General features: G+C 39.1%; 2 protein-coding genes and 1 long non-coding RNA gene across 8 annotated transcripts; 2 read left to right on the top strand and 1 right to left on the bottom strand.

Moving 5' to 3' along the window:
• Positions 1 to 38,298: 38,298 nt before the first annotated feature.
• LOC310908058 lies at positions 38,299 to 97,224 on the top strand. Of its 3 annotated transcripts, XR_014589771.1 has the most exons (8): positions 38,299 to 38,374; positions 38,732 to 38,802; positions 78,922 to 79,021; positions 81,407 to 81,469; positions 84,309 to 84,510; positions 85,124 to 85,250; positions 96,209 to 96,404; positions 96,557 to 97,224. It is a non-coding gene; the product is annotated as an uncharacterized lncRNA (long non-coding RNA). The 3 variants fall into 3 exon arrangements; XR_014589772.1 differs by lacking the exon at positions 78,922 to 79,021; XR_014589773.1 differs by lacking the exons at positions 38,299 to 38,374; positions 38,732 to 38,802 and adding an exon at positions 63,478 to 63,554.
• Positions 97,225 to 112,136: 14,912 nt separating this feature from the next.
• EEA1 (early endosome antigen 1) lies at positions 112,137 to 178,575 on the top strand. 4 transcript variants are annotated; one of them, XM_083860039.1, is made up of 29 exons: positions 112,137 to 112,230; positions 120,039 to 120,128; positions 133,182 to 133,309; positions 137,080 to 137,134; positions 137,262 to 137,327; positions 138,167 to 138,206; positions 139,018 to 139,125; positions 139,212 to 139,333; positions 140,783 to 140,938; positions 143,291 to 143,407; positions 145,366 to 145,704; positions 149,123 to 149,272; positions 150,253 to 150,372; positions 150,601 to 150,804; positions 151,458 to 151,658; positions 151,916 to 152,029; positions 153,273 to 153,428; positions 155,193 to 155,332; positions 155,876 to 156,206; positions 157,671 to 157,772; positions 158,856 to 159,050; positions 160,272 to 160,454; positions 165,448 to 165,633; positions 166,077 to 166,208; positions 167,944 to 168,129; positions 168,438 to 168,676; positions 170,147 to 170,267; positions 170,599 to 170,697; positions 171,758 to 178,575. In XM_083860039.1, the coding sequence occupies exons 1-29, from the start codon at positions 112,207 to 112,209 to the stop codon at positions 171,878 to 171,880; spliced, it is 4,227 nt and encodes a 1,408-aa protein (XP_083716165.1). In that variant the 5' UTR covers positions 112,137 to 112,206; the 3' UTR covers positions 171,881 to 178,575. The 4 variants fall into 4 exon arrangements, with proteins under 4 accessions (XP_083716165.1, XP_083716166.1, XP_083716168.1 ...); XM_083860040.1 differs by lacking the exon at positions 137,262 to 137,327; XM_083860041.1 differs by lacking the exons at positions 112,137 to 112,230; positions 120,039 to 120,128 and adding an exon at positions 121,859 to 121,928.
• Positions 178,576 to 180,304: 1,729 nt separating this feature from the next.
• On the bottom strand, positions 180,305 to 209,960 carry PLEKHG7 (pleckstrin homology and RhoGEF domain containing G7; the record flags this gene model as incomplete). The annotated part of the gene is made up of 16 exons (XM_083860472.1): positions 180,305 to 180,412; positions 181,902 to 181,999; positions 185,958 to 186,117; positions 187,432 to 187,511; positions 187,981 to 188,074; positions 188,821 to 188,936; positions 190,338 to 190,512; positions 192,237 to 192,350; positions 193,622 to 193,717; positions 195,953 to 196,048; positions 197,979 to 198,128; positions 199,138 to 199,233; positions 201,253 to 201,293; positions 202,569 to 202,696; positions 207,971 to 207,993; positions 209,256 to 209,960. The coding sequence occupies 16 exons, from the start codon at positions 209,958 to 209,960 to the stop codon at positions 180,305 to 180,307; spliced, it is 2,280 nt and encodes a 759-aa protein (XP_083716598.1).
• Between the last annotated feature and the right edge of the window lie 78,398 nt (positions 209,961 to 288,358).

Raw genomic sequence — 288,358 nt, forward strand, 5'->3', positions numbered from 1 at the left:
TGTTAAAATGACGCCAAGCTTACCTACTCTCTGGAAGTTTCGTATGTGCTGGCCTAACTAGAATTAGATCCTCTCAGGGCTGAGATCATTTTGCTTCTCAGGTTGTCTTACAGAGGCTGCTGAAGATTTCCTAAGAAAAGCAGTCTGCTGCCTCAAACAATGTGCATGAGTGGAAATACAACTGTAATAAACAGACTTAAATTTCTTAATGCCTGGAAGGAAGATCTTAATGAAATGGCTGCTGCAAGCATGACCTAGCCCTATGATTGTGATGAGGATGCAGAAAGCAGCCTCTCATCTGTTAGTCCCACTAGAAAGGACTGTAAGCACAATGCAAGTAAGCACTTGAGTCTTCTATTGTATTAATGTCTCCAACTTAGTTTGATGAGATTAAGAAAGAATATGTTATGTGCAGTTATGCACAGAGAGTGAGGAAATTGTTTACGATACTCAGAGAGGAAGGCATTATAATTTTTGAGGAATAATGTGTGTTATTCTATTGTTCTGTGTTCATAAAGGATAAATAAACACTGGAGCAGGGAAAGGCTCTGAGGTTGATCACAGGAATGGACAGCATTTTATGAGCCCATAAAAGCTAAATAAGCCTGCATCTCTACAAACCAGTGAGAGAAGAAAATATAGTTAGACTGTAAAACAATGTGGGGATAAGAACATGTGGGTGTGAACTAGGCTAAAATAATTTACAGTAAGGTTTTTATAGTCATCCAACCTTCAATTATGGGGTGTGAGAGTGGAAGCCTTCTCTTAGGACTGGTGAGTTTAAGAAAACATTTTGACACTGAGATGATAACAACCTGGAGATTAAATTGATTCTTTTCAGTCCTGTTTCCATGTGGATTTTACAAGAAAATATGGTAGCAAAAATGTTAGCAATATCTCTTTTTTAGAATTCACAGAATTGTTGAGGTTGGAAGGAAACATATAGGGATCATCTAGTTCAATCCCTGCTCAAGCAGGGTCAGCTAGGGCAGGTTGCTTAGGGCTGCATCCAGCTGTTTTTGAATATGTCAAAGGATTCAGTCTTCAGACCATCTCTTGGCAATCTGGTCCATGGTTTGATCAGTCACACTCCCTCACACAGAGTACAAAAAAAAAAATGGGTTTGTGTCCACATGGAATTTTATGTGTTTTAATGTGTGGCCATTGCCTCTTACCCTGATACTGGGCACTACCAGAGTCTGGTTCCCTCTTTTTTGTTTACTCCTCTTCAGTATTTATTCACATGGACAGAATCCACCTGAGCCTCTTCTTCTCTGGGCTGAGTGCCCAAGGTCCTCCTCTGCAGAGCTCCTTTCCAGTCAGTCTGCCCCTAGCCTGTACTGGAGCCTGGGATTATTAAAGGCCAGGTGCAGGAATTTGCACTTCCCTTTGTTGAATCTCATGAGGATTTTCTCATTTCTCTTGCCTTTCAAGGGTTCCCTGGGAAGCAGTGTGCCCATGTGGTGTATTAGCTGCTCTATCTAGTTTTGTGTTATTTGTGAACTTGCTGAGGATGCACTCTTATCCCTTCACACAAGTGATTAATGAGAGTATTAGAAGGTACTGGCCCCAGTACTGATCTCTGGGTCACATCACCAGTGTCTTGCCTCCAGCCAGACTTCATGCCACCCTCTCAGCTTGGCCATTCTTGTTTTCAATGCACCTCACTGTCCACTGATATAGCCCATACATTGTCAGCTTGTCTGTGAGGATATTAAACAGAGACGGTGGCAAGGGCCTTTAAAGTTGCAAGAAGTTTGCAAGGAGTTTCAAGAAGTTGTCAGAAAATGGCTGTTTATAGCACTGAGGCTGAGCACTGAGAAAAAGTAGAATAACACATGGAAATTACTGAGGGTAGGAGAGATGTGGCAACCAGAATAAAACTCTGTTAAGGATGTAAGTAAAGGTGCTTATGTTTTTCAGAGCAAGGAATGATTCTACAAATTGTCTACTATACTTTGTACAACAGCTTGTATACCAACAGCTGCTGCCTTTTAAGTTGTTGATATAGAAAGGTACAGAGTAGAATTAATGAATAAACTTATGTTTTACAGTTACAAGAAATTACTTTTAGTGCTTACCACTGTTACTGGTTGGTATTAGGCTGTTTCCAACAGCTGAGTGTAGCAAAAAATAAAAATTAGCGCCCTTTTCCTAGATATTTTTTGTCTGCTGTCATTGCTGCCACCACAAAAGTGTGCTCCATGTGCCCAGTGGATGAAGCTGACTTTAGGAAGCAGGATTCCTGGATATTTAAATTACAGGAAGAGGAACCACATGATAAGAGGGAATGATCATAGAGAGGTCAAAGGTACTGGACTGGTAATGCAGAGTTATATTTGATTCTGCAGGCAGTTCTAAAGGAACCTTGGGTTCTGAGTGTCCTGTCCTCCTCTACATTAACTGTGCTCTACCAATGACAGTAAAATCAGATTTCCAAGTTTAAGTGTTTAAGTATATATTTATATGCCTGTGTGAAAAAGCAGTAGTGACACCAAGTAAAGTCACACCTTAATTGAAGAGAATGTAAGTATACTACAATAAGAATATTTAGTCCTTTACTGTGAGAATTTATGTGGATCACAGTTAGTAGGTGATCCAAACTTTTTAAGTTTTACCAAGAAGTGTTTTATTCAAAAAGCAAAATAGACCTTGGCTTTTTAGAGAGCTGAGTGCTGCCAGTTTCAAATGCCAATGCTACATGGTGTGAACAGGTGTTAACAACACTGTTCATCTTTCCATAGCAAAACGGAAGAAACACAGCTGTATTCAGAATGTAATTTTAAAAAGGCTTTCTATATTATTTCAATAATATTTCAAGCTTATATTTTGAGAAGATCAGCTTCTCAAATATCTTTGTAGTTTTTTATTTGACATATGCAATTTCAGTGAACTTTACATAGATACTCTTTTTAACACTAGAAAAAAGTTATAGTGGTTCTCAGACATACAAACTATGCTTTAGTAAGAACAGGTCCTTCCAGCTGAAATACTTCATGGTGGAAGAAAAGGCAGTCTCAGACACTCCCTCTAAGAAGAATAAAAATTCTCACAAATCCAGTTCAGGCTGTTGAGATGCTCAAATAATGTCACCCTAAGTTTGATGTCTTGAGGCCTAAACAGGCCTTTAGTTGACAGCAGTTCAGATACGTACTATGGCTTCTGTTCCCTGAAAAACTTAAAATAAGAGGGTAAGTCTGTGGAGACTACGGAAGCTTAAAGTCTACACTCAGAGAATAGCACACAAAACATTAAGCCAGCATTAACCCTTAGGCTGGTTCAGTCACCAGAGGCCCAAGTGAGAAGTAGTAACACGCCAACACTATCGCAGAAATGCCTCTAATTAAGAATAAAAACATTAAAAGAGATAATTACCCAAAAGATAAGCTTAGTTGTGATTATCAAAGTTCACAGAACAAGAGCTGTCTACTCAAGACAATACTCATGGCACTTAGGGATTCTAAATATACTATTCAACAAAGAAACATCCACCAAGATTTTCCCAAGCCATGACAGTGCTCTGACCCTCTGGCCAGAAAATGTGATGAAGGAATATTACATTAGTTGCTGAAGGAATAACATTTAATCTCACCTTAACCTGCACATACTTGATTTGGACTCTAGTATTTCACAGGAAGTGGAGCTTTAAAGTAACATTAACCCCAAGAATTCTCCAAAATATACTCCTCCCATCCAGTCTATATTTCGTATTTGGATGTTATTAGGGCCATAATGGAAAACTGCTTTCTGTAGCCAAAATAAAACTTGTAGGTTATTACACCACCTATTTTAAAGCAATAAGCTCAATAAAGATATGTTCTATAAATAAAAATAGCTGAATTAATGTGTTAGTCTTTAGCTAGATCTGGCTGATGCATGATCTTAGTGTTTATTCTAAAATCTGAGCACCTGTCCTAGAAATAGTGGCTAGAGTGGTGATTTTCAGAACTAACCTGTTGGGGGGGAGGGCATAGGTAAAGCTGTAAAGAGCATGTATTACAAAATGATCTGTCTCTAACAGTTACCTGAATATGTCTTTCAGAGTACTGGGATTTAAAAAGGCTGTAGACCAGATTCTTTCTGGCGTAGGTGGATGTCAGAAATACTTCCTCACAACACTGTTGAAGTGGGAAGAATAAGTAGGTGGGATGAATATCCATCTCTATTGATCTAAACAACACAAAACTTGAATAGTGACATTTTTTCAACCAGAACTACACCAAAGTTCAAAGATTTGAAGAGACGGAGCTTGTCTACATTGTAATTACTTTGGTAGTATTTTTATCTGCTCTGCATGACTATGTGGTAACTGCATTTTAAAGGAAAATTATTTCAGTGAAGATGCACGTGTTACTGTGTGTGCTTCTCTAACAGATCCTTAATAGATGGATGTCTCATCCATGTCAGGATGAGCCAATCCTATAACTATGGAAGTCAAAACCAAAATTCCCTCTAACTTGTAAAATCAGGTGGTTAAAGAGGGTTTGTGAAAGGCTTTAGATCATAAGCATGATTCAATTTACATTTTAAGTATAATATTTGCATAAATATATTTACTAATTGCTTTGGACCTTTGCAAGTGTTTGCCTAATAGTCTGTACAGATATTGGATCTGTTCAGGAATATTCATAGGAATATAAAACTTCAAAATCCTAGTTCATTACAGCTTGAAACTTGGAGAGAAACTAAAAGTCTGTTCTCTTCTGCTGAATCCATTAAAATAACTAAGACCTGCAGAAGGCAATTAGTGTTTGGTCCAGTTCCTTATGAAGTTTGAATTCTCCCTTTGAAATAGAGAATAGATTTTCCCAGAGTTATGACTACAGAGGGTATATTGTTACCTTTAGAAATTTAATGTATGTAAATGGTCTCTCTGGGCAGATTGGTGATGGGCATCTCATCTTTCCTCACCAAACACTGAATGTCTTGAAGGCAATCATGAGGTTCAATCTAGCTGTTGACAAGCTTTCTGCCCTAAGAAATCCATCAAATTCTTAGCCTCAGTCTATGCATCGTAGAAATATCTTCTGTTAAATTTTCTCCTAAAAAGAGAAGAATTGCTTTTGCCACATTATGAATATGGATTCTTGAGACATCTTGCTGCCTTAGAGGTGTCAGACTGTGGTTTTTCTAAGTCAGGAGTTGTTTTCACATATCTTTTTTCCCCCTTAATGGTCTTGATCAGTTTGATTTAGTTACTGTTGGGATCTAAATCAGAGCAAATTTGGGAAGGTGAGAACCTTCCTGGGTTTAGAATCCTGACCAGAGAAATTTTAGTGAAGTTCACTGCAGTTCGACTAATTAACTATAACTCATTTGGATGGAATAATTTTTCTATTGAATATGTCTCCTTGGTATCAATTTAATAGGATACCAGTAATTCTTATTAACCAGCATTAATGCTAATTGTAAATGCTTTATAGTGTTCATGACAGAGACCATCTGATAATTTTGCTCATGGGATTTGCAAGGTCAGCTTTTCTATGACATTGTTATAATATCTCTGGTGGATGTAAGAGATTTTTTTAAACATTTTTGTATAGGCATTCTGGTATAGGCATAAGGAATTGTGTAGCTTCTTATTTTTTCCTGTGTACAAATTCCATTGCTTCCTTAGGCATTGGCTGTTCTGCTATTTCATCAGATCCCTGTATTTTAGTCTATATATACCATCACAGTATTTGAATGTTGTTATGAGGGTTTTGGGTAATCTGTTTTTCATCAGTCTTTCATCTGTCCTGTGTCTCTCTCATGCTCTGCTGAGAGAGTGGAGATGATTTACCTTTGACTGAAAGTTTGCTTTGTAAGTTTGTTTCTCTCTCTCTATGAAAATGTTAAAAAAGATGTGGCCAAAATTATTACATATTGTTCTTCAAGGTACTATAATTTCTGCAGGATGGATTCCAAAGGTAACTGTAACTTCCTTTTGCTAACTCAATCATTTGACAGCATTTATGTCTTCTCTCCCAGACCTGCTCATTAATAAAGTCCCTCTAAAAACTCAACTAAAAATTTTAAAGTACTTTCAATTGTTTATCATTTCTCTTGAAGATAAAAGAAGCTCAAGATATTTCTGATAGGTTAAATGTTGAACATTAAATGTTTTGGGAAAATGGCAAATCAGATGCCTTGTCTGAATCTTTTTTATGGTTCATCACCAGATTATACTTTTTTTTTTCTTTTTCTTTGGAGAGACTTTCAAATGCTCATAGGAAATTGAATCAGGTTAAGTATGTCCCCACAAAGTTTCTTATTCATTGGATTAGTAAACATGAATAAACCCCTATTTTTCAGAGAATTTTCAAATACCCTTCATCATCACCTTGTTTTCTGTCAAGGTAGTTTTGTTGGAACTGGAAAAGTCAAATCCTAATGTGAACCATAAACAATGACTTACCATTTTTGTTAGAACGAAACATCTGTCCTTTTGATTTGTACTAGTGCACAACATGCAAAGGTACTTTCAGATCTTGTCTGCTGTGTCTGGGTGTACAAGGTGAAGTAGTGAGCCAGTACTAGATGCAGCAGTGTATGAAACCTCACAGAGTTCTTAAGTGATTCCACATATATGGTGTATCTACTTAGGCAGTTCCAGATATTTGCAGCCTTGTATTTGCAAGGTTCAGTACAGTTGATGGTGTAAATTGACGTGTTGACTAGTATTTACTAGTGACTAAAAACAGTTATGAAGATAACTAATGTCACCTTGTTGGTTGCGAAATGTTAATCCATCCATTTAATACTGGAATCTGACAGAGAGTCCGAGAGACAGTGGCAATCCATGGCCTTTTCTGCATGAGGAGATCTAGCTGGCAAACTGTCTGTTGGCATAGTGCAGCTAGCAAGTTCTTTTGGCAGAATGCATTTACATTTGGTTGTTTCTGTTGGCAACATATTTCTTCATGGCTTCAGATTGTATTGGCAAAATATACATAGCATGCAAGAGGATCTTGGTAACTGTGTCTGTAATGCTGTGCAATATTCATCCTGAAGCCAAATGTGTTAACTATTCATTCTGCACTCATTAGGGCATTGTTATTCCTGAATCTGGGGGCACATGAGAGCAGCTGATTCTCTTGCATGAAAAACTTTGGTTAGTGCTAAAATTTTAAAGGTCATTCAAGAGCAGCCTCCCTGTTTTGTGGATATGCTGTGTGCCTGGCTAATTCAGTTGTCTGTGCAGTTAAGGTAGTTCTTTGCCCTTAAGACAGCTGTATCGTTGCTTGCTGCAAAGGGGATGAGGTTTGTGGGCAGTCTCAGTGTCTGCGTGTAGACCCAACTATATTAACATGTCATTATTTGGCAGGCAACTAGGTGAGAGTGCTTTTGAGTATTGAAAACTGACCGAGAACCCTTCAAGAATTGATGGAAGTGTGCATTAAAGCCATAGAAACTGCTTCCTCAAGGCTGTATTTAGACTTCTCCCTGCTTTCTCATTTGTTTCATAGAATTATATAATTAATTATGTTGGAAGGGACCTCTGAAAGGTCAGCTAGTGCAACTGCTTGCACAGAGCAGGTTCAAAAGGATCAGGTTGCTCACGTCCTTACCCAATTAGGTCTTCTCTAACTCCTCTCTTATAAAGACTGGACAAACACAATTCTTCCATCTACGTACATCAGGTGCTTTATCTCCCAGTCAGCTTGGTAGCCTTTGCCTGAATTCACTCCACATCAATGTCTTTCTGGTGATGAGGAGCCGCAAAGTGAGCATGGTACTCAAAAGCCTACTATAAAACAGTGAAGCTGTGCTGATAATTGCAATGGTTTTGTCTGTTGTAGGATGGACAAGATTTTGTTCTACAACGACATCTAATAAGAGATCTGGTTTTGTATAAGTGACATGGTTCTCATGGTGAACGCCACTTGTATTCTATGTAATTTCTGCAACTATTATGTCATTTGTGGTCCTATTCAGGTGGATAGATAAGGTATTTATAGTAATTGTTGGAGTCAGAGATATACTGGTTCCATCTGCTCTGGGCACCAGTTGTTTGAGGGAGCATAAAAGAGCATTGTGATGGCATGCCCTGTCCAGACAGTGACTGTTTTATTTGTATTGTGTGAGCAGATTTTTTAAAATCAATTGATTTTGGGGAATTTTTATCAAATAAAAAATAAAGCTGGATTTTCAGATATTAGACTGTTATCAAGCTTAGCTTATGGTATGAACAATGCTCACCTTGGCATCAGTAGCTGCTCCTGAGTAGGAGGATTAACAGCACATCTTCTCCTTCATCAATGTTCAATACTGCTATAAAAAAGGAATGAGGAAGATGATGTAGGTCTTCAACCAAAGGTTATTTTTCATGCTGTGTTGTAGATTCTGGGTTGCTAGTATTACGATTTTCTGATCAAGAATGCAGCTTAATATATATATATATTTTAACTTATCTTCTTGCAGTTTTCAGTCTTTCAGATTTTGTCCTAAGTCTTTGCAATGTGAGGGAGTTTATGTTCCCAATGAAGAAAAAAAGTTTATCTGATCTATTTTTTTCCTGTTTATCATTTAGAGTACATATAAATACATGGTAAGGTATATCCCTCAGATCCATACAGGATCTGATGGATTAGAAATCCTGGAAGAGCTTTGAATGTCTGTGATTCCATTGCATATCTAGAGATCATGAAGACACCGTTGTTGCCTGGTAGTCTGGAAATGGTAGAAATTGTAACAGCTGTAACAAAAGGCCTCTGGGAGGAGTTTTGGTATGCCACAGACTTAGTGAGTGGGATTCATTTTACTAAACACACAATTCCTTGTCTGGACTTCATTTATTGCGTGTAGAGGGAAATAGGCATTTATAGGGCTTGTTGTTTTCATTTTGCAGCACAATTTTTCTCATCCCAATGCCACTGCCTAAAATAAAACAGATAAATGACTTGTTAAATACCTGTTTTCTTTATTGATTTTAAAGGGAGCCTGAGATGACTCTTTCAGCTCTAAAAATCTGTGCCATAGCTGACTAAAGTTGGTTGTAATAACAACAGGCCAAAAAAACCCTTGGGGGAATGGTTTTAACTTCCCCAGTTTTTTTTCCCTTGTTGTTCTCAGGGGAATTGGAAACAGAGCAAGAATGCACACAGACTTCTGCTGGCTGTTATTTTTCCAGGTTAGGAGTTCTTTGTTGTTTAATTATTGTTCCAGAATAAAGTGTCAAACTCATCCATGCCTAAAGTTTTCAGTGTTTCAACCTGTCTTCCTGCATTAAGTTTTTTGAGCTTGTTAAGAAAGTAGTCTTCACACTGTTAGATACACAGTGGATATTTTTGGTGAAGAGGCAACTGGCTGATCATCTCTGTTTCCAGGATTTGGAGGGCTGATTCTAGAGGACTTTGGACAGGCCTGAGAAGTGGGTCCATGTGAACCTTACAGAGTTCCACAAGGGCAAGATCTTACACCTGTGTCATGATAATCTTAAGCACAATTATAGACTGGGTGGAGCATAGATTGAGATGAGTTTTGAGATTTTGAGGTAAATTAATTGTTTTGGAATGTTGTTCTTAACAGTATAATTACCTTCTGTCCTGCTTCTATACCTTTCTACTACCAGTGAGGGCTTCAAATGATAAAATAACTTAAAAGCACCCTGTATTTATTTTGAACTTATATGGCTTGGTCATCTCATGTTAAGTAACTTCAGCAGTTCAGAGTGGGAATTAAACACATCTGCTTAATTTGTGACTGAGCCTTATTGCAGCTGATTTTTAGGGTCTTTGAATCCAGTTCCAAGCAAAAGTCAGTGGGATTTAGGACTGTGGTAATAGGAGCAAGTTTGAAAACTTAATGGCCAAATAAGATGGTTTCTTCCCAGACAGCTTACTGAGTTACTGTGGCAGTACAGAGGAGTCTACAGCAGATTGCACAACAGACCATGAAGAACTTGGCTGTGTGTATTTGAGTATGAGCTCCTAGATTTGAGTTCCCTGGTATGGAAAGTTAGCATCTAGACTTAAACATTAGAACTGTGTTTTCAAACGTTAATTACCAAGTTTTCTCTATATAGGACTTGTCCAAGAGCTTGTCCTACCTTTGAGAACCAAGTAACCAGCACAAGTAGCCAACCTACTGTTAATTCCATGAATTTCTGATATTTTTCTGTCCTCTTTTACCTGCTTTCCCTTCCAAGTTGTTTGTGAGCTTGCTATTGTTTCAATCTGTCCTTTAAAATTGATCTCAGTTTTACTTTTTAATGGTTTGTTTTTCAAGTACGAGGTGTTACTATTCCAGTTGTAGAGTTGGTCATCACTTTTTGAGTCAGCTAAAAGACTTGCCAAAAGAACAAGAAGCAAAGGAGCCTCAGAAATTATATTTTTAATTGATTGTGTATTTAAAGTTTTGTCATTTTTGTTTTCCAGTTCCCAGCTTGAGCTAAAAAACTGACCACTATATACTGATGTTAAGTGTATCAGAAGGTTGTTTGGAAAAGAGAAATTCAGAGGATTGTATAACAACATCAGTGTAAGAGACCTCCTGTGTATATTTGAACCTATTGGTCAGTGGCTGCTTAATGCCATCCCTTCCTGATGCTGAAGGTCTGATGTCATGTTCCAAGTGACTTATTTAGTCAGCAGTGCAGGTATGTTAGGAGAGTTGTAATTGGCAGTAGATGGAAAATATTAGTAAATCGATCTTTTAGAGAAGTAACTCTTCTATATAGCTTTCATAACCCTTGAAGTGAGTTGAAAAGACAATAAATATCCATCATTAGCACTACTGCAACCCTTGCTTTTGCTAACTTTTAAGTTGCTGTTATTTTTGGTTTTCAGACTCAAGAAATGGGAGGGTGAATTTGGGAAAGTGAAGTTGACAGGAAGCTGACACTGTGCTGATAAAGGAAAGTAAGGTGTGTTGGACTATCTTAAACCACAGATGTATCTTCTGAAATATGTAGAGACTAAATTTGGAAATTATCTGTTTCTGTAGCCATACACTGTAGTTCATGCCAGGCAATTTTTATCTGTAGATGGATACCATTTTCATCAGGAAATTAAGGCAGCCACCTGTCTTCAACGTGTCCCTGTTTTCTCATGACATTACCCTTCTTTAACTCTGGCAACCACAAGAAAATACCATGTCTTACTACAGAGATATTTATATAGAAATCACATTATGACTCCATCTTATGTAGAAATACTTAAATTAGCATTAAATTAATTAACATCAGTCAAATACCCTTATCAGTATAGATTCAGCAGCAAAGAATTCAGCACAGATTAACTTTCTGAGTTTGCTTTTCAGGCAGGCTTTGCAGTCTGTGCCAAGTTCTGTAGCTTCACTGCTGAACTGCCTGCAGGCCACCTATGTGAGTATACCTTGATACAATATTGTCATGCCTTGCTGGAAATGTAAGCATGCCCTGTTAGTCTGGATAGCACCAAGCAGAATGGGCTTCTCTTGTGGTCACAGTCTTTTCCTATAACCTTGAGATACTGTGGTGGTCACGGTGTCTCGGGACCCTTGTCCCGCTTTGCCTGGCCAGCCCTGACCCCAGCCACAGTGAGAGGTGCAGTCCGGTATCCAGGGACACCATCCCATCCTGTGGGTCTTTGCTGCCACAAGAGCATGAGTGGTGACAAGGAAAGAAGGAAGGACTCTGATGGGTGAACAGCACCTGGGGTTTATTGAGGTCCACAAGGAACCACCTCACCCCCAGAGTCTGCCCATCAGAGCACAGATCATCTCTGTGCAGCACCTTAAATGCAGGGGAGGAACAAGGGGAAGGGCACAGTGTGGGACCAACCAGGGGAATGGCAGGAGTGACTCTGTACATAAAGGACAGACAGTAGAACAAATCGAGAAGGCAAAGGAGGGAATAACAGGGACCTGCTCAATCTTGACAGTCTCCCTGGAACTTTCCAGACACAGGGGGAGGCCCAAAGTGACTGGCAGGACCCGGGGGTAACATAACAGGCGACTGACAGATAACAGCAACCGGGGTAAACCATGAACGGTTAAAAATGGGAGTACAAGGAACAAACCATTATAACTTATACAAACAGCACGAAAGCGTGAAACAAATTCATACATGGAACTAATAAAACTAAAAACACACCACTACAAGTTACCTAATATAGCTGGCATATTTTGTGATTTTTTTTGTCTCCAAAATTTTATGGAGGGATGTCAAAGTTCCAATGGCATAAAACTGGATGAAGATTGAAATAAGTTTTGAATGTATTAGCAAAGTCATATTGCTAATATTAGTGATATGAAACAATCTGTTGGAAAAAAATTACTGGTTAGAACCAACAGGTTGGAATAAACTTTTGATGTTATGTGTATGGAACTGGTGGCTGCTGCAAAATAAGTAAGCTCTTGTCTTGGTTTGAGTAGACAGGTATCTGCCAAGGAAGATTGGAGTCTCTTTTGGAATGTAAGCCTTTCTCTCTCCTTTTTCAAATTATCATAAATTTTCAATTAAAAGGCTTTCAGGTAAAGATTTTGGGAATAGGTATAGCAGTTCTTTACTAGGGATATTAAAAATACAAATGTTGTAGTACAAAGGAATAAGCAAACAAACAAACAAGGAATCCTAGAAAACCCTGACAGAGTCAGAAATACAACCTGTTGGTCAGGGCACTGGAAACAGTCCAAAGTCAGCCCTCCTGGAGTGGCAGATGTGGTCCTGTTGGAAGCAGAGATGATCCTGTGGAGCCAAGAGTCCAGAGATGGGTCTAGTCTTCCTTTGGGAGTCCCATGGGAACACTGGATGCCTTGTGACACTTGTGTCTCTTTTTTATTTAGGTGGAAATGGTTTGGCTTCTTCTTCCTGGGTAGAGCATTTCACAATAGAATGATGAAATGTGTCATGCCATTGGTGAGCTTTAATGGTCCATTAACAGAAGATGTTCTCATGGAGGTAGTGGAAGAGTGAACAGAGATAAGAAACACTACTCCATCCGGTTTTAACAGCTGGCTTGGGAAGCAGTGGAAGACTGAGCAGAGATAAGAAACAATACACCATCCAGTTTTCTAACAGCTGGCTTGTTATCAGAGAAGGCAGTTACTCCCCCCTCCCCTTCTGGAGTTACAACAGATAAAGAAAAAACTTCTTTAGTTTTGGCAGAGGTTTGGCCATCTCTTGGTTTTGGTTAAGTACTCTTTAAGTATTCAACACTTAGTCTCCTTGGTAACTTATGGGGAAAAAAATTCCTTAAAGCAAAAAAGAAGGAAACTTAACCCCCAACAGCTATTAACTCTAAGTCTGTGGCACTCTCTGAATTTCTTGCCATAAGCAATGTACTTTCTAAAGACATCTGGATTTGTTGCCTTGGAATAGTAAAAATACTTGTGTTCAGGAAAGAAGCACTAAATGGACAGTATTGAAAATCTAACAACTGAAAGTTTAATAGCTTCAGAAGGCACATGATTAATAATCCAACTAGCTGCCTAGGAAGCCCTTATGAATTTAGAAAGTCTCTTGGTGGCTTCTATACTTAACCCTGTTTTCTGAACTGAGTGCTGTGAGATAACTGAATAGTTTTTTAGAATACCCTCAAGTGCTGTAGAGACTTTCATGCTGAACACATAGATACAATAAACTAGAAATATCCAGGTGTCATGGTAAAGCATAAGATGCAAAAGCTATCATGTACCATGAGTTTATGAGCTGAAACCCTTATAAAGTTTCTGTTGCAAAGGAAAGTAGTTGCAGCTGAACAGTTTTAAAATTTTTTAAAATATGGTTATAATGCACTCATTTTCATGGTCTTATTTGGATCCATGAATTACTTGAATCCAAGAGTTAATGAGATTAATCACAGCAACATTTGCTTTAAGAATATTTTTTAAAAGAAAGGCTGAATTACCCTCAAGAGATCTCATTCCTTTTAGAAGTGTATTTTATGATAGGAGGAATCAGCCCATTTATATCACAGAACTTCTTACCCTATTACTGAGTGCCTCTGCAGCTGATGAGAATGGACACTCGACTTCCACCTGTTTAGGCAGATTCATAAAAACAGAGGGATCCTACCCATGGTAGTTAAAGTTGTATTTTTTTACAGTAAGAAATTCTAAGTAGTGGCCACTGTTGACATTTCAGGATCCTCTTGGAAAAAGAAAGAAACTTTATTTCTTAGGGCATGATTTTACAATGTATTCAAATATAGGAATGTATCTACAGGAAATAAATAGTGGGAAATGTAATCCTTTACAGTAGGCATAATGTGGGCAGTAGAGATGGGGAGGAGTCCAGTTTTCCATTCCCTTTGAGTTTCATCCAATCTAAAGGCTGCTCTGTATTCTGTCAGTTAAAACATTTCCTGAGGGACCTGAGGGAATGGGCCAGATTATTGAATATTCATATTTAGACTTCTACCCACTTCTGGTCCCAATCTAATGGTATATTCCCATATAGCCTCACCACTGAAGGGCGTCCATATGAATGGGAGAAAGGATGACCACCATATCTTCTATTTGTTTTGCTGAATAACACAAAAGTGGACTTATGAAGTTGAGTTTTGGTCTCTCTGAATTCATAGCAAAACTACCATGGATTTTAGTAGTATTAAGATTTTACCACTGGTATATTTATTGGTCCCTCTGAACTTTCTTTTCTCTGCACTTCTGCCCTGCTGTGTTGTCAGGTTTTTTTGAGAACAAGAGGAAGGGGTAACTCTTTTGTTTAAGCCAATAAATCTGAATAGGGTTTTGCTGAGTTAAAGCACTGCTTGAGGTTGCTGCCTCAACTAATTACTGTAATATGTATTAAAACAGTCTAAGAAAGCACCAGCCTACAGTTATTTGCTGTACCATGTTTCGCACATGTAACAGGAGTCTAGAGGCAACAGTTGTTCTGACAGGTGATTTGACAACAAAACATTAAAACTGTCATTCTGGCCTTACCAGACCATAAGACTAATGGAGCAGATACTGCTTGCTTTGCCATAATTCACTAAACTGTCAACACTATTGGAAACTCTGCTGATATCTGTGGGACTGTTGTCAACTTCAATCATACTTCTGTCAGAGTATTTTATTTGCCACAGTAGCTGACTGGTGGTGTCTTTGCTGGAGAAGTTAAAAGAGCTGTAAATGGTACTCCCCTGCCATTAGCAGCACCCAGTGTGGTGCTCACTCCTCATCGCACGCTGGGACACTATCATGTGGCTATATGGAGCATATCAAGAAATGAAGCATGTGTTTCCAGTGCTGGTTATGATTCTGAACTAACATGACTCATTGAGACTTTGGGGTTGGAGTGTGTGGGCAAAGGTGAAGGGAAAAAAGGAAAATAAACCCCAGTTGTTATATTGTTTAGGCATTTCATAGTGTTTCCATTATGAGCAGGAAAAGGTAAAGAATAAAATACACAACAATGAAGCCAAATATTTGGAAGCTGTGCTCTGCAGGCAGAGTTCTGTTGACTTAATCAGATGAAATTCCCGCAGAAAGCCTTCTCCTTTGCCAACAAAGTAAGTCTAATAGCCTTTCAGGCTAAAACAAACTTTTAAGGATTTGTAACAACAACACTATGGTTCTACAGAGACAACAACGTGTCCATAAATTGAAACTAGTCATCTGACAGTCTCCATTTGTCTGACCTACTTTCTACTTGCACTCTTTAAACAACCAGAAGAAGAAAATTTTGGGAAGACAGAAGGGGCAGTTAGAGGGACAGACAAGAGAGGCAGAATGTTATGTAGCTTACACATGCTTTGTATCTCTTAATTTATAACCAGAAGAAAATGAGAGAAGGGGAATGATCAAAGAGTATTAGTGTCTGGTGAAACAGAAGCCCAGAAGAATGGTTTCTTCCTCTTGGTTATCACCAGTGACTGATGTGAGAGTGGCTGTCTCAAGACTCACCATATGGATCTCACTGCTTTTATCTTCCTCAAATGGATGAAAAAAATAGTCTTTGTTCTGGGAAAAATTTTCTTTCTCAGGTGTTCATGTTCCCCTTTCCAAATGTTGCTATCCCCAAAACCAGGAAGGCAGAATACGTGTCAGTATGTCAGTCATCGCACTTGACAGTCTTGTTCAAGGCTGGTTTTGTTTATGTACCAGATGGTGAGGTGAAACAGCTGAAGGATACTCTTCCACACTGCTGTATGCTCCTAAACATTGCCTTCTTGGCCTCACTGATTATGTAGCTGAAGCTAGAACCTGTGTGGTGTGAACTGGTGGTCAGTCAAATCCTACAGCTAGCAGCCATAACAAAATCTTCCTAGGTGTTGGTTTGGAATATTTGGGATATAAAATGTGCTGATCAGTAGATTCTTGAAATCGCTGTTCTTTCTAACAAAGGTGAGATATCTGTTTTACTCGGAAGCATAAAGCTAAAAGAAAGCACTAGAGTCTTTCTGTTGAATTCAAAACTCAAACTACTGTTTTCTTAATAATTGCACCTTTTTTTCTGTGCTTTGCATTACTTACGGCAAATATCCATAGCTAGTTGTTAACTGTCTGCAAAACCTATTAAAAGTCTTAGTGAGGCTAGGAAATTTACTGTTAATACTAAAACAGCCCAGTTTGCAGCACTGCCAACACAAATGCACATCCTGATCTGCCCTGGCTTTTGACATCCAGGGAAATGATTAACTTGTAAACTTGTATGGTTTTCCTCATGAATGAATTCTGCAAGAGATACATGTGTAAGTACAGCTTCAATGCGTAGACAAGGCAAATACGCAGTCGTTCAAAAGCACCATTATGTTCTCCAAAATATTGATAGGTCAAGTAAATAAAGTTATGAAAAATGTTGATTCCAACAGATCTATGTGTGAAGGGAACCCTAGAAGTCAGTGAGAGCTGTGTGGTTGGAGCTGGTGCAATACTTAGCACTCAGTTATGAAATAACTGGGCAATAAGATCCAGCGACCATGTGAACACAGTAATTATAACACTTGGCAGTGCTTATGTGATGACTGACCTCTTGCCAGTGCAAAACACAAGAGCTGTGCCATTCAGCTAAGGAGGAGCAGTTCTAGAGCAGGAAACAGCAATAGCTCGTGTTCTCCCTGGATTTCCAAAGAAGAAAGGGTATTTACACACTGTGAGGACCAGAGTGCCATTCAGCTTCCCTATCTCCCTGAGGGCTGCTTTGCACTGCCCTATCTCCACCATCCTTTCCTCTTCCTTCCTCCCCACCCAATGGACATGTAACTTTGCTGGTGAACATGAGGGCACTCCAGTTCTCAGCAGTTCTTTCTATAAAGCTATAAAGCCTGGCTTACTGTAAGTCAAATTTTAATGGACAATATTTTTCTTTAAAACATTCCCTTGCTTTGCTATTTGCACTGCTATTGCATCTTAACTATGTGAGGAGTGATAATCACAGCTTTGCTGACTTTTGCAGCTTTGCCAGGGAAGTAGGTGATAATATGGCAGCTTTCACAAGCAATTTGCATGAAATCTTTAAAAATGTGAGCTTGAGTCTAGGCTTTAGAAAGCCTAAAGAGCGAAGAAAGGGCAGTAGGACATGGCAGAGATGAAGATTTCTACCTTCTAGAACATGTAAAAGCTGAGATAATCTGAGACCATTAGCATATAACATTTTATAGGTCTTTTCTATAATTAGTTATTGCTTTTATTCTAACCTCCAGCTGACTGAATATTGTAACCAGGATTGATGGGATACTTACCAGTGTCAAAGAGACCAAGTACTCAGAGTTTGTTAGAAACAGCCTGAAAAAAAAAAAAAAAGATGGAAAGAAGGAAGTCCTCTCCCATGCTAAAAGCATAAGGTCAGTCACAGACAACCTGTAGTGATAATAGAAAGGTTGTATAAGCAGGAGTGGAAGTGGTGGAAGCCAGGCTATGAAATTCCAGGGCATTGGTCTTTCCTTTAACTGCTAATATGGGAGAAATACCTAGCAAAATCCCAACAGGAGAGTTTATAGCCTCTTTTCACTTACTCTTTTTCTCCTTTCTTATGTAGGATCAGATGAAGAAGATCTGATCTCTGATTCTGCCCTGCTTTTCCCTTGGTGAGAGGAAAGTAGTCAAAACTACCTAACTAAAGGAACAGTATTTTGTTATCTGTTTTAATCTGGGCTTGTGGATTACTCTAACTCAAGCCACAAAAGACAGCAAAGGTATAGTGCCTGATATAAAATGGCCAACAGTGACTCCTGTACATGTCATACCTATGTGATTATTTCTGTGTTTGTTGATTCATACAATGCTACTCCACAGCACAGAGACTTCATGCAGTACCCCAGTTGTGTTCACCAAACTCACAGCAGTTTGCCAGCTAAACCTACTGAAGTCTCATACTAGTAAACCGGATTTGGCTGCTAACATGTTGTTTGCACTGTTCCTTACCAAAGGTACTGAAGGTCATCATTTTGTGCAAACCTTAGTGTTAGCAAACGTCAATATAATACTAAGAGCTGCTTTAGTGAATTTAGTTTGGCTTCCAGAAATACCTTTTTATAAGGTCTACCTAGTGTGCTCTATGTCACTATCAGGATATTCAGGATGAGCATTTTCATAAGGGCCTTAAAGAAAACTGTCTTCAATAGACTCTTTTTTCTAAAGTGTATCTTTGGGTTCACAGGGAACCCAGCTGTTATACTGGTGTCCAGAAACTGCTGCCAAGGTTTTGTTTGTCTCATCTAAGAAAAAAGGGGCATTAGGTCAAATGCTTGTGTTACAGGACTATAGAAAAAATATTATGAAGGCTTTATGAAGGAGGTTTAATCCCTAGTTTCTTTAAAAAAAATGAAATGGAAGATAGTTCAAAACTTTTCTATAAACTTTGTAAGAAAACATTATAAACATATAATAACATATATTTTTAAGAATAAATTACTTCTTCCTCTCCATTATCCTATGTCCTACAGTGGTAGGATAACATCTAGGCATGTGATAAGGTTTAACTTCATAATCTTGTACTTTATGATTATCTTGATTCAGAAACTCTTTTTCAGCCATAGTGAGCACTTGCTGACTGTGATACAACCTAATGACATAGGCTATCTCTTCAAATTTGACTCCTGTAGCAGCAGATGCAGTCCTGTGCATCTTGATGGTGAGCGAGTGGCTGAATCTGCATCAGTTGAAATTATTTGCTGTATAAATTCTTTTACACTTAATCATCCTTTCACCATATAAATTCTATACTGGCTTTTATGTCAGTAGATTAAGCCATATTATGATTTAGCCACGTACCCTTTTAGTAGATTCTAAAGCAGGCTTAGAGCACAGATATTTCAGCACTTTCCAACCTGCAGTGTTGTGATTAAACTGTCTGCCTGCAATGTTGGTGACTGTTGAAGAAGTAACAAAGGAAGCCTGTCAGTAAATAAACTTTATTGCAGAAATCTTATCACAAATGTCAACACATAAAAGAAAATGTAACATAAAAATGCACGTGTTAATTCACAGATCCCAGTGACACTCATGGAAGTTCCACATGTGCAGGAGAAAAATAGTCTGATTGGGCAGAGGATTAATGTGATATATAACAGACCTGCTGCAGTTTTCCTTCTTTGATTCTGAGTTGGTCATTTAGTCACTAAACCTTCACTGGCTGCTGTCAGTGTGAATTATGCCACTGACTGACCCAGAGTGGGAAGTCTCCCATGTTTGTGCCTATGGTATGCCCAAGTGAACTGGACTACTGATTGATCACTCACCTGTTTCTATGAAGCCATGTCGTTACCTTTTGATAAGTGTGCGTGGGTCTCCTAGCCGGTCTAAAACACCTATCATTGCTTTTGCAATGTATGTGTTAAGTCTATTAAGAAGTGCTTAGCAGCTATCCTGCAAAAAAGGCAGATGGGATAAGTTTTGATGTCCAGCTAAATGCAGCCTGGCCACCCTGCCTATATGATCTGTACATGTGCACACTTGGACCCACATTAAGGGAAATGTAGGTCTGAGTCTCCTTTCCTCAGTCTTCTCTATATCCACCTCATGTATAGACTGAATTTGAAAGTTAAACCAAAGCACAATTTTGAGGTCAACTTATTGTCTGTACTTCATTTCCCCAGCTCCAAAATTGGATGAAATAGAACATTGCAGCTATTTCACTCCTAGTAATAGTATGTAACTACAAATTAAAATGAAAGGCTGAAGTGCTTGAGTACTGCTGTGACTGGGATCATGAAAGCATCATACACAATTGTATTGTAGGTTTGCTTCTTGTTCCTATAGCAACATCCAGGCAAGGATCTCAAGGCTCTTTACAAGTATTCATGAATTAAGCCTGTGAGGTCAGGGATGGTGATTATTCTTGTTTACAAATAAGGAAATGCAGAGGTTAAACTGCTTGATCAAGGTCACACAACAAATCTGTATCCAAGCCAAGAATAAAAACTGACTCTGGTCTGTGCTTCAGTCACCAGCTGATATTTTCTGTTTGAAGGGCTGTGCAGAGCTGAGGGGAAAGCTGTGTACAAAATCTACAGATTTGTTAATTCAAAATGTACATTCCAGCTCAGATTGCCTCACTTAAGTGACCTTACATTTTTATCTCTTTGTCTATCTAAAACTTGTGCTTGTGAAAACATCATTATATCCAGTCAAAGCAGGACTAATATGATTTTCAGAAGAGTTTTGCAAATCTCTGACAAAGCAAAACTGAAGCCTATGCTAAAAAGTTTTAACAATCTCTCCATGTATGATTGCTAATTCTTCGGTGGCAATTGGATGAAAAGTCCAGAACATACCTGGTTAATTTCAGTGGCTACATAGACCAAAAAAACCCAAATATATTTTTACTGAGAACAACTGTGAATTTTCTCTGGAGTTACCACAGAGATATTGTACTATATGATAAAAAAGTAGGGTTTGTTGATAGGCAACAACAAATAAAGGTGCACTTTCCTGAGTTTCTTTTTAAATCACAGGAAGGGAAAAACTGTAAACTCTGAAAGTTTGTTTTTGTATCCAGCCTCTGCTCCTGCTTCTGCACATAGTGCTTGCCAGTGCCAGAATACTGTGAACTGGGATAGTAGAGAGCAGCAGCCACAGTTTTTAAACTCCATCATCCCACTGGATGCTGTTTGTAGGATCAAAGAGCGGAAAATAGCAACTCTACTGTTAGGAATGTCCTTTTCTAGTCTGGGCTAAAAAGTATAAAATACTTTCTTGCTTCTTGATCTCTTAGCCATAGAGATGTCTGATCCAAGTCATGCATTTTCTAGATACCATTCCTTACAGTTATTAGGTGGATGTTGGGCTCCTTTTTAGCTATATCTTTTTGGTCATGCTCTTTTTTTTTTTGTTTGGGTGGCTGTGACTGAGAATTTTACACTGCTTAGAGGAAGGGTTTGCTACTGTTTTGTCAGGATCATTTGGCTACTATGGCTGTGTTGGAATTCTGCTGAAGAAAAAGTTAGCTGGGTGAATCTCAGTAATTTAGTGAGGAAGAGTCTTGTGAGAGTGAAGGATCATGTTTAGCACTATTTGCAAGTCTAACTAAAATGTTCACAGAAGCACTAAGCAGAAAGGAGGCTTATTGGACTGGCTTTATTGCTTAAAAGGAGCTAAAGCAGGGGTGGGTTAAGGACAGGAAAGGAGAGGATCAGCACTTCCCTCTGAAAGACAAAGCAGACCTGGAAGCAAAATAGCCATATCAATATCTCTATTTATATCTATATCTAAGTATATATAGATATATCTATGTAGATAGATATAGATATATAGATATGGATATTTATCTCTCAGTTGGAATGAATATCTGATAATATTCTTAGCTTCTCAGAAATCCCACAAACATGAGCATTAAAATCTGTGAAACCCTGAAAGGATAAAGTGTAAGTGTCACATAGGGTCTGCTATCAATCCGCATTTTGATCACTTTGTTGAGTGACAGCTGCACCTCAGCTGTTGCTGTGCCCTCTGAGCTGGGCAGTCAGAGATCAGGATGACTCAGTCTCAGTGTAGGGTGCCACTTCTTTTTTATTTTTTTAGTTTACTTTTCAAATGTTTTACTAACGTTTTTCTGAAACTTCTGCAGCAATCAGCCTTGCTTGAGAATTTGTAGGTCACCAAATGACTCATATTGCCAGTCCTACCTTGCTTTAGAAAGGATCAATTTGTAAAGTGTGTTGGAGTACACAGCCTGACTTTTTCAAGTGACTTTGACTGACTGTAGTTCCAAGTATGCTTATTTTTTGCATGTCAGAGAAGTTGAAATGGGAAAAATGTAGCAATAGAACTTAGATTAAACTGTGACTGTCTGCTTGACAATCTCGGATGCAGGACATTTGTTCTTCCTTTCAAAAATATATCCACATTAATCTCACAGAGATCTTTACACTTGTGGCAATAAATGTTTAAGTGGGAATACTTTCAAGAAATGAAATTACAGGCTTTACAGTAAGAAGATCTACTAATCTTTTAGTGCATTAAGGTTTTTAAGAGAAGATGGCTTCTGTATATTTAGTTTTGCTCTGCTTTCACAGGTTGGAGATGAATCAAACTGCTGTAATTGTATCTGTAGGGAACTTCACCTTTTATTTCATTTTCTTGCTCTCCTGCTGCTTTTGAAAGAAGAAAATTCTACTTGCCACTGTCAGCATGTTGCAGCTTGATGGGAGATGGGTAGTTTAGAAGTCCTGAGTAGAGATTTGATTCTGCTAAATACACGGGGTCCATGATCCATGGTCCAGGGCTTTATCTCCTGGGAATGCAAATTCCTAGTGTCTTCCAGACTAACCTGGAATTTTCCCAACACTGAGCAAGGTGCATCAGTGAGGTAAAGAAACCTTTTGCTGCATTTGGAAACAGATTAATGAATGTCACAGACAGCACTCTAATAGTTAACTACATGTCAGTGTGAAGTTATGAACCTCTTTGTCTAGCCATCACACAAAGCTGATAAAATATAATAGAGAGAAAGATTTTGCAGAATGTATAACTGAGGTCCTGATGGCTGGTATTTGAGGCATTTTCCTAAATGTCAGTTGAGTTGCCACTCAAACTCAGCTGCACTTTGTCTTAAGCATCCTCTTCTGAACTCTTGTAGTAACAGAAGATCCTACTCAGGTGAATGTACCCCTGTTATTCTGCAGCTTTGATGATCAACCAAAGTACACTATCAAACTTACCTTGCTACTATAAAATGCAGCCTATCACTATATATAATTATCTGATAGCTGGAAGTGCTTTTCTGAAATGCATTCCTGGAGCTAAGTAGCTTTCAAACAAGTATAGGAGCCAGCTTAATGGTAATTTATCTCTTGCTGATCAGATTTACCTTATTCTGAAAAGATTCATGAGATGAACTCTGAATTTTCTTAGCAGCTTCAGTGCAAATCCTTTATATCTGTAGTGAGTAGTTATGAGGCTTTATTAGGGATAATGAGGCGTGCAAGCTTATGTCTGGTTTCTGTGGAGGCTAACCCTGGTAAGAAGATGGACACAAGAACAAAGGTGTTTGTGGAATATACCACAGCTGCCCACCAAACATGATATTATTTTTCCTGTTGTGGTAGAGCAGGGTGGACTAGAAGAACCTTTATAAAAGCTGAATGTGCCAGATTCTCATCTTTCATGTCTGGTAACACCTCCATACATGGTCTGATTAAAACAAACTTAATAAACATGTCTGAAGCAAAATACTGCTCAGACATCATGTGGCCTTTAGAGAGATACTGATGGAAGAAATTCTACACTCAGGCTGTCACTCAGTTGTTGACGCAACTGTTAGGGGCTTTGTGAACTGGATCAGGCAACCAGATAAGGTTAAAAATAATGCAAACGAAAAGGGATCAGAAGGTACCAGCTTACGTCTGGAAGGGGAAATGTTTTGGACTTCTTCCCTGAGCTGATCTGTGCTTTGCACTGGCTCTCTCCTGCTCCTGGACAACAGTTTCAATATTTGTCAAAGTTTTCCTGAGCAGATGTAGCTCACTAGGTAGAGCAGCAGAAAACTATCAGCAAAAAACTATCCAACCTTGTTTTTCACTGTGCCATTTTAGCACACTAAATTATCTCTAAGGAGGGTCTGGTGAGTACCAGAACTAGTAGGAGATAAACAGCAGAAGCATGACCTCCTGCTCATAGTTTCAGGGACGTATTAGTTTAGCTCAATGTACCTCTGGAAACCCTATGCAAATAATTGTGTCATTGCATGTGGGGTAGGGAAGAGCACCAATGCTAAGCAAAACAAATGACTGACAGAGAGGGCAGAGAAGAATTACACAGCCAAAATCCCCTGATTCATGAAACTGAGGTGTCAGCATGAGACAGAAGGACAGCCTTTGTCCTTTGATGTAAAAATCAGGAGATTTAGAGGTTTGAAGAAGTCTTAGTACTGAGAACCTGAAGTGCTGTATTTATAACTAGCCATAGGACTTTGAAAGAAATGTAGAGTTGAGTGTGAAATAACAAATGGAGATTGTTAAGTAAATGGAGGATTTTCCCCTTTAAAAACAAAGATAATTAGTGGAAAGATTAAATTTAGATTTGCTTATGATTCTCTATCTTATCATTGCCTAGAAAATAATTAATTTCTTATTTCAGTTCCAAAGTCCAGTTAATAACACAGACTGGTGGACAGATAGTCCTTGATGGATTTCCACTACACACATTCTGCATTGTCATTCTAGTTTTGATGATCTCTCTTTGCCCCCTAGGGGCATCATCAATGGACCAGTTGTACTAAATTCATAGTAATTCAGCAAACTTAATTTCTTTCCCCTTACAAGCAAACTAACCATGGTACACTGAACTGAATTAGGAATGTGTTGATGTAACTAGGATATTTTCACTCCTGGAGACTCAGCTGATTGTCAGCAGTTTAAATTAATAACTAAAATGCAGTGCCTAGCATTTGTCTGCTCAATACTGCTCAAAGTGAACATGTAGCTTTAAACTGGCTTTTAAGTACCGAGGGTAAATAAGCTCACTACCACTTGTGACATTACCACAGCTTGTTTATGAACAGTATTTGTACTGGTGATTTCGCAAGGGAAGTAAAGACTGGACATGTCTACAGGAGACATTAAACTTGTTCTGTGGATGGAGGATGTCATTCCTCAGTTAGCTATTTTTTACCATAATATTGATTCCAATTTATTTATGATGCACATTAAAGATAAGTAGTGAAATGTGACCTTAGAGTCCATTGATGCACAGAAATGAGGGCATGATTTGATGAGACAGGGATGTTGATGGAAGCACAGTTTTATGGGAGTGCTTCACCTTCCTGGTGGTGCTAAAACCCCTGCCAGGGTGAAAGTGTTACTCCTGATGCAGATCAGCTCTATGAACTGCTGCTCAGTGTAACCCCACAAATACTTTCATTGGCATGACAGAAAGAGGGGCAGAGGGGAACAAGGTCTTTTGTCATTAGCCTACAGCCAGACCACTAGAAACATGTTTATCCACCTTCAGCTCTCATCTAAATGGTGAACCAGTTATTCCTGTACTTGTGCTCCTGTTCACTCTTTTCTTTCAGCTGTACTGTGGTAATCCATGTGAGGCTGACCATAAATTGATCAGTGAAATTATTCAGGCTGAAAACCCATTCCATATTTGAAGTCCTGACTCTTCAGCTGATATGGTATTAAAAAAAAAAGGTAATTGTACAGCACAAATAAGAAGAAAAAACAGTTTGCCAATGATAAGGACTCTGGAAAACTTTACTACTGGTTTACTTGTGGATAAAAATGTGAATAGAACTATTCTTTAAGTGTAAGGTACATATTAAAATTAACTTAGTTTATTAAAAGAGTACAGTTTTGTAGTAAGGGAAATCTTACATTTTACATCTTTGTCTGTGAGGCAGGTTTCAATCACTCACTGATATTCATAGAGAGATTTGTACCAGTCTGCCCATGTGGGTTTGGAACTGGCGCTCTAATCATACAGATTGCTCAAATTCTTTTCTCTTTGCTTACTTAAAAACATGGATCATTTTTCTCCTAATTGCCCTTTTATGACACTGAAAAAATTTCTGTTTTATGATTATCCTGTTGATCAAGTTCTCCTTTATTTTTAATTGATAGGGCTCTGATACGGTGCACAGTGTTCATTAATCTGATATAGGAATAAGCAGCTGTGGTTGTGTGATTTATATAGTTACCTAACATCTACATCCAAGGCAAACTCAGGGTGACACATCCTTGGAAAGGTTCCTAGTGAAAACTGTCCTGGAGAGAGCATATCCAGCAAGCAAAATTACCCAGGGCAAGATTTGTCAGTTACTGCAATCTGAGAAGAGGCAGCTTGGAAAAACAAACTGGACATTGCTGTAGGAAGGAAATCATGCCAGTGCGTTCTGTGAGAGACTGGGCACATGATGAAGGTGAGAACATCCTCAGAGATGTCCTCTTCAGTGATACTTGGATGGGTCACTGAGGTCAGAAGAATTAAAATAGTCATGGTTATACTCAGTGTCTATGACATGTCTTGCAGCAATAGAACATTCAAATCCTTTGCAGTGCTCTCATTTTAAAAATTATGTCCTTTCAATCATTAACAATGGGTTACAGATCACAGAGTCCATATCTCCTTCCAGGTTCAAGGTATCTTCTTTATGTCAGTTTTATTTTCCTATCTAGTCTAATTTTAAAACTTCTGGTTAACATGACAGCTGCTACCAACAACATGCCAATTACTGAACTTCCTGTAGTGTGAAAGGAACAAAGCATGCTATTTTTTGAGAGGATTTAAAACCTCCATGTGGTAAGTACAGATGTGTGTAGCCTCCATCTTTTATGTTTAATAATAACTCCAATCTTTTACTTTCATATTATGAAACAAATACAAACCTATAGTGCAGCTGAAGAAATAGCCTAGAGGAATACTTTCTCACAAGGCAGTAAAAGTTCCTCCTCAAATTGAAAGCTATGGTATTTTTCTAAAACTCAGCCTTGTTTATTAGGCACTGAAGAGGCTTTTATCCTAACTGATAATATATTGGCTTAACTGTAGCAAGGAACAGGAGCAAGTCTTAGTAATACTGACACCACTATCCCATAGCTTGAGCACAGGGGCTGCATTTTTGTAAGAGATATCAGCATGAATATGAATGATCATACACAGTGTGTTGTATGTGCACATTGTATGCAACACATTGTGTTCAAAGCAATCCAAACTCCTCAACAACAAAGCTGGAGGATATTCCCATGAACTTCTTTCTCACAAAGAACAAAAATAATTTCAAGTTTATGGGTTCTCCTGCACTATCCCTTGCTATAATTTAATTGATTGCTATGCTTGTATTATATTTTTATTTTACTAAAGCTCCTGGTTAGAAAAACTTTGCCGATGATTTCGCTGCACAATCTCTTAACTCAATATCAGGTTTTAAAAAAGCTTTATGTATTACATTTCCTAATAGTATGTTCATTCTTTACAAGCACTTATTTTGGGATAAATGTGAAGAAATAATGCAAACATGCTTTTTTTCCCCCTATTATGTCAGATATTGTTATATTTGATTTAACAGTTTTGTGACTGTTCTCTTTTTTCTGGATGCAAAAATAGACTGTGGCAATCCTGTGTATGGGCTGTTAACTTGTAGGCTATGGTCATTTTTGTGAATAGTGGAACTGCCCAAAAATGCTGTTTTAGGAGGCATGAAGGTAATAATTTTTGCTCAAAGATTTTCCCATTTAAAAAGGAAAATAATGGAAATTTAGCGTATTTAATTCTGTAACTTAGAAAGTTTAAAAACTGGGTTTTTGAAAAGAAATTATGATTTGGAATTTTTTGTCTTTTTATAATTTTAACAGAAAGTGTATTATTATGGATGTGAAACAAAATACCATTTTTTAGCATGAGTAAAATGTGGGTGAATGGAAGGAATTGAAAGGAATGTCTGCATGTTGGCCAAGTCTATGAACACAAAGTGTACAAATATGAAACTGCTCATGGGTGCCTGAAATTTTAAATTCATTTTAATGTGATATTGTATCCTGAGGTTTTCTAGGCCTTTAAACAGTTTGTGTATACACACACACACACATATATATATATGTATGTGTTATATACATACACCAAGCCATATATTGCACTCACAGCTATTTTGGGCAGCAAAACAGTTGCAGAAGCAGCCAGAAATTGGTCTTCTTTTGTTTGAACAGGAATTAAAAAATTAGCTTTTGATTTAAACAATATATTTCTTATGGTAGAGGTATATGTGTTCTTTGTGTTCCTTAGAATAGAACTTTGGGGAATTTATACCCTATAGGACTTCTTGAACAGGACAGTGACAAAACTGAGGATGGTTATTAATTGATACAAGCAGTGTCAGTTATTCTGGGAGATCTACTGAATTTCTTCAGTATTCCCCTAGTTTCATCTCTATGGCTCCCATGGTAGATGTGTAGCTGGATTGACCTTTCTGGTTGCATTGCCTTCACCTCCTTCATGGGACTGTGATTTTTTTATGATATGAACATCAATTCATTGTGAAACAGTACCTTTTCTAATTGAATTCACAAAATTGTGTCTATTGAGATTAATCCATTTGATAGAGGTCTTCTGTGCAATCGATATGGACAAGAATGAACAGGACTCTGTGGAGTTTATTCTTATACCCCTCTATATGTCACTGAGAGAATTGCAGCCTGGGTAGATTTTGACTTTCTTGAAGTCACCCAGAACTGAACCTTCTTCCCACTAGCATTTGCTACACCTTTGCATGACATAGAGTCAGAAACATTTTGATGGCATAAGAATAGGCCATAGAAATGTGTTTATATGGAACAGAATGAGCTCTGAAAAAAGTGGAAAAATGTTTTTGCTTGTAGCATTTAAAACTCTGGTTTATAAGCATTTGTATTTGATTAACTTCACCCTCAATAATAGCTCTGACTAAGCTTGCAATCCATAATTTTGAGACCACAAAGAACTAAAAAATACAGAATGTCAGGGTTGACATTTTTCTGGAAATGGGTAAAGGAAAGGATAAACAAATAAAACCAGCCCCCACATTTTGTGAAGGAATGTTCCATGCACTGGACTACAGTCACGGGGCTCACTTGAAATGGTAAGGAAGAGTAAGCAGTATAAAATACTGAATGTTGTATAATCTTTGTGCATGAATAAAAGAATGAAGAGGATGTCTCTTGGCAGAAAAGCAAATGTCACATTAGGAGGAAAAAGTTAATGCAGATCATCCATCAAACATTAATGTGTGATACAGTCTAATCCGATCTGAGGACTGCTAGAGCTCTGCAAACTCAAATGTATTCTCTCAAGGCTCATTGCATGCACAGTTAATTCCACAAACAGTATCTTCTTCCAAAATGTGATTAAATATGGCTAACTTAAGGAATGGCTGTAAATTGCTCCCAGAGGAGTTCTTATTTATCAGCCAGATAGCCAAGTATTACTGCCAGGTAGTATGAAGAATATGTCTGCATCTCTGCTTTCACCTTTAAAAAGAAGAATTGATACTTCTGGTGAAGCTTTTGGAGAATTACCAACACACTGCTGAATGACATTTAGGTGTTGCTGTTATTAAAATTGCCTATATGCCAAGTTAGCTATATAAAGTGTTAAGAGTCTATGCTGGACTGCAAAAAAATTACCAGATGAATTCTCAAAAAGATTTACATAAAGCTTTACGCTTAAATCCTAGTTCCAAAACTGAGTTGAAAGGGGGATTTAGCTCATCAAGTGTTGGTTGATATCTCGAAATTAGCTCCCTCTGAATTCAAGGAAGAGAAGTGGTAAGTAACATTTTAGAGTACGCACAATGAACTAGATGTGCATTTCATCCTGGAGGTGACATCAAAACCAGGTCAATAGTGTCTTTGCTGACCAGCTCAGGACTTCTCTTCACGGATCTAATCCAGCATGATGAATTCTACACATGGCCATCTAGGGATTTATTCAGGAAATTTTAGCTACAGCAGTCAATATCTTATTTCTTTTGGCAGCTCCCAAGGCCTAAATTTGTTCAGAAGGAATTTTTATGCAAAGGAATTAGGGAATGTATAACTAATTTGGCCTGTAGCCTAAGTTCCAAGTCTTCTTGAAGGTCCAAAAGAGTAGGGTCCTAAGTCACTCTGGCACTTTCAGTATGTTTATTTTCAGTGCTTTTGGAAAGGACACTGCTTTACATAACAGAATAGTAATTCAGTTTTGTGAAATACAAGTCTTCATCACATTCACAGTACCCGTTGCTGAGCTTTTGTGACATGATTCTGAACCATCTTTTCACATCTGCTGATGAACCACTTAGGAAAAAAAAATGCACAAGTAGAAAAGACAGTTCAGTTCTATATGCAGGATTCACATCCTAACAAAAACATCAGATGAAAAAGGTCAGTGAACTAAAAGTCTGGTTTTGGCAGTGGAGGTAGGAGGTCCAGGAGAGTTTCTGCAAATAGAAAATATAAAACAAATCATAAATGCAAATCAAAAGAACATCGTGTTCATGTTTATCTTGCAGATGAAACTAGAAATTCACAAATATTTATGCACAATTGAAAAGGGGTTTAAGACAACCTGTTGACTGCCTATGATCTGAACAGCTGCTTGTAAGAGAATTTTCCACATAGGTCACTGCAGAAAAAGTCAGGTGTTGACAGCCTGATAAATGAGTTTGGCTGGCGTGGTGCCCATCCAGTTGTACAACAAACACTTTCATGTACAGTAAGAGTCACACATGTTCAGATTTCCTCTAATAGAGTGGCATTTCTTCTAAAGTTATTCATGGAAACCAGAAGATCACTTGAGTTCCTAAAGAGCAAGTCACTCATCTCCTAAATGCTCTATCATTAAAAAGAGCAGTGAAAGTTCAAATTGAACTTAGGAAACACTCTTTATGTGGAAGGTTGTACCTGTTAATATCGAGAAAGGATAATGCTGCTGTGCGCACGAAGCTACAAGATATGCAAAGGACCCATTGCAATGTAGAATTGCACCCTGTTTCCTAGCACACATTGTTTCAATTAGTTTCTATTGACTGGGATCTAAAATCCCAGGAGTCTTATCCATCTGGTTTGTGTATGGAACTTAGTGTGATTGCAGTACAAATAAAAAAAATCTTCAGACCACAGTTTATATGAAGGAAAAGGAAGAAATTTCTTTATTTTTTACTTGCCAAAGGACAAATACTTGACTGTTTCTGCTAAACCTTTCCCTAACATTTCCATCTAAAAGAGAAGCAGGCTCCAATATGGTAGACATTTGATCTGTTGGCCAGTCGTGGTCTATTAGGGTATGGAACTGCAAATATGTCCTTTTTTAAGTCCTGCTACTAGGAGGCTCAGTGGCTCTATGCAAGTCATCTAACTTCCACGAACCTACATGCATACTCATGCATACATGGCAAATGCCTGCAGCTGGCTGGTTTAACCTCAGGCTGGAAGTGAATTTAGGGAAACTGTTTTGTGCTTGTCTGCCAGTGACTTACAGGGAAAAAAAAGGAATTGAGTTCCTTAACTACTCCATTCCTATGTTGCTGTATTTGTAAAGTTGCTGTTGTATTTAGCATTTACCTGCAAACTATTATGAGGCATCTGCAAGTTAATCGGCTTCTGTACAGAGTGCTCTCTTGCTATGAGCTGAACAGCTAAAACATGACTGTTGTCACCAGCCGGGCAAATACAAAAGCAATATGAGAGATTTTTCCTCTCCTGTTTCTTGACTGCATAGAATAGGAGTTTTCATTATCCTAATTTTTAAAAGTAATGTATTTTTCATATATATATATATATATATATATATATATATATATATTTGCTTAATCTGTGTCAAGCAAACCTTTGGGACCTCTCTGGCAGGGTTATTAATCTTAAAGAAGGAAAATGAGTTTTACCCCAACTTTTTATTTTAGGGGTAGGACAGCACATGACAGTTTAACTCCACAGTGGAGGGCACCTGAGAGTATGTAATTACCTTCCTTCCCTTGCTGGAGGAGCCTCCAGTGATATGTGAGGGGTGGAAGGTTTTTGTAGATGCTTCATTTTGTTTTGCCTCGGGCCCTTCTAAGCGTTTTTCTAGTCCCAGGAAAAGAGCCTGTTTGCTGTTTTACCCCAATAGAAGGTGAAGTGCTCTGATATCTGCCTAATCTTTGTAGCCATGTAAGGCAAAGAAGACTGAGATCTATCTTCATTTTACAGATGTGAAAATGGACAAGGATTTGGAAAAGGCCTCAAGGTGTATCTGTGCTGGTTATGGAACTAAGTTACTCCTGTCAGGTGTATTCTCCTGGGTATATATTTACAGCACTCCTGTCTGACAGTACACACTAAAAGGTAAAATTTTTTCTAACATCAATATTTTTAGTAAGAAGTTGACAGGAAAGGAATCCATTCTCACCATGTTAGAAGAGATGCCATATTTTAGTTACATAGCTCTGGCAAACCTGGTATTTTTTTGCTTCTTAGATAACTTTTTTCTTAAGTTTTTCCAGGGAATTTCTAATGCTTGCTCTGAAGAGAGATTAATATTTTTCTACTTTGTTTGACTACTAGAAACTCCATATTGTGCTGCAATCTCACAGGCAGCTGGAATGTTTGCTACTGTGCTAGCTAGTTAATTAGGGTGTTGTGGTAAGGGTTCAGGACGGAGCATGTATTTCTGTAGAGGTATTCCTAAGCTATGGGTAGAGTCATTAACTGCTTAATTTTAGTCCCAACTGCAGGGAAATGAGTTAGAAGAGCTGTTAACATTTAGCATTGTAACAATGCCTTATTTCACTGCCTGACTTATAAATAGCCAACATCTTAAAATTTAGCAGAAACCCATCTTTCCTGCAGAAACAAATGGAAAACACTCACAGTACAGACTTCCAAAATGATGACATTAGAAAATGTGTCATGACACTGGAGAAGAGCCTCCAAACACTGATTTGTAATTACAAATGCTTTCTTTGCCAATATGCTGTATCTCACTGTCTCAGAACCAAAGCCCTGGGCTTGGCAAAGATTGTGCTGATTGAAATCTAGAGTGAATCAAACGCAAAGAAGTCATTCTTGAGTCATCCATGGCCCACCAGATCTTTTACTGGCTTGACAAACTGTTCAAATTAAACTCTGCTCTCTGTATAGACAAAACTGGAGGTTTCAGCCAAGGTTTCCAAGTCTCACATGCAGTGAGCTGAAACAAAATGTAAACTTTGAGTCAACAAATAATGTTATGGGTTTTGAGCAAAGGAGGCATGTTGCCACAATTGCCTTATTATTGTGTGTCACTAAACTTCACCAGTGCCTACAAAAAGTTGCTCAAGCATGAATTAAAAGTGGCTCAGCTGGGCAACCTGTGCTTTCAGTGTCATTTGAGCATAAGCACACACAGGCTCCTCGCCTGCCTCCCTGCTTGATGCAGACATGCACAGCTTTTATCCCCCATGACACAGTTTTAAATAATTTCCAGTACTAATCTTCCTTGGTGACTCTGCAGTGGGAGGGTTTGATCTATGCTGTTGGACTGAATGACCATGTCAGCAAGGTGCTGGGTGCAGTCACTCACTAGTGGATGTTTCTGCAGAGAGGGCACAGCCCTCAACTGTGCAGGTAAAGCTGAGTGGGCTAACAGACAACAGTCTGGTCACAAAGCAGACATAAAGAGCTAAAATGCAGTCAATACAGTAGCACTTTTTAAAATCAATCTTCCTTTTTATCAAAGGAAGCAAAAGCTGATGTAATGAAAAGCTATATACTACATATATAGCTACATGCATAAGCTTTATAAGACATTTCAGAAAGGAGGAAACAGGTTAGATGCTGCTGCCTGCCAAAGTTCTGCACTAATTTTGTAAAGTAACTTATTTTGTAGGTATGGATTACTTTGCAAACGAAACAATTGCAATGAATGCTTTGGTGTATAATACAAATAGGACTGTGGTATGGACTTGATATAAGACTGAAGAAGTAAGCTACAGACCATAAATACAATATGTCCTGTAGGAGAGGTCAGCCATTTTATGCATACTGAATAACACTAACCAATCCTAAAACATGAGGAAATATCCAATTCAGATGATTTACCCCATCAGATGTCGTCATCTCTTAGGTCAGGTCCTTTTGATAATATTACAAGAACAAATCTATTTTTACCCAGCTCTGTTCAAATATCATTCACTAGCTCTGCAAGTGCTTTGGTCCAAAGCCTGAATGAACAGGTGTAAGAACATTATCTGACCAAATCTGAACTCATGTATTTTATATATTGTACATGCTCACACTTTTATTTATAAAATGAGTTCACTGTCCCTGGAATTTTACTTGCAATGTTTCTGTCTTGTCTGTGGAAATCTGAAATAAAAGAAAGCAGCACCATTAAATTCTAAGCTTTCATGAAGACAAGCAAGTAAAAGTGTATAATTTCACCAAGTGAAAGACGAGAGGTTCTTTCCTCTTAGCTGATGTAGTGAGCTAAACACAAAGTCTATTTTAGTCTTCTAATATTCAGGAGTAAACTAACCAGTCACAACTGTTTGGTTTTGTCTATGTTGCTTTTTCTTTTAATTTAAAGTTTTTGCCTACCAAAACTACTGAGAAATATAAGGCCACTTTTAAATTGTATGTAATGTATATTTTTTTCAAGAAAGAACACAGGATACAAGCAGAATGTTCATGTTTTTAAGGATGCTGTGTGGGGGTGTATGTGTCTGTTTAGTTTTCAGCAAAGATTTTGGAAGGAAGTACTTAAAACCTTGTAATTACACATTCTATGAAGATCTTTGCATTTCATCTATGGACTTCATTTAATGAAAACCTGTGAATTTCATGTCTGTTGATACACCTTTCTTTTCTTGCATAGCTCAGGGTGCCTAAAGCTACTAACAATTATTCTAAGGTTCATTGGTAAAATAAAAAGAAATGTCATATAGACAAAATGCAAACCCAAGACACATTTTGGTAATGTCAGATCACATAACTTTTAGACATGCTGGAGTCAAATGATTGAATGTGTACTTTTTAATAAGGATTTGATAGCAGAGCATCAGTATGACATTGACAAGCAAGCTCTGTTCCTTTTTTGGAGGTGCCTCATAGCTACCATGTGCATAAGCATGGAACTTTAGCAGGCATTTTTAGCAAAGTCTGTTAAAGTTGGAGCTGGCCACCCTTCCTATTTAACCAGGGTCAGTATTTTTTACTGAAACAAAGTTAAAGCTAATGGAGGTAATTTATTCAAGCCAATAATCTAAATGAAATCACGAAACCTGTATATAAATACAATTCCAGGAGAGGCAGATAGCACTGTGTGTTGTTAAGTCTCCACAGCAAGTCCTAGTATGGCATTGTGTACCAGTTGCTCATAACTTTGAGAAGCTTTAACAGTTTTGGCTGCACTTTTCCATTGCTGATGGAAAACTTGAGGTGGAAAACTGACAAATAGCAGCCAAATGATTGAGTCATTTCTGAAAGGAAAGCTAAGGGAAGAATATGTTGCTTTATTCCTTAAAAATATTTTTGAAAGTTGTTTTTATTGTGTTGTAGTGTGGCCTAGGGATGGGGGAAAATGAGAGAAGGAATGGGAGGCAGCTCGAAGACAGAGGGGAGAGAGTCATGGAGATGGTGCAAGAACAGGGAGAGAATAAAGAGGGAAGCTGAGTCTGGAGAGAAAAATGACTGAGATGATTATAAGCTGGGACTTCAGCAGGCAAAAAGGAGGAAGGTGGCCACGGGGATGTAGAAGAGAGTTCACATGTTGAAGTCAAGGATGGAAGCTGCTTGGGAGAAACCCAGAGAGGAAGGGAGATTGCACAGGGTCATTGAAGAGAAAGCAGGAATGAAGTAACTTGTACACATATGAGCAAGAAATTGGGAGGATATTCCACCTGGGAGTTATTGGGACAGCAGTGACTTTGGAGGGAAGGTAAAGGAAGAGAGCAGAGGGTGGCTTAGCAGTGGGACTGGTATAAGAGGCTTGCTGGAGAAAGAGGAGCTGCTGTTACAGAAAGCCTTATGCATGCATAGGACAGATAGGAAGTGCTGGGCATTGTCAACAAAATCCAAAAAGAGTGGGTGGGAGTTTTACCTGTCAGAACACATTCTTCTTTCTGCTATTCCTGAATTACCTTTCCTATCAGCCACTAGTGCTGGTAACTCTCACCTGAAAAAGCAAATGTCTTGCGACCTCTTCTGGTGGTTTACTGGCAGGAAGGCAGCTTATCTGGCTCAGAGGCCTGTGCTTTGGGTCCAGGAGCCTTGGCTCATGGATGGTGGATACTTGTGACAGGCACACAGGAGTTGTAGTGATATAGTTCTGTTCTGTTCAGGCTTTGATTTTAGAAGAGTTTAGGAAATTATACACAAAGACTGTAAAATCAAATGCCTAAAAGTTATTTGGAAAAAGACTGCTCTGAAATCAGAGAGGATGATTTCCTAATGCACTTTCTTTTCTTGTGTCTCCATACTGAATTTATTCCATAATACTTCCATGACATGATGGGGCTTTTGTATCCTCTGTTTGTTATCTGCACTAATTTATGACTGATGTGCCCAGAAGCTGATATTTCAGAGTACTCAATGTTTAGTACTGCTGATACTCAAAGTAAAGCATCCTCATAAATCAACTACAAGCTGACTCTTTAGCTCTGCTTCAAATTACAACCCACAATCTCAAGCCACATATGGGAAGACAAGAAACATGCAGTTGCTAAAAAACAGTAAAAAATGTGATTTAATTGGCCTGGCTGGCACTGCAGATGAAGTCCATGGCAACAAGCCACATTAATTTGCATTCATTGTGGCACCTTCTGTTTTCTTCAAGTTTGCCTTTTATCACTTGCCAATTTTTGCAACAAATGATACTGGGGGTAAAAAGAGTGTCCAGAAAGCATAGCCTTCATCACTACATTGTCTGGATTTTGTCCCAGAGGAAAGTCATGTAGTAAACTGAGTAAGGCAAGGGCCCCAAAAACCTGTTATGTAATAATGTATTTTAAGAACTTAACTCAGTGTACAGATAATCCTAAACTCAATATCATGTCATAAATTCAGGTGCTTTTGGAGATTGGCAGACACTTAGAAAAACAGGCTTAAAGTTATGGCTTCAGAGCTTTGTGAACACCAGGCTATGTCCTATTATGTGTCCTTTGCTGCTACTGCTACAGGATTGGAATAAAAATAATTAAATGAGTCTGCTGTTATTTTGCAAGTGCATTTTTAAATGTAAATATACTCAGAGAAATGTCTTTACCTGAGACCAGAGTTTTCTATATTTCTTATGTTATTCTTATGTTAAATCTGTTCAATTGACCTAGCCTAATGACTACTGCCTCTGCTTCCTATTCAGCAAATTAAACCTGCACCATACAAAATCAAACAACAGACCATTCCAAGTTGGGTTTTATGAATGGACAAGTGCTGGTACAGCAGGCATGTTTATGTATTTGCTCCCACATTTCTCTGGGAGTCTGAATTGTCCACATGCTATTGTTATGTGTGACTCTTTTGACCTGATATAGCTGGGTTGGTGCATAAATAGGGATGGCAGTTCTTCTCAGCACCTGAAGAAAGCCTACTTTTCCTTAGCACATTCCCAAGTCTCACTCAGTGGGCAACATACTACTGCCTGTGGCAAGGTAGCTGTTGTTGGGTTTGTAACTTAATGCAGTGGGAGGATTTTCCATCTCTCCCAGCCTGTTCTTGTGGAGGTTGGGTACAGCCTGGCCGCTGTCAGGAGCTGTGGGTCCTGTGGTCAGAGTTGTGGCAGTTGGCCTGTTAGTGTAGACATAAGACTAGAAATAAATTTTCTCCCCTACAGCTGATTCATGTCTGCCATTCCACTGAATACTAGATTTTATGAATGTCAATCAAGCTATGAAATAACCCCTGAACACTCTGGAAGCAGGCAAGTGGAGTAATCAGGTATGCATGCCTGAGTCACTGCATGCATGGAGTCATTTCAGTACCTATAATTGTACTTTAGGAGGGGAGCACCTGAGGGAAAGTCAGTAAGAAATTACAGTTATGTAGATGAATGTCAGGCTTTCATTTTAAATATGCAACACATTCAAAGCAAAGAGGTGCTGAATTGTTATATTAGAATGTCCAACACTCTCTGCTCGGTAGATGGGTATGGAAATTTTTTTTCAGTAGTTAATTGGTAAAAGGTTGGTATTTTTAAAGGAGGGGGAAGGGATTCAAATATAAAAGGGAATTATTTTAAAGGGACAGATGAGAAATGGAGAACTGAACCACAGGACTGAGAGATCCCAGGAGAGGAGTAGGAGTCAGTGTGGAGTATAGAAAGCTCAACAGGGAGAACAAGGGGAGAATGGATTTACGGACACTCTGTCTTTTTTTCCTGAGTGGTTTTTCTGGTTAGTGTTTCTGAGCTACCTTCCTCAGACTCTCCGGCAATGGTTGACAAACCTCTTGGCATTTGTAACCCTCATGTTGAAAATTACTGGTTTGCAACAAGAGGATAAGTGTTTAATGTTAACAGCAGCGCATTGCTTTTGTGTGGAGAAACCTAATCCAGATATCAAAACAATATTTGATCCTAAAGGAAGGACACTGGCATTCACTTTTATCTCACCTGCTTGCAGGTACTGCATTTCAGAACAGCGTTTGGATACAGCATGCGTGAAGCATATAGATTAAAGCATATTCCCAAGGCATAGTTTTCATCATGGCAATGTGAAGACTGATACCCAGAAGTGCTTCAATAAAGCAATACAAAATGTAGAATTATCTCTGTAGTCTGTCAGTGAAGTCTCTGCACTGGGAGAAATTTGATCTTTTGCCAAGAAGGTGCTTACGCTATAATTGTTTCCCAAACATTGAACTTTTGGGTGGGAATTCACCCTATTGATGTATTTTTATGCCAGACATTGCTTTACATTTGTAAAAGACAAACACCTGTATCCTTAACAAGTCTGGTTGCTTCTTCATTGCTCTTCCAGCCACTGCTGTGATCCCTCTGTTCCATGGCTTAAGAAAGACCATGAACAATGATTACACTTCAGAAACACAGGTAAGCAAATAAACAAGTACTCAGTGGAGGACAATGATACTTATTTCTTTAGCTATTATTTTTTTCTTCAGTGGCAATTTTATTCTATTCTAATTTTATAAACAGCTTGTAGTAATGATCAGAGACTTAGGATGTCCCATGAGCATTCTGCCTGTGTGAAGAATGTTCACTATCAGTCAAATGGTCAAAAATAAAAGGAAACCTTGTACTGATCCTCATGGATGGTACGTGGTGTGTTTGTAGGAGCAGCAGTGTATTTGCCATAACCAGAGCTGCTCTGAGGGAGCTGTGCCCATGCTTTCAGCCTGGGCAATCACATGGCTTCTGATAACTGTGTCATAAAGAAAGGTGTGTCCCTGCCCCTGTTGGAAAGTGGCCATGTATATATGTCACATTGTCAAAATCCACCTGCCCTGTCACCTAACTGCCACATGAGCAGGTACATGTGGAATGAGTCAGGCTGAGGGCTGTGTGTGTGTGTCCTGTTGTGAGGCCACGCAGTTTGCTCTGTCCTGTGGCCACTGCACAGTGTGTCCCATGGCTGGAGGTGGCACAGCTGTCCTGGAGGATGTGCCTCCACAGTCCCGCCGTGCACTTTTCTTGTGCTGTGGTTTTCCTTTAGGCTACAGACGAGCTGAAGGCACACAGTGGAAAGCCTGTGACACCTTTAGAAGAAATGGTTTGTTCAGATTGCCCAAGTGATCACCTGATTTGTGGCTTACTACCTCTCTGTGCTTCAGGGACACTGTGTGAGATGGTGTTAAGACTGAGCTGTGGCCTGGATGAACTGCTTGGCATGCTGTATTCAGCTCATGAGCTCACCACCCCTGCACTAAAAACACTCTGACTCACTAGCTAGAATTTCATCCATTAGTGTAATTAAAAAGTAAAAAGAAATAAAGCAAGGTAATGAGACTTCTTTAATAATCTCCATGGATATCTCTAAACCAGAAATATAGAAATAATTTAACTTTAGAATAAGTGGACTTTATTTAATTGAAGTTTCAGAAGTGACTGTGTTTTGAAAACTTAACAAGCTGGGTTTAACTAAACTCCAAATTCCAAAACAAAGGTCATGACTTGTTATCAAGCACATAGTCTCAACATTTTTACTCATGTTAGGAGTGCAAACAGATGTTTTGAAGGAGTAACACATTCAATCTGTTTTGTAAACAAGAAACTGAAAATGCCTGTCTGTTTTTGCCTTGTGTCTTCTGAGGAAGGAAGGCAGGCAGGCCAGCAAAGGGATATGTTCAGATTTTCCTGAAAGGTGGACCAACCATGAGCAGGAAAACCAAACTATATCTATTATTTCCTAGTCCCCCTGTCTCCTTCTTTTACCCTGTATTCTGCTGGGATACATAAGAAGCCTGCTTTTTATTGATTAAATCCCAAATGTGACTTTGTTCTTATGCAAAAAGGCTACAAGTGTATCAAAACCTGAAAACCATACACTTTATACTGATGTGTAGGTGCTGGACTCTCCTGATTTGATCTAAATCATGTTGGAAAATAATTTATTAGAAACTGGGAAAGACATACTTATTTAGTACACTTCAGCATGAAACCCCATCAGCTGACAGATTCACCTGGGAAACTGAGTAACACCCAGAGTCAGGCATTGGCTGGGAACTAGCACAGAGCCTGATTGATTGGAGGTTCTGACAAAGCTTCAGGCTGGTGGTGTCTCAAACTGTGGGTCCATTCAGAGGCTGAGAGGTGGCTGAGCTCTGGGACTCTGCCTCCTGTAACAGTAACTATAATAGGGATAAAGTGCTTGAAATCATGCAACTGCCTGCTTAAATGTAATTAGCCCTAGGAATGATTGGATGGGTTTACATGAAATAAAAATATCAAGAAATTTTGCATACAAAGTTCTTTTTTTTAATTTTATTGTAAAGCATACCTCTCTGGACTTCAAATTCTGCTTGGGTGGAAAGGCCAAAAGGCTGAGTGTTTTTTTAGGCTGTCCATTATTAGTTACTGGAATGGAAAGCCTTAGGGTGGGGAGCTGGCATGCTGACTTTCAGTCTCCTACTCCTGGCTACATGACTCTGCCTCTTCCCTTATGTGACTTAGCTGCCTGTATGCTGATTCAGCTCACTGAAGCAGCAGAGAAAATTACGCTTTTCTATTACATTCTTTAGATTAGTTTTTTGCCTCTTCAATAAGACAAATTAGTTCATTGAAAAGCAGAGCAAGACAAGAAAAAAGACCAGATGACTGAAAATTGTATGAGACAGTTTGGATGCCCCTCTTCTGATTGCTGAAAAACATTAGGTATACTCAGCTTGCCTTGTTTCAGGAATTGCCCTGTATGTATGACCTGTATGTTGATGTGGAGAAGATGTTTTTCATTGATTCTTCTGAAAACAGCCACATGCCTAACTACACATACGACTGTTCCTTTAGACCTCTCTTTCTGTGAGGACTGTCCAGATTAGCACAAATCCTTAGAGTACTGTATGGATGCAAAAGGGGATATGAGTTAAACAGGATTATTTTGACAAACGCGAACACAGAGCAGGTACATCTTCCTAACTCTACAGCATGATGGCTATCAGTGGTAACATTGACATTAAGTGGCAGAGAAACCTGATAATTTGTCTGAACTTCCACAGAAGATGGGATAATAAGTGATTTATTTGTATTTCTGCTCATTTAAAGTAGCATGCAAGTATGGCAAAGAGCTAACAAACTTTATTGATAATAACCTCTTCTCTAGCACAGGTAGTTCTTCAACTTTTTCTGTAGAAGTGGGATACCCTACAGCCAATGACTACAATGAAGGCTGAGGTGACAGCCTTAAGCTGTGGAGTCATTTAGAGAAAAGCAGTGGAACTGGCTGTAGTGCTGACAACTTAATTTCCACCCAATGGAAAATATCACTGACTTCCCCTCGTGTCTTTGAGCCAGGAAGAAATACCCAGAACAATGAGATTAGAAACAAATGGATCTACTGTTATGTTAGGAGTTGGAAAAACTTCATTTTTTCAGCATTTTAGGAAGAGGAATCAAAACATTTTTCAAGTTCTTTGCACGTTCAGTGTTGCATTGCTATGTACAGTTGATGCACATAAGCCTTTCCCAAATACTGTAGACGTTAACAACATCTCTCCAGCAACTGAAAGAGGATACAACTTTATCAAGAATGTCAAGCATTTGTAGAAGCAGATAGTTTGAAAACACACTAGCTTCACCTCGCCAGGTGGCTAAGTTTGCTTGATTGTGTTGACAGGAGAGTAAAGCAACAACAATGCACTACATAATTTGTTCCAGTTACCACATGGGACTGGTTGGTACTTGCTGAGCAGACTAGGCTGTTCCTGCACCTTTCCTCTCACTGGCTTTTATCTTCATTCATCCTATCTTCCCTTCTTTACAAATAGTAGAAATGGCCCCCTTATACACTCCTTTCCACCTCTCACTCTGCTCTGAAATACTATGACCTTGCAATGACTACAAAGCATTGTAGCTCAAGCATTACTGTCTGTCAATAAAATCAGAAAACTGGAGAAGCAGGAGCATAGCAGCAGGATGGGACATACAGATGAGTCTTAGGAAAGCTGTTCCCCAGGAAGTGGAACAAGAACTGTAACTCTGGGAGCTTGAAGGGAAAGAGGACCACAGCAATCTGACATAGGAGACACTGTTAATTGTGATGGAATTGCTGAAACAGTGGAAACAGCATCTATGCTTAGTGTCATGGAGAAAAAGGTGTCAGGGAACAGGTAAGCAGGTGAGGCAGGTGTGGCCACTCTCCTGTCTGCACCTCACCTCTTTTGGCCTGACTGTTACGTACGCAGGAGTGTGCACAACTTCCTTTACTGGAGTTGTCCAGGACAGCAGTGGAAGGACTGTGCCTTTATGCACAATGCCCCAACTCACGTTCAGAATAGGCACTTCCATTGCTATTGAGGGCCCAAATCTTTTTTGCCATTCTTGTTCATCCTCTGTCTTTGCATAGTTCTTGAATGCAAATAACAGTGTAGGACACTGCTGCTGAGGCTGTGGGCTCAGGGAGAGGTTAAGGGAGGGGAGATGAACTGAAACAGCAGTTATTACCACATCAAAATAATCGGAAGAAGAACAGATCGGCAAGTCAGTTAAGCTGATGGTGGAAGGATCCACACACCATGGAGGAAAAGGAGATGAAAGACAGAAAATTTGAGTGCTCATGCAAGGCAGTGGCTGTCAAAGTGAGTCCTGATATCCAAATCTTTTTCTGAGTCATTGTTGTCCTGGCTGACTGTCAGCAGGGAATGAGGTATTAATGTTGTAACTTCTTTTCAACTTCTGGTAATCTCATATCTTCTCTGTATTAGTAGGGTTTGTGTGCATGATGTAGAAGAGTGCTTAACAGCCAAGATCTTCCTTCATCTGCACTAGATTTTAAAAGGCGATGATCTTTTAATGATTTCCCAGTCTTCCTCAGCATATTGCTCACTGAACTGGGTCTTCTGCAGTAGTTATTGGATTTGGCTTGATTCCTGTTTCTAGCCTTTTTTTTTTCTTCCATTATTATTATTATTAGATTGCTTTTCAAAACAGTTCCAGAAGGTTCCTGCAGGCTTGTCCTTGCACTGTCTGGGCACTCTGAATGCAGTGAGCTGAGGCTCACTGATACTGGTGAGAATCAAACCCATTTATTTCTCTTGGGAGAAACACAAAGCCAAGTAATATATGTGTGAGGGGAAAGTGATAATGAGAGGAAGGACAAGAGTTTAAGTGGTGTGTGCTGACTTTGAATTGTAGGAAACATCTTGCATGGGTGGCATATGCATTTGGTGAAGTCTGTGCTTCCAAATGCTGTACCTACTTACGCATATCAACTCAGTGTAATCTTTTGTGGGGTTAATAGCAGTAAATGTTCAACTTAGATTTTCCAGATTGTCTGGAGGTTTAATTCTTTAAATCTCTTTGGGTAGAGGTGAAGCAAGTGCATAGCTTGGGCTGCGTGCTGTGACCAGGAACAGGATCTTGCTGGAATACACTAGCATGGGTGGCCTTCAGGAAGGAAGGCAGATGTTTATTGATATGAGGGGAGTGCAAGGGGGAATAGAGGGAAGTTTAAAAATTAACAGAAAAAGCCCTCAGCTTTATCACTCCAAATAAGACCTTTCAGCTGTGACTGTCAGTAAGAAAATCAAGAGCAGACCTGCTGCAAACCATGTCAAAAGCATACAAAGGGGAGTGATACTGGAGCGTCCTAAAGTCTGAGCAAAACAAGTTTGCCTGGCCAAAACTGCAGTACACTTGTACCACTAATATGCATAAAGTGAATGTAGCACAGCATTTTGCAACCTACCAGTGATGGTGGGTGCTTGGAGACACCTCTCAGGTGGACATGGGGTTGACCCTGGCAGCACTGCGTCCCTGGCAGTGAGGTGCCAGTTGGATACAGAACATCAGATCTTTGTTAAGTGCTGGCAGAAGCTAAAGGTGTGGAGAAGGAGGCTGACAAGGGCAAATCAGCACTAGGGAAGTTTTGCTCACTGGAGAGTACCATTAATATGTGAGAAACCAGAATACAGGCCCTGGGCAAGTTGGGCAGGACAGGCTTTATAGGGCCCAACAAGCTCACTTGCTGACATGGACTCCTTCAGAACTCTCCCTCCTCACAACCTTTTGCTGTTGCATCTGGTATCTTCATTTCACCCAGCACTGCCAGGTTTCTCCTGCTCCATGACTCAGTGCAGGTTGCCAATTGGAGCATTATCTGCTTGTGGGCTGTATTTGCTATGTTGGGGTTGCAGGGGAAAAAGTCCATGGATATGCATCTCCGAGTTAGGACTTCTGTGTGTTTCTTATTTTCCATGCATCCCATCCTATTTGCCAGTGTCCCATGCCACAGGCCACCTTTTCCCCCCACTGCTGTCAACGTCCTGCATTCCCTCTCCTACAGCCAGGGGCTCTGGGAGCTCCTCCAGCCCCTTTGGCTTCTCCAGCAGTGATGCTGTGCATCTCTCCTAGTGTCACCTCCCTAAGTACTCTCCTTTCTTTTCTCCCAACCTGCAGTGTAAGTTGTCTCTTCAAGGATGGGCAAGACTTGCAAAACAGATAGCCAGACAGGGTGAGGGAAATAGGGGATATTAATGACTTCCTTGAAGAACCCTGGAAGTTCATGGTAACATGGGAGGGTTGAAAAAAACAAATTTATGTCAGTGGATGTAGCCTCTGTTTTCTTGTTTCCTGTTGAAGCTTTCAGCCAGTAAGGATGAAGTCTTCCTCTAAAATCTGAGGATAGATCAGAAGTGATGTTGCAGCTTCACATACAAGACAGGAAGCAATTTACTGTTGAGCAAAGTACTAGGTCCTGCTTTCCTTGCCTAAGATGTTTTGAATTTTTTTTTATGTAGCTGACACATGCTCTTTACTTGCACTCAGCTCTTAAAATTGGCTACTTTCCATTTCACATAGAGCTATTATTAGCAGAAGCTTGGGAGCAGATCAAATTTGATACACCATGAAAAATTGTGCAAATCCTTATTTTTCTGTGTAGGAAAGCTGAGGCACAGAGAGGCTCAATGCTAAAGGTTAAGTAGTGAATTGTGTACCAGAACTAAAATTAAACATGAATTTCTCATTTCAGGTTTCCTGCTTGCCTTCTAGTTCATAGTTGTTTTCCAGTGCTGGTAAATCCAGTGAGGTGGTTTTGGCTGTTTAAATCTAAGGTGTATGTGTTTTCTGTCATTGCCTCATCCTGTCATATTTACCAAAACTGAGTTACTTGGACTACTCACAACCTGCAAACATTGATATAAGATTGTTGTGGTTGCAAATCTCATGGAAATTATGTCCTTGTGCACACAATTTTGCAGGATGCTTTTTAGTCATTTGCAGGCTGCAACTTTTTATTTCAATATATAATAAGCATCTCGAATAAAAAGGTCTTCTACAGCTAAGTGTATTACAAGGAATCTGTGTTCTTAGCAGAAAAGAGACACTATCCAAAACAATTATACTGGAATCTAGGACAAATAAGACTTAGAGAATAATACTTAAAATAATGTATCACGTAAATTAAACATACTGGAAATGCATGTACAGTTTCTAACCCTAGATAGAAAATGTATTTCAGTCAGCTGAAATGTTGACAAATATAATCATTGTGATGAAATTTCTTGTGGGCTATTTGTCCTTAATTTCAAATAGTTTAATCCAAATTTTCATTTTTGGAATGGAACTTTCATATAGTGTCTGTGATACTGTTTGCAATCAAGTCCTGCAATTGTAATGTCAATCTCAATAATATCTCTCAATCTCAGATAACATTATCTGGGAGTTTGTAAGTCTGTATGTAAGTGTCCTGTACTTGATTTTGCTGAAGCTTCAGGACAGTGTTTAGGCACGTATTTAAACACTCTAAAATACTGAATAGACATCACTGTCAATATGGTGTTATAAACAGTTTTTTGGAATGTATGTTGGTTTCTTTATGAGGCATTTTGTGCTATGCATACACCCTGTATTTCTAGTAAGAGATAGCATCTAAGAAAAGCTTCCTTAATGCAATGAGAATATTATTGGGTAGGTATTAAAGAACCTCTCTTCTAGTTCACAGAAATTAGATGTAAGAAATAAAAGTTAGTTATTTCTCACAAAAGAGGTTTGTAAAATAAAATTTTCTAGTACATTAGGACAGAATTCAGGTGGTTAGTAATATAATGTATTTAGCAGAAACCCCTTGTGGATTTATTTCTTCTGAAAATCCACAGTTTTCTCATTACCATAACTGCATAATTCCCATGTACAATTCTCAGTGCTGCACCATGAACACTTAATCAGTTTTCAATTCTCCAGGTATACAATGGTAGTGTGTGGTGTCTGAGCAATGAGATCACTATAATGTCCTTCAGAAAGTCAGCTTGGGTGTCAACTCATGCTATAATTTAGATTCTACAAAAGAATCATTTTACAGAATGGAAAATTCAGATGTCCAAGTCTCATTGACTTCCAGAAAAAGGTTGTGAATGTGACTTTCTTTTGTGCTTCTTTACAAACCTGAGTGGGGTGTGGAGTTTATGTACTTTTGCTTTCTTTCCCCCTTGCTCATATGATCTCTTTCTGGCATTAATCAGAACAATTGTTCTCACGTGGGCTGGTCCTGAAGGGTGGTGAGTTGTTAATGGTGTGGTGCATGTCATCTGCTCTAAACCATATACAGTATTCTGGGGTAACTGGGGATAAGTCCTCTGAAGTTGCTTTCCTGTTATCCTCTCTGTTTTATGAAATGGGCAGCTTCCTGAGCCTGTCCAAATAAACAGAATTGAAAAAGAAAAAATCTTGTTTTGATGTCTGGGTGTTGGAGATGTATGTACTAGTGCTTGTTTTTCTTTCCCTGGGCATGATGAAACGGTACATTGTAGCTGCCTTATTTTTCTTGGCTATGCTCCGTAGTTTCTCTTATGTGGATGCAAAATAATAAAAAAGAATTTGAGCCACATCATATGTGGAAGCTTTTAGTTTAAAATGTGTCCCAGTGCACAGATTGCACCACACAGTTGAAAAAGAATTACAACTAGTTTAGTTGTTTTGATATAAGGTTTACAGGAATCAGTCTTACACTGAGTTTTCCTTGAGGTCTTACATACCTTTTTGTCTTCCTTTCAGGCCTTGTTTTCACTCCAGTTGCTTTTGTTGAACCAATATTCAGTTCAACATAGAAAGGATTTGATCAACACACTTGACAAAGAGCTGCTGAAGGAACAGGCCTCCTGGGTCAGCTTCAGTGTTGGATCTCAGATGTATGATTTGGATCAGTGTTGGAGAACCTGTACTTGTGTGGTTATGTCAGGCTTTCTTATCTTTTTAAGTGTCATTCTTTGTATTTCTTAAGTGTCTCTGACAACTTAAGCCAATGCTCCTGGCTTCCCATTTGTGTCCATTCAGGGCTTCTTCCATTGTGCTGTCAGATCTGTTTGGGCACTTGCACACTTAGCAAGAATCAGAACGGATCTACCTGAAAATAACCATTTATGTTGCTGGGTTGCTTTACAGAGAGATCAGCTCTCTAATGAAGTTCATCGCTTGATTGCTCAAACATTCTGGTTGGCAGAACAAAGAGGAATCCAAATGGAGAAGTTGTTCCCCCCATGTGAAATAGTGCTGTTGCCAGACAGGAAACCCGTGTTACTGCTTGTATTATATATTCTGCATCTGATGGAGCAAAGACATATCTTGCTGTCCTTTACCCAGAGCATTGTTGCTCAATGTTGGCTAAAGGGAAAAGAATCCTGGTTTCTATTTTTAAGAATTACATTTCGCTTGCTCCCCTGAAGAACCTTGGGGACTTTTTCACAATCCCTTAAATGAAAGATGAAGTGATATCCAAGAAATTCAAACTTCCTGCATTTGCTTTTAGCAGAATTCAGCTACAGGTGATGATGAAGCAGCTGAGGTGCTGCAGGATAATACTGATGAATCTGCTTTGATGCAGTTTCTGAATTTTATGGCAAGTGATATCATGCTAAATGGCCATATTCTCCATTATTCCTTTGTTTTTCTTGTCCTGCTATTTTTTTTTCCCACATTAGGCAGAACTGAAGGCCTAATAGGCTTTTGACACTGAAGGACATTTAAAGCTGTAGGTTTGCTTTCTCTCTGTTCCATAATCATTATTGGAACTGAAGAAGTGGGTAGATAAAGAGAATCATCCAACATCAGAATTATATTTAATCATTCTGGTCTGTGGATAAGAGTTTAAAGATGTGATTAGAGTTTGAAATTACAGAAAGGGAAAAGAATAGAAGATGCATTTTAGTCGCTTATAATAAATGGAATAAGATTGTCTCAAATTTGATTTCATTTATTGCTCATCAGATAAGGTAGGAGTATTTGACTTGATTTAAATAACATTTTTCCTTTTTTTTGGAAATGAACATTTCTGAAATGTATATATTCAGCTGCACAAATTTTATGTACAGATCTCTCTTCCCATGTCAGCCTGATCTCTGTTGAAAATGTAGACTTAAGATATGACAAGTAAAACTATCATCCTTGAAGTACAGTTTCTTCCAGGCATGAGATATGAGTCATGGTTGGACTCTGTAATCTCAGACGTCTTTTTCAACTTTAATGATTATATGGTACCAGAGGAGCATTATTTTTTATATATTGTACTTGACATACAAAACCTCCTGGATTTATTTTACTTGAACATTTTTAGACACTTCTATGTTTGACTGACTAAGAAAAAATATCTATGCAGGTGACTCAGCTGTATATCTATTTATAGTCCATTAATTGTGGCATTCATATGTAATTTTTAAACAGCTGTTCTTTAGTGACTTCACAAGGACATGCACTTAACACTAGATACCTTTGCAGTTGCGTATACTACATCTGTTCATACTGTCATTGCACAAATGTGGGTCTCATATTCTTGGAAGGGTTTGGCATTTTCACTGTGAGGATCCCATGCTCTGAATTTCTCAATGTAATGCACTGGCTTCTCAGACAAACTGGAAAGGGAGAAAAGTGTTTCATGCACAAGCTGTCAGATGTAATTTTGTTCGTATTAACCATGAAATGACACCTTATTTTTGTGATTTATTTTTTTAAGGAATGAGTGGACTTCAGTTTTTTGTTCCCTTTTAATACCAGAACTACTATGAGTCTATTCACAAGCCTGAGTAAACATGCAGTTTTAAGAAAAATAGTGGCTGCCTAAGGTTATTCACGCTGTTGAGAATGAATTTGAGGCAGTTCTGACTTTCTTTATATCATGGCACTGGATTTTTTAATGTTCAATTTATGGTTCCCTATACTCCCAGCTTTTGTTTTTCAGAATTTTTGTCCACTATGTATTTGTGCAATTAGTTCTTCTTGAGTGTAGTACTTTGAACTTACCATTTCTGAATTGCATCTTATGTTTTTTCAAGGCCATTTTGAAGTCTGTTTATTGCCACTGTGGTGCTTGCAACACTGCTCAGCTTGTTTTCATTTGCAAGGTGTTCTTGCTACATTAGCAGCCAAGAGAGTAATGGAAACAGAGTAAGATGCATGCACTTGTCTAACAGGAACTCTATGTAAGTACTCTTAATGTATGAAATTACTTAGAGGAACCTAGAGAAAATTACTCTTTGAATAATTTTCCGACTTGGTCAGCATACAATATCTGTCCCTTGACAATAGTCACATGCTTGATTGTGAACATATTGTGTGAGACAGAGTCAAAAAGTCTTATTAAAGCAATAACTCTGTCATCCTCCAAGGTATCTCCTGCAGCCACAAGCAATTTTACCTTCTAACCATCTTAAGAAAGAAAGATTTCCTGTGTGCTTGTTTATCAGTTCAGCAGGCTATCTATTGAAAATAGAAGTGTTGTCAGAAGTAGGGTTTGCTAGAATGAACAGAATATAAGGATTTCTTCAAAGAAAGACATATTTTTGTTTTATGAAAAAAAAAAAAAAAAAAAAAAGGGAACCAGTCAAATAATTGGGGAAATAAAATTCTTCTGTACAACTTAACATGCCTTCAAGGCTGGTGGTGCCTTAAAATCCAGATTTCTCCTGCAACTACATACTTTGAATTTCGAGGTTTCTAAGAAGAGGATACTGGTTGTTTCCTAAGAAACTGAAAGGAAGTTAGAGCTTTAATTAGTGCCTGGATTACAGGATGTAACAAGTAAAGACTCAGTAACCATAAATTCCCTGCTTCAGAGGCATCTTGGAAGATCTTTGAATATAGTTCATAAAAACTGCCAGAATTTTATTTTTCCTGCTTTGCGGGTTGTTTTTTAATTTCAGTTTGTAGAAGTAGTATATATTCAGTATGTCTGATATCATGTAACTATGTAAGGACTAACTAACTTCAATACAAAACCTACTAATTAATATACTAATTAAAACCTACTAAATATAACCTGCAATACAGATTAAGCCATGTATTGTCAGTGTCAACATATTTTCCCCAGTTTAAAAGAGACATATCTGTTATTTCTCTCCTTGTATGTTGATCTCTCTTCTATGTATGTTGATCTCTCTTCTATGTATGTTGATCTCTCTTCTAGCTTAGTTGCAGCAGTAAATGACATTGTGAAAAACTGTCTGTTGTAAACAAAATCTCTTCATGATAACAAGCTGTTTGAGTTCCTACCTCAGCACAAATACTATGACTCATTTCCATTTATTTATTTATTTATTTATTATAAACACCTCTATAGGGTCATGCTGATAGACTCACAGTTAACTCTTTGTGACTTTACTTTTCATGAGTTAAAAGACATTTTGAACATTTGTTGTACATTGAGAGCATTAGATCCTTGTGTCTCTTTCCCTTCCACTGAAAATTCTTTGCCAGAAGACCTTGATTTGATACTGCAGCAGTGCAGGATCATGGGTTTGCTCTTACAAAACCCAGCAAGATCTGTTTCACAGAATAGTTTTGATTTCTGCAAAGCTTGTTTGACAGTAAAATTAGAGGTCGCTTAAGGTTGTTGCTGTATTGGTGCAGCACAGTGATAGATCATTTGCAACATTTCCTTGGAGTAAGACTAAGTTTTAGAACTACAGTTAACTTGAATAGAATAAAACTATCAAAAGTCTTCAAAGCATAACCTGTGATGAAAGATGATGAGAGAAGGTTTACTTAGCTTGGAGAAGAAAAGACTGAGGAGAAATGTAATAGTCATCCAGCATGTGAAAAGTCACTTCAAAGAAGGAGAGGCATGAGCCTTTGCTTGTGTCATTCTTCCTGGCTTTTGAATGCAGTCTAGCTGGGTCACCATAGACTTACATTATTTCTAGTGGTACTATGAAGTTATTTGAAGCGTGTCTGTCCCTGAGCTAGTGGAACAATTGGAGAGCGCATTGATGTAGGAAAGTACTGCAGCTGTACCCATAAGGTGTATGTTCAGGTGCAAGTTCCCTGATTGTCCAGCTTGTACTAGAACTCATTTGATGGCTTTCTGTTGGAGAGATTGCAGAACTGCTGAAATTTTGCACAGCTGATCAGTAGTAATCTTCTTTATTCCTAAAATAAAGAACGAGGCAGCAGAGGGGGACTGATAACCCTTGCAAGTGCAGGGTGAGGAGAATCTTCCTGTTGGGAGCTACCCTCTGATACTTTCTTTTCCTCAGGTTCCAGGAGGGAAGAGTCATATATCTCTACTTTAGCCTGCTGGCCCTCATTCAGTGATCTAGCAGTTTTTATTGTGGTTAAAAATTCTGAGACAGTAGGTAAATTACAGAACACTGTAGAACTTACACTCTGGATCTCTGTTTACTGCTATTTCTCCTTATGAGCCCTGAGGAGTCCCAGAGTTAGAAGCCACATAGCTACAATAGTATGTTCAAAGTTAGCAAGGCTGGATTTTTTTTTTTGTTTGATTTTTGGCTTTTTTTTTTTTTTTTTTTTTTTTTACTATTTTAAACCATATATATTTAAAAGAATATTCTAAATGTTCTGAGAGAACTTGAGCATTTTTTGTTTTTCAACTCAGCATTCATTTCCAAAGTATCTGCACTCTGAAATCTGCAATCACCAATCACCATCATGTTGCCCGTGTATTTAACCCAGTAGGGCATCTGACTGATTAGTCCTTTGGTAGATGTTCAGCATTATGCCAGCATTTCAGATCTGCAGGGTTTAGGACAGGGGAAGCCTTCTCTTATTAGATATATTTACAGAATGAAGCAGTCAGCCTTTCTTAAAATCCCAAATAATTGTCATGCAGTGGAAAAGTTGCAATTCTGTATATATATTGTAGGCTATTTTTGGTGTTCACACATCTGCAGTAGATTCAGGTCTGGCTTCCCAGCAAGCTTAATACCACACAGCAGCTCAAATTAATGGTCCTGCCTGCAATGGATTGATGAGTTTTCAAGTGGGTGATCCAGTTGTTCTGAGTTAGCCCCTGGCTGGATGAGTGCTACAGGTGACAAGAAGGCAGGAGCAGGCATGGAAGGAGGAGCCAAAGCCACCTTTGGAGGGCACAGTGCACAGCTCGTCACGGTGGCTGAGTGTGAAACTTCAGGTTCAGGACCAGGCTTAGGTCAGACAGCAGGATCTTTGCCAGTACCACACGTTTTGACCAGTTTCTGCCTTGCACTGGCTGTGCTGTTTGTCCCATTTACCCAACACCTGTGAATTGTTTCTTTCATAAGATCATAGGAACTTGCCTCCCTCATATTTTTCAAGTTCCCATTACCTAGCCTGGATGAGTGAATGTCTTTACTGTCTTTCTTCTCTTTGCTTTTGGATTGACTTCTCTGTCAGCCTTGAAGAATTATGTTTTTTTTCCAGTAACACATTCTCTTTCCCCTTTCTAGTTCTCATGTACTATAACATGCCATATTGATCGAAGATGTCTCAAATTGTCTTCTCTGTCAGCATATTAGGAAACTTTTTTCTTGCTTTTGCATTTAGCAGTTCTTGTAGAGAAAGATTAGAGCATTAAGTAAAAGGCAAGAGTAGTGGATCATTTTCTCTAGTTTCGTGCAAACTGTGTCCACTCATGGATGTTTTAAAAACTGTCTTGAGCTGGATTTTCTGATTGTCTCTGCTGACAGGAATCATCTTAATTACAAGTGACTCTGGGGACTAAGGTTCCACAGGTATCTATTGTTAGACTGGGCAATTGCATTAAGAAATCACCCAAAGTGGAAGTAACTGGAGGGAACCTGAGAGGCGATTTATTTATTTGTTGCTACTTCAATAATTTTCTTATTGTGTATACAGTTACAACAAACAAGTTGCACTGCCTATGCAAGCTGAAGAGGACAGCTTTAGGGCCCATTGCACTGTAACTCCATTAACACATCCATGAGCTAAGCCAGTCTTGGACAGAGTGAGTCCTGTGTCCCTGTTCTCAGGCACCATCTCACACTCTGGAGTGTGTACACATGGAGTGAAATAGGTGGAAGATGCATCCCTTGAGAAGTGACTTGAGCAAAACAAAGGCAAAATCTATTTTTCATCTGCATAAGTTCCTCAGTCCTGTTAATTGTAAAGCTGCAAAATACATCTGTGTCTGCCAAAAGGAAATGGAGATGTGGGATGGGTGAGAGTGGACCCATGAGATGAGGGACTACCTCTCTCAAAGACAGAGCCAACTGATCCTAAAACAATCCTTTGTTAACTGATGAATTAAGGCAAGTGATGGCAGGTCTGTTTAAGATGTTCCTAAGCAACCTCTGAACACCAGCCCCATCTTTCAGGCAAGTTACTGTAGTTCCTTTCAGCTGCTGCTTGTGCAGCTGTGAACTGATCCAGATGAAAAAAACCAGGGTTTAGATGGGGATTGAAGAGTTCAGTCAGTTTGAAGCCTGTTTGTCCTGGGAGTTCCTAAATGTCTGCTCTCATGAAGAAGGGAACAGGACCAGACTGGTGGTGGTGGGAAGAGGGTGGGAGTTGTTTAGGCTGGCATTGGCACTAGAGAAAGGAATCAGCAAACTGAAGGAAACATGCAGTTGTTCACATGAGGAGGGCAGTTATTATTGTTATAAACACTCTGTTTGGTTTTGTTTTTTAAACAATTGGCTTAAAATTCTGTCTCTTGAAATGAAAGGATTTCCTTTTTCCAGTGTGAAAGCCAAGCATTCATTCATATGTTCTGTTTCATAAATCACATTTTCAGTGACTGGGTTTGTCTTTACTATTTTTAATTTTCTTCTGTAGCTGCTGTGTTTCTCTTGACTCTACTTAGTCATATATGAGTCTTATTTTTTTTTTTCTACTTTGTTTAATTCACTGGAGTGTATGATCTGTTCTGTTTCATCCTTGCACTAGAATGATTGGATTCTCTTAGAGGGTGAAAAAAAAACAAACCCAGAAAAAAAGCTATGATTTGGGAAGTGAGGTTTATGCTATAATGTTTGGCTCTTTACATGTGTGAAATTCTCATTGCTAGTAATGGACACACCTTAATGTACATACTTCCATATATAATGGAAGAAATAGACTGGAATCAGATAAAAGAATAGTGTCCTAATTACTGTTCTCAGTAAGTGTTTCTCTATAGCAGATAATGCAACTGGGTTTTTTTGGGGAGGTTTTTTTATTGTTTTTGTCAGGATGGCTGTAATGACTTGCCATATGACCATTCGCCTTGCAGTGGTAGAAGAGGAATTAGGGTTGAGACTTCCTGGTCCCCACACCTTGATTTACACCTCTCCGTCTTTAAGCATATTTCTAGTCTCTCTCTTGGAGTTATCTTGCTTACCTATTGAGGCAGCTGGTTAAAATGACAGAATGTGAATGCTGGGAGTAATGGGGAATGTTTACTGTCCAATGGGATACAAGTGCCCTTAATCAATGTACTTACACTTGTTAAACAGAAAGTGATTTTACTTTGAACATCCTCTGTGGGGGATTGGCTTTCACATACTGCATAATTCTGGTAAGCTGAGCAGTTTCCTGTAACAGTGAAGAAGCCCAGATCAGCTTCCATTCCTCTGACACCATTCAATGTGGATCCATCATGTAACACACTCTTGCCTATCATGAGACCTATCCATGCAAAATAGATGTCTGATGTAACCATATACTGCTTTGAGCTACACAGAACTGGTGTCACACTCTGAAGTCATCATTATTTTCAGAAGGCTTTACTTGTTTAGCCTTTGCTTGCCTAACCTTTCAAAAATAGGCTTATATTAATAATGTTATAGTAGGCATTTTATGTTGAAATAAATTCCTACTATACTGGCATTTTTGTTCATCAAATAGATGTCCACCATGAGGAGGAATAGAACACAGTGCACACTAACTTTAGAGAAGAGATTCTTAGTTTTAAATTATTCACCAAAATTCTCTTTGTTTCTGCCAGTATCAAATAGCCTTTAAGTAGTAAATGAATCCTGAGTGGATCTAAAGTAAAACCTGTCAAGTGATCAGTAATTGAATTCAAAATCTTCATCAAGAGGAGGATTCCAGCAAAAATGAAGGAAGTCTTCCTTCATTTGTCAGTCTTTATAACTGAGACTGAAGCAGAGTTATAAATTAGATTTTTCCTCTGGTGGGAGCTATTCATGGTGGGTTTGTTTGTGGTGGCATGGCGTTATCCCTGGTATTGGTGTTTTTTTCATGCTCAGTTACTCAGACTTCTTGTGCCGCTGATTTTAATTTCATAAGGAGGTACAATGGCATAAGAAGTTGTCTCTGCTGGCACAATGAGAAACGTTTTATGAATGGCTTATGACAAAGATACACTTTTATAGCAACTAGAGAGGCTATGAAATTAACAACTGATCACATCACTTTTCAATTAGTCTCCACTATGACAGGAATATTACTGCTTGGCTTTGCTGATGAGGGAAGACTCAGCTTCCAGGAGAGATTCTACCATCAGATCCTATCTTCATTACCTGCTAATTCTGTATTTAACCTGGGTTTTCCACTTCCACATGGGATGTAGTGTTGAATCTAAAGCAGCTATCAGAGCCACGCATGAAAGCGCTGTCATGAGCTGCTTTGGTGGCTTTTTATCAGCTGTTAGTGCCAGATGTCATCACTGAAGGCAGGTACTCACACAGAACAGTAACGAGTCTTTTAGCATCTGCCCACAATGAGTGCCTCTGGGCACTGGTTTCAATACACTGCTTACCTGTGCTGGCTCACTCTTTGCATCATTGGCCTGAAAGGGGACACATAGAACCTTGGTGTCTAGTATCCCAACCTGCCTACAGTCTCCTAATTTTAATTCATCTCTACATTTTAAGCAGCAGAGGGCCCTCGGAATTCCAAAAATATTCATAGAAATTGCTTGACTGCAGGAGCACATCAGATGCCTTGTGTCAGTCTGAACAGAAGAGAGCAAAACCTGCTTTTTAGTAATGAAGGAGGAGCACCAAGCATCAAGCTGCTGCTGTTTTACCAGACGATTGGGGATTCTGAAGATCAGTGTAGGAGATAAAGAGGCTGAGCAGATAGTGGCTGGAAATAGAATGGTAAAAAAATCCAGTGATGAAATGGAATTCTCTGGTCTCCCCTGGGTGCATGGGGCAAAGGTAAAGGTCCCCATGTTGAACATGACATCTTCAGTGACCAGTCCACTTAGGCAGCCATCAAAGGAACACAGAGAAGGACAGCGGGAGGTAGGTGGCCTTCCCCTGCCTTGGAAAAAACTTAGCTTTGATATACAAGATGTATGTCACACAAAGACTATGAGCAGCACAGATTAGGGTTTAATCTCTCAGGGCAAAAAAATGGAAACAGTTGTGTTTATTCCTGTTTCAAAGGACAGTTTGAAACATAAAGTGTTTGCCAGATTCTGCACCTGGGATGGGGCATCCATGGATGTATGGGCAGACTGGGGAATGAGAGGCTGGAGAGCAGTGCCAGGGAAAGGGAGCTGGGGATCCTTAGTATGGCAAGTTGAACATGAGCCAGCAGTGCCCTGGCAGCCAGGAGGCACCAGACAACCTGGGGTGTCCTAGGGGCGTCAGGTAAGGGAGGGGATTGTCCCCTCTACTCTGCACTTGGGCAGCCTCACCTCAAGTGCTTTTTGGGTGCCACAGTATAAAAAAGATGTTAAACTATTGGAAAGTGTTCAGAGGAGAGCTACAATGATGGTGAAGGGCCTTAAGGGGAAATTGTGTGAGGAGCAGTTGAGGTCACTTGGTCTGTTCAGCCTGGAGGAGACTGGGGGGAGACCTCATCACAATCTGCAACTTCCTCACAAGAGGAAGTGGAGGGGCAGACACTGATCTCTTCACTTTCATGACCAGTGACAGGACTTGAGGAAACAGCATAAAGCTGAATCAGGGGAGGTTTAGTTTGGATATTAGAAAAAGGTTCTTCACGCGGAGGGTGGCTGGAAGAGGACACTGGAAAAGGCTCCTCAGGTAAGTGGTCACAGCACCAACCTGAGTCCACAAAGTGTTTGGACAACATTCTCAGGCACCTGGTGTGACTCTTGGGGATATCCTGTACAAGGCTGGGAGCTGGACTTCAGTGATCCTTGTAAGTCCCTTCCAGCTCAGGTTATTTTATGATTGTATGATCTTGAAAGTTTGCCCTTGGTGTTCTGTTTGGAAACTGCATTATTGCTCATTTGCCAGTGATCCTTCCATTTTTTTCTTCCTTCATCCTGATTACATTGCTCAGACTGTTTTGTTCAGTTATGAGCTGGGAAGGAAGGCAAGTAGAATTTTAGCATTGAGTAGATTTTCCATGTAACCACAGTTAAAGCTCTCAGTTGGTAGAGTGGCTCTGCTGGGATTATATATGCTACTTCACTCAACTAACTTCTGGGTTCCCTTTTGCTTCATGCTTCAAAATAGCTTGCAAATGGAAAAAAAAATTAGGAAATCTAGGACTTCACAGCAGGTCAATTAGTTGGTCTTTTCAAAATAGGAAGCATTTATATACAGATGTAAAACACTGTGTCCACTTCTTGATCAAATCTAAATTGCCAGGCGCCTGCATGCTTCCCTATGTGTTTAAATCACTTGCCTATTTGCACAGCCTGTAGGTCCTCACATATCAGGGTATTGCCTAGGTGACTTAATTTCTTTCTGGAGAGGAACAAGACAGAATTTTTCACTTGCTTAGACATCTGGACAATGATTCTATTGTAAGAATAGCATCTCTTGTGACCCTCAATAGTTTGCTGTCTGTGTCCTGTCACTTGGCTCCTTCAGTTCAAGGTTCAAGAGAAAGATTTCAGTGGTACAAATGGAACCTCACACATTTTAAATTGCTTTTTTTTTTTTCCCTTTGATTTTAATATGTAAGAGTCAGATATCATAGTACAGTACAGCAGATCTAAAGGTCACCATCACATGCAAAAGCCAGTTTCCTTTCTTCCTCTCTCCCCTCTTTCTACTCTTCCTCCTGTCATCAACTGCACAATTCTCCCCTTGTCTTCCTTGGCTGTCCTCTTGCCCTTGGTAGGGCAGTTCATCTCACTGGACACACAAACCCCCTCATTCAACACAAGCAAGTAAATATTCTTCTGAGGATTTAGTGAGCCAGAGCAGCTCAAGCTGCCAAGCCACTCAAGAGATGGAACAGGAGTGCACAGAAAGGAATGGTGGAGGAGGCAGCCCACTCCTTGTAGCAGCAAGATCTGGCTTTTAGATCTGGCCAGCTGCAAAGTGAAACCTTACCTGAATGAAAACTTGCAGAAGTCTGAGAAGGGCACAGCATGGCCACTGCTGCTATGTCTTCTACTAATTGACCACCCCACCTCCTTTACTCCAACAACTGTTTTGAATAATCAGAAGTTAATTTTAACTCTAAATTACTTCTCTAAGGATAAGTTCCCCTAAGAATAATTCTCAGCAGACAGAAGATTAATGGCAGAATGAGTAAACAACAGGAGCTGGTGGACCTAAAAAAGAGCAAAGATGGGACTAATGTGTCTTCTAGTCCCTAGGAGTGGATCCTTCTCTCTATTATATTTACACATACTTTGACCAAGTTAGGCAGCTACTTTTTTAACGTCAAGGGTTTTCAGTGCACATGGAAAAAAGGAGACTGTTTATTTTTGTATCATGCATGTAAGTATTGTATCTATATACAAGGCAGCAACCCCAGTGCCCCGTGCCACAGCCCAAGCTTATGACTTTGTCCTACTTTTCAGCCTTTCTGAGTATATTAGAAAAAAATTATTCCTTACCATCTTTGCTCTGGCAGCTGCATGGCTTGCTGAAGCTATGTACAGCATGGGCAGGTGTGAAACATGACAGATGTGTTAACATTTGAGAGTGTGGCCATACTGTGGAAGGGTGGGCTGCCACGTGTGGATAACTCTGGTTAATTACCTCTGGCATTGATAAAAAAGCTAAGACAAGGGGTTTTGTTTTGCACTGCACAGCACAGTACGTGTGCTGTCCTGGTACATTATTTCTCTGCCTGGAAATTGGTGCTGCGAGAATAAATCATTTGTGAAGCTACTATACTGTAGACTTACTGACTCTTCATGGTGAGCTACCAAAGGGATGAGTACAGTCAAAGTCAACCTTCCATACAGAGGTATCTCTTCCTCTCTGGAAGTGGGAGAAGAAATGCACAATTGGAAGGTGTTTGTATTGAAATGTGTCCCTGCCACGCTGCTGATGTCCTTGGTGTTTCTGTGAGCAGACAGATTTCAACACATTCATGTATCAAAACAAAAAGTGCTTGTTTAAGTTGAAATCAGCTGCATTTTATGATCTTGTACAGCACTACTCTGCTTCCAGCCTGATGTCCTTGGAGGATATTGCTGTAGGCATATTTTAACTGCAGGCATCTCTCCTCCACTAGATTCTCAGCAGACAGGGATTAGGATGCAGTACTTGGCTGAAGCTGTCCTGCTGACAGATCGCAGTGACCTTGCTGTGACTTCTGCTCTGATCTCACTGGCACTATTGGAATTTGACAACTAGAACATGAGATACTGGCTCCATTATGCCACTAATTAGTATCCAGAGCATTGTGTTCCTGACTCCTTCACCATCTGATGTAGGTGGCAGATAGTTCTGATTTATCTTTGCCATGTGATTTAGAAGGCTTAAGTCTCTATCATCAGCTAGTTGATGCCCTTATCCTTTCATGTGGCTGTCTTTATCATATGCAGGTGTAGAGCTTGACACAGGCTTGTATTGTAAGCATGTTTGGTCTCCTTATTGCTGGGTCTTCTTCTAGAATCAAAGGGGTAAAATACAATAAATAGTTTTCCATCTCATGCATCTCTAGAGTTATATCTTAAAATATTTTCTCTATTTTTCAAATGTACAACAACATATTAGTTTATTTCTCCAAGATAATTCAATTTTGGACTGCATAGCTTGATTTTATTTTTATCTAGCAGTGGAAGGTAAGACACAGAAAAAAATCATATTCCTATCCAAAATACTTCCGAGTTTGCTTTGAATGACACTTTTTTTGTCTTTAAATTATTTATTTTGTCAAAAAATCACAGCACTGGATGAAAATATGAACAAACTGAAACAGAAAGCAGCTCCACGTGGCATGATGTCTATAACACCTTTATTCCTCATGGAAAAAAAAAAAAAGACAGTAGTTTTCCAAAGTCCGGTTTTGTCAGTCCTACTAGTTGGAATTTCATGCTGTTAACTTAATCATTAAGGAAGTTTATGACCGTGAAGAATATGACTTGCAAATGCATTGGTATCAAGGGGGGACAAATCTGGCCCAGAGGGAGCACAGGGATTTGTTGTTAGCAAAAAACTACTTGACACAATTAACAGAAAAATAAGTTGTGGATTTAAGTACTGCAGCTCTGCCGGATGAAAGTAAAAGTTATTTATTTCTGTCACTCGTAAGGTACTAACGGTTTAATTTGCTAGGAACTTGAGCATTGTCAAAGTGGCTTTTACCTTGCAGGATCCTGGCTCCCCAGGTGGAATTCACAACCTGCTGTTAGACCCTGTAGCTCCATGGCAACCTGTGGAAAAGCAGGTGTCTCAGTCTGCAGCTACATAAAATATCATATATTAAGTGCCAAATTACACAGCAGGTCTGAACCCCACTTATTTTTCTTGGTTTATCTTTGGCTGTGGGGGTATGCCTAGGCTAAATGAGAATCTATCCTCTTTTTAGATGACCAGTGTTGCCCAAAGGTTAGAGCATGGACAGATTGTGGATGACTGGGGACAACTCCCTGCTGGGGAGTCTCTTCCTCATCCTCAATTCAAGAACTGTTTTACATTAGGCTGCCCACATGACACAGTCCTCCACCTGAAGGGTCTGAATTCTTGTGTGGACACAAGAATTTCCAAATCTCAGAAGCACGGTAAGGACAAGTGATAGGAGAGCTTTCAGGAGAGCAGAGAAATGCTCAGCATAGGTATGAATGCAACTCACATCCCTGAACTGGTTTATTGTAACTGTGCCAGGTTTGTCCATTCTCTGAACAGGTAGTAGGTGGCAAAATATAGAAGAGAACTTCTGATCATATTGACAAGGTGAATTAAAGATTTGTAAACTATACTGGTGAGGCTACTCCAGAATGTAGGTCCAAAAAGAATGTTAAAGAGTTTAATGCACAAGACATATAAAAGGACAAGCTCTCACTTTTACACTTGCATCTCACTGATTATTTTTAAATTGCCTACAAAACCTGACAAGCAGATCTGAGCAAGCAGATAGCTTTTATTGGGAAACACTGAAGATTGATTTCTTGGATTTTATAGGCTCTCTTTTTGAGTACAGATGCATAAAATTGAAGTTTGATTTATCTCTTAAATAAAGATGTGGTAGATATCTGCTGGCAAAAATCTTGTCTTTTCCTTGACCTTAGTAACATGACCTACACTGGGGATAGAAACTCCCACATCAGAGGTTATCATCTGTTGAGTACAGCAGTTACAATGTTTCAGCGGTTCACAATGCTTTTTATAGTAGTCATACAGCTGAATTGAAAGCTTTAGGCAACTATATTGATGATGATAATGATGATAAACTACTGCCCAGTAGTTTGGTGACTTAAGGAAGAGTTTTACATGCACTTTACCTATTTGTTTTTCTTGGATTTTCTAGATGAGATTGAAGAGCATGTCAATCACTTTGCTGCTTTCCTAAAACAACTAGTTGCTTTATGAGTTTTTGTTATTGTTGCTCCTTGAAACAAACTTAGGGATTTTTATGGTCCACTTTTCTTTGTGTCCAAACTCCTCCTGAGGTATCTGTTGATTTCTCATAGCATTTTACTTGGCATTTCCCATGTCATTGTAAGCATTGGTAACATAGAAGAGAGAGAAGTTTTGGGTTTTTTTGTTTGTTTTACAAAGGAAGAGTCTAAGTCAAGAGACAGTTGCTGAAATAATTATAAATTGAAGGATTCTTTCCCAGACAGTCCTGCAAAATAGTGTGCAGTTTGACCTATCAGCACAAGGTGGCCTGATTTATTTTCTTAGGTGTTGGTTAGATTTCTTTTCAAGAGCTTAGACTTCCTAGAGACTGGGACCTTAGGCTGTGGTTCCACAGTCTGAGGCATTTTGTGGCAGTGACAGATAACAGGGTTTTCTGATTCCTTCTCCTTGCCTCCATGTACTCTTTCCTTCCCCCGCACTGCAAGGACCTAGCCCCTCAGGCAGCCAATGCAGAAGTCATGAGCCAGATCAAGGAACTAATCCATTGTGAAAATTAACCTTTGCTTTTGTTTTTAACTCCAACTGGCTCTTTTTTTGGAGTTTACAGTAGGGTTTCAGGAGTGCTGGTACAGGTGTGCTGTTTCACAATAAAGTTGTGAAGGACCTGCTTGGCCTTCAATGGGAGATGAAGATGGAACTCTAGCATGGGATATTTTTGCTGAAAATTGGTTACTGTGGAACTATAGTTTCAAGTTTCCCATCTTCCCTAGCAAGAGCAGAGCCCATTTCTTGCTTCCTTGCTGCCTCCTTGGGTTTACATAAAAGGCACCCTGCACTATTACTCTTGAACCATCTTTTTTTCAATAAGACCACCCTAAGAGCATTCTAGGTTCACACTGTGAGCAGATTAGAGTTTTTTATTCCACTATTGACCACTAAGGTATTGAAAACATGCTGGTTATTCCCTAGTTCCTATCTTCAGGTGTTGCTGAAACAGTAATTTTTATTGAATTGCTTAAGCATAGCATGGCCAAAGGTTGAGAAGTTGTAAAACCACAAATGGCTAAAAATTCTCCAACCTAGAGACATGTTTGAGAAGTGATAAACCTATCATCAATAGCTTTGCAGGTGGAATGACAGACTCTGTTAATCATTGTAAATATTCTGCTCTGAAGAGTTCAGATACTGTCACCAAGGAGTGTTCCAGTCCACCTCTCATTAGGATGAGGAAACTGCCCTACTTCAGAGGACTGGTGCCAAACTTTCAAGGTAAAACCAGTTAGCCTGCATTGCAGGGGTGTGGGCCTTTTCCTACACTCTTATGAGGAGAGCAAACCAAAGGTGATTCTGGCTTAAACAGGAGTTTCTACAGACCCAATCATAATCCCACAATCCAGGGGAGAATCTTTCACTTCTGTGTGGATTGTGAATTCCCCCCAACCTTGGTACCATGACTGTTCCTGCCCAATATAGCCCTTCCTGGATCACACAGGGGTAACAAACCTGAGCCAGATGATAGGTGGACGCATGATCCCATTTCTGTTGAATGCATTCTGGTGTGGATATTGGCTTTGTGTGTTTAGTCACACTTTAGAGGGGCCATGCAAAGATGGGCAGTACTTGATCTGGAATAAAATCTGCCAGGTCAAAATTAATACAACAAAATTTGGATTTTGCAATAATTGCCTTTGAACCAGCAGAGTGAATTTATACTGGATGAGTGCCTAATGTCCCATGGCTGTGATACTTCTGGGTCTATTTTCTGTTGCCTTAGAGGAGAGTTCACCATATTGTTGAATGTTTGTAGACCAGAAAAAATGTGACTGGGTGCATTTAGAGCAAGGAATACTGAGGACGTTTCCCTGATAGGTGTAGAGGTGTTGTCTTTGCATTTCTTGGTTTCAAGTGTTTGAGTCTTTGCAGCAGCTTCTCACGCTGCTTCATGTAAACAATATTGTATTCTTAGAATTTATCTGTATGTTTTGCATTCTTGTTCTCTGAGAGAGAACTTGACTGATGGTTATATTGACCAATAGAGTCAGGAGGTTGTAACGTCTTTGGGCCAATCTTGGCCCTCTGTACAAAATGTATATAAGCTATTGGAGTCAGATAATAAAAGAGCCTTCCATGTTTGACCCTGCTGCTGCCTGCTGTCCTCTGTGAAGGTCCGCTCCCATGTTGCAACGTGTTGCCCCTCTAAAAGCGTGAAATAACAGAGAGGATCTGGTTTTAGAGCTGCTAATCAGGGAGCTTCATGAAAACTACGCTGTCAGTGAAGATATGGAGTGAGGGATGTCTGGATTCAAAAAGGCAGCCTTCTTATTAATGAATGAAAGCAGAATGTGGGTCTGTCTCATACTACGGACATGTCCCAGAGTAACTCCTCTAAGGGATATAAAGGATACTGCTTTACCCTACTTCATTGGTTTTATCAGGTCAGGGGTGATGTAGCCAGTGACTGTTACTTGAGTGTACAAACACAGGCAAAACCACGTCATTGTCTGAGAAACTTAAATTATCCATGTCTAGATGGGTGTGATCTATACTTCAAAGGTTCAAAGTGGAAGCACTACTAACAAATACAGTTAAATTACTATCCTTGGAGCCTGGTTCTCACTCAGCACTGCCTGGTATCAACAGCTATCTGCTGCCTACCATTCCCTGATCCCTAAAAATAGACAGAGATAGAGGCAATATAAACTGAAAGCATAAAAACAGGATTGATTTTTTTTTTCTTTCCAGGGGAAAAAGAACGTGTAGCTTAAAAGGCAGATGTAGTCATGGAGAGTTTGACTTGTTACACTTAGAGGAAAACATTATCAAACATTTACTCAGAGCCTAGAGATTCCCAGATATGTTTATTTAGGGAGGAAGATAAATTAAAACAAATAAAGCTAGGAATAACTGTTTTAAGTAGGCTAGGTATATCTCAAAATGATTCAACTTTCCTGAAAAGTGTTGCAATCTCCACTTCAAGCTGTCCTACCCCTCCCTCCTTGCAGGTGAATGCTCTTGGGAGCAAGGATTTGAGAAGCTCCTTTTCTGAATAAAGAACAGCTTGGCTGAGAAAATATTATTTCTAATGCTGTATTTGTAACCATGATAAGATCTCCACGGCAACAGAAGTTGCTGAATAGAGTTGGTCATGACATTTTGACAGAAGTGTTCCACTAGAAAATGCTATTTTAATGCAAAAGTGTTGGGGAGAAGGATTTGATTTTGACAATATTTTGGTCTGAAAAAAATGGAAAAAAAATCTGAAAAATGTCACAGAGGGAAGAGGCTTTTCTCTTTTTTTAGCCCACTGTCTTTCCTCCTGGGATCTTTCATGTCAGGAAACAAGACTAATATCTTTCCCTTTTCTATTTTGGGATTAGTGGTTGAATTCCCTGTTTGTCTTCTCTTTGCAACTCTTTATTTTAATGCTATTATTAAAGGCTCTAATTAAAACAGGAGATAAGAGAAGCTGCAAATCTTCAAATATCTAAAGTATCTACTTTAGGATGCAGAAATTTTGAGATAAAGCAAAATAATACACTGGAAGAGTGTACTAGAATTACTTGCCCATTTTGGTTTTAATAGTTAATTTTATACCACATAGCTTAAAATCTCAGATTAGAATGTTTTCTTTACTTATCTTCACCCCTTCTCTGTACCCTGAATTCTGATGTAATAATGGCCAGAGATGTGTCACTGTAAATCACATCCTCTCATTAACATTATTAGTTTAACTAGAGGAAAGGTCTTGGGACCTGCAAGTGCCAGCCTAGGAATTTGTGTCTTTTCCCAGTGATGGCTCCTCACGAAACCAGTGCAGAAAATGGTATCGATAATAAATGTCTCTGCAGAGGCAGCTGTTCCTCTTCATGACTCCTTATTTGCTCATTCAGTGTTAAGAATACAAATAAAGTGAAACATTCTTTGCAGTTAGAAGAGACATAGAAATAGGCACCATCTTCAGTAAGAATGTTATTTCTAAGAGCTTCACATGGTAGTTTTTGAAATGTGTTTGATGATCAAGATCATTAGTCAAATGTGCTGATTAGTTCTGTCACTTTAGTGCCTGCTGTCCCTAGCAGCCATTTCAGTAGCACCTCTGCTCAGACTGCCCTATTGCTGAGGTTACTGGAGGCTACCCTTGGGCCTCCCCTGCTCCCCCCACACTTGCTGCATCTTCCTGAGCATTGTTTTTTTCAGGGCTTCACAGTTGAACATGGGACATTACCCTGCAGGGCCAGGAGGTGCCTTCAGTCCTGGTCTAGTGCCAGGTGAGTTTGCCCTTGTCTCACAAGTCCAGTGACCTGGTTTTCAGGCTTGTGTTGGCTCAGTCAGCCACAGCAGGTGTCCCCAGCTGGAACCTTCTAGCAGTGCTGTAGCTATGTTGAAGTGGTACACACAGCAAAATCCAGTCTGCCATCTTTTTATCTGCGAGAGGATGGGAAGCAGATATTTTGGCAGTTGTCAGACACCCATACACCTCCTCCTGCACAGAGTCAGAAACTGCTGCTGCTGCTGCTACTGCTGAGAATGCACACCTTCCTTTCCAGGAGCCAGCCATCACCACTAAGCTGTGCATATTTACCTGGTGTGGACTCATCATACAGGAATATGCCACCTCACTGGAGGTGATTTCACCATGTAAAATGTGCTGGGAATGGTAATAGGATTGGTCAAATAAGGTATCTAGGGAAAGTGCTAAGTTTCTAACTTGGAAAAGCCAAGGTGACCAAAAGGACAGAAATGAACAGAGAGAGAAATAGCGAGTTAGTAGCAGAGCTGGGCTGAGGATCCTGCATCCTAATTATCAGGCCTTTTTCCTATCGCCAGTCCTATTGTAGACTCATCCTTTAGGTTCAGCAGGCTTACATCTGCTTTGGATACATTTTTTCAGGAAAACATTTTCTCTACTTATTTCAAACTACATCACAGGGTTTGCACTCATTGTGGCCTCTCAGCATCTTGACTCTGGTGTTAAAACTGGCAAAGAGGTGGATGAAATTCTCTTTGTCAAAGCTGACGGATGGAAAAAGGTGGAGCGCCAACACTGAATGCCAACTCTGATAGGAGGCTGACGCAAGAGAGGCTGAGGAATCATATAGGATTTCTGCCCTGGTTATATCACAGGGAATACTTTTTGTAGATGCTCAAACTGACGTACATTGGGTTTTGGCACGTGTTTGTCAGTGCCCTTGTTTTATAGCCTTGCTGAAGGCTCATTGACAGATGGCACTCAAGAGAGTGCTTTTTATAGGTGTCAGTGTCCAACACAGATACAGTTTCTGAAAGGAAAAGGTGCTTGGGGTTGTAGGGATCTGATGCACTGCCAAAGCATTTTGTAAAAGGTGTTTTAATGATAGTCTTCAAAAAGGGGAGTTATGTGGGAGATGAATGAGGAACACCAGCTCTCACAGATTTAGTCAGCACTGACTCTCGTAAGTGAACAGTAGTTATAAAACAGAAAAACAAGAAAACAGGAATTTAATTGGGCATATGCCCTGTGTCCAGGAGAGGCAGGACTTAAGCAGTGCTTGTCTAACCTGGTGTTCTGGAGAATGATTTCTTATCACAGCTTGACTGATTTCCTAGCTGGAGACTGAGTGTGTTATAAGTGAACTCAAGTGTAGGCTGTCTATTACTCCTTAGCACCATTCTGCTTTGTGGGACAGGGACCTCAGGGCTGACAGTCACTCCAGTTCAGACTGTGTCCTAACCAATGGGGTGCTTTCCAACGACACCCTATGGTAGGCATAGCTGGGTACAGGTAACAGGCTCCATCAACAGCTCCAGACTGGAGGAGTAATAACCCAGATCCAGGATTCATCCAGGGTATCTGTCTGGCAACAAAAGGAGATGAGGCCAGAGACAGGGTTGGAGGCCAGACTGTAGTGTGGATCTGAAGCCCAGGCAAGAGGCAGGGCTAGAGCCTGGCACTCCTGTGGCACCTCTACCTTAGGGACTGATGACTCTGAACTGAGTTGAAATAGACTGTAGGCAGGGTGGTGGGAGAAGACCCAGGTAAGTTTCATCAACACCAGTGGGGAATCTTGATGCACCTAGGACCTTGACAAATAAAAAGTGTGATTTAGCTACAGGATGCCTCACATGCAGTGGCTGTCCAGGTTTACCAGAAGAAGCAAATAAGGAGTGTTTTCAGCTGCAGGAAATTCAAGGAGTACTTTGTCTCTACTTAAGACTTTGCAGTTAGGTAGATAAAAGTGAAAAATGCATTCCTTATTCTCCCATCTTTAAATGCTTTCTTCAGGAGAAGTATCTGGATCTCAGTGTTGCTGCTCTTTCTTGCTGTGGGGCTGAAGGATTTGCAGACTCTGACTTCTTCCCACACTTTTGGGAGTCAAGACATGTAAGTTCAGCCATCTCCAGTTCTGAGTCTTCTGGCTGGCTTGTGTTCTCAGTAGCAGAGATTCAGGTTTCCAGTTGAGGTATCTGGGGACAAGACAGCAGACAGGCTGAAAAACAAGCATAGTCAAGGGATTTATTAAACACAGGCACTTCACTCTTTACATGTACTAGGGAGCTGTACATATCTCTGAAAGAACACAGGTCTGTGAAGTACCTTTTGTGGAACTCTGTGACAGAGACAAATATAGAATCCATTTATTCTTGGAAGTGTTCAGCTGTGGAATGATCCTTTCTGTTCTGGAAGATATAAATCTACTTTACCACATGCTTTACAACTTCTGTAGAAAAAGAAGCAAGCCTGAAGAGCCAATAGTGATCTCTGGAAGGCATCTCTGTGTAAGATCTGGTATGCATCAAATGATGTACAGGGTCTTTGCAAACCAGTGGGATGTATTCCTGCAGTATACATACTGAAAGTTCCTGAAAAACTATATTGTAAAACAAATACATTGTAGTTCAGGGGAAATGAAGATAGGGTGATGCAAACAACTGTATGGTTTCCTTGTTCTTTTCTGCAGTCTCGGATATTTTTTTCTGTGACAGGTTTGTTCTGTGCCACTTCACAGGGCTTTAAAGAGGAATAGAAAATGTTTCACAGTACAAGGCCTCATTTATGAGATTTTTAAATACAAAGCAGATACACCAAGATGGCAATTATAAGAATACCCTGTGTGAGCCATCTGAAGCCTTTACTTTAACTGGACATGCACCCATCCTTCCTGTGTACCCTCCCCAGGGTGTAGGGAGGTTTTTTTTGCCTGTGTCATGTTTGCTACAGCAGAATTGTGAGATGCCTCCTCTGAAGGGGACCACATCTTAGAGGCATTTGATTCCTCTGCCTTAGGTAGACAGCTTTTCCTCTCCACTCTGACCTTTTTTACTCCTCCAAAACTCAATCCTTAATATTCCTGTGCCAGACTACCCTCCTCCACGTCTCCTCTCCTCCCATGTATGCAAGAAAAAGTTTTCTTATACCAGGCTATTCCCTGCTAGGCTTCAAACTTCTGTCTCTAAATGTGGGGATAGAAAAGCTCCCAAAGAAAAAGCTTACCTTCATTCTTTAACATGAGCAAAATGTGGGCAAAGTTGACTTTTCTTTGGATGCATTTTTACACATTGTTGCTCCATTATGACTGATACCGCCTCAAAGCAGATGTCCAGATGGAAAATTTAAGCTATGGGGATGGAGATCTGGCAAAGTATTCAGAACTAAAAAAAACACCATTGAATGGGAATTGTCAGACAATGCTAAATTATAGGTGTGGCAAGCAGCTGTAACAACCAACATGGCAATTTCTGCTGTCTCTCTCTGTTGCAATTTAATGCTCTTACACTCTGTTGCGTATTTTAGAGCAAATGCACACTGACATTTCACAACCAGGTAATGCTTATAAACATCTGGAACAGAGATTATCTTAAAATGGGAAGTAAACACTTTTCCATGTGGCTGTGATGCTGTTCCTGACCTCTCTAATGAATGGAATTTAGGAAAAGCAATCATTAGAGGGAGGAGAGGAAGGAAACCCAGGGGAGAAGGTGGAGCAGGACAGAGTGCCAAAATGTCAGAGCCAGCAGAATCAGTAAGAAGTGCACAGACAAGTAGGACCAAAGATTTACAGTAAGCAAGAAGCAGAGTCAGTGTGTAAATAAAAATCTGTATCAGGATAAGTAATAACTATGATTTGAGATTAATAAAACCTACCATCAAACATGCTTGGTAGTTCTGTCCTGTTCAGAGAAGCTGCTATCTATCCCTGAAATTATGATAAGGAAATCAGCTGTTATTTTTGAATGATAATAAGTATTTTCCCTAAATAGAGGGCAGGTGGAGGAAGTCTGTCCAGGAAGAATTGGACTGTCTATCTGCGAGGTATTACACTGAAATCTACAACTCTAATATAAAAAGAAGAAAACTAATTCACATTTTTGTATCTTTGGATCTATTAGTTCATGAATCCTGCCCAGTATGTTTACTCAGCTCATCCCATCTGCCTCTATTTTCTGTGTATGAAATCCATGAGAAGATTCTGCAGGTTTTTTGGTGAGAAGAGGCTTCAGAACTCAAAGATGCTCATAAACCTTAACTATGCAAGTTTTAGGATGTGGCAACAGGTAGTAATTTAATATAACTTCATTGGTTTTAGTATAGTCCTGTAATTGGAACAATATTAGCAGACAATTAGCATGAACAATAAAGACAGATATAGTTTCGTGTCAATTGTCATGCACTTTAACGTCACAGAATATTCTGAGTTGGAAGGGTTGCACAGGGATCCTCAAGTCCAGCTCTTAAGTGAATGGCCCATACAGAGATTGAACCCACAGCCATGGCATTATTAGCACCATGCTCTAACCAACTGACCAAATCCCAACCCACTTCCAGATGTAGTGTAAATAGATTGCATTGCATCTGGATGGAGTAGATAGCATGACAAAAATTTGTGTGGATGTGCTTTGTGACAGTCATTCCTAAAAGAGTTTCACAGTTCATCACAGTAGTAAGGTAAAGCAACAGTGTGATTAGGAGTGGTTTGGGGAGAGGAGAGCAGAGGAGAGAGGAAAGGGAAGGGGAGGGGAAGGGAAAAGGGAAAGAGTGATATATTGTAATGACAGTTACATTCCTTTCAGAAGCTACACCGAATTTTGTAATTAGTGTTTTTCTTGGCAGAAAATCACCAAGTTTCTCTTGAATATAAACCCTGTCAAAGTTATTTTAAAAATGTTCGTATTCAGAGCAGAACAAGAAAAGTTAGGAAGGACTATGTGGGAAGGGAATCCACCCAGGTTAAGGGTCACTGAGGGTCTTTGGGAATATTTAGCTGCCTCAAAAATGATGGAGTTATGCTTATAACCAGATAAAACACACAATTTAGAGCAGAAATTCCTATCTCTTTCTTAATTAAAAAAGGAAAAATTTAATCATATTGAAGAGCTATGCATTATAACACTGTTTTTGAAATATGTCAAACAGCAATGTCTTGCAAATCTGAAAAGGTTCTGAACAATGGAGATCTTGGAAAGAAACAATACATAACTGGCTTGGCTGTAGTGTTACAAGAGCCTTTTGCTGTTTGTGGTGTAATTCTTGCTCTGACATTAAACCATGTTTAAACCCTGCTTGCACATAGTGTTGATTTTCAGTTCCAGGAAAATAATTTAAATCAACTTCTGTGATTCTGGAAATAAAAATTCTGATATTTAGATTGGCTGAGCAAATGAAAATATTTTAAAAATGGTTTCAATAAATTTCTGTAAGATAACAGTTGCCTTTCAATTGATAAAGCTGGGTAATTAGTCAGTCATGACTGAAATCAGAGCTATAGAGCTGAAAACTGTTGTTTAATTAACCTTCTTCCACATCTGGAACTTTCATAAGACAGTAAATAGTTCTGATTCTTTCTGAAATATAATGGTTGAATACCTGTAAAATCCATTATGTAATAATAGAAGTGCTGCTAGCATAACATTAGCAAATTTGAGGAGCTGGCTTTGCAGCCCTTTTTGGATTTTCTTGGGAACTTGTCATCTCAGGCATCTCAGGCATCTCCAGCTGTAAATGTTTTGTAAGCTTTTCCTCCCACAGTTAGTTCTAGTGGCTTCACTGAAATAATTTAATTGCCATTTTGAAGCGAAGGGCCTTCTATTCCTAAAATATTTGATTTTTGCAGAGCTTTGGACAGATTGTCCAGTATGTTTAGGGAGTTCTGATCTTTTTTTTTTCCTACTTCAGACATATGTAAAGAACTTATTTCTTCCTTTACAGCTTAAGATGCATCAAGATATTTCTCTGAAAGTGAAGCACACACGCTCCTTTTCTGTGGAGTGTGCTCCCGATTTGACAAAGAAAAACAGTGCTTGGTGGCACACTTACCACTTCATCTTTCATGTCTTGAAAGAAGGATAGTATCTTTGGTTGTCATCTAACCAATTTTAAGAATTAGATAGAATGTAATTGACTAAATGCTTATGAAAACTTCATTTATGATCATGCAGTTCTAATAATATTTTGCTGTGATAAGTCTCGGTGATTTCCAAAATCAATGTGTCTGCATGATTCCTCCTGGTGCAGTCTTGTTGCTGGTCCAGACACTAAAGCTGTTGTCCCAGAACCACCATCATGCCATTGTTTCTAATAGTTGCTCAGCCTGATGTTGCAACTGTTGAAGTTGTGATTTCTGCTGTCTCATTTTACGTAACTGGATTTGTGTGTCTCTTTTGATTTTTTTGGTAATTAGCAACTTAGAAATTATTTAATTGCTAATAAAGATGTCAGAATCATAGAATACTTTGTGTTGGAAGGGATAGATCATCTAGTTCCAACCCCACTGCCGTGGGCAGGGATACCTTCCATTAGACTGGGTTGCTCAGAGCCCTGTCCAACCTGGCCTAGAACACTTCCAGGGATGAGCATCCACAACTCCTCTGTGCAGCATGTTCCAGTGCCTCACCACCCTTACTGTAAAGGATTTCTTCTTACTATCCAGTCCAAACATATCCTCTTTCAGTTTAAAGCCATTCCCTCTTGTCCTATCACTATGTGCCCTCAAAAAAAGGTCACGTGGACAGAAATTTAGTTGTCTTTTTGTCTGTAACTTTGTAGAGTGATTAGTCCTTTAAAGATGTGCAAAATCATGGCTAAGCACCACTATTAAGGATTAATTTATTATTTGTTTCCTTGTATGGTTTCTTACAAGGTCTAAATGGGAGCACCTGCTGGACCACATTGTGATGCCCTCCCACTCTGCCTGCATTCTCTTCTCATAGCAGGATGAAAAATGAAGAGAAAGCAATTTGTGCACTTTTCCTTCCTTGTAAGCTGGATGCCAACATGTGGCCCTGGGTCTTGATACACCCCAGGTCAAGACAAGACATGTCAGATATGTCTACACCTGAGATTTACAAAACACTGCTGGTTCCCACAGTATAGACACAGCTTGAAAGAAGTCTTTGAGCAGATTACTGTGGTAGCAAAGTGCCCAGAAGAAGCATAGGCATCTGGATTGAATAGGGGCAATCAAAGGCTGGGGAAATAAAATTTATTTTACATTGACTGTATTGTAATATCAGGCACTCCTTCCTTCCTTCATCTATTTCAGTCAGGGTGTCCAGAATAATTTCATGCCTTTTGTTTCACCACATGAGGAAAAATATGGAAAGAAGAGAAGAATGCTCTGCTCAACTCTTTATCAAGGGTTTATGTTGAAGTCACTAAGATCTGATTCAGAACTCTTTCGAGAAAGTATACTGACCCTGAAATATAATGGAAGCAATGCTTCTAAATTCTTAGCAAAGGCTGGGTTTATTTATGTCATTTTCCAAGGTGTTGTGCAACTATACAAGTTTGCTGACAAATTTTGTGGTTAGGTTTTGCTTAGTTCTTACTTATCAAAAACAAAAAAATGTACACATGCTTACAGTTGAAGCTGCTGGTGACCCTCACTTTCTGTTTTGTAATGTTTAACATGCAGTTTCAATGTTTTAAATTTTTGCTTAGCAGGATGAGAGCTGCACCATAACTCTTTTAAAAATAGTCTTCATAGCTGAAATGTTAATTAAAGTTTCTGTTTGGGAGGTTGAGATTTAAATGCTTCCGAAATAGCTTTACATGGAACAAAGTAAGAATTATGACAATGTGAAATATGTCCTAGTGTTGCATCAAAATCAAAATATGGAGTGCTACCAAGCCTAGACTTGTGTGGGGTGTGTTGTGTAGTATCCATGGAATAAGATTGCTTCCTTGCAAGGCAGGAGACAGTTGAATAAAACCCACTTTTACCCATATTAGCTATTTCCTATTTGGAAACATTGGATATTGTTTTTCATAGATACACTTTATGAAGTGCATGTTATGATAATTGCCAAGTGCTGTGATACTTCTTCTTATTTGGTAAATCTTGTACATGTGGATGAGATATTATTTTTCCATGGATATGTTTATATGAATTCCAGCCAGTGTCTCTACCTAGAAAACTATGTCAATGTAATGCAATGTTATGTAAGTTTTGTTTTGGTTCTTACATGCTGCACATCACAGGGTTGAATGTCTTCCAGAAGTGCATTAACTGGTGGAATTGTCATCTGCTAGATATGGTTTTCTCTCTCCCATTCATTCGAAAGAGGACTTTTTTGCTCTCTTTATTTTTAGCCTCTTTTAAAATAGTTATATTATCTGTATGTGGTTCTGTATGCATGTGTGTGGCTCAGAACAGAAGACAGTGAGCTTTGTGCTGGGGATAATTTCAGTGGAAACTCATCCAGAAATATGAAACTACTCTGAGAAAGCCCTGTTTTCTGCAGAGCCTTTCTTTGGAGATGGATAATCATGCTGCACCTGCACAATGAAGCTACTGTCTGTTTTTCTGCATCCTGCCTCTCTCTGCAGGCAACCTTTAAAATAAATGTCTGGGTCCCAAACTTCTGAATCCCATAGGAACAGGCATGCACTGTAAGTAACCCTGCAGATTGAAAAACAGGTCTTAGAGCTGCACCCATCCAGGAGTGCTTCTCACAGCAGCTGAATTTTGCCCTTGCACACTTGCACTGCTGACCCTCTGCAGCACACAATGGTGAGAGGGATGGCAGGACCCAGGTTAGAGTGCTCTCAGGAAGAGCTCACATTAGAAACAGTATTTCTGTGGGATACCCCTCTTTTCCTTTCTTTCATTCTTTTTCAGGCTAAAGTCTAACACTAGGTCTTCAAATTCAGGTGCTAAAGCTGAAGCAGTGCCTGATACGTATCACACAAGTATTAGAGTAGCTCAAGCCCTTTTAACCAAGCATTACTGCCATGTAGTTTTTTATCTTTGGGATTTTTCCCTAGTTGGATATTGCTTTTGAACTGAAATAATCTGTGTTTCTCTTAGGAGCTGAGCTGTCTAGAAAGCATGTTGATCAAATTCCAACATAGTTTCTCCAAGAGTGTTACTTTTGTCTTTTGCTAGCTGCTTCCTGGTGCTGTTTATCCAAAATCCCACCTGCTGTCAAAAGGGCAGTGCTGGCCATGTGAAACATCATCACAACCATGAAGCAGCTGTATCTATTAGGCTTAATTTCTGCAATGAATTACCAAGTGTATGTAATTTAAAACCCCCTCCTCTTCTCAGCCTTCCACCACCACTCATCTCATTTCATCTGCAAGCAGTGATGGAATTAGGTTGCCAAGAACTTGTGAGGTTTTCTTTCTCTACACCAAATTTAGCATAATGTATGTATGGCTTGCACAAGAAGAAGGATAGTTTTTCTGTTTACCTGCTATATCATATAACTCTGGAATTCATCCTCTTCATGAATAGCAAAATTAACTATTCATTTTTGTTTATTTGGGGAAGAAGGGGGGGAAAAGGGAAATGAAGACTAAGCTTGGGAGGGATGCAATAGGATGATACAATTCTCTAATAAAAATTTTGAAATTCTAAGACAGTCTGAACTTGGAACTGACAAGCAAGAAAACTCCCATGATTTACATATGTCCAGAAAGCTGCATCAAAGGGAAACTGAGATTATAGTTTTGCATTATAGTACTCTGTCCTCTATTTGCATCAAGCAATAAGAGAAGAAAAGAGAAATTGAATTGTTTGAAACTACAAGTGAAAAGCATAACCATTTGTGAAGAATTTTTTTTTATTTGTTTTTTTGGGTCTTTTTTGTTCAGAAGGTCCTCAGGTACTGTGGAAAAATAGAAGAGTGTCAATAATGGATTTGAACATAAGCTGCCAGCAAGCTGGATGAATGGTTTGCCTGTCACATTCACTGCAGTATTCCTGACAAGGTTTTAATTTTCTTCTAGTGCAGACTGATTTTATTTTGAATTCTTTTAGACATTAGAAAAATTTTAGCCTCAAAACTGTATCCACAACTGAAAGGATTTGTGAGGACTAATGTAATGATTTGTTCCAAACAGCCTACATACCTGTTTGTTTCTCCTTTTGGCCCTGAGCACATTTAAGCTTTAGAAAGCCTTGAAGCAGTCATTACAGTTGTATTTGAGCAATGGATTGGATGGACTGCTCACCATCTGTGATATGTATTCAGTACAGGCAGCTCAGTCACTGTAAGGGTAATAGTTTGGTCCTTCAAAGGATCCTGATACCAGCTTAAAGATCATGATACCCTGAAATTTAGGGGACAGATTTTTTAAGTTGCATTTTTAAGGTCAAATTGTTACTGTTTTCTGAGCAAATGCACTCATCTTTATCAACACATTTTTCTACTTCCATCCATGTGTCCACATTCCATTATCTCCTGTCAGTCAAGTTTTTGAAACTGCTTTTTGCAGCATTCTGTTAGAACAGGGTGTTGGGACTTGTGACATTTCTGAACAACTTGTAACTGAGAAGTTAAGTATTGTATTCAGTGAGTCTGTTTCAAGAAGGTTTTCATGTTATTTCAACAGCTCCAACACTTGTTTACCTGGATTCCCTCCAAAAAACACCTTTTTTTTTTTTTTCTGGGGTTACCACTAGATATCGCATCTGGTGTCAAAGTCTGTGACACTTGTGTAGGTCTGAGAAAATTTCTGAACCTCACTTAACATATAAAAAAATATACATTGCATACTTGGCACTGGAGAGATGCCACAGTTAGATGACAGAGCCAACCTATGAAAAGGGACTCATGATGCATTCCCAAAGGACACATCTTTTTAAAATAAAATGCAAAGAAAACAAGAACATATCAAGAATAGTCTCTGTATTTCAAAGAGAAAAAAGGCATGCCAAGAAAAGCATTTGAATCTTGCTTCTGTCTTGAAAGAAAATTTAGAAGCATTTTAAAAGCTTTCTACTTCAGTTTGGTGCCAGTACGGGTTTTCAGGCTTACATGGTGCTTTTTAAAATTTTTTTTTAAATTTTTTTTAAATCTAGGTGCAATATAGAAAATAAAGAATTAAGAAAAAGCATTCCTAAATTGAACAGTGTGAAAAGACAAAAATAGGATGTCTTGGAAAACATAGGAAGAGAAAGAAGAATGCCCTAGAGGATGGATTAAAACCTTGGAACATCTGCATGGGCACCATTTATATGCAAAACCAGACAATCAAACTGGTATTGGTTGAAAAACTAAACAAGAAATTAGTGTTCCTTGCAATAATGATGATAAGCTGGTGATGAAAACTCTTGTGTTAGTTACTTGAGTTCAGGAATAACAGTTTTAGCTGCACTTCTGTCTTTAGCTGCTGTTCTTTCTTTAACAGAGAACACCACACAGCAGCTTCAGCTGGATGCACACTATATATTCTGCTAAATATTTTTCCTTGGAGCGAGTATTAGCAGAATAAGAATGGCACAGAGTTGGAAAAATACCAAATAAGAAGAAATGTTTTTCCAAACCACATGTTATGAATAAGTGAAGAGTGTGTGACTGATAAGGGAATATACATAAAGAATAAAAAGGACAGGGATAATGCTGTACAGGTTTAGGTGACATTTAGCAGAAGGTGACATCCAGAAAATATAGCTGGTTTGGGCAGGATTGAACTACACATGAGTCAAACTGAGTAGTGCTCAGAAGGGAATATCAAGGCTTGTATTTCTGGTCAGCCCTGCATTGCCATCTGTCCTTGCTCTAAAGAACATAGAAACCCTTAACTTTCATGCTTACCTCAGCATCTGTTTTGTTTTGCTGGATTTTGGTATTCCCACCAAGCAAGAGTACAGAACTCTAGAAAGTGGGTCTGTGTAAGTAAAAGAGCAACCTAACCCAGCTGCAAAGCAGGAGGGGAAGGAGAGAGATTGTAGAGAGAAATGTGCTGTTCACTCTGGTCCTCTTGACCTCTCCATTTTCCTTCTCTTTCCCCTTTGGCTACATCTATTTGGTGGCAGCACATTTTGTTTCTCTGTGTGTATAGTTTAAGCTACAAAACTGAACATTATTCTATGCATTTGGTTCCATATGTTTCCAAAGATCAGAGGCATTTATTTCACTCTGCTTTTCATATTACTAGACTGTTTTTTTGCACTGGTTATGTTTAAATTACATTGATCTTCAGAAAACAAAACAAAAACTGAACAAAATGAGCTAAATTAATTTTAAAACCTTTTATTTGAGAAATAATGTATGAATAAAGACTGTCAGATTAATGCAGTGTCAGATAGGGAAGAAAAGATTTTTTTTGCCTGAATTAGGTGCTTAGGGCAAGCAATAATGGCAGCTCAGCTGTTGAATCCTATGGCCTCAGCCACAACATCAGCCAACCAGGCTGCCTAAACTTTCTCTGCAGGTAGCAGAGAATGAGACCTTGGACAAGGCAGCCAAAACCCTCTGCGTTAAGAGAGTCCTGATTGGCCAGTGAAGGAACTTCTCCCTCTCTGCTGGATATGGTGAGAATCTTGCTTGGGAAGTGCCTAAAATTGGGTGATGTCAGTTATCCTTTCTATATATTTTGAACAGCTAATGGATTGATTACCTTGAGTCTTTTATGAACTGTTGTGAAGACACTTACTTTGTGTTTTTTTAATTTTCTAGAAGTATATTTTTATTTTTTTCAGTTTCCTAAATTGTCCTTACCTAGTTTTTATGTCCCATTCTTTGCACCATGATGTTAAGATCACCCAAACAACACTTCATGATTTGGCCTTATCGTAGGTGCATCAAAATTGATGTACAGTGGGACATATTGCTTACTAAATTTAAACATCAAGGTGAACTGTTATTTACATGCAAGACAGCTTTATTGTTATGATCATTTATTTATTGCACTTCTAGTGTACTGGGAGCTTTGCAGCACATATTGCTAGGTATGCTCTCTGCCCTTTGAATACTGCTATTTTGGAATTTGCCTGAGAATAGAAGGCTGGTTGATCTACTCTTGAAGCTTGACAGATGATATTCTTATTTATCTTTTGAAAGTAAGAAAACAAAACGTAATTACTGTTCTTTCTGAGCATCTGGAAAAATGTATATAGCAGCAGTGAGCATTGCAATTTCCTTTTTCTTTAAATCAGTGTGATCACTGTGTTAGAATATATACAGGTTTTGAGATCTGATTGCCTTCTTCATGCAGGGTAATTCACCACCACAGGGATAAATACTGCAGGGAAGGTACTGTGAAAGGTAAAGTATACATTCTTCTCCAAGGTGGTGCATTTATCTGCTTAATAAACCTGGTTCACAGCTTCCAACAGCTATAGCCAGGCATTAATAATGTAATTTGTGTCAGTCCATAGGGGCCTGGCAGCAGAGGAATTAGGACACCTGGCCACAGAGCCAGAGTCATGAGTACAGGCTGTACTCCAAATGTGTGCTGACAGTGATTCCTAAGGGATCCTGCTTTAAATGAAGGCTTAGTCATGCAGGCCAGTGAGTGGAAGGTGGGCAGAGGTGGTGCCAACAGGCTTATGCTGGTTCTTGCTGCTTCTGCATGTTTCTGGGCATGCTTTTAACTGCACTCAGGACTCAGTCTCACCCAGGACTCAGGGGAATGATGGATGTGTTGTAGGTATGTATCACTGCCCTCTTATGGATGGACTCAGTGGTAATCAGGAAAATATTCCTGTGTCTCCCAGCAAGGTGCAAGGTATGTTGCAGATTGAGAAAGACTCTGTGCATCAAAGGGAGACACCCTTAGCTTTCCCAGGGGTAAGATATATGAGCAATGTGTGCTGTTACTCTGCTAATGCAGTGGTTATAATTTTCTGGAACACTATTCCAAAACTAAAAAAAATTCTTAATGTGGCACTAGATGTTCTGTTGGGCCCCACTGGATGCAAAGGCATCTAATCAACCAATAATTCTTTATTAAGTTCTACCTGCACAAATCCAAAGCTTTCTCTTGCTAAAGATGGCCACTTGGTACACCCTTATTTAAATGCACAGGCTGTCCTTGAACCATGTTATGAAAGCAAAACAGATGAGGAAGATGATATTATTTGCAAACAAAGTAAGTAACAGTATCAAATCTGGTGGGATAGCACTGTGCAGTCAATTGAAACCAAGACTTAATGACTTCTCTGCTAAGGGAAAGAGAGTATTCTTCTTACCTGGCGGTAAACTTCCCTGCCTATATTTTTGGTCTGCTACTGTTTCAGTCTTCTTTAAAAAAAAAACTATATCAAGCTCCAGCTCTATTATATGTTTGTGAGCTCTTTGTCAATCTCTTGGAGCTCTGGTGCCTGTGCTGGATGAGGTTTTGATCACCACTCCTAGCAAAGAACAGCTGCTCCTTTTCTCTGTACCTGTGCACCTGAGTTGTCTATCAGACAAGGGCAGTTACTGCTATAGTTCCCAGTCCAGTGAATTACTGATGCTAAAGAGGGAAGATCCTGCTGCTCTCCTGTGCTCTGTTCCTCCCTTGCCAGGCTGCATAATTCCAGCTGTCCTCTTCACTGTCTCTAGAACTCATCTAACTGTGCAGTGACCTGGTTCAACTCAGCAGCACTAAATCATAAAATAATTCCAAAACAAAAACAAAGCATAGGGTTTTTGCTGCTTAGTAAGTTGAATTTGCTTTATTGTGCAGATAGAGCATCATAAGTTAGACAAGAGAGGAGCTGAAGCTGTGTGTTTGGGAAAGGAGAAACAGACAGGGAAGGGACAGAAAGAAAGTGGTGGAGCAGGACCAACAGCAACCAGCTGTTGCTTTAAGCAAGTAAGTCCTCTTGGTTGCACATCTGGCTATACTCATATAGTCTCAACACCTCTCTGTCTCCAGGCTTCCTTCTGCCCTGCCTGTGAAGTAATGATGTTCTGCTATTGCCTTTTTACAGGAGAAGACACAATCAGTGAGTCTCTTGACATGGCAAGAAACTGAAGTCAGTGAGTGACGAGAGGTGAGTGTCTGAATCACTGGCATTCCTCCTTACCAGAAGGGGCAATTAATATTTCATCCTCCCTCTTAATTCCTGCTCTTATATGGTAACTGTAGTTCTGCATATGAGCACATGAGTATTTTAATACTGCACTGCAAAGGTAGAGTTTTGGTATTTTTCTCCTCTCATTTCATCCAGGAACTATTACAAATAATCTGCTAGCCAGGGGGAAGAATGAAGGTTGCCTTCATTTGTTGCTGCCCTGCTGTAATCTCATTAGTTAACTGCCAGAATTTTCTAATTTCTAAAGATAAATATGCTAGCATTTGGATTTCAAATTGCAAAATCCTGTTGAGCATATTCATATCCATGAGTGTTCCTAATTGAAGTTTTTTTAAAAATTTTTTCTTTGTATTCAGGACTAGTAACATGAAAAGATATTATGCTGTTTGAAAGCTTCAAGCTAATATACACCAAAGATTAGCTCTCTTCTATATAATAATCATGTGGCACTTAAAAGTCACAGTGCAGACTGTACATGACAGTCAGGGACGTGTTTAAAAGCAACGTAATCAGCTTTCAGTCTGGTCTTTCCCTTTGCATGCATTTAGAGTAATCAGACAGAAATGTTCTACTCACCAGTCTTGCAGAGCTCACTTTAACTACCCACTTGTAAAATATTTTAGCAGCATGGTACAAAGGCAGAAAACACCCATATAACATCTTTAAAATGAAGTAACGCACTGGAGTTGAATGCTTCTGAATGATGATATATTAACTGCATCTCAGATTAGTCCCAAATAATTTTTAATTATCTACATTTTGGTAAGTAATCTCTTCCACTTCTGGAGTCCATGCAGGCAGACTGCACTTTCCTTGTTCATATTCTGGGAGTATTTTTGTGGTATGGAATACTTTGTATCCACAATACAAGCCGTGCTATTTAGCTGTGATTAGTTACTTAAGTCATTTGTTTTTATTTCCATTACCTAATTGGAGGAGAATAATTTATAATTAGCTGGGTGAGTTTGGCTTTCTGAATAAGGCAGTAATTTGTGGGATGGGATGTAGCAGGAAATGGACTTAGGACATTTTCTCTTTCCTTGGTTATACAGGTCTTTTCCTTAGAACCAATCCTGGAAAGTTAAATTATGCTTAATACTTTAGGAAGGGAATATCTTGATTTTAAATACTGTATTCTATTTAAAAAGGAATGTAGCTCTGCACTTGATATTAATTGTGAGAAGTATTGTCAGTGCCATTTGGTTTGTGTCAGGGTGTATGCATTGTGTCTATTGCGTACAAGAATATCTTTGATCTGTGGGCTGTGGCTCTTCAAGTCGCCCATCAGTTTGAACTTGTAATCAGTGATAGAACTGTAGACACAGGCTAAAGGTTTGGTATAGTGTTCTAGTTAAAGCCACTCCTTGTTCTTAAGGTGGCTTTTTGATGCCTTCTGTTCTGTGGTACCTGTGGGGAAATGAATTAGGATTTTTGACAGTTAGGAGCCGGGAGCTTATTGCTACTTCCACTTTTGGTTGGACTGGAAGTGTTTATAAGAATACATTTAATGTTAAAGTCGAGGTAATGATGAGAGCCAGGACTAGTTGGAGACTTCAGCTTCTGCTGAATCTATATAGAAATATTTTACTCTGGGTAGGAGTATTATCTTTAACTCTGGACAAATCAATGTCATTATGTTATTTAAAATACTATTTCAAGCTTCAGTTTTGGATTGATTTTAGTAAGTTATTCTTTGGCATCTGAAATTTTAGTTCAATCTGTATTTGGCTTTCAAATTGCATTTTGAACTCTATCCAGTAGAAATGAGAGACTGAGGTTGAAATAAAAAGTAACAGGACAGTGCATCGAGCCTCTCACTGGTTGATGATGAGTGTGAGTGTTTGAGTATTGCTTGGAGGACAGTTTTGATCTCTGATGAGAGGTACAGATTTGTACAGAAATGGTTAGACATTGCAGTGAATTATCTTCAGGACATGCTTGCTACTCTTCACAGATTACACAGAGACATTAATGTGATCTGGTTTCTGACTCAGATGTCTGCATTAAATATCTACTTCTAGATGGAATTAATCAGGTCTTTTTATTTTTTTGGATGTTGGCAATAGCACAAATGAGGATCAATTACCTGAGTTTTCAGCAATCTAGTCCTTCTCTGCAATTTCCTCAGATTGTTTTGGTCAGTGATTGATCTTCATGCCAGTTATTTTAAATAGCATTTTGAATCCTTTTGGCAAATATGGAAATGCTGTGAAGATGGGAAAGCTAGAGTGAAGGTAGGTTAGTTCATTCCAGCTTTGTTCAGGCTTGATCTAATTCTGAAGCAAATGCCTTTCCACAAAATGTTGGGTGGAGACATCCCAGATTCTGTAGTTCAGCCAGTCTGGCCATTTCAACTGGAAAATTTTATTTCTTTTATACTTCTGTTCAGGTCAACTTTCTGCTTCTTTCTGCTTTCTGACACATGTACAGACTCACTTGGTTCCTATACATTTGATTGAATTTTCCCAACAAGTTCAGTGATGTGAAAATATTCAATAGGCAATACTTAATCACCCTGCCCCACTCCTGAAAAGGAAATTTTAGTGGTGAAGGAATTGAATCTTGCTTATCTGAGGGTTGGTATTAACACAGAATTCATTAATGTGCAGCTCTGGCAGGGATGTTCACTGCTCCTTCTTCCTCCTTTCCCTTCATCCTCTTGGCTGCTTGTCCTTGTCTGGCTCTTCATCATGGTTGTATGACTACAGAATATGTTGGACTGGGGAACTGTCTGGATAGAAAAAGTTATTATGATATTGGTGGTACAGATTATATTTCAGCTGGTTCACTTCCTTAGGAGACTACACAAATGTTTATGCTGGGAGGACACTGTGAGAACCAGGATTGGAGGTGGAGTAGGAATTGCTTCAGCTGGCAAAAGCATCATTGCAGCCAAACCCTCCGTCCCAGGAAAGTGCTGTGAAAGCAGAGGCAACATTAATCAAGTGACCAGATATGGTGCTGGCAGTGGATCTACTTGGAGGAGAGTATTGGACTAGGTGAGCTCCAGAGATCCTTTCTAACCATAATTATTTTGTGGTTCTGTGATTTAAACTTAAATCCTGTTTCAGGCATCCTTTGACTCAGTCAGGCATTTGCACACATTTCATTCAGCACAAATACAAAGCTAAGATCAAAACTGTTCAACAGAGAATATCTGAATATTTGGTATGCTCAACATCGTAAAGGCCAGATCACATCCATGCAATTTTTATTTGTTAAGAGCGCTATTAGAACTTTTCTTTATTCTTTTCTCCCTTATCATAAGTAAGAATTACAAACACAGCACTAGGCAGGCTGTTGTATTTCGATTTGTTACAATTTGTAAATGTTGTGAAAGCTAAAGAGGTGATGTCTAGGTACAAACAGCAGGTAACCCTGTACCTGCATCACTGTCAAATTTTCTGTGATGCCCATGCCTGTTCTTACATAGCCAATGACAAAGCAGGCAGTGCCTTCTGTGGTGCAGGACTACCCTTGAAAGCTCTGGTATCATCTCTCAGGATCAGGGCCACAGTATAGTAGTAGTAGGCTGTATAATGATGTTGGACATATACCTGTTTCCTTCTTCCTTGCCATGAAGCTGTTGCTGAGAGTCCTTTTCCTTTCCAGGTGGCTGGCTCATGTGCAAAATGTAGAGGGAGTGAAAGAGAAGGCAGACCCACTGCAGCTGCAGTAATGCAGATACCAAAGAAAGTGCTGAAGTCCATGGTTCCCATCCATCTGTTGTGTCCTGCCGGTAATTCAACTCTCTCAACTCCTACTGTTTTCCAATGAGGTGATATCCAAAAAGACCATGACATACTGCACAAACAGATCCAAGGCCAAAAAAGGAGCCCTTTCTCCAGGGCTCAAAGTAATGTACTGTGCTTTTTCAGCAGTCTGCACAATATCAGTTAAAAAACTCCATAAAATTCTTTTTAGTATGCATGAAAGTAAAAACAGGACACCTAATACTAAAGTGTAAATATAATGTGTTTTGTATTATTTGGCTGTGTGGTTTGCTGCCTCATGTGGCTCTGCTGCCAGATGTCCATGGTAGGAGAAGATCATATGTACAGGCCAGCCCCTGTCTCCTCTGAGTGGTGTGAGCCAGGCTGTAGTCAGAGCACCTCCAGGTGTCAGTGACATCAGTGCTGAGACAAAGCAATCCTGGAGAGCTTGCTCTTTTAAAGGAAGGCAGGGAGCCATTGCACATTACATGTTGGCATGATATATACTGGTTATTTGAACTAGAGAGGGCAAAATACCTTAGGCCTTTTGCCCAGGCTTTATGAGTTTATTTGGGTATGGCTGACAGCTTGCTATCCCCAGCTCTGTGCCTCCCCCAGGATGTGCAAGGTGCCTCTGAGTCAGCTGCTGCATCACCTAGATTTACATCATGGTAGTGGTCTGGAGTATAATAGGGCTGATTCATGTTGATTCATCGGCAGCTCAGATATCTATACAGTCTGTGCTAGACAGAAACCTGGGACATTATCTTTCTCCTTTCATCCTATCTGAGGTATTCCTACTCTTCACCACTCTTTGTCCTTAGTCAAGCTTCGCTATGGGGAGATGTAGTGTTCTGCAGTGAATTGCTAGAAGTTCATCCTTCTCCTGCCCCTACCCTGCCTTCCCCTCATTTCAAGAGACTTTCTTCAGTCTTCAGTTGCAGAAGCACAGTGTCAGATGGGTCCTGGCTGGGCACCCAACCTGTGCATGCCTGCAGGGGGCTGCCCCTTCAGTTCTTGGCCAACTGAAGCAAGTATTTGGCAAATTTCTTTCCTTTGCCTTTCTTTTCCCCTCACTCTACTGGGTTCTTGTCCCTTTTAACTTCATGCAGAACTGAAGAACATTATGACACAACAACATTAAAAGCATTGCAAAATGCTCCTGTATTTCTGCACAGCAGCTGTGGACAATGTGTTACTATGAGCTGCAGGGAAAAAGAATGCCCATTGTACACAGGCTTCTTCCTTGCTACTGTGAATGCTCCTTTCTGACTCCCTGGTGTTCTCTACAGGGCAGAGGCACCCTAAGCATTTCTCTACCTCACCTCACCACTTTCCTTCTTCACCCTATACTCAGACTTTCATTCCCATGCCTGCTTCATCCTGCTGTCTTTGTCCCTGCAACTGTGTGCCAGGAAGGGGATTGAACCCTATGGCTGAAATGATCAAAACTGAAGGGAACTCCTTTTCTGAGGTTTATTTTTACTCCTGATGGCTGCAGCAGTGTAGTCAGCAGCACAGCACCATCATCCAGGTATCAGGCAGTGCCTGGCAGAGAAAGTGTCTCTGGCTGGATAGGAACCTCTCTGGTGGCTTTGCCTTGCAGAAGACTAAGTTTTGTGGAACTGCTCCTACCTGACAGGGGCATGTCAAAGGAGCTTCAGGGTAATAAGAGTGGGGGATCCAGGGGATTGGCTCAGTGAGGCCTTGAAGAGGTGGTGGGCAGGGTGAGAAGAATGATAAGATAGGTGGAAATGAGGGTATGAAAACTCAGTTCATCTAGACAAGGGATGTCAGAATGGAGATAGGGTTAGACAAGGCTTTACTGGGGAGGGAGCATCAGATCAAGTAGAGAGGTGTTGAAGGGATATGTCATATTTTACTAGACAGGTATAGCTAGAAAAAGCTCTGACACACTTCCAAGCACGCTGACTTTCAGTTGACATGGAGACAAGTTTATGTGCCTGAAAATCTATTTGGTTCCTGTCCCTTCAATTTAATTAAAAAAAAAATACCTGCCCTTACAAATATTTCATTGGTGATATTGTCAGGCCATCACAGCTCCAAAAGCCATATAAATACAACCAGAAGTAGAGACAGAATGATGTGTGGGGAACTGGCAGTTGGTGGAAAAATTCAAAGGCAATTCTTCTTGCCAGCTTTCCCAAGGATGTGTTAAAAACAGGCTTCTAACTTCCTTAAGCAGTCTCTGCCCAGCAGTAGATTTTACATTCTCTGGGCTCCCTAGAGTTCAAACACCTTTAATGCTTAAAAATGCTCACCTCTCAGTTCTGTAACTGAGATCCTCTTGGCATTCATCAAAATTAGCAGAGCTACCCAAATAGTAGATATGATGAAGATCAGTCCTTTTCTGTTATCTTTCTGCACATTTTCTCTTGATCTTACTGCCTCATGCTAAACATGCCCACTGTTTGTGTCAGAGCTCTGTCCCTGGGCTTGCCATGGCACAGACACTGTGGAGGAAGTCCCCATGCCTATGTATTTTGGGTTAGTGAAGGGTAAGCAATGGTATACAATTTCAGGGAGGATCACTGGTTTGCAATCTCTCCAGGAAATTGTAATGTTCACTTAGACACTATCCTTAGTCTGAATACGTTAAGCCCACTGAAAAGATAGCCACAATTGAAGTTAATTGTACAGTTACTGGAAACAGTAATTGAGTTCTCTTTGTACTCAGTCCTCCCACTCATGGCATCAGCTAGTTTTTTATCCTCACTATCTCACACCACAAACCATTGGGGAGAAAACAGTAATACTTGACTCCCTCCTTTTTTTTTTTTTTTTTATGTGAGAGAAGGCTACATTTTTGCCTTCTGTGTAGTTTTATTCACTACAAGCTTGCATTTAACTGCAATTTTCAAGTGTCTTACAAAAGATTATCACACGTATCCTGAGAAATGTCAGCAGTGGGACTGTCACTTTATTGTGAAGAAAGAAAACATGACAAAAATAAGTGAAACTGAAGGAATTGGTGGCAGGACTTTCTGTCTCTAGTTTTAGGCTTAGTCTTTTAGAAACTGTTAAATGGGGAGGTAAGCTGTTTTCAAAAGGTTTTTTGATAAAATGCAATCCAATGCTTCCATACTTTTCTCTCCTATTTACACCACAGGGCTGTGGAATAGGTAACGAGGCAGTATTCTGTCTCACCAGTCCTTAAATCCAGAGAAAGCGAGAGAAAGAGAAATTGGCTGTTTGCCTCTGAAGTGCTAACAGTTGACTCCAAAGGATCCTTGAGCTTGTCCTTGATAGAAGAATGCTCTTCTTCAAGTGTAAGAACACTGTTTTGGACTTTATGGACTTGGGCTCCTATGCTGGCAAGAGTTAGATATTGCTGTGCAAAGGACTTTTCCCTGGACATTCAGAAAGAATTTTCTGTAGCTCTGCATGTTTACTCCCCAAAGCAGGAGTTTCTGTGGACAAATGCTGGAGAAAGTAAATGCCAAACCATGGCACTACATTAAGGCCAGAAAAACTGCTTAAAAAGCCAGATTATTCCTCTTCTCTTTCTCAGTCAGTCATCTTGATTCTTATGGAAACCTTCTTACAATTGCAGCATAAGCATTTGTATGGTTTTGTGGGGAACTATATTGCAAAAATTGCATATTTTTTCCCAGGGTCTGTTTTTCATCTGGATCAGTACCTTGATCTGGTTAACCATGCAGCCACACAAATATTTATGATGGCACAGTACAACAGATGATCTGGGAGAAATTGTGGGAGTGGGAGAAAGTGGGGACTGTTTTATTGGTAATCATGTTCACTTAAAAGAATACCAAACTGTAGCTTAAAGAAGAAAGGAATAGCAGTGGGATGACACATCTGAGAAGGGGGTTGAGGCATGTGCATTATTCTCCAGAAATGAAAATACAGTTTCAAATATCAAATGGTGCTGTTACAGGGGGTGAATATCCGCTGACACAGTCATTTCCAAATGTGGCAGTCGGCAGGCAGGGAGTCTTTTTAATTTTTCAGTCTGTCTGAAACTTAACTTTGAGGAAGCTGGGAAGCAGAAGATGCAGACAGGGTATCCAAACAGCAAAAGCAGTGATCTGCATGTAGATGACCCTGTGCCTCCATGTGATCCACAAGATCTGAAGTGAGATGCTGTGTAAGATTGTTTTGGATAAATATGCTGGTGTCTCTGTGGGTTTGTGTCTGTGCACAGATGGGTTCTTGCATGGTGTTCTTCTCCTGAAGGTGCTTGTTGTGGGTTTTTTTTAAACTGGCTTGTCACCAGAAGGAGAGCATTACACACAGATTTATTTACTGCTATTTTCTTATGAAGCTGTGCTACTTGCTGTGCTTCTCTGGGCCCTGCGTGCGGCAATGGCACAATAGCCTGTCCAAGTCCTTGTAGAAAGATGATGTGGCTCCGTGTTCCATGTTGCTGGTGTTCATCCTGACTCCTGGCACTTGGACTTGTGTGGCTTTGGGAAAGGGCCCTCCCATATCCACCAAAACTGACTTTGCTGAGGCTTTGATGGCCTCTGACATTTGCTTAAATATGTCTGAGTTTTATGCCAAAATATCCTATTCCAGTGCATTCAGGTTAAGGGCAGAGAAATTGAATAAATGTTGTTTCCTGCTTCCTGAGGCTCTACTGCATTTTATAAAACCCTTCAGAGACAATTTCTAATCCAGAAGGGAGCTTACAAAATGCTTCACCATTATTAAGCTAAAGCAGTTGCCAAGTCTATTCAGAGCCTTACAGCCACATGTGTGCTGAAATGCCTTTCTAGACAGAGGTCCAAAGTACTGGACCATGCCAATGGGCAAGTTTCAACTCTCAGTTTTTTATCTCTTCTTTCTCTACAGGACCCAAGGTATAACTTAGACACATCCAAGCTGATTTTGAACATGTTAACTCAGTTGCCTACAGCAGTCTAGTAAGGGAGCAAGGAGTTAATAAAAAATGTCCTGTCAAAAAATCAAGGTAGATTAGGCAGCAATGAGCTCCATGGTGCTGTAGGTTTATGACTGTCCCTGGTCCAAAAGACAAAAGTTTGGTTCTTTTCACATGGTACAGTATTTTGGGGGCTCTCATACCTTCACATTGTGAGGGACTATGCTTCTTGAATACTGCTGAGATAAGTGTTCCCTGTTTACATCTGCCTTTTAAAAGATTCTCTAGCCCACTACTGCATATAGTCTCATAGCTGTACACAAGGTAAGAGAAAAGGTTTCTGCTCTGTAGTCAGTGTTGTGGGAGGATGGACTATGGTCAAGTACTTTGATTCCAGACTAAATGCCAAGTCTGATTTAGCCTGGCACATCTTATGTTAGTGTTTCCAGGGACACATGAACCAGTTCCTTTCAGAAATGTTTTTTAATGAATGAAGTTCTGAATATCCAAGTGACACTTCATTATTCACTGCTTCTTTATTTCAGTAGATGTTGTTTCAGTCAGTATCTCCCTAGCTTTAAGTGAATAATGTCATTATACTTTCACTTCTTCAGAGGCTCTCAGGATCAAAGATGCCAACTACTCTGTGATCTTCATTAAAAGGGAAAGGCAGCAGGGAGAGGGCTTGCTCACACAGTGAAAAGATCTTTTAAAACTCTTTGTCTCTTCAGACCATAATAACGGAACAATGACTCTCACTGGGTAATGGATGCAGGGTAAGAAGCAAAACAGTGCTGAAATCAGACAATTCGGTAGTTTTCTTCTTTTGTGCTTGGGGAAGGTGCCGTCCAGATCATTACAAATGCTTTATTGCCCCAGCATTTAACTGCATTGTAGGAAACCTGATGGGAGGAATGACCTTGAATAGGTTTTAGGAAATAGGTTTTGCGGTTCCAGCTGCTGCAAATTTAAGGGCAGGATTGTTGGCTTATGAAGCTAGGAGTGAAAAAGAAGTAAAAATTAATCAATTGCAGGACCATAAATATGGACAACTTTTTAAATACTAATATTGCATCTCTGCATAACTATCTCAGGGCCCTAAGGGCACCCTGGTTTCTGATTACCCTGGCCCAGCCCTCTGGGGCTCCCCCCACACTGCCAACAGCCCAGGATCCCATGTCAGCCCCCCGGGGCTGTTAGTCACTGCCCCAGTGATGCTTCAGCAGAGCCACTCTCCTGCTGCCCACAGCCCTGCTCAGCTGTGAGTGCCCCAGGCTGGGACCAGCACAGGCCTATGTCCCCATCCCCACAGAATTACTCAGTGCCTGGGGCTGGGACTCTCTGGGGTTTCCTGGTGCCTCCTCAGCAGTTCTGTTTTGCCATCTCTTGTAGGAAGACCCCAGCCCTTGCAGGGCCCTGACAGTCAGGTTGCTTTTGCTGGAATTTAGCCAGCACCTTTCTGAGGGTTTTTTTCCCTGGTGCTTTCTCAGATACATGACTACATCTGAGCAGACTAAAAATATTCTTATTTATTATTCAATAATCTCTTCATCTTTCACCTTGCTGCTGGGTTGCTTTGTAAAACTTTAACAATAAGCTCATTTGATTGAAGTGGAGATAAGGAGTCAGCTCATAAGTGGAGATTTTTGCTGGGAAACGATTTGTGAAACCCATGTGCATTTGGCCTGTCTGCTTGTTTCAAGACCTACAGATACTACCATAGGTAGTGACCTAAGAAGTGGGTGCTTGTTTGTTTCCACAGACATTTCAAGCATGTAACATAGGACAAACATGTTCTTTAACCTTTATTTAAAAATATTTATAACAAAAGGACTGAGCTCAACTCTAATACCCAGGAGCTATTCACCAACATGTAGCAATGCTCTAAACAGAGTATTTTCATCACTGTATTTTTTTTTTTTATTATTTGAATGATTCTTTTAATCAGAATATTTGAAGAAGGTATTTGACAATGTTGCTTTAAAGACTTTATGACAGGCACATGCTTGAGGCTGGAAGAGTGGGAGGAAGGAAGGGTTACTAATGTGAGAAGATATTGCAGACCACAACCACCCCTTTTCCCTCTTGTCCTGTGTTGGCTATTATGACATGGTTCTAGTTTTGGAAATATGTGGTTTCTATTTTTGCTTCTGAAAAAAAAGGAATACATTTTTCAACAACATTGTGACGAGAAACTGTCATTGCCCAGCCTGCACAACATATGCATGCACATGGTGGTGTGAGAATGTCTGTTTCATGAAGACTTGTTCAGGAATGATAAGGGAAGCCTATCTCTAACTCAGGCCATGTGTGTGTGCTCTGAAACACCTGTCCTACCAACCTCAGAAAACTTCACTACAAAGTATCCAAGGGGTTGTCCCAGTACAGATTGGTAGATATTTGTCACTTTCTGCTGCTTTTGCCACCAATGTCATAGGTGTGATAATAGTGGCTCTTCCATGCTTGCTGAAGAATCTCTTTCACTTGAGATATCCCTCCAGGGTTCCTATGTAAGCAGTACAGAAAAATAAACTATTTTCTCAGGACTTCCTGGAATCATAGTCCCAAAGGAAGGGAGGTTAAAAGAATTTTTTTTAAAAAAATACTTGTTAACTAAAAATGAAATAAAAATGTCTTATTAAACCTCTTTTACCTTAACTATACTGAGAAAATATACTGATCCAGCACATAACTTGCATAAACCACAGTCGTGTTTAATACTGTCAGAGCATGTCACAAATTTCTGCCCTTGCTCATTTCAAGGACAAAATGATGTTTAACATTGGGATAGTTAGAAAACAATTTTACCTCATACATTTTAACACTGCATTTTCCCTGTATACTGTTGAGCTTAGTTATTCTAATTTTGTCTTGAGTAATGTGTTTCTAATTTTGTTGTTGTGGCTGTTGTTCCCTAAGGGTATTTGGAAATGAGATTCAGCTTTTCAAAAAATGCTTAGATGTAGCAGACTTCTAATAATCAAATCAATGGAAAGAGTATTTCTAACTATAAATACTGAATACTTTATCATTAATACATGAAAAGTTACTATTCTTTGTTGGATACTGAGTTTTCCATTCGTGGTGTATGTAGCCACTTATTTCTCCTGAAAATATTCTATGCACACCTGGAAATCTCTATTCAGAAGAGCTAGTTGACATGTTTTCTACCAAAGTGTATGTCAGATGTGCTAGAATCCACAGCAAACCTTTTAAAACAAGAGGGCTGTGTGGCCATTGCAGTGTTCTGGCATTATGACCAAGAAGCTGTTTAATTTGGAAAAAAACAGGAGAAATTTCCTTTGAGATAGAAATAAGTGCAATTTTTCTTTCACTTATCTGGAAAAGTTGGCTTACTCCAGATCTGGAAGGAGGCATGTATGGCTAGGCAGGATTCAGGAGCTTTCCAACAGTGGCTCTTCTTCCCCTGTGTACAAAGGTGATCCATATCTTGCTATATGTGCCTTCTCAGGAGATGGATTTTTCTTCTTGAGGAGCTCTTCTACAGCAGCTTGTCTGCTCTACCCTACATCTCCCCAGCATTTTTATCTGAACCATTGAGGGCATCTGGAAGTAAAAGGAAAGTCCCAGACCAAGAACTTTGGAATGGCCAGTGCTCACTTTCCCTAATGGCAATAGAATCATCAAAGAAGAATCAGCAAAGGTGTCAGTGGGGCCTACACTTGCAGATGCTTGATTTACATACTGTAGATTACTCAAATAGGATAATGTGTTTAAAAAAGGATTATCTTGCTGGGTCTTGTTTTCCAAATATCAGCCCAGAGCAAGTTTTTACAGCTGATATACAATGGCCTGATAGAAATATTTATGGTAGAAGTTCTGCCAGCTCTTTAATGCCAGCAACACCCTGGCACCTTAGTCACTGAAGGACTTTGTTGTCAAAACGACTCTTTCTTTTGCAAATGACAATATGTTTGGGAAATACTGCTTGGTGCTTCTAAGAGTAGAGGCTCTGTGCTGGTTGGTGGTTAGCCAAGCCCACAGGTCCTGGGTGCCCATGTCCCCATGCAGCTCTGCCAGGAACAATAAGGGGGGGTATTCCTGCAGCACATCTCATCTTCAGGTAGGTTCCCAGAGAGTGTGGGAGCCACTCCTCACCACCTGCACTCACTGTCAGCTGCACAGCTCTTCTGTGGCTCGAGGCAGGAATGATCCTGGTGGTATGTGGGACACATGCTACCTGTCACTGCACATGCTGCTTGGAGAAAAGGCAGCATGTGCCCTAAGCCAGGACATGCAGCACACCCCAGCTCAGGCACTCACTGCTTGCCATGGCTGGCTGCCACATCCTGCCTGCCTGGAGACAGGACTTCTCTATCAGACTAAATAGATAACCATGTCTTTTTTAACATATTTTTAATGGAAAGCCTCCCATAAGGCTTCCTAAATACTTTTGACTACTCTGTGTGTGACTGTGGGGGATTTTCTACCTCCTTTTGATCTTGATTTAATTTCCCAGACTTGGAGCACTCCTGGTGAAAAATACCAAATATGTCAAATTATATTATATTATGTGTCTGAGTAGCATTCAGTGTCCTCATGGAAAAAATGTTGACATGGCAAATTCATGACAAGTCACTCTGCCTTTGTGGAACTGCTGGACAACCTTTCTGTGGACATGCCCTTGGGAGATATTCAGAAACAATGTCTCATATATTGGTATGGACAGAAGCTGCCTGGAATTTGGATAAAAAGGCAAATGTATTTGCTGAGCCATTCTTAGTAACACAACAGCTTGTACAGTAATATATTTGTTATTGGCCTGATTTAGGAGCAGGTTATGTTCAGCACATACTGTATAAAATTTCATGAAAAACAATGTGAGATAAGACCGTTGAGCTTTAGCTAACATGGTACATTGCCTACTTTCAGTTAGGCTCAATTAAATGAAAATTAGTGCCAGTTGTGTTTCATTAGTGCACCAAAAAGAGAGCTGTGTTTTTGTTTTCCAGAAAGTTGCTGAATCACATCACTGTGCAGAGTATATTCCTCAAATGGCCTTTCTCTAATGATGGGAAAAAAAAAAGCAAAAAAGAAAGCAGCAAATCTGTATTAAAAGTCAAATGATGAACCATATTATGAGGAAAAGTAATAGTATCCTTTTATTTTTTTATATTTCTCATGCTGCATTGCCTTGGAATTGAAGGGCATAGAGTATTCCTTTTCTCTTTTACTGCTGCATGGCTTGTGCTTAACTATTTATGTTGCAGTGCTAAGACCTGCTCTTGCTCCCAGGGAGAAACCACTAAAGTATTATTAGACCTAAATGCATGAGAAGGAAAGCTCTTAGTATAATTTTTTATGTATGAATATTCCATACTTTATACCCCATCCTTAGACTTTCACTAAAATGTAAGTTATCTGATGCACACACTGGTGGCCAGTCTTTCTACAAGAAGAATTCACAGGTGCAACATGGTAAATAATGCATGTATGTTTGCCGTGTATTCTGTTCTGTTTTTTATTTCTGATTGTTATTCTTAATTTAATAATGCATCTACTGCTCGGTCAAGCCTTGAACAAATGTTTTTTAGCTGCCAGTTCTTTAGTCTCTAAGACTGAAACTGAGTTGGTTTAATAATACCCAGTTTCTGTTAAACATTTTTTTTTTTGGCACAGCTCCTTATCTGTTAGAAAAAGAGAAACAGAAAAAGATCTTATCCTCTGTTTTATTGGACTATAATAAACACAGTTAGGCAAAGGCTTTTGCTACAGATTTGTGTCATGCTCAGCAAACACAAATCTGTCTGGGATGGGCCTTCTGGGCTTTACAGCCATACAAAAAACTACCAGCTTTCTGGCCCCTCAATACAGGTATATACGGCTTAAAGACTTAAAAATTTTTGTGTATGCACATGTGAATACAAATACACATAATGTTCAGTTCAGTCACATAGCCTCTACTGACACTACTAACTAACGATAACGTTTCTGTATATTCTGTCTTCTGAAATGTCTTCTCTGCTTAATACTGCTTCTCTTATGTTGTCTGTGATATGGTTAGCTTTTTTTTTTTTTTTTTTTTTTTTTTTTTTTTTTTTTTTTTTGTTCAACAGGAAATGCCAGGCTTTTTTGACTGCATCTTTCCTTTTCTTCTAGGCACTGCTCTATTACTTTGGCTGTAGGTGTTGGAAGATGAAATTCTCTTCCGCTTCCAGGGAAGCAAATCTCCATCCTGCAATGTGCAGAGAAGCTGCTGAAATGCTGGGACAGAGAGACTGGGGGAAACACGAAGAAATTCCTGACTCCCTAGAGGGCAGAAAGTATGAACACAAGAAGAGGGAGGAGGAAGATGGTAGGTGTGAACCTGCATTTCTCTTGCCCATGCCCTGAGAGGCAGGTCTGGTGGTGCTCCCCCTGTTTGCAGGACAACTGCTCTAGCCCTTGCGTAGGGCTCTGCTCCCTAAGACATTTTCCTCCTCCACCTTCCTCTTTGCTTTCTCTCAGGATCATCACTTAGAGTTGTAAACGCCTCTTGCTAAGGAAAAGAAGGCGGCCTGCTCCCTCTAAAGGTTTCCCTGGTTGTTGCGTTCACAAACCAGCCTTCCAGGGGATCAGAGCTGCATGCTTTTGAAGACTCTCAAAAACGCTGAAGTGAGATGCATTTTGCATTTATTTTAAATTTAGAGAGGCTTTTTGTGCGTCCAAATGTGTGTGAATACGCATTTGTGTGTGTATGCGTGGGCATGTGTGTGTACATGTGTGTTCTCCAACACCTATGTATATAGCTACTTTTCCAGCAAAAGTCACATATTGAGCCATTTTACTGCTTAATTTTAGTCTTTTTTTTAGAACAAGTGCATGATCCTTTTGTGTGAACTTGCTGTTTGTTAATGGCTTATGACAACAAATTCCTGACTGCATCCTACCCTTAATAATGGAAGAGACACCATCTGAGCCAGCAGTTCCATGAACTCAGGCATGTTTCCTCCCCAGCATTGTCTATCCCAACTGCTTTTGTCTCCTCTCTGTCCCAGGACTCCGCCTCTTCATTTGCACCAGCATTTCAATTTCTGGCATCATTCTGGTAAGAAAAGCAACCTGTATTAACAACAACTCTGTAAATAAAAAGCCTATTTGTAATTTGGATCAGCTCAGTGACCTGATTTACAGCACAAACCCAAAAACAGTTGCAGAGAAACATGAGTGTGAAGAAGCAGCCAGAGGCAAGGTAGGGATGGGAGACAGACGTTCCCAAGCTGTCCTTGCAGCAAAAGTCCCCCTTTTGTATAACTACAGCTGCCAGGGTACCTTTGCTCTTGCACAGATATCAAAGGGAATTCCCCTGCACTGCCTGAAGTAACACTTTAGGGAAAAACTGACACATTGGTGAGTTATATATTAACCATTATATAGAGTGGCAGTGTGACAAGGCAGTGCGTTACTGATAAAAAAATAGCAAAATTTCCATTATGCAGAGCATGGTAATAGCTCCTAGGAAAAAATGGCCCAGTGTTTTCCACTAAATGATACTGTTTTCAATTCTTCCATACTTTCTGAAATGTGAATATATTGTTCAGATGTTTTCAATGCTAAATAAATGCCTCTGGGTGTTTCTTGTGGGTAGCTGAGGGGAGAAGGCAGGAAATGTTTTAGCTAAAATGACGCAGCTATTTCCAAGGAAGTGTCAGAAGAGCAGCACACAAGATTTCAAGAGTTACAGAAAAAAAAAATAATCATATCAGCACTGTGCTCAGTTTTCCTTCCCAAGATCTGACCTTGCTCTATGTTCAGCATTATCAGAGATCGGCTGCAATGAAGTTTAGGTTCTAATGTCTCTTAGGACACAAATTAATTGCTTTAACTTAAGTTTAAAAGCAGAACCTTGCCAGAGATGACAAATGGGAGTATTATATATCGCCAGACTTTGAAGTTTCTGGTGAAAACTGAAGCATAATGGTGAAAGAAAAAATAATTTAAGTTATGTAACACCTCACATATGGAATTGATAATGCTTTGTTTTTATATAGAATACATTGCTCTTCAGTGGTTATATACATACATATATATAATGAAGATGATTCCATTTGGTGTCCAATATGTGCTGTGCATTTTTTCAGGAAATTCAGGAGATTTAAACTTTTTGACTGATGATGATATTTTTTAAGAAGCTCCTTCTTTCAATCAATGTATTCTGCTACTTAATGAAAAGAACCCTGTCCATGTTTCAAGTCAATTGTGTGGTTTTCAAGAGACATTTTTTGACCTTCAAAACCACAAAAAATGATCCTTGCTTTAGACTAAAATACCATCTTTTTGAATTGAAAAAAAACCCCACGAACACCCTGCCCTTTTTTTTTTTCCCCAAAGCACTTCTTATTTCAGTAGTAATATATTTCATTACAGTTGTATGTTTGGAATTGAATTGCATGGAATTGATGTAGCCAAGGCTTTAAACACTTTTACATAATGAATAATATAACCAAAATCCCTGAGGTCTTTTTATCAGGAACTCAGACAGGCACTTAGAGAGACCCTTTTTCTACTCCCAATACTATGGGATGCATACTCTGCACTTGACAAGGTGAAATAAAAAGGGATTCAGATAACAAAAGGATGGTAATAAATACTAATGCATACAGGAGAGTTGAGGGTAGGCTATGTTCAGGGCAGGATATTGCTCAAGTGTGTTAGGGAAGGGAAGTACTGACAGGGATTTCCTCTCTACTCCTTAGATCTGCTAACCTCTTCATGTGGGTCAGGGTTGCCCTGGCATGTGGAGGCAATCTCTTTTCATCCCACCCTGACCTCTTGATGCAAACAGAGGCATGAGTAAGGGAGATGAATGATTTTGCTTAAATGACTGGTGCTGGCTGCCAAAGAAGCAACATTTCACAGAGGAGTAGAGCGGTGAAAGGCAAAAAGGGATAGCCAGGATTAGGTCAAAAGAAAGGCTAAGCAAAAGCAGAGAGAAACATTTAGGCCCAGGGATGAGTGAAGCAGAGTTTTGATGGGATTGATAAAATGCAGGATACAAGTGTACTTAGGAATAGCATGATTGTCGTTTTGATGCAAAGGCACTGTATGTATACTAGCACTGCAGATACTGATCATCTCTAAGCTGGTGCCAGAGGTCTGTCACACACACACCAATTTGGAATCGCTGCCAGTTTTCTGAGTACAGTGTGTCCAGATGATTACTACTACAAGTCTGCTGTAAGAAGCATGCAAGTTATGCCTATATCTGATATTCAGACTCCAAGAAAAGGGCAAAGAAATGCAGGTCTTTTATGTGACAATTTTGATCAGTCTCATCAGGAAAAAAAAAATAAATCTTTGTACTTGCCCATAAATTAAACACCTGTTGTGATTAAAATACAATAACATAATTTTCCGCTTGTTGAAAATGTTTTGTATACAAGCTTTGGCAACATAATTTCTCCTCACAGGAGGAAGACTGTAAAACAACCCAGCATTACCTTTCAGATGGTTATGCTATCACACTACTGTGTTGCACCGTCAGAATGTTGCAAAGCTACCCAAACATAACAAGGCTTGGGAGCAATGTATTCCTTATTGTATGCATGACCTCATCTTCAAAGGAAGATTAGCATTAGCAAACTTAAGATGATGGAAAGGGAGGAGTTGGCTTAAAATTCATCTCAGCAACAATAGGGTTCAATTAAAAAAAAAATCCATTATTGTCATTGTCCTCTTTGCCTGTTCTACATGCAAATATTCTTTTTTATTTCAACAGGGGCAATTGCCACAAAAATCAGGATGAACAAATTTCTCATGTACATACCAAAGCAACGTCAGAAAGTGGTGTTCAGAGCAGTTGGAATGGCTGTTTGGGCTGCTCAGTGGGGCCATGAAGATCATGCTTTGGGCTGGGGGCAGGCACCTGTGACTGCAAGGCAGAGGAGGGAGCTGCCAGTAGCTGCCAGCAGCTCTGGTGTCAAGACTTACGCAAAGCATGACTAAAACAATGCCACTTCTGAATACAAGATTCCCCTATTTCTTTCTTGCTTTAGTGAGAAGAGCTCTGCAGATGTGGAGACAGGGACAAAAGCAGCCAGTATTTCCTCTTTTTCTACATGCTAGTCAGCCCTGTTCATGGGGCACTGGCTCATCCCTCTGGCCTCTGAACTGAGAAAAGAAGATTCTCCTCTTCCAAGTAACTAATGAATCATCCCTTTTAGTACATAGCATGCATGACTGCATTGTTAAAAGCAGTCTTAATCACTCACTGAGAAAAATGTTATTGATCATTTCTCCCTTTTAGTTGTTAAGTGGAAGCCTTGGCAGTTGTGACTCACAGCCTATGTGATGTGGCAAGCCCAGAAAGACTTTAGTAGATTTTTAGATAATTGTAGAAGCCCTCTGCATCTTATTCCTTACATCTTCCTAGTATAGCTATAATTTGGAAAAAAATTCTTAGTTTTATATTATTCTAGAAATCATTGTTTTGCAGATAGATTTGTCCAGAACTTTACACCAAAATTCAACGAAGAGAAGGATTTGTGATGGGCAACTGACTTATAGCAGGGAATAGGGCAAAACAGCTTCTGGGGTGGAGGAAGCCCACCCCCTATTTTGCCTTTAGCTCTGTAGTGATGTTGGACATGCCATGCATACAGCAGTTCACCCTGGTTTATAAGCATAGGACTATGTCAACAGAACAGTGAAATGAAGAAAAAATAAGTAGTGAGAGTAAATTTGAAGGTTCTTGACAGCTTCCTGGAAAGAGAATGAATGGGTCTGAGGTACGAAATAAATTCTCTTGTTTATTTGGAATTGCCAGAGGCAGAGAACAGTGAATAGGTAAAATGTTTTCAATGTGATATGAGAAAAAATGTATCTGTAGCTATTTCAAACGTAGACAGGTATAATGATTGACATACTCGTGTATTAACTGCATAAAAAGTACTAGGGTAAAAGATTATTGATGCCAAATGGTAAAGTTTTCAGCTGGTGCAGGAGGACATAGTTAAGACAGTCTATACCCTCTTAAATCAGTCTTTCTATGTTTGTATGTCTATTATATAATATGGCTGTATTCTATTATTACATCCAAATTATTTAATTGAATCAGTCACTTGTTCATTCCTCCACAAAAGCAAAAGCAGCTACAGGGCCTCCATGGAGGATGAGGAGGAGTAAGACATGTAGGGACAATTCTGGTAGTGAGTGATTGAAGCATGCTTGTTGTTATAGTTTTTTTTTTTCTGTTATTTCCCACAAATAACCTTTCTCATTCATTCTGAACAGAGAGCTTCCCCACGTGCCCTCCACAACACTACATGAAGTATTGCTGGTCAGCAGACCCTCTGCTCTCCCACCACAGCCTTCCTTAGCTTCTGGAAAATGGAACCAACCTCTGCTGTGAGCAGACACTTAGGAGGCAAAAAGGAACCCAGCTAGTGATTGATTGTGTAATGGTACTAAAAACACATGCATTACACATCTTCATCATGTTTGACTGCAGCTGGGAGCAAAGGTGATGTAAAATACTATATGATAATAGTTTTCTTTCAGCATCTTTGCTTAGCACTGGATAAGTAGCTTTTTGTTTCTTGGACTGTCATTGTTGGGAAAAGTATTGCCATTAGCTGTAGGTCTTAAAAATATCCTTTAATATATGGAAAGGAAATGGGATTTATTTTGAGACAGACTCTTGCCCTGCTGGTACGTTGCTTGATGAATATAGTCACTTGATGGAAGCATGCTGCCATGGGGGAACAGCCTTTGGGATCTGTCCCTGTGTCAGCTCAGCTCTCAGAGAATGACAGAAACCATTGTGGAGGAAGCAGATGTTCCTAGTGGTATCACAAAGAAAGAACAGGCAAGAAGACATTTGAGAAGAAGGGCATCCTAGAGACTCTAGCAAAACTGCATTTGATGTCTTCAAGGGAGGATTCAGTGAGAGCAGAGATTTGGAGTGAGCCTTGCTGGGGGATAGCTCTTGAGAAAAGCTGAGAAGCTCCAGAGACCTCCCCAGCCATCATGGGCTTGGTGGGGGTTCACATTTTGTGTCATGACCCTACAGAGGGTCAGAAGAGTGTAACTTGTAGAGCTGAAATCCCAGCCATCCTCTGGATGGGTTCTAAAGGGTCCTAAAAGATCGGTAAGTAGTGAATAGTAACTATAAAATTCTAGCCTTTACATTGTTTTGTCTTTGTAGGAAATAGCTTGGGCCTTGACAGCTGAAAGTGGACAGACCTGCTATAATCATCTGTAGCAGTTTTTGCCATGCAGAGTTAGTTATAGTAGCCAGCACTTGTTCTTTGTGAGTAGCAGGCATCAGGGAACCAACATCTTTAATAAGAAACAGCAATTTGAACTTCTGACTGTGACTTTAGTTTGAAGTCTCTTTAATACTCTTAAAATATATTTCAGTTTAATAACCTCATTCAGGATCAATTTTTGCTTAGATTTGAGAGCACCTTTTATTATCTGCTGTTTCTTACATTTATAAAAATGGTACTTAAACATCAAAGGAACCTTTAAAGAAATAAGCTGCTTGGATCACTTCAGTAAACAGCTTATTGCTACTAATTGCCCACCACTTTATAAAACCTCTTTCTCTTTTATGGCTCTTCCATGCAAAGCCCCAGTGACACTGACTCCATATCTAGTATCCCAATATTTAATGTATAAAACTGTGACCCTCAATTCATTTTTTCCCTTCCTTTACCCATATTTCTAAGTCTCAGCTCTCTTTGTGAAACTTCAGAGCCAGGCCATAGCATTGTGTATCTGGAGGATTCCCACTAGTTCCCACGTTCAACCACGTCTATGGTTATGGTCTCATACACCTCTCTGACAGGAACATCCACATGCTATCCACCTTTCCATGTCAACAGGGCCTCAAGCTGTGTTTCTACCTAACAGGAACACCAGTCCTTAATGGGAGTCAAAAGTCAGCATGACCAAAAATAGCCTTGCTCATGAACTATGTGTAGTGGGTTTTCTCTTTCCTTAGTGTAGACTGGAATATTGATTTCAAAACCTTACTGAGGTCAGGTCCCACGATGTACAAGAAAGCCAAGAGCCCAGCATTCAATACTGGGACATTTCTTTGAAGTCTCGAAACACTGAATGCCTCCTCATCTTTCTCTGCCTTGGGTCAGGCAACAAAACGCATGTCCTGTACAAATTATTGTGGACATAATATTGCTGGCCGGTTGAGAAATGATGTAGCAGTAGATGACCCTCACCTCCTCCTAAAGACAAATGACCTTTTAACCCTTATATCTTACTATACTGCCAGAATCCTGGGAATACATTACACAAGCTTAAAAATGTAAGATTTTAATACAAATCAGTATTGTCCAATTACCTACCAAAAAAAGGGCTTTATTATTCCCTATGGGAAATCTCTACATTTGATCAGAAATGTCTAATATGAATAAAATGCCCTAACCTCAAAGAGTATGCTTGATTTTCCATTTCTTGATCATTCAAATAATCTGGAAAATCCATCAAGAGATTTTGGTGCATGAAACACATATGCTAGGCAGGTAGTTAAACCACCACTGAGACTTTTCCTAGGTTGGATGATTTTATTTGGTTTTGAAATCATTAAAAAAAAATAAATTATAATAATAATAATAATTATATGATGCTTTTCTTGCTTCTTTGGTTTTAAAACTTTTTGAGGCAGAGATGGCCCATGCTAAAACCTTCTACAATATATATCCAGTTTTGGGGGAGCCATTTCAGTGCCAAGCTGGAAGTAAGGAGTGAATATTGATTTTTGGAGCAGGTATATCACTGGCATTGCTCTTACCATTACAGCTAACAATCGTCTAAGGAAAGACAGGTCTAGAAGCCAGGCTGGGGTTACATGACTTGGCAAATTTGGCTTCAGATTACTTAACTGTAGATCAGAAAAATTAGCAGCAAAACTCCAGGTGTTGTGCAAATTTATTCTACCCAACAAAATGTATTAACATTGTTTTAAAGCAGATACTGTCTTCTGGCCAGCTTTATAATGCATTTGATGAGGAAGAGTTTTGCCTGCAATCACCTTGCAGTCAACAGAAAGTATAAAACTATTTTAACACTATAACCCACACTCTTCTTAGCTCAGATGATACAGAAATTCAGTGGTGCATGTGTATTTGTTCCAGATTAAATCAGTATTGTTAGCTGACCCAGTAATGCATCTAGCTGGCATTAATAGAAGCGAGCCTCAGCTGCTGAAGGGTTGATCCTTGATAACTGTGTAACCACGTGGCATTTCATCATGCACAGGAAATGCATTTGTTCCTTTTTCCTTCACTGATACCCAGTGCCTCTTTGCCCTAGGCTTTGGTTATTATTCCATTAATAAATTAGATGGTTTGGGGTTATTTTTGCTTCAGTATTTTATGAAATTGCAAATTTCACATGCTCTATACCAGAAGAAGGTAAATGAAAGGTCCTATTCTTTAATTTCTTAATAAAAACATTTTAGCTCCAAAAAAACCCCACAAAACAAAATACCCAAAAACCAAAAAAGCTTAACTGAGAATGATTTTTAATCCTCCTTTGTTTATAGCCAATATCCTTCCTCGTGTCTAAAACATTACTACAATTGCTAAATAGACAGGTTTGGCTAGTACTGCAAGAAAATCAAGGGCTGGCCAGACAGCATTTAGTGTGCATAGACTTCTAACACTAAAAAACAAGTCTGGATGACTTTGAAAGGTTAATTTTATAATAACAGATACCATTAAGCATTACATGATTAGTGTAATGCTCTGGGTCTATTTGTTTACTGTTTTAAGAAAGCCTGTTAACCTCCTTTTATGGTTAAAATTCGGCCTCTTTATTTAGCAGCCTGTATTGTGACCATTTAAAAATGTTTAACTGAATTGCTGATGCGAGACATGTACACAGTGACTCTCAATACAGCCAACATTTATTGCATCTACTTATATACAAGGCCATGAACAAATAATGCATTAATGTTCAGAGAGAGAGGACAGTATTTGAAGCAGTGGTCTGTGGACCTTCTTATTAAAAAAAACCCCAAAAAACAAAGAAAACCCATGCAAAAGCTTGTTATTGCACTTGGTTAGCTTTGTGTTTGAAAAAAACCAACCCATGTCAGACCTTCAGCATTTTTTGCAGTTATGCAGAAGAGTGGCCAAAATTATGCCCCTAACTATTATCATTAAATTTAATAAAATTTAAAGAAAAATCTTCCAACATTAAATCTTCATACACTGAAAATACATTTAATGTTTCTGCTGTAACTAGGAAAGTCCTACTAAGGTTAATTTTAATAACCATTAATAATTACATGCAAATTGTCACTATTTCCCCTTCTTCTTTCATTTGGCATTTAAACTATTTTGCTTAAAAATCTTTGAAATAATCTCAAACGTGCCTAGACTGATGGAGATGAATAAGTTTGTGTCTAAGAGGAGGGAAAAAGGAGCTACATATGCATATTAGCACATGCCAAAGTGAACAGATAAGTAACCCCAAAGAAACTATTATTCAAAATATTTTAATTTTACTCTGCTGTGAAATTCCACAAAGCCTCTTTCTTGTTCCTTTTGACCCATTTTCTGTGCCATTTACTGGAAAGTACCTAGATGAATTGCCAGCTCTTCCTAATGTCTCTGGAGTAATGGGATCAGAATGGACATGGTATCACCACAGCTTTTGATGGTGGAATTTAAAAATGTTTCTTTTGTGGCAGGCTTTCAACTTTATGCAGAATAATTTCTTAGCTGAGGCATTTGGCAAAGAGTGTTCTGCATGACTCAGCAGCAGATCTTCTCCATCTCAGATTTTGGTTATATTAATATGAGGTTTATTTTTTACATGAACTTATACATATTTATGACTTAAGTTCCCTTGCATGTTGTTGGGCTTTCTCTAGCTCCAGTGCCTGTCTCTCCAGCTACTCCAGCAAAGCTACATGGCATATGCTACACAGGGATTCAGTATTGAGGTGGATGGAAAAGGAATCAGTGACTGGAGCAACTTTTTTGTTGATAATAGAGATAATTCTGTTATTCTGTCCTTAATTGGGGTTTCTTAGGGTGAGCTGTGGAAATTTTACAACGTTCAGATTCTGCAATAGTAGAATGAAGTCATGACTTTGAGCTCTTGGATTTGGTATTAATGCTAGCCATGCAACCTTTATTAGTACACACACTCATGACTCATGCAAGTAATTGTACTGGCTTGAAAGAGGCTCTCTGTAGCACGGGAACTGGCCTCGAGTCACCAGCTCTTTATTAGAGGCATCACCACAGAGCCAGCCAGGTTCTAAAGCAGCTGAGCAAACACACTCTCTCTAATACATGCAGGCAGAAATACTGGTGCTCTGGCCAACCTCTTCAGTACCATGAGTGAAGAATTATTTTTCCCTGTAGTGAAAAGGGAATGGGTTAGGAACCATTGGTGATTAGTTCAAGCATAGACTAAAACTACCCTATGGGTTTTGCCTTGGTCCTTAGGGGAGCAGAAGTGGCTTTTTGTGCCTTTCAATATCCCTTTTCCTCTGCTCCCCACTGCACACTTTTTGAACCCATGGAGCAGTAAACCTCTAAACAGAAACAGACATAGATATCTCAAAGGTGGTTACGTTTCTTTGGCTTCTGACAAAATTAATGACTGAGTGGAGGTGAAAGATCCATGTCTGTGCTACTGGAAAGATCAGCAAGTTAATCTCCTGTGCAGCTCTGAAGTGACCACAGCACATCCTGTGTGGTGGGGATCTTGAGTTGCCTTGGAGAGACAGAAGATGAAATTTCTGTAAAAGTAAAGCTGTGGGAGATATTTTTCATGGGATGATAGACTTAATGTCTTTCACTGCTCATAAATAATTTGGTTATCACCATCTAACTGGTTGCAAATAGATTTACTAAGTAATATTTGACTCTTCTATAAAGCTTTTCTTCTCAAAAATCCAATATCTTTTCACCATAGATATCAGTATTTCTTTTTTTTTATAGCTGGAGAGTGCTACACGGAGGACAGTTTTGGGCTGATTACCCAAATCTGTATATAAATTATATACAGTTCCCAAGTCTAAGACTAGTGCCCAAGCAACTGATTATTCTGAATTTGCTAACAACAGTTTAAAATAATCCAAAATATTTTTCCAGATTAAACACATTTATTTATGCTACTAAAGCAGAGAGGGAAACAAAAAGTCAGTAACAAAATACTGAGAGTTCAGTCTAAACTGTCATACTCTTTTGAAGGCAAGATATATGCTATAATTTGAATATTTAGCTATTTTCTATTTTAAAATATAGTCTATGTAAATAGTAAGATCAGTAACAAACACAAATTTTCATAATTTGAGAAGTCTGAAATGTCTTTTAGCTCTTCTTAATATCTCAGTTCTCCTATGGCTGCTGTGGAGTAGATGTACCCTATTTATGCAGGTGGCAGGCAGGGAGGGACTGGTACCTGCCAGGTGTAGCACCTGTCCAGCAAGGTCTACGTGCCCCCATTATATAAGAGTTGTCCATATGTGCTGCTAAATAGCCCTGCCTTCAGCTGAAAATACATTTTTGCCCAAATCTGCACTTCATAAATCTTCCAAATTTTGTTGTACACCCTTCATAGAGTTATTGAGGTTTGTAAAGACCTCCAAGATCATTAAGCCCAACCTTTGACCAAATATCACCATGTAAACTAAACCATATTCTTTAACCAAACTGTGTTCAACTGAGTTTCATAGAGCTCAACTTGAAATGAGAGAGCTTCAGAAAAAGATATGGGTAAATTTGAAAGATAATTACTGAAAGTATATGGAACAGCACACAGTGACAGTCAAAAGTGTACAGTTTAAGAGCTAGGAAAAAAAAAAAACCCAACCAAAGGCTGATACCTTTTATAAATAGGATACTTAAAAACATCTTGAAAAAACGGGATACTTTTCCAGTGCTGCACATCATGAACCAAAGGAGCTTGTGACCAAGCGATTTTGAGGTCAGGAATTTTACATGACTGAAAATAGTCATCTGTATAAACACTGAAAACATGTAGGACAAAAAATAGCCCAGAAACTTGTAGGCCACAAGTGTAAGCAAGCATATGTACTGTGCATATACCACACATATTCCTTGCCATTTTCTACCAAATGACAGTGGTTCATTGTAGCCCTCACTTGGGGTACAAGATTGTGTGAACACCAATTCTTGTAAGCCATAGTCCAGACATCATTGCTTTTTATTTGACTATATACATAGGCATTAAAAACAAAGAACAACTCCCCAAACTCCCAAAAAACTCCCGCAGTTATCTATTGGAAGATCTGAGAAGTGCTGGTGCACACTGGGCCATCCTGGAAACTGTACAGTCAAAAGACTGATTTCAGTTCTGTACTGAAAAAAATGCTGGCTTTTACAGATATGCAAGAGGTTGTTGTAGTTCACACTCTCAGTCTTCAGCTTGTGTTTAAAGGATAACGTACCTGTTCCCAGCTGGTTTTGGAAAAATCTTTGCTCAGATTGTGTTCTGAGACTTTCTACCAAAAAGTGACTCCTTAGAAAGGCACCTTCTAACCCTCTGGTCACCAAACCCTTAACAGAGTTTATCAGCTTGGATGAAATTAAAGTTTACAGCTCCCATGCCTGAGGACCCAGCCTATTTACCAACAGCTGAAAATTCTATTGAATTTTAGGAGAGCACATGTGTCTTGGTTTAGACAGACAGGTATGTGCCAGGGAAGACTGGAGTCTCCCTTGGAATGTAAGCCCTGCCCCCCTCCCTTCCCTTTCCAAATTATTGTAAATTTGCAATTAAAAGGCTGTCAGGCAAAGATTTTGGGAATAGGTATAGCAGTTCTTTATTAGGGATATTAAAAAAAATAAAATAAATAAAAAAGCTATAGTACAAGAGAATAAGCAAACAAACAAGGAATCCCAGAAAACCCTGACAGAGTCAGAAATACAACCTGACTCCCTGTTGGTCAGGGCACTGGAAACAGTCCCAAGTCAGCCCTCCTGGAGTGGACACGTGGTCCTGTTGGAAGCAGAGATGGTCCTGTGGAGCCAGGGGTCCAGAGATGGGTCCAGTCTTCCTTTGGGAGTCCCGTGGGAACACTGGATGCCTGGTGACACTTGTGGCTCCTTTTTATCTAGGTGAAAATGGTTTGGCTCCTCCTCCCTGGGTAGAGCATCTTCCAATAGGATGATGAAATATGTCATGCCATTGGTGAGCTTTAATGGTCCATTAACAGAAGATATTCCCATGGGGGTAGTGCAAGAGTGAACAGAGATAAGAAACAGTACCCCAGCCAGTTTTAACAGCTGGCTTGGGAAGCAGTGGAAGACTGAGCAGAGATAAGAAACAATAAATACCCCACCTGTTTTTAAACAGCTGGCTTGTTAATAGAGAAGGCAGTTACCCTCTCCCTTCTGGAGTTACAACAGATAAAGAAAAACCTCACCAACTGAGCTTTGGCCACCTCTTTGTTTTGGTCAAGTACTCTTAAGTATTCAACACTTAGTCTCCTTGGTAACTTATGGGGAAAGAATTCTTTAAAGCACAAAAGGAACAAACCTAACCCCCAACAACATGATATGAATTCATAGACATTACCATACACACAATAACTAAAACCAAGGATGTCCACTAGAAATGGAAAAGATTTAATTTTTTTCCCCTAGATCTCGGCCCCAAGGGTGAGTTTTTATGTGGATTGTCTAGTACGTAAAAGCAGCCACACTGCAATCTTTCCTTACAGCCAGGATTTAATAGGGTCTCTCCTCTCCCTAGCTACCTATTTAAATTTGTAGGAACTTAGTATCTTTCTTTTTTATTTAATACTTAATACTTTAATATTTATTTAATACTGTTGTATTTGAAATTGGCCCATAGATTAGCAAGTTACTGAGGGAATGATGCTTGGACAGGGAGACAGATGCATGTGTTCTAACATCCACACAAGGAAAGGATCATGTATTTCCTTTCAAGTTTTGCTAAGAAAAGCCTCCTCTGATATAAAACTTTTAACCAGTGTCTTCAAAATGCTGTCACCTTCCTCTGAGCACTCAGGAATTGCTAATCTAGGAGAGTAAAAAACATTCTACAAAGATGGGTTGGTCAAGTTATTTGGGTCTGGCAGTTTCTTGTGTAGGCTGTCACTCTTGTTGAAATATCTATAAAAGCTTGTAGTCATTTCTGTTTAGATTCAGAGTAAGTATCTATGGTCTGCCTAAATATTTCAAGATCTGTACAACTGTTCAAACCCAATATTATTCCCGTTATTAATCCCAAGCAAAAATTTCAGAAAAAAACTAACTGCCAAATTTCAAAGCCATTTTGTACTATGGACACATAAGAATGATGTCATGAGTGTGGCCAAAGTCACCACTCATCAGCTGAAGCCATTAGCAGGTGTGTGTGTGCTCTTTATGTGTCTCAGTTGTGGATCCAATGACATTAACATGAAACACACTGGAACTTGTAGCTGGAGCAAACTGAGCCCAGTCACATAACCTTGCCATGCTTCAAGCCTCCAGCTGCTGCAGCCAAATTCTTCTGGTCATGTGCTCACAACTCACGCAATGTGTGAGGATTTCAGAGTACTTAGAAATGTCAGCTCCTGGGTGGAAAAATGTTTTTGATCTTTACAGCACAACTGGTGCTCTGCTGTGATATTTGTTCTAGTTGGCACAATTAGTCATTGACCAAGTGTATTAGTTACTCGTGACACTTTGTCTGGCATCCAACATGTAAAAATTGCAGCTTTTGGATAGAATGGGGAACTGTAACTTGTTGAATTACATATTCTAGAGGGTACAGGTATTTCAGCAACTCTCTTGTCACATCTGATGTGGCGTTTTGCCTCAGCACCTATAGATACTTATTCCTTCTCAGTTAAACTTGTGAGGAAAATTAATCCACAAACAGCAGAGGTTTATGAACAAAAAGGAGACAGAGGAGCTCTGTAACTTAATTTGAATAAAGGGAGAAGTCGTGGGGCATTCCCCATTTTTAGGGGATGCAGCCTTTTTTAATCCTAATTTCCTGGCTGTGTTTTCCCTCTCTCCTTTCCCCATTGGCTGAGGTACTTGAGAGGTACAGACTCTCTGAAACGCCCAATATCTAAGACCCCCCCTTCTAACGTATACCTCCCTCCCCATTTTATTTTCCCTTGTGTCTTCATTTTCTCTAAATCCAGAGATTTAGCACAATCTTGAGTGAGTAACAGTCTGTGTCAATTAGTGGAATTCCTATGGAATTTATGGTTCCCTCCATTGCTTCTTTCACCTCTCCGTTTCTGGCCTTATCTACCATCAGGCCCACAGGTTGTTTGTAAAGGCATCTCCTTCTCATTCCTTTCAAACGGATGCATTTTTGGGTTTACCTTTCTTTCTTTCCTATTTTTTTTTTCTTGAAGGTAGGTGTCTGTTTGTGTAAGATTTTTTTTCTGATATTTAAAAAACACCCAATGGGTCATGCCACAAGGTCGTCTTTTCAGCTGAGGACTTGAAGCAAGGAGCTGCTTCATCAGAATTTCTTTTAATTATCCAAACAAGTTCGCTTCACCAATCCTCACCGAACGCGCCTTTCTCAGTACTTTCAGTGCCGCACGAGCAACAAACTAACGCGGCGCTGCCTTTGCGCTTTGCCCCCTCCAGCGAGCCCTCAGCTGCAGCTCAGACTACAATCCTTTCCTTCTCTCGGCCGATGCCAGACTGATGCCACAGCAAGGGGCCCGCAGCTGTCGGGAACCTGGAGCAGCCCCGAGGGGAGAAAGGCCGGGGGCAGAGGCACCGCCGCCCTCCGTCCTCTCCGCCCCGCCCTCAGCAGCCAGGACAGCTCTGGGGCGGCGGGACCGCGGGCACAGCGCGGGGACAGGCCGAGAGCTGCGGCTCCGGGCCCCAAGGAGCGATAGGGCGCAGAGCCCCTCCAGTCCCGGGAGCAGCCCCGGCGGGCCGGCGCTCCGCGTCTCTGCCCCGCTTTGCCCGCCCCGCTCCCCACGGCCGGGCGGCGGCCACAGCCCTTCCCCGCGGGCCCGGCCCCTCCCCGGGGCGGAGCGCGGCGGGCCCGCCTCCCCGGCCGCGGCGGCTGTCACGGGCCGAGCGGGCCGCATCGGCTCCTGCGGGGCGGGGGCGGCGCTGCGCGGGGCCCCGCGGCTTCCCCTCGGCCTGGCTGCTGCTGCCCGGCGGCATCCGCGCTCTCCCACCATGTTCCGCCGGATTCTGCAGCGGGTAAGGCAGCGGGCCCGCCCCAGCGGCGAGGGCGGCGTGCCGTGCCGTGCCCGTGCTGGTGCCGCTTCCTGGTGCCGGCCGGGCTCGGAGCTGCGCTCCCCGAGGCGGAGCCGGAGCCACCGGCCCCGTCCGGCCGTCCCACGGCGCAGGGGACGGGTTAGGGCCGTCGCGGCCCCCGAGGCCGTGAGTTTGCCCGCCCCCGCCCTCTGGCCGGTGTGCGGCCCGAGCCCCGACGGGACGGGACAGGCCGGGCCGGGCCCGCCGTCCCGGCTGGGGGCGGTGCCGTCCCCCGGTTACGGGCGGAGGCGCTGGCGGGCCGGGCGGTTCCGCGGCCGGGCCTGGCGGAGGGGCGAGGGGCGGCCCTGGGGCTCCTTCCGTAGCGCGGCGCCGTCTCCGCCCTCCCCCTGCGCCCCTGGCCGCGGCTACGGCCACCCAGGCGTGGATAGGGCCGGGTGAGGGGAAGCCCGGCCTGGGCAGAGCCACCGCCGCGACCTGCCGTGATTTCCTCAGGGGCCGGCAGCAGGCAGTACGGCTCTCAGCGCCGAGAGCCTGCCCGGCAGCCGCCGTCAGGCTGCCTCCCGTGTTTTAGAAACCGGCTTTTCCGGCAGCTCTGCCGGGCTTGGGAAGCCAAGTTGTGACACTCATTTATGAAACCCTTCTGGCTTGCCCAGATCCCCGCCCGGTGCCGGTCGCCTGCAGATGTCCCGCGGCTCTGGGGGAGCTGGCAGGAGACAGGGCAGGTGCCGGCCCCGGCCCTGGGGGGATGCGCGGAAAAGGGTTGAGTCACGGCGGCGGCGGGCAGGCAGCGCTCCGCATCCCGCACCGCCACAGAGCCCTGTCTGGGCCGCGCAGGAGGCGCTCACGAATAGAGGGAAAACCAGCTGCTCTCCCCGTGTCATCTGCTGGTGCTTCCAAAGCGTGCTGTCTGTGTAACACCTCTGCGAAAGAGCGTTTTATTGGAAACGCTAGCTTGCTCTCTTTATCTGCCGTGCAAAGAAGCGTTGCTACAAGAATGAGAGTTTGGGGAGATAAAGTAAGCATACCGCCAACATTTTTTAGTATAAAACATACCTCAGGTTATTTTTTGGTCATAGACTCTGAGCATGTGAAGATCTTTGTCTGTTCGGAGCTTCGTGTTTACAAGGAAAAACTTCCTTCCTGAAGCTTAATTGGAAGCCCTGCTCACAAGCAGGGAAACTTAGTATGGGCCTAATTAAACATTGGCAGCAGTTAACTGGGTGTTTATTACCAGGCCATCAAGGAAGGCTTCTGTGAGAGGGGAAAAAATCTTCATACAGTGCCAAAGGATATTCCCCCAACTGTGAATTCAGCTAAGACATTTTATAAAAATTTAAAGTCAGTGCAAAAGTTTCTGTGTGAGAAAAATACATCTTTTCCTAAAAGACTGAACAAATAGTTGTTCTCCAGTTGCTACTGAAAATTACAGGAGAGCTTGTTGCCAGGAAAGGTGAAACAAACTTCTTCCTGCCTAAAAATTAAATAGAGAAATACCAAGGTTTTTGAATGTATTAACCTCTTAATTGCTGAAAAGAACTATGCTTTTAAAAGTTCACCTTATACTAAAAAGGGCTTTAGGCATTTTGTAAAAATAGTCATTGTGTGCACAACCTTGTACATACATCCCATTTCGACTTGCACTCTGGTTGGCAAACTGTGACAAATACGTCTGCTGTACTTCAGTAATTAAAATGAATCTTAGGTTATGTGAGGTCTTTTAATAAAGAGCATAGTTATTAATATCTTTCATGTGTCTGGTGCAGTAATTTGAAGGATAAGGAACCTCCTCATGACCGTTTTATTGTCCATCATTTGTGTAGCTGACAAAAACCCCCTGCATTTCTGTCACTGAAACATAGCTTCTTGCATATCTGTTTGGTTTGTTATATGATTATAGATGATGCCACCCTTTCTAGCTAGAGAGCTAGTCATTAATGGTGAAAATAACTTGAGTTATAAAAGCATGTTTTTTGAAAAAGGAATTCTTTATAACATTTCTTTTTATTGTAACTCAGCTGGGTGGCAAGCTGCAAAGGAGTAAGACAACAGCTACAAAGATATGGTTTATAGTTTCTGATTCCTGAAGTTTCAAAACATCAGATGTTTCTTTTTCATACTACTTCTCTACCTTGGTGACCTTTTTATTTCTTCCAGAGTTGCAATTTCTGTTTTCAAAAGCATCTTCATGTTGAATGACACGTTTTCAAAGTAGAAAGTATTATATACTGAACATTACGTACTTAGTTTTTGAGTTTAGTATCTCCATGCTGTCTTCAACTAGCTCCTCATTTTACATCCTTTCCTTACAAGCTTCTAATTTTTTTACAAGTTTCTAAATTTTGTGTGTGTTTTCAACTTGACTTCTCAGGGATCCACCTGTTTTGTATGTTTGCAACATAAAACTCCCTTTTGTACGTTGTTGCCGCTTCCCAGTTTCATGCATTGTTCATCATGCTGATCTAGAAAAAGGTAGTTTTTCCCTGCATGGAATGTCTGAGACATGACTCTCCTGCTCAAATAGTTTGGTTTTTGTCAGCGGATTCCTTGGAGAGCAGTCTTTTCTTTATTGTGCTTGACTTTGATGCCCTTTGTGGGTGTTGTGTCATTTCTCTGTTGTTAATCTACTACTGGGACAGTGGCAGTTGCCTCTGGCCTGTTAAAGCAGAGCTCATTTCTTTTAATTGCAAGGAGGAAGTTTTTATTTTCATCTGGTAGAAAACTGATTACTTTGACCTCCTTCTGAGCCTTCTTCCCATTGCTTATGATTTTTTAGTGGACAACTCAATTATTGGACCAGTGTGACTACTATTTATGTTATTTTTTGCCTCCGTTATTTGTCTTTAACTGAATGTCTACAACTGTTGGTTACTGTGCTTTTCTATTGCTTTCTGTTTCTAACTAATGCTTGAGTTTTTGGTCTTGAGATCTCGGTGTCTGGGGGAGAACAGATCTTTGCAGGCATTTCTGTAGCTCAGGTAGTACAGTTGCCTTTTCTCATACTCCAGGCTCAGGTACAGAGATATTTACTTGTCTGAAATCATTGCATCTCATACCTGACTTTAATTTCCTTTTCACGTTTGTAAGTACAGGGCTCTCTAGATAGCATGTTTACTTGGATGGATTCTGAACTGCAGCTGTGGCTCTGCCCTCTCCTCAGGAGTCCAAGGGAGCATGTGTGCCTCTTCCTGGGCACAAAGTGTGCTTGTGTGAAACTGATGGCATGATGGGAAAGAAAAGTTTCATGCCCTCTTAAGTCAGGAGTCATTTCATTTTACAGAGTCATAAAGTAGTGTCACACTGCTTTAGAAGTGAATGGTGTAACTGTTCTGTATGGCAAAATATCCTGTTCCTAGCACTGAGAATTCTTTGGCAACAAAGGCTTTGGCCTTCTTACCTTCTCATTTTTGTGTCTTGTTTGTTGCTTCAAGGCCTTTTTATGGCTGCAGTAGTACTCTTAGGAGTAGTATTTAAATCTGTGCTGGAAAAACTATTAAATCTGTATTTTTTCACATCTTCTCAAGGCTTTACGTATTTTTTTCAGAGGTTTTAATTTATTCTGAAATTAAAATTTCTGAAAAGAGTGTTCTGCCTGAAAGGAATGTAGCTATAGACAGAAGACTGTGCAAAAATGACATGGTAGTGGTGCATGTTTTTACTCCCTCATCTTAAAGCATTAACTCAACTCATTCATTATATAATTTTCTATTCCTTTTTGAAAAACAAGCTGCAGTCATTGTCATCCTTTTTGTTGGTAATGATGTTTCTTCATATTAGCTTGCAGTTTTGAGAACACACAGAGAATGGCATTATGGAGTTTAGCATATTACTTTTACAGCTCTAGGGCTAGCAGTAGAAACATAGGCTTCTCTGCAAAGTAAACAAATGTAATTGACAACTAGGAGAGAAGTATGCTGGATCAAAGACTAACTTTGTGTTAGTCTTTCAATCCTGGGTATGCCTTCAGATGTCAAGTGTTAATTTTGTAATTGTACATACACAGAAGCCTGTGTGGAAATTTTCTTTTTCTCTGGGGTTCGTAAGTAATTTATTTGATCTCCTGTATAGGCCGTCTGAAAACAAAGAACATCATTCTGAGTCCTTTCATAGATCACAAAGTCCAATTTATTCAATGTGTTGTGATTCTTTTTTTTTAATTGAATGTGATACCACAATGGTATGTGAGCATAGCATGATTGTGTGTATGAACCAATTTGATGATGGAATGATGAATTAAAAAAGGACATTCCCAGTCTCCCATTCTTTATTTGGATGGTGAAGGATATTTAAATTATGTTACAACCTTGAAAGATAATTTAATTTTTGATCTTGGCTTCCTTAACATTCTTCCATTTTTCTTATTTAATTTTCTTGCTACTCTATGTATTTTGCAAATGGATACTATGGACTATAACTTGAAAGTTACTTAATGGCCTTTTTCCTTTCCCCTCTTCTTTCCCACGCATGGCACCCACCAGAAAATGTTACCATTTGTACTGAGCTTTCTAAATCTAGCTTGGAATTATGCTTTCTCTTTTCAAGAGCTCACATTGATGTTTGAAAGGTTAAAAGGCTTTTACCAGGTATTGTGTAATAATTTCTGTCATATAATGCATGCAATAAGACATGCCATCCAGTGCCCATTAGTGGGATTATAGCATGTCTGAAGTGTTTCATAAAGCAAGTACTTTAAGCAACCATGGAGTAATAACAGTGTACAGTGGAGTAATAACAGAAGAGCTTGCATCCTGGAGGTTGTAATAATCTCAAATTTGTGGTGCTAGAACTACGAGCACTTAATATGCAAATCTCATTGCAAAATGGAGTCAACTCCGGGGTGAAATAGGATGGGCAATTAACAATGTACAGTAGTGTTGTATAAGGAATTAGGAGATAGTGTGAATTGTTGTGGAAGATTCTTGGATTTGGAATGAAATGATTCATTAGGTGTGCTGAAAGTGCATGTTCAGATACTGCAGAAGTGGAGGTAGATGCTGTCTGTCTAAAGAAGCAGCTGGACCATCTCTTGGTGCCAGTGAAACATTAGATGCAGTATTGTATTCTAGCTTATGTCTTCCTGGGAAACATGGCTACAACTTATCATTTGTTGTTTTAGATATTCTTCTTCTTCTGGCTGTCAATGGAATACAATCCACATGTTCATTAATGTAGTTACTTAATTTGTATTTCAAAGCTTTCCTGTGAGATATGTGTTTCTGTGGGCAGCACTTCTTAGACTACAGAACAAATGGGACAGGAGTTGGAGCTCAGGAGTTCCCTAGTTTGAGCAGTGAACAGGATCACCTTGGAAGTCAAGAGCAAGTTGCTCAGGCCTGTCTTATACTGAAAAAGCTGTTCTTTACATCCAGTAGGAATCTAATTTCAGTTTTTGTGTCTGATCCTCCCACTGTGTGCTGCTTGGACCAGCTTGGCTTTCTCTGTTTGATGGCTGTGGTGGTGTGGCTGCTGTTTGGTGCTCACAAAGTTGTCTCTACTTCCAGGCTGAGCCAGCCCTGTTCACTCAGCTTCTCCCACAGGTCAGATGCTTCATTCCCAGATGTGTTGGTGGCATTTTGCTAAACTTGTGCCAGTTTATCAGTGTTCTCCCTGGACTGGGAGAGCAGTATCTTGATGTGGTCCAATGGGTGCTGGCCAGTGGGAGTGATCACCTCCCCTGATCAGCTGGCTGGGCTCCTTGTTAACACAGTCCAGGCTGCTGGCAGCTGTCTCTGCAGACAGGGCACACTGCGGGCTCCTCTCTGGCTTGCTGGCTGACACAAGGCCTTGGTGCTTTTCTGCAGAGAGACCTCTGTTACTGCCAGGAGTTTTCCTTCCCTGGCACAGGACTCTGCATTTGTCCCTGTTGCATTGCATAGGCTTGCCCTTGGCCTGTTTCTCTGGCATTTCTAGGTCCTCTGAGTGGCAGCCCTACCCTTGAGTCTATCAGCTGGTCCTCCTGATTTGAGTGAAGAGTGTGCACCAGTGGTCCGTGCTGGGATGTACCTTGTCTAGTGTCTGCATCAGTAACCCTGGTTAGAAGTACCAATGCCTTCACTTTGATGTATTTTGCATGTGTATAGTATCTCTACTTACCCCCTTTTTTGCTTCTCCTGTTACTAACTTGCAGAGCTTGCATACCTTGCCTATTGCTTTTGTATGCTGTACTAGAAGGAAATGGCATTCATATTTTCTTTAGAAGTATGGTACAGCTAACATGAAAAACACATGGAGTAGGAAAACCCAGAGTATGTTGATCACTTAACCAATGACCTCAGAGGAGGCTGGAATGAGGAGAGATGGTTGTCTTCTCTTACTGTCACCAGCCCCCATAGCTTAGTGCTTCACTCCTCATTTTCCTCTGGCCTGTCTTCAGAGCCTTTCCAAAACTGAAATGTGTTTCACTGGGCATTAAGTCCTTAATCAGTAAACCTAACCTGTTCACGACATATTTTTTAGATTTGATAAATAGTAAAAGGCTGTTATCTTTGTTATCATCTTTGTTATCTTTCTTTGTTATCTTTGTTTTTTATCTGTGAAAGTTGAAAATATAACATTCTTTTTAAAACAAAGCAGGAAAATATACTTAATATTCAAAGAATGGGAATCATGTATGCTGCAGATATCTTATAAGAGGTTATATAACTGATTTGTCTTCAAAAAGAGGATCTATTTGAACAAGAAAATTCTTCTTCAGATAGGATTTTGGAGGCACCAAGATCAAGAAACTAAAACTGACCTCTCTCTGTAGATTTCAATCTATATATTTAAATTCTTTATCCTCTTATATTAAATTATAAAATCCTTTATAGCATTGCAAGTATTTCCAGATGGGCTGAAATACAGCAGTAGCATTAGTTTATCCCATTTGAGGTTGTCATACTGGAACTAGATAAAGAACTTTTTGTTCTTTGTTGAAATTAGGATTGCATATACATATTGAGATAATTTTTTAATTATATTTGCTTTGAGAATGCTTACTCTTCTGCCGTCAGTGACAGTGACATTCTGGAGATGAGTAAGAGAAGTTAAATCAAAATCAAAGTTAGAGTTAAATAAGGATTATAAGATACAATCCGTCTACCCAGATTTTGAATCACTTAGTATTTAAAGTTTATTTGTTTTTTAATCTAAATCTATAGTTTTAAATCAATACTGTTGTTTTGATTTTCAGTATGTTCATAGGAGTGTATCTTTATAGGTCTTACTGATTGGCATGTTTTAACTTTACCACAGGCTTGATTGTTGTTTTTATTTTTTTCCAAATCAAGGCAGTGTACCTGCTTATGTGCTTGTTGAATCAACAGGGTTCTCAAACTTTAGTTTTCCGTCTTTCATATATTTAAGGGCTTGTCCAGACTGTAGACAAGTTATCAAGAAAGTAGGATGATACCAGTTTTCTACTAATGAAACTTTTTAGATTGTTATCTCTACCATTTTCCTATAGGATATAGCTTCCTATTTTAACATCACTGAGAGTGATACAAGGGCAGAGTTTAGCCCAAGTTTTTATTTTGTGGTTAGCATTCATGAGAGGAAGTGGTTTAAAATCCTGGCCTTTGCTTCGGGTATCTGCTTGGTTTTTTATGCATGGAGAGTGTTGGATGGAAGCTTTTGTTGAAGTGTTGTGCTGGAAATTATATAATTGCTTGTCAGCCTGTTCACTTCTTGTGGAGGAAAAATACCTCTGTATTCCAACAAGTGGAAGAGAGGCCTTTGCATAGGATATGTGCTGTGCTTTATTAAATATTTATTAAAATATAGACTCTTATTTTTGTCTTCCCCATCTATTTCAGACTCCAGGTAGAGGTGGGTCTCAGAGCTCAGATTCAGATTCTGCCGTGCCTGGAAATGCCGTGGACGTGAACAACGAGGGCTCCTCAGAGGTACCGTGCACCCTGCGCGGGGCTGTGGCTTCAAACTTGGATACTGTTTCTCTGATCCAGGGAGCTCTTGAGTAACTTTTGATGCCCTTCCTAAATATCAGCTGTACTAAGCAAACACTTGCAAATGGCATATTCTAAAAATTGCTTGTTACTTAAATAAACAAAGGAAGACTAGGCCATGTTTATATGTAACTATTAATTAGGCTTATCTATCCAAGTATTCCCAAGCAATGCTTCCTATAGTTCTAGAGATGAATTATTAAAATTAAAAGCAATGAGATGTGAGCTTATGACTCCTTGTTAATGAATCTTTCATGAGAGCTGCAAAAAACAAGGATTGACATTTTATCATGCTTGTACTCCAGTTTCACCTTGCTTCTGCTAAGCTATAATGTATACTGGAAACCTCTTCCTTCTTGTGAAATATCAAATATACTGGGTTTTATTTGGTGTTGGAGTATAAATCCTGTCAGTGTTTCATGTGCTGTATGCCATACTTAATCAACAGAATAAGTTGTTACTCTTGCTGCAATTCCATATTGCAATGTCTTTGTATTTACAGTGTTGTCTGACATTAACTCTGAAAAATGCAAACTGACTTCACTGGCTTTTGAAGTTCGTTTGTGTTAATGTAGCCTGATTACCTATCTTGAAAATGTTTTGAGCTTAACATACAAATACAGTGCAAGGTTAATTGCCCCTATTACAACATTAAAGGGAGAAAAGTGCCCTTTCTTACACTGAATAAAGTTGTGTGATGATTCAAACACTCCTGTGTGTGATATGATAAAAGATAAGAGAAACTTTCACTGTGCTGTTTAAAATCCTGTCTGTGCATCTGCTTATTTCTTCTTTCTTGAAGCCTTATTGCATCAGTGTAATCAGACATCCCTTAATATTTTGCTGCATGTTCTACATATCACGCATTTTGGAGTCCAAGTCTGTTTTGTTTGCATATTTAACAATCCCTGAAGCAAATAAATATTTTTAAATTGCAGACTAAAGCCTTACTGCTTTTGTGGTTGATTAAGGCATAAAAACATGCAATGAGATGATTACTTCTTTCTAAAGTTTGGCTGAAACGATACAGTTCTCATAACATGAGTGCAACATCGCTGACTGGACAGCCTGTGGGTGCCATAAGGTACCTCAGTACTAATGGAGCAGTATTTTCTTGATGTGGGCTGAGCTTTCAGTGCGGTGATGTGCCTGCACTCTTGCCCCATTGGCTGTTCTTTCTACTCAGTTGAAACTGGGTCAGACCAAAGGCTGTCTTGTCACTCTTGGTAGGCATGTGTTACATAAAAAAAGTATCTTTTAGTTGTCCTTAATGCCATCATTTCTTGCATTGGATATTATCCTTAACGTAGAATTTGTTTGAAACTGAGCTCCAAACCTGGTGATGGGTTTTCAGATTCACATGCAACACTACTTGAATCTGTTAGCCTTCTTTTCCCCTCACAGCTTGCCTGAGGTTTTTTCTCTCCTGGAGCTTCTCTTCAGGAGCACCATAGTTGCTTTCTGAAGAATGTTTGCTGTTTGTTTTATCGTGATATTCCTGTTTCTCCATTATTATGCAGTCAGAAGTCCATTATGTTGTTTTCTCTCCAGGTTCTTGGCTGGATTTTCTAATTTGTATTGTAGCAAGATTCAAATGGAGAATAATTATTAAGTCTGTGCAGATTTGTATGTTTACTTTCTCCTCAAGCCTGATTGAAGTAAATCCTGACTTTAGAGAATTGTGTGAAACAGAAGGAGTGGGAAAGTCTGAATTCACATTGTTAAACTGCTCAAGAAGAGGTAAAAATTTGCTCATGTCCTGTTTGTGACCATGTCAGCATTTCAGGTCACAGGCAGACCCATAATGAAATCTTTTATTCACTGTGCAATCTGCCCAAGGAGGAAACATTTGAGTCTCTCTCACCTTTGCAGCTTAGGTCCTTGTGCAGCTGTGTCTGCAGTACAGGTATGGTAAACATTCCATGCTTGCAGCGAGTCTACCAGTGTAGACTCCCTACCAGTGTGTGCTCTCCTTAGTGTAATGCAACTGAGTTAGCTAGACAGGTTTGCCTCAGCCTCTCCTGCTGCTGTTGCAAACTTGCTTATTAATTTATAGAGGCATTTCTGCAATCTCACTGCGCCACTCCTCCCTCTTTCTCTGAAACATCCAAACACCCTTATGGGAAACCTTGCAATGGATGTGACATAATGCCTTGTGATGCTGCATTCACAGTTTGTTATGCGGCTTGTTCCTCTGTCCCATGAGGGGGGCACCAAGAGTGTAAGGAAAACATAGTAGTATGGAGCATGGTCTTAGTTTTTAAGCATGTTTTAGATTGATTTATTTTCATGTCCTTAATAACAATTCCTTCTTGCTTTCTCTTCAGTATTGGTATGGTTAGTAAAAGTTCTCTCTATGGAAGGAAAACAGACTTTGCTTTTGGTGATTTTAGAGAGCATAAGATTTCAAACTTTTGATTCCAGATCTGCATTTTTTTGTCTTTATTAGTTTTTTAAAAACAAATATACATTTCACAAGGCTTCATCTGTCTGTTGTGTATGAAAGTGTGTGTAACTCCCACTGGTCTGTCTGAACATTACCAGAGTGAGCACACTGGGACAGAAGGAAGACAGCAGCTTTGTGACCTCCCAACTATTAGTGTGGGTCTTGTTTGTTTTTTAAAAATAGCTTTGGTGACGAGCTGCTTTAAATGAACTACATATTTTCCTGGTGTCAGCCTTTTAAATTGTTTCTTTTGATTCCTTGCTTAAACACAATTTGATCTCATGTGCATGATTCCAAAGTATACATTCAGCAGAAGAATTAATTCATGTGTAGTTTTCTGGTTTGCAGTTGTCTGTCACGTGAGACATTTGCAGTATTGGAAGACTTGCAGTCACTGATATATACAGCTAGTATATACTTGCAGTCACTGATACATACCTTTTTTTTAAAGCAGCTTTTGCTTGATTTTGTTATAAATAAGGCTGTTTCCTTATTTGATTTTCTTCACATCAGACTCAGTATCATGATAAACATGGTGTTGGATCAAGCGCATCCTTTGTGAAAAGAAATGTTTTGAACTCTTATTAGCAAACTTTTAAAAAAGTGGATTTCTAGTGCAAGATAGGTACATTGGGTAAAAGAGAACAGAGGGGAGTAATATAAAAAACTCAGAAACTTCTCTTTTTGAACACGTTTAAGATCTTACATATTGCAGCAACATTATAAAAATAATTAGAAAAACAAATTTTAGTAGATAATCTTACTGGATTTTTTTATGTCTCCAAGAAAATCCAAAGGCTGTTTCAGTTTTTTCCTTCCTTACACTTGATGTGTATTTGCACTGTATTTTTGAAGAGAAAACTTCACATTGTTGGATGTTATTCTCAAAAATGATGGAAGGAATCAATACTTTGATTATTCTAGAGATAAGTTGAGATGTTATTTCAAATGTGAAATGTCAGCTGCTAAAGTGAGGAGGATCTACGACTGACCTGTGCTGTTCTCTTGGCATGGTGTGGAGTCTCCTCAGAGCCAAGGCCACCTGAGTATGGCTTTTGATGGACTCCTCACTGCCTCTTGTTGAAGCAGAGGCTGTCAGTAGTGCTCTGTTGTGGTCAAGTCAACTTATTTTCTGTATTACCTGGTCACAATGCAAGTGCTGTACTTGAATAAGCTGTGGCATTCCTGATGTGATGGTGTCAGTAGGCTGTGGGATGTGAGCCATAGAGGTGGTTTGATTACCTGAAGAAGTTACTGCTTTATTTAAGTTGGTTGTACTTAGTGTCTTTTCTGGAGTTGACTGCAGGGTTCTTGCCCACTTTGACTTTTTGTTTTTCCACTGACTTTTTGTCAGTTCCTTGGTCAGTTCTTTTCACTTGTCAGGAGCTGATGACAGCTTTTAACTTGATGAACCCATGTATTGAGTGTAGCACTTGAAATACAAATTCACTTGTTTCTAGCTGTTGCTGTTTCCATTTGCTAAAGCTGTGTTTCTTTGTACTGTGATTCAGTAAATATCTGTGAGAGGTGAGAAACAAAGAAAGCAAATATATGTGTGGGTTTTTTCAGTTTGATCTTTTATTATATGAGAATGCCTAGAAGCATTGAGAAAGTGGGGAATTCTGTTAATAACTATAGTCAATACTAGTATGAAAAGTTCAAAATGTTTGACTACGAATAAGTCTAAAAGCAAGCTGATTGCTGATGGAAAAGAATAGTTAGCATGTGTAGTAAACACATTGAAACAGTAACACAGCTAGGCTGTCACACTGGGACAACATTATAACAATGATAAAATGTCATCTTATGTAGCAGACATATGAAACATTGCTCAGTTTGCCTTATTTAAACTGTTAATGTTTAGTGGCATTGCTTGTGGATAGTACATAGTACTGGGAAGAGTTCAATTACCTTTTGTTGGAAACAGTGCTGAAGAAGCTTATGAGTTCAGGATTTTTGCTAGTGGATTCTCCTTAAACAAGGAGACAGGAGGTGTTGCAAGGCCAGTGTTTGGTTACACTTTGTGAGACCTGAAAATTTGTTACTTGGTTAACAAAAGCCATAGCACCTTGCTTTACATTTTACCTGTAGTTTCTTTGCTATGCCTTCTTCCACTGATACACCTATCACCTGATGAAAATTTTAGCAAGTGCCCCTCTGTTCTCCTTGCTCTTCCTTCCTGTCTTCCATGCAGTGTGTTGGTCTTCATTTTTCAGTCACAAGCATTCACACCTGCGGTGTCCTGTTGTGGGAAAGGTTTCTTGCTGCTCTCTTACAGCCTGATTTATGGCCATCTTCTTGGACAGCTCTCTGCAGCCCTCTTTGTCAAACTGTGGTCACTGGTGAAAATGCCAGTGCCTGCCCCCTTACCCTGCCCCCCAAGCTGTGATGAAGCCTTGCTTTAAAATACAATGGTCTATTCAGCTGCAGCAATAACCACCAGATATCTGTCCATGTTTAGCTAACTTACCAAACAAATGCTGTTTGAAAGTCACACTCATCGCCAAGTTCCCAGACATTGTTTCCCAACTCCCGTGTATGCAGTGGCATCACTAACAAAAGCTGTGTGGTGGCTTCTGTTTTGTTTTCTTCTTTTTTTGAAAGGAATGATATGTTTCTGAACTGTGTCCTGCATTTCCTGACAGTCTCTGTTGGACATTCAGAACATCTAAACAGTGAGTCAGTATAGAGGCATAGTTTGAGACTTCCTGTCTTGTTTTTATCTGAAGCATCCAAAGCAATCGCTGAATGATACCCCTGCAGCATTTAGAATATAGTGGCTGTTAATATCTGTTATTCTATCTACCATTGGGCTAAATCTAAGGCAATTTTCAGAGAGCTCTTTTGGGTAGTCTTCATAAATTTCCAGATGTTTCATAAGAATGTGTTTCTTGGCTAATACAAGCAAGATATGACCTTGATGCTTTCTGAATAGGCTTTTCATAGCAGAATTGCAGAGAATATGCAGAAGTTGGCATAGTAGTTGTGCAAGAAATTAGTAGTTTTTAAGTCAGTCTTTAAAAAGACCACATTATTTATTTTTTTTCCTGCTTGTCTCTTATTGTAGATGCAATCAATTGAATCCACTGTTTTTGTGCATGCCCTTGAAATGTTGCAGACTGTTGTTACACAGAACATCATGTTAGTTCTTTAAAGCTGATATTTTATTCTCTTTCAGTTGCTTCTCAAATTAGGTTGTGGTGCCTCTTTTCACCTCAACTGTACTTGCCTGCTTTGCACACAAACAAAATTTATTGATTGAGTTACATTAGTATATTAACTTCCTTCAACATCTGAACAGTATTAAGAGAATGAAGAATTAGAGATACTGATTTGATTTGACTTGGCCATGGAATATGACTTTTCTTTAAGAAATCAAGATCCCTGTGGATTAGAATTTCTAACTCATGACAAAATGGTTGTCTTGTAGGTTGTGACACAATTTTAGTCTTACTCATCAATAGCAGTAAAAACATAAGAGAACTGAACTAGAAATTGTATTGGTTCTATTCTTCTCAGGAAGATTCTAGCTTCTTTTCTAGGAAGAAATCAATTCTACATTCTTCTTGAACAGCTCTCTGCAGCCCTCTTTTTCAAACTAGGGGTTGAAAAATATAAATATTTATATATATAAATATATTAAAAATACATATAAAATACTGTATACCTTTGCTCTCTTTGTGCAGAAATTTAAATACTTGTATAATTGAAATGGACTGCAGGTCTTAATTATACTCAACATGACCTTTTAACCTACTTTTCTAATGATTAAATAGAGATGTTATCTGAGAAAACCACTGCCATCTTAATTGTTTACATTAACACAGAGGAAAGGGCTTTATCTGGTGAAAGACATGAAAAATGTCAATTGTATTTTCTTTTTAGCAATATATAAAAGGAGTAACCTAATTTATTTATTCTTTAACTTAAAATATGTAATGATTTTTTAAATCAATATGTAAGCCTTCTGAAATAAATTATGAAATGTAGTCTTGCCCTTGCTGTCTAGGCAGGCTGTTTAATCTGCTTCTGAGAACTTCCTGAGGATTCAGTTAATTGCTTTGATACATATTTGGAAAATACAATCTAGCAGCTACTTGATACATCTTTCAGCTCTGAAATATCTTCACTGGCACTAAATATATAGTTTGTGCTCTTCCATCATGTAAAATGTTTCATAGTTTAAATCACTGTGTAACTGGAGAATATCTGGGTTTTTGTTTGGACTTACTGTTTGAGTGCTGGTGAAGATATGTATCTTATGTTGAGGAAAATTGTGGAGGTTCACATGCAGTGGAAGAAACATGAATAGTGAGCTTACTTTCAGTTTTCTCAATGTACTGGGCTTTATTCACAGCATACAGCTTATTGTACAGCTGCTAATCTGGATTCTGAGGGATGGACAAACAGGTCATGGCCAGAAGGTGTTACAGCCCTGGGCTTCAGTCACTGCTATTGGCTTTTTGTTCATGCAGCTCACTGGAAATAGGCTGTAGCTGGAGGAGCTGCTGGCCTGGTATTTCTGGAAGGTCAATAGTGAAACTTGGACACTCAAATCTATTTAAACTTAAAGCCATGTGAATGCCAAGCATACTAAAGTGTATCCTGGTTTTTGGTTTGGGCTAAGCTGTCCTACAGCATGTATATAGTAGAATAGTCATGAATGTTTTCCATATGGTAAAAGTGTCACTTAACCTGAAATGATTCTGTGGGGTGGAGGTGATGTTTTTTATTTTATTTTTTTGTTGTTGTTGTTGTTGTTTTGTTTTTGTTTGTTTGTTTGTTTTGGTTTGTACAACATGTTGCAGAAACTTTATTAGTGTCAGTAAATGAAGCTCTGTGCTATATGAAGGTATTTGTGCTGTATGGCTCTCTACCACACACAGCTGCAGATCAGCAGCAATCATAGCATCCTAAGTGGGACCACTTATTCAATTCTAAGCAGTATTAAAATGGGATTGACTACACTATCATCAGATATTGCTGGAAGGTGCTAAGAAAGCTAAGTTGCTACGGCTGTGACTTTGAAACCTAAATAAGGTGCCTTGTTTCTTGGATTCCAAGGACCTGAGCACAACTGAATTCCATCCTGTAAAAACTGTTTTGCCCATAGGACTGTCTTTCAAGAGGTGTCATCTGTCTGCCAGATAGCTCCAGTTTTAATTTGTGAAAAAGGAACTTTGAATGAAGTAAGCTGTGCTCTCACTCATTAACTAATTAAGACAAGATTTCATATTAGCTCTAAAAGACCATTTCATTAAAGCTCAGAGCAAAAGGAGAGCAGTTGGCAGATAAATAGAGATTGAATGCATCTGTGTGTAGGTGGCTCAGGCTCCAGTTACTGATGGTGGACCCCTAGGAGTTGTTATGCTGACCCTACCTAAGGTGTACACATTTGTTCAGTCATATGACTAGTTTCTTGCTCCATTAACTGTGTTGAATAGCTCTGCATTGGCAGGGACTGGGGAGTAGACATCTACATGTAAATGTTGCCTTTTTTAAAAAACTCAGTTAGGAGCCTTCAGCTGATGAAAATAAATCATTAAAAGTAAGACAATATTCTGAAAAGGCTGAAATTTTCAAAATGCTTCTTTACACAGCCAAGCCCAACACCCCTAGTCCTACAGAGTAAAATAAGGAGAAGACAGAAACTCAGAAACCATTCAGTCCTACACATTCATTTTCCTGTTATGTAAACTATTTCTGCATCCAGTTTAAAATTGTGTGAGGATTAGGAGGACTCTCTGGTAGCCTGCAGTTGGTCTGGTTGTGCACTTGTCTGCCTGTGGGTCTGTGCCCTGCTTTTGCTGGGCACTGTGTTTCAGTGCTGTAGGTCAAACTTCTTCCAATAGTTAATAGCTCTGTAAATTATTTTAGCACACAACCCTGAAACCCCATGCTAGTTTTTGTAGTGAGAGTTTCCTTCTAGTGTTGCTTTCAGTATCCTGGCATACTTCCCAAAGAATGCTGTCTTCATGATTCATACAAATATTAATGTTACCAGAAAGAAGTAATTTACCTTGAATGGCTTTCAGGAGATAGAGCACTGAGAAGCTTAACTTTATTAAGCCTGAAAGTAAATCTCAACTATTAGAAGAGAAAAGTAGTTTTTTTGTTCTTTGGGCTTATTGTAAGTCTGTCTTGAGAAAGGAGAGTAAAAAAACTTCTGGTTCTAAAAAAGCTTCCATGGAGTCTGAGATCTTTCATGAAATTTGGCATTATAACTCAAGCTGAGTCAAGATGCTTTCCTACAAAACTTCTAGCAGTTTCTGTTCTGCTGTGAAACCCATGTGTTTTGCAATCCTTGCACTGAGTAAGGCCTGTCCCGCACAGACAACATGGTACACTGGTGGTGCTTGAAGCTTGGCATGGCTCATGGGCCTCCTGAAAGAGGAACATTTCCCTTGGGATCAGAAAATTGGGATTTGAAGTTTAGAGTCTCACTCATTCTCATTGGAATGCCTGGATTATTGGGTCAGGGGCTATTTTGAGCTTTAAATTGTATGCTGTCTCCTAGTTGGTTATTTGTGCGTGTATATTGGGGTTTGGTTTGAATGCCTTTTTTTTTTTTTTTTTTTTTTTTTTTTTTTTTTTTTTTTTTTTTTTTTTAACTTCTGTATATATTGCTTCAAGAATTCTGTGGTGATCTCAAGAACTCTTTTCTGGTAAAAATTAGTGGTTTAGTTGTTGTAGTTTGTTTTTTATTTTCTGTGAGACTGACAGACATCTGCAAAATTCTTTGAATTCAATAGGTTGTCATTTCTTGGTTAGAAGTTATAAAAACAAACCCGAGAATCATCATTTAACTTCTGTTAGGCTCTTTTTTTCCTGTGTAAAGTGTAAGGTAAAACCCAATTAGAAACATCAGCTAGGGAACCATGAGTTACGGTGCAGCACTGAAGTGATGTAAGTGATGTCTTTGCTTTAATAAATGAAGAATGTAAAATACCTTTCACTTCTCTGTGGCTGTGCTTTATCCAAAGTAATCCCTAAGTACATGTTAAAGGGAAACGGACCAAAATTCAAGATACTCTCATACTTGTTTCTTCTGTAAAGGAGTGTGTTAGTTAAGGTATCCAGGTGCAGGCTTACCGGGAAGGATGCCTCAGCTCCTCTCCCAGGCTGTGATGACCAGTACTACATCTCTTGGTTGTAGCAATCTCCTCTTTATCCAAGACAGGTGTGGTCCTGATGTAGAAATATGTTGGACCTGATATAAATTCCCACAAACTGACAGAAATGTTCACTAAATTTAAGCATCTTGACCATCAGGTTTCTTCCCCTCTTCTTACACGCTTGTCTTTAGCATAGAATACGCTTTTGAACATATTTACAAAGTTCATTGCAAGATGATACTGAGAGATATTTTTTATTTGGCTGTATTTAATTTAGTGGGTTTTTTTAGAGATAAAATTAGTGATCAAACAACCCAATTTCCCAAACAAGATTGTCACAGGGGCTGATAGTTACAGATTCAGGAAACTTACATACTTCTGCCTGTTACTGCCTGCTGCCAGGAAGATCCTGATGATTCTGATTTTCCTACTCTGAAGAGAACTGAATTAGTGCAGCTGACAACAGGGTCAACATTGGATATTATCAGTCTGTGAGGTGCAGCTGGTTCCTGGGTCCGTGCAGTTTGAGGCTTTGATGTATGAGTGGTAGTTGCCTGCATCTGTAGGAGCTGGTGTTCCTGCCCACCTCTGTGCAGGAAAGATGACATTTCCCATGACAAGGGCACCTTGTTGCTGAAGGGTGGTGGCTCACTCTGTTACAGCCGGTATGTCAGACCTCTAGCAAAATCTGCATTATATTAAAGGTGAATGTGAGAACTGACTCCCTCATTGCCAGGTCCCCCAAAACTGAGGCCAGCCATGATCATGACAGTGCTGGTGGAGAGCCTGGGACTGGTGAGTGATGCACTCTTTATTCCTGCTTGTGTGAGAGGAAGGCAATTTCCAACAAGAAGAGGAGGAGGTTTTGTCCGTGTTTGCCCGCTCTGCCAATGGCAGTATGCCTGCCTCCCCAGAGCAGGCTCACAACTGCAGCACATTCCCTTTGCTCAGCAGCTCTGCTCTGCCTCTGGCCCCTTGTCCTTGTGGACCTTGCCTTCAAATCTGCCTGCCTGCCTGGGAAATCTTGGCTGGCTTTGTCCAATAACTGAAATGAATGATTGCTGTCCCCCTGGGCAAATTGCACATGTAATCTATTCTTTCCTCTTCTCGAGGGCTCTAATTTGCACCGAGTAAACCTCAAGCACAATAAAACCATAAAAAAGAAAAGAAAAACCAACCCCAAAAACTCCACCAAAAAACAAAAAAAACCCCAAAAAACCCCAAAAAACCCAAAACAAAAAAACCACCCCCCCAAAAAAAAACTCCACCAAACAAAAACCCAAACAAAAACAAAACAAGCAAAGAAACAGATTTTGCTGTTTAAATGAAAAGAGATAAAGGGCAAAAGGAAGGAGAGGCCAGAGGAATTTTCTACACTCATTCTTTCTAGATGTGCTTACTGGAACTATGAAGAACATCTGCTTTTCTCTATGAACAGCAGATATTCCCATCACTGGGAGAGTAAACGCCACACTGAGAACTGCTTAGTAGAGTTTCATTCCAAAAGGATGCTGTTGCACTGTCATTGTATGAAGCTTTCTGTATAAAGCTTGGTAGGGAAAAAACCCAATCCCGTATTTTGTGACCCTCTATAACCATGCCATTGTCAACCCCATTGCCATTTGCTGTCTGCCAGGAAACTGCCTCTGGTTCTTGCACTCAGAGTGACTGTCACTGACATTCTATGCTAATTGTATCAGATAAACATTTCTGGGAACCTAGTAGCTGAACAAATTTTCTGTACGTATACTTATATATTAGTTAGCTTGATTAACTCTGGAGTGAAAGTTTGCTGATCAGCTCTGCAAATAAATAAATGGTTGTTAAGGTTAAATGCTTGTTTCCTGCTTAGGAAAGAGTACACTGTTTTGTTTGGTTGTGTTGTGGCAAAACTAGTTTTCCATATGATACGTGGTGGACTTGACAAGCCACTGTATTAGTAATTAATTTAACACTAAATAAATAAATAATAGAAGTTATGAAGGCTCTGTTTAGAGCTTTGGCTACATTTGAGTAGCTGGACGTGGTAGTTTTCCTGGGTTAAAAGTATGTAAATATTGTTGAATTCTTAGTGACTTGTGGAACAAAATACTGGGAATGCCAAGTAAATATGTGAGCGCTATTTGTGGTTATCAACATACACATTCAAGATGTTCAATTTGTGCTAATATTTAAAGTGTTGTGGCTTGTCTGTTAACATCCAAATGCAAAGTTAAGAGCTGAAAAGTGTCAAAACTCTTCATGTGTCCTTTATAAATCATATGTGAACCTGTGCTAGGTAAAGTGTGATAATCCCATTTAGAGGAGTGCTCTCATCTTGCATACTGGTGAGCCTTGGTTTAATGTTAGAGTACACTACAGTTTGTAGAGGCATAAAAAACTTACGGTTAACATATGCATATTTGAAATTAATTAAAGGAACAGGGGGCCTTAAAAATTAAGGACAGGCATCCCACTTACATGAGGTCTTTTTTGCACTGCCTGGAATTACAGGGAATCTTTAATGTGAGACCAGTTTTTTAGCTCTTACTCTGGAATATCTCAGTGTTGCTGCTGTGTTGCATTATGGGCTGAAGTGTAGATGGGAATTGAGCTCAGAATTGGCATGATAACCACAGGTGAGGAGCCAGTGTAAAGTCCAGCAGTCTGGACTTTATTACACAAGATGTAATAAACTGTGAAAAATTAGGTGGGTAGTACTTCTGGTAAGTGGCAACTTGGACATTTCACAAATGGTTAGAGATACATAAAGAGGAAAATAACACTTACTTGTTTTCATTTTTGGGCTAATGGATAGAATGAGGGCATTGATCTGCTAAATTTCCACTCTGGTAAGCTTGTGGCATACATGCTGGATAGAAAATGGATTATTTCTGAATCTTAAGGCTGTACAGATCTGATTTTCTTGATGTGGTATTTGTCTGAATGGCTTTACCAATTAATTATATGAAAGACAAAAAGTGATTCTTGCTTGTCTGGCCCATATTAAAATCAGTATTTTCAATATGGAGATAATTGGTTTATGAATAACTGTACTTTAGAGTGAGTCTTTGTATCACTTTTTTAAAGACCAAACTCAAGATGCTACCTTCTATTTGGAATAAGAATGTGATTTTATGAAAAGTTGTATGGAAAATTGTTTGGTTTTTTTGGGGGGCGGGGTGGGGATTGCAGAACAGTCCTTTTTATTTTGCTAAATAAAATTTTGTTGCTAATATGTAATGGTGTTGGGGAAAAAACCTCACTGAATAGTGGAATATGCCTTTTGCAGGCATTTTTTAATGTTTTAATTGCAAAATTAGAGCATGAAAGGATTAGTATGAATTTTCAAAATTGCATTTACAATGTGCAAACAAAATTTACAGTTCTGTATAAAAATAAGATGAAAAAGGAATGTGGCTCATATTTTTTTGTTTTTCCTTTTTGTAATAGGGCTTTATTTGTCCTCTCTGTATGAAGTCTCATGGATCAGCGGACGAGCTGTTCAAGCACTATGAAGCAGTTCACAATTCTGGCATTGATGCAACTCATGGAGGGGAAGGTCATCTGTCACCAGAAAGGTGAAACTGTACTCATTTGTGCATGTACTTTTGTGCCGGTGTTGAGCTGCTTCTAGTTACACTGAAGTTTTATTAATTTGAACTTATGCAGTCAAGTATTTAAACGTTCATGTCCCATTTCCAACTAGAACTAAAAGGCAGCTTGTAACTTGTCTGATACTGATCTGACGGTAAGTGAAAATCAGATACATGTGTTTATGATATTAAGCCACCTGTTTCTGATTCAGCAGACAATGCAGTTTTACAGATCAGAATGATTTTTACAAGTGTGGCAGAAAAAATAGAGGTTTTTCCTTATTTCTGACATAGAGCTGAAATATCATCATCTGAGAGTGGAGAGGACAATCCTAAAGACATAAGAAATCCAATTTTGTCCCTAGTTAATTAGGGTATTTACTGGGTAGTTACAATATCAGTATTTGCCTAAATAACTTCTCTTTTTACCTAGTTATTTGTAAATCTGGGAAATTTCTGTGTGTGGTAGTAATTCTCCCGTGTTTCAGAAACTCCATGCTGATCTTCAGAAATCTTAGCTAGTTTATTTAAATTTTTTTTTTTTTTGTCAAAACTGTATTGTTAAATACAGTTATTTTTCCCTAGGAAGAATGTCAAGTAGTTTTATTTTTGACAGCAGCGGTATGTAGCAGGAACTGATAATGTGAAACTTTCTCTAGAAATGTTTAACTGAGTAGTCTGAGTTGGTTTGGGAAGGTTTTTCTTGGGGGTAAAATTTCCATAGGTTTCCCCTTGCTTCCTGCTATTTTTTTGCTGTTCAGTGCTTGTTTTGCACTGTTGTAAATAGCAGTCCCTGGTGCTGTTTTGTCACACTCCCCCAGACTCCCCTGGTTTGTACTCAGGAGAGTCAGAATGAGCAGCACAGAGGTACACAGCACATGACCCTGTGGCTTCTGCTGATCCTGGGAAGTAAACAGTTCGAATGTTTTGTCACAAGCAGAAATGCAACCCAAAATGCTAAATAAATACATAGAAAGAAATACATATATTTACGTAACTAACTCAAGAGAGTCTTTGGTGAGAAAAGAGTGTGGAAGACAACATGTTTCAGTTACCTGATGCAGATCTGTATCTCCCCAGTACTGAGCAAAGCTGGCAAGCTAGTAGGAGCCAGCATTAGCAGAGGTCTTGGATGACTCCTTCCTTGTGGATAGCTACCTTCTCTCTCAGCTGCTGCCTCAAAAGAAATCAAAACTGGGGCTTTATACAGGGTAAAGTGATAGAGTACTTGTGAAGTCATATTGGGCTTCTGATTTGCACATTTATTGAAGAATGAATGTTTCTCCTTTTTATGTCTGATTTAAGTCTTTTTGGAGTAATTCAATTTAGACCCGAAGTGATACTTTTAAAGGATAATAGCATTCACATGGAAGAATTATTGGTCTTAACTATATTGCTTATATAGTTTATGAAATACTTATTTGCATGCCTGCAAATTTCCAAAGTCAGCCAGATGTTGACTGGTGAAATTTGGTTATTTTTTCCCTGTCTCTTGACAGTTTAAGGACAAGTAGTTTTGTTTTCTCTCATGTAATTGAAAAAGTGGACAAGGTCAGGGATGGTGTAAAGGGAGTCTGGTGAGAGCCATTGTGTAACACATGGGCTATATTTTCCTATTAGTATGGCATTCTTTAATGCTAATAATTTCTGTGCTTGCTTGAAAAAACTCATTCAACATAAATACGTTTTTCCAAGCTTTGGAATTTCATATTAAAGAAATATTGCAGCCTGCAGCAGGCAACCACTCCATTTGCTCTCCATGTGTGAAGCTTATGTGTAATTCTTAGGACCAAGATTGTGAGGTGAAATTCCATATTTAGTCAGTATGAAAAGTTAAGTACTGGGAATTACACAGTTTCCTCTTCCTCCCACTCCCCAGTAAACTATGATGAATAAGTTCCAAGCATAAATCATGTAACTCTCCCCGGAGTGACTCAGCAAGGCCATTAGTACTCAGTACTAGGGTGGAGGCACTGGCATTACAAGTGCGAAAGCGAGTGGACCATAATGAAAAGGCACTAAGGATTTTCCAGATGGTAGGCTCAGACGTGCTGAGAGGAGGAAGGGATTGTCACAGCACTAGCAGAAAAGGAGATGGGGTGAGGATTAGGATGACAGGAAGAAAAGCAAAGTTACAGTGCCTGTAGTAATCCCTTACACTAATTCCCTGCCCGTGCATTTTCCACTGGTTAAACTAAATTCAAGTTTCATTGTAAAATGGTCAAGCAAAATTTTGTCAGGGATATCAAGGCAACTACTGTGGAAGACTCCTTACATTACAACTCCTTCCTTTCTCCTCCCTTCCGCCTTCCCCTGTACTACAAACTAGCTTTATACAACTCAAACCCTTCAATCTACTGTGAAGACTGGAGCATCTTAAATACTTTGGTATTGCAGGTCTGTTATATGTTCAGCCCAACTTTAATACAGTTATCTGTTCCACTTACTTTTTATTTATAATCTTAGATCTGAATCTTAGCTCATTTACTTGTACTGATGAGAAAGTGGCTCCCTCTTCTCCAGCCACAACCAATGTACAGGTTTTGAAATGCAGCTACACCTGCCTCAATAAAGTTGTATTTGCAAACCTCTAGTAAATGTAGCACACAGGCAGAATAATGTGTACATTACAAAATTTTCCTCTGAAAAATGTAAATCTCCCAATATCCCATGTTTGTTTTGTCATTAAAATTGGTCCACCTTGGAGTTCTTGCTCCACTGGTTCAAATGCATGTTTCACTTGCTGCTCGATGACCCTGACCTGATGTTAATGTGCTGATGTAGATTGAATCTATTCCTCACCAGTTTAGCTAAGGAATAACTTGCTTTGGTGATTTCTTTTCTCCTAAGTATGAGATAATTTGAAAGAACATCTGTGGAGGAGGGGATAATGCACACCAGCAGCCATAAAAACTGTATGGTATAAAACTGAGAGGATTTGTTTGCACTGGTATCCTCACATATATATTCTGTGTAGCCCTTAGTGTTGCCACTGTACAAACAATAAGAAAGAGTATTTTTGCATTATTTTAATGACCCTTGTATTCTTGATTTGGAGTGGCTGTATCTCAGTACTGCAACATTATCCTTGTGCAAATAGCTGTACAACTCTGTAAGGAGACCTGTGATTTTGAAGGATGCTGTGTGAATCAATTACTAACAGTTATAGCCTTGGATCTTGTGTTCTTGTGTGGCTGGAGGCTTGAGCATGAAATCTGAGAATTTAAAATTCTAAGGCTTTAAATATTCAGACCATTAAGTGAATATGTCTGTGGAGCATACCGAATTGCTGTGTGGCTGAAAAATTATGTAACTGCATATTTCAGGAGTCACTTAGCAGTGTTCCTTTACATGATATGGGAAGTGAAGAAGAAACCTGTCCTTTTTTTCCAAAGGCATGCAAACCAGTTAAATGTTCCAGTGCATAGCTTTGTCATTCTGAACTCATATGGTTGAGCTGATGCACTGATTTAGATTTGAATTCTGTTTTCATGAGACTTTTTATCTATTTCTTTACTTATCCATTTAATGTGTTTAGCATTTTTCAAATGATGTGCAAAGTGATATTAATTTGGTTTGTTCCAAGTTTAAAAACATCTAAAAATAAATATTTATAATTATGTAAGTTATATTTATGTAGTACATGGCTATCAGTTCAGTTACTTAACACAACTGTATGTAACAACTTGTATGTAATTGACAAAATATAACCACTGTGTATTCATTTTCTCCACTCTGTGGATATATTTATTCAGAGATGAAGTATCACTGCTCCGACAAGAAGTCCAAGATTTGCAAGCTTCACTGAAGGTTGGAAATGTATTTTACTTGCACTTGGTTCTTTGTTTCAAATTGAAGTGTTGCACTGTCTTAAGCAACCAGATTTACAGTCTCTCTCCCCATCTCCTTTTTTTTTTTTTATCATTTTCCCCCTCAGGAGGAGAGATGGTATTCAGAAGAGCTGAAGAAAGAACTAGAGAAATTGCAGGGGCAGCGGCAGCAAGTAATTGCTTTAAAATACTTGAAGCAGGTTTATCGTCAGCATTGACATTGAAGATTAAAACCTTTTTTGTAAGGCACGTGGCCTGATTTAGTTAGTTCTGTAATTTAAATATTGACATGTTCTTGAAAACAAAGCTAGTTATCTCTCCACAATGTACCTGTATGTATAAATGTAAAGAACAAAGTCAGAGTAGATAACGATTCTTCCATACTACTCACTACAAGTTCAGTTCAGACTTTCCCTTCCGTTGAGCTTATTCAGAACTCAGTTTATTAAAGAAAGTAAATTGAATGTAGTGTTTCATCTTTTATGAGAAAAGGCTATGGAGTCTTTCTTGTAAGAGCTTTTGGAAAACAGCAGTGGTATTTCATAGGTATCCAGCTGAGCTCGAAAAATAATGCAAGGCAAATTGTGGTGTGTTGTGCCCTAAAGGAAGCTCTTGCTTTTTTTATTACTATGAGCTGCTTAGATGCAGGATAGTTACAAACCTCAGAAATTGCTTTCTGACAAAACTCTCTCTCAGGATGTACTTCTTGATGTCTGTAACCTCTGTTTTTAGGACAGATTTCTATATTGAGGAAAGGGAGGGGGAGGGGATTCTTACTGGAGCCTTATGAGTGGAAACCTTAATAGTGTAGTGATACATGAAATGAAAAGTCATCTTGGCCTTTTCCAGTCTTCCAAATATAACTGTTTGAATTCAGGTATTTTTATACTGCTGTGCAGTATTTGAGCACAGAAGTTCTTATTTCCATGTCTTTTCCAAAAAATGGATGAACTTTGGAAGTAGTAGTTTTTATTCCTACTGTCTAATGGTGCATTTATTCTGTTTTCTTAAGGATTCTAAATCTGATGGATTGACAACAGCTACGTCTACAGGTGGCTAACATTTTATTATATTAATTTCTTCACTGCTTTGGAATTTATTTTGGTTTAGCTTTTAGGTAAATTAGCACTTTTGGTAAATTAAGAGCTAGAAAGCTGGAAAGTCACAATTACTGGCGAAAAAAGTTGATTTTAAGATCTGTTAAGGGCTATTTATGTTAAGCAATAGTCTGGGGAAATGTTCCAGGGGCTTAGGGTTTGACATTTTTAGAAGCAAAACAGGAGTTCTTCTGAATGTGAAAGCAATTCTTATGAGACATTTTGAACGCTTTTGATCATTTCATATATTCAAGCAGTCAGATATATACTCTAGCACTATACTATATAAACTATAGCATTTTTCAGTGATAGTTTTATGTAGTGTTTTTCTGTGCTTGTTACTAGCAAAGGAAACAGTGAACTTTCTTTTGTTTTGAAGACTCACAATTTTTGCTCTGTTTTTCTCCATGAGGCACTCATAGAATAAAATTTTCCGTATTTGTACATAAAGTATCTGACTGGTATTGATTCAAGGTTTTAATTACAGTTCAGGGCTTGGAATTCAACATCATATTGCAGTGATCTGAAGGGCTATTTGTGACCAATGAAAACCAATATGAACTTAATCCTGCAGAGTACTCAACTAGTGACAGTGACATCATGCTTGCAGATATTTAATTTCAGTAAAGTTGTTCCCTTTGCTAAGATGATTGGATGTTTAGGGATTTTGGATCACATATTCACCTGTTATGGTTAGTTATGGGCATGAGGAACTGTATTGTCCTAATTCTTCTAGAAAATAATACTGTTCTTTTTATGGAAATAGAATCATTAGAACGGCAACTAGAAGAGATCCAAGTAGAAAATTTTAACATTAAGCAAATGAAAGATTTATTTGAGCAAAAAGCAGCACAACTGGCCACTGAAATTGTGGGTAAGTGTATTAGCATGAGATCTGTTTCTCTTCTCTACTTGTGCAATTTGTGAAAGGGATCATTTATTCAACTTCTTTCTTATTAGATCTTAAATCAAAGTATGATGAGGAAATCAGCCTTCGGGAAGGTGCAGAACAGAAAGTGGTGAACCTGAGACAAGAACTGCAGAAAGAGAGAAGTACAGTAGAAGACTTAAAGACAGAGCTGGTATTCACATCACATTAATGTTTTTGTTGTTTTCAGGTCAAGGGAGGGGTTTATTTAAGTGCTTGAAAACACAGTTTTAAAGCAGTCAAACTCTGTTGAACTTGAAGATGTCTGCTTGTGAGCTGAAAAAGTTCAGAGTACCATTGTTTTGGATCTGCATTTTCAGTGTTTTTCCAGGGAGAAATTATGTGTTGTTTCTGATATACATTAAAATTCATCCTGCATTATGTTATAGTCTTCTTGTTTCATGCTTTACCCTTAAGCACTTCTGCAGTGCATTATGCATATAGATTTGCTGCAAAGACCTGAACTTGGAGCATGCCTTTGCTGACTTCCACAGCTATCTTTAGGTCACTCTTTTTCCATGAGGTGTTATGCTCTGACTGCCCTTGGGCAGCTGGATTTTTAAGAAATGCTCAGAAAGGTATTTTGTGATATAGTGGCTGAAAAAGTGGCAGCTGTCATCATCATGGCTATGTTAATCTCGTCCCTCTTGTGTTTGGCTGATGATACCAATGTGTGTATATTCCAGGACTTTGGCTCCTGATGACTTTTATATTCAGCCATGGCTCCAGGGAGCAATCCCAGTCACTCAGCAAGCTGGGCCACTACTAAAGCAGTAGTGCAAGGAATTTACTAGTTTCTCCCATTCATTTACTGCTTAGACTCTGGAGGAAAGCAGGACTTGTTTATCCTCCTTCTTCCCTGTAGCTGACTGCTCTCAAAGGCCTATTGGCCTTGTCCTGGTGTTTAACCTATCCATTCCTCCCTGTTCAGTTGTTTCTTGTCTTCCCTTTTCCCTATCTTTTTTTCTCTTCCTTTTCTCTTCTAAAGATGCCAGCTGTCCTTTTCACTGCTTTCTTTAGTGCTTCTGGTTGCTGTCTCTCTCCTTTTCCTACACACTGTTTCATGCAGGGATACTGTTTCATGTTAAGGTGCTTGAGATGCAATTACCAGCAGATTTTACCTGTGGGTTTGGTTTGAGCCGTATCTGATAGTATCTTCAAGATAGGCTGCTGTCAGCTGCCCTTTTGTTTAGTTTGTGGTGAAATTTTTCTGAAATAATTGTTGAAGATGGGGGCAGTATCCTGTATCTAGCCATCTACCTACATAAAAGTTACAAAAATTAAATCTTTGAGACAGTTTTCCATTTGTTAAATTTGGTTTAAATCAATCAGCAAGTTCAAAATTTAGCAGACAAAAACTAAAAACTAGCCCTTAAATCCTGTTTTATTTGGGAACTATAAGCACTTCTCTGTGGTGTTGGGAGGTTTTCGGAGAGGTTTTTTTCTCTCTCTATCTCTTTTTTTTTTTTTTTCTTAGCCTAGCTGTATTACTGAATATGTAATCTTGTCTATAAATTGATGATTTGATAGATTTTTAGAAATGAGATTGACACTGTAAGCATGTCTGCCAATGTGATGTTGCTTACTGTTCACAACTTTTCAGCTACAAAGGCCTGGGGTGGAAGATGTGGCTGTCCTGAAAAAAGAACTGGTCCAAGTTCAAACACTGATGGATAAAATGACCCTGGAACGTGAAAGAGAATCCGAAAAGCTGAAAGATGAGTGCAAGCACTTGCAGGCAGAGCAGGCTAACTCTGAGGTAATAATCATACATAAAGATGTGTGTTCTAGCTTTGCTGTGATTATCATATGAAAATGTAAAATAATAATTAATCATAATGAAAAAGCATGTTTTTTAGTTGAATCTTCTCAGTTCTCCAAAAGTTTTGGTTATTCTACTTTTCTATCAGTTACAACTTCCGCTTTCATACAAGCAGAGAAAAAGGGATGCAGTATCTCAGATTTGGATTTTTAAGAAGATCTTTACTCCTCAAACTGTCTCAAACAGCTCGTGGCTAAACCACAATTTTGATTAGTGTTGCTCATAAGAAAGTAAGAACTGGAAGTCCTTCATTGACACATTGGCTGCAGTGCTTGACATAAATGTTTGGCCATATTTCATCTCAGCTTTGCTCTTCAAGACCACATCAAGGACTGAAAGTTTGAAGTGGTTTTTACACCATCCTTGGCTGTTTTTACAGGCTGGCTGAGGATACATGTATTGATTTTGGTCAATATCTTTAAAATAAGGTAAATGCCCAGTATGGGTGAGAATAACAAAAAACGTATTAGCCCTATATGAACATCTTCAAATACTGCAGGAGAGGGATGTGAACAACAGTATAGTCTACAATTGTCACCTAAATCTGTTGGATGTTTATACCTTTTTTCAGAGCTGGCATCTACATCTTTCAGATGAATATTCATATTGAGTGGCTCCTTTCATCTTTAGTTTTTCACTATAGTGGCTCCTGCATAGTAAATGTGTTATGGAAACAGCTGCACTGCTTTGGAGCTAAGCATTGCTATGAATCTTTGTTTATTGGGATTTGTTTCAGTATCTGATAAATCTTCATTAAATGCAGCACGTAGGCTTGATTGTTAACTTGAGTGCCCCAAGAAATAAAATTAGTAGCCAAAATTGAGGGTAAATTTAATAAACCCAGGACTAGTGTTTTTTTGTTTGGGTTTTTTGTTTTTTTTTTCCCTCCCACTAAGCAAAGGCATTAGAAACACTGGAATATTTATAAAACAAATTTGAGGAAGTGTGCCTACTACAGCTTTTGCAACTGCTTCTTTCCATCTTTCATCCATCCACTTTATTTTTCTGCTTTCTAATAGACTTAAATATGAAATAATTTTTTTGGAAAGCATATAATTTTTATAGCAAATTTCTGTCATACCAAAACAATTTCAAGATGTTATTAAACAAAAGCATTTCTGTTTTCTTAATGGTTCGTTAGTCATGCAGACACATCAGCAAGAAAATATCAGGACTGAATATTTACCCTGGATGTATTTCCCTTTTAAGAAAGAAATGTGGGTTGGTCTTACTGAATTGTGAATAAGAGATGGACCTTTATGAATTTGAATTATGATTCTAGTTGGAAAGGCTCTAATGGTGTCCTTTGTAAGCTTCTGCACATTTTCTGCATTATGTTGTCTCAGTATAAAATATCCATATTGTTTTCTGATAATATTCTGGAATGTTTTGCCAAAAAAGACCAATCCTAGGATGTGTTCTAACTAACAGCTCTGTTATGAAACAGCATTGTAAAGCACAGTGTTACAGAAAGTCAGTTAACTATATGCAGTTGTATACTGTGTTCTTATGTTTTCTTTGGTGTTCCTTTTTCTGTAGGAAGATTGTAAATTGGATGGTCATTGTCTATTCTGTTCTGCTTTAGTTCACTTTTGAATTCAGTGTTTATGCATTTGTGCTGAAATCTCTGCTTATGAGAACAATAGGAAAGAAAATTTCTTTATAAAGGTCGCTACTATATAGTGTATTTGAAATGAGTGCATTAATACACAACATGTTTTAGGGCTGCCATGCCCTAAAGTGCTTTTCTTGTTTTTTTCCATCACTGTATTCAGATACTGTGCAGTCATTGATATATTCTGTTCTGTACTGATCCTGTTTAATGGGGTAGTATTGCTCCTCTGACCTGCAGGGTTGATGTGTCCAAAAGTCACTCCCCAAGTTTGCATCAAATGCCAGACTTGCTTCTAAAGCCTTTTCCACCACATTTCCCTTCCTAGAGTGGCCATGTAACTGCAATGACTTGGAAAGGTTTCACCTTTGGCTAGAACTGTGTTAATTATCAATGGATAATCCATTATGATTTTCATCACTTTTGGGTTCAACCTGGCATTTGCTATTGGATTGGGTCAGATTTTTGTCTTCCAAAATAGGACATAAATGAAGCTCAGGTGGGAAATGATGCTCAGTGATACTTCAGAGGCTGCTCTGACCTTAGTTTACAGGTGATTTTTTTTCCTTAGGCTTGTTATTTGTATAGAAAATGTATTTTTATTTTATTACTAGACATCTTGCTTTTGTTGGATTATGCATGCAAAGCTTTGTTTTAAATGGGGATTGTCTTTTCAGGCTACCATTAACCAATTAAGAGCTGAACTTGCCAAAGGACCTCAGGAGGTAGCTGTGTATGTTCAGGAGCTGCAAAAACTTCAAAGTTTAGTCAAAGAGCTAGAACAGAAGAATCAGGTGAGAATGCTACTATTTCCTATGTTTGTCAGCTCACATTAAAATGGAAACACATCACACATTTCCTTTGGAAGGACTGATGACTAACTTCTTGCAGAAGTTGAGAATTCCTTTGCCATTTTGTTTAACAATTGGACTAATATAATATGCAAGCAAACACCATATTTTAATGATCATATCCTACAGCAGAAATTCTTTAGGTTGTTATGATTGCAAATTTTAAATTGCTGCAGTTTATGCTACCTATCATTAAGCAGAGTTGCCAGCTCACACATGAAAAGGTAGTACTCCTGGAAATAATACATTTGCCTAGAAATCATAATTTGAAAGATATTTTCCTTGTTGGTTTTTCATTTTCTTAGCTTTTAGACTGTACTTTTGTCATATTTTTCAGGCCATTTACTGGCACCATGAATGGTAGAAAATGGAAATTAAATCCAGAAACTTCTCAACTTACATTCTTTGAGGGCTGTTATCAGAGCTCTTTGAGCTTGCTGCCTTTTGTATTTATGATGTATTGTAGGGGTAAAAATGGAAATAAAGGGGCACAGGGAACAAGGACAAAAATGTGTACTGCTTTATGCTGCATGTAACACTGTATGAACTGGACCATACATACAAGCATTTACCAGGAGCCTTGTCAACCTTGGAAAAGAGGAAAGGACAGGGACCAAACTGAGTGTATTTAATGTAAACTAATATTAAAGTATTTGCAAAAAATAAGAAGATGCAATTAAAAATTGGTAAATGAAACTACCTTTAACAGGATGACTCTGTTTGGCTCACTAAATCAGGTGTGGAACTGAGAAGATAAGGATTGTCATGCTGTAATTTTCCACAGACCAGCAACAATGAATCAAGCTTTTGGTAGTGTTGCTATACAGTATAGAGCCCTTTCCTGAATCTGTTGGTATTTCATTAACAATGTGGAGTGAAACGAATTGATGCTTAAGATAACCACACATTAAGAGAGAGTCCTCAGCTGTGTCAGGTTAATGCCAAACACCACTTGAGGAATAGGAAGAAGAGAAGTGAAAGTGAGCTATTTTTCCTGTTTCAGTTTTAGTGACCTTAAAGCAGTTTCCAGCCACCTCTTTATGCAGCCTTTTGAAAGGTGCTATCCATAAGAATTAAATACTAGCTAAGGGATTTTGGCCTGGAGGGGTTGGACATAGAATTGGAAAGGTAAGACTAGCTTCCCATAAGAGAAATTGCTTCCACTTTGAAAAGTTTGTCATCCTTGAAAAGTCTGTCAGGGAGGACCCATTAATTCATGATAGAATACATTGTATGTAGAATGTGTAGAATATAATACATTTGATATGAACATTAATTTATAATCTAGTTGCAATGTGGGAAGATATTTCTGTGGTTTGATGTGAAGCTTTTCAAACTCCTGTACAACTTCAAGCAAAAATGCTATTTTTAATATTTTCAGGAGCTATACTGAGAGGAACAGAGGTATATATAAGTATATATGTATATGGGATCGGTTCTCTGAGACCAGCAGAACTCTCTTTACATCATTTTTAAAGCACAGTAATTATGGGATATGGCAGAGGCCAATTAGGGGCCTGTAGCCCAGAAGATAGCTGGCATGGAAAACTTTTCAACTTTTCCCCAGGCAATTGCAGTTGTAATAAAGTTAATTTGAATGTTCAGGGAAAGCAGATTAGTTTTCAGGATATGGAAATAGAGTTTGTGTGGTGTTCTGAGTAAGAGAAAGTGAATTTATGTGAGAATATGAAAAACAGTATTTCCAGTTGAATTTGTGTGCTATGTGGGCTCCAAAATCAATGTATGTATGTAATGCAAGATACAGGTCAATATTTTCTTTAACAATGTTTTTGAACAAGTTCTGCACTGTTCAGCATCTACACTTAGAAAGAAATTTGAATAATATGTTGAACAGCTGCAAGCAGAATTGTACTTGAGTTGCTGTGTAACTTTCTTCACAGAGTCTGACTGAGAAACTGCTGAAGAAAGAGCAGGACTACACCCAGCTGGAAGAAAAACACAATGAAGTATCTGTGAGTAAGAAGAATGTGCAGGCAAGTTTTCACCAGAAGGACCTAGACTGCCAACAGCTTCAGGCAAAGCTGTCTGCGTCTGAAGCCTCGATACAGAGATTACAGACAGACTTAGGTGAGAAGGCAGAAGTAAGCCAGAAGCTTAAAGAAGAGTTGTCTGAAGTAGAGACAAAGTACCAGCATCTCAAGGCAGAATGTAAACAGCTCCAGCAGCAGCGGGAGGAAAAAGAGCAGCATGGCCTGCAACTTCAAAGTGAGCTCAGTCAGGTGAGATTCCTTAAACCTCCTAAACCATCCTATTTGAATGGTTCTTTAAAACCATCTCGTAATTTTAAAAACTGCACATGCATATTTCTTATGAACATGCATTTACATTTCCTTATTTGAAGGATGGTAATTAGCCAGCACTTGTATCTTACTACTCTATAGGAAGTTTGAGAAAAGTGAGTCTTGGTTTTACATTGGAAGTGAACAGTGCTTGATTTGCTTTAAGTCTGAGTAGTGAATATAGTAGGGAATACCTAGTGTGAAAAGCCAGGGTAATGTGAAATCTTGATATTGCTTCCTTAGTGTTTCTCCCCAAACAACTTCTCTTTATGTTGCTGATAGCTGGGAGAGCATACATCTCCCACACTAGAACCTATTATTCTGCTGAGTGAAATGACTTAGAGAAGTAGGACTTTCTTGTAAGATTGAGAATTTCAAAACTTGAAGCTGCTGAATTCAGTTTACCTTTTTTTGGAGAGTAATATATTAGACTGGAGAAATATTTGTGTATCAGTAATCATGTCCAGTCTTAAGATGTAAAAAATATATCTTTATTTGTTAGTATGACATACATAATTTTAATCTTGCTAAAGCTTATTTATTTTAAAGTGAGTGTTTTTGAGTTTTCAACTCTTTGTAAAATCTGAAACAGATCAAGTTGCAAGCTCTCTGTGCATAGTTTACCTTGGAAGAACTGTGACTTGGCTAAACCATGTTTATGTGTGTATTACATCCCCAGAATGTCTTTCCTTCTCCCATTGCTCTTCTGTCAGGGCGAGAGAAGATAATTTCGTTTGTTAACGATATAGGAATCTACATTTGGTGAAACTTCCTCAGTCTATCTGGGCAACAGAAGCGTAGCCAAGGGATTGAGCTTAAATCTGTCTTCAGCTAGAGAGGGCATTTTCAAGAAGGATTTTTAGGGTGGGAAAATGAAGGAGGAAGATGTAAAGAAAGCATTGTTGAATGAATTCCTATGAAAGGAAATGGAGGTGTGACACATTCTCTGGTGATACCATTGGGAAGGAAGACAACCTAAGCAAGAAATCTTCAACAAGCCACTGGACTTCAGGATGTGTTTTAGAATTGTATAGTAAAAGAATAGTGCAGGAAAAAACCCTTTGTACCTGATATAAAAGAAAAGAAAAACCAAGCATAAGCATCTTTTCTCTTCCTGCAAAGAAGAGTTCAGTTACTATTGTAATGAGAAGACTAAATTCCTCATATTTATTCACTTAGTATTTCGCTGGAACTACCTTTTTATGCCTGTAGTCCATTAGCTTACATGTAGAATATGAATTCTGTTTATGGAGGTATAATGTATAGTTGTTTAGTCAAATCACATTTTTTTAAGAGTACTTGTCATCTTCTCAAAATTCATTTGAATGGGTGCACGTCTGTTTAAGTTTGTACATTTTAGAATTTTGGTCATGTGGAAGAAGTGATCTTAATGGAAGAAACTTGAGTAATAGTGTTGGTTCCAGCGTGACAGTGGGAGGGAGGAGGGTATGGACAAGAGAGTATGGACAAGAGAGTATGGACTCCTCCGGTTTTGAAGAAATGTTAATTGCTATTAAATTCTGTTGAGAAAACTTGAATCTACTTGATTGTATCTTTTAAATTCTAGATACTTTTTCATGATTTTTTTTTGCATTCTGTAGCATAGGTTAATCCTGGATTTTATGGTCCTGTTTACTTAAGTGTCATCTTAAAGTTCTTCAAAAATACTTAACCATGCCTGTAATAAAAGTAACTGGTGTAAAATACTGTTTACTGATTTCCCTCTTTCCAGATATTTTCTCCCGGTATCAGCATAGCCATGAATAGTTAGTAGTTATTTTGTTGCACCCTTTCTTCAGTACATATTTTTCTACAGTTCTTGTCTGTATTTTTAGTGAGGAGAAAATATTTATAATTTGGTGATCCTGCAAGAAAAGACGAATGTTCTTCATTACTGGAGGAGAGATTATGGTCTCTTGTGCTCACCCTGTCCTCCCTCTTCTCCTACCTCTTTCTTAACTGTACAGTCGCTGTTAGCAGTCACCATCTTGGCCACATGCGAAACAGCTTTTCACTCATGATTTTTGTGGTTGTGGACAGATAATTTAGCTTGATTTTTTTTATAAGGTGGGTCATGGATACATTTATTTCCCAGTCTCCAAACCCTTTAAACTTTTGCATTGTTTGAGCTAAATTTTGACAGATGGTCCTACAGTGTTAAGTTCTTCAGTGTTAAGTTCTTTGGGAAACAGATGGCAGGAGAGAGGCGTCACCCCCACTTAACACCTGGGTGGAAAGTATAATGGTAGCACAATCACTGTTTCTTTTTCTGCTCTGCTAGGCAGCCAGTTGGTCAAACAGTGATTGCTTGCAGTGAACAATAAAATTGGGCTGCCTTTTGCATAGATATTAGTTGGGATTTAAGGAAAGCATGAGGAAGGTTTAGGGGTACTGAAGGGAGGACCTGGAGTTAAAAGGTGAATGGTTCAAGGGCCTTTGGACATAAATGCATACGGAGCAAGCTTCATTCTCAGCTTTCCCACAGTCTATGGAAAGTTCTTGCTGTGCTGCAAGGTCTGATCCATTCTCTGGTTTTGCACTGAATTAAGAGATCATTCTGTCCTTGAATGTGTTTGTGTAGAAATCGGCAGGAGGCAACCCAAGATATCAGTGGCAGTTTCATGTAGAGTAAGCTGATTTTATGGAAAGAGCTTTTTAGAACAGTGAATTGTAAAAGGCCATCCTTGCACTTCAAAGATGGTGCAGTACTGCTTTTGATGACTGATAAAATCATGAAGCAGGTTTGTGTCCAGCTGGAGGAGCACATCCACCTGTTTACTCTTTGCTGCTGGAAGGTACTGGACTGTAAGCCACCAAAGTTGCTGTTCATGTATCTCTTCTCAGCAGACAATGAATGTCATTGATGTAGCCAGCTCAAGCTAAAAATTACATTCTTAATATTCTAGCAGTGCAGAACACTATATTGTGGGAGGCAGTGGAGCAAGTAAAGGCAAGGTGCTTCAGCCAATGGATCTGCAAGAGTCAGTTGGTGAACTGGATAAGCCAAGATGGCTCAAAGCATCACTGTTTTACATGACAGGCCTTATGTTTTTGAAGGATCACCTTCTTTCTGTTAAATCTCTGTAACTTGTTTTGAAGGGCTCCTGTAGATAAATGAGGATGTTTCTGGGTCTGTCCAGCCCAGTTTTTTGAATATCTCTTCTTGTGTGTGTAGTTGATGCTGTTCTTTTAACATGGTTTATGTTTCTGAGGTGTAGGAGGTACATGCATGACTTCAGGAGGCCATGGACTTGTTTTACTCTGGATTATGAAAACTTTGCATAAACATTGCACAAACTGAGTCTATATCACTGTTGGCTAAGGAATGACTGAAAAAGTGGATGACTCTTTTTTGCAGTTGCACAGTAAACTCCTAGAAACAGAGCGCCAGTTAGGGGAAGCGCATGGCCGGCTCAAGGAACAGAGGCAGCTGTCCAGTGAGAAACTGATGGACAAAGAGCAGCAAGTGGCTGACCTACAGTTAAAACTTTCTCGTGCTGAAGAGCAGGTAGGGGTTTTTATGCAGGTTCTATAGTTTGTTCTGGTTCTGGTGATATGTCTCTACACACACTTGGGGTGATACTGCAGTTTATAAAGTTTGTTCTCATGGGAATTTCTTTTGACTGATACTGTTAAGGACTTACAGTACAATTATCAAAATCTGCTTAAATGCTGCTTGTCTTTACAGATATATGTGTTAACAAATGAATAGAAATGCATTCTGCATTTGTCTAAGGGTCTTATGAAAAAAATTACTTAGGTGCACATAGGCCCATATGGGTAGATTTGTGTGTAGATTTTTTTTAAGATAAAGCCCTACATGAAGAAAAAGTGAACATGGCACAGCAAGTCATTGATAGTTAATAATCAGTGTGGGGTGGATGGGCAGAAAACACTTGTTCTATTAATTTTTGTTTTAATGAATATCTTGTATATGTTGCTGATTTTTGCTGGCTGTAGGGGGATTGGCCAGATATCTGAGTGGTATGTTGTCAAAGCTTTAAATTTTTCTGTAGCTAATTTGCAAAGCCTTGACTAGTATAGAAGTGGAGAGACTGCTAAATCAAAGTAGCTACTAAAATAATGACTGACAGTTGCTACTGAAATTGCCAGAAAAAGTAATAATAATGTTGTTTTACAGGTATCTGTATTATCAGTCATGTTACATCTTAACAACTATTTCAAAAAGCATACTAAAAATTTTTTGGTTTAGATTATTTGAGAGCTAAATTACATGTGCCTGATAATTGTTTTATAGTTCTTGCTTGTGATATAGAATCTCACCAATTAATTGTAATGCGTGCTTTGATTAGATTTTGATCTAGCATTACAGATTTTTGTTTTTATACAAGTTTTTAAATATCCATGTTTACACTAAAATCTTTTATATTTAGAGCAAACATTGAGTACAATTGGTGTACTGAGTGTTGCTTTTTTCCCACTCATTATTCTGGTTTGTTTGGTATTTGGTTTTGGGGTTTTTTTCAGCTAAAGGAAAAAGCAGCAAATTCCACAGAATTGCAGCATCAATTAGAAAAGGCAAAGCAGCAGCACCAGGAGCAGCAGACACTTCAGCAAAATACAACAGCAAAGCTACGAGAAGCCCAGGTAATGCAGTTATGTTTCCGCGTGTGAAAGTGGGTTCTGGGGTTTTATTATACTAAATACTATTTCTTTCTAAAAGTGACTTGCAGGAATTATATTAATTTCAATAAATTAACCTATAAATCTGGAATAGAATGTACAGAAAGTGCTTGATAAATTTATCCAATATTTTATGCATTAGGCCCAGCTTTTAAGGTCCTTATAATTAAACACTACTATATTCTTGTCTAGAATGATCTGGAGCAAGTACTACGACAAATTGGAGATAAGGACCAAAAAATTCAAAATCTTGAGGCTTTGCTTCAAAAAAGTAAGGACAACATCTCTCTGCTAGAAAAAGAAAGAGAGGACTTATATGCAAAAATTCAAGCTGGTGAAGGAGAAACTGCAGTTCTTAACCAGCTACAAGAGAAAAACCATGCCTTACAAATACAGGTAAGAACTTCGAGATCTATTTCTTTTCATTCATTCTCATTATTGAATTTTGTTTCATTTTTTTTTTTTCTATCTCATCAGATATGGTGCTCATCTTTTCTATGCTGTTCCATTTCTTTAAAACTTACTTTAAAGATCTTACTGTAAATTTCACATGATTTGTGTTTTGGTGATTTCCAAGCTATCAGCATAGGGATAGAAATTCCTAGTTATTTCATTTGTACATATGCTGGTAATATGTACTTACAAATAGTTATATTATATAACTGTATAACTTTATATATGCATTGGTATATGTGTATACTTGCAAAAAACTATGTATGTAGTTATAACTATATAAAAATAAATATAATATATATATTTGTTTCACTCATTTTAAAAAGGTGGTTTGATTCCTGCTTTCAACACCAGAATTCAGTTTAGTCTGCATCTGTTTAGTATTCTGTTTCTGTTACATTAAGGCCAAATTGACAATTCCCTTTTGCTTCTATTTGCAGCTGGGAACATATGTAAACTCTGGTGTTGTGTACAATATAGTCCACAACTATCTCCAGAGCCATAATAAGATACGGTAAAATTAAGTTTTTACTTCCTTGGACATGCTGTTCCAGCCTTGTCATGGTTGTTTTTTTTTTTTTTTTTTTCCATTGCAGGTAACTCAGCTGACAGAGAAGCTGAAGAATCAATCAGAAAGTCATAAACAAGCCCAAGAGAATTTGCATGAACAAGTGCAGGAGCAAAAGGCACACCTAAGAGCTGCTCAAGATCGTGTGCTTTCCCTGGAAACAAACATCACTGAACTAACCAGTCAGTTAAATGAAAGTAAAGAGAAAGTGTCACAACTTGATGTGCAGGTAATGGATCTCTGTTTTTTATGGTGAGGAAAAATTCTGGTTGTGATTTCCCATTTAGGAAAAGGTGCATTTTTCTACAAGGAAATACATACATTAATTTTGTATGAATTTTGCATGATTTTATGCAAATTAAATACATACATGAATACACACATGAATTTTGCTGATTTTACTATTAAACTTACTGATGGCTATCAAAAAATTAGAATGAGCTATGGTAAAACAGATGTTTTAATGAAATGTAATTTGTCTTTCAGGTAAAAGCAAAGACTGAATTGCTACTTTCAGCAGAAGCATCAAAAGCTGCTCAGAGAGCAGATCTACAGAACCATCTGGACACTGCCCAAAATGCACTGCAAGATAAACAACAGGTAATAAGTGACATAAAATGTTTCTATGTTACCTAAAAACTGCTTAAAAGCCTAAGAATAGTCTGTTTACAAACTCAGTAAATTGACTGAACATATGTAACAGTAAACGTATGAATAAGCATTGGGAAATGATTGTTTAGGATATTTTAACCATGTGGTTATGTTGCACTGGAGCAGATATATTTCGCAGTGCAAGGAGTTTACTTGGGAGTCCACTCTTTGCTGTAGGGTTATTGTTCAGAATCTAAGCTTTCCTTATGTGTTCTGGAGGTATTATATGTATTTATAATTATATATAATGCCTGTATGTATGCTATGAAGAAAAGATTGTAGAATGCACTCAGTAGAGGCAAAAACTCTTTAACTCTTATTGCTGACTCAGATAAATTTCCAGTCCTCCTCTGGTATTCAGAAGTAATTATCTTTGTGCCAGCTGATGAAGAAACTCAAAAGGCTGGTGATAAAATTACATGCTTTTGAATGTGTTTTAATCCTGGTGAAGCATATTACCATCTGTTGAATCAAATATTTGCATAGTTAAAATCAGTGCTGCTGTGGTCTTCATGGAAACATCCAGGAGATGTTAAAATGGCATCATTTTTTAGCATGGGAATGTAATTATTTGCTGTAATCAGGAGACAACTTTTTGCAGCCATTCAATAATTAATTAATAACTAAATACATCAGCCTGGTTGGAGAGCAGTGAACTTTGATGTAGCTGTCATCATAGTGGTTACTAGGTGAATGCGTTCATGTCTCCTGCAGAATTTGTTTGTTTTGTGTTGAACAAAATGTTTTGAAATCATCTCTGGTATGTGGAGCATTTCCATATTATTGGCTTTCCTCTTTCATGGTTGATTTCATGACAAATAAAGACATCAAAAATTTTATCTAGGTTTTTAAATGTTATTTTCTAGTTACTGCTGTACTACTTCGAGGATCTAGTACCTTCTTTACTTACAGTACCTCCTCCATTTACAACTTAAAACACCTTTGTTAACAAGCCCAAAGCCTGTAAGGCTAGAGAGACTTTAAAATACTGAGGCTTTAAAATTATTTTGTTCAGTGGAACAGAGGGAATTCGTGCATGTCTTTGTGTTTCAATTTCCTGCCCCTCAGAATAAAAAAACCACATTACTTTCCTTTTTAAATTGAACATATTAGATGATTTAAAACATATATGACATTAGTAAATTTTGAAGTTTTTAAAAAGTAACAACTTTTGTATTTTTGTTTTACCCAGGAGTTAAATAAGGTCAGTGCTCAGTTGGATCAGGTTACAGCTAAGCTGAATGACAAGCAGGAATACTGTACTCAGCTGGAAGCCAATCTTAAAGAGCACAAAGAAAAATGCCTTTCTTTAGAACAGAAAACTGAAGAACTAGAGGCACAGCTTAAGGTTTGTATTGAACACAGTATCTGGACTTACAGAAACTGATCTCTGCTGTTAGGCAGCATGTGGTAAAAGCTGTGCTCAAATTAGGGGGGAAGGATTATATCAATATTGCTTTTTGTTGGTTTTCTTTCTCACTAATGTTTCCTGATTCACCATTTAATCCTATTCTCCTCCTCCATGGTATTATATCACATTAAGAAGATAGGCCTATGGCACTGCTACTGTACTGTCATTTTCCTGTGTGTGTGCTTCTACCAACCTTTCTGCTACCTAGAAATTGTTATGTGGGGGAACATGAACATGTCCCATAATTAAAATTTTCAAGTTTGAAATTAACACTTCACAAGTAGTAGCAGAGAGGAGTGTGTGTTACATTGGCTAGCCCTGCTTAACACCACCTGTCTGGTTTAATTTATTTCTGAAGCCTTTCAGTAGGCTTTTTAGCAAGATTTATTTATCAGTATTTTGTCTCTTAACTTGATCTGGAGTTTTTCATTCCAGTTCTGAAATCAGTTTTTATTTTTAAAGTCTACATACTTCTGGCAGAATGTTTGCAGAACTTTTTGGTGTTTTGATATACTGGTACTTTCAGTTAAGTGTATGAATTCATCCTAATGCTTGAGAGCTGTAAAATTTGGGCTTTGACCTTTGTTCACTATTTTTAAAAAATTCTTGGTAGTCAAAATACGTAACACACAAAAGCATATGATACAGGGATCATGGGAGCAATACAGAACTGGTTTTGAAGTGTTATCTGTCTGTTCTGAGGGAGATTAGTCTTTATGCTCAAGACTGAGTGGGGTGTTTTCCCTTTAGCTTTTGTGCTCTGTAGAAGAGACCAAAGATTGTTTTCGCTGTATGAAATTTTAAATCTGATGCTATTAAAAATTAAAGCTGTCAAGTATTTCATTGTCAGAATAATTATTTTGTTCTTCTATCTCCTCTTTTGGACACAGGATCTTTTTCTTGCCTTCTTTGATTTATGTTTTTAGTTTTCATTCTTCTGCTGAAGTTTCACAAGTAGCCAATAGACAGAAATTCTTGGGAGAAATATAGAGCTTGCTTGCATATGATTTTATGAGGTTCCTGGTAGCTAAAGTGTGAAACTGAGCGGGGTTGTTAATGGTGTCAACAGGAATGCAATTCTATGTAAAATCTTGACATCATCACCATTCTTTGAGATCATTCCAGTTGAATGTGTGGCATTTAAAAAAATAGGAAAAAAAATTAGAAAACAAAAAGCCTTCAGGAAATTTTTGGAGAAACTTGGCCACTTTTTTTTTGTGGCTTCTGTGTGAAGGCAAAATTGCCTGTAAACCAGCCAGTTGAAGAGTCTAAACAGTGCCCATTTGCTGAAGGCTTCTGTTTTCTTTGTATTCCACGTGAGTGAAAAAGTAGCTTTGGAAAAAACCAGAAGAAAAACCTCTTCCAGGCAAGCATAGAATTTCTTCACTGCTGTAGTTTGTGTCTGCTTTTGTTGTAAAGCTTTTGATCTATTACTTTGCAGTAAAATGCCTGCTTGGCCTTTACTTTAAAGATGCTTTCAGAATGCTTTACCAAAATAGTTCAGTTCTGGAGGAGCTGGTGATTAGCAGGAACTAAATAGTGAAAGATAAATTGCAAAGTAATGAAACAGGTAGATGATGTATGAGAATTGTGACTGCTTTCTACAGTTAATGCTACTCACATTGCAAATGCTTTGCTTTCTTTATTGTTGTATTTATTTTGTTGGTTGTGTTCTGATGGCTCTATCTTTTTATTTCTCAGAAACTTGAAGGTGACATTCTTGATGCTAGAGCAAGTAAAGACCAAGCTCTTCAGGAATTACAGCAGCAGCAACATCAGTCTAAAGAATTAGACCTCCGGACAGCAGAACTGAGTAAACAACTTGAAGCAGCAAGAGAAGCGTATGCATTTCCTATGTTCTAGTACTTCTCAAAGTCAGACATAAAACTGGGGCAGTTTGGACTAGAGTAGAAATTTTGTGCTTCTCTTCTGTGATGTCATAAAGTCATAAATAAGTGCTGTGTCCCCTCTGCTACAAGAACTGTGTTGTATTCCACTTGTTGTCTTTCACTCCATCTGCCATGTTGTCTCACAGGAATCACTGACTGTTGTGATTCACTACACTTCTTCATTTTATTCACTGTTCTTGTTGTCAGCTAAATATCAGAACAGTTTGATATAGTGAGGTCCATCTTTAAATATTCATAGATCTGTAACCTTTTTGAAATACAAATTTGCAATTTATGCATAAGCAGCAAAGGAGTAGTTTCTGTTCATTATAGCTGAGGAAGCAAGAAGCATCTCAAACTAGTTTCTGAGGTTGCTGTTTTATCTTAACTGGAGAGATGTAATGCCCATGAACGAAAATAGAGACATTTAAGGATACAAAAGTACCTGTGAAAAAGAACTTTAAGAAAGTATGTTTTATCCTTTTGTATTTGCAGGATGTCTAATGCTCAATTGGATTTGCAGAAGAAATCTGAGGCCCTGGACCAAGCAAACCAACAAATTTCAAAGCAGAAGGCAGAAAATGCCAGTCTCAAACAAAACCTTGAGAAATCAAACCAAGATACAAGTAAACAGCTCAAGGAACTTGATTGTAAAATGCAAGCAGCCACATCAGAGCTGCAACAAGTGAAATTAGAGAAGAACACTCTATTAAAAGACCTTACTGATACCAAAGATGAGCTCTCAAAAAGCTCTGAATCCTTCAAAAAAAGAAAAGAGGAATTAGAAAAAGAAATTAAAAAAGGAAAAGCAGCTATGGCAGAAATGGTTAGTAGATTCTTTAAGTAGGCATTAAGTTTGGTGTATATATATTCTGGTAAAATGACTTTGCTCTCTGTTTGAAACAGTGTATATATGAAGACAGTGCATGAAAATTTGTTACTGTAAGGAAAACCAAATTGTGATTTTTAGTAGTTCATACATGTTTCCTACCTTAATTTTTTGCCTGGATATTTACAATAGTAAACATCAGTCATATCACATAACAGGATCCTTTCTTCTTGCTGCATGGCTTTAACATAGTGAAGAAACTCAATGGAGACAACAAGTGGTGAAACAATTTGACAGCAAATGTCCCCTTTTTAAAAAATACATCAACCGTATTATAACAACACAAAGGTTTAAAACTTTTGCTAAAATGCTGTTGTATTGAAGAAGTTATTTTTCTGAGGCCATTTTAATTTCCTTTCTGAAGTCTTCGTATATAGAACTTCCTGTGCACTTGTCTGGCCATGCTGTAAAGCTGCATACTGCAGGCAGAGAGAGTAACATAATCTGCCATTTGTGGAATGCCCAGCTTAAGGTATTGTTGGAGTCCTAGAACTATTTGAATTTAAGAAAGGTCTTACAAGTGACCGCATAACAAGTGCTTGACCACCAGAGCAACCTTTACAGTAAAGAAAGTAAACTATTACTAGGGTTAAAATACACCTTTTTCTTACCTCTTCTACCTTGGTGATATAAATGGGCACTATATAAATACAGTTGTTCTGACACCCTTGTCTCAGATGTGGCAAGGAGTGTATTTCTCATATCCTTCTCATCTTACGTGTCACCGTTTTCTAGAACCCATTCCGAGCTGCTTTTATTCTGATCTAAAAAAACCCCAAACCAGCTGCTAGTTAAAAAGAACATTTTTCTCTTACTTAGTCACCTTTTGAAGAAAAGATCTTTTGTTTGCCTTTTTTAGTTACTACTGTTTAAAGATTTGTTTCTCCTAAAAACTTGAAAGATTTTCTCCCCAGTTTAGACTTAAAGATAGTAGTCCAGATTCTGCTTCTTGTTCTGTTGTGTTTCAGAGGCTCTCCACTGTCTTAAATGTGTAGTATTTGGGCTTAATATATGGTTGCAAATGCATGGAGGTCTGCAAATGTACTTGCTTGTGAGTTTTAGAACATGAAGGAATTTTAGATCCTGAGGAGACCAATGAGCCTATTACGTCATCAAGAAGGAGAAGGGGTGCCAACCACGATTTCAGACAGGGAGACTCCCCCATATCAGAAAAACTCTGGCACCTAGCTGAGTCTATTAGTACAGGAGATCTAATGTGTGGCTTAGATTTGCCACTTAAGGTTTTGAGAGGTTTTGTGCTGAAAATGTCTGCAGTTGAGAAGCTAAGAGTTTTCATTGAAAATGAAAGCGGTATTTTTAAGAATTTGTAGCTCCTGCAAAAATATTCCCTACACGGTCTTAGAAGCTAACAGGAATATTTCCTTGTCTTGTGCTTTTTAGGAAAAATCTTGCCAAGAATTAAAACACCAACTTCAGATACAAACAGAGTCTGTAGCTAAAGAGAGGAATGAATTAAAAAACTCACTGGAGAAAAAGGAGGGGGTAAGTTGTCCACTTAGTTTCAAAAACTTAAAAACCAATAATAATAAATATTTAAAAGATTGATTTTCAGTCTCACCTGCTGGGACTGATGAGGTATAAAGATGTTTCAGTTCTCAAATTCTGAACTATCTTTGGCACTGAAATAAGGTGATACTAAAACTTTCCTAGAGGGTAATGTGAAGCTTTAAAATACAAGTTTTAGTCTTAGTTTTCTGTGCTTCACATACTGTATCAGGGCATTTTAGCCCTTCAGGTTTTGTCATTAGTGAAACGGTTACTTGGTACTACTGTGTCCCCATTTTCTTTTGTATCTGCATACAATAAAAGTTGTTATTTCATATCCTTAGATCTATTTATTCTCAGGCTTATGCAGTATGTTCTCAGTGGAATTGACAGGACATTTTCAGATATCCTTCAAGGATTGAATTGCTTTTCAAACTTGTGTAAGTCACTTGCTCATGACTACAGAAGGACCAAATGTACTTCTTTTTCAAAGATGAGCATTCAGACCATACAGTGCAGTTGGCAGCCTGAAGGACACATCTGCTTTAATGGATTTCTTCATCCAAGCTATCTTCTGTTCCCTAAAGGGATCAGAAAAGATTTGATCAGTGGACATAGTTTGATAGACTGTGATGGACACTTACTGTCTGAAGGAGGTTTGGGGGTGTGCAGGTGTGATGATAATTGCTCTGTGACTATGGCTGCTACTTTCCTGGCTCCTCACTTGTTCAGCTGAAGTGCTGTGGTGCTCAGTGCAAAGTGCAGAAGGATGAGCTTCATGTATGCTGCAGTTGGCAGCAGGAGAGCCCAAACCATTGCTGGTGTGAGAAAAGTTGCCTGATCTTAATTTAGAATGGATAAAAAAGTCTGCTGTCGATCCCTGAGCAGTAAATTTGGAATATCAGATTATTTTAATGTATTATAGTAGTTCTTAGAATCTGCTTGCCACTGTTCAACGACATAGGTCTGAAACAGCAGTGGCACTGTGGGATGGTCTGGTTCTGTGAACAACATGTACAAATAGTGACTTAAATTTAATTCATATACTTTAGTATAGTTACTTAATATTTTTGAATATAGATTTCTAAGCAGTTGTCTATGGACCTTGATTCAGCAAGAGCACAAGTACTGGAAATCCAGGGTCTTCTGAAGGAAAAAGAAAAAAGTGAGCAACATCTCCAGGGAAAGCTGAGAGAGTTAAATGAATCTTTTGAGCAGAAGAAAAAACATAGTGAGACACTGCAAGCTGAATTAAAAACTGCCCTTTTAGAAAAGGTAAGACTGTCCTTTCTTGCTCTTATAAGAAAATGAGTGTAAATTCCTCTGATAAATACTGAAGCTTTTATGTCAATAACTTTGTGATAAAGTCTGTTTGCTGTAGTCTTGTTGGAAAAGATAAGGTCATGATGTGGAAGTGAGGTCTTCAGGTGCTGTTGGAGATAAAAACAACAATATCAACAGCAATAATGAACCAGTACTGAAATATGAATTCCGTAGGAATTAAATTTTAATAAAGGGGTAAATAAGCTAGATTGAGTGTGGGTTTTTTGCTTCAGGATCAAAGCAAGAGCTGCCATTTTCTTGTAAAGCAGGAGGATTTTGTGCGAGTACTTTTAGACAAACTGTACAGTGTTTTGAAATGTCCATGACAGTTTTAAACCAAGTCTTCTCATATTATACCAAAAGAATTTATCTGACTGACAGTATGAAACTCATAAACCATAATGGAAAGAGTTCAAATGTCTTACAACATTAGGGAATGTTGCTCTGTGTGCCATAGACTGTTAAATGTGGCTCCAGCTTTGGCTGCCCAATGCTACATGTTCATATTTGTGCTTTAGACAGCCTCTGGAAACATTAGGTCTTGGTGTCGTGGTTTAACCCAACCATCAACTCAGCACCACAGAGCTGCTTGGTGACTTGGGAAGACAAACACCATCACTCCAAACTCCCTCCTCTTTCTTCTGCCAGCTCCATATGCTAGGCATGATGTCATATGGTATGGAATATCCCTTTGGTCAGTGGGATAAGTTATCCTGGCTGTTCCCTCTTCAAAGTTTTGTGTATCTCCAGGTTTCTCGCTGGTGGGGTGGTGTGAGAAGCAGGAAGGACCTTGGCTCTGTGTGAGCACTGCTAAGCAGTAGCTAAAACATCCCTGTGATAACAACACTGCTCCCACCACAAATCCAAAACATAGACCCTACACTGACTACTATGAAGAAGACTCTACCTCAGCCAAAACTTGCACACTTGGAAACGTTATTCCAATTTTTAATGTTTGGTCTTAATGTCTTTCACTTAGTCTTTTGTTGTGAATTAAATTTTGTTGTTAAATTAGTTATAAAATGTTACTATAAAATCACAAATACCAAGTTACTGTTATTCCATAAAAAGAACAAAATTCTCTTCTTTCAGCAGAAATGCATTTTATTGAAATGCTTAAGCTAACTTTACTGTCTGTAACTTTAACTAAAACTTTCTATGCTTATGTTTCAGGCAGAGCTGGAGAATAAACTACAGCAGCAGTCTATTTTGTCAGCACAGGAGCTTAAAGCAGAGAAAAGTAAGCTAGCAGACTTACAGAAGGCCCATGATAAACATAAGGAAAACATGGAGAAGCTGCAGCTGGATTTTTATGGGAAAGAATCTGAGCTCCTGGCAACCAGGCAGGACCTTAAGGTACTTGCAATCTTTTTAATGTCATATGTGACTTAGTAGATGTTAATATCCATGTTGAAGACCAAGAAACAATGCAAGAACTGTATAAGTGAAAAACAATCTCTTCTGCTATATATAGAATTTAGTGCTGTTTAATCCCTTCCCCCGAGATAAAGGATATTCTGAAACTAATTTAAAGGCAAACATATTTGCCAGTTTACCTGAAATACCCTTTCATTTCTGCAGCAGCAAAGTGAAAGGTGATTTGTTTTTATATTCATTAAAGAGTTTTTTTTTTTTAATGTTGGTTTTTCTTGTTATGTACTGTAGCTTTCAACTAATTTAAATAGCATAGGTAATTAGGGCAAGGTCTGCCAGCAACTGCTATCTTCCACAGGATTTAACTAGGGTATTCCTGGCTGATGGTAGATATTAAGAGATGTCAAACTAATAGAAACAGTAGGTTTCTGGGCCTGCCTGGAATACAAGTGCCAGAATTTAGTCCTTGAAGTTTTTGCTACTCCTAAACTGAAGTTACCTGGTTTTGTATTAGTGTGCAGTGCCTTCAAAGTGGTATTGCTGAGATTGAGCCAGTCAGAAAAGGTGGGTTTTGGCCCCTTTTTCTGGCTTTCTGCTTTGTGTCAGTACTAAGCCAAGACTTCAGTTGGTCCCAGGACATACTGTACCACAGAGACTGAATTCTAGGTTCAGGTTATTTTAAGAAACAGAGAAATACCTCCTTTACATACAGGCCACTGCAATTTTATTAGACTTAGTCCTCTGTAGTATTAAATTATCTGCCATGTTTCCCTGTAGGTTATTGAAGCTTTACTTTCAGTGCACCATGGTTGAATTGCTACGTTAAATTGTGGAGAACCTCTGCATGATTAACAAGCAGTGGTGGTTTAAGCAATTCTTTCTTTCAGCTTGTTATTGGTGCACATATACATCTGTGAGTTTATTTCCTGCAATGCATTTAAATCACCATTTGGTAATGGAGTGGCCTGTAGAAACATTGGATTTGTTCAGTAACTTGGGGTTTTTTTTTTTTTGGTATAGTTTTCATTAAAGTATCACTTGTTGCAAAATAGCTGTGACTATTGTTATTAAAGCAGTTTGATGACCTCTAGTCCTGACAAGTATAAAATAGGACAGTAAGAGTCTCACATGTATTTAGACCCAATGGGGATGGTAGTCAGAGAGAGGGAGAGCTCTATGCAAAAAGCTAAAATAAGATGATGGCAATGGGGAAATGAGATTTTTAAGGTGAGCAATCAGGTAACTTGATTTATGATGTAAGTTGGCTTGACTTAAAATTTTTGTAAAAAAGCATATGTTAGTTTTTTGGTTTTTTTTCCTCTGGAAGAGGGAAAAGGTGGTGAGCTGAACTTTAATCATGGCTGTGCTACCTCAGTACATTAAACTAAAGAAGCTGTGATAACTTGTCTTAGAAGACCACAAAAGAAAAAACACATTCAGATATTCAGACAGCCTCGGAGTGACAATGTTAGTCTTGAGAGATGAATATCAAAATGCCACTGAAGGCAGAAGAACTTTATAGCAGAATTTCACAGCCTATCGAAAATCAGTTGTCTGCATGATGTTTTGCCTTGGGCAAGTTACTTATTAAAAGTGGCTTATTTGAGCCAGGGCTGTGTGTTTTGACTGAAATTTGGAACCAAACCTGATGGGCAGGCTGAGCTTTAGATTGGCCTTAATCCTCTTAGTAGGCAGTAGAGTCAGCTTGGGTGTCTTTCAGTGCAGGATGTTTAGCAGAGATATGAACTCCCTTGCAGAGCAGTGTTGAGTCAGGAGCCCAGCATTGTCCAGAACAGGCACGACCATACTGTGACATCCTAGCAATGCTGGATTTAAAAGAGAAAACTTAAACATCCTCCCATGGTGCGGCCCCGTGCTGTTGGCCAAGGTTGCAGGCGTGGGAAGGGATGCTGAAAGGCCGGTGGGTGCCATGGAGCGGTCTGTGTGCCGGGAGGGCACGGCGGGAGCTGGGTGTGCTCAGAGCACCATCTGCTGGCCTCTGGGAAAGTGGCTCCGCTCCGGCGGGGAGGCGGCGGTGGCGGTGCAGGGGAGTGAAGGGAGCCCTCGGGGCAGGTTTGCGGCGCTGCCCGGGCCGGGCTGCAGGGCAGGGCTCTGCTCCCCGCAGCGCCATCGGCACCGCGCGGCTCCGGCTCCTGGGTCCGGCACAGCGCCCCAGCCGTGCAGCTCTGGCCAGGTGCAAACCGTGAACCTCTGCAGCCTGCAGAGGAAACCGGAGAAGTGTTGTAGTTAAAAAAAAAAAAAAAAAAAAAAAAAAATAGAATAAAGAATAAAATCAGAAGTGGGAATGCAGTTATAATTCTGTGGATACTATTTGCTGCAAATTTACTTTGGCTTAAAAATATCTCTAACAGTCACTTTCACACACGTTTTCGTCTTTGTGCCTGGGAAAAGAAATAGGGTAGGAGTTGAGTGCTTGTTAAAGCTGGAGTTTTTGATTAAAAAAAGGATATATATAATTAAAAAAGAATACCACTTAATAATTTTTTGTATATACACACACATATTTATACAGATATCTGTCTGTGTGTGCATATAGTCACTCAATTTTTTGCATGAAAAAGGCATTTTTTATATAGAAGAGTTAATGAAAATGTACAAACTGTTATTTTAACCTTGATTTTGACTTAGTGTGAGAATACTTTCTCTGAATCTGATCTCCTAAGCTCTGCCAAGTATTCTTGAGTTTTGGCAATTGTGCTCTTTGTAGTCAGTCCTGGTTTCTTCTGTGTTTTCAAAAGAATGTTTCTTTGTCTCCAATGTTGGCATTGCTGTCAGCATATATTCAGTGAATGTTCTGGAAAAAAACTCACTTGCCAGACCTCAGTTTTGTAAGTCATGAGCCTAAGTTGCATACAGTCAGTCAAACTCTTTTCCTCAGGGAGTGAAGAGAGATCAGGGTATCATCTGTGAATAATTTAATGTTGGTCCTTGTGGACTGGGATCAGGGAGCACACGGAGTATGCTAATCTGTGCACTTCATGTGGATAGACTGAATCTAGGTCCCGCCACCCTGCTAGGACCAGTTGTGATGCTGGTGCTATGATTTGCACTGGCACAGCCCAAGGTGTAGTGAATAGAACTGTAATTTTTTAATATTTTTATTTATTTAAACTCTGTACTAGTCAACCTAGCATTTCTGTTTATTTACATACATAAGTACTGATTGACCTCTTTTGTTCTGTACCTTGTTTCAGCCCTGTTACAGAGATAACCTGTACAGTGCAGACACTTTGAGGGGTGGGTTGAGAGAGAAGCACCCACTGTGTGTGGGTGTCACTATCCACTTCATCAAATTTCATCATCTGGTGCTAGCAAATTTGATATAACCACATTTCTTCTACTGGAAACAAATTTGAATAAAAGTTGCGTCTTTACTATTTTTCTTTCTAAAACTTTAGACACTGTTGGGTTTTCCTGTGAAGATGTTATATGATGATGCTAGACTTCTGTCTTTCCTCAATGTTAGGAAAGTATGGTATTCCACTGCACACAATGGAACAGAGGGAGATAATTTTGCTTTCTGAAATACCCACCCTACTGAAACCTTGAAACTCCAAAAAAGCCTCCTGGTTCTTTTACAAAAAATTCTGATTCAACACCTTTCGAAGTATTAAGTAGTAAACTCTAATATCTCAGAAAGCAAGTAAAGTAATTTGTCTGAAATTAATTTTAAAAGCTGGTGTGAGCTTTTTAAGAGTCATGGGAATTGTTGAAAATGCCGTTGAATCAGCAGTGTTCCATCACTGCTGTTTCAAATTAAGTCTGACTACAAGCAAAATACTTTAGATATTACAAAAGAGCATCATGAGGCATCAGAAATGAATTAGCTTTTAAATCAACATGGGAGTGACTAAAGCATATGTATAATTGAATGGAGTGAACATTCTGATTTTAGTTCCTTTTAAACCATTAGCCTTCAACAAGGGGTTTGATTAATATTTAAGCAAGAACTTCAAAAAGAATTTAAATCCTTACTGCTGCACTGAAGGCAATAAACTTATTACAAATAATAAATCTCAGCTTACCTTCTGTATCATAGCATCAAAAATTTCCATAAAATATCAGTATTTTTGAGAAATAGGGGATGAGTTTGTTTGTTTGTTTGTTTTTTTCTTGTTGGTTTCAAGTGGAACTAGTCTTTATCTAAGGTAGAAAGTTTAAAAAACCTGCAGAATATTAACTCAAAAAGACCCCCGAAGTTTGACTTTGCTGTGAGCAAACAGAATGAGCTTTGGCTTTGGGTGCAAGTTTTTGATTACTTCTTGGGATTTTGTGACCTGTTTCAGAGAGAGAAATCAAAGTTCTTTTTCTAGCTAATGGTGAGAGAAGCAAATAGAGTATCATCTCTGGATTTTGAATTTTGAAAATTTAAACTTAATGTTTACAATACTTATGCAGCAGAAACTGTGAAACATTTTATCCTGGTATTAGCATTTTTATCTTCTACATTTCACTTCATAATTTCAAAAAAATTTACAGTTGTCCTAGCACTAACTTTATTAAATCGTAAGTGAAAAATAGCATTGAATGATTTTTGAAATCTTTTAAGTATAGCTTCACTGCTTCTTAAGTTACAGCTGTCTAGAGTTATAGAACAGTTGATTTGCCTAGATAATAAAATTAATTTGTGTGAGCAAATTCAAGTGTATTCTCTTTTTGTCAGTTACCTTTTGTTCTCTTCCCTTCTGCATGTTTTCACCTTTTGTCTGTGTAAGGATGCAAACTGGACTATGTACAGTAAGGTTTTGTTCCTGGAAATGATGCTGACATAGTTTCTGTTTACTTAGGGTAACCTTGTAAACCAGAAGTTTCTGTAGTTATGCTCTGTCAACATTTGAGGCTAAATGTTGCACTCTAGGTAGCAATTTTTCTACTTGGAAAATGTTTACCTGGCTCTTTAGTATCTGAAACTTTTATACTGACAAATAACTTTCAGAACTCTCTTTGTAATTAGTCCACAGAAGAAAAACTTGCTCTAGCTCAAGAAGAATTAGTTTCCAGCAGGAATCGAATTGCTAGCAGTAATCAACAGATTCAGGAACTGAAGAAAGCTAAGTCTACGCTGGAGCAGGATGCATCAAAGAAAGAACAGCAGCTGGGTGAGAAGGCCAAAATGCTGCAAGATCTTCAGAATGACAAGGTAAATGCCTTTGCCTTTTGAAATCTCCACCCAGGAGATTTCACATCCACCCCCTGCAGGCACCCTTTATTATTTTCTATTACGTCCCTGATTTGAAACCATAACACTGTTGTAGTGCATAGCAATGACAGTTATACTCAACCTCTGGTGAAATACTTTAAAAAGAGACAGTTGTAGTGAATTTGGTTCAGAATATGCTGTTAACTTGTTCTAGACAGGTTTGTGGCTAGACAGGTGGGAAAACATTATTAGTTTTAAATCTAAAACTGCAATCATGCTGCCAATTGCATTACAAACTATGGATAGATATATGGCAGTTGTTTCCCCATAATTATAAAGTCACCAAGTAGTTTTTGGGCCCTGGATGTTTTTTGATTGATTGGGTTTTTTGTTTTATGATCTTGGAAGAGGTAACTTTTTTAGCACTTCTATTTCTCTTTAAGATTTTGAAAGAAAAGGATTTGGCTAATGAAAAATGTAAAACGACAGAACTCCAGGAAATAAAGAATAGACTTGAAAAAGAAAGTGCCAAGCTGGGTGAAGAACTTAGAGCCTGCAAGCAAGAGTTTGAGAAGGTAAATTGAGACAAACTAAGTCTTCTGCATGTGTTTGGTTATCTGATGAGAAATATGTGCCTACTCAGTCGATGTTATCTGGAATGGCTTTGCAAAGATGGTTATTGTAAATATTGGTATTACCAGTAAGGGAACCAAAGCCTGGATTTTATTGAGCTTCCTCAGCAATGATGGTTGGTGATGATCCTTGAGCCACCAGGGCCTAATGAGCCAGGTGGGCTGCATAACTTGTCTTAGCTTCAGGGTGGGTTGTATGTCCTGGCTTTTCTTCAGTTCCACTGTAAGTTTACTCTGCATACCCCTGCTTGACTATTCTGAAATGAAAAGCTGTCCAAAAGAGTCACGATGGTGAAGGTTTCCTGGATACTCTAGGCACATCTGAGACTTCTCAAGGATGCACGGTAGAGTTGCAACTCCCTTAGTGTTGTTTCTTAAAATGCCTTAAGTCACAGTTGGGGAAGCCTCATAAAAGACAAACTCTCTTCCAAAATCTTAACAATCAGTTGAGCTCTCTAAAGGGTAAAAGTTGGGAGGATTTAATGAAGTAGTTTTTAGTCTTTAGTAAAACTATTTCTTGCCACACTCTACATGTTGCTTTTTAGTCTCTATAAAAACTAACCTTCCTAAAAGGCTGCAGTTTGTGTTTTCCTTAATGTATTGTTAGCAGTTATATTAGCATCTGTTAAGCATACATATTTTAAATTGTTGCACAAGTATAAATACAGGCACAATTCCCTATACACTAATAAAAAGAAAATTACATGATAACTTATGACCTTCAGATGTTCATTTGCTCTCTATTGTTTAGAAAATGGTCTGTAATTTTTAGGTATAACTCTGTACTTTGTTTCTCTTGAGGACTCTGTGCTTGGGGAAAGGTATTTAATTCTTGTTGTTCCTAAAATCTCTATTCTAAAGAATAAAATTTATAAGGATGTAAATGGTGGGCACACCAGTATCAGCTTAATAGTAATTCCTTCATCTCCCTACAAGCAATCAAACTGAAAGTCTCCCAAAGACTTAAATTCTGTTTCCCACCTCCTAGCAAGGAAGGGATATATATGTATCTCTAGGGCATCCTCTTGTTCTGAGGATATATTCTTTTCAGGGTGCTTGGTTTGGTTTTAACTTGTATTGTGAATTTTGATTTATGGGAAATAGTCCACCCCTATTAGTCTGTTAGTACCTATATGTTTGGCTGTGTAATTTTAAGGAAAATGGTTTCTATAAATTAAACTAACTATTCTACTTGAGTTCAGTTACAGAAGAACAAGTAAAGCCATTATTTATATCATCCCACATGCTTAAAACAGAGTAATTTTTTATACATTGACGACTAACAGAAACTAACTTTCTTACATCAGCATCCAGTTATACATTGTCATTATGAAGTTTTTAACCTCATTATTGCACTCAGAGAACAATATGAAGTAAATTTTAGAACAGTACCTAGAAAATGACAAGGAATGGTAGAAAACAATTCAACAGATCTTCTTCTCTACTTCAGCAGAAACATGCATTAAAATTATTTTTAAATTTGAATATTGATCATAATATAAGTTTAAAACTTTGATCATGAAAATCACTGATATTTTGCTCTATGAAATCATCCTTTCTTCCAGTGATAAAACTAAAAGTTACTGCCATCCTCTCCTAGGAAAGAATTACAGTATTTTTGAATTTAAATCCAAATTTCAGTGTTGCTACTTTAACTTTGAACTCTGTATCCTAACAGGAGGTGACAAATCTCAAGGATGCAAACCAGCTATTGATTCAACAGAAATTGGAACTGCAGGGCAAAGTAGATAATGTGAATTCAACTCTGGAACAGGAGAAACAAAAACAACAAGCTGTCAAAGATCAGCTGAAAAAGAGGGAAGAGGAGCTGAAGAAAGAATGTGCTGAAATTGAAGCCAAACTGGTTAGTATGTTAGAGAGAATGAGACTGTTGTTTTGTGAACATGCCTTTGGATTCTTCTAGGGTCATAAAAGAAGCAATGAGTTGACTTTAGTTTCACTTTACATGAGTTTTTAAATGACAAGATCAAAAAAATCTTTGAGGCATTTAATGGTATAGGAAAATTCAGTGAGGTGACAGCCTTGTCTAATAGAATATGTTGATTAAAAGTAGTGATTTTATTACAGTAAAATTCTTTGCCTCAATTAAATGTAGGGAATAGAGAAAGAATACTTTGAAGCTTGTTTTTCATTTTTCCATTGTTTTTATAGCATGCAGAGAAAAAAGTCAAAGAAGAAGAAAAACGGAAACATGAGGAAAAGGAGACCAAGCTCACCATGCAGGTCACAGCCCTGAATGAAAACCTGGCTACCATGAAGAAAGAGTGGCAAAGCAGCCAAAGACGAGTGAGTGAGCTGGAGAAACAGACAGATGATTTACGTGGGGACAATGCTGTCTTGGAAGCAACAGTCCAGAATAATCAGGATGAGAGAAGGGCATTGCTGGAGAGGTAAGCTGTGGTCATGATGGTGTGGAAGTGTAGTTTGAGAAATTAAATGAACTGAGAATGAAAACTTGTTTGAGTTGATTTGGGATTCTGTATTCATGCTTTATTTAAATCTGTATTTGTTTGTAGTGTCTGGGCTGTGGGTGCAGTTTCCAGAGTGCAACCTTCTGTCATCACTGCCATGCCCAGCAAGAGGTTTTGGGAACCAACTGTGCTGTTTGTGATTGTTCTGTAGAAAATAAGGCAGGCTTATCAGGATCTTTACTTATCACCAAAGCCACAGCTCTGTGCTTGTTCTCCAAGATTTATGTCCATCTGTAAGAGCCTTCTAAATCCACTGGTCTTCTCTGAGATTTCAGATAGGCTGTGTCTTCTCATCTGTTGTTTCAACCTTGTGAGGCCTGGCAGAGAGAACTTCTCTTACCCAAACTAACTGTCCTTCTCCATCACTCTGAGGCTCCTGTGCCTTGATTCAGTTCAAATACATGCCTGTGTCATCCAGAAGCCTGGAAGGGACCCCTTAAGTAACATAGAATTGGCATTGGAACTCCTAGGTGTGCCCACTATTCTGTGTTAGGAGACTGAACGTGTAATTGTATTAGATAGACGGAAGTTCACAAAGGAGGCATTTTCTTTCTCCTGAAAACCTGCGGTCTTATTTTCTCCAGTCCTGCTTTTATCTCTACAATACATTTAAGTTTTAGGTAAGCAGAGTGCTTTTCCTTCAGGCAGCAGGAGGCCTTGCAAGGCAGTGGGAGCTACCTGAATGCAGTGATTTCCAGGGCAGAAGAAACATCTGTGAGACAGGAAGCTTTTTTTGTCCTTATTTCCTGACGTGTTTGGAGAAGGCAGAGGGGAAAACTTTTGTTGGTACTGTCAAGCTTGATGATTTGACTTTTGAGCAGTAGACCTTGGAAAAGGATGGGGTCGATTCAAGTGAGATCCTCTTTCTTTGGCAGTCCCTTGCTGTACTGTGTTGAACTCATCTAGTAGCTGTTTACAGCTTGGCAGAAAAACACCCTTTGAAATTTGGCTTTGAGCAGCTAACTGAATTTCAGCTGACGGGAGGTGGCCTTGATAGAAGAAAAAGGTTTCTTTTCTGCTCTTTGCCTGACCTGATCTGCAGCAGCTGGTTTGCGAGAGTGTCCTGTTGCACAGGGGCATTTAATGAGAGCTTGCTGTTGAGGGATTACATTCAGCACTGTCCCTGGTTGTGAGGCTTAACTACAGATATTGACAAGCTGCAGATACTTAGGAGCAATTCCAGTATAGTCTTTAACTGATTCTTACAACAGAATATTTTCCTACTTAAGGCATCCAAGAACTTTTCAAAACAAGGATTCTTTTGGCTGGATTTTATGTGGGTAACTTCTCAGTTACAACCAATCCAAAGGACACACATTGTTTACATTGACACACAAAGTTTACATTGTCTTAAATGCTTTGGGCTTACTATTTATTATTTTACCTCAGGTGTATAAAAAGTGAGGGAGAAATTGAAAAGCTTCAAGCCAAACTTGTAGAAATGAAGAAAAAGCTGGACAATACAACTGCTGCAATGCAGGAACTTGGCCGAGAAAACCAGTCATTGCAGGTATAATTTGATTTGAAGCTATTAAATCTGTTGATTCACTCTGGGACATTAGGAAAATTTCAAATTTGTGTCAGATTGGTGGTGGGTTGAATTAAGGTGTTATGTTTGTGGTGTGTAAGGGTCATACTTCTGTCTGTGTGTTATTAAATCTTCCCTCAGTTTGAAGATTGGAAGGTTTCATCTCTGAACGAATATAAGCCATGGGTATCATGACAGAATTGTGCTTTTATTTTGCAATGAGTAGTTCATGCTGTTGAAATAGAGGCTATTAGAGGGAATTAGACATGCATTTTTTTTAATGCCTGATGCCTTTTTTATGTTTTCTATATAGATCAAACACACACAAGCTCTCAACAGGAAGTGGGCAGAAGACAATGAGGTACAGAATTGTATGGCCTGTGGAAAAGGCTTTTCCGTGACAGTAAGAAGGGTAGGTGTCTTCTACTCTGTGTCTATGGTGATTTTCTTTTTTTATTGTTTGCAAACTCTTAGATGGGATATGGACTTCATAAGATGGCCTGAATAGTACTGTGACCTCAAGACATCTCAGAATACAGTTATTGTTTGAAGTGCCTTAACATATTAAAAATAATGGCTGTGGAGCTTACTTTACTCGTGATTCTTTTTCCATTCTAACAGCATCAGTTTATAAACAGTGTTAAAATACTTCAATCCCCTAAGCAAGCAGTAAAAATAACACTGTTGTAAGCATATTTACAGAAAATATATTTATAACCAATCTGAACTAGATTTATGGGTATAAAAGGAATGTAGATTGGTTGAAATTAGGTATGTGTGAAAATATGAGGCCATCACCATGATCTGGTGCTTTGTGACTGTACATTTGTAAACATGGAACAGAAGAAACAACTGGATGTGTTCTATGTCTGTAGTCAGACCTTGCTTGAAGAACTGCTGTGGTCAGCTAAGATGGTAGTGTCAATTGGCAGGGTCTGCCCTTCATCCAGAAGTGACTTGGCAATGAAGTAGATGAGGGATATTTGTGAGGTTCATTTTTTTGCAGAGGTGTCTTAGGTGGTGTAGTCTTAGGTGATTCCCCCTGGCCTGCATTATTTTGGTGATGTTCTTTGGGTAGTCTTTGAACAAAGGCTGCTCAATCCTTTGATTCAAAGATACTTCTCAATCTGAAAGCTGGTAATTTTATATAAGAAGAATGTATTTCATGTGACCAGAACAAATTCAAGAGAACAAATTCTAGAAGAGGATGAACTTAGCCATCTATTTCCTGAAACTGGTATAGTCTCTTGACTCAGCAAAGCACTTCTGATTGTTTTACTCATATACCCTTTAGAAAGGATTTACTCAAATGACGTTCTGTGTGCTGTGTAACTGCCAATTAAAATTTAAGACTAATTTTTGAAACATAAGAGTTGATTTGGCTGAGAGTTGACTTGACACGATAGTGATCTCTATTAGTGATAACTGCTCTGCCACTGATGTTCAGCATGTATGGTTCTTCTCTTTTGCAGCATCACTGTAGACAGTGTGGAAATATCTTTTGTGCCGAGTGCTCAGCAAAGAATGCCTTAACCCCTTCTTCTAAGAAGCCTGTCCGAGTCTGTGATACTTGCTTTAATGACTTGCAAGGATAACTGGCTATCGTGAGTGACAAAGAAACGTTACACTAAAATTTACTATTTCTGTTGATGCACTTCATTCAGCACTCAGACTACTATTCAGTTTGGACAATGATTGTAACACTTGGCAAAATCTAGTATATTTTAAAATGTTTATTGATACCAAGCAAAACTATTGTATTTTTTTGTGAGACATGGGCTCAGATCATCCATAGCTTACTGACATTAATCATGGAAAGAGCTTTTATGTCTAGATTAGAAATATCCAGTTATTTGTAAATAAAGTTTAAACAGAGGAGTAACAATGTATTTTTTTATCTTTTATTTTTTTGTTCAAGAGAAACAGCATTTATGTGATATTGAAGTTTATTCTTGTTTCCTTCAAAGAAAAAGGAAGATGCAAAAACTTGTGAGGATTTTATGTATCCAGTGTTGCTGTAAAAACATAACTAATTGTTGCATTTGATTGCATATCTGATGGTCTTCATAACCTCCTGTGATTTTGGGTTTTTTCTATCTCTCTAGTTCTTGCATTTTTCTCCTTAAAGTTTGAACTCCACAGTGAGGGAAATGGCCGTGCTCAACTTCAACTCAGTTTTATTTGCCCACTTGTAGTATCAGCAGCCAATTCCCTATCCAATACAGCACTTGGGTGCTGGAACACTTTTACACATACTGTATTACAGAGTTGGTGTTTGAGTGCGTCTGTCTCTCTGAGAGAGTAAGTGTGAACGAATGAGGAGACAAAGTTTATCTGGCATTGTAGCAATATTATATGATACATTATAATATTCCATCCCATAGTGATTGATTTCACTTTTACGAATTTGGTTGACACGTTTTAATATTCAATAAACCTTTACATGTGGGTTTTAAAAAGCAGAAAACAATGCTGGTAGAAGCCCGTAGCACATCTCTGCCCCTGCCCATACCCTGGAAGCACTGAGAGATCACTGCTGTTATAAGGGACATATAGACCTTCCAAGCCAGGTACCCAACTAAAAAAAGTGTTTTTTGAGACATCTGTAGTTTTTCTGGGCTTTTCTTCTGTCCCTTCCATCAGCTTTTGGTGGAAGAAGCTGAACTCCTGCTACACCTAACAAACCTCACTTTTCCATTACTCCATCTGACCCCCCATTACCAGGGGCTCTGAAGTGTTATGTTAGTTATGTGATATAGTCTGCTTAGAATGGAAAACTGGCTTTGTTATAAGCCAAGCAGCTCTAACTAAGAGGCCAAAATATATTACTATAAATATTTATTCATATTTTCTGTACTGGGAACAGAAGTTTCTTGTACAGTTCATGTTGGCTCCAGACTTCTTTTTTGTTGTAATTTTGTTTGCACCTCTTCAATTTTTGCTTGCCTGTCTCTAACTTTTCTTCCTTTTTTAAGTGGTATTTCAAAACCCTTAAGCTTACTTATTTTAAGCAGGGGTTATGCCTTCCAATATTTAGGATTTTTTTGTCTTAAATACCCTAATAAATGCTCAAATGCTTCAGTATCTTACCAAATTTTGCCAGCTGTTCAGAGAAAAAGGTTGTGTCCAGAATTCCTCTACTTCTTTCCTGAGGCAAGGAATCAAATTCTGTCACAATGATGGTAGCTTAGTCATCATTAGGAAGATTTGTTTGCTTTTATCTAGTTACAGCTCTATATGGGAATGAAGAAGTGTCTCCTTTATAAAAAAAGTCTTGTCTTGATTAACTGTCCAGTTAAGAAAATTCATCCTTCTACTCCAGAAGTAGAGATCTATATGTTTCATATTCTCTTCTAACATTTATAACTTTCATATTCTCTTCTCTACATTTGCACTGTCAAGGAGTTTTCTTAAAATTCAGTTCTTATTTCCCAAAAGCCAACTGAATGATGTAACTTGTTCTTGTCACTGTAGAAGGGTTTGGGCTACAACTGTGGTTCACACAAAACACTAATCTGCTTTTCTAGTTTGAACTTGAGAGTTGCTTGCTCAAAGAAAAAAAAAACAAAAAACAAAAAACAACAAAAAAACAACCACCAAAAAAAAACAAGTGCTGCAACAATTCCATATGAACAGAGCCTCTGGACTCTGTTTCTTCTCATCAGTGTAACTGTTTGGCGTAAGAATCTTTGAATAGAAAATATGAACAGAATCTCTGCCTCTGGGATTTTTTTTTATATTTATTTGTTTACAGAGAGAAACAAAAAAAAAATTCTGTAGTCTTTGTTTGTCTGACTTTAGAAATATGGGAAAAGTAGAGATGTGACAGTCATGCTCCAGTCCAGATGAATTCTGCCCTTTTGTGTAGCACACAAGAGCTTTGTGATGTTCTTTAGGTGAAGGACAACCATATAGAACAGGAAGAATTTTGAGAGGGAAAGGAGAAAATTCCCACAGCTGCCTGAGATCAAAACACGAGGCAGAGGAAGATGGAGATCTTTCAGGGGAGCTAGGAAAGTGGTTAGAAGATTTAGTTGTATTTAGACCTTTTGATTGGGAACATGTGAAAGCTCAGGAGAGTCTTCTGCAGTGGTAGAAGCTCTGGAAGGGTTGTTTTTAATTCAGCTTTTTGGGATGCCATTGTGTAAAGACAAGCAGAGTCACCTTTTTCAGCAGGCTGCTGAAACAGTGCAGTTGGTTGACTGCAGATCACACCTTGGTGTGGAGTTCTTCAGCTTCAGGAACAAAACCAGCTTGATTTTTGAAAGTTGCTTTTTGCTGGCCAGTTTATATAACCAGCTTTTTGAGGGGATAGAAATGGTTTTTAAGCACACATTTGTAGAAAGAAGGATTGTTAAAATCTGGAGGAACAGTGGGGTAGAAACTTTCATACTTGAGCTTTGATTCTTCAGCAGTAGGTCATGATTTCTACAGCTTTTCACTGGAGTGAATTTATGACTCCATTGCTGAGTCTTACGTTCCTTCTTTTGTGCTTGTAATTCTTAGTGCTGATCTGTATTTGTTGACAAATTGATGGTATACTGAGTATAATACTTGGCTTCACTGCCAGGTTGGAAGCTGTGTTCAAGCTCAAGAAAACATCCCATAATAAGGGGAACTGGAAGGTGAAAAACTGTGAATTTACAAATATGCTTGCAGAGTCTGACTGTTTTGGTGGGCATGTTTCAGTAGGAATGTGGGCTTTTTGTTCCACCGCCTTAAAATCTAAGTAGCAGGAAAACCAAGTAAAAAGCCTAATGACTTTTACCACAGTAAAGTAAAGGATTCCAGGCAAAATAGTTTAATTCACTGATTTTTCAGACTGCAGACACAGGAACAGAGGGGAAAACTGATAAAATGGCAGAAGAGACTGAGTCTTGAAACTGGAGGATGCACAGTGGTGCGTTTTTACAGCCTCAAGCAATAGGCAGATTGCTCTAATTCACTGAGGAGCAGCCATTATAGAGGAAGATGTGAAAATAATGGCAAAAGCAGCACTCAAACCAGTAAGTCTGTGGGATCCTCAAGCAGCCTTTGATTACTAGTCATTACTATGGCATCAGGAATGGGACAGTGAGGTGTGGACTTTGTTCTTGAAACTGTCCCATCTGCAGGATACTCCATGTACATTCAGAATTGCTGCTAGAGCAGAATATGAGAGACCAGCTGCTTTATGGGCAGAGACAAGCTATAGAAAGTTTTGTGAATGTGTAAAGGATGGTCTTACTAAGGGTGGGGAGAGGTTCTTTTAACTTCTGGAGACAACACCTCTCTTCCCAGTAAAGATCCACAGTCCATTGCATTTTTTTTTTTTTTTTTTTGCCTCACAAATGCCAAATCCTACTGTTCCATTCTGGCTTTGTGTCAGCAGTACTGGAGACAGGTAGCATTGTAGAGGTCAGTAGCAGACTTTTGATCTTAGCTGGCTCTGCTTCACTGTTATTTATTTCTTCTCCCCATGTACTCCCCTCTTCTGCAAAGGTTGAATGAAGAGGATAAAAGTAATGAGGCACAGTAGGAAAAGTTACTGTCTGGAGATGAAGAGACAAAAGGAATTTTCTGCTGCAGCTTCCAACAGAGGCAAGAGGTTTAGAGGAATCTCATTTTTCAGCTGGCTTCACTCTCTGGCACAAGACTCCAAGGCTGTAGGGTGAAATGTAGGGGTTTTCCTCTGTTTTTGGAAGTTGTCAAGTAACCAAGTTGTCATGGAGTGTGGAGCACAAGGTACACAAGAACAATGAGTAACTACTTTTGTTGGCTTTGGGACCACTAGGATTGTTTGTGAATCCTCACTGGAAAAGCTTTCTTATTAGCAAAGCAAGAAGGGATTTGGGAGCAGAAGCATGAGGTAAGCTCTCTGTGTCTATATTACATGAGCCAGAACAGTTGAGCTTCTCATGCTAGATGTAGGAGAAGTGACATTCATAAAGGGACCTAGAAAACTCGACTGCTTTTCTGGATTGTTAAGTTTCATTTAACCATGGAATGAGAGCAAATGCTTGTTGCAAAACTTAAAAAAAAATTATGGTCAGTACTTAGCGATGGACAAAAAACATGCTGGAGCTGAAGTTCAAATAGAATCTAAACTATGCCAAGAAGAATGATATCATGGTTTGAGCATGTTGAAACTGATAAATTACTCTTGCAGGTACTACCCCTCCTGCTTTCATGTTCTCAGAGAGCTAGGAAACAATCCTGTCATTTGCACTGTGCACTTTTTGCTGTCTAAGATAATCTACAGTAAGTGGAATGGCATCACATGCATTGCATGTGTTAGCTGTAGTCATTGGACAGCAGATTTATAATCAGCTGGATTTTTCACTTTATACATTCGGCCCTAAGGAAAATTGCACGGTTCCTTTTACCAAAAACGCAATCATCATCTGAGAGCACATATAAACAAAAAACATGTTAAGTCACACGTCTTCGTAGAACTTAATTTTAAAATTATAAAATAAGAAAAAATGAATTTTATGTATTTGCAAGGATCTTGCCAGTTGCCCATTTCTTTGGTTTTGAAATCTTGACCTCAGCATCTCCCTTTTAGAGTAAGTTTAAAATTGTTGTCCAAACACAGCCTCTCCAAAAGCACTAATTGATGTACTTTTCAAAACCATATATAATTGCATATATGCCCTGCCACGGAAATATGGATTTTGAGGTATTTTTTCTGTTTCTTTTTAAAGGGATACTGAATAAGAAGTTTGCATGTTTAGAGAGAACATTAGATACCACTTAAGTTCACAATAATGAAGAGTGTAAGGTACTAGGTAATGTAATAAACTCTGCCTACTATCCGTAGCTCTCCATATACTACACACTCACTTATGCAGCAGATAGAGAGGTGTCTGTGCATTTAGAGACTGATATGAAGCCCTGCTACCTCTTTGGATCAATGTTGAAAGCAGGAGCCTGGAAGGCACATTTTCCAATTTTCCCTCCCCCTGTGACTGAAACTGAACACTAAAACCAAATTCATCTGTATTTCCTGCTTTTTTGGGGGGTAAAGAGGGCTAGGAAAGGGTATTCATTGTTATATGTCAACAGGTCAGTGCTGGCAGGTCCAGGCTGCCGCTGTTGGGTTTCTGGCAAAGTCCTCCATTATGTGATGCTGGAGCTTGAATCCTGGCATGAAAGGGATGTTTGAAGGAACGTCTTGCTGGGTTAGCAAATACCAGAACTTTTTATAGTAACATGTCCAAAATGCTGCTTGTATAGAAATAGTCACTTTTTTAAGAAAAGAAAAAAGTCACAAAAAAAGTCACACCCCCCCCCCACCCCATTTTATGCCATTACATAAGGTTTAATTTAAGCTACCTCTCAGTGTGAAATTCAAACATTAGGTAAGTTTAATAAGGTTTTCTCACTGTCACGTTATGTAAAAGTTAAAGTGAATGCCAAAATTGCAAAAGTTTATCACCAAAAAGGAAAAGAGTCAAGTCTTTTATTTTAATGTGTATTTGAAAATGCCTAACAGTTTCAAGTTATTGTAAATTCTCTTAAAATCTTTTAACTTCTGTAGTTTCAACCTTGCAAACTCTAGCTGCTGGACAGGAAATAAATTATAACCACAAGCTTTCATAATTATGGTCTGCTGGGTAAAACAAATTTTGTATGGAGCTTTGTTGCCTGGATACAGATAGCCTCAGTCACCAAATGTACCATTCATTTGGTCGTGTTTTTTTTCTTCAGTACTCGAGATGTGAACTTGATGAATGGTGTTCTGTAATGGATGCGTGCCACAAATTACATGGTCTTGTTTGCCTCTTTTCTGACTTTTAATGATCAATTTATTACTGCAGATGTGAATATTGTTCATACAGCTTAATTTCTGTATAATTGTATAAAATATAAATGGAAAAAATATAAGTTTTTACTTGTTATTTAGAAGTAATGTATTATAAAATACTTTTGTTGCAGTTTTACTTAGTACTTACAGAGTACTGTACTTCTAAACTGGATCCTACCATCTTGGTAGGTGTAGATAGATTTTTTGCATGAATCTGTTTTGGTTCTATTTCTTTTTAATTGAAGTTTTATTCTCTTAAGTTCTATTTTCAGTGTTTGTGTTTACTACTTGTGATCATGTAGTTGTGCCTTACATTGTGAAAGAATTTAGTCCAGTGTGCACTGTAATTCTTAAACTCTGTGATCTGGAAGGTGGCTGTGGGACTTGAATGGGAAGGTGACACCATGCATCAACGAGTTCTGTATAAACAATGATGAATTGTTGCTGAAATGTCATATTTGTTTTATAATCTGTTAAAGGAATGATTATTAATAATAATAATAAAAATTTAGACCTTTCTAATAGACCAGGTAATATCATTCAAAACTACCTTGCCCCATTTCAGACAGCAAAGCTACTTTGAAATGGTGGATATATAGTTTTACAAATGAATTGTAGGGAAGCCACACATGTAAGAACAAGCTAAATGTTCCAGTTTCTTAGGGTTGCAGGGAACTGCAACAAAGGCGTGCACATTCCTGAGGACACAGTAATAATTACTGTTTTTCAAATCTATTTTTTTTTCACAGGTTAAATTCAGAGTAGTCTTTCCATTCCCAGTATCTGTGCAAGGCTGCCGAGTATCCCACATTTGATGAAAGTCCTTCTGTCACTGGCTGTGTTCTGACATCATGTTCAATGCAGCTGGACAATTGTCAGAACTGGAAGACTCAAAAGTAGCTCTTGTTCAATTTTTTAGAGCAATAAAGGTCTCACTCGTGAAATGGAAAGCTCTCAGAGAGATGCCAGATGGTTAATGTGGGAGATCAGCCCCTATTGAATTATTCAGGCACAACCAAACAACCAATGTTTAGCTATTGAAGCAGGGTCTCTGTCTAGATACAGAGAAAGATGGAGAGGAGAGCTCTCATCTGAAAGGCAGTTTCAATTGGGAAGTCAATTTCTGCCTCTGCCTGAGATATCTTTCTCTTGACACCACAGAAGAGCCCACTGAGTTTGTGTCTCCATGAAGACAAGCCTGTGTAAATACTTCCTTCCGCTGGGCTGTCCTCCTTGGAGACATGCTGGTGTCCTGGGGTGACTGCTTGTCTAGTAAAGTGAGTAGACCTGGCTAAAGGTTGTTTTGGTAAAAAGTGTACAAAGTGAAATACCCTCTTCCTTTTGCCAGCACACGAAGCACAGACCTTAGTCTGTCAGGTGTGACTCCTCTGGGTTTGAAATATCTTTGTCCTGTCAGCACTGGTTTCAGGATGCTGTGAGGTTCTGGTGAGCTCTCGGTGTGATGCAGTGTGCAGCTGAGCCTGGGACTGGGGAGATGGAGCACAGCTATGTCAGCCAGGTTGTGGTGAGGCATTGGTAGCTTGTGTGGTGCCCTGGTGCAGATCTGTCTGCACTCTGTTCTGCCCTCCTGCTTCACACATTCACCACTTGGCATGGAGCCTGATGGTTGTTCCTTTCCTGGGAAGCTATGACAAAAACTTGCCCATAATAGACACAGGGGAAGAGCAGGAATTTGTGTATTACAGTGGCCAGGCTGTATCTGGAGAGCACTGGAGCAGGTAAGTGCATACATAGGTATACGCATATACACATGCTCAGTATTAATTTAAAAACCATGGTATTATGGGTTAGTGGGTAGAGACACGTAAGTATCAGAAGCTGTGGCTACACAATTCTAATTTTAATGAAATTTTTTAATACAGTTTGAATGATGCAATAACCCTTCTAAACTTCTCTGGTGAATGAGTTGTCCTTACCGACACAGTGTTTTCCCTGTCATGCTTTCTAGGAAATGACAAGCTATATTAAAGCTTCCCTGGATGGCAAGAGCCTTCCCTAGGTGAAGCGAAGAAGCATCTAGAAGCAATACATTTGTTGCATGGCTCATTCCCCTCCTCCACTTTATTCCTACATGGTGTGGTCTATGCGCCATACTTTTTGTCAGGTCAGAAATCTGTTAGTTTCAGAGACCTAAAACATTCTCAAAGAAATAACTATATTATCACCATAATAGTCTTCCACTGGCTCTGTCAGTGCAATGCTGACATTTTTAGATTTCAGAGGATTCAACAGGGAAGCAGAAAGCAGTACTTTTCTTGGTTTCATGTTGCGTGATGTAATTGGAGATTGCTGTTTCTATTTGTAACATCCATGCTTTCTGTAAAAAGAAAAAATATATGTAAACTAAGAGAACCTAAGAAATTTCCAGTAAGTTAGATGCATTAATATCCAGAGCCTTTAGTTTTATTCTCTCTTCAGGCTTGTGCTCATAATTGCTGAAGGAAACATGAATTATCCCACAACTGAGACTCTCCCAGTTGTTCAGGCCACTACATGCTGCTGGAATCTGTGTCTGGGGCCGGGGATTTCCAGTGAATATTTCCATTTTTGGTTGGAAAGTAGGATTTTAATGCTCTGTTTGTAATGCTGAAGTTTGTTGCAGGCTATTTCAACCCTTTCTGAGTAATTAGCTTAATGCTGTCCCTGCAGTTTGGGTTCCTCATTTTTCTGATCGAGACAACTGCAGCTCCTATCAGCTCCTATCAGCATCACAAGTTCTGTCCCCCTCCAAGATCTGCCATGTGCTGCCAACTGAATTTCAGTTTCTATTATCATGCTGACAGCATTCAGGTCTATGTTTGCTGTCATCCAGGTATGAGGATGGGGTGATGGAGAGATAATTCCAAATATATAATTTCCTTCTCTCTGTTAGTCCAGGTAGTCTGGTCACAGAAGTTGAGTTGTCTCTGAATTACTATGATTAGATGTTGGACTAACCCTAAAAGGATTTATGCTTTGGACTAAAACCTTTAAAGTGCCCTTTCAACCCAAACTATTCTATGATTCTGTGGTATTGAGAAGATGGTAGCCCTGGTATGAAAGCAGTTTTGGAAAGGAAAGGTCATATTTCAGTAACAGGATAAAGTAATGACTTCTTGAGTGGATAGCTATTCCAAATACCAGCCAGTGACTGGAAAGAATTCACTCAGTGCTTCTGTTAGAAAAAGTCTCCCACCACTTACTTGAAAGATTAGTATTAGTGGTGGTCAAATTTCTGTACATTATGTATTAGAGAGGGAAATTCAACTTACATGAGAAAGCAAAATACTGCGAAGTGCCTGACACACTTTCAGATGTTATACCCAGTGCTGATACTAGAAATGTGACATGGTGTGAAAATGAGGGGTAAATTTATAGAAGAGTGCAATTAATCATACCATCTGTTCAGTCATGTTGTGAATAGATGAGCATGAGACAGTTTTCTGATCTGAGTACTACAGAATGTGAGTTGGATGTAGGGGGAGGGTGTTGTTTTGGTGTTGACTTCTCTGGAGGGGCTGACCATCTTCTGTGACACAAGAAATGATTTTTTTTTTTTTTCTTAGCAATCAGAATTGTTAATGTTTTTCAACAAAAATATGAGCTGCTATCAACCCTGATAGAAAACTGGAACATGTTCAGCAGCAAAAATTCTGTAACAAATATGTGAGCCAGAGCACTGGGGTGTTATTTTGTTTTGTTTTGGTTTTGGTCAAGTGTCACAACTGTAAGAGATTATCACAGCACGACCACTTTTAGGCTGCCACCCTCCTTTAAGGAAAGCATAGTTGTGTAATTAAAGAAGAAAAAAAAGAAATGTTACCTACCTTGGCAGTCTCTGTCTGAGCTTGTAGCAAGAAGACTGCTATGCACTGCTGATATCTGTTCTCATGCTGAATTAGAAAAGCATTTCGCAGGCTGAAGACTGGACAAATGTAAAGAAGTGATATAAATACAACTCATACAACTTCAGTCCAATTTTATATCACATTGATTATGATGGAAGAAACGATAACATGCAAGCATCTTTTCTGATTTCTGAAAGGGCAGTTGGACCCTCACATGGTGAGTTAACTTTGTCATGTAGAAAGGTTTCTTATTTCAAAGTTAATTCTAGTTGCATTTGTTTTATTTTTAATTGCTTCATCATGGTGCAGCTCAGGTGCTTTTGAGTCTACCTGAAGATCATTAAGAAATATTTCCCTTCAAAGTGGCCTAAATCGTAGCTGAAGTTAGAAGAAAACAAATATCAAAAACTAATAAGAGGTCCCATATTTATTTTATTTAAGTAAATCCGTATGATGGCTGGCACATGGGGAAGTGGCTGCACTCAGGCTACTGCTGGCTTTGGGTTCTCCCTGGGCATGTGCCTGAGCTGGTGCTCCTGGGGATGCCCTGGTTGGCTGCTAGCAGCTAGGCATGTTGCCTCTGTTTCCTGCCAGACTTTTGTTCCTGAAGATGACTGTGAGCATCATGTAGTGTGTTTCTCTGTAAGGGGACAAGGTGACAGCCATGTCACACATCTGGAATAAAGGGAGGGCTTTATGTTGGCTAGTGATTTTCTAGTCAGAAACTATGTTGCTGCTTGCAACCTTCAGACCTGGGTTCCTACTATTATATTTACATGTAAAATTATATCTCTTGTACAAGGTCATGGTGTTTGCAGATAGTTCTGCTTTTGGGGTACCTTCCTGGTGTTATGAAAACACCATTTTATCTTCTATCCCTTCACTAATGCATAGAAGGCTTTGGATAAGAATTATCCTGTATAATTATCCTGCCTGTTGCCAAAAGGGTATTTCTAGGATATTGCAACATGTTTTTTTTTTTTCTACTACTTGCATTGAGCTTTGTTTATTTTCAAAGTGATGTCAACCCTCAGCAAACTAAGTGATGCCAAAGTACTTGCTAGATCAAAAACCAAGATTTCATTTTTGATTAATGTGATGGATCACATGAGCTTTATGAGAACATGTTAACTAATCTTTTAGTGCCACCAGTAATAAAAGTCTCTTTGAGACTGCAGATATATTGGCAACATTCCCCAAGGTCACACATTCCAGACAATATTAAATATTATTTTTTATCCTGCAAAGGGACATTTTCTGTTGACATTGGAATGTTTGCTTGTTGTTTTACACAGAATAGTGGGAATCTGAACTGCAGTCTCCCTATGGTAATTTTTCTCACTGTTTTTATTGTACCTCACCCCAAGGGGTCCCGTATTAGGATGGGACTTCCAAGACGTTATAAGACTACAAGTGAGTAACAGAGACTGCTGTAATAAAGCTGGTAAGACTGTATGGGAGAGAAGTCAAGCAATGAGGTCAAGGGTGCGGGGAAGGATCATAACCAGTGGACAGAGTAGACTATGGAATACAGAAGGCAGCTTTTTCTATTCTTATGATTGCAGCTGGATCACAGAGATAGAAAGAACTTGCTTAGGAATCTCTATGGGAAATGCTGGCGTGGGAAAAGCAAAAAAATCCAAAAATATTATTTCCATCTCCATTATGGTTTTTATGGTCAATCTATTAGTAGGTGCAAACTGGAGGGTGGCTGCACTGCCTTGTCCAGCACCCAGGAGCTGTTGCCCTTGCATTCAGCCTGGGCTTACGCAGGGTGTGGGGCTGCCCTCCCCTCCACCCTGCAGGCAAGTAGTGGCTGTTTGCTCCATTTCTGCTGGTTTGGTAGGGGGCTTATTTAGGCAGGCAGACAGTGCCTGGAACATGTTTTAAAAAAGGTTATTATTCTTTGTTTTCATCCCCTTATCTCATCTTTAGTAATTTGCCTTTTATTGCCTACCTTTATATCCTCTCAGCATTGATGCTGAATGCTAAATACTCTCAGTGAATGTGTTTCAAAGTTATCGTAAATTTTACAGACTCTAGGTTTATTTTCCATATCTATTGCTTTCTCACAGAGCACTGTAGCTTTTCTGCTCAGTCTTTAGGATTAGGATGACCCTGGAGCCCAGAGATTTGTATTTCTTTTCGTTCTCTTTGATAGAGGAGGCTACTGGGATCTTGACAGTTTTAGGCTGAATTAATGAATCATTTAGGCTGGAAAAGACCGCCAAAATCATTGAGTCCAGCCTTTGACTGAACACCACCGTGTCAGCTGGACCACAGCACTAAGTACCACCTCCAGTCATTTCCTGAACACTTTCAGGGGTGCTGACACTACCACCTCCCTGGGCAGCCTGTTCCAATCCTTAACCATCCTTTCTGTGAAACAATTCTGGTGTCCAACCTGAACCTCTCCTGGTACAGTTTAAGGCCATTTCCTTTTGTCCCATTGCTGGTTATCTGGGAGTAGAGGCTGCTCCCCCACCTGGCTACAGTCTCTTTTCAGGTGGTTATTTAGGAAGTGATGATGTCTCCTCTTTTCCCCAGGCTAAACACCCCTGGATTCCTCAGCCACTCCTTTTAGGACTTACTCTTGAGACCCTTCCCTGGCTTCACTGCTCTTCTCTGGACATACTGTGGATTCTCAATGTCCTTTTTGTAGTGAGTGCCCCAGAACTGGACACAGAATTTTAGGTGTGATGTTACCAGTGCCAAGTACAGATCTCTTCCCTAGTCCTGCTGGCCACATTATTGCTCATACAGGCCAGGATGCCATTGGGCTGCTTAGCCACCAGGGCATACACTGGCTCATGTTCATCTGGCTGTCTACCAGCACCCCCAGGTCCTTTTCATCTGGGCTGCTTTCCAGCCACTCTTTGCCAAGCTCATAGTACTGCGTGGTGGTGGTGTGACTGAAGTGCAGCACACAGCACTTCACCTTACTAAATCTCATGCAGTTGGCCTCAGCCCATCGATGCAGCCTGTCTAGATCTCTCTGCAGAGCCTTCCTACCTCCCAGTGAATCAACACTCCCACCCAAATTAGAGCCATCTATGAACTGACCAAGGGTTCCCTCGCTCCCCTCATCCAGGTCTTTTATAAAGGTGTTAAACAGGACCAGCACCAATTCTGAGCCCTGGGGAACATCACTAGTGACTGGCCACTAGCTAGATGTGGCACCATTCACCACCAAGGTGAGGTGTGTGAGAGTCTGCTGTGTCAGTGACTTGGACCAAGGGGAGGCCTGATGTTTCATGCCTGCTCCCCAAAATCTGATTTGGTGACTTCAGGAACCTTGTTTTGGCAGGGTAAGGCTGGTCACTCTCTGTGGCAGTCAGCCCTCCTTCACTCTACACCCAACTGCACAGCAGCAGGTACAGGAGGCGTATTCCCCAGTGATGCATTTGGATGTCTGAGAGCAGGGAAGCATTGATGTATGGTGGGTGATTTCCATCCTTTCAAGAACTAGTGGAGATGTGAGTAGGAGCAATAGCAAGAGATAAATCTCCTTTCCAGCCTCCTTGTGAATGGCTGCTGTTTATGTGGGAGGACACCCAGGAGAACAATGTAGTGGTACAGCTGAAAAAATGCTGCATAACTAGTATGGAACTGAAAATGTTCTTGGGAAAGATGCCCAGGATTTGATAGAGCATATTGATAGATAGATAGATAGATAGATAGATAGATAGATAGATAGATAGATATTAGGACAAGGGAATGCTTGGCTTGTGAGAAAGAAGTCACTGGAGTCTTAATAGCTCCTTTGGGTTGAATGGATAACAGGTGACAGTCACTGGTGTGTGAGTCACTGCTGGCAGCAGGGGGCTTGGGCTGTGAAGTCTGAGCTCATTCTGAGGCTCATTCCTCACAGCAGGAGCAGAGCTGTGAAGCCAAGCAGTGCTGAGGCACCAGTGTTCACACTCCAGGCATCTGGGGGTGGTTTGTGGGCAAACAGCAGCTTGTCCTTACGCTGCCACACACACAGTGCATTGACATGGTGTTTATGAAGACATTCAAGGGCATGCAGGCACATACCTGAAACTTGGACAGGTTCAACATTTTTCAGTATGAGTCTGTCTAGTGGGATAGGCTGGTCTAGGACTGTGCAAAATCCCCCCTCTCTAATGAAAGACTGCAGTTCCGGAGTGAGGGAAGGACAGACCGGGATTAAGCTGGTGTCTGAGCCTCCATATTTCTGGGAATAGAAAATGAAGTTGGTTAGCAGGTTGTCTGACATCTGCTCCTGAATTATAGGCACTAAACAACTCTAAATTACATGCTTTCTTGTATCAAAGATACAGAGACAGCTTATTTGCCTGAGGAATCTTAGAAAAACTGACTGGCACCTGGAGCTCTCCTGCAAGGTCACACTTTGCATTAAAAAGCTACAAAAGAAACGCAAGTCCACAAGCAGAAGACAGTCATAGGCATTCCAAAAGCATTTCCCCCCTTTCTCTCCTTATTTTAATAGCAGGTTTTTCCTCCGTTCCTTGGGGGTGTTTCCTCATCTTCCCTCATGTACATGCACAAGACAGATTTCCCAGGGCTCCAGATGAGTTGCAGCCCTTTCCAGAAGGTTCACCAACACATGTATGTGGGACAACCCTCAAAGAGATTTGCCTAAGGGTACCAGGTCCCTTGAATTTCTGCTTCCTTCACCAACCCCGTTGCTAAGAGATGGTGCTGCTAGTTTAAAACCTCTCACTGCATGCTTTCTCTATCTCCTATCTCCTTTCTCTCTAAAGCAGAACACCTGCTTCTTAAAAAAAACAACAAACAAACCAACCAAAAAGTTAGGAGATTTATCACAGGTTCATTTAGACACAGTTTACATCAGTTTCATAAAATTAATTAGCTAAATGCACTCCTACACTGAAGCTTTAGGAATTTCAGGTCATCCAGTTCTTCTGTTGGTGTCTAGACACAGATGTTTATAATCAATAGAACTCTATGGAATCATTCATCAAGAAACATTTTCTTAAAAGAAGTCATTATATTTCAATTTTAAACTTGGGGAAATCAAGGCAAAGAGAAGATAACAAGCAGTGTAGCCAATCTTCCATAATTTTAGCCTTTCCCTGTTTTGTTTTGTTTTGTTTTTTTTTTTTTTCTTTTAATTTTTTTCTTCTTTCCAACAGTTCTGATATCTCTGGGATAAAAAATTCTCAGGTTGCAGGGACCATTAGAAAAAGTCTTACATTCCTGAAACTTCTCTGAGCTTTAGGAATACAGCACATCAGAACAACATGAGGAAGATATTAAGGTCTTGTGATGTAAATGATGCCTGTAATAGTGTTCCTGTTCCATACTGAGCCTAGAAGCAGGCTTTTGAATCAGGGTTACGGTTTGCTAGTCACATAAGGAAGCATCAGCTGTTCTTCATACTGATTAGTCATCTTGTATTTTTATCATTAGATCAATCTTCCAAAGTACATTCAAAATCCCTCCAAAAGCTAAAAAATATATGTAAAAAATATATGCAACCATGTATATCTCTAGACATTATTACCTTTTTGTTACGTTTAATTTTGGTAATCAGTAAGAAATCTTCAAATAAAAAAAGATAGACGTCAAGGAGTCTTGTGCTTTCTGAGGAGGAAAACAAAAAATATCAGTGTTATGGTGTGATTATTTTAAGGAATTTCTGCTTCTAAGATGAGGCACACCTGTGAATCACTGCACCTGACAGAATGCTTTTAACAAAGAAGCCTTATTTCTAGTATAGTTCACAACTACTCATCCTCCAATCTGCATTCTCAAATGCACTAAATCATATGTCTCTGTCATTTTGGCTACTAAATTTGTACCTTATAGCAGCTACCTCATTCTGATAAAACAACTACTTGCTTGCTAGGAAAAAGGACAATAAACAATCATACAGACTACTCATCCTATTGGCAGCTTGGCTGTATCTCAGTCTCTCTCCGATAAACTGTACAGTTGCTTTTTCTTTCCTGCACCTGTCCAAATGCTGTTGCAGAGGTTCATTCTGGACCTGCCATAACAATGTTTAATTCTGTTCAGCTATCTCTGGAGACCAGGAGATTCAGGACATTACCTACTAGCATCAGCCTCCCTTCATGATGGAGAAGTCTGTTTGCTGAAGACAAAATGTTTTCACTGCTGCTTTCTCTTAAGTTTTGCTTCAAACACTTGACCCAAAAAAGAGAGAGAGAGAGAGAGAATGGGGAATCATGCATAATGGATGATGAACAGCAGCTAAACAAGATGAGCATATGTGTATTCTTACCTCAAGCTAAGTACATCACACAGCTGATAACTGAGCATGCCTGTGTTTCCTCAGCAGTGCTACTGCTTAAATATGTTTATGCTTTTGAAATGTTAAGCTGGGTTTTACTTTTCCAAATTGAGTTTAATAGTGTTTGCAGCCCTGTATGTGAACATACATAATCTTTGAGATGAGACCCACTTGATGATGTTACCATAGTACTGCTTAAAGTCTGTCTGGGTAACAGGGTAACTACAGCAGCAATGTGCACATACAGGTATGCTGTGTTAATTTTTTGTAATGCAATTTAAATGTAAACGGAAAGTTCTTTGGCTCAGCTTGAGAAATGAAAGAGGCAAATAATTTCTACTTTATTGAATGCTGGTAATATTTATCCGTTTCATTCCATCCCCTAAAAGCAGATATGGGAGAGTCCTCCTGGACTGTATCATTGCCATCCCTTGGATGCTAACTGAGAGCTGCCATCCAACACACACTCTGTGTGTTCAGCTACAGCTCTTACACAGGCTGCAGCTGTTCCTGTTAGAGCAGAGCCATCCCCACTGACTAGAATACAGACAACCAGCCAACTTTAGATCACACTATGGAGACAGATAGGAAACTAAGCCCTCCTCTAGAAAAAAAAAAAGGCCTTTAAAATCTGCTTACCTCTGGGACAAAGAACCTTTTGTCACGATCCCAGACCTGAGGCCAGATTATGACCTCTTGCAGCTGCCTGAACTTCTGAAAGTTGTCCAACCACTTAACTTTACCTTCCAGATCCCCTGAAATGTGTGAAACACCAGTTACTGCCAGGGCTGGCAAAAGCAGTCCTGTTTCTAGAAGATACTGATTTTCTCCAGTGAAAGCTGAAGTACCTCACATGTGAGGTCCCAGATGAAATCTTGATCTCATTGTAAAAAAATGCCTAAACTCTACTTAGATTAGCAGAGACAGAATTTCAGTTCTTGCATTCAAAGATGCTTAAATTCACTGCTAGATGAAAAGGTTGTGTTTACTAATCTGTCTGGGGAACCAGAAATCATATAAAACTCAATTAAGCTGTAATCTTAAAAACGTCTTCAAAAAAAGTCCTGTCATTCTAAACTGTCTGGTAAGTGAGAGAAAAATAATTTTCATTATATACAGCCTGATAAAAAGACCATTGAAATTAATGAGAATTAATTTCAGAGGAAGTATTGCCAAAAATGACTGAGGTGGAGGTCCCTCAAAATGTGAAAAATGGGGACTGTGTCTTTGCTGATTCAAGGGCATTATGGAGAAACCTTTAATGGACCTGCAACTTAAATTTCAAGTCTTTGAGTGGAGTGATATTGCAGATAATGGTTTCAGACACATACCTCCCACCCCCACTCCCCCAGAAAGAGAGTGCTTGGGCTACAACTGTTCTTTATATTCCTGGTTCACTGATCAAAAAATGAAGGCAGATCTTTGTCAGGTGTCTGTGAGTAAAGAGGGGTCACCCTTCTATCTTTGGTTTCCTTGATCCAGAGGTGTCTGATTTCTGGAAGGACCTATTTATCCTGCCAGCAATACTCTCCAGACCTCCCATGGTCTTTTGGGGCCACACCTAAAACTGCTGTCCTTACATATGTTAAATATATAAATATTATATATTTAAAACAAAATGCAGGGAAAAAAATTACGTCTGGACCAGCCACTTGTTTTTTACAATAGCTAGAGAAAATCTGTAGCTGAGACAACTACAGAGTAGGACCCTGTCATTACTGAAAGGTCGTGGACACAATATTCCCCTTGTGAGCGCAAATTTATCCTATTAAGGATCAGCCCTAAAAAAATCCTCCTTAGACATAAATCCAACTGAAAGGTTTCTTTGTTTGAGCTCTTTCCTGATATGTTCCAATTTGGGATCTGCTTTTAATTGTTTGCCTGTCACTGCAGATGATTCTGAGAAAATACAAGTGACTCACTGATTTGGGAGTCCTGTGACATTGCTCAGAGAGGCTTTGGCAGCACAATCATTCCCACAATCATTTGGTGGCCCAAAGCATTCCCTACAGAATGAGGGCCAGGAGGCACAAACATCCTTGTTGCTTTTCTGCAGAGACACTTGACCAATTCAGACTTCAAAGGACGTTCACAAAAAAGCCATGTAACTTTCTAACTTGTAACTGCTTACTTGACTTTTAACCTTTGGTACTTACTTATAGACTTTTCCACCTTCTCTTTAAGTGACTGGATAAAACTTTTCTCTGTTTCATCAGTGCTCCTCTTCCAGATGTTGTTGAGGAGGAGAGGATACCGTGTCAGTCGATGCAGAGGAGCAACCAGCAGCTCTGGCAGATGCAACCTCTTGCATTGTTCATTTTGTTCACACCACTGCTGAAGACAAAGAAAATATGCCTTAGGCTTCAGCTTCTTTCTGGCTAGGAGGTAGCAAACAGTTTTCTGCATAATTAGCTGACTGTAAGGAGACAGGGACTAATGAAAGATGAGTTTCTTACTCAGTGAGAACAAGGGCAGTATAAAGGCTCTTGTCATGGTTTAACCCAGCAAGTATCTAAACCACACAGCTACTCATCCACTCTTCACTCTCTCCTGGGGGATGGGGAAGAGAAATGGGAAATAAAAAATAAAGTTTGTAGTTTGAGATAAAAGCAGTTTAATAGAATAGAAACAGCAGGGGAAAAAATAACAATATACAAAACAAGTAGTGCAGAATGCTCACAGAATGCTGGCCAATGCCCAGGCAGTCCCAGAGCAGAGACCCCCTCAGCCAACTTTCCCTCTAGTTTATATACTGAGCATGACATCATATAGTATGGAATACCCTGTGGGTCAGCTGGGGTCACCTGTTCTGGCTGTGTTCCTTCCTACCTTCTTGTGCCCACCAGACTCCTTGCTGGTGGTGGTGAGAGACAGAAAATCCTTGACTTAATGCAAACTGCTTAGCAACAAGCAAAATTCAGTGTGTTATCAAGATTATGCTCATCCTAAATTCAAACCACAGCACTATACCAGCTACTAGGAACAAAATTAACACTATCCCAGCCAAGACAAGGACAGCTCTCTACAGGGCAAATTCCATTGCCCCTCCAGATTCACTTTCGGCATTGCTGCTTACCATTCCAGATGCTGTGGCCATGCTATCATATCAAGTAGGGCTCTTATTTATCTGCTGTTTAAATTGTCTCAGGAAGACCTGAGAAAATGAACCTGAGTTAGGTTTAAAAGCCACCTTATATTTTAGGGCCACTGCTACTTGCCACTGGGGAACATTTTTCCTAGGTGTGAATGTATGAAGTCCTCATCAGGGAGCAAGCAATGTGAAACTCCAAAGCCCAAGCTGCAAAGCTTGCGTGCCCCAAAGAAATGTCCTCCCAGTTTTGGGCTGCCTGGGAGAAAAGCCCACTACTTCAGGTTTCTCTTTCTAAGCCTGTAATGTTGAAGATCTATCTTAAATATTTACAGGACAAACTGGTCTACTAATGATGTCAGAAAGAGCAGAGCCTGAGATCCCCACCACTGCACTGGCTGGAGTTGTTGCTTGAGGTGGCTGCAATATCAACAAAGACAGAACCTGCTGTAGTGCTGCAACTTGATAAAGAGTCCAATGATAGCTCTTTCCAGCCTTAGAGGGAGATAAATTCTTACTTTCTGGTATTGTTTTGATACCAAAGTAAGCATTAAAACATTTGATTTTTTTTTTTTTTTTTTTTTTTTTTTTTTTTTTTTTTTTTTGTCTGTAACCATTTCACTTTGTTAAGGTGGAGGTTACTGAGTCAAGAGATTATGTGCAAAACATATGGAAGAGGCTAGTAGTTTGTATTTTCTGCCTGCAAAAATGCAGCCCAGCTCTTCCCCTCTTATCTGTTCTAAATTACAAGTAGGGACTTTCACACATGCAGGGGAACATACACTCAGAAGGGTGACTTCCAATCAGTGATAGGCTCTGCAGTTTAAAAAAAATCCATGTGAAATTCTATCTACACAGTTTTACTTCTAATGAACATTCCTAGTTTGCTGTTAAAATCCTGTCATAAGGTAGGAAGGCTGAAGACATAACAACAGCAACAAGAACAACAACAAAACCATCACTTTACCTTCAGGTAGATGCCAAAATCTTCTCTCTGTCTCAGTTTTTCCAAGTAGACGATAGCAGAGGTATAATTAAGGCAATAAATCTGATGTGTCTGGCAGAGGTCACCCTGGAAAAACTGCAGAAAAGGTTTGGAAATTTATCAAGAAAAAAAAAATATCATGACAAAGGGAGAAACAGGAGTTTTGGGTTTGTAATGTGCATTTTATCTGAGGTTTCCCTGTACCTAAGAAAATGGGGAAAGAGCAAATTAAAAATGTAAAGGGCAATTTAAACAGCAATGCAACTGTAAAGTAGTAAAAATGCCACAACAGTGCTCCATTAATGCACAGGAGTACAGTTTTAACAGCTCTGCAGAGGTGTGACACATTTTTAGACTTTGTTCTCATTAGAAATAAATGATGTGGATTTCATAAGGAGGTTGAAGATGAAACCCACTATTTCTGAAACAGCTTGGATGATTTCATATAACATGGTATTTTATACCTGAGTAGGCTCTTAGAAATAACAGGATAGCCTCATTTATGCTGGAGATGCTGAATGCCACGCATGATAAAAAGCAGCTTTGTCTGGGATTTTGTCTGTCTACACAAATATTATCAATAAGAATGCCTGAAGTCAGAGGTCACAGGGGCAAGAAACCAAGCTCTAACCTTAATTTCTCTGTTAAAAATCTTAACACTGAGGTAAGGTCTTTTAGTATTTCCCAGAAGTTCTCTGATGGCCTCTACTGCTAGGGAAGGTTCCAGGCAATGAATTGATTTTCTGTCTTCATTAATATTTCCAACTTTACAAGCATTGGGAAGTTGAGCAGGAATTAGAGCTCCTGTAGGCTGCTGTTCAGATGACTGCCTTGTTTACCACACAGACTGACCAAAAGGGTTGCAGGGCAGGCAGGGCTTGGCAATGGTAGGACAGCTGTAGCTGCATCTCTCTCTTGCTTAACAGACACAGGGCACAGTGTAATTTCAGTCCCAATGAGCTCTTAATGAAGCAATTATAAACACTTGTGAATCTGGTGTAAAGGAGAATTGGTGTGAAGGAGTGGAAGGAGGCAGTGATGGGGCTGGGGTCTGGTCTCAGGGAAGCATTACCTATAGAATGGGAAGTTTGTCTCTACCAGTGGAAAAGTCTCCTCAGAGTCTGGGCTGCTGATCCCCAGGAAGAGAAGGTATTTCCACACTTGATTCCACATACAGAGAACCTTTCCATGACTGCTTCAAACATGCCAATTAATAAAAATAAAAACATTCTTCTGATAGGAGCAACCTGAGGCTAAACTGCTGATGACAGATGGCATGGACTTGACTGACCTGATTGCTGTGGAGAACCTGTGTGCCATGATAAATGGTCTGCTGCTTGTATTAAAAGCAAGAATACTTTTGTTACCGTTCTGAGTACGGGGCTGAAATCCATAGGAGAGTCTGTCTTGCTGACATGCTTCTTCGCAGTTTCAAAAAACATTTTCAGAAAACTACGACTTATCTAAATAAGAGGAAAAAAAAAAGATAAGTTAGCACCTGTGATCTGAAGTTAAGATTAAAGCAGCTTTATTTCCCATCCCTGGCATCTCTAAAGGCTCCAAGTGGGTGCCTTTACTTACCTCTAACATTGCCAGAATTGCCTTCAGAATTATGCTCAGAGTGCTTTAATTAGTCAGAAGCTAAGACAAATCTATACAAACACCCATTTATGTTGTGATAATGTCTGATGACAAAAGCTTTGGGACAAGATTAGTTAGTCCATTAAACTTGTCTTAGGGTAGCAGCTGTGTTTAATATGGATTGACATTAAAAATGACAATGGGTGAATGGTATCTGCTGGACAACACTGATAGTGTATGACAGAGCTGTGACAATTAAGGAAGCCACAATCGTTTGAGGAAGACAACATCTTTCACAGTTTGAGTTTCTTTCTTACAACTGAAGGTGAAGGAAGTACCTATAAAATATTACAAAAAGTCATGTATTCCCTATAAGTTAACTTTACATGTTTATATTGGATTCAAAAGTGCCTACCTTATCAGTCAGATGAGGGTGCAAGCCCACTCCTAAGCCCACACTGTCATCCTGAACAAACTATTTTCACACAAATTCATGACTAGGCTAAGTTGTTGGAAAATGTTAGGCCAGAAGGGCACATCAGCCCACTGGGATACTGCTACAGACTGTAGTAGGTGCAGGCTGCTTTGTTTGGTGTATTTATGGGGGCAAGATGCTTACAGGATAATACTCATTCTTTAATTTTGACCTTTACAGTTTTAAAGCATACATTTTTTTCATTGATTCAGCCTGCTGTCAAGAAGATACGCACACTACAAAATGTATGAAAAAAGGCACCAAAGGCATTGAGAGCAGTTTCTTTCTCCTACATTTAATCACTATTTAAAGTATACATAACAAATGATCATATATTATTCTCATCAATAAGCACAACAAAATTAGAAAATAAATCAAGAAATTTTTAAAAGATAATTCTCTCATGACCAAGCTCTAACCAAGCTCAAAGCTAAGTGAAACACAGGAATATATCTCACTCCCTTCTTTGAACAAGAACAAGGGAATCAAGAACCACACATCTGCTAAACTCCAGTAGTTGCTTGCATATACAGGCTTAGTCCACAATAAGCCAAAGGTAAAATCTGTCAGCTAAAAATCTTTTTCCTTGTATCTCCAAAGCTACTGGTTGGTCCTTCAGCAGCTCACCAGGTGTGAGGTCTGTGGCTGAGCAGCAGTGCTTTGCTGATTTGTTTTAGCTCTGGCTAATTCTCCCTACTTTGAAGACCTTTCCCAATTTTCTTGTTTTGGCTAAAAAGGGGGAGATTCAGTATTAAGGCATGGGAATTACAATAAGAGAAATAAATGGAAGTCAGCAGCTGATTTAGGGCATGTGATGTGATTGTGTGTAATTATTCAATTAAGGCAGCTGTAGAGTTATTTCCAAAATTTATTTTGCAATCAAGGGTGAGATGCCCTGTGAAAGGGCCCTGAAGCTAAGAAAAATTGTTTTGTTTCTAAAGTTATGTGAAGGCTATTTTTGACTTAGAGGTTTTTAACTTTCAGGAGCTGAAAAATGGTCTCCCAGGAACTGGCCAAAAGCAGTAAAGAGCTGGAGCTCATCACAGCCAAACCTTGTGGCCTCCCTCCTCCTGGACAGAGCAGAGTAAGTAGTATATGAATAGAGAGTATCCAGTCTCTGTGGGAGAGTTCCTTGCACACATGCCAAGGGAAATCTCAGCTGGAGAGAGAGGGTCAGCATTTTGTTTTAACTTGCTTTATTGGAGTGGCATAATAGACAGCAAAGTCTTTGTGCCCATCTGTTTGCAAAAGGGGACTTGTTATGTAGTTATCTTGCCGTGCTTATTATTTTCCTTGTTTTGCTGTAAGGATTGTGTTGTAATTTCTCTCCACAAATCCTTCTAAAAGGTTTCTGCTTATGGGAATTACTCTCAAACTTCTGTTTACTTCAGAATGAGCTGAAGTATGAGCTCTCCCCCATGTTTAAAATGCCATGTATCTTTGGCTGGAGATACAAGAGAATGATTTGCACTGGTGATATTTGACTCTCACTGATATCCCATAGAGAGGAAGAAAAGGTGGATTATATGAACAAAGTTCCAAATGTGAGCATTAAAACTGAATAGAAGAGTTTGGTTTGTTGTGTTCTTTTATTGGGCTGATTGATTTCTGATCTGAGTATCACTTCTCTTTTTCTACTCACCTTGTTTAACTCTTCTAAGTTTGCGAAAATTCTCCACAAGTCCACATCCAAGAGAAATTCATTACTCTGGAGGTGTTTTAGAGTGTTCATAAATATCTTTAAAACCAAAAGAAATCCATGTTAATTACTGTTTGTGCCAATTCAATAAATATTTTTTTCCCCTGAAAATAACATTTTTACTGAAATTCATCTGAAAGGATCGTTTGGTTTAGGGAGGGCAGAAGATGGCATTGTCAGAAGTTTCCTGATCTGCCTGAAGGTTAAATTTTGTGCAGAACAGGGTATGAGTGATGTCTCTGGGGTTTCTCTGTGGTTACCATGGAGGCAGCTGTGTTCCTGCTGTGTCCTTGAGCAGAAGAGGGGCAAATGAGCCCCCTGCAGATCCCTGCATGAAGGACTTAGTAACATCAGAGTCACAGTTAAAGATTTCTATGACCTTTCTAAATGCTTTCCTTCCTACCCCATGCATCTGCTGCTATCTAAATTGTTTAGAGTTACTATGAAGAAAAAATATATTCTTGGCCTAAGGTAAGTAGAGGCCCTATGGAAGTTTTCTGTCTCTTTGGATTGTTTTATTAACCTGTATTGAGTGAAAACTGCGTGTGAATTTATTGGCTGTTTAAGATTTTGTATTTTTTAAGCTGATTGAGATGTACTGAATCTGACTTAAATCTGAAAAGGGCTTAAAATTTATAGATTACTGAGTAGACTTTTTTTGTTTATGTGTATAAAGCATTATGAAAAACACTTGTCACCCAGGTGCCAAGACTGAATAGCTAGTGAGAGTCTCTGCTTAGCCTTGTGTAATTCTTTAGTTACCATGACCAGGTTACCTGAGAGCTTAAATTTATGGTGGATTCATGGTGGTCTTAAAGCTCCCTGTGGAGATTCATTAAAATCAGTGGAATATTTCTATACTTGGAAGTAACCAGGTATCTTTAAAACTGGTTACCCAAATGCAATGTGTTCTTTCTTTAGGAGGAGAGTTTGGGAAGCTGGCATGGACTGAATAGTTCATCATTCATGGGCCGTGCAGGGCTGGCTAAGGCTTATCTGTGTGCTCCTATATCAGACTCACAAGGACCCTGCATGCCTGCTGTTATCATTATTCTTCTCAGTATTTGCCACCTTTTAAACTTTTCAGATTTCTAAACAAAGTTTATAGAAAGAAGGATGCTCTTCTCCTGCCTTGAGCCAATAGCTGGTCCTGTTTTCTGTCCCTTCCTGTTCTGCCCCACCAAGGAGGAATTCAGCCCACTCCTCTATTAATTTCCTTTACTTTACATTAGTTCTTGTGTTGTCCAGGCTAACTTTTCAGCAACATGGAACACGTTTTCTTTTCTTTGACTTAATAAAAAAATCAGGAATTGTCTGTGCTAAGTAAGAGAAAAATGATAAGAAAATGTTTATGGAAGGTGATCCATCCTTTTAAATGGATACATTAACTTTTGATGTGTGGTGAATATAAATAGTGCAGCTGTTCTTGAAAGTGTGTAATATTCTTGTCTGTATTTCAAGCTCTTAAAATTCACTGTATTGGAAGTAATACAGAGTTTTTGGGAGAGGAGTTGTTTTTAGTATACTTGTTTTCATGTAACATTAAAACTACAGGTCTGCCAAATTCTGAGGTTTTCATGCTCCAGTCAGGATAATCTAACCACAGCTCTATATGAAGTTAAGTGATAAATATAATGTTGCACACTAGCAATGTTAGCAATTGGAATAGTCCAGTACAGAAATTACCAGTTGGAGCATGGCTTCAGTACAGTGTTTGTGAGAGGACTAATGGAATATCAGTTCTATATCCCGGAAGAAGAAATATCTTCTATTCTTAGAAGATGAGATACCGTCATAAAGACAGAAAAGAGAGCTATGGAAACAGGATGAGCAGGCAAGGTGGGAGGAAAAAACAGGTATTAAGTCATTCCCCCACAGACGTCTAATGAGAGGTTTCAGGTGGCTTTATGTCCATCACAGAAGAACAAAAAATGTTTCATTATTTTTGCAAAGTGAAATCTGATGTTACCGTCTTGAGAACCAGCAAATGATCCAGAAAGTAAGTGCATTCGCTTGTGAAGAGTTCCCACACTGCTGCTTCTTTTTTCATTTCTAACCGGTTGTTGACATCTTTCTGCTCAGTCTGTTGCTCATTCATAAATTCGTGCCAAGATTTACTCTATTGATTGAAGAAAAAAGAAAACCACCAATTGTTGCATCAGCTGCTTCAGACCTTATGAAAAGAATCTATGTCCTATTTACTGTGTAAATCTCATCTACCAATATTAGCAATTTTTCTTCTGAAAGTTCCTCTAAAATATTTTAGAACCTGCCATTCTCCTCTAAAATACTTACAGTATAAACACACTGAATTTGAAAGCAACACAATATGATAGTCTGTGTTTGATGTATCAAAAATTAATGAGCAGCTTGCAAATGCTAAGGAACTTGATCTGTTGTGCTACTCTTGGGTGGATGACATCTTATTTTATGGTTGATAAAATCAAGGTACCAAAGGACTAGGTCTTTATAATCATTTGAAAATTGTTTTGTTTAGTTCTAAGGTGGCCAGTATCACGTTATGGACCTGCTCCAAAGTTAGATGTCCATATATAAGTCAGACATTGACAGGACCCCTCAGGAACTGTGTATGGGGAGGTGCAGATAACAGACTGCCATGAGAAGCACAAGGTTTGCTTTGGAGAGGGGATGGTGTTAGGTGGCTAGGGGCCAGAAGCCTTGCTTTTCTGGCAGACAGGCTTTGGCATCTTTTCAGCAGTCAAACCTTGGTGTTGGCACTGACCTCCATGTGGCTGCCTCTGAATGCAGCAGTGGGTGGCTGTGTCCCGTTTGACATCTCTCTGACACTGTAGTTTCTTCCCCCAGACCTGTAGGTGCTGCTGGAGGGGTTACCTTGAGAAGGTGGTATCTTCCTGGTCTAGGGCAGTCTGGAACCCTGGCAAAATCCAGATGTTTTTGGAGGCCCTTGCTAACCTACTCTGACCCTCAGTTTCTCACTTGCCCCTCCATTTCAAATGACAAAAATGTACTACATACCTATACCTTAATTTAACAGAAAGATCTCATATCCAGATTAATGAACTGAAAAATGTTAGCATATAAAGAACACAAAATTTCTCCTTTCATCCTCAAGTATCCTTGATACAGTATACTGGGTATTTTGATACCTTAAAGCGGAAAAATTCATCTGTGCAGCAGTCTATGATCTTAACAGTTGAAAGACAATTTTCCAGATCAGATGCTTGCTTCTGTTTGTCTTTACCCTGTTGAATGACAAAAAAACCCCACCTCTGATTCATACAGTCTTTTAAAGACTGTTAAGTTTACCCAGCTCTGTAACCTTGCCCTGATCAATAATGAGTTTGCCCTTAAATAAGTGATTTCTTTATATTTGCAAGGTCTTCTAAACATGGACAAGACAGTGATGGCAGGTTTCTTTGTAGCTATAGGTGGGGTGTGTAAATGCCTCAGGCTTGGATGTATAAGGTTTTATTTATACACCGGTCTTTGACAGGGCAAATCGTTGGTATGGTGATGCCTAGGAAGGCTGACCCGAAACAGAGACTGGAGAGACAGAGAATAAAGTAGGTATTTATTGAAAGGTGTTAAGGATCCACCTTGGGCAGGACAGGGCCTGACCAAGGCTGTACTCAGTGTGGACTTAAGAATACTCCACACTGATGGCTTAAGGCCTCAATGGCAACAGGCAATGGGCTACCCTTGGAAGACAGAACTAATGAAATGTTTTGCTTCCCTGAGCACTGTCAGAGATAGGGGACAACAGATTCATAGTTGAAATCCTGTCATAGGTATATAAATTTATGTGTTTATTTATTGATTTTTAAATTTTTGAGCTATGCATGGAAAAAAGCTCCCTTGGTCATCTGCAGAGTAGTGTCTGTAAAATGAGTTTTCAGAAAGCTGAAAGAGCAGCAGGAGTTTGTGTGAGGGACCATGAAATAAAAACAATTGCTTTTGTTTCAGCTTTGTTTATTCAGGCCGTGTAAAAAATTTAAACATTATTTATGAAATCTAATTTAGTGCTCTCGGCACAGACTTATAAGGTGTTTGCCTAAGTTATATCTGTTTTCTGGAACAGTATATTCCCACTTCATGGATTTCTATTGTCTGAACTTTAGGCACTGAATTCAAGCCAATTTTGATTATAATATTTGAAACTTAGAGTTTAAGTTCATCTTCTATTTTTGAAAGATAGATTGAAATGGAACAGGAAAAATAATGCAGTTAATATATATGCACAGTGAACCAGTGTACCAGAAAATGAATCTTCATGAATTATTTTTTATGGCATTTAATAGTCTTAGAAATAACTTTTGTCTAAATAGCAAATTTTTTTTATTGCAGATTTAAAATATTTTTCTGAATCTAAAAATCCTCAGGTTTAGGTCATGCTCCTTCAAATGCTATGAAACTGCTGTCAAATGAAAAGGGAATTCTTGTACATATCAACCTGAGTACTTGCATTGGTTCTATATGCACAAACCATTATTTGATAAAATGCAAAAAATACTGGGAAGGGACTGTTCTTAATGACATGCTTAGGGAGAAAGTTATCAAGACACTTGTAAATAATTTTTTGAATGCTGAACAGTACACAGAAAGGAAATTCAAATACCTTAGTGAGTGAAAATTTTCATTAATGGAAAAGACAACGAGTTGTGTTAGACAAGGAAATTTCCTCAGTTGTGATTTCATTGGTGTGTGTGAGGGCACCCATGAGGACAGCAAAGGTGTAAGAAAGTGTCCTGGAAAACTACTTTTATAGGTAAAGCTTAGATCCCCTCCCGTGTGAATAGGAGTCCATCACATTCTCCAAAGCCCTAAGGCATGCAGAAAATACAGGGTACATGATGGTCAAACCAACGATGCAACTGATGTGCCCACCTTGTGCTACCTTAACCTAGGGAGATGCACTGGGCCTGTTGCCACCCCTGACTAGAGCTCTCATTGCCCATCCCACTCTGCCCTTTTTGTGCCAGGGACACCTCTCCTCACACCACCTACAGGGATGGGGAGCAGTGGCACTGACTGTTTTCATGTGCATCACATGCAATGGCTGCACTGGAGCCACGCAAACTTCATTGCAGATTAATGTGCAAGCAGTCCCAAGGAGGGCTGAGATTGTTCAGCTCTTGAGTTCAGCTCCACTACTGGCTGCCTTTCTCTAAGGACAAGAAAGTAAAGGAGCTATTTTTACCCAGGTGAGTTGTGGGAAAAGGAGAGGTCAGTGCAAGGAGACATAAAATAATGAAAATACTCACGACTCCTCTTTTGACAAATGGCCACCTTGACTTTTTGGTCTCTAATGGGTAAAACAAATGTTTTCAGTAAGGAAACAAATAGATAAAAAGCTCTTATTTATATTGTTTATATATGCAGCTTGATAGACTCTACTCTGCTTGGCTCATATTTAATGCTTGAGTTTAGGTAGTTTGTGCACCAGACTTAAAATGCATTAAGCTTGTTGAGTTCTTCCCAGCAAGGATTATGACTATCTGTGGTGGGATCTTGGATGATGCTAAACACTCCTACCTGTTGCAGGTGATCACTATGTGATTGCCAATTCTTTACCTGGGAAAACCATCATACATTAAGCCAGTTTTTGAAGATGTTGTTTTAAAGCAAGAATTAGTCTATGCCTTCTCATTATGATAACTTGGAGTTATGCAGTTATTTAAATCTCCAGTGAATAAACAATCCTACAAGCCCTAAGTGTTGGATCTGTCATGGGACTGGCACAGTGAGGCAGTCTGTAATTTGTGGTCTTTGGTGAAGCAAAGGAAAAGCTGGAGATCTAGATTTAGGAATGCACTGGTGACTTGTGAGGAACAACTGTGTTCAACAAGAAATCTGAAAAGGTTTTCTTTATGTGGCACCCATCCTCAGGTGTGTGACAGGGAATCACAGTCAAAACTTCGTGTTTCTGGATTTTGAAGGGCTTGGCCATTCTGGGAATGGCTGGGTTATTTGCTGTTATGAAAATGCTGGTTGTGACCTTGGCTGACTTGCTTTTTGAGAAACTTTTGATTTCTGGCTGCCAGGATCTCCATCAATCACACCAAACACTATATTATGTTCTCCAATAGCTATTTGTGGAAATTGCTTGCAGGTCTGCATTTCAGTTTTGGAATGTCTTGTGAGCAACCTTTAGCCATGAGTTGGGTTTGCTACCCTTGTGATCAGAGCACTACTGCAAAGGGCAGCATGGGCCCCTTTTCTCTCTGCTTGAAGCCATGGAGGTAGGAAATTATACCTCACCTGCTTCCAGATGGAGATCCTGGCCTGGGCTCTGGTTGCTTCTAGCCTGTAGAGGAGCAATGTGATCTATGTCCTACCATCTCATCTACTTGCATTTTGCATTCAGCAGTAAAATGTAGGGGGGAAAAAAAACAGGAAAAAGAAAGGAATTTTAAAATTGGCAATGCAGTCACTTTGGTGTGGGGTAACAGGATGGTCTGCAGAGGCTGCACCGCCTCATGTTCTCATTGCCTGCATCCTCCCTCCCATCCCACATGCACCCATGTCCCAGTCCGGGCTTCTCTGGGCCCAGAGGAGCAAACCCCACCCTGTGTCTGACCTGCACTGAGCAGGAAGGATGAGTAGGGCAGGTAGTCCATGGCACTGTCTGACACCAGGAGGTCTCCAGGGAACACCTCGAGTCCCGGCAGACTCACTACCAGGGAGCTGCGCCGGCGCTCGGCTGATCTGTGAGACGCAACAACAACACACATCATCTCTGTCCGCTCCAGGCTGCAGAGGAAACTCCTCAAGGGCTCCTTCTGGTACAGGAGGGAATCAGCTAAAAAACCAAATCACAGGAGCTATGACTTAATGTGTTAAAAGAACAGCAAATAGAGAATTTCAGTGGTTGACAGCAAATACCTAATTGTCTTTCCAACTCCACATTGTTGCTGAGATCAAGGTTCTTATGGTCATGGCTTGCCTCAGATAATAAGTAATTAGAGCATTTAATTACTAAAAATTCTTCATTTCTCCTGAGGTTAGACAAAAAGTGAGTGAGGATTTTAGAATCTATGTTTTGGAAGTGGAGTTTAAGGGAGCAATTACATACTATTTTTAGCTGACATGTGACTTGTTACTTTTAACCTTCCTGTAACTCAGGTGATTTCAAGAAAAGAAAACACACTAGTGAAACAGTTAAAATGTTGGGTTTTAAAAAATTATTTATCCTTTTGGCCAGTTGGTGCTATTTTCTAAGTATTTTTGGCATTTTTTTCTGCTATTTCAAATATTTTGAATGTAATATGACTCAGTGGCCCTACGGATCAAAAACAAATGTATCTTTCCAACTATTGTTGTTCCAAATGGAGAACATTGTCCAGGATCTATACCCATTAAGAAAAGTGGCAGGCATTCTGTATCCAACAGTGTGTTTGTGCCAGAGGCTGCTTGCATTCACATACAGAAACTGTTGGTTCATATTAAAAACCCTTTTGTAGTTTGCTTATAACTCACACTGATACCTAATGAATTGTGTTGGTACATGCTGTGGAGGGACTGCTGTCTGCAGCTGCTGTTGTGTTGCCTTCAATTGACTGATACATGGATACTGCATTGGGGCTAAAAGGGTCAGTAATTCAATAGCTGAGGGAGGAGGCACAAAGTACATGTACAGATATAAAAATTCTATTTTTCAGTCACCACTTATTGTGTATGGTATTTTTGGTCAGTTAGGCATGATTCTTACTGAGATCTTTTGGGGTTTTGTCTAGGTAGTTATCTTACTGTGAATATCTAGCCATTTGCCACACCTGGTGTGAAACCTGGCAGATATATTTTTTCATTTAAGTGCATGAATAGTTACTTAACAGCTTATCAACTGACAGATGAGCTCTGAGGTAGAGAACTGGGATTTGATATGCATAGTAAGACATGGAGATTATGCCTTTTTTATGACCTGAGGTGACACTGCTTGCAATTGCCTTAGCCAAACAATTGAATGGTCTGGATGAAAGCTGCTCCTAACAAGAGAGGTCTGTAGGCTATCAGGAGGGCCAGGCCTGGGGCTTGAAGACTTGAACCATGGACATATCAGGGTTTAAAAATTATATCTTGATGAGATTACAATGTGTGATGCAGGAATTTTTTGAAAGTTTTTTTTCTAGTCCTACTGAATGGAGAATAAAAGACTGATTTATTTGGCTTTAGGGTTTACAATGAAACTCTGGTTTCTCATGAAATTGAATCCTCAGTATGTGGTTTGAGAGTTTTAATGAGTGGGGGGTCTTTTTCTTGGCTGTCTGCAAGCCCATACCAGTGCAAGGGAGGGGATCATTCCTCTCAAGAGTACCTTCCTAAGATGTGCACTGAGTACTACCCAATGCAGATTTTCAGTATTGGTAATGATTGTATTAAGATGCCACTGAAACTTCTTGTGATTCCATGATGCAATCTCTTAGGCAGCCAGGCTATTATACAAGTCAGGTGCTGCAATATAGTACAAGGATAATCCTCAAAAGTATTATTACTGTACTAGGAAATTCAGGAGATTTATTTCAGGTTGGCTTCACAGTAAAATTTTGCCAGTATATTATTGATTTATAGAGCATCTAGGCTACTATTATTTTCACAATATATTTGAAGCTGCAGGCTAGTGGCTTATGAAGACTAATAATGGAAGGACAGAGTCACTGTAACTGAGTTAAATGACATTATTTACCCAGATCAAAAAGGTCTTGAACTTCAGGCACATGTATGGCTAAACAAGCTCTTCACACAGGTGCCTGTGAAATGTGGGGCATGGCAAGATCACTTGGGTGTCTGCAATACACCTTTTCAATCTGATGAGACTGGGCTGGTTAATGGTTTCCACATCTAAATGATATACTCATGCTTCAGAGACAAAAGCACAAATGTCTGTGGTTTCCTGGCCTTATGCCTGTAGACATATTAGACATATTCTGTTGTTTTTTTTTTCTGGAGAAATTAAATTACTGAAGTGCTATGTAGTAAAATTTACCAGGTTTTAAATCTGCAATACTTTAGCATCTTCTCATGCCTTCAGACTCTGTAGCTTTGCCTTTTTTCTTTATTTTTTGCTTGTTTCACTTACTGGGGCAGAGGACTGCAGTGATGGAATGAAAGAAATGCTTGTGCTTTAGGGACAAACTCAGGCATCTGGGGAGATACCATCTGTAATAATTCCTTCTTAAAATCCATTTGTTTTTTGAAACATGATAATGCCATGGATTTACATGGCAAAGTTTCGGAAAATTATTAAAGACATTGAAGCAGGTCATGGTCTGGCAAAATAAATATCCTGTGTATATAGTTATTTCTAAGGCACAGAAAGTATATTCATATGTCCCTAATCTTAGCCTAACTAGCTATCCCAGGGAACAGACATCTATATAGATCACCTTACTCAAATAGCAGATATATTACTTAAAGGAATATCCACTAGTTGTGAATAAAGGCAACAGAGGATGTTATTACTAGGGTAAATATTATAGTACTGAGATAACTGCCAGGCAGTGACACTGTTTCCTAAGCCACTCAGGGAGGGAGGGCATTTGGACTCCCTGATTCAAAACGTTAGGGTGAAAAATGACCTATTGTCAAGAGTAAGCTATTTATATGATTGCATAAGGAGTTAGGTTTAGTATAATGGATGCCATCCTGTGCAATGCGCTCTAGAATGACCCTGCTTGAGCAGACAGGTTGTAACAAACAAGCCACTGAAGTCCTTCCCAACCTTACCCACTCTGTGATTCTGTGGCATTGTGACACTTTACAGTTGTGTGAAACATTCAAAGAGGGAGTGCTTCAAGACAGATGAGCACAGCTCCTTCAAGGCATTGAATACGAACTGTGCTGGCAGTTACTGTGAACAGTCTTCATTAGCCTATTTGCTGTAGGAAATAGTGCAATGCAGTTTTCCACCCAGTCTCTGATAATGCTCAATGGTGCAAGGCAAAAAGGAGATCAGAGTAAACTCGAGGTTTTGTTTTATCCATGTTTTCTTCTCTGGCAGTATTGGTTTTAGCATCTCACCTTCTCTCCACTACATATGCCTCTGTCTGTGCTGCCCCCCTTGCCCTTTATTTATTTTGGATGGTTCTTTATAAACAACAGCAGTTCACCAAGTTGCCATGCTGACAGGGATGTGCTGGCATTCTTGACTGAGGACTGTGTGGGGGAAGGCCGTTTAAAATGAGTGTGAGTGCATTGAGGAAGCTTTTTGAAAGTACAGCTTGGGAGCAGGGAGATGTTCATCAAAACTGAAGGACAGAGGCATGATTTTACCCAGGATAATATATAAGTCAGTCTTGGAGAAGGGCTGAGAGCAGTCCTAATTTGCTTCTAGATGGACAGAATAATCTGACATGTCAACAGTTTTTGCTGGCTGCGATAAAAAGGGACTAGTTGTTTTAACTAAGTGGAAAAAAATAAAGGGTTGGACTAATAGTCTTAATAAAGGAGGAGATGAAGACAGGCTTTAACCTAGGCCTTAGACCAAATAAAATTTGACAAAAAATGTTTGAAGCAGAAACTGGTGCATTTTAAAATATATTTTTGCACATTCTAATATTTATCTAGTTAGAATTCATAATACATCATCCCAACCACCTTTTGACAACCTTTCCTACTGGTGCCTATGGAAAAAATCTTGGATTATTTCCTTGGGTTGTGGTTTCTTGATTTTAAAAGGTGTCTGGATAGAAGTCCAAAGCCCATCTCCTTGCTGGCATATGGTTACTTCCCTCTTGAAGTAACTATAACTTGCCACTATAGTCAAGCAGCACCAAGAGAAGGTGTGTACATTAAATGTTCAGTGTTCCCCTGTTAGACCATCTGCGTCCAGTATCTTCAAAATCTCCTCTGAAGTTTGTTACACATCATGCAAATCTTCATGCTGACAGTGAGATATGTTTGTGTATTCCTGTTTTGAGTTGGATCAGAGCAGACTCTTCCCACAAAAGCTACAGATCACTTGTTTTCACATCCACGTGAAAAGATCTTTCTCTTACCTTCTCTCTCCATCTCTGTTGTAAATTCAAAATGCTAAAGAGTGGGTTGGAAATTGCAACAATTCAGAACATTTAGAAGGCCTCTTCTACAGGGAACATGTAGTTTCAAATGCATGCACACATCTCTTGAATCTTATCTAGAGAACTGCATTCTGTAAGGACTCCAAGACTATATCAGTCTGCTCCAAACCACTCGCTCTCAAACATCCTTCAGGAGACCACGCAGTAAAGTGAGCACTACTCTATCAGTGACAGGGTTGGTTATTAATGGAGGTATTCTCCTGCTTCCTTGTTGTGTGGGGAGAAAATAAAACTTCCTTCCCTTCTATAAACATTTGAATGTCTTAAAGAAAGAAATGTATCTTAATCAAAATAATTTCTAACAGAACTTTTACTTTCTGATAATTGTTTAGAAGACCTTGACACAATTCACTGCACAGGTCTATGGTATGCAACATTTTATCTTGTCTGTACTAACTTTAAAAATCCATGTATTCTATGTACTCTTCTTTGTAGAATTAACAATCCCGCTCTCCAACAGCAGTCCTAGATCTTCTTTGCTCATGTATAAGAACAATATTGAACTGTTCTGCTGGCTCCTTTTCTCCCTTTTCCCTTCCACAAACTTTTGAAGAATGTCACTCAAGATTATGAGATATTTCACATTCTTCAAGCTGAAATTTGACACTTCTAAGCCAAACAACCAGACCTTTTGGCAGTTAGTTCCTAGTACAAAGCTCCCTGATGATCCGGATGAAATACTGTGTGAAATGTAGCTAAAAGTGCTAGGGAGAGGGCCACCTTTGAAAGAAAATCTCATTAAAAAGTTTAGTGAGCTGGTGACAGGCATTTCACATAGCAAATCTACAAATTAAGGTTGAGTTATATATACATGACTCAATATTCAGTTTTGTCTCAGAGTGAACCAAATTCATTAAAAATGTAGAAGACTCAAGCTTAGAATCAGATAAAATAAATACGTTCATACCTTTGCATGGGCAGTCCACTCTCCTGAAAGAAAGTAAGATATTCTTAGTTACTTGGTCAGAAAGCATGCAAGCATTCTCATTTTTTGTGAAAAAAGCACTTCCTTTGTAAAGGGAAATGTACTAATAATAGTGTAATAGGCTTGGGCACAGGCTAATTAATTTCACTGTTGTGAAGCAAGGAGAACTCATTTGATATCCTGAATGTTTTCTATATTTGAAGGGGTTGGGGGAGAAGGAAAATAGCTTTTGGTTTGTAGTGCAAAGCCAACCAGTTAGTGAAGAACTTTACACCTATTTGACACCATCCACCGTCAGTAAAACGTGTGTGTAGGTGGTTGGCATAATGACAGAGTCAAGCGTGTGTGTGAATTTAACTGCCTCTGCACACAGTGGAAGGTCTTTTGAGAGCAGATCTAGCAGCAAACCCGGCTTGTACAAAATGCCTCTCCTTTTGTCCTCCAGGAGAGCTGAATTGTAGTTTTCTGCCCTTGAAAGATGCAGGGTTTGCTCTTTCCTTGCTTATTTCTCTTTACTGATGCTGACACTCACTGGACCAGTTTTTTTTGGTGTTTTTTTTTTTTTTTTTTTTTTTTTTTTGTTTTTTTTTTTTTTTTTTTTTGTGTTTTTTTTCAGGAGAGATTGCACAATTGCTTCTTTGTTTATGGAGCTAGACATAAAAATGTGTGTGTGGGAGGGGGATGGTGCCAGTGAGTGGCAGAGCTAGGTAAATGGAAATAAATAAAGGGAATGGTACCTCTTCCTTTGGAAGTATCAGACCTTAAATTTGACTCAACCAACTTAATTCTTGGTTTTATTAGAGTTAGTAATGTCATTCAGTAAAACGGAATAGAGAACTTCTCTGTCTTAGGAATAATCCTGCTTAAGGGTTAAAGAGTGGGTTTAAAGAAAATAATCTTCTAAAACCCAATCCTAAATAGGATAAATTACTTTGTCTTGTTCTTCCATATCCCCACCAACAGTTGCACTGGCCCACCAGGGGGAATGGACAGAGATGGGAAACAGTGGCCATGTACCAGAGTCAACTAAACTAACCTCGTCACCAAGGGACAAGGCTAGAACTGCTTTCAAATTAGTCTCTTGCTAATTTGAAAGAAAAATCTCTCTTCCTGTTGAGTGTAGAAGTCGGTCTGCTGAATTAAAGGATCATGGCCCAACTAACAGTTTTGGTTAAGATTTGGGGTTTTATTTGTGCACTGGCCCATGATGGACCAACACTGAATATGAAAGACTGAAAAAGAGACTTCATCCTTCTATTGCTCTTACCTGGACACCTGCCCAAAGTGTAGGGTTTGGGCAGGGGAGTCTGGTAGGAAGCATAGCAGAGCTGGCTCTCCAAGAGTTTCTGGGTGGCTCATTGGGACTGCTATTGCTAAGAGGATCCTTTTGGCTTGGAAGCTTTGATTTGGGTAGGTCAGACTCTGGGACTGCTATAGTTCTCTCAGACTTGGCTTTGGATGACAATAATTTTGCATGGACACAAGAAGGCAGTGACAATGAAGAAACTGTAATGCAACGAGGTGGACTCTTACAAATGTGGTGGAGAGAGCCAGTGTATTCCTTTTGATTCCCCAGCTGAGCTGTGTCAGAGCAATCCTGAAATGACAGAGCTTGTGAGGCAGAGGCCATCCTTAGACGCCTTAAAGTCGGAGAAGTGGAAATTCTGGTTCGAGCGTGACGGTTGAACTGCAAAGGCGCATGGTGGATCCCCATGCACTCCTCTGTAGGAAGCCTCAGAAGTGAAGACTCTGTGTAACCTCGTCTGAGAATGTAGTCCCCTGGAGGCAAAGTGGTATCCATGCAAACTGGTATTGTCTGCATTTCAGAAGAACCGAAGACATCTTCTGGGCTGCTGCTTTCAGACAAAGCAGCATTTTCCTTATGGAGATCAGCTTCCCTGTCTAGAGGCTCCACGTTGGTGAAGGTTTCTTTGACCAGGTCTGGAGAATAATCAGAGTTTGGTTGTTGCATTCTTAATTTGCAGCATGAAGGTTTATATCTATACGTACCTAGGAAACATGATCAAAAACAGTTCTTACAAACTTGTCACATGAATTTTTCAAATGGGAAAACATGCAAATAGAAAAAATATCCAAACAAAACAAGGTAGATATGTGCACTAGTACAGAAACAATTACCTTTGCATTGAATCCTGCTTAAATGCAGGCTTCAACAGGTTCAGGACCCAGTTTTGGCAAGCTATTTAAACAGCTGCTAACTTTGAGGGTGCCAGCAGTGTCAGTAGAACTAATTAGATGGTAAAGAGTAACTGTGTTTAGAAGCTCTGCTCATCTGGTACTGCAGCCGCCTGATTTCCGCTTGCCACTCCCCCAACGATCAGTGAGATTGTAGCACTGCTGTATGAGGGGTAAAAATGAAGTAATTTGCTTTTAGGACTTGTTGCAAAATTCTTTGTGTAAAAATACTAATTTCTTGCTGAATTCTTAAGCAAATACAAATTTAACACTTAGGTAAGGTATATCTCATTGCTCTTTTTTTTTTTTTTTTTTTCAGCCTAAAAGTACTTTGTAGTAAACATTATGTATGTGTTGTAATCAAATAATGAAGGAAATTATTTATATTAGTAACTTATCTGTTGGTTAATCAATAAATAGTCTTACGTTCTTTGATTCATGAAGCTTTGTTTTAACGTACTTTGATATTTAGTCTCTCTAAAAAAGGACCAACACTTTAAATAATAATGAAGATTGTGAATTCAGCCTCTTTAATTTTGATTCTTTGCTAAGAGGAATCTTAAATCTGTTCATGATTGCTAGCTTATTTGAAAGTGGAACTTTCATTTATTAGAATTAGTTTATTCAAACCTATGTTGACTTCTTTCTTGAATTATTGAATATCACGCACTGAATATTTTTTTAAAATCTAATTATATAATTGCATTAGATTTATTTACAAAATGATTAGAAAGAAGTTAATTTATCAAGTTTACCAGTTCAAAGTATTGCTTTGTCTAAAACCTTCAGAAGAGGATAATTTAGGTTCTTGCAGAGAGAAAAGCATATCTTTATGATAGAAATGGCTTCTTTCACAACTGTAGAGAATAGGCACAAATATATTAGCATCTTTTAATTTCTCTTTAATGGGTAAGAACTAATTTGCACATATGCTTATTAAAAAATCTCATTTAATATATTGCAGAATGATAAAGAGAAATTACTACTATTTTTCCCTTTTGAATGAGGATGTTGCATACTATTGCTCTGAGATTTGCTGTTATTGCTTTTTAATATTTCAAGACTTTTATTTTGTGACCTGTAATCATGTCTCATTGGTTGTTTTTTGGGCCAGACATTCTCACTGCTTTTTTTTTCTTTAATTTTAAAAAAAATTATCTGTATTTTTTTTTAATCCTCTCTTCTTGAAGCAGAATTTTGTAACTTGGCATGCAGTTTCCAGATATTCATGTGAATAGTGATCTGTTCAAGAAATAGAAATGTTTAAAGACATCTTTTCATGGAAGTCTTTAGATTTAAAAATAGGACTGTTTTTTGCTTTTCAGTTTAGCAAGCATTTTTTTTTGTAAGAAGTAAAAATTCACATATTTCTTTTTGGTTATTTCTATGTTACTTTTGTGAGTAGAATCTCTCAGCAGCAAAATATTTGTAAAGAAAATACACTGTTTAAAAAAGTGCAGAAATACACCACACACATGCAGAAAAATTATATGATCAAACTTACCAAGATAGCCAACTGAATATGTCACATCCTTTTAAATCAAATTTTCAACAAGTCCTTGATTAAATGATGCTAGTCTTAACAGTAGCATTTTCTCTCTTAACGCCTCCTTGCTGAACACTGGGAACAAGCTTTTTCTTGTAGATTTGTTTCTAGGGGATTTGTTTATCAGGTCAGATGGAAGTGGCTTCAGGCTCAATGCCCCTAAACAGAAAGTAACATGAGCCAGACATTGGATTTAATTTCATGCCTTTTATATTTCTGGACTTTTTGCATTGAGCAAATTTGGGAAGACAGATCTCATGCAAGCATATAATAATTTGCAAGAGCATATTAAATGCTTCCACTCCTCCAACCACCTTTTTTTTTAACCTCTCGTCTTGATTCATTCAGCTGGATCTAACTATGCATTGTTCATCTTTTATGGAAGTATAATAGTGGTATATACCTTGTTTATATTATTTATGATTAGGTTTTAATTTTAACAAATGTGCTAGCTAGTTAAGTAATTTTGAACACAGATTTTTAGTACTAGAATATTTGAGAATTCATCCAAACATTGATAATTTTTTGTTGTTGTTGTTGTTGTTGTGTTGTAGAATTGACTGGAAAACACCAGAATTTATTCAGACATTCTTTGGTTAGATGTATTGAAAGTGAAACCTGGGGAAAATTGATTTTGATATTTGATAGATAACTTGTGGGGAAACACTAATGTCTACAAATGTTCAACTGTTGTGTAATTAAGGCACATTTTCAGAGGGCTTAGTGAACTTGAAAATACTTGATTGAAAATGCAGACAACCTTTGCAGTTTAATGCTTTTATTTTCTGAAAAGGTTTTTTTGTCAAAATTCATCCACAAACCAAATCAAGATACTCCTGAACTGATGTAAGTGCCTTTGATTTTGCATAGCATTGGATGTGACTGTGGATTGAGGGAAGATTATCCTGAGAGAAAGAAGTGAGAAAACAAACTCAAAGACTTTATTTGCAAAACCATGGCAGTGTTACATCATTTTTATTAGTATTTATCCAGTTTTGTTTCTAGGAATAAGAGATATGCTCACCCTATCTGATAATTGATACTACAAATGTATTTCCTTTAAGAAGCGCTTTTAGGACTGTAAGATTTTTTTCCTCTCTCTCTTTTTTTTTTTTTTTTTTTTGGAGGAGAGGGCAGGGCAGTGTTTGTGGTATCCTTTATCCTTATTGTTCTTTGGTTTTTGTTTTGACTCCTTATACTGCTCTCAAGGTGCTCTTAGTTTCAAGACCAGATGAAATTGAACAGAGATTGTTGCCTGATGAAATATGCAAATATCTGCAGATTTTACAGTGTTCAAAGCTGTCCTTTCCTACCCCTCAGGACAGACCTGGGCACACTAACATGGTGAGGATCTCCAAGAAGTACGGGGGAAAGGGGTCAGGCAGTCAGCAAGCAAAGCCATACCCTTCCCTAAAGGGAAAAATCTACCTCTTAGCTGGGGAGAGTAAGCAAATGAAAATATGATCTATAGAAGAAAAACAAAATGAGCCAGAAATACTCCCTATTAATTGCTATTAATAGAAAATTTTTCTAAAATGCTATTAAGTTCCCATGGAAAGACAATTGCCTTTGAAAATACTTAGGAATATTTGCTCAGCTAATGATACTGGATGGAATAAAGCCCACAAATTTACAGTGGAAAAGGTACCTCATTTTCAAGAAAAAGCTAAAAATTAATGACTGAAACTGATACAGAAATAGCCCTTCCTGGACTGCAGGGCACCGTATATTTTGCAAATTGATTTTAATTGTTTAAACTGTGAGCATTTGGAAAGTATGTAATTAAGGGGAAAAAAAGCTTCTCTTTTGAAAGAAATAGTCTATGCTTGCATAGTATAAACCAAGCTCCCTGAATTCAAAACCAATTACAAACTAGATACGATATAATTAAAAAAAAAAAAAAATGCCAGTCTAGGGAGTAATGAAAGATGCTATTCACAATTCACTTACATATTTCTTTAAAGGCAGCTTTGTTGTGGGGAAGTAGAATAAAGTGATAGAATTGGACTAATGTAGAGTCAAACACCAGCAACATTTCATGGTGTCTGTGTAATTATTGTCTAAGCAGCATAGCTTCAAAGCAGAAGGGATTAAGCTTTTGAAAGGTTATCCTCAACAGAAAATCACAAACAAACAACAAATACAAGGGAAATTGAGTACAAAGGCTGACATTAACCACTAAACACCAGGAAATGCCACAGTTCAGTCTGGCTCTGTCACTGTGCTGCTGCTTTTTCCTGTCCATTATCTCACAGGCTGCTTACAGATGCCTGAAATCCAAACAGAATCTCTCAGATATAATAACCTCACAGAGATATAAACCTATATATATGTTCAGTATTTCTCACCAGTATATCTGTAGCTAGTGACAGATTTGTGGTTATTAGGTGGATATAAGAATGCATTCAAGTGATGACTACAAGGACTCTGGTGAAACAAAAACCAAATCCCTATCATCCCAGGAGCCACAATGAACTCTGTAAGAGTAATCTCAGATCTGGAATAGAGACTGAATGCTCATGTGGAGTATAAAAAAAATATGTCTGGACACTGCAATTTAACACATTACTTTTCCTAGAAATATGAAATCCAAGTTGAATGTGATGTGGAACTGTGAAGTTCTGCCTCAAATGGAGACCAGTAGTTGACATCTCAGAGCTGGCCTTCAGCTGGGACCACTTGTGAGATTTACAGGTAATGCTCACCTGTGACAAATCTCTCAAATCTTGCAGCCATTGTTGACACCTCCTGCTATGCTGGTCTGTCGCTGTTACATCCAAATTTGGCAGGCTGCACAAGGTTCCCTAAGCTGAATCTCTCATCTTTCCTGTTTCTCTGATAAGCCTTTTCATAACCTGAGCTACAAGACTCGGGTAACTATGGCAGCAACATTCTGAGTGAATATGTGCCTATGTATGGAAGAAAAAAAAGATAAGTGAAAATTCTAGAAAAGGACAGGTCTCTAGGAGACCAAAAGATCATCTCAGAGATACAAAAGGGGCAAATGAAAATTAGGTCAGTTAACTTCCTGAGATGGAAGAAATAAATGTCTTCTTATGGATTTACAGGTCAAGGGACACGTATGTCTCATTTCTAAAATGAGTTTTGGCTCTAGACACAAAGTTCTGCTTTACTAGCAACCTGTCTCCTGACTAAAGAATGAAACAGAATAGCTGCTATGTTTTAATCCACAGTTGTTCTGTCCCAGTATGCAATGTGATTTCTAGCTCTCCTTTCTATCTATACAATCTAAATTCTTTCTGGGGCCTAGAAACTGTCTATAGGACCATCCCAGTTGTGCTGTTTCTCTGTCTTCTTGTTCTAGTCAAATCAAAGTAGATGGGATTTTCAGGGATTTGCATGAGATTCATGGGGTGTTATAAGCCCTGGCATGGGGAAGGGGCTTCTAAGATGTAGTGGTGTCAGTCACAAGCTTTTTGCTCTCCTTGGCCTTGTTCCTCATAGCTAGGTCTGAATGAAACATTCTTGAGGAGCAGAGAGAACTCACATGTATGCAACATCACCTGGGAGGGGGTAGGGGGAGGTAGCTGAGGCATTTTGTAGGGCAGCTGAAGTGAGAAGGTGGGGCAGACAACACTTACACTAGGATAGACTGGTAGTAAGAGAAACAAGAACTCGTAGTAGCAGTAGCCATGGTAATCATCCATGTTCTGAAGCAAATGCCTGCAGGAAAATCCATCCTTCAGCCATGTACTCATTCTCTCTCTTTTTTCCTGAATTTTCTTATTGTCACAGTGTCTTTGATGGAGTGAAGACTGGGCAGATGTAGCAGCAGGCTTACAGGACTGTGTAAAAAAAACACTCACTTTTCCTCTGATATGATAGTTCTGTGTAAGCTGAAAGAAACTGGGTAGCTTCACCCAGTACCCTGTGATTTCTCACCAAACACCGTGTCAAGCTTAATATGTTATTTGCCATCAATTTCTGTATATGGTACTGCAGCCAGATTTTACATTTTTGTAACTGGTTTCAGTGCAAACTAACAGGAATAAACAGCTGAATGAAACTTTCTGAAGCAGTGTAGGAGGACCTTACTGAAATTTGGATGAAAACTTTCATTGGCACAATTCTTTCTGCCTTCTAGCTGTAATAAGTGCTAAATAAAAGAGTTTGCCTGGCTTTGATATATTCTGTGTGCTCAGAATAAAATGTTGGATGAGAAAATAATCAATGTTTCAGGTGAAGGTTGGTGTTTGGTTCCACAGCACACTTGTATAGCATGCTTGGGGTAATTCCAGGAATTTGGAGCTGGGTCAGTGTGCCCTTTCTCCTTTCTTGTCATCCTTTCCCACTGCCACATAGGACTTCACATTTTCCTAGAAGACTGATTTTGATCCAAATTACTTGGTTTGCCAGCTGTATTTCCAGCTTCCTCTTGTCAGAGAGACAGATTTAGAGAGAGTGGGTCATAGTTACTCTCACTAGAGAGAATTGTGGAGGTCTGGTTGATGCAAGGGGTGTAAAAATACAGTCAAGGGTTGGGAGCATTCACAGATTGGATGGTGCAGATGAGACATTTCCTTGGTCATGGATGGAGGCAGCACAGAGAGGAGTATCAGAGCCAGAGGTACCATCCTTCATTGCTGCAAATCCTCTCCACAGTGTTTGGTAATAAGATGATCTTTGACAGCTTCATTCTTGTTCCTGGACTGAATAGGGAATTCTCCTTCTCATAAGACATAGGACATTACTTCACCAGATACTTCTTTCAGCAAATCAGGAGTTAGGGGGGTTGGGGGCAAGTAAGTTGCCTGGGAGGATAGGGAAATTTGTCACACTGCTCAGCAGAGGAGGTACCAGGCCCAAAGGGACTGTTTATACCTTGGTTTATCTTGGTAAGCCAGAGGGAAATACTCTTTCAAACATGTTAAAATTCATTAAAGCTCTAGAGTGAAAAACAGGGTCTGGATAACCAGATGTTTGGACTGGGTAAATAGGGTAAGCTCTGGCAGTTGGTAATTAGCTGTTGTAGGACCGGGACAGACAGGCTGATCACAATAGAAATAATAATAATAATATGCTGGTCTTTTCTGTTTTTCTGTGTCCCACCCTTCAATGACTGCCTGCTTGTTCCCCAGAGATATCAAAACTTGACCACAGCAGTTAGAAATGTGGTTTAAACAGCTGTCATTTTGCATCCTGCTGGCTGTTTAGCTCCCTTTTATCTTCTGTCTCAGATGCAGGACTCTTTTCATGAATTATGTACTTGCATGGCCCCTCTGTTTGAAATACTGACTCTCCTTCCTGAAGAAGTTCTTTCTCAGTGTTATGTAAGACAAGTAACCAACTGCTGCCCCAATAGTAGTCAAATATATTGTCAAACATTTTTTTTTTTTTTTAAATTTTATTTTTAAATACTGGCAGCTGAGCAGCCATTGTCCATGATGGTGTGGGTGAATCTACACAGACACAATGGGTTGCTCTGTGACCATACATTTCCTCATGTTTTCTTTTTCACTGGAAAGTAAAACAATATAGAGCTATTTCAGTCCCAAACCCTAAATAAAGGATTAAGAACTTAACATAGACATACTTCTAACTCTTGTAAGAAAAAGCAGCTGAACATCATTCCTGTAATTAGGTGAATGACTTGTTATAGAATAATACTATGGTCTGAATTGGCAGGGACCTTAAAGATAATCTAGTTCCAACCCCCTGTCATGGGCAGGGACACCTTCTACCTTCCACTAGACCAGTTGCGAGGAGCCCCATCCAGCCTGGCCTTGAGCCCTCCCAGGAAGTGACAACTTCTCCAGGCAACCTGTTCCAGTACCTCACCACTCTCACACTAAAGAATTTCTTCTTAGTATCCAATCTAACCCTAGTGTCTTTCAATTTTAAACCATTCCCCCTTGTCCTATAGACTTCTAACCTTCCGGATTTACAGACAGAAGTAGGATAAAAATGCTACTCCACTAAAAGTTTTACTGATGGTTACCATCAAACAAGTCTGATTCAAAACCTCCATGGCAATCTTGAAAATCCTCAAGAAGTTTATAACTTGCTTGGCACCATGCTAAGCAATTAAGTTGATAGCAACATTTTACTGATTTCAACAGGTCTGAAGGTAAGTGTGGTGTCCTAAAAAAAACTGTTGTGACTTGAGTGGTACCCAAAGTTTTGAGATCAAGTCTGAGCCTTAGTTCAGTGCTTTCCTACTTCCTTCAGTTTATAGACCTTTAAATTTTGGTCCATGGAGAAATAAAACCTTCTGAAAACTTTGCATATACTGTTAATTTCAAAAGAAATGTGCTTTCTTAAAAGTACTGCTGTTTAAGAAATCTGCTTTTGTGGGCATCTTGGAAATAGTTTACAGGACTTCAAAAGATCTGCAAACCAGAAGCTGAAAATTGCAGGTTTAAAAGCTACAGGTTCAAAACAAAGAATGTTGCTCAGTGAGCCATTACAGTAGGGACAACATTGTCTAGTAATGATGAATAGAGCAAACTTTTTGTAATGGTAGAATCTCTAATATGTACTAATAACTATTTTCTTTTAACATAATCCTGCAAGGTCAAATGTTTGCTGCAGAAGAGTTTGCCATCTTGTATCTTGGCCTGTGTGTATGTGCTGCTGTGTAGTGATTGCTTCATGAGGAAAATTAATGTCTGTGGAGCTGCCAGAGGACAGATTTTCTCTAAGCATTGATTTTGTACATTGTTCAAGTGCAAGGACCAATCCTGACATTGTATATGATTTATTCAGTGGGTGGGAAAGTTGTCTGCAGTAGGTGGATTTATTCCAAACTCTAAGAAACTATAGAACTGTAGGAATTTTTCATTGCTTGGATGTGAGTGAAAGGCATTTGCAATGTTTGATTAGTAGTCCAAGAGTAGGATAAAAATCTCTCTGACTTCTCAAGAAATCCCATTCTTCATGGCATAACTGTAAAATTTGCTGCTTGCTGGTGAGGACAAATTTGAAATGAAAATAATAATTTTCCTCTCTTTGTGAACTCTTAAATAATTTCTAAAGTATTACATATGTATTCATGTGTTCGCACACACCTTCCTGAAAGCTTTTGTCCTTGCTTATTTTCTGTACAATTTTTGTTGTTGAAATATCTGTGAAATACTAGCTATTCATGCTTTTTACTCAACACAAGGTGGCAGTAAGACATTGTCTGGTGACACACAGTAGCGTGGGTTGCTTGTTTTCCTTTCTGTTTACTTAGCCTTCGTATAACAAAAGTCCTCCTGATGAATGAGCATTGAAAACAAAAGAAGTTGCAATAACAACGATTTAAAAGGTGCACAGATAAAGCAAATGCTCCAGATGAGATGCCATCTGATTTGTTGCATTATAGTAAGCTGTATTGTATCATACTGTGGATAATAATGCTATATTGCTCTCTTTTTTCCCTATGTTGTTATTGTTTTCTTAGAATTTGAACATTAAATAAAGGCCATTACTGCAAAGGTGAAAATTTACCTCTTTTTCAATTGCAATTAAAAAATAACCCAATATTGTTTGAGATTCTACATGTTGGAAGGGACAAAGCTTTCCACCTTAGTTCTTGGTTGTCTGGAAAACACTCCAGTATCATTGTATTGAGTGGTAGCTACACTGATAAATTCCTTTTCAAAATGAAGCCAGAAAGACAAAGAGAATATGCCAGAGTATTCCACTGGCAATATTAAGAGGCATTTTTTCCTTGCTTTGGTTGGATATAGGTCATATGTTGACAAACCTGAGTGCAGACCAGCCAGCTGTAAATGTAGCTGCTGTTTCTTTTATTATTGGTAGTCCTATTCCAGCAGGCCCAAAGCAGATCCAAAGCATGGCTGGGATATTGGGTTTGCTGATATGATTGAAATTCATCCTTGTGAGGCAAGTTATGGAATTTTTGGTCCATATTACTTCCAGCTTCCCAGAACACTATGAAGTATTTGTGCATTATGTTTTTAACTAATGTTTGCCTGAAATGGGGTTCTGGCAGCATGACCCCAAGCTCCCAGCGGCCCCTTGGTTTGTCTGTAGCCTCTGTACACACTGGCATATTTGTTGAGAACAAAACAGAAATTATAGATGTTTCAGACAAGCGAACTGAATGGAAACTCTGCCTCTTCATTTCACAAGTTATGCACGTGCTGTTTATTTTCCAAGAACTGACTGGCAGAGATCCTGTTATTTTGTTTTCCATCAGAATGATTCACTTATATCTTCTAAAAGCCAATCCCACTGTTGATACTGTGAACTCCTGTGCACGTGAATTGCTCACACACAACTTGGAATAAGCATCTTTTAGTAAATATCAAAAACCTATTAGCTTTCTGATCTTATAAAATAATAAATACTATTATAAACACTAACAAAAATACTGATAAATAGCAATGTAGACCTACTTCTTCTCCTGCTTACCCCTTACAATTTTGCCCTTCAATGCTTGCCATCTGGAGATGAATTATGGACTTTGAGACTATACAAAATACTGCAGTTTTCAGGAAGAAAATTCCCAACTATATAATCTTGATTTTATGCTAATGGCTTTCATAATGAAGAATAGTCCCTATAGAACACCTTTAAAGTGGTGTTTACACTATTCTCATTGTGTGATTTATGTTCCACCACAGGGTTTGGCGTAATAAAATGATATGCTGTAAAACTTATCATCTTCTTTGGCTATGTATGACTACTTGAGATAATAATAAAATTGAGAGTCATAGGAACTCTTCTGGGAGTCTTCTTAGGATTCAGCTATTGTCCAAGGACTCTTAGTTAAGTGTTTTGTGTGATTTCAATGATTCTGCATCATGAAAATCAAAAAAGTTTGAAATATTGTTAATATTGCTATTATGTGCTGTGATGATTGTTGGTGTCTTATTTTATAGACTGAATATAACAAATGCTGCAATACTTTGCTGCTAGGTAATAATTATTTGCAGAGCATAGGGGCTTCTTCTTTGATATATACCTGTGATTTCCTTGAATGGAAGTCCAACAGATGTGATACTGCTCAAAATGTGACTCTTCTAAACATAAAACAGAGACTCCACTGTAAAAGAATCTGCTCTCAAAATTTCTGGCTACTCCTGAGGTCTTTCTAAAAGAGTTTTAGTATCTGGTAACATGCCTTTGAAGTTTTTATATTACCTTTATTTTAATCATGTGCCACCAACCATGCCATTGATTTAAGCCTGAAATAACAGTGCATTTTTGACACCCTCATATTACATTGGAATGGCTGAAACTCTAGTAAACAGAACTATTATTTTCAATGCCCAAGGGAGGGACATGGAAAAAAAAAAAAAAACAACAAAACAAAACAAACCCAAAAACCCAGTAGCATGCTCCAAGAAAGAAATTTGAGGTCAAACAATTTTCATGGGAAACAAACTACGTGGCTGGGATTATCCTGGCTAATTGTGGGTTACAAAATCCCTCTTGAGAGTTTATCATGGCCAATTGCTGTATTAGCTTTCCTTTTCTACATCTGTTTGTGGGTGTGGACAGCACTCAGAAGTGACCTTTCCTTGAAGGCTTTTTTTTCAAGGAACATGGATGAGATGCTAGGACAGACTGTCTGAATGGACTTGCTGTGCTGTTCCTAGGCTTGTTTGCCATGTTCACATATACAACAGCCAGGTTCTCTGTCTTTAGGCTTCTCCATACACTGGACTGTTCTCTGGCATAAACAATGCTTTGTACGTACACAAGAAACAACGCGATCTCTGCTGAGAATCAGAATAACTTCAGAGTTAAAGATACTTTGAGGAATTTGAAAGCAAGTAAGGTTGTCTGCATAAACAAGGGCATCCTGTCAGTGAAGTGTTTTTTACTTTCTGCTTCTAATTAATACAAGCAGTCCCATCTTTTTCATACAAACACATGGTTTCCAGCTCTTTTCCCAATCCTATTAAAACTGGTACAACAACCAGTGGTTTCAGCTGGGTTAGGACTCGAGCATCTGTCCTTTAGACTTGCTGTGCAGTTTTAAGGGAAACCAGTCTGAAAAGCTTTATGTCTTAAATACCAGCAAATTGTGGGACCATATAAAAGATATATCTCTTTATTTTCTGAGTATCCAAGTAAACAGCTTATGTGGTACAGAGTCTGTACTAGAGTATGCCTGTTATATTTACTGTAACATTCACTTCTTGTACACAGAGGCAGGACTTCTCTTTCAGAAGGTAGAACTGTGGACAACAAGCAGTTGAATAGTGGCGCTTTGATGGCGCTTTTCGGGAAATAGTTACTACTCTGATTTATAATTCTGTATCACAAAAAGGATCCAGGTGTTACAAGTTCAAGCTTTAGTCAGAGGTTCTCTAGGCTTTCATGAAGAGAAAAGAACAATTTTTTAAAGTGTATCCTAAATAAAAATTGAAAAGATTGTGATGACCTTTTCTTCTTACAGCAGGTCAAGAAGCCAAATACAGCCCAAGAAAGTGGAGAAAGACACAGATTTTGGAGTAGTGCAGATCCTGGAATCAATCCAGGATTACAAGAGACTTTGTAAGTGAATTGTAAAAATTTAGCACCCTAAGGGCTGTATGCTCCTCTTATATCATCAGTTGCTCCTAAGTTCATTACTCATTTCTGAAGGCTAGGCTAGTTTTCTCTGTGGTCTTTATCCTTTTGAGAGCAGCAAAGTAAATTAAATAAATTCTTTCTGATTTCATAGCAGAAAAATCTTACATCCGCACTGAGTGCCATTTGTATCTTGTCATTGAGAGCCATCTTGACTCTGGGCATAAAGTATGAGAATTAGACTCCTGTTTCTATGATTTTAAGAATAAACTATTTTAAGGTTAGATTGTGTCATATCCCATTAAATCTTTGTTTTTATTCCTAAATGCGGAATTATTCTCGTACAAATGTGTTGGTAGTTCTGTCTAGCAAATACTCAGTTCAGAACCACCAAACAGAGTCTCAGAAATTCACAAGTGTGGAATGTGAAATGGTGACACTTCCACCCTCTCTATGCCTTGTTTGGCCCCCGGACTGGCACCAACAGCTCTGGCTTAGAAATCAGTATTTGCTGTACACAAAAGTGTGTACAGCACACTTTTGATATGTTTTGCCCAACTTTGATATGTTGTTTGTCTGAGACAAAGTTAGTGAAACTTTACATTTGATTTCGTGTAATGATCAGGAGTTGCATGAAACAGAGGGCAGAAGAAATTTGGTTTGGGGCCAGGCTAAAGAGATGATATTTCCTTAGCTTTTCCTTCCTTTGATTCTTTGGAAGAAAATCAGGTATATGAGGAGAACAGTTTATTTATGGCAGGGAGAATAATTAATGGTAGACTGAACCAAGATCACAACTGATATTTTATATGGGGACCAATATTTTATATGAGATGCCCAAAATCTGGGGCTAAAATTTCAGTTCTGCCAATCAGTCTGTGATCTACTTCATAGCAGCCCATTGCTTGTTCAGGTAAGCATTTTTCCATGTTTGGGTTCTTCACCAGAAACTGACTGCCATAGTTTTGTTTTCTGTCCATGTGCTAGTGCCTCACACTATTTCTGGTTCTTTTTTTTTACTAGGTGGAAGCCATGAAGTTTGCTCTTTTGTAATGCAGTGTTGTTAAAGAGTTTTTGTTGGCTTTACATAAAGGTCATACCCATAAGTTGAAAGTTGTGGTTTTAAATAAATCAAGAAAACAGAGGAAAGGACTAAGGCATCCTAAAAAACCACACCCACTCAAACTGGTAATTGTTCAGGTATACATGGATTGTACATCCATACTAGAGAGCAAAGTAACATGGGTCCTTGTCTCCCCTGCTACTGGTGTTCCAAAACTCTACCTTTAATTCTGGCTCATTTACAGTCATTAAAAAAAGACATTAAAAAGCTGGCCAAAGCAGCAGTTTTAAGTTTTTTAAATCTTCCAAGATCTTTTTGTATTATTGAGACTTCAGTAGTGGTTGCACACAGAATTTTGCACTTATTAATGGTGCTAGAAAGACCACAGAAACTTTGTACGAGTCCTTGTGGTTACTCATAATGGGTAACTGCAACAAAACTTGAATGTAGTAGGCTTCATCAGGCAACATGAATGAGTAGTTTTGTTGACAATTCTCTGAATAATTTGACGTCCTGGTTCAAAAGTTCACCTCTTTCTTGACTGGAAGAAATGTCAAAAGCCTTCCCTGGGGACGTGATACTACTAGACATTGAGTTAAAAATACTTATTTATCATATTTGATACATTAAAAACAAACAGAAAGTGTATGTATGCCAGATTTAAAATGCAAATTTCAAAGTCGTAATGAATATGATTTCAGGGGTATATGATTCCCAGTTGCCTAGCTCTACCTGAATCTGTAACAAGCAATACTCCCCTTACCTCATACTGGTGATGTGAACAGTAAACTGTGGGTTCCAGACCCACAGAGGAGACCCAGCAAGTTTTACAAAAAGTAGCTGTTGTAGTCTCTAGTTTGTACATCTGGATTTACAGACTAGGAAAAAGGGTTTCTGCTCCTGAGCGTCTCTGTCTTTCCCCACCCTTTGGTACTCTGGGTGTGGTACAGTGGGGACTCCTGCAAATGCAGTCCACGTGGGGTGCTGTGGCAGGAGAAGGGAGTGACAGCCATTCTCTAGCTTTAGCTTCCAGGCACTCAATCTTGCTATGCAACTGCAGGCACAAAGGACTGACTATTGGAAATCTCTTCCCCATGTGGTCACTCATGCATTATGGCAAGATCACCTCTAATTTCTCCTTTGAGGAATTTCTGTGTGATTTGCTTACCAGTCTCTCTGCAAGAAGATTTTTTGTTAACACCAGGTTCTTTTTGTAACCCTCTTTTGGATTCAACATCTTAACGCTATCTAAAGGACAGAGTAGTTAAGAATACATCTAATTCTGATTTTGTGTGTTTGATTTTGGTGTGTGAATCTTCACAACCAGAACTTGTGATCTAATAGCAGCTGGAATATACTTGCATGTGCTAACTCTGCCACAGAAACATTGGTCTGTATTTGCAAAAGCTGGTTAATGCTTGGAGGATGAGGTTAAAATGCTTGTGAGGTAAGAACCTGAAGAGAACCTTGTACTAACAGCATATGAAGGATGTATCCACATATAATTTAACAATAGCACTTTCTACTAAATAGCTTTCTTTTGTTAAACAACGTTGTTCTCCAGCATGGTCTGATTGAAAGAATAATCTCAGAATCTGTGACTGAATATTCTTTAGGCATCTCTAAGTCACAGCAATGGCAGCATCAAACAGACTGATTCAGACTCTTGGAACTATGAGATTTATTAAAGAAATATCTGTTAAGTGCATTACTGCCTTCCTAAGAGTTTCTTTGAGACTTCAGGCCAGGAAGCATCTACCTTTCTTCCTTCAGTTTGGATGGGAATTCAATACGGATTTAAGGTGCAGGCAAACATGTCTGCAGCTACCTGAAGATGAGATTGCTGTGCTCTGTGTAAAGCTTCAGGAGGGGACTGAATGCATTCATGTGCTCAGGAAGACAACAGTTCTGCATGCACTGTTCTGAACCACAGCTCCTGTGAAATTACCATGCCCAGTCTGAGCCTGGTGGTACAGCTGAGAACTGACTTCTCTGGAGGAGGAAGGGGAATAAGGGAAACAACTGTGAAAATAGAAAGGCTGATTTTTATCATGGTTTAGTGAGCTGAACTGCCTCACTGAGACAGTGCTGAATGCCAGAGCATGCTGAAAAGAAGAAGTGCTACCCAAAGTGGAGATTTGGGAGGCAGAGCCACACCCTTGGCAGCAGCAAGCTGTTAGACTGGCAGCTGTCTTTCATTTTTGACTCTGCTTTGTCACCTACCAGGTCACTTCCTTCCCTGTTGTAGAACACACTCTCTCTCATCTCAATTTACTTCCTCCTTTGTCTCCAGTCATGTTTCCTTACTGTCTCCTCCTCCCTGCCAGTTCCTGTGGCTCATACATGTCAACCCAAAAACATGGCACCTTCAGCTGAGGATAGTCTAGCTTCAGCTTCAGAAGAAGATATGGAAAATGGCAGGTGGATTTGGCCAGAACATTGCCATTCTTCCAGTAACTTAAACTTATTTCTCTGCTGTGATCTGCAGTGGCCTGAATAACCTTTCCTGGTTATAACCATGGCTGTGCTGCACCAATTTAGATCTCCTGATTGCCAAAGACTTGCTCCTGATAGATGTGGGTTTCAGTAGCTGTGGTTTTGTGAAACTCGGCATTCAAATTCCTCATGTTTGTGCAGTGTCCTGTGTCATGGCCACAGAATAATCACAGGTGTGCCCTGTCTCCTCCCCAGGGGAATGCTTTGCTATTAAAAGTGTCACCACTTTGACTTCCTCTGGGTCAGCTGTTTCGACACAAAGGCTGCAGTGATCTGGCAATCAGCTTACTGGAGCTGAAGCTTCAGGGCCAAAGGTCTGTACTCCAAGCTATTCATAAGAATTCAAAATAAAAAGTAAATAGCGATTTTCGCTATGGCACTTTACATCTATTTCACAAAAGAGGATGAGCCAAGTAATTACCCTTTTAATTTTAGTCTATGTATTGGCATACCTCTTCTTGTTCGTATCACACACACATGTTTTTATTCATCATACACAGAAATGTGAGAAGTGTTTCATACTGCCAAATATTCTTCTGTATGGGATGCCTCCTTAAATACAGACTCTCTGGTGAAGAACAAAAGCTGGTCAGCGGCAGCAAATATGTGCCATAGGAAATACACAATAAGTACCCAGTGGTCAGTGGTTGTAACTTTCTCACTGTGCCTTCAGTGGGGCAGCCGGCCTGTCTTCATCTGAGCCTGTCTTCATCTGAGCTCATCACATCAGAAGTGGAGACAATAACCCTTAGACCCAGTGTAAATAGGGTGATGATTAAAGGATGAAAAATATATGAAATGACATTATAGTGCTTTTCCTCTTAAGGATTACAAAGCATTCTTCACATTACAGCACAGTCATCACTAAAAGCTGCAATTTCTAATGGCTCAATTTAAAACCTTAAAGTACAACACTTGTACAATGTGTGACCTATTACTGCAGTTGCTGACTTTTTGGGAAGTTCTCTCTTTTAATATGTAGTTTTGGAAATCTGCTTCCTCTGGATGTAAAATCTCCTGGAGAGTTATTTTTTCCTGTAACAGTCCTCCCAGCATTAAAAACAGCAACAACCAAAACCAAAATATGCATCCAGAGACCAGATACTCTGACTAGGTTCAAAATTCAAGAACACGTCAGAAGCGGAGGTGATGTCACAGCACCACTGTAAAAGTACTTCAGTTGCAAAGCAGAGAAAACAAGCAGAAAACATGCCAATTTAAAAGAGTATCTTTGCTGTGTCTGAAGTTTCAGGTCCATACATTAGAAAGTGTCTTGGCAAGTATTCTCAAACCTCAAGTATGTCTCTTCAAAGGTACTCTGAAAGTTCTGTCTTACCTACTAATTCAGAGTATATATTTTTCGTGGTAAAAAGATGACGTGTAATAAGCACTCCCTCTCTCCCTCCCTACCTGCTGAATGGAAAAAGCTCTGTGTCTGTTGGATCAGAGCCCTTGGTCCAACACTAGGAAAATGTTGCACCATTTTTTCAGTTTATGAAACACATCTGTTCAAAAGCCTGGTTCAAGAGACTGAGACTGCCCCTTTCTTCTTTTTCTCTAGTAAAAATGTGTGAGTTAGGAAAAACATTGGGCACAAGAGTCACTTTTCCTTAGTTTATACATTTTCCTATGCTTCCATATGCTTACTTTCATATGATAAAGATTGTCAAGTTTTAGTAGCTGCCTCCTCACAAAAGAACTCTTTATGTGAGAGTGTACCAAAGCAGTCATTGTTTTATCTGCCTTTGAGCTCATGCTCTTCTCTATAAAACTCCAAACCAGGGTCAGAAACACAGCCACAGATGAAAAGGCACTCAGCTGCAAACAGAAAACCTAAAATAAATAGCTTGTTTTCAACTTACAGACTGACCTGTTTAGTTGGTCTTGTGAAAACTGCCTGGCAATAATACGTTATTGCGACCTTGTAGAAGCCTTCCCAAATGAGAAAGGCAATATATGTTTAATGTTTTATTTTAGTTATTGGTAATGAGATCCCATGGTAAGTATTGTCTTAGAGGCAAAAGACCAAAGAATGAGACAGAATAAGGCTGATAAGTAAGATGTCCAGTTTTCCAGCGTAATAAGGAGAGGTTTTAATGCATTTTCCCAGGTGTTAGTCTCTTGATGAATCTGATCTTTTTATAAACTTTCTCTAAGACATCTTGATTACTCCATACTGTACCAGTACAACCTTTCTCTGAAATTAGTCATTCTATTTCTTGGAGGTCTGAGAATCAGGCTGTGGCAATGCCTGGCAGGGCCATGTGTGCCCGGATACTCCTCGTGGGGAGCTGTTGGCACTGGTGAACTCTCTCACTTGTGCTGCCACCTGTGCCCTTGGTCTCTTCTGCCAAGTCACAAAGATCCTTCACGATTATTTCTGTGCACCTTTCTTCTCACACTCATGTCACAGCTGCCTTTTTCTACCTCTGGTTACGGCCGGTAAGGAGTCATGAAAAGATTTGAAGGAAGCCAATGAGAGATTGAGAGGAAATCACAAAATACTGGAAGATGTAGAGTTAGTTGGCGGCAGTGTGGTACTTTGCTGGGTGAGGAAATGAATGCTTATACTCACATCCAGTAATGACAGACTGTTCTTCCTTTCCTGACCTGAGGGAACTGAGCTTCTGCCAGCTCAGGGGAGCACAGGGACAAAAGGAGGTTCGCAGAAAGGCATCTGAGTCAGAAACAAAAGAACCAAAAATCTGGGAGAGGATGGACACTTTCAGAAAATTTGGGAAAGGTGGCTTGAAGCTTATACTGCTTTTATGTGTCCTAGACTACTGATAATTCCCTACTGTTTTTCTTTTTTCCAAACCAGGAAAACTCTCACAAATGGGAAACAACAGTATTAATCAGAAATCATTTTCTGTCTATCATCTGATTTCCTTATGTACTTTATTGTTTTTCTGCTTGATAAAATCAAGCTCAGCATGGCAGGGTCCAGAGGCTGTAATTAAATTGCCCTCATAAATCTAAAAATTATCACTATTAAGCAGATCTAAAAAATGAATTAATAAAGTAAAAGTCATAGCTGTGATCTTGAACTATATGTTTATGACCTCATGATTTGCCTTGCCACGTTCACCTGTGGTCACTCACAAATCCCAGACTGTTTGGGGAGGTTTATAAATATGGTGATGGGCCAATGACTATCTCCCACTCCTTCCATGAATCGATACAATACTCTCACAGGAGGGAATGTAGAACACAGTCCAGTTCTCTGCTCCTGTTGCTACCTACAGCAGGATTTCCAGAACTTTATGCAGCATTTTTAAGCATCAGATTTCAAGTTAAGACCTGAAATACTATTCATCTTCTCCTTAACTGTACTATTTCATTGTTTTATCTTTAAATACAGTTCATCCACTTGAACCTATTAATTCCATTATTAACAATAATGGAGGTAAATATTGGCACAGACAACTGTATCTACAAATGAAGTTCACATCATCTTTTTTGATTTTGATGGCACTTTTTCCTGCTTTTCCCCTTTTTAGTGGTGTATTTGGATAACCTATATTTATTCTTTGAGCTGTGACAAATACCAGCCAGAAAACACTTGTAATTAATAAATAATTATTATTAAAAATGTAATTTGAACATGTGTTCATTATAAATTAACAGTTATTTTACTGGTAGAATGAGAAAATGAAAATAGGGCAAAATCAGCAATGCATTCTAGTGCTGGAGGGATGCTTTGAAACACTAGTTTGAAACACACCATATTAATGGGAAAAGAAGACTTTAAACTGGATTACAGGTTGTCCAGCACAATAGCAGGAAACACTGAAAAAAAGAGAAAATTCATATGGACTGTGAATTGAAATTGGGTAGTATTCAAGGAATAAATGATTAATCTGAACCTGAAACCCTGATTTCAAAAGTCTAGAGGAAATGTTAGTCTTCATTCAACTATGGGGAGCTCATACCTCCTAAGAAGCTGATCTTCAGTTCAGCAGTGAAATAAATTCTTGTTGTCCAAATTAAGGATAAAATAAAAGAAAGTAAAGTTGTCAAAAAATCAAGAAAATTTTATAACATTAGCTCAGTCATCATTGTAAATCTATTGTATCTAAGTGAAATAATTGAATTTATGTTTTAACTGTACATAAACCCCTGTCTCTGGATAAACGAAAGAAAAACTTGAAGATCACATTTTCCAGAAGTGAAAAGCAAAGACTACTTTGTTCCTTCCTCATGTACTTTTCAGCAGGCCAGACTGCTCTGGCGTCATTTGAATTGGGGCTGAATGAGCTTATACTGTTGGTACCCAACTTACTGATAGCCAAAATAATAGAGTTCATTACAAATACTTGTGCAGACCTTCCTGGGTTTCTGCAGGCTTAGTAAGAAAATTTTTCTTTTACGCTAAAGAGAGTGCTTGGAGCTGGAAGGAAGATAAACAGAAAAGGCACTTCTTTGTTGGAAATTAAAAGGAAGAGAGCTAGCTCAGAAAGATAAACTCTCATTGTTATTATATTGCCTTCTTCTAAAACTTATTAACTTAATAAATACTTGAGTGATGGGAGTAAATCTGTGTTTCCACAGTATCTGCAGTTTATGAATCAGTGAGAATATTGCTTCCCCAGCTGTGATTTCATCAGAAGCAAAGCAGAGGTAAAAACACCTCACTGCAGATCCCCTGCTGATCCATTAGCAGCAAAAGCACATTTACCTCACTCACTTCCAGCTTTCACATCTTTTCACTGCCAAGCCTTTGTAGTGTTTTTCCACTGCCTGGTGAATAGGACTGAGGTATTGATTGTGGCCATGCACATTGATGCCTGTCTCTCTGCCCATGGGGACTCCATGCGGGTACGGTGTTCTTGGCTTATGCCTCCTGGGTGAGGCAAGATCATTCTTGCTGCTCTGCCAGGCTGGCTGAAGGAATACTGTCTGGAGCACCTTGCTCCTCTGGGAAGTCTGCTTCCAGCACTCTCCCAGGAACTCAGCTCCACCCTGGAGAGGGATTTCTCTTTCTTGGGTTGTGGCCAGGGAAAGGAGGCAGGATGCACGCCCATCCCTGTGCATGCAGTAATGCCTCGAGATCCCACACATACATCTGGACCCTCTTTGACAGGGACTGCAGGGATGAAGGCTGACATCTGCATTGCAGATCAGAGGCTGAGGCAGGTGTAAATCACCAGCTGTAAATCACCACTCCATACTGGCTAGGAGCAGCTCTAGCAGGAGCAGGCTCAGCTCTTGCAGGATCCCTGACTAGCAGGGCTGCAGGACCTGTTTTTCCTCCCACCTCATGTGGTGGGGGGCTCGATTTCTCTCTGTGTATTGCACATAGTGGCTTGCATTCATTTGAAGCTGATGGCAGTGAAAGCAGGCATGTCAAGGTGAAGGTGACAGAATTAGGCTCAGCAAAGCTGAAAGTAGAAATGGATGAAGTTTTAGAAACAAGACCAAAAAAAAAAAAAAAAAACCAACCAAAAACCCCATAAAATTCCCCAACTGCTGTTCTATGGACTGACAGGCAATAACAAGGAAGGATGTTGTTCATGACAATCTATAAGCTGACTTTCTCTTACGCAGCTGTTTATAGACACGCTCTCAAAGTTGTGAAATGTTGTGCATGAATATCCGAATCCGCTGCTTTGAGATTTTTTACAAGTCTTCCCACCTTCAAACTTCGGTTCCTCTGTCCCTCCTTATTGCCACAGCTGCAAGATCTTATTGTGAGGAGCATGCTGAATCTTTTTCATTTGCCTTCTCTCATAATTTCCTGCTTATTTCCTGCCTTTGTTCATTTTCACAAAGTATCTTTTATCTGAATGGAAAGCTATGGATTAAGAACTACAAATTGTAGTTTTATTTGTGACATTAATTCTCTTGTGGTAATGGTTACAGAAATAGTTATGAGAGGAGTGTATAAGTTGTACCAAGCCTTGAATAGAACAGGAAAATTAAACGATATTGAATGTATTCAGTAAAAGTGTTTAATTAAAATTTTTAAATAAATATAGCTGGTCTTGTAACCAGAAAAATTAGGAAGTTTTCTTTCCCTTTCTTTCAGTTAGTTTATTTTTCAAAGCTTGTGTTTTGTATTTCCAGTGTAGGAATGACTTTGGTTAATTTAATGAGCTTTTAGCTAAACCTGAAATTGTTTAAGGAATTGAAAATATTTTTTTTTAAAAAGGAAGCTCTTTTTCTTACCACAAAGGGAGAGGATTTTGTTCCTGACTTCATCCATGGAGTTCCAGTGAAAGCAATCTGCCCATCATGATCTGTCTGGTGCAGCTAACTAGAAATTGCCAATGTTGGCATTTATGCAACATTGGTCAAAGTATCTTCGTTGCATTGGTATCTTGATTTCCCTCCTTCAGGAGGGAAAGAAAAAATATCTTCAGATGTTACATAGCAGAATGGAAAATCTCCAGGAGAGAAAATCTTTAGACTACTTGAAAGATACAAATGGTCAAGCTCGAATGTGTCTTTGTTTGACTGTGGACATAATCCAAAAACTGCCTGAGGCAGGAGGGCAATCCTGCAGTGAGAGGGAAGGCACTTCTGGGACACACAGTTTTGCCCTCTTGAAGCAAGGGAAAAGGTTTAAATTAGAGATAGGTGAATCTGGTGCTGTGAGGTTTTGCAAACTTCTCCAGCATATCTATTTTCTGCTTCACAACCATAGCCTGAGTTTCAAATTCTTGCATTGTGCAGTTTAAGCTCAAGGCTAATTTTACCTAGAAAAACAGGCTGCTTTTCTTTCTTTTGACCAGTGTGGAATCTATTCCATTATGTACTGTAACTAAGACCACCAAAACTGAGTGTCTGGGAGAGGGCACAAGTGGGTTGAACTTAGATTTCAGTTACATTTTCCTTTCTTCCCTGTCCTTTGGAGATGAGGTTCCCTATTGCTTCTTTCAGAGATGGAGCTTAGAATAAGAAACCCAGGGTGAAACTAGATCTGTGTGGCAGCACTATGGAGTCAAACCACTGTGATGCCAGCTCAGATGGGTTCCTCTGTGTGTGTGAAGGCAGCTGTGGAAGTGTCTCTACATACAGCAGCCCTTGTAGAGGCTAGCTGAACCTCAGGGCTGTGAATATTCCATACTCTCCTGTTCTAGGGCTCAGCCTCAACTCACTGACAGGAGGCTCATAGCAGCCTAGCAAAATGCATTTCCAAGTCCTTTCACAACTTCAGCCACAAAAAACATACGTAAGCCCATTTTACTGTGGCCTCATGCTTACCTGTGCTGAAGAAACCAGCTTGAGGGGAAGAAGGAGAGTGGAAGAAAGAGGACTTAAATTTTACTTGTTGCTTGCTTTACCTTCCCAGTGTGTGCACCAGAAAGTGAGCCCGCCTGCCCACTGCTACCTTAAGCTTCACTCCCAGTAAAATTGAATGGGAAGTTACTTTGTTTTCTTCTACTAGAAAACAGCTAACTAAGATTTACTGGGCCCTGTGGAAGGTTTTCCTGAGTTAGGAAACACCCACATTCTTGACAGTAGTTTCTTCAACATTAATCATTGGGTTCAATGCTCTTTTATAACAGCATTGCCCAATGCTTAGAAACAAATTTCCACAAATGTGGAACAACTGGATGAGAAAACATTTCAATGTTTGCTGGGTATATTTTACAACTAACTTGGCAAATCCTATTTATTGATTTGAGAGCATGTGGGAAAATAGGAAGGGCAAAGTCAAGGAATGAACTGATTTGTGTATTAGGTGTTGTAGTTCCAGTTGCCAAAGCTGTAATGAGATACTTGTAAAGCAGTAACCAGCTAAAATTCATTTCAAGTAAGGATGCATGGTGAAAGAATCTAGACAGGATTAGAGTCCTGAGTTTCTCTGTTGTTTCTGGTTGTCATGAGATAATTCAAAACTCATTTAGAATTGCTTTCCCAAAGGAAATATTATGTTTTTCTGACTAAAGTACTTGACATTTTGGTTGATGATGAAACATATGATCCCCAGGGCTGAACAGTCTTCTGTCTCAAACTTAGATTCCTGGATGTTTGTGTTCTTCTCTGCTTTTCACTTTGCTCCTTTCACCTTTGATACTATTTATAAATATTTTCAGTATTTATTTCATTTATGCCCTCACAGTAACTTAAGACTGACCCAACCAAAAACCCCAGCTGGTCTGTAACATTGCCACTGTTGTTCTCAGCAGTGGGCAGGCTGTGGATTTTACCCCACGTCAGCCCTCTGCAGCACTTGCTGGCTCACAGCAACACTGCAGCCTGCCCTTCAGGGTCTGGGCTACAGGTGGCCATTGCCTCTTCCTTCTGTCCAGAAAGATGGAAGCTGTTAAATAACCCCTCTTCACCCTTATCCTTAATTTTAGATGGTAAGGAATTTCGAGTGGAATTAACAGTCTGGAAGTCAGCTTGTAGTGGGTTTCAAAGCTGCTGTATCTGGCAAGTCTGATCTACTTTGGATCATTTCCTATAGCAAGGTGATAAACACTTCACTACTGGCCCTCAGAACTCAAAAGGCTCTCCATGTTTGCAATGTGTTTGCATATTGATGCAGAATGTCTCGGTTTATACCATTTCTTCTGATCATACCAATTACCACTCCTTGCTGGTTTTGGCACCTGTGTTCCACAGTCTCTACTTTCAGAAAAAAGTTAGGAGAGCTACACGATAAAGCTAACCCACCAGGACATGGAAGTTTTCACCTGATTCAAGGCTACTCCTTCTCTTTGAGGTACTTTCAGATCTGTTTCCTAGGTGGCCATAGGAGACTCTTGCCTGGGTGAACTGACTCAGTTGCAAGGAGCAGAGGGATGTCTGAGTGCCCCAGGACAAGGCCTGAAGCAGCTCCCAGCAGACATGCTGAGATGATCCAGTGTGTACCTGCTGCTGAGCAAAGAGCCTGTGCTCACCATGCAAACAGTGCACTGCTTTAGAGGGTTACCATTCCTTTTCCAGCCTTGGCTCCCTCTTCTTTTTCATGAACTGCTGTCTTAATACATTTCCACAAAGCCATTGTGCTGTGCTGTGAACTGGTGCAAACCAGGCCCTGCTGTTTGTCTTACCTGCTGTGCATTTATCTCAAAGAGAGAGACAGAGCAGAGAGCTGGAGACTGCTAATGTGGTAAACCACTGCATTTAGTTCCTTCAGAACAAAAGCACTTTCTGTTCTTCAAGGTAGTTTATATTATTTGAAAAGAATTAATAACCAAAGAAAGCACTGTAATAACAAAAAGCAAATGTCCACATTCTTACTTGTTTCAGGGAAAGGAATTTATATTTTCTGTACGTATAAATCTTTCTGGTGTGAACCTTGCTTGTTTTAGATTTTAAGCAAAAGTGCCAGGGTTCTTTTCATTTAAGGGAATGTTAGCAAGTAGAACAGAAAAAGTCCATTTTGGCAGTCATGTTAGCTAAAAGAACCTTTTCCTTGATCCCCAAAGTTATTTCTGTCTCTTATTTCCTTCCCATCCTCTTCTCCATCCTCACTTATATTTGAATTTCCTGAGAGCTTCTTTACATCTGAGAGTACTTCACCAACCTCTGAGCTCCTTGTAGTGAAAACCTCTAGTTCAAGGCTTCTTAGAAACATCCCTTGTTGCAGCTAGGAAAGGCTCAATTAGTGAGGCATACATACTGATAAAGAACCTAAGACAAGAACTGATTTTCTGACTCCTTTTACTCTCTGAAGCCAAATGCACACAGGACTTTTTATGTAGAAGATATTTTTTTACATTAATATCTCCAGCATGTGGAAAATTGTTACCTCTTAAGGGAATACTGAACGAACAGCCTTATACAGTGTTAGTGACAGTCTCCTGTGATGAATTTTGAAATTGAGGAGATTCAGTAAATGTGTAATGCCATCCTGAAGGTCTTGGGGCTGTTTGAGCTTTTGTTAAAAATTGCACATGATTCATTGCAGTCTGACTTCTCTTTCTCTAGAATACCTCTGTTTTTGAAAGATGGTTTTATCAAAATTGCTCCACAGTGTTGTGCTGCTGGATGGAGTTTTATTTTGGGGTATTTCTTATTTCTCTTCTTTGCTCATTAAGGGAGTCAGATACGGCAAGTATAGATTTAGACACCTAGATCTTAGTAATTTTTTTTTATTCTGTACATATAGCCTGTCAAAAATATGCATTATATGTTTATTTACAATATTTTCAATATATGTTTATTACAGAGATTTACAAATCTGTGTCTCTATATGGACAAATATCTTTATGTGCACTTATGCAAGCTTCATGAGCATGTTGTCGCGGTTTGAAAGCAAAACGAGTGAGAGGCTCCAAGTCAGAAATACAATTTAATAAGAAGAAAGGTAAAAAGGTAAAAATAAAATAAAAGAAATACAATAACACAAAGGACCACTGACAGAGTCAGAATACAACCTGAGCAGGATGGTGGAAGCAGTCCAGATGAGGTGGTGTTCCTGAAGCAGTGATCCTGTAGAAAGATCTGGTAGCTCTGCTCCTCTGGGAATCCAGTGGGTCAGGGCTGCTTGTACTGTCCCAAATCCCAGCTTATATCCAGGTGAGAATGCTTGGCTCCTCCCCCTGGGCGGAGCATCTCACAATGGGATGAGGAGTGTGAAGTGGGTCCTTGATGGCCCATTAACAGAGATAACCCCTGGAGGGAGTTACCTGTGACTCATGGGCCAGGCGTTAATGGGTCATTAACAGAAGAGAGCCCAAAGGCCATTAGCAGAAGACACCCTCAAGGCAGGGAGCCTGGGAAAACACTGCCGCACCTGGTTTAACAGTTCATGAAGATGGTGATAGAATAAATACTTTGTGTACATCCTACACTGCAACCCAGGACACACGTGTTCTCATGTAGATGGTCACTGTAACTTACACAGCCCTTGTGGCTTTAAACCTGAGACCTTCTGATTGAATCCAAAGCCCTCATCTTATACCCCATTATATTTTGTCTACGAGAAATTCCTTGCTCAGAGTAGTTTACAGTCTAAATAAGCAGAGAATAGAAGATTACACAGAAGCTAAAACAGCTAAAATGAGATCTGGTCAACATGTAACTCTTGGACACTTGAGGCAGCTGGCAGTTAATTTTTGGCTGATAAAGCTTTTACTTTAAATCCTCAGCATACTCATAAAGCTTCTTGAAGAAACAACTGAGCTTGTGGGAAAAAAGGTGACTTTCAATGCACAGAGAGATGAGTAGTGGCCCAGCATAGTGCCCCTCTACAAGGCAGCCCTCTCAATGTAATTTTTATCTGTTAATTATTCAGAGCCCTCTCATTCCTATTTATGTGTTCATGTAATGCTGCTGAAGAAGTTTGAAAGGAAGTTAACACTGTGGTAACTGGAGGAAAGACAAATTGATTAGGGGAGGCTTAAAAAGGCAGTGAACAGTTGGACGTTCAGAAATCTAAATCTAGTATACAATTGTATTTCCAAAATTACTACAGCTTTTCAGCTTCTCGCCCTAGTTTCTGTTTGGGCTATTTTACATATGCTGCAATACAAGTATCAGTTTTTAGGCTTTCAGGCACACATGATCTCAAAAAGAGTTATAAAGTATTTTCAAATATCCCAGGAATTTGCATATATAATTATTTATTTGTAATAAACTTCAGTCATCACCTTTCCAGTGTCTGTAAAGACAATTATTAAAATTGACAACCAGGAACTTATTTATTTCATTACAATACATTGCAGTATACATACTCCCTTGGCAGATATTAATATTCCAGAGTGACAGTGTTTTTCAAACTTCATCAGAATTTAAGTAAAATCAGGTGGTACTACTAATGTGTACTAACTACTAAAGTCTGTTATGACTTTGCAGATCATTCATATGTCAGTCAATGTTTGGACATTAAGTGTAACAGTATGTTGTGGTATCTCAACAGAAACCTTTATAACATTACCATTGAAGTACTGGTGACCTGAGAGAGGTTGTCACTATAAAATTCTTCAGGAGAAGAATTACCTTGGTCATTTCAGAAGTTAAACTGTTCTTCTTACAAAGACCTGTAATTATTATTAAAGATAACTCAAAAACCCCAAACAACAACAACAGAAAACAAACAAAAAAAGGAAAGACAAAAAGAAAAACTTAACCTGTGTATTGGGGCAATGCTGTTAAACTTTAACATGGCATGTGTTGAGCTGTATAGTACCTGCAGCCTTAGCTGTGTCCTAGAACTTCCTTCCTGTTTCCACCTTAATGAAGAAAGAACCAAACAGGACATATAAAACCAGCCATGGCTGCTCACTTAGCTATTCATGAGCAGCTGTTTTGCAGCTGGCATTCACATAAGTCTTGGAAGATTTAATGGGAGAGGAATTCAATATGCAGAGTATAACAAATTCTGAAGTTGCTTTTCAGATATAGAGGAACCCATTCTTCCTGAATTTTGTGATTCTTGGATTTAAAGGAATTAATAACTGTTTTTGCATACTTTCTGTGTTGGAAAAACAGTTTTTCCTATTTTCCTCTTATTTTCTAATTTTCTAGGTTTTATATTGGTTATGGTGAAGTAATAGAAAAATAATTTAATTTCTAAGCTTTATCATGAATGATGAATATGGAAGCTTGAGAGATTTCAGATGATCATATCTATTTTTTCCACTCTGGTTATTCCTGATAACTGGAACATTTTTTTTCTGAACAATCTGAATGACACCTCTCGGTTGCTTCTTTGTAACTCCCTTGTGCCATCGCTCCATTTTCAAAAAAGCTTGACTTTTGAGTTGAGATGGAAAAAGTTTAGATTAAAAAAAGTCTGTTATGTGTATTCAAGAGGTTTTTATTTTCTACTTTGTTCAACACATTTCAAAACTGAATATCCTTTGCTTTGTAATTTTTTCTGGACTTATGCCAGTCTTCAAAGACCATTGTTTTGACTATGTGTTTGGTGTTTGACTCAATTGTGCTCCCAGATAGAAATAGGCTTTATTTATTTTTGGCTTAATTGTTCATACAGAGCAGCTCCCTATTAATGGAAAAAACATGCAGAACACCTAACTTTCCTCTCCATGGGGAAAAAAATAGCCTTTTTCATGTTCAAAAGGCAAATGTGAAGGCAAACCTACAAAAGAAAGCGGGTCTGCATCTGATTGCAGTGCCATGACCTCTATAACTTTTCAAATAAAAAAAAAATCCTGCTGGAACTAGCCATACTTTCACACTGACTGCTCATGTGTAATAATCTACATCTCTTTGGTGTAGGTAATTACATCTTATATGGAATGGAATTACTGCCTTAAGAAATGAAAAAATAACAACCCTCATATTTACCTCTGGAATTCCAGGTTAGTACTAAGAGTAATAAAAATGGTATTAAAATGTTCAACTGCAAGCTATAAAAATATATTTATTTTGTTTTATTTGCTTAAAATATTTTTTTCTGTTCATCTCCATATTTGGGTAAATACTATAACTATTACTGAAGTCAATGATTTATATTCTATCTTCACCAGCCATGCAATTTTATTAATTTAAAATGGTTATGCCAAGTAATAAAAAATAAAATATGTGATTTGTCGGCAAGTTACTTAATGCATCACTCTAAGTAGTCCCACAAATTTTTGAAGAGTCTGATTTTTACTGCATGTTAAACATTGAATTTAATGGCATATTGAGATTACATTGATTTGTTTATCTTTTTTATGGTTTTTTAGGTCTGTTGTTCTGTATCCATCAGGCCCTAAAAACATTCCTCTCACCAAGCCTGTCTGTCACCTGTAATACATAAGGACAAAAAGCTAAAGAGAAAGAATTCAGCCTCTTTGTTTTCCTGAGAGAGGTGTTTCAGAAGCTTGATGCAAACCTCGGTAGCAAGAATGAGGGAGAATTCCGCACTTACTGTGATGCTTCCGAGGCTTCTGTATATCCAGAGGAACTCTCTCAAGGAGAAGCAGTTGTCTGATTCCAAGTTATTTGGATGATGTGTGTTGATGGGGGGCAGTCTCCTACTAGTCAAGGTTCCTCTTCACTCTAATAGAAGTTTTTAGGACTTTCTTGATGAGCAAATAGAGGAACTACTCAGGAAGGCAAATTTAATTTGGAAATTAAGACACTAGCTTGTCCTGTAACCTGGCTCTTAGATGTTTAAGCATGTATGGAGATCAGCTTCAGTCTCCTTTTCTGTGTTGTCAAACACTGATGCAAGTGAAATATCAATTTTCCTTGAGACAATGCTAAGCATCATTTAAATCTCCATTCATTCAATTACAGCTTAAAATTGCCGAGTTTCTCTTTTATTCTGTAAGAATGAGGAAAGAAGGTGATTTTCCCTCTCTCACTCAGACCATATTTCTGTTGACCTAGATGTGTAGTCTGGGCTTTGGTAGAGGCAAGTTGTACCTAGTACCATATTTCATGATGACTTCTGATGTTGAGTTCGTTATGGATACATTTAGAATTCCAGTTCCTATGTTCTTAATTTAGTAAAATCCAGTAAACAGGAATGTTTTGGGGAGTTTGCCTAGATAATCTAGCTTTGTCACCCTTGTAGAGTTTTATGTGCCTTCAGAGCTCTGTTTTTTCTGTTGATGTACAAAGATATATTTTTTCCATGAAAAATATTTTATTCCTGCCCATTTCTCCAGCACCCCATGAGTCACATGAGAGATGCCTCATGAGGGAGAATGTCTGTTCCTCCAGCTGTCAGCCAGCAAGGCATAGTCAGAAATTAAGTTATGTCCATTGGTCTGTCTGAAATACAAAGTTATATCCTATATACACTGTGAGGAGAAAGTCCTACAAATGGACTACAGGAAGCCCCTACCCTCTACTAGCATTACTGAATTCCAGTGAATATAGCAATATCTGTTGATGGAAAGCGGAGGAAGAAGGAAATTTTTCCTCTAAACCTGGAGACAGTCTTGTAATATTTAAGTCAATACTATGAAAAGATATCACAGCATGTGTAAAACATGAAATGCCAAACAGGATGACTTTGAATATTGCAGTAGCTTTGCAAAGACTGATAGTGTAGCACAGACAAGACACAATATTGCTGGGGCATTTGCTAGCTCACAGTCCTTCCCTAAACAATAGAGTTAGTTTAAAATCTACTAAAAACAAAGGAAATACTGACTGCCTCCTGCCCAGGTTGGAAGGAACCAGCTGTTTCTTTTAAAAATGCCTTGTAGCTTATCCTGTGCAAGATATCTTAATGCTCTCATTTCATGAGAGTCAGACATCAGATTTGTCTCCAAACAAGTACCTTTTCCCAAGAAGTCAAGCAGCCCTCATGATCAGCATTTCAGATGCCTAAGGGATTTTAGTATCTGGATGGATCTTTTAAAGAAAATTCTTTTAAATAAAGCATATCAAACCATATGTTCAAGGCTACTTTAAAAAAACCCTCAAGAGAACTAAGTCTAATGCTGGCATATGAATCTTTTCTGCACAGGAGCTTAACATGGTTGTGACATTTTAAAAAAATTGTTTTCCTTGTGGAATGAGGAAATCAGTTCAAACCTTAGCCTTTTCTTTTGTCTTGCAAACAAAATTACTGTTCCTGAAATTTGGAAATACCCAGACATCTTCCAGATGGATATTATAGCCTATATAAAACCTGTCAGCATTTATCCTGATGAATGTAAATAGTCAAGTGATAACTTTTTCCACTAACTCAATCTGAAAAAAATGTAAACCAGTTTGTTATATTTCTATATTTTCCATCCTAAGGTGTTGGTAGATGTTCCAACTTACTTGCATGTACATTTTTTTTAGCAAATCATTTTAATAAGGGAAGTTTGGGCCCGAAGTCTCATATCTCTGCAAACACAAGAGCACTCAGATATAGCTGGAAGGAATTTTCTAGAGAAGGATGATTAGGGATCAGTTTTGATAATACTCACTGTCACGGAACCTTCCTGGTCTATATGTGTTATGTAGAAAAATTGTTCCTTAACGGCAGCATCTTGGCTCTCTCTTTCCTCATCACTGCCCACTCAGGGTGTCAATGTCTAGATAGAGATGCTAGTTCACTGATATCCTGCCAGAGGAAATGACCTAGGGAAACAAGCAATTCTGCATTTCTGAAGCAGAAGGGAGAGATGGGGAGGGCTGTGCTAAGGTTGCTGAGGTCTGTTTAGCAGAGTGAGCTGTTAAGAGAGCAGCTGGGTCCCAGCTCCACAGCTAAAAGTGGTTTATCAGAGCTCTGTGCCTTTCTGATGTGGTTGCCCCTTGGGAGCTGTGCTGCTTGAGCCCCTGGTAACTGGCTCCTTTCCACCTCTCTGTCAGTCTCAGATCTTGATCCAGTCTCCATCCCTATAAGGGCTGCTGGTGGTTTCAAAGTGTGCTTTTGGCAGTGAATACAAGCAAAAGCAATTAATTTTTTTCTAGAAAAAAATATCTGGGGACTAATTCTCAGCTGCTCTGAATGACAGCAGGCTTACAGCTTTGATGGCAGCTTGTGTGTGCAGGTAGACAGCTGAGCCCTCAGTTAAGGTCAGGTTGTGGAAAAGTAGCAAACCCACTGGCCATGCTGGCTGGCAGAAGAGCACCGAGGCCAAGAGTATGGTTGTGTACTTCTGATGAACAGCTTTGCTGCTGACATGACTAAGCCTCCTGAGCCACAGTGCTCCTGCATTTCCTGCAAGGCACAGCAGCTCTCTCAGGAATGGCTGAGCATGTCCCCAAGGCATCGGGCATCTCTTGCTGGTCATCTCCCCAAAGGAGAGCCACTTTACCTTACAGAAGCGTAATGTAGGAGAAACAAAATTTTGCTGGTACTTGGAACTACAATTGCAGGCACACCTCTTGTTCATTTCTGTCTGGCTTAGATATTATGATACCTCCATAAGCATTGAGTCTTTCCTAAAGATGTCAGTTTACCATTTCCCATCACCTGCCTCCCTCTGGGCAAAGAGATGAGCCCACCACCAGCATGGCCAGCCCTCAGCCCAAGGCCACGCACTTCCCTAGTGTGAAAAATGCAGGGAAGAGTAGAAATTTAGGAAGAACTATTTGCACTTAAAAGTGCTTTAATTATGTAATATGTTTTCATAAACCTCTTAAAATAGTCATAGTACTTTATTTTTCTTCCCATTGTCACTGAACAATTACCCATAAATTTGTTCATAAGTGGAAGAGTTATCTTTTCTATAATTAGAAAATGCTATAATTACAAGGCCTCTATTTCTAATCAGCCTTGGGCAACCATCTCCAAGATCAGCCCTTGCATATGCAACTGTACAAAAACCTCAGTGCTGTGATGCTCAGAGGCATCTTTTCTCCTCTTTAATAAAGCTAACTCATTTTGATTTTGTCATTCTTGGTAAGACAAGATCGGTTATGCATAGAATGTGGGTGAGGTGATCTTGGGTTTATTTAGTGATTTGCACGTCATCTGTGTTCCTCCTGTTACATGATGCAAAAACTGACTGGGAGAGGGAAATGAGATCAGAGAGATGTGGGTTCTGCTCTTAACTTGGTAACAGATTTATGGAATGATTTTGTACCATCAGATCAACTTCTGTGGCACTGTCTGCAAAACAAGGATAAAGGCTTTTATTGCTTTTGTGGAATGCTTTGAGCCCTTTGCCTGAACATACATAGCTTTTAATATTGGATATGGATCACTGAGAGAAAATGGACTGATTAGTTGCAAGTGCTGGTATTAATGCATATTTACTAACCTCAATAAAAACCAAAATATTAGGAAGATTAATGATAATATTTTTACTTGATGAAACTTTATATACTTTAGGTGTGGCTGAAATACTTAGAACACTAAGTAAAATTTTACAATTTGTCTGATTCATTGTAAAATATTAAAAAGTAAAATATCTCCATCTTTGCCTTAAGATAGTAATATATTTCTTTTTCCTGATGGACTTTCCTGCTATTTATCAGTGTGAAACAATCTTAGTAAATGAAAGAAATAGGCAATACTTCAAGAGGAAATAGAGATTTTCCAATAATGACTGTGAGAGAATTTTCTGATTAGATTCATTTATCAGTCACTTCAAATGAATATGACACTGAAAAGAGTGCTCTTTGAAATAACAGCATTAGAGAGAAATAAATGAAACCATTTTTTTGTAAAGAAACACTAAAATGCAGTCTCTTCCTATTCCCTCTTGAGTCTCTGTGTGTCTCCTGATACATGGGTGTATTTCATCTATAACAAGATTAGCTGAGAGAGCCTTTAATACAGGAAGATTTTGGCTGGTTAGTTAGGCTGAAAGATTTCTGTCTCAATACAATGACAGTATCCAAGTTTATTTGAAATATTTATTGCAAACTAAAAATCCACTCTCTTGAATGTGTGTTCTGAAGTCTGGTTTGTATCTGTCAGTGAAGGTGCAACCTATGACACCCTGGGTGGGGGAGGATGTGAGCATTTTATTGGAGGGCTTGCTGAGACCAAGTAGAAATGTCTGAGGGTGGGAGTAGGAGTAGATGTTCTCATATGTTTAATGCCCTAGTCATAGTCTCACACCAGCATCATGTGTGCTTAGAAATTAAGTTCTAACCTAAAAGTAAATTATATAAACTAGCAAAACAATAATTCTTGCATTTTGCCATAAAAGGCCAACAGAATAAATTTCTTGAAATGTTTTCATACATTTAAGTCTGTAGATAACTCATCCACGGGACTCTAGGAGCTTCTCTGTGATGAGGGTTGCATGTCAATGCATTCGGGAATGAACTGGCTTCTTCACTTTTCTGCTCTCTGGTGTGTGACACAGACACTGAGACACCAAAGAAAGTGTCTTTAACCAACCTTGCTGTATTTAGTACAGTGGATGTATCTTAGATGAATGAGCATTTGGATTGCATTGCCCATGAGCTGGGTTGCTGTCAAGGACTGGGTTGGAGATGGGACAATTTTTAGAATGGCTGTGGCAAATACATATTGATAACACATATACCTATGTGTTAGCTTCAACATGAAGCTATGGGTGCAACACTGAGCGACCAGTTTGGCAGCTGTGTGAAGTGGCCATCTATTGATCAACTGTTTAGTCTATTTAAACTTTCTGGAAACACTTGGAACAAGGAGTGGGCAGGAAAAGCTGGTCCTGTAGTGAGGTGTTGCAGTGTGCGCATTGGGCTGCAGTGTGCTGACATCTCATAGACTGCAGGCAAGCCACCACAGGGTAAGATTCAGTTAATTTACCAGATGCACACTTTGTCAGGGTCTGCTCCCCCAGGCTGGACCACATCCATGAGTCACTTGCTCTTGTACAAACCAGTGGCTCACCGAGGGCCTGCACATGCCTTGCTGAAGGCACAGCTCCCAGTGCTTCTCACAGGATCACCGGGGGTGGGCTCTAGCTGGAGGTATAGGTCAGGCACTCAGAAATCAGGGGCTAGGCTGGATTCTGATTCAAGAGAAAGTCAAGTGGAAGGGGCTGTGGTTCTTAACACCCCTCAAATATTTTGTAGTCAGCTCAGATAGTTAGGAAACTTACAGAGTTTGTGGGGATACATAGGTTGTAGGGTACTCTATCACCTTATCATAAGTAGTTCTGAAGTTTAAAGTGGAAAAAAAAGTGGAATTTTCTTTCTGAAACTATTGACCAAATTTCATTATATTCAGAAGAAATGATATAAGAAACTTTTCTTTTACCTAAAGTTTTCATTAAAAACTCATAATTAGAAGCTTCTCTCAATTTTATTTTATTTTCTGTTCTTATAATAAGAAAAGACTTTGTTCTCTCTTTCTAGGAATGACCTCATGGGCCTGCTGTAAAAAGAAATAGTTTTAAAGGCATTTATCTCTAGAGATGAAGATTGACTTGAAACCACTGAAAAATGACCATTTTGGAAACATTAGCTGACCTTCATTTTAACAGAACTAGTTGCTGATACTACCCTGAATAGGCACTGAAAAAAGTTCCCTCTTAGACCAGACAAGAAAAATATCTGAAGTTTATGTATAGATATATCTTCAGGATGACCAGGAATTTTTAAGTGGGCTTGCTTTGTTTTTCGTAAGATGTAAGTTTGGACAGAGCTACTTCAGTCAGTGAACTACTAGAGTAATTTATTTCTAACCTTGGAAGATTTCAGTAATGTGCATTTCCACATCAAAGGGGTAAGAAAAGAGATATGGCCTTGCAGTAGTTTTTGTGGGTCATGATAAAATAGGTAATTTCAGAAATAAGAAAACAGAAAATGTGTAGCATTATTCTTCATTGTCTTCAATACAGGTAAGCTAAATTCTTGTTACATGATTTCTCTAATAATATTTGTTCATTTCAAAACTTCTGACAGTGTAGGGAAAGGATTGAATCTTGCAACATACTCTGAAATTGACTATTTTGGTTCAAAATAGTAAGGATAAAACTACTGAGGCCTAACAAAAAAATTACTTGTCTTCCACATGTAAGCTTTCTCTGCCTTCACAGCCTCCTCTGGGCTGGAGAACAGGCTCTTGTACTTAAGTGTGGCTGTGTCAGATCTTTGTATGAGTAGACCAGCTCCTTGCATGCTCACAAGCTGCTGGCTCAAAACTGTAGTTTGGTCTTACGATGTTTTCTGTGAAATGTGGCTCAAGAAGTGTGCAGTGGCAGAATGCAGCAGTTTCCCTGAGTGAAAGTTGTAGAAATTGCTTTTCTTGGGGGTTAAATCTTCGATGACTCCTGAATACACTGCATCTGAAATGATGAATCAAAATCACTGTTGGTCAGAAATTCCACCTCATGCATTTGTTGTTTGAGAATACTGATCCCAGAGTGCTGATGTGGTCCATGGACACTGGCTTTATTTCAGCTCTGGGAAACAAAAATCTTGATATCCAGCTACTCATATCCAGCAACCAGCCTCTGCTCTAGTGAATTATTATCCTCAGATCACTTGCAGCAGTGCCTGATTTCCTTCTAGGAAAAGGTCCAATGAAGCATTTTTAAAAGCTTACAGTTTGCTATGGTCATTAAGTAGAATGTGGCTTTGGAACACTTTATGCAACAAAAAAAAAATGCAAATTTTTTAAAAAGCCATTGGCCATTGTAATGGCTTTTCATCCACTGCTGTTAAAAGGATTTTCTTAGATTCTTTTTGAGGGGAATTCAAATAGGAAAGAAAGATTATGAGCATTTTTTTATCAAATAACTTGGAGCAGAGGCACACACATTTTTCACAAAAGTATTCAGTTTTCTTTTAGCTTGAAACTTGCACATAATTCATACAATGGAACTTTTTGCAACTGATTTGTTTTTCTCAATACAGCTGCAGGAGTGAGCTTCTTACATAAGAACTGGGAAGGAGATTTAAGTGGGTAATGGAATAGATGCTTTTCCAGAGGTTAAAATATTGAACTGGGTGGGATTGTCCACTACCCATGTTATGGATGCTTACATTAGAACTGGCCAACAGTCACACTTTTCTGCTGTTGAATTTGGCATGATTGCTAAGTTGTAGAAGTGTGTTTCTTACAAGCTGTGTTTATGATGGGCCTGTATTTTTCCAAAATCTCCTCGAGTCTTCCTGGCATTTCTCTAATGTCAACAATAAGTCACAACTGTCATATAAATTTGCACATGGCTCGTCTTATCATGTAACTATAGCATTGCCAATATTGTTGAGTGTCAAAGGAAAACAAACCCAAGCCCCTAACCTGCCTCCTTTGACACTGGACCCTATTCATATCTCCGAGACCAAATGGAAAGCGACAAGCACTTCACAACATGCTGGCTGTATGAACAAGTGTTGATAGCATGAGTTGAAAGACACAGCCTGGTGCCACCATGCCCAGCTGTTTCTTCACTAGTTACCATTGTGCTGCCTCTCTTTTCAGGTTGGCAAGCATGTTTCTAAGTAGCCTCACATTTTGTCTCCAGGGTACCCTATCTTTGGTGCTGCTTGCCAGTACAATAGATGAGCCTCTTTCCCAATGCTGAATGTGATGCTTTTGTGTAGACTTAATCTTTGGTGAAACAGGTTCATCCCTGCTGCTTACAGAATTTGCAGAACTCAGTGCCAAGAAGTGCATCTGCTGTTGGCCCTGTCACTTTGCTCTACTGAAACAACACTCATTTTGTTTCTGGGCTCTGCTGTCCTGATTTACTAGATGCAGCTTGAGGAGAACAGTTTATTTTTATGCTTTGTCATTTTTATGCTTTTTAAACTTACTTATCTAATTGAATTTTCACTACACAAAAAACCAGCTGAATATCCTGAAACAGAACCATTCCTAACACAGAGCTATATCCTCAGCCTTGGTCAAAGCAGCGTGTCCTTTGCATGCAGTGACATGGTCAGGGTTTAAACTCTGATTTCTGGTATTGCCTTTCCTGTATTTACTTTTGGCACCTGGGTCTGCTGTGCCTTATATGGCAAATGTGTTCCTGAAAACAGCCTGAAATATCTTAGTTTCCATATGGATTCAAGCTACGCATAAATCCTTTTTGATCTTGTAGGATTTGAGTAGTGGGTATTAGACTCCTGGAAAACATAATTTGCACAAGTTCAGATAGGAGATACCATTGCAATATGTGCAGAAACCCCATGCCTTGTGTCAAGTCCATTTTGAGGTGGCAAATTTGATTTCGTGCCTATCATGGAGCAATTTCTAAAAGTTACCATGTAAGTGGGGGGAACACTTTCCTTTTTATTCAATGTTAGTTTACATTAGGCATAGTAATCAAGTGATCTGAGTACTTTTAATTAATTAATTACTAACCACACTTGTATTTAATTCCCCCAACATTTGCAGTCCATGATTTTCCTGTCAAAGGTTTATTTGCACTACCTTTCCACTGGCATGAAACCTGCTAAAGAAGATCCATTTGTAGTTACCTTTGGAAGCTCTTACAAGATAAGAACTTCTTCTAATTCAAAGTTTAATCTTTTCCCAAACATTAGCTGGCTGAGCGCTCTCCCTATCTTTAACATGTTCAGTGCTAACAAACAGTCAAGAAAGGCTGAGGTCAAACTATGAAGCAGTGGTGATAACAAGAGGAGAAGATATTTTTTGTGGTGACTCCTCCTAATCTACGCTCTGAGTTTCCAACCCTGTGTTTCAGTTATAAACTAGGATATCCATGTGTTGGCTGAGCTTCAGTCTTTGCCAAGGACAGCAATCTGAGAGCAGCAGATTACTGTCCTAAAATAACAGAAGTCAAAGAGGGAAAAGGTTGCTTGTCAAGTCCAAACACTGCAGAGTCCAAACACTGCTCCATGCTGTCTGGTGCTTTGTGCAGACTGCTTTTTAAAGCCTCTGGCTCTTGCTAAGTCTCTCAAGAGACAAATCTTTGCTTTAAAAACCTCAGCTGACAACCATCCTGAGGTATGACTCCTTGCTTAGCTGTTATAATACTTCCCCTCTCTTCTGCTGTAAATGCTTGAAAGGAAAGTGCATCACATTGAAGTTTTGAGCAGAAAGTGGGATAAACTGCTCCTTACAGTGTAACAGGCACCATTGTTCAACCTTTATTGAAGACCTGGTATTTTTAATGGAATTTTTTCCTTCAGTGCAACTGCAGGAAATTTTTACTTTGCTGATTCCTATGACCACAGTGTCCCTGAGCAACAAATGAGCATGATGCAAAACTAACAGGTCTCCTGAGATACACTTTTGAAATAACTGTAGCAGAACTGCTCATTTGCTTGGTTTCTGAGAGCACCAGACTTTGAGGGTTTTTTTTACTATGTCTGGCTGCAATAAAAGAAAGCCTGCATAAACTCCTATTTTAAACCCTATCTTGTGAAAAGCTGATTCTGAGGCTACATACACAAACATGATTATGTAGACTGCTACCCACTGTTTTCTGATAATCTCCCCAACACTGCCCTGAAAGTGGTGAGAGTGCTGAGTCCTGTGTAATGCTGTCCTGAGACTGAACTTGAGACCATGTTCTCCCACTCCAGTGAAGACTTGTTTGTCTCTATTAGCATGTATAGAATAGTGCCATATTTATACTAACTAAAGTGAGATCAGAAGAACCTTTGGTTGAGTTTTAATTCTTTTAGTAGAAGTAAAGATCAAAATGCCTCTTTCTCTTGTGATAATGAATAACTACCAGGGACTGAATAGCCTTTTATAGCCTTTTTTTTTTTTTTTTTTTTTTTTTTCCTCTAGCAATCAGCTACATCTGTAAGTATACAGATGTTTTTCAATTGTTTTTCAATTCTTCATCTGGTGCCTTTTCTTCTTATGACATGCTTGTGCTAGCATGTCCCTTTGGATTGTAAGCCTTGCAGGGTAGGTCTTTCTTCCCAGGTGAACTGGCAAAAAGTTAAGCATCTAATTCAAACTCTGTCTAAATTCCCTCTGTAGACAGTGAAAAATGACAGATATCAGCGTGGTTGCACCATCCCAGCCATTTTACACATCTCAGTGAGGGTGAGCAGACTCACCTCTCTAGAGATGGATTTCTCTCTGTACTGCATAGCATGTTTTCATATGTTTGAGACTAGGATCTGAGTTCTAGTATCACTCTCTAGATCCCTATTTGGGATCTACCAGGTAAGCTAGCTCTGAACAACTGGGAACTCTTCTGTTTATTGAGTTATCAGTAACTCATTTTGGGTAGGATTTTAGAAACAGGCTGAGCTTTTAATGTTGAATTCTGTGTTCTGGTTGCATGCAGTGGTGGAATAGGATGATTAATGGAACAGTGTGGGGCAAAGATATACTCTACTAAAAGGTGCTCCTGGTTGGGGTGTAACCTAAGATAAAAACCTACCCAGTCTCCAACCTATTCCAGTGCTTTTACCCATCTTCCCAACCCAGCAACTTGGTTGCCTGTGATCATCAGTGAGAAGTGATGTCTAATAACAGCCCTTGTACTCCACAGACCTGCTTAGACACCTTCATAGACTTCTAGCATCTGAATCTCAAATGTATATACAATGGTCTAGGAAGGCAGATGCACTTTCTAATCCTGTGGCTCACATTCTACTGGCAATGTCCTGCTGACCTCATTAAAGAGGATCTCCCATTGAACTCAGACTAGTAATGCAATCAGGATTAAAGATTTGGCCTTAAAAATTCATTAGTCAACCATTTGACAAAATATATAGTCATTCATTTCTGATCTCATGCAGATTTACTTGTTACCTATGTGGCCTTTTCCTTCACTTTGGCATTTTTCCCTTGAATTACTTCTCTGTCCACTGTAACACAGACCAACAAGCATCACTTTGCCCAGAGCTGCTACAGGAGTTAGACAGTAGAGGGTGCAGTGTGAGCAATAAATTTATCTTCTAGATATTGTCCATCCTTTGCTCACAGTCAACTTTCTGACTCACTAACTAAAATGAGTCCACAATCAACACCTTAGCAATTGCACCATGAAGATAGTCAATGGCCAGCTTGTGAGGCTGATGGAATAACTAAATGGTTAGGTTTCAGCAGTGTTTTGCAAGTAATAAATTGTATATTCTTTCCATCTCTTACTCAGCATAGTCCTTACCATATAACCTCTGGATGCTAATGTGGATAATCTAGATAGAATGTGAAGCTTGGTCTTCCTCTCATCTTTCCAAACCCTGAACTGTTCCAATATTCGTATGCTTTTTAAAATTCTGGCTGTGGATCGAGATCATGAATCAACCTGTTCTTTGTTTAGTTAAAGAAGGATCATGAATTATTCATGCCCTGGCAAAGGCACAATGAAATAATTAGGCATTAACTATGCACTGTAAATCAACCATGAAAGGAGCAACTTCCAAACTCGGACTATATTTCATAAAGACTTGTATCCATATAGATCATAAATATCCGGCAGTTAGTTTGCTGGGTTTCTGAAATCCAGACAAGCCTCATCTTTTTGGCAACTTGTGATGAGCTGAAGAATGTGAAGAGAAGCTGTAATTATCCCTATTCTCCATCTTTTCATCTTAATATAGGTCCTTGGGTTAGAGAGGATCAGATTTAGATTGTCTGACAAAACCATACTCTAATCTGGCAAATAAAAGATAATAACAAAAAAAGTAAATTACAATTTTGTGATTAGTTGGTGTAAACACATTGCAAAGCAATATGCATAATAGGCATCATCAATTAATCAGTTAAGTTAGGCATCTTTCAGACCAGGTCTATGAAGGCACCCAACATACAGTGTTTTTTTTGCAGCTAACAGAATTAGTGCAGCATGACAATACTTGATTTTTTTTTTTCCTTTAGTAGAGGAATGGGAAAAAATACGGTTTAATAAACATTTATATAGGTGTTAGAGGGAATATGTTTTTAAGATGCTGGTCCTGTGGGCTTCAATATATTCAACCAGCATTTTGATTGTTTAGAGGTGAACACTGCTCTCTGGCTTCCAATATTATTATATGAAAGATGGATCACTAAAATTGTAAAAACCCCACAACGAACCCAAAATGTCTCATTCTAGAACGTCATGTTCACTAAATGGCTTTATGTAAAGTGGAATAGTTTTGACTGTTATAATACAGTTTCCTTGGGATACAAACACCAGCCCATGCAAGGAAATGGGCACTGGGCTGAATCAAAGATGTTGACCCATTCTAAATGCCTTAGAGTAGAGTATTTGTATTTGCTTATTGCACATGTCCACATGTCAGACTTTAAAATACATGACGACGTGTTAAACACACTTATTAAACAGACTCAAACCCAAGGCATCCACACATCCACCACAGATATTGTTAGACTGAAATCACAGACTGAAGCTTTCTTGTAACAGTGCAACTACTTTGAAAAATCCAAAATTATAGCCTAGGCAACTGGACATATGCCATTCACAGTTCTGTATAGTTAGTGAATGATTGGAAAGGAAGGATGAAAACACCTCCTTGAGGGAGAAGTTTGAACCATCTCCAATGTAAACGTGAAGGCACAAAAATAATTGCAGAAATGATGTTATTATAGTTGCATGCTAGTGTTAGGAAACATGTATCTTATAAACTTATGAACTTACATGCTATTGGAAGAGTGCTGTTAATACCACAAAAACTGCCTCAGGCTATAAATGGGATCTTAGGTGCACTTCATTTGGAAAAAAAGTACAATTGTGCTAAAAGGACATGAGAAGGCAAAGCTGTTCACCTTAAGCAGTATTGAAAATGAGGAACTCCTACTGATAAATTCACAATGGAGTCTGAAAACATATCCTTTTAAACAGGAAAAGGAAGCTATTGTAGGCTAGCTTAGCTACTGGGGGGAAAAGTGCAATCAGAGGATCAAAATGAGTGTGTTATTCCTGGGTACTGGAATCCAAAGCTGGGTTAAATCTGGAAGATGTGATGGGAACAGAAATAGCTTGGAGTTATCCCGCTTTTGAAATCAGACACAGTTTTTACTGATACCTCTACACTGCCAGGTCTGCTATCATTTATACTACTTAGCTAGAATTCAGTCTTGATTAATAGTGGCAATAAGTATCAAGCAGACTCTTTCTGTTGTTTGTTCAGGACTTTCCAGAAATACTGCTGACTAGATTTTTTTGCCAGAGGTGAAATCAACAGCAAAGCCTTTCCATTGTATATAAATTCCATTTCTAGTGCCATAAGTACAGACTGAAAAATCAATATCATCTCAGAAAATGAAGCTACATGGCATACTGGCAACATTAGGGCATTCTTAAAATCTTTGGAATGCCTTGCTTTTGTTTGAGTCACAAGAATCACAGCATTCATCAGCACTGATTTTTCAGAGGGCCATTTAAAAACTGTAAACAACTTCATGGGCCTGCAGACTTGACTGAATTTTAAGACACTATTGTAGGTCGTTTACAAGGCATATAATGATCAATCCTTAAATATGTCAATCAAAATCTTATGACCTTATGTCTGTAGCAGCTATAAGAGCCTTTACATAAGTATCTGAGGCATTTTCATTTTGAGATTAGTGTATATATTTGTGTTTTGACTTCAAAGCACGATGGTCTGGCCAAATTTCTTTTGTGGTCTTCTCTACCACCTAATAGATTTGCACTGGTTTATTGTGTGACTGACTTGGCCCTTCCTTAGCCCTCACCTCTGAATCCTAATGAAAGGGATTGTGTCTCGTACCTCCAATCTGTTCTTCAGGAATAGATGATGACAGGTCTCTGCAGCTGTTGTTGCGTGATTAATTTAGTGGTATCCCCCTCCTAGAGAAAAGAATGTTTGCAAGAGGAGCATGACTGCACAGACAAAAGCAGACCCCCAGCCGTTTTGGTGTGGGTCTAATATTGATCTCTTTTAGGTAAGAAAGATGTGTTAGATTCTGCTTTGCTCCACTGCTACCCCCAAACCCTCCTGCATGGCCTGGGTGGTCTGTGCCAGTGGGTCTGGTGCCAGAACAAGGGCATCCTCAAAAAGGTAAATCCTCAAATACACATCTCCCAAAGGCAATACTGAGGCAATCTCCTTGGTAAGCAGTTTCAGGCTAGGGTGCTGAGTCTTCCTTTGCTCACATACATAAGAACTGATGCTGTTAAGTCCATAATAATACGTGGTAAGAAATGGTGGTGTTTGTATTTGATGTCAATCCACCTCTGAGCTAATTGCTGGTGGATTGCACATGGGCTTGCCTTCTCTGAGGCAATCCTGGTCCTGGGCACTGCTGGCCTGTGAACCACAGGAAACAAAAGCTGGAGTTTACAGAACAGGAAACCTCCCCACAAGTGTGGCCCCATTTGAGGTACACTCTGGTCCCAGGATAGGAGTGCCCAAGGCAGGGGCTCTCTAAGTTCTCCTCTCCACTGCTCTGAGGTGATGCTCCTGGCATGGACATCCCATCAGCCCATGCAAAGGCAGCTGCCTGTGTCCCCCTGCTCACAGGGGCCTCTAAATGCCCATATATGCAAATGTATATGTTTGCACTCCCCACAAATGCTCACTGGAAGATGAGACAAAGCAGATGAAATAGTGGTAGCTGTCTGGTTTAATTTCTGACTGTTTGCCAACATTATGGGCTGTGTCCAGCAAGTGTTTTGTGTATGGCATTCTCTGGAGAGCTACTGGAGTGACTGAGCATTGGCCATGCCTTTAGAAATTCACACGCCTTTAAAAGGCTTTCATGGAAGAAGAGAAGAATTTATCATATACAGGTGGCTAGGGCTGTGCCTGGGCTTGATGAGTATTGCTTCTTTGGAAAGTTTTATATATCAAATAAATAGCTTTTATTTCTCAATTACATGAATTGCTGAGGGGAGCACATACATCTTTCCAACAAATGCAGAAAAGGAAGAAATAATATTTGGTGGATGTTAATCTGCTGGTTCTGTTTTCACAAAACCTTTATCAATGACCGGGGGGCAGACTGAAAGCAAAGTCCTCTGCCTAACTGGGAACAGAAGTGACAATTGCTCCTTCCACCCCACCCCTTGCATCTTGATATCTCAACCAGCTCCATGGGCAACTCTACTGTTTCTAATCTTATAAAACTGATTTTTACCATCACTGTTTGTTGTAGTGGTGAGGAAAATACTTTAATGCACCATGATAACTATCTGTTTCTGTGTTTGTTATGGTTCCTTCCTGAATCCTTATCTTGTGTAGAGACTCTTCTCATGCCCCACAAACATGGTTCAGAATACATTCCAGGACTCAGAGGACCAACATCTGAGAAATATTGGCTGCATTTGTAAAACATTTGAGCTGTCAGATTCAGAAATACTGTAAACGATCTTGCATCCTCAGACAGAGGACTCTGTCTCACTTAGTGCAAACCCATAGCTTGGGGTCTGGCTCCCTGTGATGTTAGTGAATGTGAAAAACAAGCCAGGACTCCAGTTCTGAGTGTTATGTCACAGGAGTTTTTGTGAAAAAGATGTGTGAGAGCTGCTGTCACCACGCTATGAGCTGTGGGGCTGGTAGACAGCTCTCCCTGCTGCCTCATCCAGTGCACCTCAAGGCTGGCATAGGACCTCTGTGGACTCATGTTGCTGGGGGCAGACACATTAATCTTAGTCATGACTTTCATTTTGCACATCTTTGTTGTGGTTTAGGAATGGTATTCCCCAATTTAGTGCTCCCACTGAGACTCTCCAAACCACATACCACTTGTTCCCTCTTCCCTCTCCCCTTTTCCTTGGGATGGGATGGAGGGGAGAATTGGAGGCAGAAAAAGTGAAGATCAAGAGTTGAGATAAGCACAACTTACTGGAAACAGCAATGAGATAAGAAAATGAACAGTGAGAACAAGACTGCTAAGGACAGATGGTACAAGAAAGAGGCAAACGATGCACATGGAACCCCCTCGACTGAGGCCAGAACCCAACCACTCCCTCCACCATGCTACAGCACTCTAGACCTGGAGAACACCCCTCTGCCTACCCCCAGAAATGATGATATAGAATAACATCCAGGTGCTATCCATGTCCCTTCCTGTCTACTGCAACATCCAACCCTGCCCTGGCTGGAACCGGGACAATCTTGCACAGAAGAAAATATGAGACAGAAAAATATGCTAGCTTGTCATATGATAATAATATAATAATAGGAAAAAGCTATGTGCAAGGCTGGGAATATTTTGTATCAGTTTCAAAATTACAGCGAGAGCCTGGAAACTATTTATATGCTTTCTATGACAGGAATATAGTCCAAACAATTCAAAGGAGCCTCTTTTTTTTGGCAGAGGAACGCTGATCTATTGAAATAAAAATCTTACCAATTTATGTGTTAGCTAGAGGTAAAATGAGTGTTGGAATTGTTCTAAACTGTTACCAGTTTTCCAGTAAAAGAAGTCATTGTTATATATATATTCAAATTTAAGTATCTAGGCAGAATTTTCAGGAAAAGTTCATGTACAATATGAAATTGAGTTTAGATAATTTGGAAGATAATACAGATTTAGATCTGTAACTAGTACCTATTTCAACCATGAAAAAATTGAAACATATTATCAAAATAATAAAGTGCCTCATAGAAAAAGATTCCTGAATTAGACTGTGATATGAGATGGAAACTGCAAAACTGGAGAACAACAGTAATAAATCATGAACTATTACCTGCTGACAATTTTTTAGGACAAAGCTAAAAGTAAGAATGCCTGCCATGTTGAAAACTTATATTGTAATTGCTGGGAAAATGCATTTATACAAAAAAAGTTGTATGAAAATCCAAGATGTGATCCTGGAGCTGCCACAGTTTCATGTAAATTGGGCCGTGCCTGGCCATGATAGAAAATATTGCTCTCAGATGGGGGATATCTAGTTGGCTTTGTGGTTTAATGAAGTTGTGACTGTTCTTCACACCCCAACATCTCCAGAGGTGGAGGTATAGCTGGAAGAAAAGGGATGGTAATGGAAATAAGGATGTTGAGCTGATGACTTCATCTGAGAATATCTCTGGCAGGTGACAATCCTGACAGGCTAAATAGGAACTGGAAGATCAGGAAATTTGAGCTGAGGGAGGTCTTACTGCCTAACAATGTCCTGCTGATTTTGGAGAAAACTGCAGGGTTTTCTGATGGTGTAGTATACCCCAGAGATTAATCAGATACTTCATAGCATTCTATATTGCTTTATGTTCCTCAGTATTACTCTATATTATTAAACACACCTTCTGAACTATGTTGATGCTGACAGAAATTGTTGCTAATCTGGACTGCAGGAAGGAAGTTGTGGGTAGGATGTCTCTCACAAGAGAGAGCTAGAGAGTCTGTTGCTATGTTGTGCTGGGCAGAGGGATAAAATTAAGGACTATAGAGAGTTTGTCCTGTGCTGTCCTGTGAAGGAGACCCTGACAGGCTCTTTGACACAGCGTAGCTATTGAACAACACAAGAAGAACTTTGTTTTCAGATCTTTTTAAAGCTTCAGCACACTGTTGTTGCTATATAATGACTGAGCTGATGAGGCTGCAGATGCCTGAGTAACAACCCTGCAGCTTGTCCTAGAGGTCACAGGGTCAATTCTGCTCTTGTTCCTATTTAGTGCCTCCCACATCACATATGTAACTGGACACTGTGTGTGCTCAGAGAGTGGGATCCCATCCTTGAAATTAGATGCTTTGTTGGGAATGGTTTTTGTGCTGGGACAGGCTGTGGCTGGATAAGTTTACTCTACAATCACTCACTGCTGTATGAATGGCCCTACTGATAAAGCTTTTGTGTTCATGTGCTTGCTAACTTCAAAGAACACTATTGCCTATATTAATTCAGATCAGATTTCAGGAGCTGCATTAAAATCCAGGAAGAGCCAGATGGCTGGCTGTTTGAAGAAGAACTTTCATGTTTAGCTTTTAAAAATGGAAAAAAACCAACAACTCCAACACCTTAAAAACATAAACTTATAGCAATTTTAGATTGACATTTTTTGTTTTAACCACTACTTTCTTTTTGCTTCCTGCTCTCTTCTTAACTAAATGTCAATTCATATCCTGAAACTTGTCTCAGCCTCAAATTAAAATCCTTGAAGCATTCTGTTTTTTATTTCCTCTATATCATATTTCCTCAGCACTGTCCTTGAATGGTACTATTTGTGGTTCACTGAGGGCAGAGCTATCCTCTAAATGCTGGCAGAAAACCCCCTCCAACAAACCTTGTCTGGCAGTTTTACTTAGTAAGCTAAATCACACAAGCTGAATAGGCAGTGGTACATTGCTACTGTGTGTGTAGGTCCCAGGAGCAGGACTGACAGCCCCACTAGCTCTACCACTAGCACCCAGAGACTCCCTCTCCTCACTTTCATCCCTTCCCTGCCCTGCCACTCCTCAAACCTTCCGAAGCTCATGTTTAAGAGCACATGGGAAGGCATACTGCACTTAGATTTTCACTTGCAGAAAACACTTATTGGGGTACCTGTTAATTTGAGAACCTAATAAAACAAGCTTGGGTGGTACAGAAATCTGAAATGGGCAGTAGTGGAGTGAGGAAGTGAAAGGAAAGATATTAGTCACTTGACTGCTGCTTGGACGAGACAGTGATGTTGTGGTAATGAGTGTCAGGAATGTACATTTTATGGAAATGTCAGTGTTTGGTATTTGGGCTTCTGTGGAAAGATAAAAATAGAATGGAATCATAATGGGATCCTACAGAAACTTTGAAAGATTACAATAGAAATAGCATATACCTACAGTGTATTGTTTCATTTAAAATAATTTTATAGACAGTTATAGCTAAGTTACAGAAAAAAACCCACTTTGACTCTATATCTTGTTAAAAAATCTTCTGGTTATTTCTAGAGGATCAAGAAAGCAAAGGGTGGAGATGGTAAAAAGATGATCCTGTGGTGATTTCTGACTAGAGGTAAGATTTTTACACCCATCTTGCTACAGCAGTTAATAGTTTCCAATAAGTAATTAAGCAGATTCTGTTCTTTTCTGTTCATGGAATTAACCATAGGAAGATGCTGATTTCCTTCATTGCCCCCAAAACTCATTTTGAGATATTTTTATCAGTTCCTATACACATAAAATACATATTGTGCTAGAAAAATAAGGACATTCTTCATAAGATTGTTGTAATAATAAAGTTCAGCAATGACTGTGAGATATAGAGATATGACAGAGGGCCAGAAATGTACTTTGCTGCTGCCAAATACACCTCATCTCATGTAAATTTCCAGTTTCTTTCAATAGTTGGGATTGCTATGTCTTTTCCCTGGAGAAGCTTTAGTGGAGCTACTTTATCTTTTGATGTACTTAGATCTGAGTGTATCTCCAGCTGGAAAAAAAACCAAACAAACATTCCAAAGAATGTGTTCAGACTTGTGCATTTAAAAATCAAAATCATATGCAAAGCTTTGGATAAAACATATTGGTTTTGCAATATGTTGTAATTTTGTTCACATTTGCACTTCAAAAGACTGTAGTGGGGAAATCCTAACTCTGCTGCTGCTGAAGTTTCTAATAAATCAGTCTTGACTATATCCTGCAGTGCTTAGTTACAGAAAATGGTCTCTGTGCTGCTTGGCCAGTCTGTTGATATTTGTATTGCCATGAAATTGCAGACTCAGCGACATGCAGCGGGTGCTGACCACAAGTTCTGAACTACTGTAATGGCCTTGCTCAACAAACACACTTGCTATTTTTGACTCAAAGGCAATTTACTAACCAGTCTGTGCACTCTTTGGTTGACATTCCCAGAAGTTATCATGTATTTGGAGGGTTGCTTAATGTATAGCTAGTATGTATTTTTGAACAGAACATTTTGTAACACTTGTGTTGACTTTTTTAACCCGTAAGTGAATCATTGAAAATAACATCTGCTCCTTGCTGTGGGGTTAGAAATGTGATCTTTTTTTGGATGTTTATGTGGGGCACTCTGATAGGAATCTCTTTAAGCTGTACCAAATCAAAACAGAGCTTGGCCCATGGCACATAGTCCTGTGATTTACAGGCTGAAACACGTTTTAATTCCAGCCTCCCTAGTAACTCAGGCTTTCAGCTGGAAATGCAATCTCTGTATCTCTGAAGCTGGGAGAACTTACTAATCAGAGTACTTTTCCCCTAGGTGATGTTTCCTTGGGAAAGAAATAAAATAGGAGCAGGGAGGGACTGGAATGGTATTGTAGATAATTAGGTGCCCACAAAGACACTCTATCTCTTTCTTCCTTAGCAGTATAGCTGGGGTAAGAAAATAAGATGGAAATACTTTTTTTTCCCACAAAAAAAGAAATTTAGTAAACCAAAGGTAAAGGTCACAAATTGAAGGAAAGGAAAAGATTTATTCTCTACATCCCACTTTTTGGGAAGCAGGACTTCAGTACACAATTAATAATGACTGCTCTCCCCCTCACCTTCTGCCTTTCCCTCAGCTTTTATTGTTGAGCAGCTGCCATATGAAATATTCCTTCACTCAGCTTGGGTCACCTGTCCTGGCTGTGTTTACTCCCAAAGTTTTGACCATCCCTGCCTACTGGTGGGAGGGGAATGTTGGAGAGACAGCCTTGGTGCTGTGCCACTGAATTATCAACCCCTTTGTAGCATCGACACACCAGTGCAGCACTATGGGGGCTGCCATGGGGAAAGTTAAATCCATCCCAGCCAGTTCAATAGGCTACAGCTAAAGCATTCTTATCAGAATGCCCTGCTGCTGCTTTATCAGAGCTCTTCCCTTGGTATCTGTGATCTTGCTGTTGCCTGAACACAGCCCATAAATTCTTTTCAAAGTGTACCTTAGCCTTCCTATGGTACATTTTAGGAGCTTAAGTATGTGTAAGCTAAACATGCTGAGTGCCAAAAATCAGTCAGCTCAGATATAGAATAGGTCAATGGGAGAGCAGATAATATTTTATTGTCAGAAAGAGGTGTTTGCAACTCCTCTCACCTCTGAGATCATAGTTCTACAATGCTTTTGTGCCTACTTTGGAAAATAATTGCTTACCTTTAGAACAAAGACTTTGTCTGGAAAAATTCAACCTCAAGTGCAGCTGTTATAGATGCAAGCACCTGAAAACAAGAGATTGTAAAAGAAAGCAGGTCTGCAGCCTCACAGTGGTGGTTTTTTTTTGTTTTGTTTTGTTTTTTTTTTTTTTCTACTCAAGCTATGCTTACCATGATATGCACCTGGTGTGGAAACATACAGTGCCATGTTCACTGCTGAGCTTAAACTAGGACAGATTATACCCTTTCTGTCTGCCCAAACATCACAAAGTGAGCTCTAGGATCACAGGCTCTTGGCTGGTGAACAGACAGACCATGATTGAAGCAAGTGTGTGCACTAATTCACTGCAACTGAAGAGCCAACATTCCCAATTTACAGGATTTCTCATGTTCTCACATGTTCATCAGCATACAGCTGAACCTTTTCATCATGAGGCAGGGAAAGGAAGGTGAGAGGTCAGCTGAAGGCAGTGCCATCAGAACCTGCAGTTTCTCCTTGGAGAGGGCAATCCTAGCTGGGGGATTTCTGGTCTTTGTGCATGCTAAATGTTGTAAATGAATGGAAGAGAGAGGAGGAAGCAGTCTGGACAGTATCTGTGGGCTGCCAGGCAGTACTTTTACTGAGAAGATGACTTGTAGAAGTTTCTGCATGCCTGTTGAGCATCAAGGAGATTTGAGGTATCAAAAAGAGTTAAATCTCAGTTCCAGCTGTATTTCTTGAGTTTTGTAATGAATCAGAATCTATCAAAATTAAAAGAACATGAAACTGCAACAGAGATGTAGAGTGCAAGGAAACAAGAAACAAAGAACAGGCATGTTTATAGCAAAGTGAGGACCATGTTGCTTTAATGGCTTTTCACTGAAAATATGCAGACTTATGAGTGATTCTGTAAACTGTGAATATTGCCCAAGTGGAATGCTTGGATGTTACAAGAACATATAAAAAGTTGAGCCACAGAGAACCTGACTCCCATCATTAAATAACACAGCTGGTTTATGTTCACACTAATGTTTTCCTGGGGAATTTTCTTTCTGCATCACTTGAAGCCCTCACCATCCTGTGTTGACCTTTTCCATTTTGTGCTTGGTCTGTGTTCTCTGTGGAACTGAACTTAATGTGCCTGCTCTGTTTTGGTTACACCTAGAGGCGGGCACAACTAGTTTTGGATTCACCACATTTTAAATTAAACATTTTTCTGTCCTCGGTGAAAACCCCAGCCCCCTCTGACCATGGAAAATGTTTTTTTTTCTGTGTGTATGGGAGCTTCCACCCACCGCTCTACTTCCTGCTTTCAACCAAAGCATTGAGGGGAAGACAGCAAAAGGAGAAGGCAAATGCAAAGCAGTAATTTCATAACTGGGGCCCACAGGCATGAAAAGCAGAACCTTCACTGGCTTACATCTTATGCCCTTGACCTTGAAATGTTGGATGTTTCTTTCTTATTTCAAAGGCTGGATTTCTTTATTTTTCTTCCTTTTCCTCAGAAAAAAACAAAACAAAACAAAACAAAACAAAACAAACAAACAAACAAACCAACAAAAAACCACTTCATCTGGACCCTGTGGTGAAAACCAAAACTGTAGTCAGTATTCTAAACTTTGCACAACTCTGTGGATCATGGCAGCAATTGTCATCACAATTAAATTCAATTAAAGAAACATGATTCTAGTTAGAGAAATTACTTGTATTGTAGTAGGGTAAAACTGGGAACAAATCCCTTACAAACAGTGCTACAAGCCTTCATCAACAAGTCAGGGTAATGAACAATTCCATCTACAAGAACGCTATGTAATGACTCTTGACATCTTCTCATACAGCAATATGCTAATATTCATCAGGAACTAATGAAGTTCGAGAACAATCCAGTGGTGTCCAGGAAAATTAGACCTAACTCCTCATGGGACTCAGTGAGAGAGCTCAGGGTTTTTTACCATAGAACCCTGGATTTTAGCAAATTTTCCTTTTTCATTTTTGAGAACCACGACCAGTCATACTTTTTCTAAAGAGCCACCCATCATCCAACCAAAAAACCATGAAATTCCCATCTGCTGTCAAGTAGTCTGCAAGTTGCACAGTATTTTCTTTTTCATTTCTTTTCAGTATCTGACAAAGCAAGTGGCGGGCATGTTTATTACATATATAGTACAGTGCATCTTTGTCAATATTACTGTAACATCAGGACATGTTCATTTTAGATATGTTCCTCGGATTTCTACACAGCACTTGATCTGCATCTTTGCTCTCTTTCTGTACAAATTACATGTCTGTGCTGAATACTCATAGTTCAGCCAGTAGAACAAGGAGATGAGAACTAAGCCAGTTTTTGGTGATGCTGAAAACATCTCTTTTGCAGTGCTTTCCAATAACTCCTTCTAAAGTTTTTCAGCAGCTGTGCAGTATGTTTCAACAGTTCCTTCTGAAGGACAGGTGCATTCCTCTTGGCATATGCTGAATATAGAAACGGTAAGGATGCTTTTCAAGTGGAAGGCTCTGACCTGTCCGAGAATAGCTCATGTTTGTGGGCAACATATAATTAGTGTGTGAAGTCTTAAAGTAGATACTGGTCTTTCACAAAAAAGCCGTATCTCTTCACTTGCTTTACAAATTACTTACTATAGCTTTGCTGCTCTATGCATGTATAGAAAAAGAAGTCTCTACCTTTAGGTATTGTATGGACAAGGCTTGAAGATAAACATTCCCACTAACTTGAATAGGATCTTATCTTTAAAAGAAACACAGTTGACAGATTAATCATAAATAAATCATGTGGTTATCCTGGAAAATGGATGCTTCCACTGTTTTCTCAGAAAACCCCAGACTGATGAAACTACCTTCCTGCTGGTTTAAAAGGAACTTTTAAAAATATATTTTATACTTATGTGAATTGAGCCTTTGTATGGGAGCTCTCTAGGATATAGAACTCATGGCTTTCAGCAGGCGGTAGAGAATTTTATTTGAGTTTTCTTCTAATTTACTTTCACTGCTTTTTCATGGTAACTGGGTTAGACCAAATACATTTGAAAAAACAACAAGCCAAAGTAAGGATAAATAGGTCATATAACCCCTTGTCTGCAGTTTCAGTCATACTGATTTGTGTTATTGATAAATTTGATATACATTTTAAAAATCAAAACAAAAGTGTCTGCTCTCTGTCTTCTGAGTTTAGTTCAAAGTTGTTTTCCATTTGATACAGCTCAGGAACTGGAGCTGAGGTCTTCCATTTGCTGAGTGCCCCAGGCACTGTTAAATGTAATCCTTCTCTTGCTTTTAGGATGAGTAAACATTTAACACATCCCTACAAAGAGCAGTGACCAGGGGAGGAAGGAAGAAGAATAGCCTATGTGATAGCTTGATTCTTAGGGATGTATTCCAGTAGTAAAAAAATATAGGTTCACGTCCTCTGTTTGCCTGGGTGTCAGGAAATGTTCTACTCCTCACCTCTGTAACTCTGCCTCACTCCTATATCTAATCCAAATCCTGGAATACATTGCTTCCAGCTTCATACCTTACACTAAAATTTGTTTTCTCTCTCTGGATAATATTTTAATAGCCTATGTTTTCTCAGGTACTAACAATAGTGAGTTGTTGACAATGGAAGAGTTTGGTTGCTGTGTCTCTTCCTTGCCAGTTCTAAAGAAACGGGATTCAACTCAGAATCAAAGATTTGCTGTCTAGGAGAAAAGGTCTGCATGCATAGTAGGTGATTAGGCTTCCTTTACAGTCAACAGAAATTGCCTTAATGTAGCTAGAAAGTCTAGAAAGCAATTGTTCACAGCCTGATATAGATATAAGGCTCATTTGGGATGTCTGACCATAGTTTTGGAGTTTTTGGAAATGTAGCAGGGAAACCCACACAGCCTTCAGCTCCAGACGTAGAAAGTTATGGTCTCCCCAAGCAGCACTATGTCCTGAGTAGCTCTTTAGCTTTAGTGGTTCTACTGCCTGCAAACTTGATCAAGCTGCCTGCACACACAAGCATCTAAATGTTAGAGGTGCCCTAGGATAATCCCAGGAGGCTTCAGACAATGATGCATCTCCTGCAGAATCTGTGCCACATTTGCACATCTGCCATAGCTCGTGTGGATTCCTTGGATGTCCTAGGACGTGTGTGAGCCACGGAAATGAGCACCTGCCTTGACTATTAGGATTCTCCTAGAAGATCAGCAGATGCCAGCAGAATTAAATACTGGGGTCTAAATGCCAGGCTGGGCTTTTGGAGCCCATCTCATTATATTTGAAGTAATCCATTTCAGTGGATACCAGACTCATTTGTTTATCACAATTCTGTGCTGCCTTGTGTCATTGATATCCAGACTAAGTGGAGTTCACGACTGAATGTGGCTGAAACTGCAAATACTGCCTGTGCACGAGGGAATGACAGGGATTTGAGTGCAGACTCCTTTATGTATGACTGGGGTGCTTTCTTCATTTCTCATGTTTCCGTCCTCTTTGCTGCAGAAGAACTGTGCTGAACTTGCAGTTTTTATTTGTGCTGGACAAATCAGCCTAATTGTTTGCATCATAAACAAGGGGTTTGTCATCCTTGAACCCAACTAAATGCCAAAGACACAATGTGTCTACTCTCCTTAGAAAAAACTTAGGCACAGTACCTTGGATTTAGTTTGTTCTACTTAAGCTTTTAAAATTTCTTTTTATGGCATTTCTCAGTAGTATCTGCAAACAGAATTGTATATATGTATTTCTGCATCAAAAATTTTAAGAACAAGACAATGTCTTAAATCTTCTTTTAAGTATGCTGTAAGATTTTGTGTGTTTTAAAGCACATAGATTTATGAGTTACAGTAGCCTTTACAAAGAAATACTATTTGACTGTCTTATTTGTCCACTAGACTCTACTGACTTTTATATATATGTACTTATGGTTTAGAGGAAAATCTGGATTCTCTGATCCAAAATCTCTTTGCCATGTCCTTTTCATCATGTTTCTTATTTGTACTGAGAAACAAATTACATTTTTAAGAACACTGTTCTGGCCAATGAAATTGCTTTTAAATATGTGTGTGTTGGGAATACAATGCAGTATCTTCTGTTGTCAAACAAGATGTTTCCAAAGTAATTATAAAATGCTAATATGGACATGATGAAGAAAGGCTTTAAATACGGTTTTTAGGTAGAACTGCTTGTTAGGAAGAACGCAGTGCTTGTATGTATGCATTGCTTTAGAAAAAGACAGAATAAAAAGAGGAAGTGAAGAGTTAATGACTTTAGGTTGTGTTCTGAAGTCAAATATTACATTAATGGACGTGAGTTTGTGAATTAAACTCCTTAAAAATTGTGGGCTAGATTGGTAAAACAGCTCAGCAAATTATATTGAAAGAAGTAATAAAAGCAAAGCTCCTGATAATAAACTGCTAGAAATTTTTTTGTTATGCACTGTTAAGAAATTTAATGAATTAGCTTTTCTCTGTTAAAAGCCATTATTTTGGCATATATTTAGTAGTCTGTGTTAGAGTGGTCTAAGATAAATTTTTAAAAATCCCCTATAAAATAGGCAGAAATATTTGGTTTGTTCTACTTATTTTTAATTTCTAAAAATGATGTAGCTCTTCTCAGAAGTAGCATTTAACGGCTGAGAGTGTTTTGTGGTTGTGGTCTTTTTCCCATTTTTCTCACCTATTGAGTAACGACCTCTTGTGCAGAGGTCAGAAAGTTAGCCTCCTGGAGCTGGAGGGATTTGCCTTAGTGTAAGTTTCTAGAATTTATTTGTCAGAAAGCAGACCAAGAATACAGGGGAACGAGCTATGTTCCATGCTATACATTGTACCAGGTTGTCCTTTGACACTCACTCTATCTTGTAGCTTCCTCAGAGCTGCTGCTTCTTAGTAATCCACCACATTTTCAGATCACAGTCACAGAATTAGAGAATCACAGAGTAGTTTGGGTTGGAAGGGACCTTAAAGGTTATCTCATTCCAACTCCCCTGCCATGGACAGGGATACCTTCTACTAAACCTACTTGTTCAAATCCCCATCCAACCTGGCCCTGAACACTTCCAGAGACACATAACTTCCCTGGGAAACCTGTTCCAGTGTCTCACCACCCCCACAGTAAAGAATTTCTTCCTTATATCTAATCTAAACCTGCCCTCTTTCAGTTAGAAGCCATTTCCCCTTGTCCTATCCCTATATGCCTTTGTGAAAAGTCCTTTTCCAGCACATTTGTAGGCCCCTTTTAGAGGCTGTAAGGTGGCTGTAAAGTCTCCCAGGTGCCTTCTCTTCTATAGGCTGAATAATTCCAATTCTCTCATCCTGTTTTCACAGGAGAGCTGCTCCACCCCTCAATCATCCTCATGGTCCTCTTTAGTTTATGATGGGCTAATAATTAAAGGTTGGCAAGCTGATTCTAGGTCAATAGTAAAAGACTACAATGAACATTCTTTGCTTATTCTCACACCCCATGGCAGTCAACACAGAGATCAGCACTGGCTTCCCTGAGGCCTTGGCAGAGCTGCGAGGTATTGCCAGTACTGAGGAGGAGCACAGCACCACTGTTGGTTGTCTAGCAGGTGTCATACCCATCACTGATACTTCAGCCTAGGAACACTATAAGCTTCGTCGTTGTATATACAATGCCCAGCTGTAAGATTTTGCTGGTCTCACTCTGTGAGCTGCCCTTCCTTTGAACAGTCTCTTCATCATTTGTGAAGTGCAAACAGTCTGTGCTTGATGTTGTAAATGGATGAGGTACAGGAACTGAGGCAGCAGTTCTACCAGGAAGTCCCAGAGTTTGCTCTGTCATTTAATCTATGACTCAGAACACCAGACATTAAGGTTGAGCAAGTCAGAAGAGCAACTTTTCAGACATGTTTCCCCTTCAAGGCCACTGTCATGCTGAATGTCATTCCCTTCTTGTTGGTGGGGACAGAATTTTTAGCAGGAACTGTAAGGATAGAACAAAGAGTAATGGTTTTAAACTAAAAGCAGGTATATTAAGAGTAGACATAGGAAAGAATTTCTTGTCCAGGCAAAACACTGGAATAGGTTGCTCAGAGAAGTTGTAGCTGTCTCATCCCGGGAAGTGTTCAAGGCCAAACTGTATGGGGCTTTGAGCAATCCGGTTTAGTTGAAGATGTCCTTGCTCATTGCAGGGGTGTTTGATTAGATGACTTTAGAGGCCCCTTCCAGCCCAAACTCTTCTATGGCTCTGTGATTCTTGGGGCCGAGCCAGGCTATGAGAGGGCCATGCCCAGTCATGGAGGGGCAGAACAGCTCAAGCTGGGAGGAAATGCCCGGGATTTGATCTGACTGGAAAGGCTTTTTTTTTCTCCTGAGACAGACATTGAATTCTGGACTTTTTAGCTCTGTCCCCACCATTTTCCCAGGTGCTCTAGAGTAGCAGCTCATTCACAGGCAATGACACAGTCATACTCAGGAATGTGTTACTACACAAGCTGTGTCTGCCCTGCTGGGTATCACAAAGCTTTGAGCAGTGACCGAGCTGTGCCAGAGAAAATGCTGGTGAGAAAACAAGATGAACAGCTTTAGGAGGCTGACAACAAGGAGTAGAAAGCATATGGCAGAGAGTGGGAGAGACATCAGTTGTACTGACATATGTGCAGAGCTGTTGGGGGAAATGGATCTAGAATCATAATTTGGTTATCTGGAATAAGAATTCAAGAATGATGGGGAATTGAGCAAGTTAAAGACAAAAAATTATATGGCTATGAATCAGGGAGTATCAAAGGTATTTACTGGAATAAAATGGCTCATTTTTTCAAGTCTTTTTGCTGCCTGCATCATCTCTGCTCTTACAAAGAGGAAGACAACACTTCTTACAGAACTCTGATGAAGAGGTCAATGGTTGGCGCGTGGAACTTGTAATACATTCTATTTCTGACAGATTTCACACCTTCACCATCACTGAAAAGATGTGAGTCATGATGACCCTTCATTTCAGACAGAGAAAAGCATGTAATTGTTGCAGAAAACTGCCTTTTAATGTGTACTAAAGAATTTATATTCAGAAGAAGTTTGAGAAGGTCGTATCTACGTAGGTGAGCAGAGATTATTTTTTTTCCACTTCAGAAATTATCTAGGAGAAAAGAGAGTAGAGTGAGTTGCTGTGCTGGAAAGGAAAAAAAAGCCACCCAAATCCCAAACCCGAAATTGTTCTTTCTCTATTTTTTCACAAAACACTATGTTTATGGTAATCAGGACAGGAATGCAGACATCTTAAAGAAAGTACCAAGACTGGAATAACACAGAGCAAGAAAATCATTGCCATTTAATGCTACTGAAGAAGGTCTCTTCTCCCGGATACTACTGGATATTCATTAAACACCTATAGTGCTGGATCATTAATGTGAAGTGCTTTCTCATGCCCCCTGGATCCTCAAATCCATAAAGCTTAGAGGTAATTTCATTGTCTTCTGTTGTTATTTGGTTTGTCCATAAGGATTTGCAGCCAGATGGAAGAAGGGGCCTGAAAGTAATGGGGAGATCAAATTTCTAACTTTGACAAATATTCCATTAAAAACAGACAGCTAACAAACTGCCATCTTCTTCTGCTATTTAATCAATAATGCACCTAATTATTCTCTTGTCAGACTGATATTTAAATTATTTTAATTTAAATAAAGTAGGTACATTGTGTTTTCAGTTTTCTAGCCTGATTAACAAAATAACAAAAGATCAAACCATTTTTGTTTGCCTTTTCCCAGTTTGAAATTCAGGCTGTATGAATTGCTCTTGAATGCACAATAGTGGGCCTGGGTACTAAGTGAGAAGCTGCAATTTTTTTTTTCTTCTGTTGCCCTGGATGTATTTCTAGAAGGAATTGCCACTAATTTTAGAAGTTAATTTCCAAATAAATCAACTCTATAGTATAAATAGAGATGGAAAAAATACAAACCCTAGACTTTCCTTTTTTTTTTCTGGTTCTTGGTAACTGTTGAGTCTCCATACTTATGCTTGGATTTTCTTAAAGCACTCAGAGAATTACTGTGTGTAAAATGTGTTTGTGTGGCATGCATAGCAACATTCTCTAAACTTCATATTCAGATAATGTGAGGCACTGTGGTTGGTTTTATTTCAGAACAGGAAGTCAAGCTCAAGTGAGACTGATTCCAAACACTGACCAATTTTTTCCTGACTCCAATTTTGCCTTGACCTTTCCTGACTAATGCAAAATGAGGCTAGCTATGTGGAGCAGGTTTTTTTTCAGTGTTTATACTGTAAGAGTCATGCTGACTGAAACAGAACCATGCTTGTTCTCTTCCAGTGAGCCACATAATAGATCCTTTGAGAGAAGCAGTGGAGGTGGTGTGGAAGGTCATTGACTCAGTTTCTGTACATGCCAAGAGGATGCAGGCAAATGGTGGTGTGAATTCATGCAAGTCAAAAACACCTGATAACAAGATACAAGAGGGCAGCTTAAAAACAGGAGGAAGCAGCAAGATTCTGACACTTCCTACAGAAAGCCATAGGTATGAAGACAAACAAACACACACACACTCTACCTACAATAGGTTTATTTTTTTTCTCTTTATTTTTTTTATTTTTCTTTTTTTAAGGAAGGATTTATTTACATTTTGAAATCAAATTTGATCTATTTGGAGCTAAAATTAATTTATGTTTTGCAGGCCCTTTGGCTGGCCTTCTAACCAATTTTGAATCCCTTCTCCAAAATGTACAGGGCCATCTCAGTCCATAACTCTTATGAAAACTTTGGAGATTCTGGGTCATCTCATCTGGGTGAATGATTATGTTGTCACACCTCTGATAGTGTCCAAGATCATGAGAGCAGTAAGTGCTTTCAGCCTTATGTAGCTGAAATTACCAGTGTCTGTCTGTTAAGTCAGTGGAGGAAGGAGACAGGACACCAAAAGTAGATGCCTACTGTAGTGGTCTGCTCACCTACAGGTTATGACTACCTTTTCCACTGTGACTGAGCTCTGGCTGCCCTGGAGAGCAGGGGCATGTACATAAGATGTACTTACTCATCTCTACCTTCACTTTTGATACTGCTGTGGTGGTATAACTCAATCAGCCACCAAAGAGAGATTTTTTTACCCAACTACAGTCATCTAAAATTTTATAGATCAGTGTAAGCAGGTCATCCAGGCTCCAACTCTGCTCCAACCGCCCTTGATTTATAGCAAGTCCCTTAGGTATTGGGATGAATGAATCATCCTATCCCCTCAGTCTCCCCATGGAAGACAGAGGGAGCTGAGATAGCAACTTTTTACAAGATGCCTGAAATCCTGAGAGCTTGTTAGGTAAAGTGAAGGTGGCTCTACTCTACTTTCCCCTCTTCTGGTCTCCCCTAGTTTTTGTGGGAAGACTGTTCCCTTTGCTGCCAAACTCTACGCTTTTGGGGAGAGTTGGTGCTGTGAGAGAGATTCAACATGCCCTCAACAAGGCTGTGAGTCTGTAGCAGATGTAAACCCAGTAGGACTCTTCACATGCATTAGGTTACATGTATAGTACAATGGGTATGTGATTTGTTAGTGTTAATCTGCATCTGTTTCTTTTTATTGCTGCCTGGGGGCATATTTGTACAAAGAATGGCCATTTCAGCAAAGCCTATGCACTCCCTAAATGCAAATCTGAAGTCCTGCCAAGCATCTGTGGATGGGAAGTCACTCTTGTGAATACCATGTCCCTTTCTCTCATTGTCATTTGTATTAAATTAGTGATATTACTCTAGTGCCTAGAGGCTGCAAATTAAGTTTAGGGCCTCATTCTGCTGGGTCCTGTACAGGCAAATCAGATCACACTGGCTCAGCCTTAGGGAGCCTACAATTTGCAAAGTTGCCACCCAAATGTAGTTATAAGACCTATTTGATGTGAAGGGAAGAGATGAGATGAAGGAATGTCAAGGCAGATTTTGTTTGCTTTTTGTACCGTGCTGTGGAGCAAGAAATCATGTTGCACCGGTCAGAGGCAATGAGAGTGAGCAAAAGGTATAAGCAAAAGCTGACTGATCTCCTGTAGCATGTCTGTACCCAGCAAAGGCCAAGCCTTCACACTGTCAGGCTGGGAGCACCTGCAAGTCCAGACACAAGGGCTGTACCATCCATGGGGTGAAAGTCACTCCAGCTCTCTCAGGAGCAGCCCTCACTTATACCATGGTCTGCATGCCCCGGCTAGAACCTGCTCTCTGAACAAACAGAAGGGGACATGCTCCTTCTTACACTGGTGTGAGAAAAATTCACCACCTAATCTTCTAAAGCCAAAGGCATAACTTTCAATTGTACAACGTATTTTAAATCATGACATTAAATACTGTGTTAATTCTGCAGCACTACTTTGTTATTGTTGCTACTACCAGTTTCTTTTTGAAGTAAATATGTCAGCAGGACTTGAAGACTAAAAAAATGTTGCACTTTTAAATATTGGGAACACACTATTCAGTGAAAATTCTCCCATCTTTTATTTATTTTAAACATTTCCATCTGAAGGAACACAGAATTTTCTTCTTTATTTGCCCCTAGTATATTCTGTAATGTAATGGATGATGGCTTTTATATGATGCATTGTCTATCACAGACCACAAACAAGTCAATAAAATAAATCAATATATTATGCCTTTTTTAAAATGTGAGTTCTGAAGCCTAGATTTGAGAATATACATGGTATATAATCTCCCTAACTTTCAAAAATCTGTTTTTCCTCACAGTAATTTTTGATAATGTTCTGCAAGCCCAAACAGAATTTTTCCTTCCCTAAGATGTGTCCTGGGTTGTAGTGTGGGATGTACACAAAGTATTTATTCTATCACCATCTTCATGAACTGTTGAAACCAAGTGGGGCAGTGCTCTAGTGTTGGGCTGTCTTCTGCTAATGGCCCATCAACGCCCTGCCCATGAGTCACAGGTAACTCCCTCCAGGAGTTATCTCTGTTTAATGGGCCATCAAGGACCCACTTCACACTCATCATCCCATTGTGAGATGCTCTGCCCAGGGGGAGGAGCCAAGCATATCATCTGGATATAATCAGGGATTTGGAACAATGCAAGGAGCCCTTACCTACTGGATTCCCAGAGGACCAGAGCTACCAGACCTTTCTACAGGATCACTGCTTCAGGAAGACCACCTCACCTGGACTGCTTCCACCATCCTGCTCAGGTTGTATTCTGACTCTGTCAGTGGTCCTTTGTGTTATTGCATTTATTTTATTTTATTTTTACCTTTTTACCTTTCTTCTTATTAAATTGTGTTTCTGACTTGGAGCCTCTCACTCATTTTGCTTTCAAACCACAACAGGTGTCTTCCCCCTTCCTCCCCCGCCCCCGCTTTTTTTTTTTTTTTTTTTTTTTTTTTTTTTTTTTTTTTTTTTTTTTTTTTTTTTTGTTGGAATTTGTTTTGTTTTGCCCTTGCATACTCACTGGACTAAGACTGTTAACAATTTGACATTGATACTGACCTCGTAAAGTATTCACTCCAAGCTGTGCCTGGAAAGAAAACACTGCTATGTTGAAAAGATAATGTGGATTTTGCAAATAAATGTAGACAAGAGAGGACAGATAACATTTTAGGTGTACCAGCTTGGCAGCATAGTGTTGATGTGCCAAACATTTCTAGCTGTGAATGATTTCCATCACAGTCTGCAAGGAGTGCAGCAAGGAGGCTGAACAGCGTGGATTGAGGGCCAGGCTGACACAAATATTAGTTGTTGCCTTTTACCCACTCTGTGAACCTGCATTGATCCCTGTGAAATGCAAAGCAAAGATTTCATCCCTCCTGGTGTAAGTAGTGAGCTTGAACTTTCTCTGAACTCAGTGTGTTGAAGTCTGGAATAGTTCAAGAGGAAAGAATGGAGGACTTGATAAAGACAAAAACTGTATAGCTTTGTGTTCTGGGTAATGCACACAGCCAGATCTGAATGCTATTGCAGCCTGAATGGGAAAATTTACATACCTGATTTGTTTTTTCCTGAGGTTCCTCTGGTTAAAGCTGTTGCTACCTTGCTAGTGCTGCAGGCCCAATACCAGGACATACTGAGGAATCAAACATAACACTATCAATAAATAAGGACAGCAAGAACCCTGATTTCTAAAGTCCTGGTATTTTTATTTCCTATGAGGTTCTGGCAAAAGCTGTGGAAAGAAAGAGTTGATACATGCCTGTGTTTGCTCCCACTGGTGACAAATGGCTATTACGATAATGTTATCTCTGGAGACTGACCTTAGCCTGCCAAGTTCACTCCATTTAACATACCTACTCTGTTAAACGTGGTTTGAGCATTATCCCAGGACATGCCAGTTGCCTGGGACAATCTCTTGATGTCAGCTGGCCAGGGGGCACTGTGTCCTAAATGTGTGTGGGAAGAACAACTGCAATGTTTATCCAGGACACACCCATTGGCAGCTCAGAAACTGCTACTGAATCTCTCTGAGACAGAGAAAAACCTGGGTACTTTGAACTCGTGAGGGAATTACCCATTCAAAGACCCCTTAATCAAATTAAACTTTACCTTTTCCCTCTCATTGCCCCAGATTTATTAGAATACATTCTTTGATAGCAAATAGTGGTGCAGAGCTGGAACCTGATAGTGACTCCCATGCCCTTTCTGCTATGAAGCTTTTAAATATATCATTGTAATGTTTCTCAGGAAAAAAACCAAAAAAACCAAAAAACAAAAAAATGAAAACGTATGTTTCCACAAGGCAAATCAAGGAAGAATAAAAAATTTCTATTTTTTTTTTAGTTTTATTTTTTGCTACGTCCATAAATATTTATAATTGAAACCCACATCTAGGAGTTGTTTGCATGGCCAAATAATTAGCTATAAACGCAGTATAGCAAAACTATTTCTGTGAAGGATTATGTGTCTTCCATTCTCATTTTGACTTAACTTGCAATGGACGCTCCTCAGTCCTGAAAAGGAAACTGACTGTCTCTTTAAATTAGGACTGTTATGTTCCTTTTAAGGGACATATCACTTCTGCTTGTCCAACCACTACCTCAAAATTCATAGACAATAACCAGTCAGAAAGAAATATTTATTATGATGTAAATTATAATACAGTGGCAAAAATTCTTGTGTTTAAAATTAATCATAGAACTTTATTTCATTAAATGGGAGACTTTGCAGAGCAATCCTCTTTACATCAGAATTCAGATTTGCCGCTGCTCTTTCCCCCCTTGCTCTTCTGTGAAAGTTTCATCCAGAAATACAACTTTTTGATAGAGATATTTGCAACTGTGAGCACATTGGCTAATGTTCTGGATGTTAGCAGAATTAAAGACACTAAATGAAACCAATTCTCCTTTGTTATTTCAGTTCTGTGGCAGATTGAAATCCTGGTATGAATTTTGGAGGGTTTTGACCCCTCTGACCTCTAGTGGCTTTATTTCCTCAGCCATGTAAAGGCCATCTGGGCTCAGCTAGCAGTGTGTACATCGGGCAGTGCAGTGAGCAGTTCATCCAAACTCTCTCAGAAGACTGTGCTGGGAGGGAGTTAGGCACCTTCCTTTATGATTACAGAAGTGTTACATGAATCAAACCTCATCCTGCTTTAGGAAGAGTGGGAATAGGAGGGCTGTGGCAGAGGCCAGCACTGCCCATCAGCCTGCAAGGTGCAAGGAAGAAAGGGTTTTGATCTGACTGCAACAGGACAGCAAAGGGATCTCCAGTTTCCATGTTTATACTGTTTCATGGCATCTCTGTGTTGCCAAACAAAAGTAAGTAAAGGCCAGGGTTTGCGCATCAAAAATGTAACTGTACAAATGAAACAAAGATAAGAAATAAGTTCTTGATCAGAACTAAGGAGAAGGTTAAAAGATTGTGGTCATACTGCAATAAGTGTGTTTGGTGTATGCTTTTGTTGTATATCTTGGAGGCTTTATCAAATGCTGATCCATCATATTGTTAGAGCTGATCTCAGATGCAATGTAGGTCAAATGAACATTGCACATTCAGCAAAACTTCATCAGGCTGTTCCACCTCCCAGTAATAAAACATCCTTTATTGACTTCTGTAGAAGCCCAGCCTTTGTAAGAAAGAGGTGTAAACAGAGAGGCTTCTCCAATTACTCCTGCATGGGCAGGAGTATTGTATGGGCATTCAGAGCCCAATGAACAGAGAGAAGTTAACAGGGCTTTCACAATTCACTCTGATTTTGAGTGACTGGGATTCTTTCTCTTGCTTTCCCCAATGCACGGTAACCACTGTCATGGGAAACCGCTTTGCATTCCTGAATTTCAACCCCCTGGTAAACAGCAGTTTGAAACACCCCCAAGAATGGTATTACTGGCAGTGGCAGAGTCTTAGTGACCTGAAGGGGGGTGCCTCTACATTTGATTGACTGAAAACATGATAGCATCATTCTAGTGTAATCTTCCTCTCAGAAACATGTCAAACTGAATGGTTTTGACAAATGGCTGGTTCACATGGCATCTCACCCCACCATCTTCTGCCACTTTCTGTGACAAATAACACAACTCAGAAATGGTGGGGAGAGGAAGGGGATTGGCTAGGTGGGGTGGGAGGGTGTGTGTGAGTGTGAGGAGAACTGTCTCTGAATCAATCTTTGTTTTTAAGTGGCATTTCTGAGAGCTTTGGGGCTGGGTATTTTTTAGTTCTTTGATTATTTGTTTCCCTGCACTGGAACCAAAAAAAAAAAAAAAAAAAAAAAAAAAAAGGAAAGCAAAAGAAAAGAAAGAAAGGCATTGTAAGGATCTCTATGAGGAAAGTGATCTTACTGGATTCCACAACATCCATAGCATTTGCTCCTGCCTCCCCCAGTTGGAGAGTCCAACAGCTGTCTTCATAACTACTGTCACTCAGGATTTGAATAGTTTTACATAATCTGAGCTGGAGAGGGGGAATCCAAGCTTTTTGCTGGTCAAGTGGCAGGTGGGGAATTTAAGCTTTTATAACAGGACCACAACTGCTGCTCCCACAGGGATTTTCTTCTACTGTCTATTGATTTATTATAAGCTCTAAAGTAAAGACTGAAGGATTAAAGAGGGGGTGGGAGGTGATATTCTGAATGTCAGAGGGGTGAAGATGTAGAGGAAATCCAGATCTATCCAGCTGCTGTGTGCTGGCCCAGACGCATGGCTTGTATGCCCTGTTTGTGACCCCTGTGTGGAGGAGAAGTGTTTAAACTGCTGGGTCACCAGCTGACATGAGAAGAGGAGAAGCTGCTATTTTAATCATGTGACTTTGGTTTTACTTCTATTTTTTTTTTAATTTTTTAATATACAAATATTAACCTAGCCTCATGTTTTCTCCGTTCTAACCACAGTCCATGCCTTTGTCATAACTGCGTCAACTGAGAATTGACTTTTCCAAGACAGCCCAGATACTCTCCACTGGCATGAACTTCTGGGACTCACCCGAGATCCCACAGAGCTACACTCATTTACCCCAGATGAGGGCTTGGCACAAACCTGATGGCAATGTCTGAAACAAATCACAGTTTAGGAGATGTAGATGTAAGAGAACATCAAAGGAAGCATGGAGTAAACTGCTTTATAATTATATAGGGTCAGTGTAGTGCAGGTTTTTCTGAATAGTATCTCAGTGGAAGATAGGAAAATGATTCCAGCCTTAAGCAAATACAGTAAACTGAATAGATCTCGGATTAAAGTGAAAAATACACATTCTCTTGCTTATGTTTAGCAGACTATCTCTGCTGTTTGCATTTGTTATGACATCAAACTTCAGGTGGCGGCATGTTTACACGTTAAAGGTAATGAATCTTGATTGCAGCAGACCTGCCCTTTGGCCTTCCTTTTCCTTGCTAGCGCGCTGATTCCAACCAGAACGTGCCCAGGCTTTGCTGCTCCACCACTCCCCTAGACTCCAAGGCTGGGGTGACGAACTGCTTTTACACAAAGCAAACTTTCATTCACTGGGAACAGGTACAAAGTGTCCTTTTGTGTGAACAGCTGGGAGTGAAGTAACCCATTCCTTGCCTTAAATTACTTCATTTAAGGCTCGTGGCAGAGGAGAAATGGAGCTGGAAAATGCCAAGCAATGTTTTCTATGTCTGCTCATTTGCCTTTGCCTTTGACTTGTGCCACTAAGCGACATTTTTGTCTTTTTTGTCTTCAGTGTGCACAGAGCTACATCACAATAAAAAGTTTTAGATCTCTTGCTACAGATAGATTATCTTTATCTTGCAAAATTGCTGCAGAAACACTCTGTCTTCTGCTTCCAGGATCCAGTCAATATCTCTAAATATGGGTGGTCATCATGTAGATAATCTTGTAACTCCTTCAGCCATGTCCCCCCTTAAACTCTGGGACTCAGCAAAGAACATCAGCCATTCTTTTCCTGTCCTAATAGTAAGACACACTAGCAACAAAATCCTCACTCTGTCAAGTGTGCAGATACGTACTTAAGACTAAGTATGGCAGTAGTTCCAGTAAATTCAAATGAAATAGTAGGAGGCAACAAAGCTCACATGCATCTCACTAGGAAGCATAATCTAGTAATACTACTGTAGTTAAAACTCAAGGCAGACCCCAATGTTTGTTTGATAATAATTTTTTAAAATATTGGATTCTATGCAAGAGCATTTCATTTTATCAGATTCTTCACATGTAAGAAAATTGAAGAAAATATATTTGTATTTCCACAAATAGGAAATGAGGAAAAATAGTGCCAAAATAATGTTAAACCCATCAAAAATAACTGAAACCTGAACTATTCTACTGGGAGAAGTTGAGGAATTTAGTAGCAGAGCAGTCATTAAATTATTGCTTTAGAAAGAGCCATAGTATTTTGTGGTTAGCCATCTATAACAATTTTGCTTGATATTTATAAAATGCATGTGTGTATTCAGCAGGAGTTTCATAGCATCTTTAAAATCTAAAGGATTATCTCTGTTAGTTGAAATGACTAATTGAACACTGATGTAAGTGCCAAGTATTGGTTATTGGAAATTTGAAATTAATAGATTTTGATAAGCCAAAAGAATTATTGACTACTCTTACTGCTGCAGTGTCTTTTCTTCCAAGACACTCTAGTACATAACAGGAAGACAGATACTTGTATCAGCATAACATCTCATATCAAACTGAGAAGTCATTAGCATCAAAAAGGTGGTTCTTACAAGTTGTTATATTCCTGAGGGTATATTAGAATTATACATAAGCAATGATGGCAATTTGGGAGACAACATTTGCAATATTGATCTATTTTTGGACAGCATGAGGAGCCTTGAAGTTTTCACTGCATAAGCAGTGTGTCTCACAGGTGCCCTTTTTGTTAGGTCAGGGCTGTCTCAAGCAAAATCCTTCTGAGAAGATGTGGAATTTTGCTTTAGTTTGGATGAACCAGTTACTGTGTGTTCTGTTTTGGTGATGTGTTGAGATATATTTTCCATACTTCACACTTTCTTGCATGGATTAAATCCTGCCTGTAGGTCAGATCAGTGTTTCCGTCATCTTTTCTGCTGCTTTTCCAGTCAGCAGGAACCACTGCCCTTCACCTTTTCTAACAGGCTGATAGTAGGAAGGATTTGATGATCTGCGCTGGGATGCCACAGGCACAAGTCTGCTGCATGAGCAAGTTGTTCCTTGCCCCCTAGGATGAAGAGGCAGTCTGGATGGGATTGCCCTAGGCACTACAGTCCAGGTTCTTAGTGGTAAGCTGGACCATACAATCTTCCGGACTGGCATGCAGGAAGGAAAGATTGAAACATTTTTTCTGTCAGCCCAGCACCACAAAAAGGAAGAGACCATAAGTGAGATTAAAAGATTAAAATTCTTTTCCCAGATATGTCAGTAAATACAGGCTGACTGTGGATGTCACGAAGTTTTTTAGCACTAAATAAGGAAAAAAAAAAGCATCATGAATTTTCAGAATTATTATAATTATTAGACAAAAAAAGTGAGTAATACATGTCATGCTGTAAGAGCTACTCAGCCTCTGACTACTGGAAATGAGGGTGATATTTGGGACGTGCACTTCTGTGTTGACCTGGTTCTCTCCCACTCTATGTGGCTTGTCTGCTGCTTGACACTACTAATGCCAACAGTGATGTTCATATTGGAGTGTCTGCACCTTTTTTTTTTTTTTTTTTTGTCTGCAATTATTGTTATAACATCATTTAATATGTATTACAGTCCATGGGTGGTCCTTTCCTTGATGTTACTGTTCCAGTCAAGGTCTGGGCAAAGCTGTAATTGAGTTCAATGAGGACAAGTGTCCAGTCCTGACCAGGCAAGCTGCAATTCTAGAAAGAGCTGAACTTGTGTTGGAAATAGTATTAGGGTGTACATGAGCTTTCTCTTCAACAATAATACCAAGTAAGTATAAGAAGGAAACTATCAGAAGTCAGGCAATGATACCTTGAAAATGTTCTTCTGTCAGAGGAAAATGTGCTCATTCAAATAAATGCAGTGTGTCTCAAGAAACAGCAGGTACTCAGCTATCAAAACGACCTTGCTGTGAGTGTGCAAGCAGGCACAGATTTCAGTGGTGTGTTTTAAGTTTATCATCTGCATGCAAATACAATCAGTTTAGTGTAATGTATAATTTGCATAAAGTCTTATCTCTCTTGGCAAGAAATTTTGTAACTGTTTTAAAGTAGTGTGATTTGCATACCCAGGGTTTATACACTCCTTTTCTTCGTGTTGATCTTCACTTAAGTCAAAGGGAAGACACAAAATAGAAAAAATAGAAAATATGATTTTAAAGTTAATAAACACAGTAACTAGAGGAGCTGGTGCAGAACTAGCACCTGCAACCAATCTTAGCAATAATCAATTTGACCTCTCCTGGAGTTATTTTGGATTTTGTTACTACTCTTTTGATGTCTGACCAGGACATTTTAAGCATTGAAAGAGAATCACTCAAAAACATGGGAGAAATTCAGAGCTAACTGGTTAATTTAGTGATCTGCAAAAGGGTGGTAATGGTAAGTTCTCCCAACTGCCTCGCAGCAGAGCTGTGAGGCTTGTTCTAGATGAGGCTGCTGGGGATGTGCAGGTTCCTGGAGTTTTTAGAGCTCTTTCTGGTTTGAGTTTCAATTGAGAAACAGCAAATTTTGCCTCGTTTAATCTTAAAGCATTAATAATTATATGTTTTTCTGTTACAGTCTCTCCTGTTCCAGGAAGAATAATGGAATATACCTGTAGTACTCTATTCACAGGTGGATTTGCTGCCATTAGGAAATACAATGTTGCTGTTATGACTACCTGCTGCAGCCTGTGCTCCCAGTTACATAACTGGGAAACAGTTGTTCCTTTGTTGCCCTGATCCAGTCCTCACTGCAAATGCAAGTTAGCTTTGGGCCAGGGAGAATGAGGTGTGGGATCATTCAGCAAGGTCATATGAACTTGGTAGCGAAGCCTAAAGCTGACATTTATTTGGTTGGTTAATCATCATATATTGAGGTTTTCTTCTCAGAAAATTGAAATAGAAGATAGGAGTAACTCAAGTCTTGCAACTGTATAGAAAGCATGTGTCTGCTGAGATTAGCTGGCATACCAAGATGAACTGGCATAACATAATCATGACCTAGAAGCCCTCCAACCCTAAAATATCAGTACAAAGAGAAAACTGTATTGAATCATAAAATACAAGGTTGACAGAAACATTGAGGATAAATTGGTGTAACTTTTCTTGGCAAAATATATAGATGTAACATCTTCTGTCAGAAGCATCTTTTTATAGCAGATCCTTTAACACAGAAGGAGATAATTTGATTAGGTGACCAGAGAAGCTGATTTTGCCCTTAGAAGCTTGGACCTTTACATCTGAAGATAAAGCTAAGCTGTCCTTACCCCAGTAGTGCAGACCTGCTGACCAAGAGTGATCCATTTTGGAAAAAAAAAAAAAAAAAGAGAAAAAAAAAAAAAGATGCCTACATGTGGAAAACTAGAATCTGTCTTAGCAAGTCTGTAGTGAAAGTTAGAGTGGAAAGCCAAGCACTGCATCTCTTGGCTTGGCTATAAAAACAAAGTCAATAAGACAACCAGGAGATTATGAGTCCTCACATCATGTAAGAGCCAAGATCAATGAGCCTGAGAGACAGACTTTTGGACTTTGGCATTAGTCAGGGTTTTCAAGGTTGCCAGAAGAAGCAAAAGGTTCAGGAGGGTTTGAGATCCAGGGATTTGTTGCCATTGGAAAGGGTACAGAAGTCTGGAAAGCTGCACATTACAACCTCTGAATGTCCTCAGGTCCCTGAGGCAGTTCTAACATGAGGCTCACAGATGCTCGAAGTCCTGCCTAGTGTCATCATGACACAATGCTGCCAGGAGGCTGTGAGGCTAACAACCTTGCACAACGCCTTCTTGTTTTGGGGGATTGGTATTTTCTCATGAAATTAAGTCATTGTAAAATTTTCATTCAGCTTTATGATACCTCTAATGGTATTTCAGTGAATATCTGTTCTAACTTGCACAAGTAAATGTGGGTAAAAATACACCCTAACAGTGATGAGGACAGTTCTAAGGTGAAGAATGTTCCAACAGGGAATTTGTAAGAGGACATAAACATAACTATGATGGTTTCTAATATATCAATGATTTGTGGACAGGAGACTGAAGAAGATGTAAACTCATTCTCTGCAGTCTATCCTATCCTTGTCCTAATGTATTTACACCTTTTCTATTTGCTCCCCTGTCTGCAGGTTATATTGCTTTTTGTTAGTCATCAGAAGGTTTTGTTCCTTAGGAAGTTTCTGTTTGCAATCTCTGTGCTGTCTGAATTGACAGAAATAATAGTTCATCCCTCTAAAATGTTGCTTACATTGCAGGAGTCATCTGGAAAGCCCCATACTTCCTTTGGTGCTGCAAGTTAAGATTCACAGTAATCATGTGGGCTGATTGCTTGTTTCGTACCACATGTGACTCATGGATGGGAATTTACTATCAGATATGTAGGAATGATGCAAACCAGGAGCCTTTACTCTTCTCTCATTTATTAAATTTCACAATATTAGAAAAATATTCCTTTTACAGGAATAACCTCATTAAACCTACTTTTTGATTTGAAAATAAAATGAGAAATTTTATTTTCAGTGTAGTAGCTGAGAAGAAGGGAAGTAGCCTTGGTAAAAATTAACTTCTGAGACTCTAGCCCTTGCAGTGAGGAACTGGCTCTTATCTTCTAAAGAAGATATTAACAGGAATTAAAATAACGTAACTCTGAAGGAACGATCACTACATGTTTTTTTTGCAAGAAGTATTTAGCATGATTACTAGAAAGTTGCTAGAAAACAAGCTGGAAATCTACTCTTCAAGGGCTAGATTATTATTATTATTATTATTATTATGCTAATGATGAAGGACTATGGAAATAGTAACAGTAAATGTAACTATATTGATTTTGAAATACTTTCACCTTCCCTCTAGTTATGTGAGAAAGGGTTAGAAATACACAGTTTATATTGTAATTGTTTATTTCCATGGCTTGTCATGTTCTGAGTTGAATTTGAGTTTGAATTTATTAATTTAAAAAGAAATACTTGAAAGTATTTTAAAAATTGTGGAATATTTTTCAGTCTAAGTTACTAAACTCCCAATATTATTGCTTTTTATTATTTATTATCCCATTTTATTATTGCTTTTCTTTGGAAAGATAGATTTGGAAAATAACAGCAGGAAATGCCCATACATGTGCATACATGTTTGTTTATGTACTTTTAAACATGTCATATACAGACTTGAATTGGAACACAAACAAGAAAATAATGCCCAGTGGATATTGCTGAAATCCTGTCTTGTGTAACAAACAGCTATTGCACTGTAAGTTCAGACAGTGGCTTCTCAGCTCTAGAGGCTCCTGTGCAGTGTTCATCTACCCAGCCTTCACATATGTTCATAGAAAATAACTTTCAACACTTTTATCTTCAAAGGTCTGCACAAATACAGGCTCTGACAACCCTTTATTCCTGTGGAGCTGAAGTTTATAACAAAGCCAGTAGCTAAGGTTATCTGGACGTTTTTGTTCTTAAAGTCTTTTCTAGCTGGCTATAAAGATTGTGACATTTGGGGCTAAAATTTTACTCTATTTCTGGACAAACTATGTGGTGCAACAATTGTTCATGATGCTCACAGAACAAACTGCTTCCTCACAAAAATCTACGTATGACTGAAGGCTGCTAAATTCCAAGGAAGGAAAGTACTTTAGGTGTTGCTATTTGATAGAGCTACATGGAAGGCCTTGAAAAGGGCAGTTTTGGCTAAGCATGAAACAAGTCTTTGCAATAGTGAGGACTGAGTCTTCCTGAGAAGAATGTTTGTCCGTTTGGGTCTTTGATGACTTGTCAAAACAGTAGCTGATGGCACAAAAGGAAGACTCTTGTATTAGCAGAGAATGACAGGAAGATAATCTAGTAAGTGTTTCAGACACTGGACTCTGGACTCTCCCCTTCCTCCCATACAAATAGAGAGGAAATTAAAAGGAGAAAGGTGATACCAAAAATACGAAAGCATATTCCTCTGTGACACTCCCTTTGCTTCCTAATATGATCTCAACAGGAAGTTCTGCAGCAATAACGCTTCCAGTGAGATTATTGATAAAAATTGGAGGTTCTGAAAGAATAATAAAAAAAATATTAAGATGTTTGAAGAAAGAAATGTTTCAGTAGACATACTGAATAAAGCTGTTTCTAGCTGTTCCTTTTTTAATCAAAACTCTTCATCTCAGGCTGATATTATTTGAATTTCTAACATAGATATAGGAAAATGAATAAATATAATAAATGAAATAAAATCCTTAAAAGTCTTGTCAGAAATTACTGGGTACAAAGATGAAATTTTACTAGTAATATTTGACAAATGTTGAGGGTGTTATTTTATAAAGAATTCCTTCTTGTGGAACACTTGATCACATATAACAGTCTGTCAGGGGTCAGACCAGGGATTGAGATCCTGGTACAATTTGTACTAATTGTACAGAATCATAGAATCATGGAATCACGGAATTGTAGAATCAGAGAATGGTTTGTGTTGGAAGAGACCTTTAAAGTTGATCTAGTCTAACCCCATAGGCATGATCAGGTTGCTCATAACCAGATCAGGTTGCTCAAAGCCCCATCCAAACGGTCCTTTAACAATGCAAGGGATGAGGCATCCATAGCTTCTATGAACAACCTGTTCCAATGCCTCACCACTGTTATCATAAAAGAATTTCTTTCTTATGTCCAAACTAAATCTACCCTCTTTTTGTTTAAAACTTTTCCCACTTTTACTATCATTACAGGCCTTGGTAAAACATCTCCGTCTTTGTTATGAGGCTTTATGTGTTGAAAGACTGCTATAAAGTCTCCTCAGAGCCTTCCCTTCTCTGGCATCAACAATCCCAACTCTCTCAGCTTTACTTTATAGGAGAGGTGTTCCACCCCTCTGAAAACTTTCATGACTCTCCTCTAGGCCCTTTCTAACAGATCTACATCTTTCTGATCCTGGGAACCCCAGAGCTGGATACAGTACAATAGACAAGATTTTATGGGACCAGAGCAGAGGGGCAGATTCCCCTCTCTCTGCCTGATAGCCACATTAATTTTGATGCAGCCCAGGGCATGCTTGGCTTTCTGGGCCGCAAGAGCACATTAGCTTCTCATGTTGAATATTTCATCTGCCTGAACCCCAAACCCTTCTGCTTGGGAATGCTCCCAATCCATTCAGCTCCCAGTCTGTACTGATACTGGGGATTGCCCCAACTTACAAGCAGGCCGTGTTGAACTTCAAGAGGTTTGCATGTATCCTTTTCCCAAGTCTGTCAAGGTTCTTCTGGGTGGCATACTTTTCCTCCAGTGAATCAACTGCACCACTCAGCTTTGGTGTCATCTTCAAACTTGCTAAAGGTGCATTCAGTCCCACTATCTATGTTCTTGATAAAGATATTAAATAGGATTGGTCCCAAAACAGACCCTGGAAGGAAAATAGAATGACATATTGTCAATGACATACACTCTATTTCATAATTTCATATTGCTTTCCAGTCTATCTTACTTCCCTGACTTATATTTCTTGCCAAAATATGAGATGAAGACCAGATCACACAACTGTGGACAGGAAAACTCTGATTATGAGGTTGGTGGATAGATACATTTAGCTAGTATCTACCCAGGGAAATGGTTGCATGGCCATATTCCATGTTGAAATGTTGAGACTCATTGTGCAGAGGGGATTGAATGTGGAATTTTTTATTATTTCAATAGCCTTGCATACTTCCTCATGGTGAAATTCAATCAGAAGTCGATTTTTCCCTGTCCCATCTCTTACCACAAATAAGCTTGAAAACAGAAATTAAAAGAAAAAAGTCTAACTTTTGATGATCTACTGCAGTAATTAAAAAGATCTCTGAGGTGGCATTTATGACATGAGGAGGCTTCAGTAAAACAGATACTGGAGGTAAGAGCTTTGGAAGGACAAAGGCCCAGAGAAATCTGTGTGTTTTTCTCTGTCAGGTAGCTATTAACAAACAACAGCAAATATGATTTGCAACCTCCAAGTTGAAAGCACCATGTAGTCCACTTTCAGTGAAATACTTTGATATTTCCGTATTTATGCTGTGTCACAATTTAATTTTCATGTTGATGAAGACTGACAGGAAATGGTGGAACAGAGAAATAATTATCTCATCTTTGCTGCTGCTTTTGCTGGAGTAGGCATACGTGGATTGGGAGACAGACTGCATTAAAATCAAACCAGATTTGATATGGTGCAAGCATGAGTCATACTATTTAATTTAAAATGAATAATTTTGTTTGGTAGCTTGAACAAAACTCCTAAAGAAAAGATTTCTTCTTACTGCAGACATCATCCTATTAAGTGGATGCAACCTCCCAACTGCCCACAAGTACTAAATGTACCAAAATCTTCCTCTTTCCCTGTACAGACTCTTGCATGCTTCTGAATGGCTGCATAGCTGGCTGGTCAGTAATCTTGGGCAAAAATATCTTTGTTAGGAGAGGCAGATCCTCACGAATGAACAAATGTCAGCTAATGCCATGTGGCTGAGCTTGAAACAGTTATGAAAAACAATGCCTATTTAAAGGAAAGAGTGGTATAGTTCTCAATGATAAAAGAGGGACTCTTTAAGAGCCAATCTCTACTAGTAGCAGGAAGAAAGATGTCTGTTCCAGAATATTTAGAAAGATCAGCTGTCCTAAAGATTAACAGCTCTAATTTGTGCTTGGTCTTTGGGGCTTTTTGTTTCTGGTACTGAGATGTTAAGCAGTCTAGCAACAAAATAATGAAATATCTCTATTGAATAGCTGCACTGTGGTTGGTCTCAGCATAACTTAGCAACTAATGAAGGCCTTTAAAGTTGGGTATAGCCCTCAGTCTGTTACTAGAGGAAGAAATTTAAGACACTAGAAAGTCTACTTGCCTGGAAGCGGGAGAGAGTTGTGTGAGCAACTGCTCTCTCTCTTCATCCCTTCATTCTTTCTTTTTGTGTTTACCTATTCCTTCAGGCCAATACACTAGCCTGAGAGTAGCTGCCTGTCTAATAACTTATTCAACAGTCTTCTAAAAAAGAAGCTACCCATGAGTCATTTCACACTCCCCAAGCCCTGTATACAAATGGCATGAAAGCTCAATCATGTATGGAAACAGTTTTCTTTCCATCAAGGTAATTGATGTATCCTTTTTGAATATGTGTCACAAGACCTGATTGTGTATTGGCAGGCAGCACTTACGCTGGAGAGTGGTGCACCCTTTTGCAGCAAATAACACACAGACCTGCTGTGATAGCACGGACTTGTCACCAGATCCTGCTTGGCAGTGCACGGCTTTGCAATAAACGAGCTGCATTTGCCTTGCCAATGCCCACTGCTTCTGAATAATCCAGGCCTGACGGTTGTCCTTTTACCACCCTGACTTATGAATGCCCTTCTTTTGCTTTATCCAGTTATCAACAAAGCACATAGGCATCTTTTTTTTTATTTTTTAATTTTCTCCGTGTTCCTGAACCTTCTAATACAGTGTCAGTAAAGATTCTCAGCAATTGCAAAAAATGAAGCAAAACTGCTGCGTACAGACAAGGAACTGTCTGACTCCCTGCTTCTTGATTCCACAAAAGAAGCTGAATAAATAATAGCTTTCAGGCTACAGCAAACATAATAATTCACATCTTGCTCCAAGGTATATTTTCAATAAGTTACATAGCCCTTGTCTCCTCAATCTGTTTTTTACTTTGATTTCCACAAGCAGGTCCAGGTTTCTTGGAACACAAGCCTCTGCTATTTCAGGCAATCATGTCATGCAATCCATTTCATACAATCTAACTCTTCTCAAGACCAGGTGGGTTGATTTCCCCCATGCTGTTCTAACTAATGTCATTTTGCCTAATGTTCTTTGCAGCTTCATTTGCCTCATTACGGCCAAAAGAGAGTGCTGGTTTATGGGTAGCTGGTGGCTGTGTTGTACACTAAACCCACATATTCTACTGTTAAGTATCTCTCCTTTTTTACTATGTAAGTCCGTCCCCAAGGTCATCCAGAATTTCATATATAATATCAAAATTCTTTCTACATTTCCTACACTTCTGGGTGTTCACATTGTCAGGCAATTTTTTCTAGCCCATCACTAGTT

Source organism: Zosterops lateralis (assembly GCF_965231275.1).
Source record: "Zosterops lateralis genome assembly, chromosome: 4".
Lineage (NCBI taxonomy): Eukaryota > Metazoa > Chordata > Aves > Passeriformes > Zosteropidae > Zosterops > Zosterops lateralis.

Bases quoted from the DNA above. Each gene is read 5' to 3' on its own strand.
- EEA1 (XM_083860039.1), top strand. From the start codon at position 112,207: ATGTTCCGCCGGATTCTGCAGCGG. The intron at 156,207-157,670 runs GTTAGTAGATTC...TGTGCTTTTTAG, and splicing joins AAGCAGCTATGGCAGAAATG to GAAAAATCTTGCCAAGAATT. The intron at 165,634-166,076 runs GTAAATGCCTTT...TTTCTCTTTAAG, and splicing joins AAGATCTTCAGAATGACAAG to ATTTTGAAAGAAAAGGATTT.